Source organism: Rhinolophus sinicus, chromosome 13, assembly GCF_057876585.1.
Source record: "Rhinolophus sinicus isolate RSI-liver-muscle chromosome 13, RSI-T2T, whole genome shotgun sequence".
In the NCBI taxonomy this organism is placed as follows: domain Eukaryota; kingdom Metazoa; phylum Chordata; class Mammalia; order Chiroptera; family Rhinolophidae; genus Rhinolophus; species Rhinolophus sinicus.
This window is the reverse complement of record NC_142513.1, coordinates 3692168-3980525: the sequence shown is the minus strand read 5'-3', so window position 1 is coordinate 3980525 and position 288358 is coordinate 3692168. Positions and strand designations below refer to the sequence as shown.

At 46.6% G+C, this 288358-nt stretch overlaps 5 protein-coding genes across 7 annotated transcripts; 3 read left to right on the top strand and 2 right to left on the bottom strand.

Annotated features, from left to right (window-relative positions):
- The first annotated feature begins 49506 nt into the window (after positions 1-49506).
- CIMIP1 (ciliary microtubule inner protein 1) lies at positions 49507-55901 on the top strand. Its single transcript, XM_019748564.3, has 4 exons — positions 49507-49653; positions 51557-51638; positions 52986-53087; positions 55493-55901. Exons 1-4 carry the CDS (start codon positions 49586-49588, stop codon positions 55652-55654), a joined length of 414 nt encoding a protein of 137 aa, XP_019604123.3. The 5' UTR covers positions 49507-49585; the 3' UTR covers positions 55655-55901.
- Positions 55902-95116: 39215 nt separating this feature from the next.
- ANKRD60 (ankyrin repeat domain 60) lies at positions 95117-105161 on the bottom strand. Its single transcript, XM_019748563.3, has 4 exons — positions 104813-105161; positions 99828-99958; positions 98199-98364; positions 95117-95927 (listed from the first exon to the last, which is right to left on the bottom strand). Exons 1-4 carry the CDS (start codon positions 105159-105161, stop codon positions 95578-95580), a joined length of 996 nt encoding a protein of 331 aa, XP_019604122.3. The 3' UTR covers positions 95117-95577.
- A 1777-nt stretch (positions 105162-106938) lies between these two features.
- On the bottom strand, positions 106939-173032 carry LOC109456327 (serine/threonine-protein phosphatase 4 regulatory subunit 1-like). 2 transcript variants are annotated; one of them, XM_019748568.3, is made up of 20 exons: positions 172938-173032; positions 171972-172016; positions 157570-157702; positions 146209-146315; positions 144806-144948; positions 135858-136004; positions 127422-127529; positions 126590-126655; positions 124511-124669; positions 123782-123966; positions 122267-122706; positions 120278-120471; positions 117495-117590; positions 116457-116642; positions 116042-116203; positions 115111-115211; positions 112812-112932; positions 111838-111972; positions 109424-109565; positions 106939-108186 (listed from the first exon to the last, which is right to left on the bottom strand). In XM_019748568.3, exons 3-20 carry the CDS (start codon positions 157665-157667, stop codon positions 108029-108031), a joined length of 2748 nt encoding a protein of 915 aa, XP_019604127.3. In that variant the 5' UTR covers positions 157668-157702; positions 171972-172016; positions 172938-173032; the 3' UTR covers positions 106939-108028. The 2 variants fall into 2 exon arrangements, with proteins under 2 accessions (XP_019604127.3, XP_019604126.3); XM_019748567.3 differs by lacking the exon at positions 172938-173032 and adding an exon at positions 172163-172259.
- On the top strand, positions 172332-212035 carry RAB22A (RAB22A, member RAS oncogene family). The gene is made up of 7 exons (XM_019748570.3): positions 172332-172631; positions 173606-173685; positions 195921-196002; positions 204494-204565; positions 204654-204760; positions 205371-205480; positions 209795-212035. Exons 1-7 carry the CDS (start codon positions 172596-172598, stop codon positions 209890-209892), a joined length of 585 nt encoding a protein of 194 aa, XP_019604129.1. The 5' UTR covers positions 172332-172595; the 3' UTR covers positions 209893-212035.
- Positions 212036-229220: 17185 nt separating this feature from the next.
- VAPB (VAMP associated protein B and C) lies at positions 229221-277863 on the top strand. 2 transcript variants are annotated; one of them, XM_074318129.2, is made up of 6 exons: positions 229221-229554; positions 255082-255234; positions 268332-268435; positions 271724-271804; positions 273678-273854; positions 276421-277863. In XM_074318129.2, the coding sequence occupies exons 1-6, from the start codon at positions 229497-229499 to the stop codon at positions 276577-276579; spliced, it is 732 nt and encodes a 243-aa protein (XP_074174230.2). In that variant the 5' UTR covers positions 229221-229496; the 3' UTR covers positions 276580-277863. The 2 variants fall into 2 exon arrangements, 1 of the variants encoding a protein (XP_074174230.2); XR_012491415.2 differs by having other exon boundaries at positions 229253-229554; positions 273678-275513.
- The last annotated feature ends 10495 nt before the right edge of the window (positions 277864-288358 follow it).

Genomic DNA, 288358 nt, shown 5'->3' with positions numbered 1-288358 from the left:
AGACAGCTGGGTTCATAGAAACCAGGGACTGCCAAAAATGAGCCAAGAGAGGCTTCGAGGCAGAGGAGAGAGAATGAGTCAGTGCAGCTGTGGGGTTTGCTGTGTGGTTTCCTTGATCAAAGAAAACACCCAAAGGCCTCGCTTAGAGCTTGCCCTTGAGAGGATGGGGGTCAAGATTAGGGAGGGGGGAGGGCTCTTAGGAGTTTGTGGAAGAAACACGACTCCAGTGTGCTTTTTGAAGTCCTTCCCAGCAAAAATCACAGCATCTTAGCAATCTTTTGGCGTCTCTGATTTCACGTCTCCTTTTCACTCCTCCCTACGCCTTCCCCTCTTCCCTTCCCCTCCTGATTCTTCCTTTCTGGCACTTCCCCTCCCCTCTCTTCTCTCCGCTTTTCTTTCCTTCTTTCATCTTTTCCCATTTCTATTCCCTCTCTCTCTTTTCTTTTTGACCCTGGGCTTTGCCACATGGTGAAATGGCACCAAACTAATCAGGAATGATAATTCCACTCACTACCACTTTTTACTTAAAATTTAAACGACCTAGCTATTTTTACCATTAAGCAACATGTTTATTGAAAAATAAAGTAAAGCAGAAAAAAGAAAATAAAACCACCTGTAATTGCTCTAATTAGCGAAAAATGCTATGAAAATTGTGGTGTATTTCTTTGACGTCTTTGTCGTGTGTGTGTGTGTGTGTGTGTGTGTGTGTGTGTGTTTGTGTTTGGAAACTGTGGTTACAAAAAATGGAAGTCTTTGGGTAGTTTTATATCCCCCCCCTTTTTTTTTTTTTTTTTTGCATGTGACATCGTATCATAGACATTCTCTCACATTAGTAAGAGTTTTCCCAAAACCTAGATTGTTAATGGCTGAATAGTTTTCTATCTTATGGATGTGTGTACTATCATTTACTTGTTTATATGGCTTCTAGTTGTTTCCCCACCACCACCCTGGGCCCCCACAGAGGTTGCTAGTTGCCTACCCAAGATCCATCTTCATCTTGTTTCTGTAGTAAAAGAACACTGATTTTTACTGTGCGTGGCAAGGTGCTTATCTAAAAGACTACATTTCCCAATCTCTTTTGCAGCCAGGGGTGGCCAATGAGATGTAGACAGAAATTCTTCGTTCTCTTGGGAATGTACATTAGAGAGTCTTTTTTTCCTTCATGGAATACAGAGATGTGGCTGGAGCACCAGCCACCATCTTGGACCAAAAAAATGACCTTGAGGAAGGAAGCTATGCACTGAGGACAAAGGAACATAAAGATACAGGACAGCTGGGTTCCACAGAACAATGTGTGATCACCACACCAACCCTGGGCCATCTACCTCAGGATTTCTTTTATGTGCAAGAGAAATGAATTCCGATATTGCTTGCTTTCCATTTCTCACTAGTAGCTGAATGTAATTCCTACAATAGATTAATTTACTCTATATTCAAATACAGTGATAATTTATAGAATGACTACTATGTACCAGTTCCCACATACATAAAGACATACCGATGAACAAAACATAGACAAATTCCTGTCCTCATTGAGTTAACATTCTACTGGTGAGAGACAAATAATAAACAATGGTTAACAAGTGAAATATTTAGTATGTTAGATCATAAGTACTAAGGAGAAAATAATAAAGTAGAGCAAGGGGATATGTTATGCTTTGGGGCTTGGGGTGATATTGAAATTTGGAGTGACTTAGGGAAAGCCTCACTAATATAACTATCCTCTTCCCCAAAAATTCAAAATGCCATCTCTTATATCATGGTTGCACTTTTCACATTTTTTAATGCTTAGAAATTAGTGGTTAATGGGGTTTATAAAGTTGGCGACTAGGCTCTTTTCATGAGGATTGTCTGGGATTTACATTCGTTGAGCTTCTTTCTGTTGCAGGTGAAAGAAACTCAACTCAAATAGGCTTAAGGAAACCAGGGAACATTCTGACTCACAAAATTAAAATACAGGTGGTCCAAGCACAGCTGAAACCAGGAATCTGTTCTCCCCATTGCCCTGTCTTGCTTCCCTGGGCCGTTCTCAGCCCCTCCCCCCTCCCACCCACCTTGAGAGGGGAGTTAGCCTCCTGCTGCTGCAGACTGAGGTTCCAGCAGCCCAGGGTACCTGTTTCCCAGTAGTTGTAGCAAATATCCCAGAGCTCACTCTCATTGGACAGGGTTAGGTCACATGCCTATTCCCCAACCAATCCCTGGGCCTACTGGAGTCAGACAAGCTGATGGGCTGGACTTGTGTCATGGGCTCCCTTCTGAAGCTGCAAAGGCAGAGCGGGTGTGCTTGTCCAGAGGAAGGGGCAGGAGACACTGAGCAGACTCTTCCCTTGGCCTTGTGCTTCACCCTTGAGGCCCCTTGGCCCTTGGGAAAAGTCAAATCCATTTCTTCTTAGCTTTCCTTTCGCCTGGTGATTGTTTTCTCTCATTTTACAAATGAACAACCGAATGCATAAAGACCATAAATTATAAACGAGCTGTTCAAATGAGGCGAGTGATGGCAATGAGTGAAATCTAATTAAGCAGTTTGAGATCTAAGTGATATTGTTATTAAAGTGCCACGTTAACAGAGCATTTGATCAGCTCTCTAATCTATGTGCATTTGTTGGAAAGGAGCACCGTTCTGATTGACAGAGAGACTGATTCATTCTGTAAGAGACAAAGTGCAGCTCCGTTCAAGGGACAGAATTCAGGAGGAGGGTGTGTCCCTCTCATCCACCCTCCTGGGTTCCTTCCATAGCCACAACCAGGGCCAGAGAACTTGGGAATACCACTTTTAAAAAGCACAATCACCTACTTTTTAAGATCTCCTGGGACTTCCAGAGCTTAGCTCTACACTCACTTTTTCATAAATGCACAAGTATTTATCAAGCGTGTGCTAGGCACTGTGCTAGCTGCTGACAAATGACCAGGGAAGATGGGCCGGGTCTCCGCGCTCCCGGAATTTACAGCCTGGGTCCATTCTGGTGGTGATGGACTGTCTTTCAGGGCTGAAAGAGGAGCCATTTGAGCTATTTATTCCTCTGGCACCAAGGCCTCTAGAGAGAGGTTCTTGGTAAGGAACCTCTGAGCTGGGAAGCCAGGGGCACCAGCAGATGGGGATAGAGTGTGACGGAGATGGAAATTCCCACGTTGGTGGGCAGGTCTCCCCTGGGGCCAATGCTGGGTTTGTCAACTTTTGCTTCTTGAAGTTGGTGCAAATTTGGTGAATTAAATTTCAGAGGGGATAGGTGAGTTACCTCCTTTCATAGGGGAGGAAACTGAGGCCCAGAGGGCCAAGCAGCACGCTCAAGGCCACTGGGCAGGAGGTGATGAGCCCCAAGGAGCTCTAGCTCCCTCTCAGTCCAGAGTCCAGGGCTTGGTCTGCTCTGATCTAGCTCCCCGCCGGGCTGTCCTGAGAAGGCTGAGACTGGGTCACACCAGTGGGACTTACCCCCACCCCCAGGTCAAAGTGCAGTATTCTCTCCAAAGCCAGCTCTCCAAGGGGGTGCTGTGGTCTTCGCTGACCATATGTGACCCCGACGGGACCTCAATCTGCAGAGTGTGGCGAAGGAGAGCAGCGGTGTCCTCTTGCTCCCAGGATAGACCCAGGAGGGAAGGGGTGGGGATTCCTGGAAAAGTTTGGAAATTGCTCCCGTTCCATCTTGCTGCCCTCCCACCCCACCCTGACCTGCTCCAACTTTCTGCTGAGTGGGTCTCCTCCCTTCCCAGCCAGGCAAAGATATCCCGTCCCTTTCAGTTCCCCTTTGTCTTAATCTCTGAATTGCAAGGAAGGGGCTAAAGAACTTCTCGGGTAATTTACACAATTTTGGTATTTCTTGGCAAATCCACCCAGTGGTTCCCTCCCTTCTCTGTCCTCTCAGGATGATTCCAGGTGGGAAATGACCCCTGGAAGTTGCTTAACTCTCCAAATGTGTAACACAGTGGAAAGAGCCAGGGCTCTTACTCCTGCATAGCACGTGTGGGCTGTGTGACCTTGGGGAAGTCACTTAACCTCTCTGAACCTGCACCTCCCATCTGTTACATGGAGACACCAGCACCCGTGTCACAGAGTGCTCACAGGCATGAAGCAAGTCAATGGATGACAGCTCATAATGCTGTCAAAAGCAACTAACGTCAGTTTCTGTCTCTTTGGAGGACGTGATGCTTTTCAGAAGTGCTCACCTCTGGATTACTCTGTAAGAGTCCTTGGTGGCAGTGGGCAGACGAGTCACAACTTTCTTTCCCTGCCCTTCCCCTTCTTGCTGACCAGAAGAGAGTATCCACGCTCACTGCTCTTTACGGCTGTTGGGCTGTGGCTCTCTCCTTTGCTGGAGAAGAAACCGACTTCCCTCCATGATCAAACCCGAACGAGGACTGTGTGTTTATTCTGGGTGTGTTTATTCACTACAGTGCTTGACACGCCTGGTCCCTTCGGGAGGACAGACCCGTCAAAGATTAAAGATCAGAAAGACCTCAGCAGAGCGGTCCCGCCACGCGTGGTCTCCAGATCAGCGGCAGCAGCGTCTCCCAGGAGCTTGTCAGGATCCTCCCCACTGCCCCAGCACGTGCACTGGGCAGGATGCCCTGGGCATAGCCGGCAATGACGCCTGTCCCTTCCTCCGCAGGTGAGCCAGCTGTCAGTGCCTCCCGGCTGACCTGCCCTGATGGAGGCGGGGCAGTGTGGTGACTGCTGTGACAGCACAGTCACATCCTGAAGGACCTCGAAAGCCCAGCTGAGGTCCCAGCAGTGCCCTGGAGCCCTGAGGTTGCCCTGCCCAGGGCCTCTCCCCTTGCCCTTTTCACGTGAGTGCCCTGACTGCATCATCAGGACCGGCCCTTCCGTGGCCTGCGCTCTGGGATGGACCAGAACGCAGAGAATCGGGAGGCAAGACCAGCTTTGTGACCCTCCCGGAGGAGGAGCACCCACGGAGACGGGAGGGAGGGCGGTGGGGACAGGGAGTGGAACAGTGCATTTGCATTGCAGACGAAGCAGACAGCTAGTCACTGAAGTCATTTAAGCTTTTACATTCTTACTATAGCAAACCCATCCGTCAGGGGTGTATTACTATTTTTCTCCCTCTAAAGGTCTGATTATGTCCCTGAACTGTGCAGACAGGCAGACCCCTGTTCACGGACCGTGTCACCCAGCTCCCGGAGAAACAAAATCTCACCCAGACCCGTCCATCACTTGCTCACAGCTGGCACTTGGAAATGAAAGAGACTCGTTCCGTACTCCCAATCAATGACCGTCTGCCATCTCTGTCGATAATGGCCGGGCGGTCCAGCCTTTCCCCTGACAGAAGGCGCCGGGGGGCTCAGCCTGAGGACGCTCAGTGGGGAGAGGCGGCCGTTTGATTCAGAGCCTCGTCTCGGGCTGGAATTAAGTTGGCTCTTTCTCTAATGAAACTGACTCCAAGGGCCTATGTGTCCAAGACTCAATGGCTCTCGGAAGAAGCAATAATGAGCACTGACATTGAAGCTGTGCACACTCGCAGCCTCGCAGCCTGACCCACTCTGACGATGCTTCCTGCAGGGCGGAAAGCAGTGCTTCCCTGGCGTGATGCTGGACGCCCAGTAGGGACGCAGTGAAGCTCAGGGGACAGCCCCTAGTCACTGCATTCCCATTTACTGATGGACAGACCAGCGCATCAAGAAAGAAACTTAGAAAGTCAGGGGCGGTTGCAGGTTCTGGAGTGTCTCACTGAGCTTCCTGTTTTCAAGGAGCCAAGTCCGACCCCCAAAGGGGAATGTACCGAGAGGCTTAGGGGCGCCCCCTCTTGGCAAAGCTCTGTACTGGAGTGTCTGAGTCCCAACTCCAAATAAGCAGGGCAGAGATTCTGATTGGGCCACCAAGGGGCTGGTATGCACCCACGGCTGTCGGATTCACTTTAACCAATGGATGCAGGGCCTCCGAAAGAAAACTGTCCACCACTTGTGGTTGTGGAGGGGAAGGGGACAGTTCTCTGAGAATGGAGTGCCTCCTGGGCCACTCCAGCTCAGTACCCCAAAGTAAACCCCAAACGTGGGAGCTGCTTCCCCGAGGCTGGGTGCAAAGTTAGTTCAGATTTAGGGGAGGGAGTGAGCTGAAACTGCCATCATAAATTGGGTTGTAAGCCAGAAAGGCGAGGGGACTTAATTTCTCCCAGAAGCACTGAGGGCAGCGGAGCCTCACTGAGCTGGAAACCGACCCCCTTGGCAGCCATGAGGTGTGAGAGTCACGCTCAGTGGCGAAAGGGTGGGTGCCAGCAGACCTGCTCTCTGCCTGGACACGGCCTGGAGGGGACTCTTCGCCCAGCCTGTGTCCCTGTTCTCCACTCCCAAACCTGGCTGTGCCTCGTGCCTCAGCGGCTGCTCACCTCCTCATGGGGGAGCACAGTGCCCACCCAGCCTGGTGTCTGCCCATCGCTGTCACCCTCCAGTTTCTCAAGTGCCCATGGGAAGCCTCCTGGGGTCCTACCTCAGAATGAGTCACCTTCCTCTCACCGTGGCCTTTGAGACTTGGTCCCATGTTTCTAATAGTTATTATGGCTTGTCTCTTCTTCCTACCCCCAAGTGCCAGGAGCCTCGAACTGGACTAAGCCGAGTAGAAGGAAGGAGGTAAGATTTTAATTGGATATGAGGTTGGGTTTTTAAACTGGACTGCCCGAATCACGACCAGAAAATGATGGGATTGCCCGAGATGTCATTCAAGGATGGTGTGTTAGGGTTTGGCTGCAAAACCAGAAAACCCACAAATAACATTGGTTAAAACAAGATAGAAGTTGATTTTTCTTTCTTCTAGAAGGTATCTGGAGCTGGGAGTCTAGGGCTGAGGTGGCAACTCTTCTCCAGGAGCATCCAGGAACCTGGCCCCTTCCGGCTTTCTACTCTACCCTTCTGGCCACTCTGATAGGAGAGCAGGGCTTTCTCAGTGCCCTAATTTGCGTTTCCCTGATGACATATGAGGGAGCATCTTTTCTTGTGCTGATTTGCCATCTGTTCTTTGGTGAGGTGTGTGTTATTGGCAGTTTCTTACAAAACTGATCACACTCTTACTATACTATCCAGCAATCACACCCCTTGGTATTTACCCAAAGGAGCTGAAAACTCACGTCCACACAAAAACCTGCACAGGGATGTTTACAGCAGCTTTAGTCATCTTGTCAAAACTCGGAGGCCACCAAGAAGGCCTTCAGTAGCTGAACGGATAAACTGTGGTCCATCCAGACGGTGGAATATTATTCAGTGCTATAAAGAAGTCAAATTCTGAAAAGACATGGAGGCGCCTTAAATGCATATTACTAAGTGAGAGAAGCCAATCAGAATTCTATATACTGTAGAATTATAAGATATTCAACTATGAAATAGTCTGGAAAAGACAAAACTATGGAGACAGTAAAAATATCAGTGCGTGTCAGGGCTGGGTGGGGGAGGAGGGATGCACAGAGAGTCTCTGGGTCCTGAAAATAGTCTGTGTGACGCTATAGTGACGTACACATGCCTTACACGTTGTCCAAACCCATGGAATGTGCAACACCAAGACTGAACACTAAGGAAACTATGGACTTCGAATGATTATGACGCATCCATGTAGGTTCATCAAGGTGACAAATATACTATCCGGTGGGGACGTTGATAATGGGGATATGCACATGTGGGCAGGGAGCATGCGGGAAATCTCTGTACCTCCCCCTCAATTTTCCTGTGAACCTAAATCTGCTCTAAAAAAAATTGTCTTCATTTTTATTTTATTTTGTATTTTATTTTCATTTTTTTTAATTTATTTGTTTGTTTGTTTGTTTATTTTTTGGTGCCGAAAGCCAGGAATGAACCATGTCTTCATTTTTTTTTTTTTTTTTTTTTTTTTTTTTTTTTTTTTTTTGATATACAATAGTTTATTAGTTTCAGGTGTGTGTATAACAGTGATTAGACATTTGTATAACTTACGAAGTGATCACCCCAATAAATCTAGTACCCATCTGATACCATATGTAGTTATTACAATATTACTGACTATATTCCTTATGCTATACCATTCATCCCCATGACTATTTTGTAACTACCAATTTGTATTTCTTAATCCCTTCACCTTTTTCACCCTGCCCCTGGACCCTCTCCTATCTTTTACCCCAACAAATCTAGTATCCCTCTGACACCATACATATTTATTACAATATTATTGATTGTATTCTTTATGCTATACCCAACATCCCCATAACTACTTTTTTTTTTTTTTTTTTTTTTTTTTTTTTTTTTTTTTATTAATTAGTTTCAGGTGCATAAGACAAAGCAAAACTTAGACATTTATCATTTATATCCCTCACACTGTGTGAACCCCCCTCCCCCCATCCACCATGTCTTCATTTTTAAAAACCAAACTCATGGCATAGATAATTTCAAATCTTCTACATCTGTCAAAGAAGGATTTCAGCTAGAAATGAGAAAACAAGTGTCTATGATGACAGATGATGCTACGGCTATATTAAATCAACAAATTAGATTTACTGAAAATGTTAAAATAAGAGACTGGTTTCTTTAATGTTGTGTTCTACTGTATGATACATAAAAATAATGGTGTTCAGTTTTCTGGCGGAGACTCTGAAAAGTGTCACGGACATGACAGTTAAAATCATTCTGTATTTACATACAAGTGCTGTGAGTGAGTCATCCGTTTACAGAACTGCTGAACGAAGACAATGCATTTAATGATCTTGTGTTCTTTGCTCATTGGTTGAGTCATGAGTGAGTTTTTCTGTAGTATTAACTCCAATTCAAGTTTCTTTGAAACAAAAGATATACTTGCCAAATGTTCAATCATCAAAGACAAAAAGATGGTGGTTTTATTTCAAGTTTTTCTCACTGTTATCACACAACATATGAAAGAGCTAAATTTGAAGCTAAAAAAGGAAGGAAGGAAGGAAGGAAGGAAGGAAGGAAGGAAGGAAGGAAGGAAGGAAGGAAGGAAGGAAGGAAGGAAAGTTTCTTAGTGACCTAGCTAGACAGGTCCCTAGGGCCCCCAGAGCCACCTTCCCTGCCCACCCCCCACCCTCCGTCAATCACTGTCTCATTTTCATCAGGTCGCCTTCTCCAGCTGCAGTTGTGCTGTCTATTAATCTGATTTTGTCTGCTTTGCCCCCGCTCCCTACCCCCAACTAGACTGTAGGGTCTTTGAGGGCAGGGGGTCTTTGCCTGCTTTCCTGGTGCCTAGAGCATTGCTTGGAACATAGTAAGTACCCAATAAACACTTGATGCTTTTATGACTCTTCAAGTTGAGAGAAATCCAAAAGTCTTCTAGTATAGGATTGCAAACTTTAGGCAAAAAAAGGTACAATATGACACTTAAACTTGTCCTGTGCCACATTTATATTTTCAAAAGTCCGTTGTTTATCTGAAATGCGAACTTAGCTGGGCATCCTGTATTTCTTCTGGCAATCCTAATCTAATAGAACCATCATTTTCTGCTAAGGCAGTAGTCTCCAAACCTTCCTAGAAATATCGACTGCTGAGCTGTGCCCTAGACAGATTGATTCAGCCTCTGGTGTGGGCCCAGCTGCTCCGTGATTCTGAAGATTGGCCAAGTTTGTGGGGCTGAGAGTCTCAGAACATGTCCGGCAAGTGTCACCCCAGCTTTGAGAGGTGCAGGACTCACTGCCTGCCCTGAGGCGCTCTGGTCTGGCTATCGGGGAAAACTCCCCTCTTCCTTTCTTTCTGGACAAAGGGAAGGCAAAGGCAGCCCAATCCCAGCCCCCGCCCTCCTCTCCCACCCTCCAGCTGGGCTGTCCCAACACTGTTTCATGCGTTTAGTCTTAATTCCTGGTAGTAGATAGAAAGGGGGTAAGGGAGCGAGACAGAGACTAGAGAAGAGGCCACCCCAAGAACTGGATCCGTAATTTGTCAGGTGCCTAGAGTGGGTCTGCCAAGCGCAGAGGGAATGGGCCCCCCCACTCTATTCCAGCATCAGAACCCTCCTCCTGGGCTGAGACAGCAGGGGCCTCAGGGAACGAGCCTGAGGGGAATAGCCGAGTGGTCCCCTTCCCTCCCTCTCGCCCTCCACTCCAACTGTAACGGGGAGATCCCCTGTGGGTCAAGAGAGCGCCTCACGTAGCTCATACCCCAGTTGCAGTTAGCTCGCCCTGTGGGTAATTAGCACTTGTTTAAGTGTTTCATCTTATCAAGGAAGAAGGAGCAGGGAAGGAAGGAAGGAAGAGGGGCAGAAGGAAGGAGGCAGGAGAAGGGAAGAAGAGAGGAAGGGAGGGGGGAGAGAAGGGGAAGTGTCCGGTCTGGTGGACACACAGTGAAGCACCTGCATATCTCCTTTGGGTGGGACAACAGGCCACCTCAAGCTACATGGGAGCTACAAGAAGGCAGGAGTGGTCCTCTGTGGGAGGAAGTCAGAAGAATGCCCAAGGAGAACACAGCATCTGAGCGAGGACGCAGGGTCCCCTCCCACCCCCCAGCATGCCTTCAGCTGGGCACTGACTACCTGGCCAGGCCACCAGGGACTGCCTCCAAACAGCCCCCAGGTCTGCAGTGGGCCCCCAGCACCATCCCCTGCAGGAACCCCACACCCCCCAGTTTCAGCCACAGGCTGTCCTGATGGCCACGCCAAGCCTGTCCTTCTCACAGCTCTGATCGTCCCACAGCATCCGATGCCCCAGGACAAGGAAGGTCCCTTAAAGGACGGAAGTCCTGGGCAGGCGAGAAAAGGTTCTTTGTCCCACCCTGAAGAGCCCTATGGTCCTCTGGTGTTCATAGGACTTCTTTGTGTGGCGAAGAAGGCGGAGGGAAGCAGGAAAGCAGCTATAAGTTTATAGCTAGTCCCTCCCTTTGCCATAAAAACCATAGCAAGTCCCCTAAATTCCAGATGGTTCCCCCAGATTACCTCCTCCCCCGTGTTCCGATGGCTTTACAGGACTGTGTGGGATGACCAGCAGGAGGAGGCAGGCATCCAAAGTCAGTGGGAAGAGGGCATCGAGCAGGAGGCAGGGTACTCACTCTAGGGCTCATGAGTCTTAGTACAGAAGCCCCTCCCCTACCACCTAGAACCCTGGGGAAACTGGGACTAGCGCCACCCTATCTGGTTGTTCCCACTTCCCAAGTGATTGCTCTGTATCTTGGCCAGAAAGTGGGACCAGAGAGGGGGTGAAGTGCAGAGTCTGCCCACATGCGCTCTGGAGCCAGGTTGCCTGGGATCAAATCCCCTCTGTACCAGGTCCAATCTGCCTGGCATCTCTGTGCCTCGGTCACCAGCAAAATGGGGGTCGTCATAGTTCCAGCCTCAGTGGGTTGTTTCTGGTATCAACTGATTTACTTTATATAAAGCGCTTAAGACAGTGACTGGCACAGGACAAGTGAGCCATTGGCTATTACACAATGAAGTATTCATTTAAATAATCACCTAAATGGCCAGTGCCCTCATTTTGCCTACAAGGAGAATAAAGGACATAATGAAGTCATTTGAACCAGTTGCATTCAAAAAGAACATCTGCTACCGTGTTTACCCAAAAATAAGACCTAACCGGAAAATAAGCCCTAGCATGATTTTTCAGGATGACATCCCCTGAACAAAAACCCCAATGTGTCTTTTGGAGCACAACTTAATATAAGACCCGGTCTTCTTTTCGGGGAAACACGGTACTACATTGCTTACAAGAAACACACCTAAAACTACGCTCCCCAAGACTAAAGAGATGGGCAAGTGATATGTAAATGTGTACACACACACGGAAAGTATGTATGTATGTCCGTGTGTATATATACATATAGCAAACCCAAACAACATCATGAAAAGGACTATCGGAAATATTAAGCAATAGGATTCAAGGCATTAAAGAGGTTGATTTTGTATTTATCTATAGAAAAGCTGGCATCCACAATAATAATATAATAGTCATGAAGCTTTATGCATCAAATAACATAGTACTAAAATATGTGAAGTAAACAGATTTGCAATGTCATTAAGCTTAGATGTTTCTTCCTCCAATAAACCTCCCAGGGTGCCTGAAGGCCTCTGCAGGACACTCTGTCTCATCAGAACATTTCTGGTCAGTATTTGTAATTACCTATTTAACTGCCCCTCCCGCACTCCCCAAAGAATTTAAGCCCTAGGTGTTTCAGACAACATCTCTCTTGTTCATTTGCCACGTTTTCAATGCCCAGCCTTATGCTTACCAGCTACTGAGCATTCAATAAATACTTGTTAAATGCATAACAAATAAATGCACAGTCCATTCTGAATGTCTAAGACAGAGAACACATATTTTTTTCAAGTGTTTATGGATGTTTATAAAATTCCATGACATATAGTTGGCCAAAACAAAACTTTAGTAAATTTCAAAATGTAGAAACAGTACAGATAACATTCTTTGACCTTATAGCAAAGGAATAAATAACAATAAAGAAACAAATGAAAACTTCTAACCTTCCCGAAATTAAAAATCACTTTGTCAAATGACTCCAATCAAAGAAGAAATCAAAACTGAAATTAAAAGTTACTTATAAAATATAACCAATAACAATCCACATAAAAGCATATGGAATCTGGCCAAGTCTGCACTCAGAGAAAAAAGTGAGAGATTGAAATGTTTTCACATTTGAACAAGAAATAACTAAACTAAATGAAGAAAGCAGTCAAAGCAAGGAACTGAAAAAGAACAAAATAAACCCAAGGGCAGCAGAAGGATGGAATTAATAAAGATAAAATAAAAATTAAGAAATTAGAAAACAGAACAAAACACAGAATTTATAAACATATTCAAGAACGTGTTCTTTGCAAGGCAAATAAACATATATATGGAAAATTTAACATATAAACATATAGAAAATTTAACATATAAACATGTAGTCTCCTTACAACAGTTTTTTTAAAAAAAAATACTATAAAATCTCTAGGGGTAAACTAAGGAATAACTGCAAAACCTATAGGAAGAAAACCACAACATCTTACTAAAAGAACATTCTAGAAGACCTAAAAACACAGAGAGACAAACAATGCTCCTGGGTGAGGAGATGCAATATTTGCAAACCTACCACCCCTTCCTGAATGAATAAGTGAATTTAATATATTTCCAACCACAAGGGGGTGTAGGGGTCAGAGAGAAGCAGGTTTTGACAAGTGGGTATACATTTTTTTTTCTGGAAAAACAAAGACAGTTTTGAAAACTAGAGTAATGAGGGAAGCTGGATGAAATGCATGGAGGGCCTCCACGTATGTGGCATGGGAGTGGGATGGAGGAGTGAGTGGACAGGACCCATTGTCCTGGGCACCCTGTCCCCTGTCCCTCACTCATCCTCACAGTCTGCCTGGCCAGGCCAACACCCCGCTGATAGCCCCACGAAACACTGTGACTACCCGGGCTCCTTCACCAGATGAGGCCAGCATCTCTTCCCTGCCCCCACCTCACTTGGAATTACACCAAAGATTTAAAATTTGGAGCAGATGTCTGAGTCCTAATTCTAGGTGTGGTGCTGTAACTGTCGCTCTGGGCCAAAGAGAAGAAAGGTAATTAAACAAAGTTGGGGCAGCCCCAAAGAACTAAAAGATGGCATGACCCTTGTAAAATCAACTGATTTAAAGGACGAACAGCTAAATATTGACGCCAGACTTGCTCAGGACATGGGTGTCAACACAAAGGAAGAGAGTGGGGTGGCACCACCCTGTACAGCGTGCAGTGTGCTCACCACAGGGCCATGTCTCATGGCCAAGGAAAGTTGGAGAACGCCAGTTAGTCCAATGGGCACCAGAAAAGCGGTGATGTGACTGTGGGTGCTGAACTTAAGAAGCAGCCTGTGACAATTGAAGGAGTGAAAAAAACTGAAGAAAGTACTCAGTTTGCTGCATGTTTTACAAATGGGGACCAAAAGAATTGGGCAAAGTCATTTCCAATGCAATGAGAAAGGTTGAAAGCATGGAAGTCTTCACAACCAAGATGGAAAATACTGAATGACTGATGAGAAATTACTGACAACGTGAAATTCCAGGGAAGTTTTTGAATCTATACTTGACTGACATATCAGAAGTTCCGAAATAAGAATTCCAGGATGCTTAGAGTGAAAAGAAATGTTCTAGTGTCCACCCCAGAGAAAAGAGATATTACTTCCCATTGGTCCCTGCAAAAGTCCAGGTTTTGAGCTCATTGGCCAGAACTTGGTCACATGCACATCCCTGAGACAATCACAGTGGGTGAGGGAATGGACCCCATGGTTGGATTTAGACCAGGGTTTCCTACCGTCCATGAAGACGGGTGATGTCAACTCCACACTGACCACGGGGGTTGTCACACAGCAGCCTAGCCGACTGGCCCCCTGTGTCTTTCCTTGAGGAAAGAAGAGTCTGTGAGACTGTGCCTTTTTGGGACTTTGTTTTATCATGATGTTTATTCCTCATGTCTCTCTGTCTGGTCCCCAAAAGATGGTTTGCAGCCAATGACGAGTAAGATTCCCCACGGGGGGGGGGGAACCTAAGCCAGGCAGAACCGTGTGGGGACCCCCAATGAGCTGCCTTGGAAGATCTGGGAAGGGGCCTTGCCTCCCCATCCCCCCTCCTGGGAAAAGCCACTGCTGACTCTGGCTTTCCTGTCTCACCTGATTGTGAGAAGTCATGAGGGCAATAAAGATCAGCTCTCTCCGTTTTGCTCATGGAACAGTTTCAACATGAGAGACTCGTCCCCAGGGAGGTGCATACCTCACCTGAGTCATCATGGGGCTTTCTGCTCTGGCTGCTAGTGGACAGGGATAATTGGCTTGATTCACCTTTGTGACGTGATGGATGAGTCTCACAGACCGTGTGAAAAACAATGCCACTTCCTCTTATGATTATCAATAAAAGCCACCAGTTGGCCTAATTCTGCGCTCCTGTCTCTTGAGACTGCGAGTCCCCTGGTCCTCTGTAACTTAACTGTATTGAGTCTCTGTCTCTTTATTATAGCTTAACCCAAAGCCGCCTCTTCTCGCCTCCCTACAGCCTTTGTTGCGCAGGATGCGACACACAGGGACCTCAGGAGAATCAAGTGTGTTTTGGGTAGGCAAACAAAACAGATGTAAATGATAGGGGAAAAAATGCCCATGGCTTTTCTCAGGAGAGAAATGCATGGTGTGTCCTCAGGCTTTGGGACAGGTCATCTTTCACTGGGATTCATTGAAAAGAACAACACTCAAAGCAGTTGGGGCAATGCTGCTCTAATGACCCACCCACCTGCACAGAGGTCCCCCAATGAAGGCAGGCCCTGACCCCACAGCCCTTGTCTGATGGAGAGCCCCAGGGACAGTGACAAGAGCCCACCTGGGAGAGCCCTCCATGTCCTGCCCACCATGTACGCGAAGAGTTCGTGGACAAAGCCAAGTGCGACGAGGAAGTCTGAGTGGCCCCTGACAATGAGGGTTTTCTTCAGACTATGCAGGGGGCTGTTTGGGAGCTGAACCACGTGCTTCTGAGGCATGGCACCCAGCTGGCTAGGGGTGGGGTACATCAGGAGAGGGACAGAACAAGTTCTCACCACAGAAGGTGGCAGAGCGTGCCTCAACCTGAGGCCAAAATGTTGGCTGCGAGGGGCTCCATCTGAATGTGCTTAATTGATGAATTTTCATCAACTGGCACTCAGATGAATAGGATTTTATTGGAACAAATCAAATGTTCAAGAGAGATGGGTACACACACGGTGTCGTCTGGCACAGAACCTGCCAGGCAGGCAGCAAATAACAAGAGGCAGGTGTTGATCTGCGTTCCAGGCGACCTCACACATACTTTGTTTAGGGCACGGTGCTTGGTCTGTATTGGGGGGTGAAGTCTGTCTCCCCGCCAGCTTTGAGCCCCACAAGAAAATGAGTCACGTCTCGTTCCCCTTGGAACTAACTACTCCAGGGCCCGACACAGAGCGTGAGAGCAGTAGGTGCCCCACAAATGTTTGTAGGAGGAAGGACGGAAAGGAGGAAGGGAAGGCAAAGAAGGAGGAAAAAGAGAGAAGGGAGGGAGGTAGGAGGGAGGGAGGAAGGAAGGAGACGGCACGCAGACATCTGCTGTCTTCAACCATAAACGCGCTGTGTGTCCATTTCCTGCCCACATCCCTTCCGGGGGCCTCCTGTTACCCTCTGTAGCTGAATGGGGACCATCCTCTCTCTCAGCTTTCTGCGGATAACCTTATGCAGACGTGGCTTTTTCCTAAGAACGGGCGTGTTAGCAGCAGGATGGTGGACGAGTCCAGACAAAGGGTCCTGAGCCAGAGTCTGGCCTCCAACCTCAGCTCTGCCTCCTGGGAGCAAACAAAACAGACGGAAATGATAGGGGGAAAATGCCCATGGCTTCTCTCAGGAGAGAGATGCACGGTGTGACCTCAGGCTTTGGGACAGGTCATCTTTCACTGGGAGCCAGGTGCCTTGGGACAAGCTACCCAACTTCCTGAGCCTCCATTTCCTGTGTGGGGGCCGTCATGTCACTGGTGCTCCCCTCAGAGCTTGTCCTGTGCATCAGGCCGGAGGCCCTGGGGGCGGCGCTGGGGTCCACGCAGGCCACTGCCAAGGACATTTGCCGTTTGTGGCTGTTTTGGCTGCTGCTTCACGGTGATTGTCATCTTCACTGTCATCCTGCTCCAGGCATCTGTGACCCTCCGAGACAGCCACAGCCACAGCCACAGCCACGGCCACGGAACTCAGCCTGAAGTCTTCACGGAAACATTTAACGTGTGGAGCTGACTCCTCCTGTTCCAGGAATTTTCCTCTTCTCATTGTTCGAGCAAACCTCCTGGAGACCGTCAGAGCCCTGCCTCATTTCAAAAGAATGGAGAATATAATCTGGGCTTCCTGGTTCTTTCTGGAGGTGCTTTGTAGCCATTCCGAGAGCACTTTGCATCCAAGGCCGGCTATGGCGGCTGGGTGTCCGGTATCAAAGGCAGCCCCCCCTCCCCTCCCCTCCTTCGTCCTGCAGTCACATTGGGATGGCAGCTGTGTCTACCCCAAAGGTGGCTGTAAGCAAAAGCCCTGCTAGGGGCACATGAGAGGGGAAGGGGGGACCGTGTTGCTAGTGAAACCACTGCACGGCCACTGATCATTTCAAAACAGCCTCAGAAAAGACAAGCTGTCCTAGGAAACCAGGCTTAGGGAGTATTCATGTCAGGAAATCCATTCCCCAATCCTTCCTTTACAAAGACTGGAGGTCTGCCACTTCCAAACTGCTGTGGAAAAGGACGGATTTGGGCCAAAGGCTAGGGTCAGCGCCCAGGCATCTTTTTCAATTGATCTTTTTCTCTGGCCTCCATATCCTCCTTTGTCACAGCAGAAAATGGATCACCGTCCTAAGATAAATTAATAATAAGGAACATTTATACTGTGTCTTATATTTTAAAAAGCACTTTAATTTCATGTGCCCCACTTAAGCCTATGAGTTCAGGACATATTGTTTTTATCCTTATGCTACAGATGAGGAAACTGAGGCTCTCAAAGTTGAATATTTCTAAGATCAACCATCTACAAAATGTTGACACTAAGACTGATATCTAGTCTTAATTCCACAAGTTCACGGTACGAATCGTAATAGTACTGCTAAAACTCACTGCTCACAACCAATGTTTTTTAGTGTAATACCCATCCGGATGACTTTTCTTACCGAAATTGGTCCTATTGCAAATACTGTCTTCTAACTTGTTTTCTGTTTCAATGGTGGTATCTCGTGTTTCCTTGTGAGGCTACTTAGTCATTTATTTAACCCATCCCCCATCGTTGGCTATCAAGGTTGTTTCCAGCTTTCCAGTCCAGGCTTTCTGAGGCAAAGCCTCAGCCTTTCCAGCATACGAGGCAGTGCTCCCCTACAGGAAGGGCCTTCTCTAGTCAATGGCTTACAGATCCTTGGCAACCAAATTGAAAATTATTAGAACGGCCATCTGCCTGATGCTCCCGACCCCTTGCTTCTCTTTGTACCATTCCCGTTGCCTGGAATTTCTTCCTTCTCCTCTTTGCCCAAATCCTGCTCATCTTTTTAAACTCAGCAAGAATTGTCTCCTCCTCTAGGAAGCCTCCCATAACTTCCCCTAGCCTGACGAGCCAAGATTTCTGTTCCTTCACTGCCAGGAAGTCCCTGTGGACAGTGCTAGCACTTCACTCACCCCACTAACTACAATTTTGTGTCTGTGCCTCAGTTTCCTCTAGGAGACTAGGACTTCACTGAGGGCAGACTTGTTTGTTAATTCAGCTCTGCATCCTCATAGCTTAGCACCTTGTTTGGGAAAAGGTGGGTGCTTGGTAAGAACTTTATATCCATTCATTCATTCCTTGCTTCTGGCCACAGAGATATCTGCATTCCCTCCACTATTGGTAGCTGCGTAGTGAGAGCGGGGCGACAGTTGACAACATTAATTACGAGTCTATTTATGCTAAATAATGTACTGTTGGCTCTGGATGGTAAGGAGTGGGGTCCCTAACCTTCAGGAGTCTGCCAGGAGATGGGATTTATGTAGCTAACGTGGTAGACCAATGCACTCTAATTGTAACCCGCCAAACAACCACCTGGGGTCTGTGCTAAATGGACAAATGCTCCTTCAGCTGGGCTGGGGTCAGCCCAAGATGCTGCATTTCTCAGCAGCTCCCAAGTGATGTCACTCCACTGGCCCGCGCCACACGGAACAGCCAGGTCCTCGGCACTTCCACATACCAATTTTCCCTCCGGTGAAAGATGCCTGGTCTTCTTGGGGTGAGATGGGGACTCATCCCTTCCCATCTGTGATGGTTCATTTTATGTGTGAACCTGACTGGGCCACAGGGTGCGCAGAGGTTTGGTCAAACACGATTCTGGGCACGTCTGTGAGTATGTTTCTGGGTGAGATTCGTGTGTGAATCCGTAGACTAAGTAAAGCAGGTTGTCCGTCCCCTGTGGGTGGGCATCAGCCAACCTGAGGCTGGAGCGGAAGGAGAAGACCAAGGAAGGCTGAGCTGGCGCTCTGCCGGCCTGTGTGGGTGGACGTAGCTCTTCTCCTGCCCTCGGAGCTCCTGGCTCCCAGGCCTTCAATACATACTGCTGCCTCTCCTGGGTCTGCTTTGAGCACGGCAGACCATGGGACTTCACAACCTCTGTGATGGCAAGTCAATACCTTGTAATAAATCTCTTTCTATATTTTACACATACATTATACATCTCCACTATTGCTTCTGTTTCTCTGGAGAGCCCTGAGAAACACAGTTGCTTAGAAGAGGACCTGCCCTGGGACACCACTGCGCCCCAAGCTCCACACGGTACCAGGGACATGTAGACCCTCTGAAACATTTGGTCAGTAAGTAAATATTTCTAGAAAACCACCCTTCCACCCCACTGAATGAGACCCTGGCTGCTACTGACCCCACATCCAGTCAATCAACATGTCACAGAGCCCCCTTTACTGTCATTGTCCCCTAATTTTTTTTAAGGGTCAGTTGGAGAGAGGGGTGGTTGCAGCAGTTTTCTGCACTATCGGAAGGACAGTATTAACATCCCTTAGAAATAAACTAGGACACCATTTTCTTAGAATTTCTCCGATATTTTTTTACCACTGTCTATCCATTTTCCCTCTTGCTTTTGACTCAGAGAAAAGCGGACACGTTAGGAGACTTAGAACACAATCCAAACCCCAGGTACTGATTTCAAAGCAAGCATCAAACCCTTCAGCTTCCTTTTTGGCAGATAAATAGAAACTTCTGACTCTCTAAGACAAGTCCCAAAGGCGGTGGAGGCCCCATTGCTAAGAAAAATGCTTTGAGTGCCCCAAAATACCGAGGCTCCCAGGGCTGGCTGCATGTCTGGGTATTATAGCAGGAAGGTTATGATTCTGGCAGAAGCGGGCTGTGGCTTTGATTGACTCAAAGTCACTAGGGGGGAAATGGTTTCTAAACTTTTACCCAGCTAGCTGCCTTTTTCCTGACCTCTTTCTCCCCAGGAAAATAAAATTGACCCTAAGAATCGAGATGGGGGTGGAAGTTTACAAGGACCCCAAAGAGATTAGTGTGTCATGAGAAATCCAGGCTGAGATTTCTTCTTCCAAGATTGACTGGGTCAACGTTAAGAAACAAAACACCACCTATTGCAAACTCAACCAGCTTAGCCGCCAGGCCAGTGATCTCACCGTCGGGCTGGACATCAGAGAAAAGGGAGAACGGCGACAATTACGGGGACCAGAAGACCAGGCTCCATCCCACATGGGGCCTCCACACAGCTTCAGACAACTGGTGCCACGTGCATTCTCAGCCCGGGTCTCTTGATTTGTCATTAGAGGTTACATATCTGTATTTTAAATTCAAATCTCCCAACCAGGAAACCCAGCCACACTTTATGCAGAGGCCTGGCCCACTGAGTCTCAGACTGAATTCTGCCCTCAGGCCACGTGTTCAACAGAAGAGCTTGATCAACGAAATGTGGAAAGCAGGCATTTGTCAGCAGGGTGGCTGGTTGTGGTTGTGCGCAGGGTTCCCTCTGTTTCTCAATAATCCCAGGATGGTGAATCAGAGTTACTGTCTCAGTTACTGAAAATGGGTATTTGAACAAATAGTTGACTGACCAACTCTTCCTCGTTTCCCGAGACTGTCCCAGTTTTCAAACTGAACGTCCTGCAGCCCATGGACCCCTTCAGGCCCAGGAAAACTAGGCCAGTTGGTCATCCTGATAAAGAAACACTTGGTGAGCCATTTGGTTGTGCCCACTTGGGAGCTCATGAGCTTGAAAGGGAAACAGACCCTTTGGGGAACAACTATGGCCAGCAGTGAGGACTGTGGGCTCAGATTCCAGGTCAAACATGTCGGCTTCTGAACTTTCCCTCGTGGAATCTAAGTCGAGCAAAGCTGTGCCTTCAGACAGAGCCTGTCCAGCCTCCCAGGTGTCTACAAAGAATTGTTGTGAGAGCCTGTGTACCTGAGAGACAACGCTGAGCAACCTCCCTGCCACCCACACTGAGCTGTGCCACAAAAGGGGACACAGTTTGATTCTGAAGCCACTGGGATTTCAGGGTTGTTTGTCACAGCATTTGTCCTGCCCCAAATGACACACTATGGGCCCCTTACTTTTCTGGCCAGCAGCACCTAGCATAAGGGTGAGTTAGACCCAGCAGATTTCCTCCCTGAGGAGTCTGGGTTTAGTGCTCAAGGGCCTAAGTGGTCTTCACCGGCTGCTTGAAAATGGAACTATGAGCAGGAGCCACAGGCTGGTCAGATGCTCAGAGAGAAAGTTGGTGTTAGGGGCTGAGCTGTGTCCCCCACTCCCCAAAATTTGTCTGTTGAAATCCTAACCCCCAATATCTCAGAATGTGACTGTATGTGGAGACAGCTTCTTTACAGAGGTAACTAGGTTAAAATGAGTTCGTTAGGGTGAGCCCTGGTCCAATATGACAGATGTCCTGATAAGAAGAGGCGATCAGGACACAGACCCTCACAGAGGAAAGACCATGTGAGGACACGGGGAGAAGACGTCCGTCTACACACCAAGGAGGATGGCCTCAGAGGACACCAACCCTGCCAGCACCTGGAGTTGGAACGTCTAGACTCAGAATTGTGAGAAAATTGACTTCCCTTGTTCAAGCCGTAGTCTGTGGTCCTTTGTTTTGGTGGCCCAAGTTATTATAACCGCTCAGCAGGGAAGAGGGGTATGAAGGTGGGCGGATAGGAGTCCTGTGTCCAGAGAGAGAGAGAAGCTTTCCTGACTCGTGGAAGCTTCCTGGTTCCCGGTTCTGAGCCTTCAACAGGCTCTGATTGTACCTCTTGGTCTTCAGATATGGGGGGATAACCAATTCTTCTCTTTTCATTAAACTAGTCCCATGAGTGTCTGTTACTCGCCACCAATCAAAGCCTTAACCACATAATCTGGTTCTGTGATTCCAACCATTACCACAAGGCCTTATTCCTGCGAATGTCCTTAGCCCATCGGAACAGAGAAATTCAATGCAGACACTTTGGCGGTAGACAGAACAATGGCCCCAAAGCTGTGTCTATGCCACCTTCCATGGCAAAAGGGACTTTGAGAGGTGACTGTGGGAAGATCTTGAGATGGGGCCATTATGCTGAATTCTTTTGGATTATCTAGGTAAACCCAATGGACATAGTAACAAAGGTCTTATGAGACAAAGAGGGAGTCAGAAGAGTCAGACAGAGCTTGGCAGAGGTCGTGCTGCTGGCTTTAAAGATGGACGACAGGGCCATGTACCAAGGGGTGCAGCAGCCGCCGGAAGCTGGAAAAGGCCCAGAAATGGACTTGACCCTAGAGACCCCAGAAGGCACCAGCCCTGCCCACACCTTGATTTTAGCCACCGGAACAGTGATAAATGGATGTTGTTTCAAGTCACTAAGTTTGTATTCATTTGTTAGGGCAGTAACAGGAAACAAATACAACTTTGAATCATGTATTTGTCACTAGCCCAAGCCCTGAACTTGTTTAATTCTTGTTTTCTTTACCCCTAAACTATTCATCCTGGGGGTGGGTCAAAGAATGCACCCAAGTTTTGAACTCCGATTGATTTCAAAACAAAAAACAATTACTGGAAAGAACGAAAACCTCCCAGCCTCGTGAATCTTCCAAAGCAAATTCCCCATCCTCTCTCGTGCTGTCCTCTGCACTCAGATGGTGTCTATGATGGAACATGTGACAATGGGATGCTGGAGAAAAGCAATGGTGTTGCCTTGACTTTCCCACCTAGCTTTTGGGCTGTCCAGGGGCACCCCACTCCAGCAGGAGCAGCACGCATCAAAGGGACCTCAGTCCTAACCCTTAGTCCCCCAACAAATCCCTCACCCCCACCCTAAGTGACACTGTGGATTTGCAGAGATTCTGGGAGAGATGCTGTTTGGCTGACGTCTGTGCTATGGGTGCCGTCTCAGACCCCTCAAACTAGGGAAAGTAGACAGTTGCGCCCTGTAGGCTCACAAGTGCCAGCTCCATCTGCTAAATCATTAAAACTGAGGCTTGGCAGAGTCTGCAGAAAAACACATTTGTTTTCTCCATAAAGAGGAAGAGTAAACTTTCCTGCCGTCCTCATAAGTTTTTGCAATTCCTTTAATGTGCAAAGTGCCCTGTCCACAGGAAGGAAACTTACACAGGCTAAAGAGCCAAGATTCATGCTCTCGTTAAGCTATAAGTTAAATGAAAGTTTGCCAGCACTGGTGCCTTGGTCATCATTTCACAGTAGAGAGACATGTTAGGCCCACGTTCACAGCCATGTTCGGAGGCTCAGCATTTTGCCTGTCATGGTAACACACGTCTAGGGGTCCCCAAGATGGCAGGCTCCAGGACAGTCATTCAGAGAAAACAGACTGCCCGGGGGATGGTGAGAGAGGCACACAGCCCTGGGATCACCAAGAAAAGAGGGAGTGAGTTTATGAAATCTAGAAAACAGGGGGGGCCCAGCTTCTGAATCCAGAGGAAAGCCTTTATTTCCATATCATGTTAATGTGTGATAGAGAAACTGCCCCAGATATCAGATTTCACGTACCAATTCTATTCCCAGCCCAACCCCACTTGCCCCACAAAGTAGAACTGACTGGAGCCATTCAGACAGCCTGTCACTTGGTAAGCAGGTGGCTCTCTGAGCCTCAAGTTTCTCATCCATTAAATGGGCATGACAATAATAGTTCCTTCTTAGGGCTGTGGTGAGGATCGAGGGAGATACTATATACAGAGCACTGGGCGTGCAGCCCGTCTCATAAATACGTATCACCACCATTTCTCTGTGACTATGGTATTAGATGCTTTCAAGCTTACGTGACCCTTTCAAGTGCAGCCCCCAGGCCCTCATTCTAAACTTGGTGCTGATGTCTGTGAGACACAGGGCAAATGACAGCCTGTGGGCCAAATCCTGCTTGCCACCTGGTTTTTGTACACCTGTTGAGCTAAATTACAGTTTTCACATTTTTTAAGGGACGGAGAAAAATCAAAAGAAGAACATTATCATGTAATGTGTGGAAATTAAATGACATTCAAGTTCCAGTGTCCACAAATAAAGTTTGATTTTGAAACGCCCACTCATTTACGTCTCGTGTACGCCTTGTGCTAGAACGGCAGAGCTGAGTACATCGCAGCAGAGACACGTGACCCATGAAGCTGAAAATAGTTGCCATATTTCCCTTATGGAAAGTCTGCCAACGCTCATTCAAGGGAATAAACTCATCATCTGTGGAAGTCTTGCCCCAATCTCACAGTTGATGTTGAAAAACCCCAAGACCTGACCTACTAGGATGGATATGAGAAGAAGCAACTAGAAAGACATTTTGTTAGTTCAGTTACATCTCAACCGAAGACAACACTAAGAGAGGCTCGTGGCTTGGATTCATGGGAAGGACGCTGGCATTGGAGCTGTTGGAAACCCAGCTTTGCCACCCTCAGGCTATGTGACATTGGACTGGTGACTAACCTAAGTTCTCTACTGTAACTTGGGGTACCAATCCCTTTGGAACAGGGTCGTCATGACAAGCAAAGTGGATTAGATGCCCTGCCGGTGAATGAAAGGTGGGGTGACTCCCTCCTTTCGAAGTTTGTCCTTGTGGTCAGCCAGAAAGAAAATGTACCAAAAGAGAAAAACCAGGCTATGAGAAATGCCATGGGCTCCCAGTTTCAGCTCCAACTTGTAAAGAGCTTGCAAGGTGTCACTGCCAACCTATGACAACAACAAAATTGCTGAACAAACTGAGAAGCAATGACTTTCCCTGGACCCATCTTTTCAAGATAAACTGCCTCTCTGAACACGGGAAAGGCTGGAGAATCCAGAGTCCCAGCGGGCTGTGCTCTGCTGGAACTGACCCTGCAGGAACCACAGCTAGGAGGAACCATTAAATGAGAATTTTCATGAATTGCGAAAGGATGCGAATGAACTAGCTGAGAGCGAGAAACTCCTTGGGGGAGGTGGAGGTCACAATGTCATGGACTTTGGCTCCAGGAACTCCACCAGGTTCTCACTGTGAAGATGCCAGAAAGATCTCTTGACTCTGGCGGGGGAGGAAAATGTAGCCCTTGTGAAATACATTCAGAGCCTTCTCCATAACAAAGGCCTACACTACGGGGAAAATACACCACCAGAGCCTTAACCCAGCTGGGGGAGGGCATTGTTCTCACTTCCACCCCCTCTAGTCTCTCTGTCTCAACTAAGGATGGGGCTATGGGTGAGAAGCACTTGTGAAGGTCACAGGCCAGACACGTGGCCCACTGAAAGACAGATTTAACCCGAAGGTAACAGAACACTCTTCATCCCCGACTCCTTACCAGCACAGCAACAGGGCTCCAGGATAACAGCTGGATTACAGCTAAAAGCTCTAAGACACAGGCTCTCTCTAAGGAGGAGGATTTAGACAAGTTCAAAGTCAAGAAGGAATTAAGAAACAAGGATACTAGAGGAATTTGAAGCCTCTGCACCTGTAGGTACAGAAAACATGAAACACAGCCCAGCACTGAACCAGACTAACACAAATCCTCACACTGCAGGCCTGTTTGCTTCAATAGCCATTACTTGATGTAACATGTCTGACTTGAAACAAGAAAGTTACAAGGTACACCAAAGGGGGCGCAGGGAACAGTCTGATGAAACAGAGCAAGCATCAGAACCAGGCTCAGATATGACACAGATGTTGAAATCATCAGACAGAGAATTTAAAATAACTATGATTAACATATTAAGGACTTTAGTAGAACAAAGTAGCCAACATGCAATACAGATGAGTAATGTAACCAGAGAAATAAAAATTCTGAAAATAATCTAAAGGAAATGCTAGAGATCAAAAACACTACCAGAAATAAAGAAAGCCTTTGATGGGCTCATCAGCAGAGTGGACACAGGTGAGGAAAGCATTAGTGAGCTTGAAGATACATCAATAGAAACTTCTCAAACTGAAATGAAGAGAAGAAAAAAAAAAAGATGATCGCAACAGAACAGAACACCCAAGAAGTCTGGGAAATTTTCAAAAGATGTGACATACATTTAATTAGAATGCTAGAATGAAAAGACAGTATTGGAAGAAATAATGACTGAGAACTTTCCAAAATTAATGACAGATATCAAACTAAACATCCCGGAAGCACAGAAAATACCAAAAAGCTGCACCTGGGCATATCATATTCAAACTGCACAAAACCAAAGATAGAGAAAATTTTAAATGAAGCCAGAGGGGGTGGAAAAACCTTCCCTCTAAAGGAACAAGGAATACAGCCAACTTCTCACCAGAAACTATGCAAGCAAGAAGAATAGAGCAAAATATTTAAAATGTTGAATGAGAAAAAAAAAGGACCAACTTAGAATTCTATATCCAGATAAATTACTCTTTTAAACTTAAAGAGAAATAAAGACTTTCTCATACAAACAAAACCTAAGGGAATGTGTTATCAGCAGACACGCTGTGCAAGAAATATTGAAAGATTTTCTTCAGGCAGAAGGAAAAATGATAGAGGTAAGAAACTTGGATTTATATTTAAAAAGAAAAAGAAAAAGCATCAGAGAAGACATAAATGAAAATAGTATCTTTTATTGTTCTTATGTGTATTTAATCTAAAAGATAACTATTTAAAGTAGGAATAGTTTCTTGGTCTGCTCAGACCGCCATAACAAAATACCACTGATTGGAAAGCTTAGACAAGAGACATTTATTTTCTCAGAGCTCTGGCGGCTAGAAATTTCAAGATCAAGTTTCCAATCAATTTGGTTTCAGGTGAAGGCTTGCAGACAGTCATTTGTTTTGTCCTTACATGGCCTTTCCTTGGTACATTTGCATGGGGAAAGAGCCAGAATGAACTTTCTGATGTCTCTCCTATAAGAACACTAAATCTTGTAGGATCAGAACCCACCCTTTACCATGTTAGATGTAGCAGACAAAGACTGTAAGGCAGCTCTTATAAATATGCTAAAATAATTAAAGGATATGTGTATTGGGTGTCCCTGCAGGAGAAGAAAGTGAGACTGGAGCAGAAAACATATTTGAATAAATAATGACTAAAAACTCCCCAGATTTGAATGAAACCATAGACTTACAGATCCAAGGAGCTCTGAAAACCCAAAACAATACAAAGAGAATTCACTTTGACCATCATAGTTAAACTGCTGATAACCAAAGACAAAGAGAAAAAAACTGAAAGTAACCAGAGAAAAATGGTGCTTTCTGTTGAGAACAAGAATAAGAGTCACTCCTGACATCTCACTTGGAAACAATGGAGGCTAGAGGACACTGGAATGACAGCCTGAAAGTGCTGAGAAAGAACACCTCTCAGAATTGTCTACCCAAGGGTTTACCTGGAGAATCATTTAATCATTAACTCCCATTCCCCATTGCTTGAGGGTTTCCAGTGGAGTGTTAACTGCCCTGCACTTTCAGGCTGAATGTGTGCTTGATGAGCCGGTTCCCACCAGGGGCTAGGGCATCAAATCTCCAGGGCAGGGGCATTAAAGATATGTGGCACACCTTGAGGCTAGATGCTACGATGAAGAGGTGAGTCAAAGCTTTCATGGACCCCCACAGGAGACGCAGCTGAATCTATAGGGGAAGCAAGAGGTTATAAGTCAGGGCACCGAAGACATCTGTTATTCTATGTGCCAGGTACGGTTCTAGGCACCTGACATCGAGTACCTCATTCCATCCTGACAGCAACTCTGCGGAGTTGGTACTACTATTAGCCTACTTGCAGAAATGGAAGCTAAGGCAAATAGTTGTTTAGCCGTGTGCCAAGATTCTGCAGCTGGTAAGTGTTAGAGCTGCGTTTGAACCCAGGTCTCTCTGGCATTCAAGCTTTTAGACCCTACCCCACATTACTTCTTGAGATGCATTGCACACAGGCATTGTGACATAGATATACATCACGTGCTCAAACCTACACACACATCCAAACACAGTGTTCACACACACAGATGTTTAGCTGCATGTGTACTGCCACACTGCCACACATGTGCACATACACACACAGAGTCGGGGACATGCGCACGCACACACTCGAATTCTGACAATTAAGTTTGCAAATTTGTTGCAATGAGGTTGCTAACCTTTTTTGATATCAGAGGGATTATTCATTATGAATTTGTACCAACTGGACAAACAGTTAACCAAGTTTACTATTTGGAAGTGCTGAAAACGCTGTATGAAAAAGTTAGACGACCTGAACTTTTCACCAACAATTCATGGCTCTTGCATCACGACAATGCACCAGCTCACACAGCACTGTCTGTGAGGGAGTTTTTAGCCAGTAAACAAAGAACTGTATTGGAACACCCTCCTTCCTCACCGGATCTGGCCCCCAATGACTTCTTTCTTTACCCAAAGATAAAGGAAATATTGAAAGGAAGACATTTTGATGACATTCAGGACATCAAGGGTAATACAATGACAGCTCTGATGGCCATTCCAGAAAAAGAGTTCCAAAGTTGCTTTGAAGGGTGGGCTAGGCGCTGGCATCGGTGCATAGCTTCCCAAGGGGAGTGCTTCGAAGGTGACCATAATGATATTCAGCAATGAGGTATGCAGCACTTTTTCTAGGATGAGTTTGCGAACTTAATTGTCCGACCCCGTATATGCATGCAGCAAAACTACATTCATTAAGGGAACATTCCAGCTTTTTTCTGGTTCTGAGAACAATGCTATTGGGTTCACCATAGGTGGAAACTGAGGGCCACTCTGCCCACAGGCAGAAGACCTCCCTGCTCTGCTTCTCCCTCCCTGCTTGTTGTGGTTCGCTAATCACCACCAAGGATGGTGTTCATTTCCCCCAAATAACAGCCCCCCACAGACCTCTCCTTTGTCTCACCCACCCTGGCAATCTGCCCACCTCCGTTCCCAGCACTCACATGTGCTTTTCTGAAATCGCTACCTCTGTTCTGTCCCCAGCGCAGCCGGAATGGAATTCATTATTTCCAAACCCTCGAGTTGCAGCCGTGCAACTGGCAGCTGGGCGGGCGGGGCGGGAAGTGCCTCACTGCCGTCTCTGCTGTTCCCCAGCACTTGATCACAGTCTCAGAGGTGCGGCCTCCCTCCGCCCTGTTGCATCCACCAAGGGTGGGACCTCCTCAGGCCAGCTCATGTGAGCTGGACGTGTGACTACCCCCAAAATTCTAAAGCACTTCTTGCACCAGTTCTTCATGAGCCATACCTAGCATGAAAACCTGGGGACGTTCTAAACATTGTATCATTTATCTTATCATACATTTAATCAACAAACATGAGTAAGCACCTACTATGTACCAGGCACTGGGGTACATAGTAACTTTTGGTGCTTTACTGCTAGTGCCACGCACAGTGCCTGGCATATGGCAGGTGCTGGCATTGTTTGTTGGATGGTGGATGATCGGTGGGTGGGTGGATTGATGGGTGGATCAATGGGTGAATAGATGAGTGGACCAGGCCCCCTACAGAAGGGTAAAGGCTGAGAAACAAGACACAGTTGCCGTCTCAAAGGAGTCCGCTCTCTAGTAAGACTGCTCATGTCACCCAATATCCCGGTTGAGGGCTAGGAGGGAAGAAGAGAAGCAGGAAGAGAGGGAAGGAGAGAGAGAGGCGTCATCCAGCTGGGATATTTTAAGCAGAGCATTTGGGGGAAGGCTTCTGACCCCCTCAAGCCCAATAGGAGAAGCAGTGCCCATCCTCCCACCTCACAGAAATGATCAGTCAGGAGCGTCCTTATTGGAGGTGATCATAGGGCCAGTGGGGCCACTGGAGTGGGGACGGGCATCAGCCACTTTAACGAAGGTACAGCCAGACCTGGAACCTTCATGCTGCCCACCGGCTTCAGGGGGTTCACTCTGCTTTAGCACATTCAGGGCAGGTGGACCCACTCCAGTGTCCATCTCATCAGTCACCCCATTTCAGCCTCTGCACCCCGCTTGGCTGTGCATGCCTGTCTTCAGCCTTTATGCCCTGTGTATCAGCATGGCACCCCTCTTCTGTCTCCTTCAGCAAGCCCCTTCCTTCCGTACGCACACACCTCGGCAGGTGCACGTCACGCAACGTGCGGTCAGTGATTAGACCCGCCCAAACCGACTCCAATTCCAAGCCAGCCCAGAAGTGGAATAAGAATCTCCAGAACAGCCAGGCCAGACCCGCTGCCATAAATCCATTCTCGTTTTTAAAAGCTGAAACACCAAAGCTCTCCCAATTCCACCTGTGTCACAATAATGGCTCCAATACTGAGTGTTCCCATGCATTGAGGGAGCAGCTGCGTGGAGGGGAGGATTGGAACCTGCTCAACAATATTATTTCCCATTTAATTGGTGGGAGCAAAAACTAATGGATTCCAACCCAAAAAACATTCCACGCCATCAACCCTGTTTCAGACTCGCTCCTCCCCCTGGTCCGGGAGCATTGCTGCGGCTAGTTCCCTCCTATCAGGTCAGAACGATCCCTATGGCCTCTCCAAGCCGAGCGTTGAGGAGACTCGGGGTAAGAGGGCGTGCGTTTAAAAACGCAGCTCTTCCTTTCAAGCCCTTTCAAGACTTAAGTTTTGACTTTGGAGCTGTTGTTAATGAGGAACTCGTGGGGCCAGAAGTCCCTGAAGTGTTTCCGCGGCACTCACAGGGCATCGTGCGCATGCCCCCCTCTTTCCCGGGCCCCGTTTCCTCCCCCGTCCTCAGGTCCTCACGTTGCCCTTTCAGCTGCAGAGGGCCTGCCCTCCATGGGTTCCCACTAGCATTTATCACGTGGCCACATTCTCAAAAAGCCTCATCTCCCAGCACCGCACCTGACTGCCCTGTTGTCTCCGTGAGGGCACCCTTCCCCTATCACCTGCGCCTGGAGGAAGATTTTTTTTTTCCTTTTTTTTTTTTAAATGGCCATCAACATTTCTTTTTTCTTTTCACTCCCTGGATTTGTAAGCCAATTGTCTAAAAGTGTGTATAGCAATTACACGTATAGCAATTACACATCTACAACCACAAACTCTGGGGCCCCCAAATAACGGAGTGCCTTTTACATTTGTTTAAAGCAACTAAATCCCCCTTTGTGCTCCCATCTTCAGGAAACTGGATCATCAGCCTTGTGCTGGGCAGCCAGGGGCTGGCAGGGTGAGAGCCAGGAAAGCTAGTCCGGGGCACAAGGTCACTCACTAGCTGTGGGGCCTCAGGCAAGGAGCTTAACCGCTCTGAGCCTGGGTGCCCCGGTGTACAAAGCAGGAAAGATTGCGGGCACACACAGCATAGCCTGTTAGTGGGATACAGCTGTTATCCAACAGAGTACAGGTATGACCCACTAGTGCTATTAATTGCAACAGAAAACCGAGCAGTATTTTCACCTTTTTCTGTTTGGGTCTGTGTCTCCTCTGGACTCCTCCCTCCCAACGACTTCCTACACAGGGGCCCCTTGTCATGCGGGGTGTCAGGTGGGGTCTCTGGTCCTGCTCCCCACATAAGAACACAGGATATGGTGAGGCCGAAAAGGACACCCACGGAGCCATAGGCAGGGGAGTCATACCACTATAGTCTCGCTGGCGGCTGGGTTGGAGACACAGGAGGCAGGAGCCACACGATCCACACCCTGCCGTCCACTTCTGTCAACCAACCAACCCCACTTACTAACCACAATCCGCGCTTGCTAGCTCAGCCACCATCTTCTTGCTCACCCCCCATTTGCTGCTAGCGTAGCCACGGCAATTATATTAGTGGCCAATGGCTCACTGGTTACAGCTGATGACCATCCTATCACAGTTGATGGCCATTTACTACCTGAGCCAGCACCTTTCCACGTGAGGCTGAGAGCCTGGAAACTGCATTCCTGGCTTTGTCCTCACTATCCACCCCTCCAGGCTCTCGCCTCACAATCTACGCGACAAGCGTCTTCCGCGAGGGGCCCTGTGCGAGGAGCCTGGAGGTGAATGGAATATCCTGGACACAGAGTTTCTCAGGGCACCACCAGTCCTTTTGGGCAAAGCCAGACTTCCTGGGCTTCTTAGGGTACTACCGGTCTCCCCAGGCACAGCCAGGGCTCTCAGGGCACCGCCACTCTTTCTGGGCACAGCCAGGGTTTCTCAAGTTACCACCAGTCTTTCTGGGCACAGCCAGGATTTCTCAGGGTAGTACCAGTCTTTCTGGGCACAGCCAGACTTCCTGGGCACAGCCAGGGTTTCTCAGGGCACAGCCAGGGTTTCTCAGGGTACCACCAGTCTTTGTGGACACAGCCAGTCTTTCTGGGCACAACCATGTTTTCTCAGGGTACCACGAGTCTTTCTGGGCACAGCCATAGTTTCTCAGAGCACCACCAGTCTTTCTGGGCACAGCCAGGGTTCTGGCGTAGCCACGGCAGTTATATTATTGGCTAATGCCTCACTGGTTACAGCTGACGGCCCACTAGCCCCAGCTGATGGCCATCCGATCACAATTGATGCCCATTTACTACTTGAGCCAGCACCTTTCCACGTGAGGCTGAGAGCCTAGAAACTGCATTCCTGGCTCTGTCCCCACTCTCCACCCCGCAAAGCTCTCGCCTCACAATCTACGCGACAAGTGTCTTCCGTGAGGGGCCCTGTGCGAGGAGCTTGGAGGTGAATGCAATATCCTGGACACAGCCAGGCTCTCTGGGCACAGCCAGGGTTTCCCAGGGCACCACCAGTCCTTCTGGGCACAGCCAGACTTACTGGGCTTCTTAGGGTACCACTAGTCTTCCCGGACACAGCCAGGGTTTCTCAGGGCACCACCAGTCCTTCTGGGCACAGCCAGTCTCCCTGGGCTCAGCCAGGCTACTCAGGGCACTGCCACTCTCTCTGGGCCTCTCAGGGTACCCTGCTGGAACAACAGCAACTCACAGTCAAGGTGCTTACATATTCTCGATGGCGGCTGGTCAAGACACAGGAAGCAAACGTCTGCCGGTTCCACTGCATGGTGGTACGTTCCCAAGCAAACAGTCAAGAGGTCCATCAAATAAGGGGTGGAAGGCAATTCCCCATAGTCCACAGTCATTCGCCAGGGCTGTGCATTGGCCTCACAACGTGTGCCCTTTGCACAGGGCAAGGGCTCCAAGTCCTCCCCAACCTGGGGGTGAGGGACGACCTTGACCTCACCCACATCTTACACCAAGGACTCAGCAAGCGTTTCCTCCGGGACTACAAGTCCTGCAGCTGGGCTGCCTCAGCAAGCACTGCCCAGCCCATACGGCGCAATGACCTTTGCTTTCTCCAGCCTATGCTGGTTGGAGAGCCGTCCACGTCTTCCCACCCCTCCACGGGGGGTCCAGCTTTCCGGCAGCTGCTCCTCCTGGTCTTCCGGAGACTGAGCGTTCATCTGCACAAACTGCTCCACCGCCCTTCGGGGAGCTTTGGCCGGCACCATACCCTGCTCACTGTGCCATGTGTCACGCAGGGTGTCAGGCAGGACGTCATGCGGGTTCTGTAGTCCTGCTCCCCACATAAGAACGCAGGACATGGTGAGGCCAAAAAGGAACATCCACGGAGCCACAGATAGGGGAGTCATACCGCTATATTCTCGCTGGCGGCTGGGTTGGAGACACAGGAAGCAGGAGCCACACGATCTGCAACCTGCTGTCCGCTTTCTGCCAACCAACCAACCCCACTTGTTAACTGCAATCCACGCTTGCTAGCTCAGCCACCATCTGCTGCTAGCATAGCCACGGCAGTTATATTAGTGGCCAATGGCTCACTGGTTACAGCTGACGGCCAACTAGCCACAGCTGATGGCCATCTACTACCCGAGCCAGCATCTTTCCACGTGAGGTCGAGAGACTGGAAACTCCACTCCTGGCTCTGTCCTACACCTCTTTTGTCAGCAGTCACTGGAAGTTACCGGCTGCAGCCTCTCAGCTAAGGAATGGCGTGCCCTCGGCTCTAAGCAAACATCAGGATCCTGCAGGAGCCCACTTTATAGCTGAGCACACTGAGGCCCAAAACAATGAGAGCACACACCTAAGGGTCACTGCGCTGCTGATAACAGACAAAGCCGTGCTAAGCTGGAGTCTGTGGGGAGCCCCCCAGGAGACAGGAAGTATGAGTGGTATAGACCAACTCTAAAATACGATATTTTATGAAAATAAAAATAATTAACTGAAAATTTCAGGCTTAGGTAAGTTTCTAAACATTTCTGAGGCCTTTCAAACTCCCTCTATGGCTTCATATCGAGAAACTAAACCCTTCTGGGCATGTCAGATAGAGTGAGTGAGTGAGCGGGCACTAGCGTTTGTCAATTCACTTTCCCCCCGCCCCAGCCCCCACCAATCTGTCCAGTGAATGCTGAGTAACCACTTTGCTGATGGCTTTGAACTTGGCCTCTCAGGGGAAAGCTTGTATGAGAACATGAGAACCTCCTTCAGATGAGTTTGTGGTTTTGTCCCGTAGTGAATTCTTTTCGTATTTTCATCCTCCCTGATCCCTTTCCATCAAGCAGCAGCCGTCTTATTTCCCCCCTTCTTTGCCTTAGTTGAATTAACTTAATTAGGGCACTTGCTTTCGACAATGCTTGGAGGTATTTAGATATTGCAGACTCCTCAGGAGACCAGTGGAAAGTCCGACGCTGTCCGCCTGCAATTATGGAGTTAATCACTCAGAACACACTCACTAGTCATATATATTTATATCTTGGGATGTAAACCTTCATTTCCATTTTCTTTAGTTTTGCCATTTGTGCCACGCAGTGATCTAGACACTAGGGGGCCCGAGATGAGCCCGCCTTTATGGAGAGCAGCTGGGAGCACAGATATTAACAAATAGCGACACACAGAAACAAGTAATTACAGAGTGTGAAGAATGCCACAGAGAAACGGCACTTTGAAATACTGACTTCTCTCGGGAGTGCTTGGGCAGCACACGTTTAAGGCCAAGAGGAAGTGCTGCTTTTGAAATATTCTGCTTGGAATCAAATCCATTCCCCACCATGGTCAATAAGCCTTTTGCCCACAGACCACATCCTCTGCTCCCCGACGCCAGCCTGAGCTGGTCACAGGACACACTCAGAAGAGGCGTATTTCAGCCAGATTGCTTCTAAAATTCACGCTCATGCTACAATATCTGGACTCCCTGTGATTAGACATGATTTCTAGTTTCTCCTGGGGTCACAGAATGTGCTGGTTTCTACTTCAACTGGTCAAAAAGACAACTCTTTCAGTGTCGGGAAGAAAGGTACCGAGATGAAAGAAAAGAAATCTCAAGATCGGCTTCTCCACTCTTTTCTGACTTGCAAGCAACAAACAATACCTTTTCCGCCAGTGACTGGCAACCTCTCTGAAAAACTTCACCAAATCACTACTCTTCCTTTACATATGTATACAAAAAAGTGGGGGGAAAGCTATTGGTCCTTGGTTGTCCTTGGTTACAACCCAATTTCTCTAAGTATTTCAGTGCATCTCAAAATACTGTACTGACAAGTTCAAGTCACAAAAAATGCTGCCTGGGGAGTTCTGGGAAACGTAGGGGTCGGGTTCTGCATGGCTTCCTTCCCCTTGAGTCCTCTCGGGTTTGGGGGAGACAGAAAACGATTTGCAAACTGCTGACTTCAAGGAGTGCCGCCATCCCCTTCCATCCAATGCCATCAAACCAGCTGCTGTTGGAGGGGGACACAGCTCAGAGGGAAGGTTACCCAGGGATCTGGCAGGAGCAGTGGTGTCACAAAGCACAGAAACGCACTAAGTTACTCCTCTGTCATCCTTCTGACTCGGCCAAGGGGAATCACCAGTGGGAGCGAGCCGAACCCTAACCGCACCCTAAAGCGGCCTCCACCCTTTTTGATGAAGACAGTGAGCAGCTCTGACATCCAACTGGAATTTACTAACATCGGCTTTTATCCCATTCATGACCGCCTTCTACATGTGGCAAATAGTACTGGTTTTCCATGTGTGGTAATGATTTAACGTTTCCTTGTCAAATAAATGTATATGTTGAAAAGTGTGTACGTTTAAAAGAAAAAATTGGGGTGGCCGGTTAGCTCAGTTCGTGAGAGCACTTTGCCGCTGACACCGAGCTTGCCGGTTCGATCCCCGCATGGGCCACTTTGAGCTGCGCCCTCTTTGAAGAAAAAAAAAAACAATTATGTCAGTGCCAGCAGAGACGGTAGGTGGGTGCCAGTGATAGGTTTGGGAGAGCATGCCATCAATAATAATAAAATCCCACTTGGCTCTCCTGCTTTCCCACCACTGCAGCTCAACAGAAAACTAAAATGAATTCCTTTTGCAGCGTGATGGAGAAGAAAGAGCGTCCAGAAGGAAATTCACCAAACTGCTAAAAGCGATTCCCCCTAGGGAAGGGTCTTGGGGGCAGGGAAAAAACGTTCACTTTTTACTTTAAACACATCTGGATTATTTGAAATTTTGTGTTGCATAGAAATTAACCCTTTGTCTGGCATCTTGGTTACAGACATTTTTCCCAGATTGGTCATGTGTGTATTGCCCCTGAGATTTCTTTGGCATGCAAAGCTTTTTAATTTTATAAAGTCAAAGCAAATCAGCTTCTGGGTGCGTTTCCTGTTTTGGTTAGGAAGGTTTCCCCAGCCCCTAGACTGTGTGTGGAGTATCATAAATTTCTTGCAATACTATTGTTTTATTTCTTGTAAGTCTTTAAACCTTGTAGAATTTCTTTCTGGAAGGTGAACAAGGGGTTCCATTTTCACTTTCTCCCGTGTGTCAAAGGGTCTGTCCTTCCCCTTCTAGACTGAACTATGACATTGGCTTTGTCTGTAGACACCGTCGGAGTTAGAACGGCAGTTACAGCTTCACTCACCAAGGTGCCTGCTCCTCCACCAATACTGGCTAGTGTACAAGGCCAGTAAAGCACATGCTAACATCTGGGAGGGCAAATCCCCCAGCACGGTCCTTATTTTTCACAGGTTCCTAGCTATCCAGGGGCCATTTATTCCTCTCTACGAACTCTAGGGTCACATTTTTATGTGAGCATGTATTACCTCAATAATTCTCAAAGTAAATTTCTTTTATTATTATAAAGGGGAAAGGGGCCTTTTAACAACTCTTTCTTATATTCTGAGAACTAAGATATGCCAGCATCCTAAAGAGGAAGTGGCTGAGGGTACATCTGGCACTGGACCCTATCCCCTGGGAAACTCTCTGAACTGCGTGGGGAGGGAGGGGGATAGCAAGACGGAGGCCACAACTCCAGGAGCCCCACATCTGGCACTGCAGCCCCTTCCAATAAGGGGGCACACTGTGGGGAGGGGGTTGTGAAGTGGGCCCTTCACGACTATTTTCCTGGCTGGGAGTCAGACGCTCTTGCTAGAACCCTGTAGGAAAATGCTGGCTTGAATAAAAATCAGTTCTAGCTGTAGAGAACCTGAGATGGCATGCTCGTTCTCTCTCTCTCTCTCTCTCTCTCTCTCTCTCTCTCTCTCTCTCCCCCCCCCATCCCCTTTGTGTGCAAGATTGCCATTGGGCAATAGCCCTCACAAAGTACCGAAGGCGGAAAACATGGACAACAGATGAAAATCAGGGGTCAAGTTCACTGGGCTGTGTCTGAATCCTTGCAACTGCCCATTGTCATGTTTCCCAGATAAGCATCTCAGAGAGCTGGATTACTTCACTCGTGTTCCTGCAGCTCAAGACACTTAGAGGTGAGAAGGAATGGAATGCGCGGCTGGCACCAGCCTGGAGGAAAATACTCATCTTACATACATATGTTTATGAGCACATGAACCCAAGCTGGCATACACACACACGGAAGTGTCTGAGCCTGACTCATCGTTTAAGAAGCAAAGGCGATCCAGCAGCATTGATGCTGAGAGCCGGTGTCTTCGAACAGACGAGACGCAAAAATGAAAATAAATAAATAACGACCGTCGCTGTTTCTGAATGTTTTTGCCTCCAACCCAATATCTGGTCAACCCCTGGCTGTTGTTGAAAAGACATGGAACCTTCAAATGCACAGCTCAGTAAAGCTGTCATTTTTTCACCTTCTGTTTGTCGCCGCTCAGAGTCCTCGTGAGAGAACATGAAAAACGCAAAAGGAATCAGAGGTTCTAGACTGCTTCTCCTTTCTTGACTTTTTAAAAGTTTAGAGGCCAAGTGACTTGACAAACCCAGACCCACACCATGGCATTTTGCACGGAATCCTGGGATCAAAATACAATTTCAAAAAAATAATATATTTCCTGACTTCCCCCAAGGAAAAAATTACTGGTTTCTTCCCTCTAAAAGGATTTATATGAATAACATCTGTGTTGAGAATATTGTGAATATGTTAAACTGACAGGCCGTCTCTAAGGCACTCCACTCATTAATGTTCTGTGCATAAAATTAAAACTTGAAATATATTTTTAAATCCATTTTGGATCATTTAAGCAATTCTCCCGCAAAGAAACTATTGTGCTGAAATAATATATTTGGAGCGAGGAATATGAAAGCTATTAAAATGTCTTAGGCCCCCTGCCTTTCATGGGAAAAAGAAGGGGGGGAAATGTTCTCTCTTTGATTTGAAATCTGCTCTGTATAAAATATACCCATCCAAAAAAAAAAAAAAAAACTTTGAAATTACACTAAGAACTTCACTTAAACCCACAGGAGCCAAACCACTCAAGTTGGGTCTTCGTTTTTCTGCCTTCGCGTGCAAGGCCGACCCAACACAGTCAGTGGGGGCGTGGGAAGGCCGGCGAGGGTGTGCGTCTTCCCTCAGCCTGCAGCACTAGGCCTGGGAGGGAGCCTGAAGCCCCAAAGCAGGGTGCAAAGACAGCCTGGCCCTCTACTGCCTCCGCCCTGTTTCTGCAAACACTTCCTCCTGGCTGCTGCTCATTCTTTGTGACGGGGCTGCAGCAGAGCTTCCCCTTGACCAGCCGGGACTCCGCGGGGCCTGGACAAAGCCCTGCACGCTCTCCCTCAACGTCTGTTTCAGAATGAAACTGCTGGCTGTACCCAAATCAGATCAAGAGTTGTTTCACAAGACCACGTCAGTAACGGCAATGTCACGGGTGGTGTTTGAGTAGCTATAGGATCTACCGTGAGTAAGTGGCATCGTGGCAGCACATTCCCCTTGATTCTACCAGATCACGCGTGGAAATACGTGACCCCTGTCTGGCTCTGTGGAAGGACTCTTACCAGGGCTTCTGTGTTTGAGTGATTATTATTAGAGAGCACGGTCCAGGTGCGGTGGAACCCAGGGGTCCTTTGAGACCATGCCCTTCACTAGTTTTGAACCACAGTCGAGAGAGGGGAACCTGGGCATGTGGTCACTGAGAGACAGCGACCCACCGTGAGCAGACGGGCCTCCAGGACAACCCAGAGAACTCAAGGTAGTCTTGAAGGGTGAGGAACACATGGATGGAGAGATGCACTTTTGGTAGAAGACCCAGCAAAGGGCCAGAGGTGGATTGGAGCCCCCCAAGCTGGGTGGGAGGGAGTCTCACAGCTTAACTACATGGCTAGAGCCTCCCCGACACACCGGACGATATCCCTGAACCCCGGCTCCGAAAGCCCCACAACCGACTCACCGGCAAAATGTTTTCTGTGTTGGACTAAGAAAAAAATTGTTTCCTGTAAAACCTGTCCTGATTATTGACAGTGTGATAAGCTGATTGTCCCGGGAGATAAAAAAGCAAAATGGCGCTGGTTTTCCCCTGAACGAGGGGCGATGAACACATACCGTGTTTCCCAGAAAATCAGACCTCGCCGGACAGTCAGCTCTAATACAACTTTTGGAGCAAGAATTAATATAAGACCAGGTATTATATTATATTATATTATATTATATTATATTATATTATATTATATTATATTATATTAGACCCGGTCTTATAGTGAAAAAGGACTGGGTCTTATATTAATTTTTGCTCCAAAAGCTGTATCAGAGCTGACTGTCCAGCTAGGTCTTCTTTTCAGGGAAACACGGTAGCAGTGTGAGGAGATCTTAAGTACGTGATAAAGTGGAAACGGCAGCTGAGTTATAGGCATACGAAGGCCAGATCATTACAAATCTATAAATCAGGAACAACTCAGTCGGGCAGAGCTGGAAGGTTATTTGGCTTAACATGGTCCAAATGTCACTGGCGTCACTTTGCCATTCCACCCCTTGTCAGCAGGCTCAGTTCATGGCCCCCAGTCCCTGGTCACACCTCCCCACGAGGCTCAGAGTCACCTGTGACATCCATTTCTTCCCCATGTCCAAGGACCCCACGTCCTGCACAGGAGACAATTCCCTTTTTTATTCCAGCTGATTCGAGCTGAATATCTAACACTTTCAAGTAAAATCTTGGCTAATACCACCTCCTAATTTCTCCCACATTCCATGGTAATCCTGTCAGAGGTGGGCACACAACCTGTGACTGGCCAGTCACAGAGAATCCTGGGATTTGTGTAGGGACAATGGAGAAAGAAGGAGCCTTGCCCCAACCTGGAGCCTGGAGCTGCTGGTAGCCCTCCTCCCGCAGAGAGAACATGTCTGAGCTAAGCCCAGCAGGGAGGGGAACAGAGCCAAGGGGGGCAGGAGACCAGGTCCCAAGGATATCGTTCAAACTCCTGGATACAGCCTGACCTGAAGCCTCCGAACTCTTCAAATACAGAAGCTAAACAATTCCCTTTTTTATTCCAGCTGATTTGAGCTGAATATCTAACACTTTCAAGTAAAGTCTTTGCTAATACAACCTCCTAATTTCTCCCACATTCCACCATTTCTGACTCTTCCTTCCCACCCAAATGCCACTTCTCTGGGCCCAGGATTTCTCACCACTTGTTGAGGCATCATTAACCTCTTAACTGGTCCCTTGGTCCCCAGTCGGCTTCACAGCCCATTCTCAGGCCAGAGCAGCCTAAACTAAATAGGGTGTGGAGTGCCCTTCCCCGGAGCAAAAACTTTTGTCAACAATAGAAATTCCAAACGCAAGGGTTTAAAGAGTTTCATCCAGAGGTGGGGGCCAGACCTGGGAGCAAAACCTCAAAGGACTGAGAAAATGCAGTTTTATAGCTTGTTTTATATACTAGAATCAAAGGAGGAGACGTAGGAGGGTTCCATGAAATCCACTGGTGGTAGGTTAAGGGGGCGGGGAAATGTCTGGGATGGATACAAAGTAAAAAGGAGACACACATATTGCTTTTACATTGGTGGGCACGGGGTAGTTAACACGTAATATACATAGTTTACAGAGCTGTGTAGGTGAAAGGAAACAATGAGGAAGGTGGGGTCCTTATCCCAGCCCCGGGTGTTCATCTCTGGAGGTCTAGGGAAGAGCTCATTCTGACATGTTAAGTACGTTATTTTCTAGATGCACGAAACAATGGACAGGACTTGCTCAAGGTCAAGATTAATCCATCACATAGGCCTTAGGATTCGACTTCTCGTTATGACCTGTTCAGTTAGGAATTTTCACGCTTAGGACATCCCGTGTGGTTACATTCAGTTACTGAGCGTGTCGGTCCTGCCAGGTAGCCGTTCACACTTTCAAAGCCTCCCCTGCTAGGACAAAGTCCACGCTGATCACAGGACGTTCAGGGGTCTCATATTCTCAGTAGGGTTTTGAGGTTCTTCAGCAATGGGCCGCCCTTTCTTGTTGGACTTGCCAAGCAGCCTCTCACCGAGAAGCTTCCCCGTGAGTCTGGGAGACCCTAAATCTGAGAGCGCAGGATCAGGGGGCTGCAAACATTTCACGAACTCAACCTTGGCTCTCCCCTCCCCCCATCACAGGAAATGAAACGAAGGACAGCGTGTTTGACTACAGATAGCAGCCCCTTGGCTGTGTGCTGGGGGGTCTCCCAGATTCCTATCCTACTGTGTTTCCCCGAAAATAAGACTGGGTATTATATTAAGGTTTGTTCCAAAGGACGCATTAGGGCTTATGTTCAGGGGATGTCATCCTGAAAAATCATGCTAGGGCTTGTTTTCCGGTTATGTCTTATTTTGGGGAAAATATGGTAGTGCTCCCTGTGAAACCTCTTCGATGATTAGACAGACGGATGGTCAGGAACTGCGAGCCATTGCAGCTGCTATTCTTATTAACCAGCTTTAAAAGACCAGGCCCGTCCATAGCTCCGCCATAATCACAGTGCTAGCAAATCTCTGAAAAAGTAGATACTCCCAACTGAGCCTTCTGGGGTTCATAGAGCCCCCAAGCTTTCATTGAAAATCCATTTTGTATGAAGTTATCTGAAAACGAACAATCAGAGCCTCAGAGACGTCTCCCCAGACAGCCCTGTGAAGGATGCTGAAAGAGATCAATCCACAAAATCAATTTGCCTTTTAGATCAAATGTGCAGAGCCCCACTGGGTCCTGGCCCCACGTCTGTGACAGGACAAGCCCTCTCCTTGACACAGAGTTGGGGACCATGTCTCTTAGTCACGCGTGTCACCATTCATGTCTTGGGTGAGGCTTCGAGCTGTAGAGTGGCTAACAGCCTTCATTCAACCAAACAAGTATCTGCTGAGGGCCTACTATGTGCCAGGCACTGGCCAGAGGCTGGGTCTGGGGGCAGGAATGAGACAGACTCTAGACCACCCACATCGGGTGCTCGGCATGTAGAAAGTCTGTAACACCCAACAGATTCTCATCTGGAGGGCCTCTCACTAAAGCCTTGGGCGGGGCGGGGGGGGGCGTGGACAGAAAAGAGCAATGTCATTCCCTTCCTTTCTACTTGTTAGGATTGCTCAAAGGGTAACATGGAAAACGACATCATTCCTAGTGTCCATCTGAGGCCTAAACAGACCTTGTACGTGATCCTTCTCCTGTGATTTGCCACATGATGACTAACTGCAGCTGGAGCTTGGCTTTCTGTCTTTATAGCTGTGTGACCATGGACAAGTGGCTTACCTTCTCTGTTCTGTGTTTGCCTCTCAAAAATGAGAAAGATCATCACTCCTGCATCCTAGGGCTGTTGTGCAGTGGAAATGCATTGATGCTTAGGAAGTACTTATTACAGCAAGCGCTTAACAAATCTCAGCGCTTATCATCATCATCTGACTGACAGCTAAGCAGGATACACAGCGGGAAACCCTACTCCCAGCACAGGAGAGAAAATGAAACTCTGTAAAGGAACAGCCTCAGAGCAGTGCCAGGTGCCAACTGGAGTCATGGGGAGACATGAGGTGTCCCCAGAGCTGTAGAATTGCAGTTCTGGTCCCATGAGCCACCCCTGTGGCTCCCTGGTGCTGTCTCCTTAACCATCCAGAGTGACTTTTTCTCCCAGCCACTGTGGGCTGTGGGCTGAGCCTGAGCCACAGGGCACCCCAGGACCTCACACAGGCCTCAGCCTAGAGCAGCGATGCAGCGAATGCTTGCAGAGTGAACAAGTGAGCTGTGGCTAAAGTGGACCCAGCCCCTAGAAGCACCCGGGGCCATGGGTGTGTAGGGGGCAGGATCAAGCAAATTAAGACAAAGATCATTTGACTAGAAGGATCTTAGGGTACTCCAGCCACACGACCTTCCCCAGGGCAGGAAAGTTAGATGACGTTCAAGAGTGAAGTGGTCTGATCTGTTTTAAGTGGTGAAAACCCATCAGAAACAAAATTGAAGTGGGATTTATTGGTTCAAGTAACTGGGAAACCCAAGTGACTGGGGGCTGCGTCAGGAGGCTGCAGACATTCAAATCATCACTCTCTCTCTCTCTCTCTCTCTCTCTCTCTCTCTCTCTCTCTTTCTCTCTCTTTCACACACACACACACACACACACACACACACTCTCACACACACACATCCTTTCCCTCCCCTCTCCTCCCCTCTCTACTTTTCATACACTGGCCTCACTTTTTACTACAGCATTTGAGCTTCTCCCAGACAGTAGGAGGGGCTGCAGTTGTAGGAGCAGGGAGAGGGGGTCTGGCCACAGACAGCTCTCAGCTTTCCTTATCCCAGCCTAGGGACTAAAAGGGAGCTGTCATCCCAGCCTGGCAAAATCCCAGGGAAGGACCCTGACTGGCCCTGCTTGAGTCACATGTCCTCCTGCCGAACCAATCACTGCAGCCAGGAGAATGAGGCCTGGTGATTAGCCAAGGCCGGGGTCTGCTGAAGTAGGGCAGTGAAATGAGCTGCTGCCCAGAACTACTCAAGCATGGAAGGGGTGGTAGTACATCGTTCCTCCTCTCGCCACGAGGCCTCTGTCCTAAAGTCCTTGGTGCCTCTGGCCAAGCCTGGAAATCGGCAACATCAGACAAGGATCTCGGAGGGGCTGCAGGGACGTGGGGAGTCCTATGCCACGCCCAAGGCTGGACACCCTGTGTGTTGACTGGACTGAGCTACCGTGTTTCCCTGAAAATAAGACCCAGTCTTATATTAATTTTTCTCCAAAAGACACATTAGGGTGTATTTTCAGGGATGTCTTATTTTTCCATGTACAACAATCTACATTTATTCAAATACAGTCATGTCATCTTCTTCTGGAACATCGTCATAACATACTAAATTCATTCGTCTGGTTGACGATCTTAACTGGGGCTTATTTTCGGGGTAGGTCTGATTTTCGGGGAAGCACAGTACCAAAACGCACTAAGGGCCTCCCATTGAACTTGGAATAAAGTCCAAAGTCCCCAGCCCCATGGATATCCTCTGCTGTCCCCAGGGATGGCCTCCTTGCATTACTTGGTCCCTACTCATCAAATGCCACCTTCGGCGACCACCTTGCTAAGAGAGCTCCCTGACCCCCACACCACACTCTGCAATTACATGTTTTTATAACACGGCCCCTACCTGAAAATCTCCTGGTTTGATTGTTTACTGGGCGGGACACTTCCTGAGGTAAGAGCTAGGCCTGTCTCCTCCCGGCCGGCCTGGCGTGCAGAAGAGACTCAACAAATAGTTGTTGGTTGAATGGATGGATGGATGGATGGATGGATGAATGAATGAATGAATGAATGAATGAATGAATGACTAGCCATTCAAAGCCATCCTGCCTTAAGCCTCAGCAAGTGGGGGATGGGAGAAGTTCGCCTAGTGCCACCAGGTGAGTCATCGTATGGAACAGAACACGGACACCAGCCCATGCGTCAGCGTCGTACCCCGTGATCCCGTTTCCCTGCAGCTCTGGGAGCAGCTGGCCCCCCCATATTGCCAGTGCAACTCAATGAAGCGTCTCTGGGATAAACATGACCACACACTGCAGTTCCCACTCGAGTTCAGGATTTGTGACTTCGAGCTCCAGCCACACCCTTCAGAGGTGGCAGCTCGGCAGTCAGAGCGCGTGCATGTCTCACCAGGCTCCTGCTCAAGGCCTTGGCTTCCACTGCAGTGCAAACTGTTTACCAAGGCTGGGAATTGTTATCCACGCTCGGAAATCAAAGCGAGGCGCCATGAAGCTGACTTTTCTTTTCACACAGATGTTGGGCTTTTCTCACATCCTAGAGCTGCCACAGGAGAGGCTGGGAAGGAAGGAGCGGGGGAGAGAGAAAGAGCGGGACACACGGCACCCCCAACCTCATGGGGGGCCTCTAATTGGGGCAATAATTGGTAATTAGGCCAAAAGGAGAACAAGTTCCCAAGAGGGCAGCTTCTGGGGTGCTGCGGGGTGGGGGTGAGGGGACAGCTCTTTTCTTCTCAATAAAACCCAGAGAATGAAGTTAATTGTTCCTTCAGGTGTGTGGAGTGCAGACAATTTATGAAGCAAAAGAGATCTTTTGCTGTGACTGAAGAGCATAATGGTGTCATAGACTAGAACTTCTGAGTTCCTGAAGCTGCAGCTCGGTGAAGCCATCAAATGCCTTCCCTGGAAAGTGGCACTTTGAGCTGAAGCCCCCGCGCCTTTATCGGCAGCCGAGGCAATAATCCCCGGCTGCGAGAAAGGCACACGGGCAGGCAGGGGCGGCGCGCGGCGCAAAGCCTTCTTTGGTGAGAGGGAAAAAAAGTCATGAAATAAAAAAGAAAATTGTTTAAGCTTAAAAACTAAAAAGAAACAGTTGGCTCCCGTCGTCGAAATGTTTTATAAAGCAACGGCAAGATGAAAAAATAAAAAATAAAAAACTGTCCCAGAACACAGAGAGAGGGCCAAAAATATGAATATACAGGGACACGGAGAACCTTCTGCAAGCTGTAAATATTAGCTTCGTTTCTCACGTCCAATCAGCAAGGATGGCAGTCCTTTCTCTCCCTCAGCTCTTCCTGTTTGAACTCTATGCTGCACAACACTTTTCCACACGAAATAAAAGTGTGCGGGGAAGAAACTGTGTCTGTCAGAGGTCCATGAATTTCTGGATTTCAATATCATAGGGAGGAGGTTTCAACCCCGGGAAGCAGGAGAGAAGAAGGGTATATATAAAACAACGGGGAGAAAAAGAGACCCCAGAAATAAAAACTAGAGTTTCACATACGCAAATGTATTAATTTGCCGTGCGTGGTATTTACACCAGTGAGAGAAATCCACTGAGGGCAGGGTGGTCAGGTAAGAGGCAGGACACCAACTGACAATAAACAACCAATCATTTCTCAGCATAAGTATAGTACAGTCTGAGTGTGCACCAGGAAGCTCATATTTCACTGGACCTCCTGCATTTCTATTTGCTGAATCTGGCAGGACTGATAGAAGTTTCTGGAGCTTATGCTAATTAAGGTTTGATAGGTAGGACAGTGAGGCCTGGGCTCTGGGTACAGCTGGTTGAAGCAAGTCTGTGCCTGTGAGTCAGGAGGGAGTTTTCCGGGAGGTTGCGTGGTGGCGTCTCGGGGTCTCTACGTGATCTCCGTCCTCTAGCAGCCTCAGCTGCCAGAAAGCACCCCTCACAAGTGCCATGAGGAGAAAACTCTTGGCCTTGTGCAGACATCACCTCGGAGAAGCCAGAACTCAGCATCTTCCCCCCCATCACCTGCTCTGTAGATTCCACCCCACAGCCAAACTCAAGCTCCAGGCACTTGGAAATTATCCAGAGGGAAAAGGGCACCCCTAGTAGTTGAGAGAGAGGGGGAGGCCAGGCCTATGGACCCCATCTTTCTGCAGGGTCTCACCCCTAGGTAGGAAGAGAGCCCGAGTTTATGGTAAGATGGGATGCTGTGGGGTTTGGCTCTAATCCTTTCTCTTCTACCTATGGTTTGAGCCAGTTTTCCCTTCTGCAAAATGAATCCCTCCGCCATGAAATGAGAATGTAAGGAAGCAGCAAGCCAGGGCCGGGGAACGCTGGCGCCATGACGGGCACTCAGGGTGGGCACCTGGGGAATGCAGCAGTGCTCCTCTCTCACGTCTCAGGAAAGAAGGAATCGGCAACAGGCCAGCAACAGCCTCATGTTCAAAACCAACATCCTTAAGAAGCAAACCGCAGTTCCACTCAAAGCTCCATTTCCCCACACTGTCCCCCACACTTTGACACCCTAGGCTGAGGACCCCGGGAGTCTGGGCTACCAACATGCCGTTCTTTGGGGGATGCTCTCCACTATTCGTGAGCACCCACAGCTTCCGCCTCCTAGGATCCCTGGAAGCCCATTTCACAGATGAGGACACGGGCTCAGAGAGGCTGACCGATTCCCCCAAGGTCACTGAGATGGTACTCAGCAGAGCCAGGACTTGAACCCACGTCCTGTGCACTTAACGGGAACACTCTACCCATGTATTGTCCTGGAACTGTCTCCCAGGATGCCCCGTGCAGAGATTTCCGGGGCAAATGGGCAGAACTAGCAAGCTCTTGGTCATCCTTCAAAGCTCATCCCCTCCTCTGCACTCTTCTGCCTCCTCTGGGACTCGCTCTGAATCACACTCATCCTACTGTAATTGCATACATCAGGCTGCATTGTCACCTGGTTGCGTTCACATCCGTGTCCCTACGCGGCTGAACTCCGGGCAGCATGTGCTACTTTTCCATTTCTGCACCAACCACGCCTTCCAGGTAACTCCCACCTGCGCTGGCCTCCTTAGTGTTCTTCAAACACCCCAGGTTGGTTCCAGCCCAGGTCCTTTGCTCTGCCCGTCCTGCCTCCATGGAAAACTCTTCCAGTCTCTTGGCATGGGTCCCTCCCTTACCAGCTCTGTGCTCAAATGTCCCCTCCTCCGAGAGGCCTTCCTTAAAAGAGTCCCTTCACCTGACTGTCACCATGAGCCTCCCTCCCCGATTTAACTGTCTCCGCAGCGCACAGCTCTCCCTGGCATTATCTTGTTTCCGTGTTTCCTTGTCTGCCTTCCCTCCAGACGTGTCAGCCCCAGGAGGACAACAACTGTTGCTTTGTTCCCTCCTAGATACCAGGCATGAAAACATTTGTAGAATGAATGACATATATAGACATTCAGTAAATAAGGTTATTCTTCATCACTTTAACAGAATCATCTTTGAAGCCTCCCAAGGGAGAAGCAGACCTTGCCTCCCCACCTGATGGATCCCCCTCTCTTCCAAGCCACCCACTCTTCACATTTCTCCCTAGAACATCCTCCCTCCTGTGGGAGGGATGGCGACCTCAAGAAAAGACCAGGAAGAAAACTCTGGCCTGCATGGACTCCCGTCCACCGCCCAGCAATCTGGCCTGGCCGACGACTTGCTCAGCGCTGGGCCTGGTACTTACACATTCATTCATTCAGCCATGCAGCCCCAGCGGCAGCCCCTGGCTGCCCCCGCACTATTTTTGCTGAGTGGGCAGTTGGGACCGCCCCCGTTCTGGGCCTGCACCCAGCATTTCCAATAGCCAAGAGGAGCATCACATGCCTTGGGTGTGGGGAACATGTTACGGGAGGAAAACACCCCCCAAACACCTCATCAAGGCCCAAATCTGTGGATAAGAGAGGAGGTCAGGGAAAGGGCGGGAGGGAGCCATGCCAGGGAGAATCACAGATACCCAGTTGGAAGATAAAAACACCCATCTCCCCAAAGAGTGGCCTTGGGAATTATTAGGAGATGACGTGCCAATCATCAGAAGAACGCTGCCTTGGTTTCGCTGCCCCGTAAGGATCTGGACCCCTGCGTGTCCTGTGGCTGCTCAGGCAGGAAAATGTCCCCCCACCCTGTGCATTGACCCACTTACTGTTGTCCCTTACACGCATCTTCCAGTTCCAGGCCTGTGACAACGTGGTGCGGTGGAAGTCCTGAGGGGCAACAAGTCAGTCGGATTGAGCACCCCAATGACGAGGGATGGGTGTTGATGGGCATGAAAAGAGAGTGTTGGGTGTGCGGTCTGGAGGCCACAGTATCTGTGGTTTCCTTTGGGGGTTGTTATAAAGAGAGGATGCCAGCAGAGATGCACACGGATGTTCTCCAGCAGCCACTGCAGCACCACCACGGTGGCGGAAAACTCAGCTCAGGGCCTTCAGCCGCTGAGGGGACACTTCAGGAATGGAAATGAACACACGGGGGCTGCCCACAGCAATGCGGACGAACCTCTCAAGCACCACGTGAGGCCCAGGAAGGGAGCCCGGCCCCAGGGACACCGGGATGACCCCTTACACAAAGTTCCAACAGTGAAGAAACAAAGCTCTGCCGAGAGAAGTCCGCAAGGGGGCTGGGCTGAAATGCCCCCTTCGTAATCCGGGCGGTGGTTACCAGGGTGCCTTCTCTGGGCCAGAAGTCAGTAAGCGTGGCGCACAGGATTTGGTGCTCTTGTCGGTGTGGATACTTGCATTACAGATCTAGATTTTACAGGAGGCTGGGGTGTTAGGTCTTGAGGTTCCCCAAAAAGTTTCCGCAGAGGAGAAGGGCTGCTGCAGCGGGCCAAGCAGGTGGTCAGGTAGGTGGGGTGAAGTGCGCAGAGGCGGCCAGAGGCTGGCAGTGGGCGCGAATGCTGCGACAGCCCAGCGGCCCCATCCCTGCCAGATGTGGCTCCGCCTCCGCCTCGGGCGTCCTACGTTGCTTGGCAACTGGTCTCCTGGGCGACGCGAGACGCTGAGCCAAAGGCCACAACCTACCGGGCTAACCGAGATCCCAGGTCCCATGGCTCAGAAACCGATCAGCACCGCGGCGGCCGAGCGCATGAACTTCGTGACTCAGGACCGGATCTGGTAACGCCAGGGATCCCACAACCCGATGGGCTGGGCTGTTGCCACCTGAAGTGTGCACACCTGGCGACCTCAGTTTCCCCACCAAGTCCTGGAGGTGGTCGGGAGCCCTGAGGGAAGGGGGCGATGATAGCAGCTCGAGGGCAATGGGAGATTCACTCTCCCTCTTGTAGTGACACCACGCCACAAAGGTGGGGAAGAGTTTGCTTCTGGCTTTAAAACCATCTGCAAAGCTTTGCTTGTTGAGAGTGACTAATGTGTTACTACATTTTTTTAAAAAGGATCTTGATATTTGTTCAGTTTGAATGAGTGATACATGTGCACTTTATGTTCTCTCTTGCTTTCCCTGGTTTTTTATGTAGTAAGAAATTTAAGTTTCTGTCAGATTTCTGTTCAGCAGACATTTGTAACGGTTGTTTTTATTTAGCATTCTCTCTGATTGCTAAGTAGCCCCTCTTTCTGAAGTTTTAACCAATATGGGGAGTTACTAGTTTAGATGCCAGTAAGCAAATTTTAGTAACAACAAACCATAACTGCTTGCCTCTTAAACTTCAGTTATCCTGTTTGTCATGCCTATGACTTTCACCATTTCTTGTAAACCCTATAGTAGTCACTTTATATTTTTCTTTAAACTGGCTTTGTTTCACTTAATGATTTTATTTTTATGGGAAACTTCATATCATTCTTGAAAATGGAAAGCCAGTATTATTTGGCATAAAATAAACGATTATTTTTATATCTTTACCTTTATGTAAGTACCCTCAACAGGATACACTGCCATAGCAGGGTCTATTCCCTCTGCCTACAATGCCCTTTCCTCCCTTCTCCACTAGATCAACTCCTACTCATCCTTCAAGACCCAAATCAGATGGCCCTTGCTCTGTAAACAGAGCCAGTTAAGCCCTTAGACTATTCTGTCCAACCTCCACGGTGGCTGCTGAGCTCCTCAAATGTGACTGTCAAACTGGGAGGAGCTGTACACGTAAAATACCAGATTTTGAAGATTTCATACCCAAGAAAGGGATATTAAAATTGAGTTCACCTGATTATTTTCACTTTTCAAACTGTGGCTACTAGAACATTTAAAATGACATGTGTGGCTCATATTTCTGGCTCATGTTCTATCTCCATTGGAAATAGACTGCTATGGACAGATGCTTGGTGCCCAAGGCAAAGAGCTTGGCCAGGGCATCCGAAACTGTTGAGACATGACAGGGGTGGGGGGGATGCAGATATTGATTTCAAAATGGGAAAAGAAACTTGAAAGTCAAATAAACAAACACTGAATTAGGCATTTGCAAAACCTGACACGCCCGCTCTTCAACAGCAGCTCAATTCAGCTCGTAGGTAACGATGTATAAGTGATATTTAATGTGAGGCAAAAGCGGGTTTGGGACTAGGGTGAGGCGAGTGAGGCACCTGGGGTGCAATATTTAAGGGGGTTTCAGGCTCAAGGTCACGTACGTGCTGGCTCTGCACTTGCAGGAACCTGACAGTGGGTGCCTCCTTAAATTTGGCACCCCAGTTTCCTCACGTACCCCACCTGGTCCTTGCCCTGGGAACAACGGTATTTCATATGCACCTTCGTGATTTCGCACACACTCATCGCTGTGGGTCACGAGGCCTCCAAAGTAAGGCGTGTGGTACCCAGGCAGCCCCTCGGGCAGTCAGCCCCGTCCTGTCTGTGCCCGATGAACCATCCCACCGGCATCTCTGGTCCCTGACACAGGTGAGCTTCTCACAGCGCCCGGGACTCTTGCTCCACTGGCACCTCGTCCCTCCCTGGCAGCGTCATCCTTCAGTGACTATGCATTGAAGAATGTAAAATTCCCCAATGGACCTTTTGGGGCTTGCGACTTTCACCTTTTTCAAATGTCAGCCAACACCTAAGAACTTTCTTTTTCAGGCGATACCGCTTAAAGGCTGAAACGGAAGCATGGAAAAACTGGGCCCAGAACTGGGGATTTTTAACCACCCCCCTTGAGGAGGTAAATGTGAATTTCATAAGCCCAGAGGTTGTCGAATCGATCATTTCCAAGAATAAACAGTTATGTAGTGTATAATTTACAAGAATAAAATTTAAGAATGTGTTACAGGCAAAGACTGCCAACTCTGGGACCTGAAGCTTCCTTCCTCTCATGAATTTATTGAGCCCTTACTGTGTGCCAGGCACGTCCTAGGTGCTTCATTGAACCAGCTCATTTAATCCACACAACAACCCCTGTGTAGAAGGGGATACTGTTTTATTCCTATTTTACAAATTGGGAAATTAAGCTCAAAGAAGTGCCAGTTACACAGTTAATAAAGAGAGGCACCAAGAGCAGAAGCTAGTCTGTCTGATTCCCAGGCCACTTGGCCTCAGACTTTCCGTCTGTAAAATGGGTTAATAGTCCTCACCTGCCTCACTGAGTGACAGATCTGCTGGGATGAGATGGTGAGACAGGGTTAACATAAGAGAAATTATTAGGAAAATACCTGGGTATTTCCTAAACGAGATAGGTCACAGAAACAAGGAAAAGGGCTGGGCATAATAATTAATGGGGATACCAGCAAACAGACCACTGGCCACGTCCAGACGCAGCCACCATCAACCCAGCTGAGTGCGGCCATTCAGAGCGGCCAAATGCATATTCCAGCTGTTCAAGATATGTGGCTAAGTCTTCTGAACCTAGAATAGGGGTTCCGGTATATAAAACACCATCCAGGCCTGCGAAATGGTGGTGTGGGCTTCAACGGGCTCGTGGCCGCAGGTCTGGAATCTTTCAGACTATCTCCAGACACAACACGAGGAAGTACATTTCTTTGGAGGGGAGCAGAACCGCCTAAGAGGCGCCTCATTCAAAGCACTCATGATTCAAGGCAGTGTAAACCCCATTTGTAACTCACCCCATCCCACTCACTTTGAAATCATGCCATTCTTAGACTTCTTTTAATGCTTAGACAGTTATACAATATGCATAAAGAGCCTATATTAATATTCTTTCTATGTAATTAATGTGGTTTTTTGAAGAGTTCGAAATTACTTTAGAAGTTAAAAGGGAGGAATGGGGGCTCTCCTCTAATATTTTAAAGATTGGTCCTGGAACCTTGTCGGCATTTTTAAATTTGAAGCCATACCCTGTCAAGTTTTCTCAAATTGCTGCTCGTGACTATAAATGAGCGGGCATAGAGTCCATTGCGGACAAGTCCCCCTTCTAACCGAGCACTGGGACCAGCTCCCTAACGTTCCTGAGCCCTGCTTTGTCATCTGTCAAATTCGGCGCTCTGGGGGATGAGGAGGAGGTCGTGTCCACCGTCTCAGCCTGGGGTTGCCCGTCTCTGGGCCCGTGTTTCAGTTGACCCAGGGTGAAGAAGAACCTCCCACGCCGAAGCCCAAAATCGAGCTTCCTCAGTGGTTCCACATCCGGCCAGTGACCCCGGTGGAGAAATACATCAAGGTTCGCAAATTCCCTTTAGATATTTATTTTCATATGTAAATGTAAGTCCCACTGGAAATTGTGTTCGCTGCAGGGGCGTCCAGCCAACCGCCAAAGGTAAGAACTCAGCGGTGCCGGCGCGCGGGGGAGGCCCCTTCCACGCCCACATGTGGGGACACGTCAGGTTACTGTCTGTCTGCTTTCAAGAGCCACTGCGCTGGTCGCAGGGTGGGGTTCCGCAGAAGCAGAGGGACGCCAGAGAAGTCAGGGGCTCCACCCATTGGTTCAGCAAACACTTCAGGGAGTGGGCAGGACAGCAGGGCGGGAAAGGACGGGCCTCTAAATTCAGATGCTCGGGTGCTCACGTCCTGTGTGGTCTTGGGCAAGTGGCTTGACCTCTCTGTCGCCATCCCCCCCTTGTACAATGGAGGTTACCGGAAGCACCTACTTCAGGGAGTGGGGCCGGGGTTCGGTGGGATGCTATCTGTGAAGGACTTAAAACAGTGCCCAGCACTTTTAGAGCCTGCCGGTGACTGTGAGCTTTTAGTAGGTGTGTAGTGGGGCACACAGTGATGAGCTAGAAGAAGACAAGACTGCAGCCCACACGTGTGGGGGTGGGGGCACCCACGTGAAACAAGAAAATCAATAAAATCGTGATACGCTGTGCTAGATGCCGTGGGGGAAATAGGCAAGTGATGTTCGAGGACCCAGAGGATGGGGTGGCCAGGGAAGGGCCCCTGTGGAGCTTAGGTCTGAAGGATGGCAAGGAGCCAGCCTGAGAAAGGCATCCCCGGCAAGGGGAACAGCATGCACGAAAGCCCTGAGGCAGGACAAAGGTTGGTATGTGATGGGGCTGGCGCTTGGTGAGCTGGGGTGAGGTGGGGGTGTGAAGGGAGGGGATGTGGATGGAGAAGTGGGCAGGGCCTTGGGGGCCAGAGGAAGCAGTTGGGATGTGAGCCCAACCTGCGATGGAAGCAGGGCTGTGGCGTGTTGAGAACTGCCTGTTTGAAAGGCCACTCTGGTTGCGGAGTGAGTGACAGGGCAGTCCCAGAGGGGAGAACACTCAGGTGCTGTCCCCACCTGAGACCAGTCAGCTGTGGACATGGGTCAGAGGCTAGCAACTGCTGAGCTCTGTACATCCCAGGGCCGCCTCTCATGGGTCTGTCATTTTGGTTGTGGGTTTCTGTCCCCTGCCCAGCTATGGAGACAGCAGTTCTGTGTCCTGACGGGAAGAGGGGATGAAAACTCAGGATGCCCATGGCCTGCAGTGGAGGGAATTACCCTCCGTTTTTTCTAGATCACAGCAATATTGCCCTTCACAGAGAAGGAACCGAACGGCTCTCACATGACGCCCTTGTTAACGGTGGTGTTTCCATTTTTGCCAGTCTGGTGGGTAAAATGTGGCACCCTGGGTGGTTTTCTACGCATTTCTCTCACAAGTTGTAGAGAGACTTGAAGCTGGTCTGTGAGTTCTCACGGGGACCGTCTAGACCAGCTGGGTGGAGACTACTAGCCTTCTGGGCAATTCCACCCGTGTGGCCCCTCTGGCATTTACTGATGACCCTCCCTGCATGTGCCCTCTCAGGAGATTAATTTTAATGCTTCATCAAGAACATATGTTAAGGGGCTTTGTCCACCAGTGGCAGCCAGCCTGCCAGGACCGTCCCCTCCTGCCACTGCCTCGCTCCAAGTTCTCTCTAGCCAAGCGTGGACTCGTAACCCCAAGCATATTAAACCTCTCTATCTCAGTTCTTCTGTTAGAACAAATATTCCTCACTGTCGTCTTCATTCAAATTGCCATGTGAGAGCAGAACAGACGATTATTTCACATGGAAAGGGGGAAACTGCCTAAACATTTACCCTCGTTTTCCAAAAATTTCAAGTAAGTCCAAGGAACTGACAAATGAAATTGTGCTTTTTCATTTCAGATAGAATCCTGTTTTCCTTTTGGTTTTTAATTAAATTCAATTGCTTTTCATTCCTGTGGTCTCTACAGTTTGGGGTGTGTGTGTGTGTTGTGTATGTATCAGAAAGCCTTCTAATCAAAACCAGATTTATCACTGGGAGACCATCTGACAATATTATCATATTTTATAAAGGGCAGGTGAACTGTCGCATTTGAAATTTCTGGACCTTACTTTTTGTTCCCTTTTTGCTCTTTTGCCAAATAAAAAGCATTTTACTGGAGGTCACAAATCAAATGGGCTAAGCATTATGAGGGAAAGGAACATGTTCAGTGAGCGTTACTTTCAGGGATGCTGTGTCTCAGGGTAGCGCTGGCTGGAATGTACGTCCTACAAAGGGACCCTGGCTTTGCTTTCTGTGTTTTCCACACCAGGCCTCACGGGCTAAGCGTGACACCTCTGTGGACATGCCTCATGTCGCTGTGATCCAAGGTGACCAAACTCCCTGCACCTCTGTTCCAGGTCCTTCCATCCCCCCCGGTCCCGAAGACGACCCAGGGCTTCATCGGCTGGAGATCCACAGTGCCCAGCTTGAACAAGTGTCTGGAGCATGCCCATGAGATCAGGAGCTGCAAAGGGGCGTATGCCAAAGAGCTCAACTGGCCGAAAGAAGGCATATACTGAGTCCAGACAGGGACTCTGCCCTGGGTGGTGAGGGGAGGACCAGGCACCTGGCACCCATGCCCCGGACAGGGAGAGCTCCCAGCGTCCCTCTGAGGACAGAGTTCCCCTCCTCACTTGTTCATGGGATATTGCAAATAACATAGACCAGCCCTTTGACATTTCCAGTTCATCAATATCTCCCTTCCGGAACATTCTTGTAACACACTTATTCTTGGGTAATGTAATAAATAAGGCAAAATTGATTCTCTGAATTTTTTATTTCGATACCTTGGGAATTTCTAGGGATGGGTTTAAAAAAAAATGTGATTTCCTTTTTAAAATATTTGTCTAGGCCCTTCAGTGTCCCTTTCAATCCCACCTCTCACCATCCCTGTTTATGATGAGATTGCCAACCAGGTGTTTCTGGGCCCAAATATCCCTGGGCCTGCCTTTCAGGAGCAAAAAGCAATTTGAGGACTCCTGGTGTCTCCTTTCCAGGGTATCTGCAATGTCAACAGCTTTTAAAGCAGAAAGGAACCCAAGGTTTGCCTGATTTGCCCAGGAGCGCAGATTTCCAGGAGAGGAGGGGTCCCCCATGGGCTCTAGGCAGAGCCTCCCACTTACCTGCCGCTGCCACTGCATCACAGCACCTACAGCAGCCGAGCTGGCCAGCCAGGCCATTCTCCTTCCCCCCACGGACATCTGATATTAACCTCTTGGTCCCTGCCTGACCCTGAGGTTTTGCTGCAAGTCCTACAAAGGGGAGAGGGAGGGAGTGGGGCATCCAGCTGGTCAAAGAGTGGCAGAAGGCAAAGCCAGCATGCCCACAGGCCCTCCAACTGGTCCCCCAAATAGTAGGAGAGCACAGAGTAGCAGAGCAGGGGCCTGTGGAAACTGGTTTGTGTTTGTTTCTGAGTAGCAGAGGGAGGAGCCCTCTTCACACCTGGATTGGGCCGGGGTGGGGAGCGGGCTCAGTTACCTGCCCTCCACAGAGACAGGTTCCTTCCTCCCTTCGGCTGGACAAGTGTCACTGTTCATGGGATGGATTCCTCCCTGTGTGGGCGTCTCTGTGGTCTGAGGGGGCTTCTGTCTGGTGGAATCCACTTACAAGGCCCATCTGCCCAAACCTGCCCTGCTCACATTGCTGTCTAGGTGCAGGTGGACATGCTTTGCCAACCCATGAATTCCTTATCTAGAACCTTCCCCTGACCCTGCACACTGGCCTCCTCTAGCACTCATCTAAAGGGACTCCATGACTCTATGGACACCAAATACCAGGGGACGGAAGTCCCCCTGAATGTGGGCCACCCCTTGCGAGTTCTGGGCTCACAATCTCTCCCTCACGGAGGCCCTCGGCGGCTGAGCTGCTCTGGTTCTGGGACACTGATCTCTGTCAAGTGTGCAGGACGTGGTACATCACTCGACCAGCCCTATTCTGGGGGGCTGGCTGCAGGCACCTTCAGAGCCAGCTGCCTGGGCACTGAGAACGGAGCCACATCGCAAAGCCTTCTCCCAGTCACCCAGTTGGTTCTCTGTCCCCTCACAGCCCTTCTCCAACCCAGAGTGGAAAACTCAGGTTCTCCCGGGCTTCCCAGTATGGAAGAGTCAGAACATACGAGAAGCATCCCGTTGAGGAGCCTTGTCACACTCCTCACGTACCAGCCACACAGGCCACACAGGCGACGGACACCAAGAAATCCCACGGTCGTCATGGCTGACATCCCACCTGCCGCCCATTTAATGGAGAAATGTCACAGCTCTTTAGAGAAGTCAGGTATTGTAGTCTGCATTGTGCCCCCAGAAAGGTATGTTGAAGCTCTAACCTCCAGTATCTGTGACCTGATTTAGAAATAGGGTCATTGCAGATATAATGACTGAAATTAACATGAGGTCATACCAGAGTATGACCAATAGCACCGGTGTCCTTATAAGAAGAGGAGAGAGAGACACACAGACACGGACACACAGGGACTCGGCCATGGAGTGATGGAGGCAGACATTGGAATGTTGCATCTGTAAGCCAAGGAACACCAAGAATTTGCTGCCAAGCCACCAGAAGCCGGGAAGGGGCCAGGAAGGACACTGCCCTCCAGGCTTCAGAGGGAGCACGGCCCTGCTGACACCTTGATTTTGGACTTCTGGAATCCGGACGTGGGGGAGAACAAACTGCTGTTGCTTTAAGCCACCAGCTTGTGGTCCGTTGTGACAGCCGCGCAGGAGACGAGTAGAGTATTGAATACATTTTTCCTCTTCTTCTCCCCCCTTGCTCAGAAAACCCTCCTCTGAGCATGTGTCTTTCCTTGGCCTTGACTCAGGCTGCATCAACACGAGACCAGGTCACATGGCCCACGTGACGCCAAAGAGGTCCCCAGTCGCCCAGATGTTTAGCCTGATGTAGACTAAACAATGGACACTTGGCCAAGCCCATCTCTTTCAAATCCGAATGTTTAGGCATCTGCGTCATCGCTGCAGGAGAGGTTTCTACCCAAGAAGAAATGTCCCTTATTGTGATCAGATGTTCCCACCACAGTTGAGCAGAGCAGCCACAGGGCAATGGCCAGGTACCATCTTCATCTTAGCCCCACCATGATCGAATTTCCATCTGATGGCAATGGGGGAGGCAGCACACACCTGTGGTCTGCAATGAGCTTCCGACGCCAGGGGTTGCTTTTTGTTCTCATTCCTGGTCAGGAGGTGAATCTGAGAGCCATCAGCCATTATCTGTGTGCCCACAGCCGTTTGGCAGCAAAAGAGATGGCCTCCCTTGACCTGTCTTAACCCCAAGTCTGGCTAAGAATTCAACATGTCCAATAGGATGCTCCTGAAACTTGAGGGTGGGTTGACTTTCATTCTTATTCTAACTTACAGGTCCAATGTGGCCAGCAGCCCTGACTTTAGGGAGACTGGTCAGCAGATACTATTACCGGAAGTGACCGGGGTGGAGCTGAGCAGGCCACACCACGGTGGGAACAGCTGAACCTTCAGGAAGCCCCGGTTTGAAAGGCTCTCGAGCCGTCCTGCCCCTCTACCCACTGTGTCCAGTGGGGGAAACAGGCACATCCACATCCAAGTCAGATCCACTTAACTCCAGTTCCTTGGGAGAATAAAAATTCAAGAATCAGATAAATTCTGCACTGTTGGTGGGAGTACAAACTGGTGCCGCCACTACGGGAAACAGTATGGAGGTTCTTCAAAACATTAAAAACAGGACTACCATGTGACCCAGCAATTCCACTTCTGGGTATATATTCAAAGGAAATGAGATCTCTATCCCAAAGAGACATCTGCATCCCATGTTCGTTGTTGTATTATTTACAATAGTCAAGATATGGAAACAACCTAAATGTCCATCAACAGATGAATGGATAAAGAAAATGCGATATATAGATATATATAGATATAGATATAGATATAGATATAGATATAGATATAGATATAGATATAGATATAGATATAGATATAATGGAATACTATTCAGCCATTAAAAAGAAACAAATCCTGCCATTTCCAACAACATGGATGGACCTTGAAGGCAGTATGCTAAGTGAAACGAGTCAGACAGAGAAAGACAAATACAGAATGATCTCACTTATACGTGGCATCTGAAAACAAAACAAAACATGAACTCACAGAAACAGAACAGATTGCGGTTGCCAGAAGCAGTGGGTAGGGTTGAGGGGTGGGAGAATCGGATGAAGGTGGTCAAAAGGCACAAACTTCCAGTTATAAGAGCAATGAGTTCTGGGGATGTGATGTATAGCATGGTGACTACAAGTTTCAAAATTTCTTTAAAAAGAAAACTAAGAGACTCAGATCAAAGTCTGGAGTTGCCCATGTCCTTTGGACAGAGAGCACACACATACATTTGGATTTCTAGGAAACTATTTGATGCTTTTTGCTAGCCTTTAACTTGAAAGAAATTTACTCCAAGTTTATGCACGTGTTTAATGCCCCTTAAAACAACTTCTACTTAAAACATTAAAGCACAGGTTCCTTTGCACACTTTTGCTCTTGTACATACATAAGATGGTCAGGTTTTAGAAACTCACCAACATCGCAGAAATTTCAGTTGGTAGGTTTTTTCTGCCTCTAATAATTTATTCACCCACTAACCACATATGTGCCTTTATTTAAAAATAAATAAATAAAAATGAAGCCACATTTCTGCAGGCAACAAATTACACTGCCATGATCCTCCCCTCCCCCACCAGTCCCCCGAGACTGAGTCTGACCTCAGTAATTTGGGCGGCACTCGGGGGCTCATAACAGAGCACAAGTGTCCAGCCAATGGCCTCACTTGAGAATCAAAGTAGACAATCTCGACGATTCAATTACCCTGGATGGTTTCAAACTTGACATTTAATCTATGGAAATCAACCTCTTTGTGGGTGTTTAAATGGGCTCATAAATGTCACCACACACTGAAAAATACCACAACATTTCCAAGGTCGAGACGAGGCTGGTGCACCTGTGTCCACAATGCTGAAACACATCACAGCAATGCCCTCCACGTGGGCCTCGGTGTCAATGAGAGGCCTCTGAAATGATGCAAAGCGTCATCGCGTTGGGGACTCAGAACGGATTCGGTCACGAGCATATCTCAGCCCAAGACAAACTAGACACTCCTGGGATGAATTCTAAGAAAATGACAGGATTGAATAAAACTATTGGAAAACACAAGTCTTGCCCTTACACATTCACACACACCCGAGGATAGCTGTGGGAACGGACACTGGACTTCAAGTGTCCAAAGCCCAGGACCAGATGTGTCTGAGAATTTAGAACTTCGTCGATTTTAGAAAGTACATCTACTGTATACTATGTAACCCTTCTGGCAAGGTCTGGGGCAGCCCCACAAAATTAAATCCATTAATATCTTTGTAGCAAAACGTGTGAATATTCACACTAACTGGAATGAAGACTCTAAGGAGCCACTTATGTGTTTGGTTTGGATTTTGCCACCAAATGTGTGAATGTGTAGTCCCCGCCCCTTGAGTGTGGGCGGGACCTAGTGACTTCCAAAGAACAGAATGTGGCAAAAGTGACAGGGGGCCGCGTCCCACACTAGGTTACAAAAGACTGAGACCTCCATCTTGTGACTCTCTCCTCTCCCATCCTCCTCCCTCTCCCTTTCTCTCACTCTCTTGCCCACTCTCTCCGATGAAGCCAGTGGCTGTCGTGAGATGCTCTACGGAAATGCCCACATGACAAGGCACTGAGGGAAACCAGGTCCAACAGCTCACGAGGACCTGAGTGAGGCCTGAATCCAATAGCCTGCAAGTAATGGAATCCCGCCAGCAATCCCATGGACGAGACAGGAAGCGGACCCTTCCCAGTGGAGCCCCTGACGGCCACAGCGTCAGAGACTCTGGCCCACATGACCCAGCTGAGCTGCACCTGGATTGCTGACCCACAGAAGCTGTGAGAGCACAAAGAGCGTTCTAGGTCCCTAAGTTCTAGGGTAATTTGTTACTCAGCGATAGATAACAAATCCGGGTTATTTCCAAATGGACCCACCCAAGCACCAGCAGTTTCAGGAGAGCCCAGAAGATTCCCCACAGGCTCTGAAGAGTCCCAGGATTCTGGGACAGTCAGCCTCACTGGCCTCCCCAGAAGGAGCAGAGCCCCTTTCCAGGGAAATACACTGAAACGCCCTCCAGGAGGCTCTGCCTTCAAATTGCAGAAGCTGAATCAGCATTCCAGGTATTAACCTAAAATCAAAAGGGCCTTTCAGAGTGAGAGGCAGCAGCATTTATTTGAGATCGACAAGAATAGCTATTCAGGAAGCACTGACGCTGGCAGAAGCCCAAATGGTGCTCTAATTAGGAAACAAAGACAATGGGTATTTATGACAAAGGGAAAGGGACCCATTACATCCATGGAAGGAAGGCATTTCTATTGGTGCAGATAATATAACATAGTGACACTTATTCCAGTGTTTTTAATTTTCAGGTCAGTAATCATCAGTCCCATAATCATAGCTGCTTTCTTGTTACATTTGCAAACAGCTCTTTGGGGCTTTACGCCAAATCCAAAGGTTATTTTGTCCTGTTTTAACATCCCAAGGTTTGAGGCATAAGACATGCAAGACAGTTCCTCTGGCATGGCAGCCCCAGCTCCATTTTAAAGTGGCTTTTTTTTTTTTTTTTTTTTGACACAGGTGACACTTGTCACTTTAAGTTTGGGGGACAAAGCCGAAAAAATAATTAACAATCCCTCTAACCCCACATTACCATTGAAAAACTGTCCTTAGAATTCCACAGGGGCTAGGATATCTTCCCGTGGGCCAGTGGACAGGTGGGGCAGCTGGGCCGAGTGGGCCAGACGAAGAGCAGGGCTCAGGAGTCAGGCCAACCTCTGTTCACATCTGGGCACTACCCTTTCAGACCGTGGGGACTGGAGCAGCTGGCTGGACCTCTCAGACCCCTGCTTCCTCAGCTGTGACATGGGGACACCAACTCAGTCTCACAAGGGTGGTATAAGGATAAATAGGAATTAGGATTGAAAGGGCTTGTCAGAGGATAGATTCTAGAAGAAAATGTTAGTTCCATCCCTTGCAGCAAAGGAATCGACTCTTCATAAGAAGGTGACGATGAAACGAGACACTGGTGATAAACTATCTAGTAAACTGTCCGGCCAGGCCAAGGGATTCAGCCAAGGGTGGCTGGGACTACTTTTAGTGCCGTTGTTGTTGTTGTTAATGAAAATCATCCTGCCTTCATAAAGTTAGGCTGTCCTGAGGCTTTTCGATTAAGGGTGCAACAGTTATTCAGCACCTACCATGTTTAAGAGCTAACTGTTGCTCAAGAGAAAGCTGGGTGCCCCTTCAAAAATCCACAAATAAATTAAACTCCCTCCCTATGCCCCCATTAAAAAATAAACTTGATTGTCTTTCTGGGGCTATTCATTAAAACTTTAAAAATGGAGCCCAGGACAATTCTGGATGTCACACTTGCTGCGTGTAATTGCGTTACTTGGAGGCAACCTGGCTGGGCTTTAGATTCAGGAGATGATGGTGTGGTTAATAAGCTGTGTTCTGCATGGGTGGGCAATGATTCTGATGAGATGAAATGCAAATGATGACGCCTGGATGTAAGCTGCGGCCTTGACATCCCAGGCGCCCAGAGAGAGCTGCGTGTCCCCCAGAGAAATCAGGCACGAGTGGAAGCAACGGGTTTCCGTGCATTTGTGTGTGGGTATGATTGATTTACTGTGCAGGAAGCTCTCTTTTAATTAGGAAATAAATCTGGCTTCTCCATGTCTGACTAGAACATTCCCACGAGGATACACATGGAATGTTGATGTGGGTACACTGGGTGAGGAGATGCTACTTGTGCTGCACGGTGAGCGCAGGGCTGGGGTGTGGGGCACCCTCAGCCAGGGAGGAGCCAGGCAGGTGCCCCTTATAGGAAAAGAGAGGATGGACAGCCACTGGGGTGGGGGTGGGGGGTAAAACAATGGGTCACATTTATTGCATTTATTGGGTCTCTGCCCAGTGTTACTGTAATCGTGTGACCTCACTTTTCAATGTTTGACGCTGACACCTTTTAAGACGCTCCCTCCGTCCCCCTTCGGCCCACATCTGGGCACACTGGTAAGAAAGCCTAGGTCCTCACTCCTTTGACACCAGTGGAAAGTCCCACTGAGAACCTACCACGTGGCAGGCAGTGGCTCGTCTGTGCAGAGCACACCTGTGCTAGGATTCTAAAAATTCCCTCCCCGCCCCCAGGAGTCCACGCCTCACCCCCAGAACCTGAGCCTCGGAAGAGATACCCTGAGATGTTACGTTTCATGGCACCTGTGACCTTCAGAGTAACTGCATTGCCCAGGTGGCCCCACGTAATCACAGGAGCCCTTAGAAGTAGAACGTGCTCCTCAGCTGGAGGCAGAGGGGAGGTCGGGAGATTTAAAGCCCGAGAAAGATTCCATGGTATCCATGCTTTGAAGATGGAGGAAGGTAGCAGCCTCTGGAAGCTGAAAACAACTTCCGGACAATAGCCAGCAAGGAAATGGGGACCCCAGTCTTAAAGCCACATGAAACAGTATTCTGCTAAAAACCTGAGTTAGCCTAGGAGAGGAGTCACCCCAAGAGGTTCCAGATAAGAGCTCGGGCTGGCCAGCACTTTGATTTTGGCCTTGTGACACCCCAAGCAGAGGACAGCAGGGCACATCTGGATTTCTGACCTACAGAGCTATGAGATGATACATGGGTGCTGCTTTTTGGTTTTTTGTGGTTTTTTTTTTAAGGAGGGCACAGCTCACAGTGGCCTATTCAGGGATCGAACCAGCAACCTTGGTGCTACCAGCACCACGCTCCAACCAACTGAGCTAACCGGCCACCCCAAATGGGTGCTGTTTTAAACCCCTAAAACTGAGGGTTTTTTATTACAGCAGCAATAAAAAGCTAATACACTGGGTGTGCCACGAATACTAGTCTCTGACTAATCTTCACCCAGGCCCTTTCTCAGGGTTGTGTTTGCAGCAAGCAACCTTGAGGGACAATTCTGTTGAAATACAGGTAGGTATGCAGGCCTATTTACTGCTTCTATAAAGTGGCTGCTCCCAAGCTCAGCGTTCCTCGGCTGTGACACAGACCCACCAGATCACCCCCACGGGACCTGAGGGCAAGTGGCACACACACTGAGGCTCACGCTGCTTGTTGTGCAACGAGCAATGAAGTCCTGCCCCTCTGACCCAGGGGACTCGGGTCTCCTGCCAGCATCAGCAACATGGTTCAGTAGCATGCTAGCTTTGTCGCTTGTGAGGAGCATCGAATGAAACCCCAGGCCCGACAGCACTTCCTTCTCCTTCTCACTATGAAATTCCAACCCACCTCTGGCTTTCAGCTGGCAGCTCTGCCTAAGAGCAGCCTTCCCCGCCAGGCCCATCCTCCAGGCTGTCAGAATAACACGGGCCACTCTTCCATGACAGCACACCACCCAGCCGTCCTACATTTACTTCTGTAATAGTTTTACTAACATCTTACACCAATAATAGCCTGGTATGCCTGGCAGACCAGAAATCATGCCTGGCTCTTCTCACCATTCCTCACACAGTGTCCAGCACAATTACGCACATAGTAGGTGCTTAAGATTGCTGAAAGAAGGAAGTTACTGCTGGCGATGGCGTCAAGCCATTCAGCCCTTGAGACGTTCACAGTCCAATTTCATCTTCACAACACAGCAATAGAATAAAATTGCAGGTACCTCTAAAGTTCACAAGTAAGGCTTTCCTAAGCACATGTGTGAAAGTTAAATGTTTAAAATCCCAGCAGTCACTTTAATGTCACGAGGAAGGTTCTCCTCTCAGAAAGTGAACACAATTTTTTACAAAGCCCCTAATTACCCTTTGTCTTTTAAGAAGTGCCATTTAGTGCCATAGTTGAAACTTGATACCTGCTTTTTTACATGGGTTTTTTTTCAAGACTGAACAGAAATCCATCAGGTTTACCTCCTGTGAGCACCACTTGGACCAAGGATGTTCCATGTTATCTAATGACACTTGTGATGGTTAATTTTCTGTTAGCTTGACCCGGCTGCAGCTGTGCCCCGATTAAGCATTATTTCTGCAACCGTCTGTGAGGGTGATTCTGGATGAGACTGGCATTTGAATCGGTGGACTCAGTAAAGAAGATGTCCCTCCCCAACGTGTGTGGGCATTGCCCAACCCACGGAGGGCCGGAATAGAACAAAAAGTGGAGGAAGGAGGAATTCACCCCTTTTATTTCCTGCTTCCTGCCTACTTGAGCTGGCACGTCTCATCTCAACTTCTCCTTGGATTGGATTTACACTATCAACTCTCCTGGGTCTCAGGCTTTCAGACTCAGGGTAAATTATACCACCAGCTCAGGGTAAATTATTCTCCAGCTTGCAGATGGCACATAGTGGGACTTCTCAGCCCACATAATCACATAAGCCAAATCCTATAATAAACCTGTATCTCCCCTATTGGTTCTGTTTCTCTGGCGAACCCTAACTAATGCAACACTCATCTTGGGTACAATGGCATTAATGCATGAGACCTCCACTTCTCAGCCCTGGTTTCAGCGACTTTCATGTTTCCCCACTCATGTTTACAAAATAACCATACTGAAATATAACAGCATATTCAAACACTTGCACCAACGAAAGCCAAGGGAGCTACCAAGATGGCGGCAGGGCCCAGCCTGATCCCAGGTGTGCCAGCTGCACCACCAGGTGGCAGCTCAAAGCCATCTGCTGGCTGATAACAGCAAAGGTTGTCTCTGACACACAAGAAAATGCACCACGCGTCAGAAAAAGCTGTATCCTGATTTCTAATTTCTTTGAAACATGACTCTGTTGCACTACCTTATGTTTTCCCAATTCAACAGAGACATGGGTATGGAGAAACAGGTCAATTTCCTCCCTACTACAGGGAACAACATCCTGAGCAAAACAATAAATGATAACTGACACACACATTTGGGATCAAGGAGACTGTGGGGAGTGACCAACTGCAGAGCTCGTGTCCTGCTGAAAGGGACAGGTGCTCCTCAGCTCCTGCAATCACCACCGGGGGAATTCGGAGCCCAGGATGGTCAGGTCTTCCAATTATTCAAAGGAGGCTGGACAATTTGGATTTTATAAATGTAAACTCTCCCCAATTTCTACATGTTTTTAAATGTTTATGTTTAAATTACTGTTAAATACTATGCAAGTTAAATCAAATATGCCAGCATCCCCAGTTTACAATTTCTAAAATAAGCTCATATTCCTGACTGCTTTTCTGACGTCTCCATTGGGCTGTCTAAAACGCATCTCAAACTTGACATGTCAAAAATGAAGTTCTTGGAGAGATCCAAGATGGCGGAGCAGGTAAACACCATGCCTGCTTCCTTCGGCAAAGACATTTATATTACAACTAAATTATAGAACAATGAACCTGGAGAACCATCTGAAGTCTAGCTGCACAGAAGTCTTATACTAAGGATATAAAGAAGACGCCACCTCGAGACTGGTAGGAGGAGCAGAGACGTGGAACAGTTCGCCCCACACCTGCGTGTGGCGGTTGAGAACCAGGAGGGATATCTCAGCTGCAGCGGTTCCCCCCAAAGGAGCAAGGAACCCCAGCCTCACACCAGGATCCCCAGCCCAGAGCACTGGTGCCAGGAAGAGGAGCCCCCACAACACCTGGCTGTGATAAACAGTGGGGATTCCGACCATCCAGGTGGGACGGAAGGCGGTGGGAAACCCAGACATTCTTAAATGGCCAGATTCACTCGCTCGCAGGCACTCACCTTGGGCTCCAGCGGCGGGACGGTGACTCATGGGGTGTCTGGGGCATACGGGGGTGCAGACTGAGGTGTGTTGTCTTGGAGCAAAGGTTGGAAGACAGTCACCATTTTCTGTGAGGAGGCAGGCTGACGCCATCTTTCCTGTTGAGCCCGCCCCCTACACTTACGTCCCAATCTGAATCTGATTGGTCTGGTGAGCTCCACGAGCTCCACCCTGCTGACTCACCTGGACCGGCCCCACCCAACTAACCCAACCTTGGAGGCACTTTCTCCATGAGCAGCCAGCCCCTCCCACATTGCACTCTTTCTTGGAAAACTATCAGACTCCACTGGGCCCCAGGTGGATGAGGACTATCCTCAGTGAGCTGAGACTCTCGCTGAGTAGCTCCAGGCTCAGCACTGGCACCAAATCAGAGTCCACATTACCCTGGTAACCACAACTCTTCCCACTCTAGTGACTCCCTGAGACCCTGCCTCAACCAACTTGTGTACCACACAAGGTTTTATCAGTGGCTGAACCTTAAGGGAGCCGGAAGGTGGCAGCAGGCCTTGGGGTGTCCCAGTTTTTTGCAGAGCTACCCCAGATATGGTACGGGTGGCCTCTCCCATATACCTCCAGGTTTAGCACAAGCAGTGAACAACTGTGGATCGTTTTGTAGCTCCTACCAGGTAGTCCACAGCCAGTCACAAATAGTGGGTGACCTGGGGCTGCACCAGAGCCCCTCCCAAGAAGCCCCAGAACCAACATACTTGGAGGTTGACTTCAGACCACAGCAGAGCACTGCCAGATAGGTACTAGATTTGTTGGGGTGATAGATGGGAGGGGATTTGAGGGCAGGATGAAAAAGGTGAAAGGATCAAGAAGTACAAATTGGTAGATACAAAATAGTCATGGGAATGTAAGGTAAAACACTGGGAATATAACCAATGATATGGTAATAACTATGTATAGTGCCAGGTGGGTACTACACTAGTCAGGGGGCTCACTTCTTAAATTATATAAATGTCTAACCACTATGCTGTACACCTGAAACTAATATAGAATAATACTGAATGTCAATTGTAATTGAAACTTTTAAAAAGGAGGGGAGATGAAGGGGAATAAGAGGTCCAGATTTCCAGTATAAAACAAGTAAGTCATGGGATGTAATGTACAACCTAGGGAATATAGTCAGTAATATTGTGACAGCAGGGACGGTGTCAGAAGGTTGCTGGACTTTATCATGGTGACCACTTCTTTAGGTGCATAAATGTTGAATAACTATGGTGTACCCCCGAAACTAACAATGGTATGGTAGCTATATTTTTAATAAAAATCTTTGAAAAAAAATAAAATTCTTGATTCCAGCAGTCGCCTCCCCCACTGGCCAAATAAACCTCTGCCCCTGCCCAGTGTGCCTATGTGATTCAGTGACCACTGCAATCAGAAGTGTTGTCTTCCTCTCCCCCCACCCCCCACCCCAACAATCCTTCAGCAAATGGGTCAGTGCAACTCTCTATTTCACCTTCTGCCACCACCATCATCTCTATAAATGAACGGGCATGTAATATAGACTGCAGACTGCAGAACTCAGACCCATCTGGGGGCGCGGGGCAGGGGAGGGAACCCGTACCATGCAGCGTGGAAGCCAGTGCACCATGGGCGGGGCCCACTGCAGCCAGACCTTCTGATTGGGCAAAAGAGACTGAAACTGCAGACCTCACGTTGTCCATCAATCCCCACTTTTAAAACGCACTGTGAAGGATAAATCTCATGACAGGGATTGGGGAACAGGACATAGAAGTTCTCCTAGGGAAAGAAAAGGATTCTTCCACCTTATCAGCAATGTTTCATTAAAAACAAGAAAATGACTTGGAGCAAAAATGGCGAGAAGCCATAAAAAGGAATGACGTACTGATACCTACCACGACGTGGATGAACCTCAGAAACATTATGCTAAGTGATAGAAGCCAGACACAAAAGGTTCTGTATCGTATGGTCCCATTTATATGAAATGTCCAGAATGGAGCAAGCCACAGAGACAGAAATGAGCAGATTAGTGGTTACCAGGGGCTGGGACAGGGGTGGGGTGGGGCATGGGGAGTGACTGCTAATGGGTATGGGTCTCCTTTTGGGGTGAGGACAATGTTTTGGAACCAGATAGAGGTGATGGTTACACAACATTGTGCACGTACTAAACAACACTGAACCGAACACTTTAAAACGGTTCTTTATATGCAATGTGAATTTCACCTCCATTTTTAAAAATGGAAGCTTTTAAGTTGTCGATTTTGGGTGCTGTGCGTGAAATTATTCTTTTATGTATTTTTTCAACTCCTGACATATATATTAAAATATATATTATCCACTGCAGAGGTCAAATAAACACGACGGAAGAGCCACAGTAGGCCCTCGGGCCACCGTTTGCCGCGACGGATTTGGGTCATCCATCAGGTCATTGCTTGTGCCAGCCATCATCATCCAGTGGACCTGCTTAGCAGAATCGTCTCATCCCCGGGAAAACGGCTCTGGTGGGATTTATTTATAAAAATAAATCCACAGAACACTGGGCCAAAAAACCCAGACAGAAAAGAGAACGTGCTGTATGATTCCTTTTATATAAAGTGCAAACACAGACAAAACCAGTCGGTGCTGGGAGGAGTCGGGATCTTTGCAGGAGCAGGGACAGGGGGTGGGGATGCACAGAGTCCTGGGGGTGGGAGAGCGCGTCACATTCTGTGTCTTCGTCCAGATGATGGTGACATGGGGACGTTCAGTGTGTGAAAATGCATCAAGCCAGACACTTCGGATGTGTGCACTTCCCTGTATTATGCTCCACTTCGGTTTTAGAAAAGTTTAAAAATAAATAATAAACGTACAAACCCACCGGAGACATTTCATTTCCTGCCGAACCTTTGAAATGCAGTCCCAGGCCTCAGTTTCAGGTTGCAAGCCGCCAGATGGGTGAGTGTGTGGACCCCAGCCTCCAGGCCCTGGGTTGTGTAGACGCTGTTTAAGGAAACGGAACACACAGGAGGTGCATCTCAAATGCTTATTACAGTTTCTTTCTTGTGTAAACAGAAATTGCCTTATCCCCACTCAGGAGCCCCTCTGGAGCCCAAGATCTAAAGCAGGGTATGGGTGCCATCTGTCACTCCAGCCCCGCCCAGCACAGGCCGAAGAGGGTCCACTGAGACACTGAGAGCCTCAGGAAGAAGGCAGAGGACTGAACTGTTAGCAACCCCCATCCAAGCTATTCTCAGGCTTCATTAGGAAAAGAAGACATGGATTGCAGAAGCAAACACCTCTCTGGGTTTTTCTGGAAAGAATCCGAGTGTACTGGTCTGTTACTGAGTCTTTGGAGAAGCTGCTCCCCCCACCCCACACCTTCCGTCCACGGGGTCACAGACACCTAGGAGGGAGCCCAGGAAAGGCTGTGAAAGGCCTGAGACCTTGCCCAAAATGGCCTTCCAGAGCTCCCAGCATACCTGGCCCTCACACAGGTGGGTCCCATGGCATCCGCTCAGAAGGCCTTGTTTTCACGGAGTTTGTCAGTGTCTTGTGGCAAACAGTGGGCTGGGGATTACACAAGCTAATGACCCTGTTCCTTCCCCTGAACACAGAGGAAGTCAAGTCCCCATGGTGGGCACAGAGCACAAGTGCAACCCCACCTCCAGCACCCACCCCAGGGGTTTGGTGGGGGGAGCAAAAGACAGAAAAAGACCAAAAAGGGAGGGAGATGTACAAAGAACAGGAGGAGATAGAGGGATAGAAACAGGAGGGAGGGAGGAAGGGAGGGAAGGAGGAAGGGAGGGAGGGTGTGCAGAGGGATCAGGTTTTCTTTCTCTTCCTTCCTTCTCCTCCCTCCTTCCCTGTTTCCCTCCCTCCCTCCCTCCTTTCTTCCTGTCTTTCTGTCTTTCTTTCTTTCTTTTCTTTCTTTGCATTCCCAGGAAAGCAACAGCTACTCCCCAGATGCAGCGGCCGATGTGCCCTGGGACCCAGGTCACCCTCTGTCAGCTCCCAGCAGTTCTGGGAGACAGTGAAATGACCCCGTGTTTGTACACAGAGCAGGCACACACAGTGTCCCCATTCCTCCACCACCAGCCACCCCTTACCACGAAGGGACCACAGACTCAGTTGACATTCATTGTCCAGTTTAGCATTTGTCCCAGACAGAAGCAGCCTGGTTCGGTCACTTTCTCCAGGCCCCTGTCACCAGCTGGTGTCAGCTTGGGTTCAAGTCCTCCCTCCACCACTTACTGATGTGATGTGGGCAGGAGGGGATCAGTGGTGTCTGGCCTGAGGGGGTGGGGAGGGTCAAGGACAGTGTACTCATGTTGGCTCACAACCCTTCTTCACTTTGACAGCACAACAGGAAAAGCCCAGGCTGGCCCAGACAGGGTCAAGGCTGTGCTTACCTGCCGGGAGTGTCACAGGCCAAAGCGATGGGGGGACAGAGGAAGAGCCCGGCTGGGGAGGGTCTGCACTTTGGGAATGGGTCCCTTCCCCTGGAGGTGCAGGGGGAGCGCCTTGTAGGCAAGCCCATCCTGACAGACCCCAACAGCAGGGGCTGTCCCAGGAGCCTCCTGGTCCCCCAGGGGTGAGGACAGAGGCCGGAGCACCTCCCGCTGCCCCCTCCTGGAGGGCAAGGAGGGGATGCCAGGACATAGAAGGGGGACAATCCTGGCGGGAAGGGGCCCTGCCTGGTGCCCTCCGCCTGTGCTGGGCTCTACAAGCCAGACAGATGGGGGAGGAGGAGGAGGCTGAGACACCAGGGACGGCAGGGGCCTGCTGGGCAGGAGGTAGTGATGCCTGGGTTTTCTGTGGGTGTCTGGCTGGTGACCTTTTGCAGGGATGGATTCAAAAGTGACTGCTATTTGTCGAGGCCCAGTTCAGAGACATCCTCCAACTTAAATGTCAGGCCCCCGCTGTCAGTGGGAAGCGAGAAGTGCATCCCGCACACGGGCTGTTTGAGACATGATAGGCTGGAGCCCTAGGAAACACACATGTGACCTCCTGGAGTGTTGGGACAGTAATTCGTCACTTGTTCTTCCTGGGTTTTTTCCTTCCTCCCCTTCCCAGAAGATAACAGGACTTCACATTCCTGTCCTTAGTCAGGATTTGGGAGCAGGGAGCAGAGAGCATAATTTGCCTAAGGACAGCCCCGCTCCTGGTTTCTAGTTTCAAAAGGAGGGTGCCTTGGAGGGGTGTAGCAGAGGCAGTGAGAACTGGGGAGGGGTTCTCAGGGCTGGGGGACACAGTTATCTTCAATGAGAAAGAAGAACCTTAGCTGGCCACAGTTGACAACTCTGCCCCCTCCCCCAACCACCCTGCCACCCTGGCCCGCTCCTCACCTGCTGTAAGGATCCAGTAAAGTAAATCCCGCAAAGCCTTTTACACAGCACCTGACATACAGTAGGTGCTCAATAAACATCCCCAATAAATGTTATTGCTGGAGGAGTGATGGTGGGACAGGGGTGTTGTCGAGGCCACCACCACCCTGGTCTGAGGCTCACGTCTGCCTGGGACCTGGGAGAGAGGTGCCAACATGCCCCGGCCATCTCACCTGCAGGAAGAGGCAGCTGTGCATTTGTAAAGTCTGTGCTGCCATGTCCCAGAACTCCCGCCATCACTGACTGGAGGCTGCTCTGGGGGGACACTAGACCCTGGCACTTGGGCTTAGACTAGAATGAGGGCCTAGGAGAATTGGGCAGGACTCCCTGCCAGTGCTGTCCCGTGCTGGGCCCCTGCTGGGAGGTGGTGGCCCACAAACCAGGCAGGTCTTGGGGGCAGGGATACGCGGCAATCCCTGCCCCTGGTTATGGCTCCGACCTCGGCAAACCCGCGTGAGCTCAGGGGAACTGCACACAAACAGGTCCACATCAGCCATGGTGCAGAAGACAGGGCGACAGAGGGGACTGTGAAGAGCCTGGCACATAGGAAACATCCATACATATTTGGTATGTGTGAATGTGTGAACTTTTCTCAGTTCAATTCTAAGAAAAAAAGTGCTGCTCACCAAAACAGAACTCAGATGCTCCTCTCTCCCCGGGAGTAGGGACTGGCAGCAGGGGGTTACAGAGCAGCCTTGTCAGGCTGTCACTTGGTTGGGGCTGTTAGCAAAAACCAAGGAAGAGTAGCAAAAGAGGGAAGAAAAAGGTCCCCAGGTCGCAGGCTGAGCATGCACGCGCCCAGGTTGCCCCCTGCTGGGCAGCCGCGGAGTTGCAAGAGCAGAGGAGGGGTCCCTGCGGAGCGAGGCGCTGTTCTGGGGTCTCCGGCTGCTCTAGGGTCTCCCTGGGCTCAGCACTGGGGTCTTACAAGGACCACCTGCTGCCTTCAAGAAGAGGGGGAAGGCCTGACAGTTTGTGGAGCTCTGATGGAGGGGAGCCTGGCTAAGGACCGCCCCAAACCAGAACGGACATGGCCCAGAGTGGCGGTGTGGCACCAGCGCGGCAAGCCTGCCCTGCGCAGGTGGCCCCTGGAAATATCAACATCCGTTCCTTTCAAGTTAACTGACCTCCGGGAGCTGCTCCCCCAAGGCCCGGAGTGGATGTCATGGGGTGCAGAATTCAAGGGGGGGGAGCAACAGTGTTCAAGATAAATCACGTTTTAAAAATTCAGGATCAGCGCCAACATATCCATGATGAACAAAAACATGGAGATTGTAAATGAATCCAGCATCCGTATTACTGATTTTTTCCCTTTGCCTGAGTTTCCAACACGGAGCAGCACAGCTCTGTTACTTATCTGTCTTTATTTAAAGCTTTGATATTTTGTTCATCAGGGATTTTTTGCATTAATTTTGATTTTTTTTAATTGCATTAAGATATCATTTATTTTGATTACTGAGTGTTTCCGTCATCCCCTTAAATTTTGCTCCCCAGGGGAGTCTGGCCAGGCTGTGGTCCTCCCCCCATCCTTTCTCCTGGGGCCTGTGCTTCTCCCTAGGGGCTCAGGAGGCAGGCACACCTGGCTGGGTCCCCACGTGGCTTCATACCATCTGTGCCACTTGGAGTAAATTACTCACACTCTCTACCCTCAGTTTCCTCCTCTGCTACGCTGAGTGGATCACAATTGCTTCTACCCCACAGGTTGATGGAAGGATTAAATGAGCTGATAATGGTTGTGAAGCAGTTAACCCTAAGCGGGAATCTTGTAGAAGCCTGGTGACAGCCTTTGCTTTCTTGTACACCATTCAGAACCTTGCAATCGTTTGTCACATGTGCAGGCCATCAGCAGAAAGAGCAACGGTCCATTTGCTGAGGAAGCTCATGGAGAATCCAATAGCTGGGGCAAAATATCGGGGCCTTTCCCATTGAGTGCCTTCTGAATCCCCTCTTCCTGGCGTAGGGGGCAGGAGTCCCACAGACCTGCGTGCCACCCCTGCACCACCCTCACTCACAGTGACCCTTGGAACAGGGACTTTGATTCTTTGACCAGCATCTTCAAGATCCTTAGCCCATCCTCTCAGTGGAAAAACTGAGGCTCAGAGAGGGTGTGGACCCCTTGAGACCACCCAGGAAGGCCCAAGCTGCCTTCACTGCTCTGAAGCATCAGAGGGTCTGCCCTGAACCCACCCCACCTTATAGGTGAAAGTCCTGGTTCATGGACTTTCCATGACCCAGCTCTGGGGCATGCAGGGCAAGCGAACAGGCTCATGCCCCCACTGCTCTCAGGAGCACAGAGCTTGGGGAGGTGAGCTGCTGAGCACATCAGTACATTTCTCCCCAGCACACTTACCTCAACGTGGGACCAGGGCCGAGTAAACACCAGCTGGGGCAGAGAAGTCTGCTCCCACTTTGCAGACACCCCAGGCCCTCTGCTTTGGGGAGGAAAACTTGCAGAGATGAATCCCTCACAACAGAGGGAGCTGCGGGCGTGGGAGTCCTTTACTGAGCTGTTCATAGCATCAGCTGCCCTCGCAAATATTGTATTTTTAACAACAAAGTTGTGTTTGAGAAAGACATGTTATCTTAAAAAAAAGGAAAGTGGAGTCTCAATAAATGCTACTTGGGGAGCCTCACCTCGATGTTATCAACAAGAGAGGAGAGAGAAACCCACCACTGATTTGCTCATTACCCAGAAAGTGTCTCCACAGAGGCGATTACTGTTCTCATTTTAAACAAGCGTGGGAAGGCAGAATTCCCAGGTGATCCACACTCCTGCCCCTGGTGTCCACACCTTTGGGCGGTCTCTTCCCTGGAGAGACCTGTGACTTGTGGCAGGACCTGTGACTTGCTTCTAACCAACAGAATAAGGCAAAGGTGAGAGGATATCACTCTCATGATTACATTGTTAGGAGGTAAAGGGGATTCGCAGGTGTGATTAAGGTCCCTAATCAGTTAACTCCAAATTCCTCAAAAGGGAGATTATCCTTTGAAAGAAGATTTAGAGGTGAGAGTCTCTCTCTCTACCCCTCCCTCCCTTGCCCGCTTCTCTCTCTCTCTCTCTCTCTCTCTCTCTCTCTCTCTCTCTCTCTCTCTCTCTCTCTCTCTCTCTCTATTTTTCTTTCTCCTGTTGACCTTGAAGAACAGCCTGACACTATCTCAGCCTTGTGAGATTCGAAAAGCCAGCTAAGCTGCGCCCAGACTTTTGACCTAAGAACTGTGAGATAATAAATGGCTATTGTTTTAAGCCACTAATTTTGTGCTAGTTTATCACACAGCATTAAAAACCTAACATGATGAGCCTATTGAGGTCCCTTCAAAATGCAATAAGGTAAGTGATTTCACCTACAGCACAAATGGAGAGCATTTGGTGATGTCCTCACATGACCAAACATGCTTCCGTTTTGAATGACAGCCTCACAGAGGGAACCTGAGAAGTGCCGGGTCTCACGCGCTCGGGTGGGAGGGAAGATGCTGAGTTCTGGAAAAGGTTGAACCCTCCAAAGGCCTGGTGATGACCCTGGAGGAGACCCAGGTGAAGAGTTGGTGTGAAAACTGATTCACAAAAGAAGGGAACTAGCTGGATTTCCATAGGAACAGCTCATGAATTATGTGATTTGAACTATGCATCTATAACTAGTTATAGAAACATTATAAGTAGGCATTTGATGGCGTCATCTCCATCTCAGCCAACATGCTCTCTTTGTTTTCAGATCCTATTGGGAAAGCGGGGAGAATCCCCTTGTGTTTCGGGAGCCCATATATTCAGGAATATATGGTGTTTGTTGTAAACGAATTCTTGGGTGTCCGTGTCCCAGATGGGGGCAGAGTCACAGAGCTTGGAATAGAGGAGCTGGAACACAACCACATTCGACTCAAAGACCACCCTTTTCCCCTAGACAAACCTGGAGGGAAGAAATCCAGGAATCTACAGATGACATGGACATGAAGTGGCCCTGGGTACTGTGACGGCGGGAGAGTTGGCCGGGACCCCTTCACTGGGATTGCAGGTGGCCACAGACAGCCAGGCCACAGACGTCCCACTTCAGGTGCTAAAATCACACCTCTTCCCCAACTTCTACCCGAGAGTCCCTCACCTCCCAGAGATGACAACTTAGCTTTCAGTACAATTTCAGTTGTGTTAATGGAAAAAAATAAATACCCTGAACTAAGGCTTTCCATGGCCAGCCATACAGTTCTCACTCCCCAGCCCCTGGGGGAATGGATCTTGTCCATTTACTGTCCCCAGTGACATTGGGGGTAATGTGTCCCAGGTACCTAATTGTCACGCCGTAATGGCAGAGAAAACCCATTTGGGGAACCACATTTTGAGTTCATGATATGTCCTCATTCAGTGTACCAACAGCTAAAAGCTAACATGCAGCAGCTAGAAAATTACTGTCAAATTCTGTTTTTACCTTAATTTTATTTTAAGTTCCGTATGTCACAGGAGTTGTGAAAGTTCTCAAAGTTAGATAAAATACCACACATGAAGTTTGATTTTCAAACTAGGTCAATCTAGGAAAAGAAAGAGACATTGCCTTTTTTTAATTATAAAAGAATTTAATGACTAGAAAAATGCATTCTTTCTGCTCAACACTCTTTCCTTCAAGAAACCACCTCTAGTGGTCCGTGTATCTCTAATCGTGAGTCAATCATGGTACCCCACCCCTAACACAGGTACAGGGGGGCGGGCCGTGAACCAGGCTGGCCAATTAGAAGACTGCATTCTACTGGGCATGTGACCCAAACAGACTAATCAGGTACTTCCTGATTGGTTTCAGGAGACCTGATGCTAAGAGACTTTTTCCTTCTTGAGGTGGGAAGACCACATAAGCTGGAGCTTCCTGCCACCATCATCTTCTGATACCTGGGGGGACCCAACTGCAGGCCAAGAGAGTGACACAAACATACAAGGAAAAGCAGAGATTAGTAGAGATGGGAAGAAAGAGAATGATTTGGTGATATCATTTGACTGCCTGAACCAATATGGACCGTACCTGAACCCAATGGTATTCCTGAATTTTTCCATATCACAAGCCAACAATGTCCAGTTGCGGCTAAAGCCAGTTTGAGTTGATTTTCCAACAGTTACACTCAAAAGTGTCCTGAGTAATACAGAGAATTTCTGTCATACATTCACTCACTCAGACAAGAAAGACACAGCCCCTGATCCATGGGGAGTGGAGTTGAGCAGAGGCAGCAGCCATTACACAAATAGTGACCCAGAGAGTTTATCACTAACAGGGGTGACCAAGGAGAATACGGGGTCTTCAGGACTCCCCCGACTGGGGAACTTAGGGGTGTTTCCCCCAGAAATGACACAGGAGAAGACCCTGCTTTTGTCTCGCAGGATGTTCTTTTTTGAGTTCTAAAGTCATCAGGGATACTACTTGGGAGAAAACAAACATCGTCATTCTTCTCTCTCGAGAGAAACCTCTGTGTCCTCCTGTACAGAGATAAACACCATTCTCGCTGAGACGGGACCCAGGGCCACACACAAGCCACCTGAAACCATGTCTGGAGGGATTCGTGAGCTCTCAGCTCCTCGCCCCTCCCCCACTCCCCAGAACAGACCTCTGTGCGTGTCCAGGACACAAGGGAGACACGCTGGCCTGCAGGCATGTGAACAGCTCCCCGTTGTGACTTAAAAGTCCCCCCACGCCACCTGGGGTCACAGGCAGAAAACCTTCTGGAGAAGGCCTGCTTCCAATGGAGTTGGCGTCCAACAGCCGCAGAGGCTTGAAAATGTGCCTAAGGATTGGAGAGTAGGCACCGGCCTTAGAGGGTGGGGGCCCAGCCCAGCGCCTGGGGTCTCAGCCAAGAGCACAGGGTTGTGGGTGAGGGGCCAGCCCAGCACCCCGGGTCTCAGCCAAGAGCACAGGGTTGTGGGTGGGGGGCCAGCCCAGCGCCCGGGGACTCGACCAAGTGCACAGGGTTGCCTTTCTGCCCTGGAGCAGCTACCTGGCACCCTGGTGGGAACGTCTCCCTAACAGTGGGCTCTTCCACTGAGGCCTGCCAGGCCTGCTGGGAGGAGGCCACTGTCTAGCCACATTCTCACCACCTCCTCCAGCCACACTGCAGTCTCATAGTGGTCACATGTGTACACACAAGCAGACACACACATACACACAGGGAAAACACGCATGCACCCAGACATATGCACCCAGGTACGCACACAGATGCAGTACTCAGACATGGACACACATGCACACACACAGAAGACATGTGCAATCACAGACACACACGTGGACACACAGACACACATATGCATAGACACCCAGATATGCATGCCCACACACACAAGCACGGGCAGGCACACAGGCGCACATACATGGGTACACACAGCAGAGGGGGCCACGCAGGGTGAGGAGGCGCTGAGTGTGAGGAAAGCAAAGAGGGGCGCAGATTTGAGATGAAGATGGGACATGATGGCCACCAGCATTTGAGCGTCACAGCTGCTCACCACAGTGGGGTGAGGGCACTGGACCCCGCTTGGACTAGACCAGGACTCAGCCACCTCTCGATGCTTTGGTCAAATTAGATTCAAGTCCCAGCTCCTCCCTAAGCCCCCTGGACCTCCAAGGGGTCTTCCTGTAAAGAGTAGCGATGACAATACCACGTTTAGGGTGTTGTGGGCACTCCGTGAAACGTGGGACATGGAGGTTTTAGTGCAACACCAGGCACGGAGCAAGGAGGGGTACGTGGGATATGAAGCAGCCTTAGCGATTAATATGAGAAAGAAATTCCGTGTCTGAATCAGAGAGAAGAGGCGAGCTGCATAGTCCCATCGGACATGGTGGCCTCCCTTAAAGTTCTGTAACACTCTGGGCTTGTCAGCACCCCTGGGGGACCCCAACAGCATCACGGAGGGTCGGGGTCTTTTCTCCCCTGGCCCACAGCACAGGGAAGGTGGCCGCTGTGGCAGCGCCCAGGAACACCAGCAGAGGGCAGTGACGGCCAACAGATAGACCTATAAGCTCATATGGGACAACCTGGAACTCTCCAGAAATGTCTGGGGTGGAGAGGGGACCGGGGCTTTCCTGGGGCCCCAGGTGACAAGGGCAAATCTCAGTGATATCTGGAGTATCAGTGTGGCCCCATTTGTGCCCACAAGCTGGTCAGAGATGGAGAGTGTGGGTCCCATCAGCAGCATTCATTATTCCTAGTTGCAGAAGAAAAAAATGGGCCCTCGAGAGGCATCGGGTTGGGAGGGGAGACTCCCAAAAATGCCACAAACGTTTTTCGTTTTTCAATGCTAACCCTTTCCTGCTGCACAAAGGCATCAGCCATGGAAAAGGCCTTGGCCCTCTTCCTCCTCATCCCGCCCCAACACTGACCCCAAGGGTCCAAGAGGACAGGGTGAGAAGGAACAGGGAGCAGGCCACCTGCTCCCAAGGGCCCCAGGCTCCCCCCACCCCTGGCTCTCCACGTCACTCTCCAGGGTTTTGCCTCGGTCTTTCCTTGGCCCTCTTCGTCCTCACTTTCCAGAATTCTTTGCGGGATTTCCCAACACCCATGTGCCTCAGAGACCCAGGCCGAGGCTTCCAGCCCCAACCTGGGTGCTGCCTCCTGAGTGTCCCACTGGCCTGAGATTCAGCAGCACGCCCACACTGAACCGTCACCTTCGTGCTCCTGATCCCGCCGGCCAGCTGCCCACCCCACTGCGCCCAGTCTCGTCAGCAGCACCCCACTCACCCCATCCCCCAGCCAGGAGCTACCCGCTGTCCCTCGCCCACTCTTCTCTCTTCTCCCCTGTTGGGTCAGCTGGTCGGTGAGGACACAGCCAACCACGGACCTCATGGGCATTGCTTCTGCCAGCCCATTATCATAAATCGTATTCACAGATCAATTCGACTGCTTTTCTTCAGAGGAGAATTTCCCTTTCCCTTGAACTCCACAACCTTTCATTTGTTACACATCTGCCGAATGCCTTTTAAAAAAAAACAACAACACAGCTTTATCGAGGTATAATTCACAGACCATAAAGATCACCCATATAAAGTATAAAATTCACTGGCTTTTAGTATTTTTTTTACAGAATTGCACTACCATCACCCATTTTAGAGCATTTTCATCACCCCAAAAAGAAACTCCATACCCACTGGCGGTCACTCTCCCTCCCTCCCTCCCCCACCCCACAGCCCTAAGCAACCACTAATCTATGTTCTGTGTCTGGATTTGCCTAAGCTGCCCACCTCCTAGTAACGGAACCCTACAAAAGGTGGCCTTTTGTGACCCGCTCCTTTCCTCAGCTCCATGTTTTTGAGGTACTGCCTTTTCGCAGCCACCCATGAAGACACAGTGTTAAACTAGATGAGATTTTGTCCCTTCCCTCACGAGGCAGCTCCCCTCAGTGAGTGAGGCAGACGTGGAACAACAATGACAGCACAAATAATTCATTACAATTTTGGTAAGAAGGAAGGGGTGCTCTGAGGAACGTGCCAGGCAAAGGATGGGGAACAGGCTGGGGAGGGAGATGGTGAGGCTGCTGACGGGAGGTGAGTGGGGTTAGCCAGACAGGAGCGGCAGGAAGAGTTCCCCCTGCAGAGGGAACAGCATGTGCAAAGGGCCTAAGGCAGGAAGGAAACAAAAGAAGGCCGCGTGCCTGAGACCAGAGGACAGGAATGTGGCCCAGAAGGAGACCCCCGAGAGGTCAGTGGGGCATGGGACACCTCAAAGCCGTGGGTCAGGAGTTTGAACTTTATCTGAAGAGCAATGTGCAGCCACTGAAAGTTTGCAACACAGGAGAGATGTCATCCCAGTTTTGTTTTGAAAGATCGTTCTGAAGGCTGGGGGGAGCACGGAGGGCCGCAGGGGGCACACTGCAGAGCAGGGTGGAAGGCTCGGTGGTGGAAGGGCTGGGAAGAATTGCCACAGGTGGGGTGGATGTAGGAGTGAATGGGGTTCCATTCTGAAACGGGCAGGACAGAGCTGCAGCAGCCAGGGGACGTCCGGGGCTGGACACCAGCCCATCAGTATTCCGTGCCATTTTTGGCCGGAGCAGCTGGTGGCTTTCAGGCCCCAACCTCATTCCCTAACACAGCTCGGCCATGAACTTGCACAGAGCGCTCATCAGCCTGTCCACATTGCCCGATAATTTAGAATGCATCTGGCCGCCTCCTGCAAGTGGCGGCCACCTCGCTATTTTATGGCATCAGCAAACTGGCGCCGTTGTGAAATGATGCTCCACTCACGGTCAACGTATTAAACTTAAATGTTTTCTATAACCAGCCTACCCTGTGCCCTGCTTTAATTCCCAGCTGATTTATCTACCCAATTTATTACCAGGGCTCGATGCAATCGATACTGGCTGGGATTCAGCCTGCAGAGGCGTCTGCCTTATGCACGCAGACACTCCCGGGATACTTGAAGATTCCTCCCCTGCACTGTGGTGCCCCTCCATCCCCAAATTAATGGGTCTGCCTCACTTCAGGGCAAATCAGCATCAGCATCCAAACGACCAAGCCGAGGTCTGCCAGACCCTCTGCATGCCTCAGGCAGCTCGGCGCCCCCACAAGGGCCTGCAGTGCTTGGCCCTGAACTGCCTTGGGCTGGCCCTGACCTCAGCCTCCCTGGGAAAGGAAAGTTCCACAAGCTATGAAGGCTTTGCATTCATCTGGGCAGAGGCGGGCTGTGGGAAGGGGGAAGGCCTGCGTGCCCTGTATAAATTGTTTCTTATTGCACTAGGATCAGGATCTAAGTTAGATCCTTATCTTTTGCTGTGGACATATGAAAACAGGATGTTAGGAGTTCTTGTTCCCAAGGATTTAGCAAAACTTATGCTGAACCAAAAAAAAAAAAAAAAGTAGAAAAAGATGCCAGAAAGATTTTTTTTTTCCTTCCAAAAGTAGGGTCATGGGGTCTGAAGCAGAATAGAAGAGGTTAAGGTCTTCCCTCTTGACCTTGCTCTGGCAAAAGTTCAATAGAATCACATCCTCTGGTTCTAATTCTAAACTTCCCGGAGAAGGCACAGCAGGAGGACTTGCTCAATCTATAGCCTTTCTCAAAATAAATCACAGTGGGTCATGGCAGCAGTCGTTATTCAAATATTACAGTATTTGGCATCTCCATGTTTTTCGCTTCCCCTCTCTTTAAGCTGACTTTAAATGCTTATAGGCAGGGAAGAAAAAGGCCTAAACGATTCATCTAGTGCTAAATGCTTTCAGGGAGCTGGCAAGTCCATCAATAAATAGGTGGCACGGCTGCCTGAAAGAGGCAATAGAGAGTGGTGGGGCCTGGGACAAACTTAGGAAGAGGCAGCTGCTACCTTACTGCAGTTGATCTTTGCCTGGGAAGGGGAACGCCCGATACTAGCATTCTTAGCCTGGCCAAGAGTGTCGTGTCCACCAAAATAGGCACATACATTCTGTGTCATCAGGCCGTGTGAGGACCAAGTGTCCTGGAACCACTGGTGTCAGATCAATGACTACAACCCCACGCCCCAGAGCAGCAGACTCCAGAAGACTGACCAACGCTCGGTTTACCACCAGCTCTAAGAGATGACGCTCTGAGTCAAAATTAAATTTGCATTTAATCCCCCTCAGGACTCACCTAGTGTGGCAACCAAGCATGTGGTGCCACTGTCTCTGAGAAAGAGGCATGTTCCAGGAAGCAGAGGAAAACCAGAGTTGGCCCTCGGCTTTTGGGTTTCAAAAGTCTCATCTTTCAAGGGGGGAAGAAAACTTGGGGAAAGCAGAGCTGGGAGCAGTTTTGGTGGAGGGAAAAGCTTCCTAGAAAACTTGGCCTCCCACGTCACCCATGCCTGTGTGGGCAAAGTTTCTCCACAAGCAGAGGCAGGGGGAGGGAGCCTTCTTTCCAGGAAGAGCCCCCTTGGGAGGGACAAGACCCTGTGAGGATATGGCTGCCCAGAGTATCAAGGCAGAGAGGACATGAGTCAGCTTCCTGGAGCTGCAGCGACAAGAAGAAGGACGAGCAGAGGGGTGTCGGAGCCCTGCCAGGGGGGTAGCCCCAGGATGTCATGGGAATAGCAGGGTGGGGGCTTACGGCTTCCTGGGCCCCCAAGTTGCTCCAAGAGGTATAGGAGCAGGTCAATGAGCTCACTGTTCCTGATACTAGAAGGGAAGTAGCCGAGAGAGCGGGTGAGGCAGGACCCTGCAGACATGAGGAAGGGTTTCACAGTCATGTCCATGGACCAGAGGCTGAGGGTCAGACAGGACCACCTGTCTCAGCAGAGGACAGCTGCCCAGGCACCACAAATGCCCTGGAACAGAAACAAAGAGTGAAGTCGGCCCGCATGGCATCTAGCTGGAGAGTGTAGAGCACACGGCCAGCGAGGCCAGAGCCCAGGTTTCCTTAGGAAGGTGCCGCATGTGTGAACTGGGTGGTGACCCCAGAGCAGCAGCGCCCAAACTTGAAAGTGCCTGCAAACCCCCTGGGGGTCATGTTAAAATGCACAGTCTGATGTAGCAGGTCTGGAGCGGGGTGCTGATGTTTGCATTTCTAACAAACTCCCAGGTGAACCCAAGAACTCAGGGTGTTCACTCTGAGTAGTGAGGTTCTAGACGACAGTAAAGGAAGGCCCAGAATGCACTGGTGGAAGCGCTGCCTTTGTCTGCAGGCCTGAGTGCCTGCCAAAGGGCAAATGCCGCCTCACGGGCAGCTTCTGGTGCTCTCTTCACATGGGAATAAACGTTAACTGAAAAACACAAAATCAGCATTTTCAAAAGTGAGTCACATGTTCTCACACTGGATTGTGGTGAAGCCTGCACACGTCTGGAAATGTACTAAAAATCATTACATCGTATGCTTAAACCAGTTCTGATTTAGAGTTATAGAAATGGTATCTCCATAAGCCTGTTTGTTTTTTTTAAATGTGTCACATCCAGTGGTCAAATTTGAGATGACCTGAGCGTGAAGAAGAGAAAGGACAAGTGGCTGGTTGGAGCACACTGAATATATGTATAAATCCCCGCTTCCACAGTGACCGAGACCTCAGCATTCACCCCGCCCCTTCCGTTGGGACTGAACCAAAACAGGCCCAGGAACTTTTGGGAAACCAAACAGGCCCAGAGGAGGCGTCACTCTCTTTTTTTACAGAAGGATGCCAGCTAGTGAAACGTAGAAGGAATGACAGAATGGGGAAATCACCACTTTGCAACCCCCCAGGAAATAATTGGCTCCATCAGGGAGTGTCAACTTAATGAAGGGTGGGTGGCGACAAAACCACACGAGCTGTGACTCCACACCCACAAAGATGGCTCTAATCAAAATGACAGACAGTAGAGGAGAAATCAGAAGCCTCATGCACTGCGGGTGGGAAGGCAGAACGGTGTGGCCACTCTGGGAAGGTCTGGCGGCTCCGCACAGGCTTAACAGAGTCCCTATGACCCAGCAGTTCCACTCTGAGGTACATACCCAGGAGAACTGAAAACATACGTCCACACAAAAACTTGGACACAAATGTTCACAGCAGCATTATTCGTAATAGCCAAACAGAAGGAAGGGGTAAACAAAGTGTGGTCCATCCACACGGAGGAATATTCTTCAGCCATTGAAAGAATGATGTAGCGATACACGCTACAGCACGGATGGACCTTGAAAATATGTTTGCAAGTGAAGAAGCCAGACACAAAAAGACACATTGTGTGCGATTCCACTGATACAAAATGTCCAGAACAGGCAAATCCATGGCGACAGAAAGTAGATGAGTGGCTGCCAGGAGCTGGGGGACGGGAAGTGACTGTCTAATGGGTGCGGGGTCTCCCTTGGGAATGATGACTATGTTTTGGACCTAGACAGAGGTGATGGTTGCACAACTCTGTGAATACACTAAACACCACTGAATTGTATCCTCTAAATGGTGACTTGCGTGGCATGTGAATTACACCTTGATAAAGCTACTTTTTCAAAAGGCAGAAGGGGGGACAAATACCGGATGATCCCACTTACGCGAGGCACCTACAGGAGTCAGACTCCTAGAGACAGAACGTAGATGGTGGTGCCCGGGGCTGGGGGAGGAGGAGGGAGGGAGTGTTTAATGGGGACAGAGTGTCATTTTGGGAAGGTGAGGAAGTTCTGGAGATGGATGGCAGTGAGGGTTGCACAATGTGAGTGTACTTACTGCCACTGACCTGTACACTGAAAAATGGTTAAAATAGTACATTTTAGGTTACGTTTGTTTTACAGTAATAATAAAAGGTAGATGGGGAACAGTGTATTCATAAGGCATGAAAGGACCTACCCCAGATTACTTGCTAGTCCAAGGGAGGACATATGCATATAAGTTCCCGACAGCGAGGGGCGGTTGTCAGTACCTTCACTCCAGGCTGAAACTTCACACCCTGACAGTGCGGCCACCTGGCACTTGGTGTCCCTGCACATATGCCGTGGGAAGTACATGAGGTCACCCAGAAAGTGGTCTGGTAAAAATGGTCAAGCAGAATCTGATCCCACTGGGGGAGGGGGGGGTCCCACATCCAGTTCACAGGAAGTCAGGGGACAGGGGAACACATTAAAGACAGCATGTGGAAGCCCAGCCACACTCGGGGTGCAGGACCTTCCACAGGACACCGGGCTTCTCTAGAGAGTGGGACGAATCACGGCTCAACGTCCAAAGAGACTCAAGACGTTACAACCAAATGCCAGGACCAAATGAAGGGACTTCAGTGTGGAACAGGTAGGTCTACCAGGCATTTGCGACAAGTGGGGAGATTTGAATTCAGACCGGCTGCTAGATGCTGTGGTCGGCCGGGAAATGGCCCCCAAAGATGTCTGTGTCCTAATGCCTGCAACCTGACACGCAGAAGTGATTTTGCAGGTTGATTAAGGATCTTCAATGGAAGACTATCCTGGTCCAATCCAATTACAAGGATGCTTGAGAGAGAGAGAGAGAGAGAGAGAGAGAGAGCGAGAGAGAGAGAGAGAAACGGGGTCAGAGAGATACTGGTTTTTTTCTAGAGACCTGGAAGGCGGCCATGAGCCAAGGAATGAGGGTGCTTCTAGAAGGTGGAGAAGGCAAGGAAACAGATTGTCCCCTGGGGCCTCCAGAAGGGACCCGCCCTGCTGACATCTTGATTTTAGCCTGTATGACCCATTTCAGGTTTCTGAACTCCAGAGCCATAAGAGGATAAATCTGTGTTATTTTAAGCCACTAAATCTATGGTCATTTGTTTAAGCATCCATAGGAAACGTACACAGACGCTATCTGGAAATGATTGTTCGTTTGTTAGGGTGTGGTAATGGCTCTGTATGTGGTAAGAGAACAGTCAGACTGAAGGTTCCAGGGCGAAGTGTCCGCAACTCTGGCAAAAGGCCCTCCAGAGGAAGCAGATATAGCAAAAGTTAGCAGCTATCAGATGTACTGGTTCTATTTTAATACATGTTAAGCTTTTCCATAATAAAAAGTTTTTTAAGTCTCAGTGTAGAAAAGATTTCCCCAGATTTGGGGATTTGGGCCTGGGAAAGGGGAGGGGTGAGACACTTGGATCCTTTCGCCTATGGAAGAGGCCTGTGAGCACCAAACCCATCAGCGGCACCCCTCCCCCCCCCAGGTCTCTCAGAAGGACCCTTCCCTCCGCAGGCCCTTCCCTGGAGCTGGCCCCTCGCCCTCCTGCGTCATTAGTTCCTCCCCTTCTGCTGGACCCTCTCCATCGACCGGCTGCCTTCTCCCATCTTTAAAACAACAGCCTCCCTGGGTTTCATGGGGCCAGACTTCCCGGAAAGCTTGTCCACACCTGCAGTCTCCACTCCTTCAAGTCTGCCACTGGCTCTTCAACCCCCAAGAAGGACTCCTGTCCCCAATGAGCCACTGAAACGGGCCTTGTCAAGGACAGTGGAGCTGCCAATTTGGATGTTCTCTCTCTACCCTCAACTGGCTTGAGTCCTTTTCTCTGATGACCACACCCCTACAGCTCTCAGAGGCCCCGCCTCCCTTCTTTGCTGAGGTCAAAATACTGGAGACCCTTGGGCTGGGTCCTGGGCCGCCTTCTCTGTTCTAGCCAAAGCTCTCTCCCTCAGTAGTTTCGTCTTAGCTCCACCCGCTTGCTGACAACACCAAATACGCATGTCCAGCGAGTCCCAGTCCCGTGAGACCCAGCCACTCAACAATCCTACAGGCGAGTGGTTAACTATCACGCAGGGTCTCAGCTCCCTCTCCCCACACAAGAACGCAGGACACGGTGAGGCCAAAAAGGAACACCCACGGAGCCATAGATAGGGGAGTCACACCACTATATTCTCAGAGGCGGCTGGTCGAGACACAAAAGCAAACATCTACAAGTACCTCCACGAGGGGTCTTCCTGCACCCCATCTCACTAGTGGCCAGGCAAAACACAGGAAGTAGGATCAACACGACCCACCGCTTCTCTGCCAACCAACCAACCCCCTTGCGAGCGCAGCCACGGCAGTTATATTAGTGGCTAATAGCTAACTGGAAACAGCTGATGGCCACTCAACCACAGCTGATGGCCATCTAATAACCGAGCCAGCACCTTTCCACATGAGGCCGAGAGCCTGGAAACTGCTCTCTGGGACTCTGTCCCCACACTGACACTGCAAACGTAACTAGCGGAGGGAGTGGAATGGTAGCCCCTCAAAGCATAGGCGCACCTGTGACTGTAATCTTATTTGGAAAAAGGGTCTTTGCTGATGTGATTAAGGATCTTGAAATGAGATCCTGGATCAGAGTGGCCCTAAATCCAGTGGCAAGTCCTTTTAAGAGAGTAAAACCAGATCTGATACATTTTTCATTATTTAAATGCAGAGGGTCCCCCAAAAAAGGTATACACGTTTTAAGAAGGGAAAAACCAGATTAAAATTGTAATACTCAATATATACCGATAACAAAAGATGAATACAAGTCATGTTTGATTTCTGCAATTACAAGAAGTGCTCAAAGTGGTTCCCATTAGTTTAATTTTAATACAGGTTTTTTTTTTCTTTATTAAAATGTGTATACATTTTTGGGGCATCCTCTGTATAATTTCTAAACCGTGTGTCAGATGAACCAGGTGTGAAACATACTGCAGTTTGCTGGAAGGTGGAGATAAATCATGACGTTCTTTGAAGGTGTAAGTTGGCAAACATAATAACCCTAATGCATGCTCATTTTAAATCTCAGCCCTTCCCGGTGGGCTGTGGTTGATACTTTGCTCAATGAAAATAACGTAGAGGATGTTGAGTTTCAAAATATCTAAATGGGCAAAATTCCTTCTTGCTGTTCTCTTGCAGTCCCTCCTGGGTGATGGAGACATTAATTAAAATGTTCATTACAGCTGCAAGGAAGGCCCAAGACTTCCCCTCCCTTTGGGGGATTAAAATAAATGGAATTTACCTCAAGCTAGCACGGAGGGTCCCCAAGTCTGGATTGAAGTTTCAGGCCCCGAGACTTGATCCGCGGTCTCGCTGCGACACCTGGTGGCTGCCTCTCCTGCCCACCTGAATCAGCCGCGCGCAGCAGCGCCACCTAGCGGGAGCCACCGCACCGACCCTGAGAAGCCTGGGGAAGGTTTCTGGGAGGGTTTCCCTTCTGAATCTGACTGAGAGCGGGGGTGGGGGTGGCGGTGGGGGATCGGCAGTTGGGGGGTAGGGAGGTGGAAAATTGCTCAGGACCCCCAGGGGCCTGTCCTGATGGTCACTGGGACTATGAAAGGACAAAAGAGGAGGTGTCGGTGGGGGTTGACTACCTGCTCCTGCACCCTGCTTTCTGCCCTGCCTGGTGGTGCCCAGCCCAGTGGCCTGTCCTGGCGGGGCTCTGGCTGAGCACCTCCACAGTGCTTTGAGGATGAGTGCCAGTGTGTTCTGCGTTTAACGAGCAGGAAAAAGTGGCCTTAGAGAGTAACTGAGGTCACAGCCGCCAGGAAGTCCCCCCAAGCAGACTGGTTCACCCCTAGAGCAGAAGCATGGGCTGTGAGCAGGCAAGCTCAATACCGTCAGGAGCTTGTGAAAAGCATGGGCTCAGGTTAGGCAGCCTCGCTCTGCCGGTTTTTCATGCTGTGTGACTCCGGGCAAGTCGCTGACTTCTCTGAGCTTCAGTTTGCGTAATGAAAAGTGGGCGTGGACTAGCACATGCTCAGAGCCACCGGGGACCAGCACCTCGGGGAGTTTCTTAGAAACCTCAGGCTCTGCCACCTACTGAATCCAGGTTCTCTGGGGAATGATACCCAGCGTTGTGCCCTCCCTGCACTGGTGTGTGCTCAAGGTGGGAGAACTCTGAACTCCGGCTGTCAGGGGCATCGCAAAGACTCAATAAGACAATTGTCTGTCCTGGGGAACATGCTCAGTAATTGACATAATTCTCAAACTTTGGAGAACTTAGCTGGGGGGCTTCTCTTTCCTTTTTCTTTCTTCTTCTTTTTTTTTTTTTTTTGTATATTTTAATTACAAATATAAGACATGATGTCAAACATAGGATTACCTACAACCCAGCAATTCCCCTCCTAGGTATATACCCAAGAGATTGAAAACAGACACTCAAAATAAATTCTTATACACTCACGTTCTTAGCAACATTATTCACAATAGTCAAAAGGTGGAAACAATCCACATGTCCCCCAACTGATAAATGGATAAACAGTGGAATATTATTCAGCCACAAAAAGAAATGAAGTAATGGTATATGCTACCATATGCTAACATGGATGAACCCTGAAAACATGCCAAGAAGCCAGATACAAAAGGCCGCATAGTGTATGACTCTGTTTCTATGAAATATCCAGAATGGGCAGATCCAGAGAGACAGAAAGTAGATTAATGGTTATCTAGGGTTAGGGGGCACAGATTGGGCGGAGGGACTGTCCATTTGCCCAGGGTTTCTTTTCAGGGTGAAGAAATGCCCTGGAACTAGATAGCAGTTCTGGTGGCACAGCATTGTGAATGTACTAAATGTCATTCATGGTCAGTTTTATTGTTATGTGTATTTTACCACAATAATAAAAAAGAAGGCATGCTGGTGGTGACCATTCAGAGATGTCTGAAGCAACCCGCTGCTCTAAAGTCAGCAATGCTGAGTTTGAGGGTGTTTGACAACATTCTTTTTGCTCAAATAAATGTATGTGCACATTTATTGGATTTGCCTCCTTTTTAAAATTGCAATTCAATGAGCTCATACACATTTCCTGGGCAACTTGCTGCTTTTCACTTAATGACGCATCACAGACACCCCTCGTGGCTGTCCCTTGGCCTATACATACAAATCAAGTCATTTTTTAATAGCTGCAAAATGTGCCCCATCATTCCCACTGGTGGGCATTTGGAGAGTTCCCAGGCTCTTGCCACCATAAACAGCTGTCGTGAACATTCACACACACGTCTCATTGTGTCCTGGGGTTTTGTCTCTGCAGGATGGATTTACAAAGTGGGGCAGCTGGGCCAAGTCAGGGCATCTGAATACTTATTGTGGGGTCATCATCCTGCAAGGCTCTAAGGATCTATGCACCCCTCTGCGGTGTGAGAGAGAGCCCTTTCCCAGACACCCATGTACACACACACATGCACACATGCACATCACAGCACCAGATGTTATCAGTATTTACCATTTTTCCAATTTTAAATTGACGGTGCACATCAACCAAATGAGCAGATGACATCATCCTGATGTAGATTTGATTTGACACCTGCTGTGGTGAGCCTCCTTGTTCTGTACCCAGGTTTTGGAAGCTTTGAGCAGGGGGTCCACAGACACTTTCAGGATGTGACGAGAGCTATGAACGTCCCCCCAGAAAAGGTGTGTGTGCAGATATGCACGTTTTGCGAACAATTTCAGGGGCTCAGGCAGAAAAGCCTGTCTGTGGCCCTACTCGCTGAGCCCTGCCCTTGAGATTTGGATGTGGTGCAGACCGCTGCATCTCTGACATTTCTGATGAACACAAACACCGGCGTTTTTCTAAATGTTAATGGGTTTCTGTGCCCTCTGCTGGATGCTTGCAGCGTCAGTGCGCACTGCAGAGGCAGAACCTGGTGACTGGAATTTTCCTCTCTCCTCAGACCTTTTTTTTTTTTTTTTCTTTTTCCTCCTACAGAACTGGCTCTGGAGTTTGAAGTTCAAAACGGCTTTCTGGAAGTTGCTGAGGAAGCCCTGTACTTAATACCCAAATCAGCAAGTTTCGGGGAAATTATTTATCTCCCACTTTGGGAATTATTAGTTCTGGATGGAGACTCTTCTTGTATAAGGTTGGCTGAAAATTTATGAGGCTCTCTGGAAACCGGGAGGCTATTGATTCCCGGTGAGTAAACATTTTAAGCAAATTAAGTGGTGGTAGTAATAATAATAATAATAATGGCTACTATTTTTCAAGTCTCTGCTCTGTGCCAGGCATTTCATCCCTCCAGTGATAACAGGGGCAGGTTTTATTGCCCGAATGTTACAGACAAAGAAACTGAGGCTCTGAGACATGCAATTACTTGGCCCAATGTACACAGCCAGTGGCAAAGAAAAATTCGAAATCAGATCTGCCAGACCGTGAGCCCAGGCCCTTCCCATGGTATGGTGGGGCCACACCGACAGGGTTTTGGGTCCTGAGTGCCTGAATCATGTTGGTTATCTCATTTCACCAACACCATCAGGTTGGGCTGGAGATGATGGCGCCCCATGAAGCTAAGGCCCTTGGGAGGTGACCATTTGCCCCCAAGGTCACACACTAGTTGGGAGAGAAGAAAGGAATAGAATCCTGGCCCACAAATATACTGAACACAACAACACTATTAAATCCTAGCAAAATACCATTGCCTGTGGAAGCCTGCTCAATTTGCGTATTTTTAAAAGGGAGATTAGTGAGGGTCAGAGAGAAGTCTAAGATATATTAGCACCAAATGGAGACTTTGTCCTTTTTGGAATTAAAAGGAGAGCAACTTGAAAAGGTTTCAGTATCACTTAATGCAGTGTCAGGGGCCACCTAAAGTCCCCTGAGGTGCCACCACTGTGATGCCCTTCTGCCTCTCTGGGAAATTCTGATTGGTGGATATGCTTTAGGTAGGGGGGTATCCAGTTCTGAGATGGAGCAAGGGATTGGGCCAGAGTCCAGGGACACAGCTGAAACCTCGTGGATGAGGCTCTGGAGAGAGAAGGCAAAGTACCAAAGACTGGGGTAGAGCTAAGAGACCCGGGGGGTGTCCAGAGGTCAAGAGAGGCAGCCCAGGTACCCACAGCCAGGGTCTGGAGGTTGCTGGACCCCAGGCCAACAGACCAGATGCAGACTAAGACTCAGTGTCTTTGTTTAGCCACCCCTGAAACAATGGGGGCAGGTGGAGGGACCAGAGGCTGGGTCAGCCAAGCTAGGCCTGGGCAAGACGTTCAAATCCTCTGAACCACAGTGCATGTTACCTCTTTCTAATTTATACTGCACTGACTTCCAGAAAGGATTTGAGGCAACTTACAATTAAATATATGCACAAGACAGGGCACCTCGTTATAACTCACTCAGGGGGAGATAAAAGGCAAGGGGAGGGGGGTGGCTGTTTGCTCCAGGTGGGTCCTAACCGTGGCTCTGAGCCAAGGCAAGTGGAAACATGGGAACCGTCCTCTGCTTATAGCGAGGGCTCCATCTCTCCAGGGGGCTACCCCGTTCCAAAGACTGTTTCCGGGCTGACAAAGAGATGCTGAGAAGGCCTCCTCCTCCACGTGGCCACCGAGAAATCCAAGAATGTTCCATGGCATTTTCATGGGGGCACTGAGCCCAAAGGGTTAGTGCACCAGTTTTTGGTGATAAGAACTTAAGAGAGCCCGAGAAAGGCAACAAATGGTTCTCTCATCTTCCCTCTTGCTCAGACATCAACAATGTAGCCCACGACCTCGGTAAGGTTTTTCAACCCCGCTGTCAGATGCCAACAGTCAGCTTGTCTTGCTTGAGTGCTTCCTACCTCCCAGGCCCTCCCAATACCCTCAGGGACTAGGCACAAGTACCTTCCATCCTTTTCTACAGAAAGGCTTTGCTCAGAGCAGTAAGGAACCCGCCCCCCCAGGCCACAGATGTGATGTGAGGTCCATCCACACTGACCCCAAACTCAGCAGCTCTTAACTCGGTTATTGGGAGCCCAGCCTCACGGGAAATACAAGACAAGGAGAGGGCAGCTGGACGGCATAACCAGGAGACTGACCAAAGTTCTGTTCCCAGAGGAAGCCCATCCCGTCCATGGACAGGTGAGGTCCAGGACAACCGCAGACCACAGCTGTTTCACCACTAAAGACCATGCCCAGTACCTTGGGCCTAAAAGGATTTTAGGGTCCTACAAAAATGTGTGAGATTACCCCCTTGAAATTTTTTTTTCTGTTGGCTCCAAAGTATGACCAAAAAAATCCTTCAAAATAAATGTTTAATGAAATATCTACAAAATGTTAACATGATTGCGACCAATTGCAAACCAACACTTTTACGGCTCTGGATATATTTTATGGAATACGTGATACAGGCTTGTCTGAACGTAATAGATAGGATACTGAGATCGTCTGAATTGAAGAGCCCTGGGGACCTCCAGGAGTGTTCAGATGGCCTTGCCACAGACTGAGCAAATGTCACCACAGAGAGTTTGGAACTTGCCTAATTTTGGGCCAAGTGTTTAATTGAATTGGGGGCATAGGAAGCTAGAGTGCTTGCCTGCAGAGTTCTGTGGACAAGCGTCCGGCGGCTGGCTCTCACAGCAAAGATGGCGGAGCAAACCTCCAGGCAGACACGTGACTTTGAGGAATGCCACTTGTTAAGTTAAAAGGGTGCCCAAGTTCCCCCCTTCCTCAACACACCTCATTAGCGAAATGAATTGATCCACTGGATAGCGTTATTTAATATCTGCCTATTGACTGTGGAGAATGCCTGCCAAAAACAAGATCTCAGTTTTGACATAGTTGATGCTAAACTATATTTTTCTCCTGACTATTATTTGTCAAACAGATTGCTGAGCTGGGTACAGCCATGTCTACTGAATGTAGAGCCACATCATCAACACAGATCTTACTTGCTATGACAGCAGGAAATGTGGCCACTTAATTTAGAAGCTGCATCCAGTTATTGGGATCGAAGTAGGAAAGAACGGCGCCAGGATTCACGGTCATTTTCCATCACTTTAAAACAGAAGTAATTTCAGCAGTCGAGAGGCGGTAACCACACCGACTGATTCTGGAAGTGCCATCAGGATATAGGGCTTTAGAGAAACATACATGGCAGGACCCATGGCCGTTCCCGCCACGGAGCTAAGGAATGTTCCAACGAGCCTAAGGTTCTTTCCATCACTGTCCCCTGTGCAACAGTTAGAGTTTGACAATGGTGGGCCGCCCTATAGGTGTGCTGCAACTTAAAACTTTTCAAACCAACCACTGAAAAATCAGGACTTAATCATATCAAAAAGCCAGATTCCCAGCTCTAGAAAGCTCTGGAAAGACCTAGCAGCATTTGACTCACATTTTGGCTGGAGTTGAGTCACGTGCCCTCTTCAGACAGGGGTGTGCATGTCAGTTTGCCCCAGTCCTCACCTCTCCCTCTCGTCTCCCACACGCAGCTCACTCACCCACATGGCAGTCTGGGCCCCTGCAGGTCTATAGCTTTTGTGAGATACGGAGCTTAGAATTAAGCATAGAAAGCGCTGCATAGAAAGCAGATGGAGCTACGCTGGGTCCAGCAGGAAGGGAGAAAGTTGGCCAGGGGTGAGGGGAGGGGTGCTTGGACCACTGGGGATGTGACAAAAGGAAAGAAAGTGCCAGCTCTCAGTCTCTCCTTGAGAGCTCACCATCCACCATTGTTCAACCACTTCCTCTGAAGTCAATGCCAGTGTGTCACCTTTCAACAAGAATAATCAGGCTTCCCATGGAGAATGCGTTTGGAGAACCAAACTCTCCGCTGCTCACTTCTCCCCCAACCTCAACCCACCCCCCACCCCCCCACTCAAACAGCAGACCCCTCCGAGGTGGCTCAGGGAAAATTCTGGAACGTTACTAGCTGTGGAAGCATTGGGTTCCATGAGTCTTGCAAACCAAAATTCACAGCCCACACTGCACACGACCTCCTGACATTTATCAGCACTAGAGTTTTTGTACAATAACCACAGCGCTATTCTCATTATTGCTATTACTTCTATTATGCTGGTGCATTAGATGGTCTCCAGACGGGGGAGGAGATAATTGGTTCCCGTCACCCCAAGCAGCCTTGTTGGGGGATGTACAAATAGCTTAAAATTAAAGGCTGGCCTCGAGCCTCTTCCGTCCGTAATGGATTCCAAAACGAACACAACTCACCTGCTTCTATCAACCCGCTCCCCAAGTCATCCTCAAACAGGACAGATAATTCAATGCCTGATCCAGATTAATTGCCATGTTTTTCTGCCCTCCTGCTCGCCAAGGGCCACCATGGATCTGAACTCTTTGAAAAGTTACCCAAATCAGCTCTGACGAGCTGACAGTCCCAATGGGAGCTCAGCTTTGCTCTTCTTGGAGCCAGACCCAGATGTTACTCTCGGAAGAGCCTTGGTCGCGTTCATGCCCGTCGGACCCTTTCTCTCTGACTTCCGCACCCAGTGCAAGGGGAACATCTTGTATATCTTATACTGTCGTGCACTGTGCTTAGCGTTCAGGTGGAGGGAGACGGCCACGGGGGTCATCCCCTTGGCGTCCTTGCTGTTGACGGAGGCCCCGTACTTGAGCAGGAGTTTTATACAGTCCCACTGGCCCATGGCTGCAGCCACGTGCAGGGGTGTCCTGCCCACGGGGGTTCTGCCGAGACAGTTGGCTCCTGTAAAATAAGAAAGGTGGCTGAGGGAGGCCACAGCACTGGCCATCAGCTGCACTTTCGGGAACACATTGGAGAACAGCAGCCTGGGAGGGGCTGAGGCTATGAAAGGGATGCATGGGAGAATGCATGAGTCCCCTCCCCAGCATGGAGTGAAAGGGACGGGGCATTGTGTCCTGCAGCGTCCAGCATGCCTCACCTCCAGGCCGCTCCTGCATGGCAGCCAGCGATCTTTCTAAAATGCCCACATCCCCTCCCCTCCAATCCCACTGCTGACATCGCCTGCCTTGGGGGTAACGTTCTAGGTCTTTACTGATCTATGCCACCCCCGCCCCCTTATCATCCAGCATTACCCCTACCAAAGCTCTTCCAGCCCGCCCTCCATGCTCGATTGTACCAGCCTTCCAACTTTCTCCTTTGCATATACCCTGCTCCCTCATCTTGCCTCCAGCCCTTTGCACATGTTGTGCCAATGGATACCAACACTCTCATCTTCTCTTTGTTTGTTTTATCCCCGGGCTAACTCTGTCCGGCTTTAGGTTTCATTCACTTCCTCAGGAAACTCCCCCAGCCCCTCCCCAGGAATTCCGCTGTATATGCTCAGTAGACATTCTGCGTCTTCAGAACTTGACGTGCACGACTGACCATGGACTTAATTATTTGTGATCATTTGCTGACTTCCCTTCATAAACTGCACAAGGGCAGAGAGCACAGTTGTTTTGATCCCTGCTGTCCTCGCCCCCGGCACGTAGCGCGATGCCTCAGCCGATAGACGCTCGGGAAATGACAGACGTTGGGACGGCCTGACTCATGGACAGATTTCACTTCAGTTGAATCCCTCACTGCCCCCCGCAGATGGATGGGTTAATGACAGGTGTCCAATATGGACTTGTTGAATCGAATCAAATTCTGGATAACAAATATCATGATACAGAAAACAAGGCAATTCAATTACATGCAGCTGACATTCCAGGAACCAGTTTTTATGAGCTATGGCGGGCCGGTGGGGTAAAGTGGTAAACTGGCTCTCGGAAGGCCCAGCCCTCGCCGCTCTGCCTCTCTGTAACTGCTGTCTGCAAAGGACAGAAAACTTTGCAAAGCTGTCTGTAATTTTTTAACTGGTGCTTTCAAATACATCCCAGTTCCATCAGAGTGAAAATGACTTTTTATGAGCTTTAAGGACTGCTGGGCTGTGGAATGCCTATCTTTCCTCTCACAACAGGTGAAATGCAGAGGCAGCAGAGAACAGTCAGGAACACCTGTATCCATCACAGATGCACGGCCCGATCATCCTGCCCAAGCAGGATACGTTTGCCCATCTTGCTGGGTGGAAGTGGGAACAAAAAAAAACAAAAAAACAAAACAAAAAAAAAGCGAAGACTGAGCAGAGAGAGGCTGGGGTCAAGGCCACAGGCAGGAAAGAAAGCGGTCTAATTTGGAGGCAAGTTGACATGGGAGAGCCTCAGGCGAGGCCCCCTTCTGAGCCTCAAACCGTTGACAAAAGACAGGCACACGTTCTTCCTTTTCCCGAGGAAGCCAGGGCCAGGGCTGTCTGCAACTACTGTCTATTGTTCTTGAATGGTCTACCTTTCAATCAGTGGGCCTCTTCTCCCAAAAATATCCTATATCCAGGGACGATAAAGTGTACTCCTGCAGAATATCAGGTAAAGCCCTTTAATTTGGAGACAATGCAGGCTAAGGCTGACAGCGAGAGACAGAGAGGCAGGGCGGGCTGTGGGGGGAACTTGCACTTTGGTGGAAGAGAGATGAAAAGAGGATTTGGGGTGACTGTGTCCTGAGGGAAGTCATTCAAAGGCTTGGAGAAAGAAGACTGGCCAGCCTGCCAACCACCAACAGAATGATGCCAGCTGGGGGCTCGCCCCTGCACCATCGTAGAAACCCAACGTCAGCTGGTTGGACAGCATGCAGACATTTTGGGGACACCCCCAGCAGTGTGTCTGGTTTGACATGGAAGCCAGAGAGCCCTTTCAGCTCTGCCTGTGCCTTGGTGTCCTGAAAGTTTCATCTCCCCACAGCAGAAAGAATCTTCTTGAGACCTGGCCAAGAGAGGGGACACAGCCTCTGATCAGCATGTCCCTTAGGACACCTCGGACAGGGACTGCTGAGTGGCCCAAGGTGGCCCATAATTGGTGGTTGATAAGACTGAGGTCCCGGAAACCATTGCTGAAGGGACCAGGGAAACAAGCCAGTCTGTCCTCTCCACCTGCAAAGGACCCCAACTCTTGACCGTACTCAGCTGCCCATCAGAATTACCGTGTTCTAGAAGGTATTGCATAGCCTCCAGGTGGCCTCTGTGTGAAGCAATATACAGCGCCACGAACGCTCTCTGAGCTATCCATTTCTTCCGCTGCTTCTCTGTAAGATGTTGTGAATTTGCAGTTTGGTAGAAAGAATCTTCAGTGACACCAAGACAAGATAGCTGGGCAAGACACAGAGTGACACACAGTGAGTCAAGTTGTTTCAGACGTGCAGCTCCCCGTCTGGGTGGGTGACAGGACGCTCCTGAGGGAAGGTTTGCTCGCATGCCTCAGTAAGGCTGATGGGCAGAGAGGGGCAAACCCTAACGGAGAAGTTGGAAGGCACCCAGAAGAGGACATTGTTTGATGTTCTAAACATGTCCCGGAAATACGAATTGACCATCAGTCAGGCTCAGAAGGCAGGAAATTCTTCCTGTCAATGTTTTGAAGAGAGAAAAATAGATTTTCTGGGTGTCCAGAGGAAGGTGGTTGTAACCATTAAGGAAGACCCCAGCCAACACGAAATGGCCTCCCCAGAGGGAAACAAACTTCTCCAGAGACCTGAGGAACTCTGACCTTCCGATCTATTTTTGGGCCCATTGTCTCTGCTCACTTTTGGAACATTCTGAACTTGGCTATCGGGTAAAGAATAACCCAGACTGGAGTTATTGCGTGGTGAATTAGGCCTCCAAGCACGGGAGGGACACTATCCCTGATGCCAGCCTCCATTGTGGGGCAGCAGGAGGGGCAAACTGTGACAGGGCACGAGGCAGAGGTGATGACAGTTCTGCTCAAGATGGGAGAGAAGAACCCCAGAGCAAGAGCCAGAACGCCCAGGCATAGACCCGGTCAGTGGTGACAGGTAGCCCGGGGAAGGACCTGGCAGAGACTTGCAAACAGCCGACCTGGGGCCTCCCTCGTTTCTGTCCCTGCCTCCTCAGACCTGATCCCAACACCTCTCCTGCACCCAGCCTCCCCTGACCCCTTTCCCAGCCAGAAGTAAACTGTCTCCTCTTCTCCAAAAGCTCATCTCTTTGCCGAATTTACTTTCCAGAAAGAACGTACACTTGCCCCCTGTGTCTGAGTGATTCATCTTCACTGTTGGGTAGAAAACCTGGTTTCCGCCCCCTGACCCCCACCACTGCCCAGCCCAGAGCCCAACTGGCAGCAGAGCGCAAGGTCTCACAAAAAGTAGGCACCTGCTGTGTACCCGGGCAGTGCATGGTCTTGAACCCCGGTGGGGGGCCGACCCCGGCTAGGATGATTGCACTATCCCATTGGTACACATCTCCGAGTTTACCTAGCATGCTTCACTCATGGTTAAATTAGGTTTTCAACTTGACAAAATACACACGTGACTAGAAAATGTGCTGCCCTGATTCCTTTTGGGGGCAGGAGCAGGTTATCAATCACGAAAAAGTGAGCACAGTGAAATCACAACCCCAGCGAGTAAAACACTCAATACAGTATTTGGTCATTAGGGTATAAGTCCTGTTGTCCTTCCCTACTGGGAAACTCTTACTCAAATATTCCCATTAAAGATGAAGTGATCCTCTGCCCCCACCCCCTAACACACACACACACGCACACACACACACAATTGCTTCATGAGGTATGAAATCCACTTAAAGAACCATGAAAACACCTTACTGGGATCCCCGTCTGCAGCTGCCAGAACCAGTTCCGTCCATCCATCATACGGCCAGACACATAATGAAATAATTCCACCGGGAACGACATCATGGAACTTCAGTGTGGTGTCATCCATCAAAATGCCTACAGGGAATCATTTTTTTTCTTTTTAAAAAGAAATTGGGTATTAAAAATAAACTATTACGTCGGTTAAGTTAAGAGATTATCTGACCTCCGGTATCACAAAGATCATTTTAGAAGCTTGAGCACTAATCTCATTTGATGACTCCACATGCATCTGTTTGTGGTCGTTAATCTTTTAGCAAATTAATGTGGCTCAGCTCAAAGAGAAGCCAAACCAAAACCAAAAACAACAACAACAACAAAAACAGCAACAATTTATAAAATTCTGTAATTATAACTCATCCTATTGCGAAAAAACACATGAGTTAGTAAAGTCTTTTTATGAGGCAAACTCTACAAACAGAACAACTTAACGTTGAAGTAACTGTACATTGCAGACACGGCACGATGTAGTCACACAAGTTATAGATGTTAAGCTGAAATATTCTGGTTAGCACCATTAGTTGGCTAAAGAAGTAACGACAAAAACTTGTTGGATCTTTCAAATGACAGTCTACAGTCGCATTTCTCAACCTCAGCCATGTTGGGCTGCGTCATGCTCTGTTGTGGGGCCATCTGTGCCTTGTAGGGGGTTTAGCAGCATCCTTGGGCTCTACCCACAATCACCTAGTCGTGACCATCAAAAAATGTCTCCAGACATTGCCAAATGGCCCCTGGGTGACAAAATTGTCCAGCTGAGAACCTATGGTTACGTAAGAATCGTAATGGTGACATTCCCTATAATTCGGATCGGGGACGTTAGAACTCTGTGGTTTCACCCAGAACAGCCCCCTACTCGTGAAAGGATGGGGTGGATCTACTCTCACTTCATGAATTCAGACTCTGGGGAAGACCATCAGAAATAGAGGATGAAAGAGCATTATAAGAAAGGAGAGTTGTATTTACCTTTTTAAATACACATTTTCTTACATGGCTACCTATAATCTTGCGTAATAGAATAATTTGATTTTGTCATAAGCAATGCCACAAATGTCAAATCTCCACTCTTCCCAGGTTGGATGATCATTTATTCTGAGTGGAATTCATGAGTTTTTTTTGGTTCCGTGATCAAGTGATTACTAAGTGCCTGTACTAATTACCTACATTCTTTTTTTTTTTTTACCTACGTTCTTTAATCCTCGTGACAAGCTAGGTCTCATTTCCATTTGCTGATGAGCAATCTCAGGTCCCCTAGTAAATGGCCAGGCCAGGACTCCCATCCTTGTCACTTGTCACTCTAGGCTCCATTGGCACCTTTGGTTACCAGAAACTCCAGATGGTAGATGTAAACAGGAAATAGTGACTAGCAAATCTGTTCATTAGGGTTTATTTGTGGTTCCAACACAGAGGATAATGAGTAATTAGTCTAAGCAAGACAACTTGTCTTCCTCTCAACTTGGAAAAAATTGAGTAAAGCTGTGTTTCCCTGAGAAAGACAGGAGCGTGATTCACACATACTGAACAGCTCTTAGAGAAATCAGAGCATTCTTTTTTAACAGGCAGGCAGCCACCGCCTTGGGCTTAGACAAATACTAATTATCACCAGCTAAATAAATTATTAGAGTTGACAACAGACGTGTGAGGGCGACCTCCCCCATGAATTTGCTCACTCCGTTTAGATTTGTCTCTCTCAAGGTTTTCACACACATTATCTCATTTGATCTCCCCCGGCAACCTCTGAGGTGGGTACAGAGGCGTCAGCCCATTATTTATAGGCAGAAGCCCAAATTTCTTCCCTCATCATAGTTACACCTTCTCTCTCTCTGTTGGCCATCAAACAGTAAGGATTCCAGCAGCAAGGAGGTCAAGCTTCTAACAGTTGCTAAGTGCTTGCTGACTGACAGGATTGTGACATCAGTGTTAAGTCATTCCATCTCTTTCATTCCCTCGTAGCTTTCTTGAATTTATAGCTCGGCATAGCTCACCAGCGAAAATAAATGAACAGAAAGGGTGCCAGACATTTGTAGTTCAGGATACGTAACTTTCAAATGACTTGTTTTGGGACTGAGTCCTTCAAGAGCTCACACCATTTTTAACATATTAAATACAGACTGGGTTTGAGATCTATGTCTTTCCAAATAAAGCCCCAGAAATGTCCCCAAAGCATCTTCCAAATAATCCTCTAGCATAATAAATACGTCGCAAAAAACGTTTCGTCTGTGTCAAAGAGAGGAAAGGATGGTACTTCGGCCTTCCGTGTACATTTTGAGTTTCCCTAGTCAGAAGTGGCACTGAGAATTCTCGAGCTCAAAGGGCTCAGCCTTACAGATTAGGAAACTGAGCCCCCAAAGGGCAGCGTCTGGGAGCGCGGAGCTGTGGAGACAGGCTGCTTTCCGATCTGTCTATCTCCATCGCTCCTGCCCCTGCAGTGTAACTGCAGTGAGTCTGCAGTATCGGCTGTTCACATTCTCTGTGCAGCAGCCCACACAGGTTTTTATATCTTCATTTTCTTGAAGTGTTTTTGCGTTGATTTCAATCGGGTGGGGAGATGATGGAGCCCAGGGTATTTGATCCTGTTCTCATATCGTAAATATTGTAGGGATCGGGACAGGGACGGCCAGGTCCTCAGGCTGATAGAAGAAGATTGATGGAGGGAGAAACTGGGCTCTAGGGTCCTTGCCCCCCACTGGGTGCCTCCCTCATGGGGTTCATCTGGATAGGGGGACTTGGGGTCCTGAGTTAGCCAGTGAGCTTTGGGTGCTGGGTTCCGATTCCGGTTGGGCTAGTTTTGAGCTCCTGATGTGGATTCGGGGTTCTGATACGGACTGGGTTAGTGCCAGAATTTGGGTTCAAATGTGGACAGAGTTTGCTTTGAAATTTGGGGTCCTGACGAGGGCAGAGTTTGCTATGGATTTTGGGTTCTGATGAAGGCAAGGTTTACTTTCTGTTTGGGAGTCCTGCTGTGGGAAGAGTCTGTTCTGGGATGTGGAGTCTTGCATGGATAGGACTTCTTTCAAGATTTGGGGTTCTGATGTAACCCTGAGTACTGTGGTAACTGGGGGTGAGGAATCAGATAGGCCTGCCCCGGAATTTGGGGGTCTTGATGGCGACAGGTTCTGCTCTGAAATTTGGGATCCTAGCGTAGACAGGGTTTGGTCTAGAATTTCGGGTTCTGATGTGGATATGGTTGACTGAGGAGTTTGGGTTTCAAATAGAAGCAGAGTTTGCTCTGAGTTTTGGGGTCCTCATGTAGGCAAGGCTTGTTTTGCACTTTGGCTTCCTTACATAGGGTTGGCTTAAACCTTGGAGTGCTGTTGTAGACATGGTTTCCATGGAGATTTGGGGTGCAGATGTGGGTAGGTCTGATTTGAGTTTTGGGGTCCTGTTGTGGGCAGAGTTTGTCTCATGCTTTGGAGCCCTTATGAGGACCCTTTGCTTGGGGTTGGGTTCTGATGGAGGTGGTCATGGTGAGCTTGCAGTCTGGCTTTCAGATGTGGGCAGAGTTCAGGTTGGTCTCTGGCACCCTTATGTACACAGAGAGCTGATGCTGATGGTTTGGGGATCGGATGCACAAGTGGTTATTTAGAGATTGGAGGGCTCAGAACGGGGCACGTTTGCTCTGGATTTAGGGTCACGATCTGGCTAGAGTCTGCTCTGGGATTCAGGTTTCTGTTGTAGGCAGGAGTAGCTTGGGGGTTTTGAGGTTCAAATGCGGGCATGGTTTGCATAGAAATATGGGGTCTTCAGTTTGTCTCAAGCTTTAGTGTTCATCGGTGGGAATGTTTGCTGGGGGATTCGGGGTTCTGATGGTCATATGGAGAGCATAGGGATCTGGGGTTCAGTCTTGGCCAAGTTTGTTCTTGGTTTTGGGGGTCCTGAGGTGGGCAGGGTTTGTTCTGAGCTTTAGCATCTTGCATGGACACAGTTGCCGGAAGATTCGGGGTTCTGAAGTGGTCATGGTTACCCTGGAGAGTTGGGGTTCAGTCTTGGGCAGGTATGTTCTGGATTTGGGGGTCCTTATGTAGGCACGGTTTGTTCTGAGCTTTAGCGTCCTTGTATGGACTATTGCCGAAGGATTCGGTGTTCTGAGATAGTCGTGGTTACCCTGGAGATTTGGGGTTCAATCTTGGGCAGGTATGTTCTGGGTTTGGGGGTCCTTAAGTGGGCATAATTTGTTCTGAGCTTTAGCGTCCTTGCATGGACACAGTCACCAGAGGATTTGGGGTTCTGAGACAGTCATGGTTACCCTGGAGATTTGGAGTTCAGCCTTGGGAAGGTTTGTTCTGGGTTTGGGGGTTCTGAAGTGGGCAGGTTTGTTTCGATCTTTAGTGTCCTTGTGTGGATGTGGCAGGCCAGAGGATTGGGGGTTCTGATGTCCACATGTCCAGCGTGGGGACCTGAAGTTTGCATTGAGTTTGGGGTCCTGGTGGGAGCAGGTTTGCCCTGGGTTGTGGGGTCCCACTAAGGACAGGCTCTGTTTCAGGCTTGCAGTCTTGTGTGGACACTGTTGGCTTTGGGACTTGGGGCCCTGGTGGAGACATGGGGTGCTTGAGGGTCTGGGCTTCGAGGGGTCCTGCTGTGGCAGCATCTGTTTTGGAGTCCGAGGTCCTGACATGGGCGGGAGTTGCTCAGGTTGGCAGGTCAGACTAGACAGCTGCCTTGGGATTGGGAGCCCTAATGCAGGCAGGATTGGTTGTGGAGTGGGGTTCTGCCTTGAGACTTGAGGCCTGATGTGAACCCATCAGTCTAGGACCCGGAAGTACCTAGGTGGCCAGGGTTTGCTTTTCCCTCTGGGGTCCCCAGGAGCTTGGGGTTTGTTTTGATATCTGGGGTCCTCATGGGGCAAGGTCCCCTTCGGGGACCGCAGGCTCAGGAGACTGGGCGCCCTAGCGCGACGGAGTACACATGGCGAGGGAAGTGTAGGGCAGGGGCCACCTTTGTCCAGGTACTGGAGCCGCTGGAGGTTCAGGGGGACGCCGGCGATCAGGTCCAGCTCCTCTTTGAGCTCGAGCACAGTCATGTCGCCGCGGCAGTTTGTCACTCGGAACACCTCACTGGTCTCCTCCAGCAACACCCGCATGACGAAGACGTCTGGGGCCAAGTCGAGCGCTAAGCTCGCGGACTGCGGGTCCCCGACGCGGGGCCGGCTGTGGGTGCGGGCCCGGGGCTGCGCGGCAAGAAGCCGCGGGCCCGCCGAACCCGCCCCGCCGCCCAGCCGCGGGGTCCGGACGAAGGACTCTCCCTGGCGGCCTCGCCGCCCGCCCCCCGCCGGCGCCCGCCGCATCCTCCACCGCCTGCCGCACGGCCCACCGCCGGTCCCCGGCGCGCGTCATCCCCGCTGCACGCGGTGGCCGCGCGTCATCCCCGCCCCCGCCTTCGGCGCCCCCTCCCAGACGGACGGCCGAGCCCCCACTGGGGCGGAGAGGCCCCACAATTAACAAAGGACGGGTCTTAAATTGGGGGAAAGGGCACAGGCGCTTCCTAAAATAATCGGAAGCTTTACTGAGATCAACACAGAGGGGTCATCTGGGGGCTGCGCGCCCCGCGCCCCATTCCGCCGGCCCAGCTCCCACCACGTCCCACCTCGCAGCTTCCAAACTACTCATAACGTTAGTTCCTTTAACCTGGAAAACGAGGTGCCTTCTGGCCACTGTTAAGTAACTCTGACCTCTTCTCCCTGTCTGTTTAAAATACAATCTTTGCATAATTCGGAGCCAACTACCTGGAGGAGTTATGCGTGAATAACGCTCTAAATCATCACTGGAGTTGTAAAGTGCAGTCTTTAGTCATGTTTAAAAATCATATTTCTAGCATGAATGGAAAAAAAAAAACATTGCAAAAATATTACTCCTTTCAGCAGATCTGGGCCGACTTGGTGGTGAAAAAAACCTCGGCACTTGCACTTGGCCACTCCGCAAGTGGGAGACAGACCTCCTTGAAAATTGGCAAAGCTGTACAAAAATCCATCGATTTTGAAAATGCTCTCAAATTCTGTGAGAAAGATGCCACAAAAACACTAAACAAGGGGGAATGTCCCATGATGACAGGCTGGGAGGGCTCTACTGTTAAGATAACCTCCAAGGGCGCTTCAACCATGAGAAACCCATCTCGTGCTTTTGCATTAATCCACCCAAGAGGCGGGTGTTGGAATAAAACAGGAAGCTCTGTCAGATGGTCAAATGTGATGGTCAGATCGCGAACACTCAGCCTGGTTCCCATGAAAAGCTCTCCATTGTTACCATGAAGGAGAATAAAATGTGACGTTAAACACACTTTTGCAGAGAAATTACAGTCATAAAAAAATCTTTAGTGTAAAAAAAAAAATCTTTGCATTGGAAAGGCATTCATAGCATAGAAAACTTTCAATGTATAAACGGAAACTCTAAAGGTTATTTACCAGAGTCTTTAGAATGTCTGCAAGCACGTTTGATTGGGCGCGCAAATTCTACCTATCACAACATGAACAGAGCTAATCTTTTTTTCTTAATGGAAGATTAAGCTCTGCCCAGAATACAAGATTGCAGTTGAAAAATTCTACTTGTGTTGCTGAATCAACAGATTTTAACAACATGACAATCTTAATTTCTAGGCAATAAAAAAAATTTTAAATTGCTTGTTACAGAGGCAAACCACCACCCCCATCTCTTACTACAGTGAAGTACTGAAAACAAGAGGACTGAGTTTTCTTTTTTTCTTAATAAGTAGCCGCCAATGTATTAACTCATTCTTCACTGAAGTTGTCAAAAAGAGACCCTGGGTCACACTTTGAAACTCTCATACATACACCTTATCTTCTTTGCCACGGTAGACCTGCCTTCCTTTCTGTTTAAAGCAGCAGCTCCACGGAATTTAGGGGACAGAACTGGGGGGGAATTGATTACATAGCTCCAGAAATTTTATTTAAACCAAAAGAAAGAAAAGACAGGCAAGAAAAAGATCCAAGGGAAGAATGGAAACAGCTGACATGCCCTTGGCAGCAGATCTTGGAGCCCGAAGAACCATTCCTTCCGTCCCTTACGCTAACCTTGGACAAGATAAACACAGAAACAAGAAAAATAACATGGGCAGACATGTATGCAGAATTTAATCAATGTATATAAAACCTTGAATTATTAATGAAAAATCTGTTTAAATTCTATAGCATCTTGTTCTTGGCCTAATGTTTAAAAGCATGAGATTTAAGTTCTGTATACTTAAGTCAGTTTCAAGAAGTATCATCATTTAATACTCTGAATCACTGGTATGTGTGGGCAAGTATATGGACTGGTCAGGACTATGGTTGTTTCCTACTTTTTGTTAAGATTCTAGAGCATTAGCTATAAAGTCAATATCCATGTATCTCAAGGATCAGTTTCCCTCCCGAGTGCTTAAGCAATATCACAATACATCCACAGAAGAACGAAAAATCTCTCTGCTTCATGCCTCTATCAAAGGCCAATACCTATCTTTATGGCTACAGTTTCTGCAAGACGGGGAGGGGATGAGGGCTGGAGGAAAAGTTCCAAGTGGATTTTTTTAACAAACGTACATTAGAAAGACTGCCATAAATCATTCTTTAGTAGATTTCTTTATCACATTTTTCAAAGTAAACAAATTGGGCTATATTTGCAGCAACTCAAAGTGGAACATAAATTTAAATGACTATTTCTTCTGTTCACTGATAGGAGGCTAATATTACATTAATATATTTTCTTCCTGTCAAGTTATTCACATATGTACAGTATTTCAGTTAAAAATAAAATATAATACCATAAACTATATTTTATAGGAAAGCATAAGGGAAGCCGAATGTGCAAGTCTTTTAAAGACTGAAAAGCTTCTAGTAGACTATTCGGGGGGGGCTTTCAACAATACAGTCTGTAATAGAGAAAACAAACCACTCACAGGTAATCTGATGCTATGGAGACCCCCACACCCAGTTAGCCACCTGGTTCTACAACCTTTGCAGACTCCACACGAGGCAGGTAGGGCGAAGTGCTGCCTGCAACTAGCGCCCATCCCAAGTGCAGTCCCTGTGGCCGCAGGTAGGAAAAGGGTCATTTGAATGCCTGGTCTCAAAGTTGGAGAAGCCTATCCTCCCTTAACAGGTACGGTTATGGGGAGCGGTATGTGCCAAGCATGAAATGACCAGGTTGTGAGTGACCACAGTGCTTAGTTCTGTTTCTCCAGCGTGGTAGTGTTGGTAAGATTCCGCCGCTTTGGTGCTTGGGTAGCAAAAAAGGAGACGTCCTGGTCCTGGTCTGACTGCAAAGCTAACACAGTCTCTTCAACGACTTCAAGATGAGGGTGACCGGCATTTCTAAAGTATGCTGGAGAGAGAGCGAGAACATGAGTTCGAATCACGTGTGCCATGAACTGTGTTCTAAAACACACTCGTTTTTGGGGTCTTTTAAACCATATCTCAGGACAATAAATCAGTTTTCAAAGAATCATCATATATGTAAGTCCATTAAAATGATAACACTGCTTTAATTAAAGAGTTTTTCCTAAATTTTAAAGGTGGACTCCCAAGAATAGGTAGGCATATTTAAAAAAATTATAACTAAAAAAGTTTTAATATATTATCTTTCCTTCCTTCCAATACAAAAGAATTAGCAACGTGTGGAATGCAGAAAGGGAAGAAGGCTGCTGGCAGGGTGGGGTGGGGATACAGACAGTGGGAACCGGAGGTGGGTGGGGGACAGGGGGTGGGTGGGGGACGGGAGGTGGGTGGGGGACGGGAGGTGGGTGGGGGACAGGGGGTGGGTGGGGGACGGGAGGTGGGTGAGAGAGGGGAGGTGGGTGGGGGACGGGTGGTGGGTGGGAGATGGGTGGTGGGTGAGAGAGGGGTGGTGGGTGAGAGAGGGGAGGTGGGTGGGGGTAGGGAGGTGGGTGGGAGATGGGTGGTGGGTGGGGAACGGAAGGTGGGTGGGGGACGGGTGGTGGGTGAGAGAGGGGAGGTGGGTGAGAGAGGGGAGGTGGGTGGGGGATGGGTGGTGGGTGGGAGACGGGTGGTGGGTGGGAGACGGGTGGTGGGTGGGAGACGGGTGGTGGGTGAGAGAGGGGAGGTGGGTGGGGAATGGGAGGGAAGTGGCAGGGCAGGTTAGAGATACTCTCCTGTATGTGTGGTATAGAAGTGAACTATCCAAGGGACTCCATCTTACATTAACTCCTGTTCAGGTTGAAAATAACTGACTAGGTTGGACAGTGTGTTTTTTCTTACTGACCACAAAATCATAGCATTAAAACCTAATTGTACTTACGGCTTACGTTTGCTACCTTCCATAATCTCCATATCACAACTCAAAATTGGCAAAAGTTCCCTCACTTCTAGAAGATGATATAATGTTTTGCATCTCAGCATATGTTTATCCAATGTAAAAACTGAACCACATTGATCTCCGTACTTTACATATACCATAAAATACACATAAAAGTTAATACATGAATTCAGATAATAAACCTGAAGCATGCTATCCCATAATGGCTACAGTTTCCTATGGTGGACATCTAGCTGCTGCTCAATGACGATAAAAAGGGACAAGTTCAGAAAAATGGTCCACACACCCTTTTCCAGCAGCGTCTGCCTTAGAGCTTTGGCCAGCAAAACCCTTACGTTGGGCACAGGATCCGATGCAAGGCTTAACAGGCTGGGGAGTAAGTGCTCCACAAACTGGTCCACGGGGACACACTCTGCGCTCACCACCGCCTGTGATAAAGGAAAGCCACGGCCAAAGCACTGTTACATGTCAGGACGGATCAGCATGGTTCTTCTAACAACATACACTTCTGTAATCGCAAGAAGTCATTTCTGTTGGGCTGAGGGGGTGTGCGTGTGTCTGAATGTAAAGTACTCAACCACTGAATTTGGCTAGAAACTGCACGTTTCATGATTCATCCCTAAGCACTGGGTTACAAGTGGTACAACATTTGGTGAAAACAAAGACTTGAGTCCCACGGGTCTACGTTCAAACCCTGACTTGATCACTCGCTGGCTTCCCCTGCCTAAGCCTGTTTCCTCATCTGCACAATGGAGAGGCGGTGGGATAGCAGGTCATGTTTGCAGAGTCTGGGGTAGTGCCTGCCAATAAAGGTGAAGAACCCTCACCTCTGCTGCTCTCAGGACTCTGGCTCTCAAGGGCAGGGGCCACGCCTGTCAAGTGGTAGGCAACCCCCAAACCCCAATCCAGGGCCCGGCCCTCTGAGAACCACTGCGCCTGTGGTAAGACCAGCCTCTGCTCCCTGCTTCTCTCCTTGCAAAGTCTTACAGGTACCGCCTCATGGCAGTCTCCCAGCCAGCTGTGGAAGCCAGAACCAGCCTAGCTTTACAGGTGAGAAAAGGCGGGTCCAACGTGGTGCTGATCCCGAGGTCTCATGACCCACAAGCAGCAACAGGCATGTGGATTCTCAGTCCTACGGAACTTCCCTCTACAGAGTAACCGCTAAATGTTCTCCAGGCACCAGGCATCGTGTAGGTAACGCGGAAGCCTGAGGACCACACGGGAGGCAGGTGGGCACTGCTGGCCCCACCTCCCAGGAGAAAAGGCAGTGCTGACAGGGTGCTTGGCCAGACCACTCGTTCTCGTCGGCCTCGCCACCTGCAGGTGGGGCCGTCTCTAGGGCTGCATTTAAGTAACAATCAGTATGACCCTTAGGGGGGTCTGGGCTGAGAGCCCATTCCCTCTCGTGGTGTTACTGTGGGTCTTCTAAATCTTTAATCATTAATTAGCGAGAGCACAAAACATTCAATTGTTCTTGAATGAAAGTGGTTGGTATCTTTTCCTTTCCCTTCATCATGTGTTTTCTAAGTCTGAGACAAAGACTATAAAAATAAAAGCAAAAATACCTCATTTACCCTTTAGTCACAAAGCGATCTGGAGCACAGACTTGTTTGCAAAAGCCTGTGGTGTCAGGCCTGTGGTTTGTGAGTTGGGCACTTTCGCTTCCACCCACTGCACTTGTCAAAGAGGACAACCAAGCACCCCTGTCATGCCCCTCCGGCCCAACAGGGGGCCCTGTTGAGTCCTTCAGTGGGGGCGGTTATGAGGGAGAGAAAAGGGGCTTTGAGGTCTGGGGTCAGGTAGAGTCCAGTCATGGCTTTATTGTACTATTGACAAAGCTGGGTGACGGGTTCACGAGATTCATTACACTATTCCCTCTACCCTTGTATATGCTTGAAAATGTGCATGAGGAAAAGTTAAGACTTAAAATAGCACTTTAGCAACAACAACAAAAAATTAAAGCTTTACACCTATTGTGTGATCTTGAGCAAGTTACTTAACCTCTCTGGGCTTCAACAGCTTCATCTAGAAAACCTGGTCTAAAAGTATACGGGTGCACCACGCTCAACGCATGGAGATCTCATCATCGAGGACTCGCCTGACACACGGAGGTGTTCAAGAACTGGCAGCCGTTCTCCACAGCCCAACACATACTGTACCTTCATTTCCAAGCTGCTAAGTGGAGAGGGTGACCTGAGGAACTGGACAGGCGGACATGAACTGCACTTTATCGAGATGAAAGCCTCTGCCCTAACCTTGTGCTCTGTTCTTCACCACCCACCCACCCACCCACCCCCACGCTGCTCTGTCCACGGCAGCAGGCTAAGGTGAGGGGCAGTGACGAACACAGCCCTGAATGGAAGTGACAGAAGCAGGGCTCTGGGCCTGGCCCGCACCTCACACATGGAAGGTGCTGGCAGAGCAGGAGCTTGTTCCCTCTGTCCCCAGCACCTGAGAGTATGCCTGGCATACAGCAGGCGCTCAGTCAACGTAGGATGAATGCAGGTACAGGCTGGGTAACCCTGGGCAGGTCACTCTGTCTGACTAGGTAGGTCACTATCTCCTGTGGGATGAGGGGTTTGGTCCACTGACCCCCAAGTTACTGGCTAGTCCTCCAGGGCTGGATTCTTCATCTAGGGTACCGATATCAACACATGGCACACGTGTGCCCAGGGGAGACTCCCTGTGGGTCATGCTAACCTGACAAATGAAAGCGAAAGCTTGCCTTCCGACCCACTTAGAACAGTGCCGGAACCTTACGATGAGCTCATTGATGAAATTTAACCCCAGTGCACTTTCACTGCTCGAATAGAACTTCTGCAGAATTGCCACAACCTGTGAAAAACATCAGAAGAGCAAATTTAAAATGCTGCCATCTATTTGAATTATGACTACTACTCTACGTAGAAACTAGACATTTTTATGTACCCTTCCACCTTTAAAATGAATTTATAAGCACAGGAGAAAATAATTTCTGTCATGGTAATCATTAGAACACAGAGGAAAAAAGATGTTAAATATATGGCAATACGCATACACACACATACACAGACACACACACACACACACACACACACACACACAAAACCCTTCATTAAAATGAAATTTAACAAGGGACTGACATTGAAAAAATACGTTATTAATCTTAAGACTCCAAATTTGAGAAAATGTCCCTTGCATAATAACTAAATCATTACCTTTCAGAACATGTCATTTTTATAAAATTTAATACCATCAGAGTACCTTAGTAAATTTATATTTTCAAATGAGATTTTTTTCCCCCCTCAGTGTTCAGCTCGTATAAGCCCACAGAGAACAGGATCGGCTTTTCAATGCTGGACTTTTTGCTCACTAACTACTCTTCTATAAAACCATGCTGCAGAGTAAACCCAACCCGTGTTTAAAAAAAAAAACACACTAAGCCATTGTTTGAAGGGTTTCATCTATAAAATGATTTACCCACAATTTCTATCACTGAAGCATAAGGCTTAACATAAAAAGCTATCTTACATGTTGATAAAACTACCACACAGGTCCTCATTCCAAACTATAAAAGCTGGTTTCATCGGTAAACTGAAGAATTAAGCCCAGAAAAATTAAGGAGTTAAAAAGGGAAGAAACATAAATATTCCTGTTTCCAAAAACCACAAGCAGGAAAGGCCATGCTGCCTTACTAGTTTGAAGGAGATCCATCGAACTTCCGAGACTCTGTCTGCACACAACTTTAAGGCAATGTGCATCAAATAATCATAAACATCACTGGGGCTGTACAGTTCCAAAATCAGTATCAGCTGTCTGAAATTAAAGAAAATAAATAAATTGTTTTGGGGGGTGAAAAACATCTTATTCATTTCTCTTTACTCTCATTTTTCTCTCTTACAGATAAAAATAACCAGGCTGGGAGATCAGCCTCCTGAACACCTAGAGAGGCTTGCAGTAAGGGAAATGCCAGAAGCACAAAGCTGAGTGAAATGGCCACGCAAAGAAAAGTAGAAAAAAAAAGAAGAAAAAAAATGTAATTTTTTATCTCACACACAAATAAATCAGGCAAAAAAGGAAATAAATTAAACTTTGTAAAACAGAGGCTGAGAAATTTATGAATAGGGATTTAATATTTTAATTTTAGGTTATCAGTTGGAAAGCACATAAAACTTTAAAAATCAGATAACATAAAAATAGCCAGAACGTTGAAGTTCCCAAAGATCAACAGATCAAGGGAACACTCAAATGAGATTTCCCTGCCTCTGCAGTGTTCCTGAAGCTGCAAATTAAATTTTCCGCTTTTGCTGGCCGGCTCAGGGCACCGTGCACGAGCTTTTCAAATCCAGCCAGGTCCGCTTGGAGAGAAGTGGGAGCGGTGGCTCTTTACTCCAAGGAGGAAAATTCATACGCTGGCTGGTTGGGAAAACCTACTACCGAAGCCTTCACTGTTTTCTACATGGGGATGGGGAGAAGGGCATGAAAATAAATGGCATTCTTTCCACACTGGCAACGAAAGGAAATGAAAACGAGATTGGAAGGAAGTTAGAACCAGAAGCCAGGAGTGCCGGTGAATACTCTCATATCAAAAAGCACCGTTTGCAGAAAAATGATGCCAATATCATGGGCACGGGAGCACAGAAGTCATATCAGTGGCTTTGGCTTCAATAACCACGGCAGAGATGGGAGATAGCCAGCGCTCGGAGATAACGCTGGCGGGCGATGCTAGCCGAGCCGGCCGGTCTGCGGCTCCGTCCCCAAATTGGTCCCTGTCCCCAGCCCCGATCCCCGGGAAGCTGGTCAGCTCGTCCCAGGTCCCTTGACCCCGGCCCCGTCCCTGGGCAGCAAGTGATCTCATCCCCGTCCCCATCCCCAGTCCCGGTCTCATCCCAGGCCCCGTCCCCATCTCCACCCCCGGCCCCTGCTCCCCCGGCCCGGGCCCCATCCCCTGCCCGGGAAAGCCGGTCAGCCCGGCCCCGAGACGGACCTGACCGAGTTCCCGCACACTGCCGCTAGAGGGCGCAATGCTTTCATGGAAAACGTGGGCCTGTTTTTCTCTGTTCTCTTAGAATATATATACGCTGGGAACATGGCATAATGACTAAAACCTCAATCTCTCAAATTAAGCATAATGATTAAAGATCACAGCAAAGAGAAAATCTTTTAGTTTGCCCCTGGCATCGGCCAAATCATATCCTCAACTGCTGCAAAAGCTTGATGGATTTCTACAGGGAAGACAATTACCTGAGAGATTTCTAGTTGAGGATAGGAAAAATGAAAACTAAAGATACTGAAATAAATCTCGACAAGGTGAAAACTAAAACCCAAACCACCACCACCACAAACAAATCCACTCCAGACTGCGGAAGGCACATTATACACCTTGGGAAGGGGAATTATTTAAAGTGATGCTTTCACTTTTAGAATCGCTAAAACCTTTACCATCCCTCTTGCCGGCACAGATGGAATTAAATGACTCCTTCGCACACACCATGATGTACAGATAGGAGCCACCTTGGGGGACATTTTTATTTAATAATTGTCTCATCTGGGTTAGACCTTTTCATATCTCTCACTGTAGCATGATTCTCTTTAGCGACGGAAGTGCATAAACCACGCTGTGCCCTGCAGAGAGGGCTACACTCAGAATGTTCAAGAAAGCTTTAGCAAAAAACGGCTCCGATTAATAGGAAAATACTGAAGAGTGGGTGATTCATCTTTTATTTGGTTCGAATAAATTGCTTTATAGAGCAGCAGAACACTCTAATTCCAGTGACTCGAGCCGTGTCTTCATCTGAAAACGAATGTCTCCCCAGAGACTGTGGGATTTCTAACTCAGAGCGTCGGAGTTCAGTTTATCCCTTAATAAAAACATAATCTCCTTACCCAAAAGAACCCTATTACTGCGAGTTTAGAAATCAATTATAAGGTAGGAAAATGAAGAATTATTCCATCTCCTTTGCCTTCTCGGAGCCCCAAACAGCTTTTACTTACTCTGCTAGTTCATATCGAAACCTCCAATTTCTGCTGTTATCGGTCACCACAAATTCTTGAAGCTGATAAAGATATTCTCTCCTCTTGTCTTCATGAAGCAACTATTTTTTAAAAATGTATATATAAATAAAACTACATAATCCCTCCCAATGACCCCCAATGTACTGTCTTATTACACTTCAGATTATACATTTGTCACCGGCAAGAACTATGCACCCTGCCGCCCCCGGACCCAGGGTCGCTGTGAACGGACTCACATGTACATCCCTGACCGCTCCCAGCCTCCCACGGGCCAGTGGCCATGCTCGTGTTCCTCAGAGCCCCTCACTCTTCCTCCTGTCATGATTTCCTGCCTAGAGAACCCCATGTATGTTCAGAAGGTGACCCACTGCTGCTTCTGGGCAGCGGCAGCGCTCGCCTGCTCCTGCAACCACGACGGGAGACTAGGCTGGGCGTCGTGTGCACGACCCTGCAAGGGCAGCTCACGCTCGGGCGGCTGCGAGTGATTCGTCTCTGGCTCATCCTTACGCTCTTATTTCTAGTCATCATTCCTTTAGGCAGGAAGGGAGGCAGCAGCATCTTGCTGGCAAAGCCCTTCGTGCGGACGTGAGATGGGGTTTCAGCTGGGCTCAGAGCCAGGCAAGCCCACCCTTCGCGGGGCCTGCGCTCCTTCTTGCTCAGGGAACGTGTTGGGCTGTGTCTAGCGTCCCCCACAGAATGAGACTCCCAGGGCCAGGAGATCAGGAGGAAAGGTATAAGCACATCTACCCATCACGGAAAGACTGCCCACTTTAAGATTTTGGATGGTATGTTTCAACTGAAAAAAACCTAGATTTTTTTTTTCCACTGATACTTTAATTATATATCTAGGGTTTGAAAACCTGTTTTGGAGAAGGGAAGTTTCTTTTCGGTTTATAATCCTCCTTCCTACCTTCAGAAAATCATACAGGTGTTTAAGAACGCCTATTCGTACTTCATCCAGGTCTTTCAAAAATCCATTGAAGATGGGTACCAGGTCAGCGGCCGTTAGCTGATCCCCAAGAATCACAGCCAGCTCATGAATGGAGAAGGCCAGGGTCCGGCGTACCTTCCACTGGGGGTGCACAGCAGACATACAAGCCACAAAAAGCAAGCACAGTTCCATGTGATCAAGCGCATAAGTGGCATTTCTGGAGCAAAACTGATACTGCCAGGTGTGCGCCACTTAAAGCTTTATTTCATCAGAGACCAGTAGACATGCCAAGTGCAGCCATGTAAACACAGGCCCTGCTGGAGCCTCCCTTTTCCTCCTCATTAGATGACCCCCTCCCCCATTTTCATGAGTGTCTCTGAAAAGGGCCTTTTACCTGCATGTCAGAAGCCAGTGCTTCGTACGTATCCTTCAGGCAGTGCCAATTTTGCCTGCCCAGGGTGAGCGCCACCCCCGGGAGGCTGTAGGCACAGTGCTTGGCTATGTCGGTGTCGACAGTCTGGGCTCGCGCTGGGTCTGTCATCGACACGTACTCATCTAGCAGGGGCTGAGGAATTATATCCTGGGAAGGAGAGAGAAAGAACGCCATCACGCTTGCGGGAGAGAAGGAGAAAACACGTGAAAAACAAGAAGTTTGGAATTTGGAGGTGAAAACAGAAAAGCAGAGATTGAGAGACACAAGAGGACTTCCTAAGGCAAACCTGTGCAGGTAGCGAATTTCCAACTAGGAGTGGGGTGAAGGCAGCACCCACACTCATCTTTTCTAAACTCATCTGACATTTGATATCGTAGAGAACAGTGTAGACACCAGTGCTGGCTAAGTCTGGTGCACAGGGCTCCTGAGGATGGAAACCATCTTCTCTTGTCTTCTAAGTGCCCCCAGCACCTAGGGCCTGCACCCCTAATTTATTCCAAATGATGGGATACTGCTCTCACAAGACATCACTCACTTACCTTTATCCCTGGAAGGGCAATGGGATACAAAACTTAGAAGCATTTAAGAGAAAACTTACATAGCACAAAAAGTCAATCCACAAGACACAACAAAGGCAAACATGATTCAACAAAAGAAGCCATGGAAAGCTTCTCAGACACACACACACACACACACACACACACACACACACACACAGAAGCAACGTGACATATAAATAGACACCAACTATTAGTGTATAGATGTCAAATTTTTTCTCATATTATTAAAACACTATTCTAGATTGTTCAGAAGACTTTAAACACTATTTTAGAATTTACTTTTTTTAAGTTAGAGAGGAAATATTAGCACCATAGATTGTAAACTAAGATATGTCATTAATATTGATGGAAGAAAAATATTTGCTTCCAGTGGCCATTCATAAATTTGACTTCCAGAAAATGTACAGTTTTGAGTTGCTTTTCTTTTCAAGGAACAAACCTGTAATTTAGATTTATTCTCCTCAAGTGGGATGGGGTCCTGCCTCCGCTCGGTCTCTGGGCGGTCACTGGTTCCCTTGCAGGGTTCGCCTGGATTCTGCAGAGTGGATTGGGCATGTTATCAACTTACTCTACAGGAGAAAGCTGTCCTATCGCTCCCCCTTCAAAGAACCCTCTTTCAATGACAGAAAAAACTTGCGCAAACCAAGGCCAGAGCTTCCCTTCAGCTCAGTGGTACCTCTCCAGAGGCTACAAAATACTTCTGCACAATTATATATGACAGTTACCGGCCAGTCATTGTAAGTGCCGAGGCAGATGGATTTCAAGTGCGTTTAAATGTCAAGACTGTTTGAGGCGCTTCCAGAAGACAGACTCACGCTGGCGAGTCCCAACAGCCTGAGTGTGCATTCACTGCACTTCCAGCCCCAGGGTCCCCAGTGTGGTTAAGCCCCCCCCCCCCCCCCCCCCCCAGTAAGAGTCCATGTTGAAGGCATGCGCCTCTCCAGAAGGAAGGCTGAGGTTTGCAACAAATGGTGAAGCACGCACGTCCAGCATTTCCCGGCAACTGGAGATTGCAGCAACGCCAGACAGAGAGGCTGGAGAGGCGAGGGGAAGGAGTCATTGCATTTGAGTGAAAAGATGTGGCTGATAGGAGTATTTACTTAGAAAACTGTTCTCGATTTGCACACGTACAAACACTTCTAACGTTTGCTGACGAACCTTTACATTAGGTTAACAATTGAAATGAGCAGGAACACTCAGCAGTGACATATTGGTCTCTGATCATTGATTAGCATTAACTGAGATGGACCTGACCTTCTCCTCCAACCGTAACATGGATTTCCTACTTGTACTTGAAATGTCATACTGTCTACCAGCTTAATGCGTTCTGACAAATCAGCTCAATATATGATCCAGGAAAGTCGATTAATACACCGATAGATGCTTTGTTGGCTCTGAGGCATGCTACCAGAACCTTCAATTTCCCAAGTTTCCAGTGAAATGTACTGCTTACTTTAATAGAGGGCATGATAAGACAGAAACACCATGGTGCGATAACCTAAGACCTCGATTTCTCCAAGTTAATAAACTCACACATATTAATAAATAATAAATCATTATTCTTCTTTCAGGAGTTAATTTTATTCCAGGGTCTTCATTGCAATTATTAGATATACTTAGTCCCAGAGCCAGGCTAAGGTTTCAGTAAACCACCCCAAGTCAAGGCAACCCCCAAAGGTACTGTGAGGTCATTTCCCCAGACAACCACCTGGCTGTCAAAAGAGACAAGTGAGACAAACGGGGCCCACTCCTCCCGCTGGGCATTTCGGGACTGAGCTGGCGAGCTAAGATGGCAGAGGGGACGCATAGAATGGGGTCACTGTCAAGGAGGGGAGGTGATGAGCCCCCAGCCTCAGCACCTCTTGTGTCATCTGTGCGAGCGAACATTCTCCTCACTGTTTCAGCTTTTGGCGTTTTTCATTTCCTTTTCCTTCTTTTCCAACTGGAAGCATCCCAGCTGATCCCACTGGAACCTAAGAGCCACGCTGCAAATTCAGGAGCCCTGACGTCCCACACCACAAACCAAGGCCTGATCAGACAGGCTCTTTAAAACCCTCCACTCAGTAGGCCAACCTGGAGGAATCTGTTCTGTTTTTTGTTTTTCATTTCTGTGTATGACAGAGAAAACTGAACACTCTCACATCTCCCACCGAGGTAAACGGGGCCGCACCTTTCTACTTAACATGTGGGATTTTAACAAGGGTAACAACATGAATTTTCTAGTCTATTTTTCAAAACAAACCAGTAAAACTCGGGTGTCACCTCATTTCTTACTAATCAAAAGTAACCTTAACAAACTCTTAAATATTTTATATTCAGGCTTTTTAAATTTGTCTTGTTTTGCTTTACCGGAGCAGAACTAGGGGATAAGGGAGGTAAGTTAGTTGAATCGCTAAAATCAAATTACAAACTGTGTGAATGGGAAAACAGTTGGTATTCTGGCCCGGGGAGACCATGAGTTGGAAGAGATTATCCGTCAGGCACATGAAAATGAGAAGGTGCCAATACACCCATGACTTTGATCACAGAGCCCTCCGTTTTCTGTTCTCCAGTCTTAGCACGACCTGTGAAGGACCCCAGCTCAAGTGGTCCAAGTGCAAGTTTAGCAGGAATTAGGAAGTCATCAGAGCCTCCAACCACAAGTGAGCTAGAACACTTCTGGAAACTCGAAGTCAGAAACAAGCCATGGGCTCCCCCGCACCCAGGATGTGGGGTCCCAGTCTCCCGGGGCTGGTTCCAGGCTACAGGGGGAAAGTGGGGAGCTATCGGTGATCCACAACCTCTCCCCAGAAACAATGCCAGCACCACTACAGGGGCACCGTGTGTTAACAGGGCGCCTATAAGACGAAGGCTGGAAGTGAGGGTGAGTCCCCAAGGCGTCGGTCAACTTGAAACTCTAGGAGCTGCGTGAATCCACCTTCCACTGTTATTCAGAGAGGCAAACGTCACTTAGCATTTGTCTGGTTAAGCCCCCAAAGAAGCAGGTCTCTCATTTCTGGAGAAGAGGGAAGGTACCTTTGGGTCTCCCACCCTTGTGTTTGTGGAGAACAGTCAGGGTTATCAATCACCTGATTGATTGGTTGTCTGGTTATCCAAAACATGACCTTAAGAATGAAATTAAATTTGCCATTTATCATCTCTGCCAGGATATATTAATAAGAGAGAATGCAGCTTTGTGATTTCTGTCACACCCTCATGGCTGTGGAGAGGGCAGATACTTACCGTGCTGTGTAATATCCCGGCCACGGACAGCTGCCTCTGTGGTGACGCAGCTGACAGAGCCTGCTGGCTGTCACAGGCAGCAGTGGGGGCTGAGACGGACACTTCACTCAGCCCCTCTGTCGCCTTGTGCTCAGGCTCGCTCACAGACTCAAGCTGCACGGCTCTCAGTGCAGCGGATAAGACCTGAACTTGAGCTGCAGGAAGAGAAGTTTCGAGAATTATAATCACTTTATCTGGTTTGCAGGGATTCGCTTCAGAGGAGCCTTCACAACAAGGCGATCTGCATGTGGGTGCACTGTGGAAGCTGTCACCTTGCCCACGGCTGTCCCTACAGCAGCCGTGCTCTGGGCTTCCAAAGTGAGCTCTCAGTGAGGTGGTGACGCTTATGGCCACTAACCTTAACCGTTCGGACTCAACGCCGGCCACGCACAGTGCCTCAGATCTGAGCTAGAAACGCCTCAGGTGGGAAAATCAGAGTTCAACGCCATCATTTTTCACAAAAAGACAACACAATGTTACTGAACGCCGATGTCCAGGAGCTCCACCTCCTCAGTGATAAAGCAGGGTGACTGCCATCTCCACCACACACCCACACACACACACACACACACACACACACACACGCACACACGCACACACGCACACACCCCTTCCTGCCTTCTATTTTCTATTGGTTGAATTTGAGACCCCCAAGATTGATTAAAATGCTTGGAGCTTGGAGCCGGCTCCCCACGTGCCTGGGGTAAGGGTCTCAGTGCAGACCACCAGGCCCTTCCCAACAGCCTAAGCAACATTTCCAGCTCACAAATACCTAAGGCGTCATTTATTTCTGAACCTCTTGGGGTCACAGCTCCCCGTGAGCGCTAATGTACGCTGTGGGTCCTTTCTTGTAAGACGTATGCAGATACACGCAAGATTGTACAAACTGAAAGAACCTCTGAGACTCGTCCCTCAACTTCTCTAGACAGTAGTTGCCCAGTTGTCCTTTGAAGCCCCCATCACGTCACCTGCTCTCCAAGGTCTCCTCCCAGACACGTCCTCTGTTCCCAGGAATGACTGGCGTCCTGCCCTGTACTCCACAGCACGCATGCCCACTCCTGACCCAGCCGTCACACTCCAGGCCGCAGCTCTTCACACAATCCCCTCCACCAGACCACAAAGCCTCACGTGCGGCCCCAGCACCCAGCCTGGGTCCCAGCATGGAAATGAATGAGCTTCAGAGATACGTTCTCCAAAAGTAGACCTTCGTCTATAGGTATTACAAGCGGTAATGTAACCTGTGCTCATTCCTTCAGCAGTGACTTAATTTCCTTTATATATTCAAAGACAGAGAAGAATCACAGGGCTAACGGGATTTTCACATTTCCTTTCCTGAAAGCTTCACAAGGCTTTACCCCGCAACAGAAGCAAGTGTTGTTTTTTCCCCATTTCCCCAACTCAAGGAAGACTACCAATAGAGCGCTGTGTAGAGAAAGAAGAGGCCTAATAATGGGTACGGATTGCAGGGCCTGGCTCCCAGATCAGACGCTGGGCGGGCTCACTAGTCAGAAAATGAAAAATACCCCAAAGAAGAAGACGGACTTTTTTTCCTGGCTGCGGAAAGACCGAAACCTTTAAGTTCCGCTCAGGACCGAGTTAACGGGCTCCACAAGGAGCAGTCCTCAGCAGTTCCTAACTAGAAAGGCGTTACAACGGGACGGAGGGTTTGAAACTGTCCAAGGAGCTAATGAAATTTCCACTGTGACACAGAAGCCCAAGAGCGGTCTGCTTTTGTATCAGAACTGACTTCACACCTGCTCGGCTGCAAAATAAGGAGGCAAAACCCTGGCATGTACCTGCGCAGAGAGATCCTGAGGGTCTGGCCGCAACGTGTGCGCGGGGCAAACCAAGGGAAGCACGTGTGAGAGCGCACGCATGCAGCACAGCCGGCCCAGCAGACGCACACCCGGGGGCACCCATTTGCTCTGTAGCTACGATGACAGCACTTACCTTGAACATCGGGGTCACTCATCAGATGCTCCTGCAAACTGTCAAGAACTTTCTGAATGTCACTGCGGGCCACACAGCCGTTGTGCACAGTCTCAGGTCTGCTGCTGCCTTCTTCCTGCGGCTCCGCCTCACTCAGAAGCAGCTCTAGGTCCTTGCTGATGTCGGGGAGCGGAGTTCGCCAATAAAGGAAATGACTGAAGACGTCGTCGGGACTCCCTGAGCAGGCCCAGGAACCGGGTCCAGGGTCACTGTTGATGGGGGGGGGGTGAATATCACCGGCCTCTGGAGAAAGCCTGGCCAAGTCAGCTCCAGCAAAGACAGAGTCTTCCATTGGGTTTTCCATTGGGTTTTCCATTGGGCCATGAGAAGAGCTCCTGACACACAGGAAATTGCTGGTTTCCGTGGGCAGAGCTGGCTCTATCTGCAGAGGCTTTGTTGAACTAGGGTAAATGGAGGGAGGCACACTTTTAGCACCGTATAAAAGACTGGAAGTCAAATGGGAAAACATGAGCATCACGTCCTCACAAGCCCGCTCCTCCCCCCCCCCATCGGGCCACCGGGCCCGCTGTGCCAGAGGTAGTAACCTCACGAGAGTAGACGAGGTCCAACTGGCCCCCTCTGCCCTCCTGGGAGTATGATGTGCCGTGAAAGTGCCACACGGAAGTTCAGCCAATCCCTCCATTATGCTCAGGTGGTGAATGAGCCCTGGCTTTGCTGATACACCTTCAGCAGCGGCCCCTTAGCATCTCCATCAAGGGGCAACCACAAGAAAATAAAAGGGGCCAAAGCTGGGAGGTGCGGGCTAGTAGTTAACCAGTCAGAAAGTCTTGATGAGGAAGATGCTACACATGGGCCTGACATCTGGCAGGAACTCAGTGAGTCTTGACGGAGAAGGATGGAGAGAAGGCCGCACCAACCTCAGAAAGGACCGGCACTGTGTGGGTTGTGAATGACCAACTCGCACGCTCCCATACAATATTAACAATGCAGAGAGGCTTGTGAACTACCTCAAATGGTCTGGTTATTGCGTACCCATCATCCTCAGAGAGAAGGTATTAAAAAACCCAAGATCAATCTCTAGAACTTGCTAGAAAACCAGTGTACAGTCTACCAATGGTGGCTCAGGAATGTCACTGTTATGTGTACGTGTAGACTATCCTATGGCACAAAAGTACGTTTGGGAGACTTCACGTTTTCCCTGTCAATTATCCAAAGAACTTCATTAATCAAAAAGTAAGAGAAAAATTTTTTTATCGGTTATTTAATCACTGCTCTCAATGAATATTTTATCTAAATTTAGGAGACACAGTAGCTTCATTATTTATAACCCAGTAGTCATGTTTCAAAATCATTATTGCAATTACTTTTTGCTTCTTTACATAATTAAAGCTCTAATATTCCATCTTGCCCAGCAGGTCACTGTTACTAAAACTCCAGACAAGATAATTGCTAGACTTTCAGGTGGACGCTCGAGGTGAGGAGGGGATCCTGGTAATTATCCTGGTCGGAGCTTACCGGGCTGCAGAAATGTTACCGCAGCTGCTAGCACCGGGTGACCCGCGGGTGAAATCGGACTCTGCGTCCTGAGCCGGAGGCCGGATGCTGAGGGTGCCATCTTCTCGAATGTACAGGCCAGCCCTGGAGGGGTTTGCAAAGGTGGAAATGAAGGGGCCCAGGGACTGGAAGGCAGCCTGGCGCACCTGAAACCAGAGAGAGAACAGCCCGGTGAACTCGGCATCCGCCAGGCCTGACCCCAGGCTCAACAGATGGCTCCCCACCCCCGTCACTGTCCATCAAATTACGTCTAAGCAGATTTACTGCTCTCTAGGGCATTCCCTCAATTCCAAAGAAACTATTTCTCAACAGAAAATAAGGAAAAATTTAGCACCATCATGTAGTTTTCAGTCTTCCACAGTATTAATTCCACATCAAATAATTGCAGACTTTTCAAGGCCTCTGAACAGACCTCACGGATCATTCCTGGCATGTGTATGATGGTAACAGAAAAGGTAAAAATTCAGTTATGCTTTTCTCCTTCTCAATTCCCATTTCTGTGCTATTCTCACCACAAACGTTAAGGTGTGTGCCACTGTCTTACTATGTGCCCTGGCTTCGGCGGTTCTGAGTGCCCTGACCCTCACGAGGTCTGAACGTGCCAGTCAGTGACTGAAGAGACAAAACCGAGGCCCAAGCCCAGGAGCCGACGCAGGGCGTGACTCGTGGGGCCGGGCTGCCTGCACTTACCCACCGACAGGGGTCGCTGACCAGTCTGATGAAGAGCGGGGAGAGCGTGCTTCTGCGGACCTCGGGGGACGTGTTGTACGACACAGCCATGAAGCACTCTGCGCAGGCTTTTCGCATCCCCCAGACGTTATCCGAGCAAAGCTCAAAAAACTTTGGGATCTACCAAAGCAAATAAAATCGTGCTACTCACATCTGCTTACCCTGAGGAAGGGCAGAGCCTGTTCAATGATGTAGTTAAGGCAACCCATAAATGACAAAGGGCAATATACACTAACCTAAATAAAAGGAATCATTTGAACCAAATAGAAATTATGACAAGTAGAATAAAGCAACATTTCCTTTACCCTAATTCTAGTAAATGACTTAGTTAAATTGAACAAGATAATAGAGGAAAAAACCCAAAAGGCAGAATGACTGGAACTCGTTGCTGTGATTATAGAAAAATATTGTGAATGAGTTTAAAATTTGGTGGCTCTCCCAGTGAGCTCACCCATCCAGGTCCCAGGGTCTCTGACTAGGTATTTTAGTGATAGAAGGTAAACTGTTCAAAACTGACAGTAATGCAAATAATTCCTGTCCACAGAAATGCAAGCATTACGACCCTGGATACCACCAGCTTTGAACCTGTTTGTAAGCTCACTTGAGGATTCCTTGGTCTGACCATAAATGTGATACTCAGATCTCTCCGTTAAACCGACTGTCATATCTTACTGGTTCCCTCATTAATAAATGAGTTAAATAAAATCGTTCACACATCTTCATTTTATATCTGTATAAAGGTCATGGTTATATCCTCTTTTAAAATGCATCCTTTAAAAATAAGGCTTTGTTTTTAATATCCTAACGTAAAATAATCAGCCAAAATGCCCCACAAATGGGAATATGTGACCATGGGAATATCCAGCTACAGAAAGATTAGTACATTGGCCACTGCTGTTCTTCATCCATATACATTAAGTGGAAGGTAACACTGACTGTATATTCAAAGCGACAGCCACCCAAAAATTATTTTGGGGTTAGAACTATGTTGACATGGCTTATACTTGACATAAAATAAAATGAGCTTCTGAACTTAAATTTAAAAATCGATTTAAAGATTTTACTTTCTGAGGTTAAGTTCCAACCACTTAGATAGTACATCCCGTTAAATGAAAGCTGCAGGCACGGACTGTGAGCATCGTTCTGTAGGTGCCAGGTACCGGGCAGGTAAGGTGAACATAATGGCACGAAAAGCCCACATCAGCCAGAATAGAGTAAGGTGTGGTAAGGGACATCCAAGCACTCTGAACAACTGTCATGGGCGTGCTAAAAAGGAAGACCCGAATGTGCGCTGACACAGTGGGTAGGTGAGTCTAGACAAGCTGGGTCTGACGCGTGAGTAGGGTCGACACTGGAGGGAGGGGCAGTTGTGAGCAGAGGCGTGGAGGTGCGGGAGCAGAGAGCCTCAAGGGAGCTAAGAGTCACCTGCTGGCAAGGAGGTGGTGCCCTCCCCTGCTATGCCTCAGAATTTCGAGGAAATGTACCATAAATGCAGGCTCCTGGACCCTACCCCTTCCTGCCCGCCCCATCATTCAGATACATGGCCAAAGGGCAGACCTGCTCAGGCCAGGGCAGCGAAGGCTCAGGCCTGAGGAAGGTGACTGGAGGTGAGGCAGGAAGGCTACTTCTGAAGGGACCTGAACGGCCAATAGGGTCTGGGTGTTAGCCTGGCAACCAAGAAACAATCCCACCAGTTTTGAAGCCCAGGAGTGAGGTGGCAGGACAGGATTCTAGAAAAAGCAGTAGAGAAGGGTTAGAGAGAGTGGCTTAGACAGAAGAGACTGGGGGAAAGTGAGCGGTGGGGAAGCAACAGCAAAAGTCCACAGGAAGGACTGGGTGGCTCCTGCTCCATTCCACAGACCAGCTGCCTCATGTTTATGAGAAACATTAGCTTCAGAAGCCAAGAAATTTGCAATTGATGAATGCAAAATTGAGCTGCCATTCCAAAGCAACAGATTCATGAACACAAAACTTTACAACTGATTTTAAAAGTGCCCTAACAAGTGCATCAGCAATTACAAGTGGCAAAACTTCACGTACCAAAAATTTCTCAGTGGCTTCTTGTCCAACGGCGTGGCAAATATCACCAAAATTTGTAGCACATACCTTAAAAAAGGCAAAAGGCAGACCCATTATTCTCAGCTTTCTTTTTGTCTTCGCAAATGGTGAAAACTAACAAGCAGGAGCGATGAGGGTGATCACCCTCTCGTGAGGCAGCTAAGGAGCACTTCCCAATCCCATCGCCCACACAGCACCCCCCGGTGCCTCTGACGCACGGAAACAGCAGATTTACAACAGAGGACCCAATTCCAGGATTTTCTGGCTCCTAACTGAGCTCAGCACATAATGCATCTGGTTAGTGATAGAGCGAGAAAGACCCTTCGTGCTCTCTGCATGGTAAATGACAGCTTTCTTCTTGCTGACACACCGTGAAGACAGGCCAGAGGGAAGATGGCCCCTTATGCAGCAGGTGGGAGGTGAGGCTGTTCAGGAAGGGGCAGCACGGCCTTCAAAAGGGAGAATTTGACAACTAAGTGACAAGCGACTAAAAGGGAAGGGGGCGGGGCTGGAGTTAGGAGGTACAGAGAATGACAGACCTTGGCGTCTGGGTAATGGCACCTACCCACAGCCAGCAAGGCCCCTCACCCGCCCCCTGTGCCTGAGAGCAACAGGTTCACTCCCACACAATCTCATCTCCAGGTCGCTATGTGGTCCCTAATTGCAGTCAACACTGGCAACACTGTTCAGAGGTTTTCCTAACACAGTTCACACTGGCCACATTTTCCTTCCAGACTGTGTCTACTGAGGAAGTCCAGAAACTTGACAGGAATCGATTTTGAATTTTTTGAGTTTTGAAACTATATGTTCCCACCTTCCGAACTTGAAAGAGCTTCCCGTCACCACACAATTCACAGAATCGCGGGAGCAGCAGGCGTTCAACTGTGTTCTTGCTCAGCATGGAAGCCAGTTTGCAGATGATCTGCAAATAACAAGAAAGGCAGGGTCACCTGAAATACCAGCGCTTATGTGTCTCACGCATCAGTAACTAGATTCCAAAAGCTAATATTCAAAAGATTGCCAAGCTACCCAAGAAACAAAAACAGAGAACACTTTCTTTGGAGTTTTGTCAAGTTATATGATCATTACAAGGCCAAATATTTCTCAAGTTTTACTCCGATAAGGATTTTGTCTGAAGCTCAAGGGTTATCATATGCCAGGTACCCACCATGGTCCCGATGCACAAATGAACAATTTACGCGCATTAACTCATTTTGCCTTCCTAAAACCCTATGACATGCATATTATTTATCCTCATTTTTCCATATGAGGAAACTAACATTCAAAGAGGTTAAGTAATATGGCCCAAACCAAATAGTAGTGAGGTGAGACCTACAGTAATAGCTGGACAAAGTATACAACCTGACTTGTAGGCACTGGAGAGTGATCAAATGCTGGTGGAAACTAAAGGAGAACAGAACCAAACTAAAGGAACGACACTGGGTTGCTACTTCTTTTCTGCCTGGGGGCACCCTCCGTTCTGCATGGCTATGCAGGGCAGCTGGACAGCAAGCAAAGTTTACATACGATATCACTGCTTTAAGAGACAGGTTGCCAGAGCAGCTGGCAAGTGAGGGTAGAGATTCCTTCCTGGGAAGGAAGGAATGAGGGAGATATAAAAGGGAGAGCCCCCAAGTCTGTGATGAAATCCTACTCTAATCCTTGGCTGATCTCAAAATCATGCATGTACAGAGGAGATGATGAGGTTCATACAGAAATGTAACAGCTTGAAGGTAAAAGGAACTGAGTGGTTTCAGCTGCTGACTGCAGGGGAAAACAGAATCTGCCAGAACAAAGTCAAACATTCTTCAAGGAAAATAACAAAACTCAGAATTTCTACAATGTTTCATCCAGAAGATAGACAATAAAAAACTCACAGACATGAGAAGAAATAGGAAAATGTGACCTGTATTCAAGATAAATATCAGTAGAAACAAATCCAAGGAAGAAACAGGTGTTAGAACTAGCAGACTTCAAAGGGTCTTTAAAACAGCTATTGTATATTTGTGCGAAGACTAAAAGGAAAGTATGGCCATAATGAATGAGCAGATAGGAAATCTCATCAAAGAAATGGAAACAATAAAAAGGAATCAAGATTTCTGGTAATAACAAAGTAGCTTGATCAGACTTACCCCTCTTGCAGATAACAATTACAGAATCTTGAAAAAACATAATAAACAACCACTGGAGAGCAAACAAAAGGCAGAAAATGGAGGGGAGGCTATTCATAAAAGATGAACTGCAATGAGATAGATGTATAAGTATGGTCCAAAATCTGTGTATACAATTTGTGGAGATATTTGGCTAACTGCTAAACTAAAATATGTGTAGGGGAGCTCACAGAGGACCCAGCAGAAAAGCAGCAGCCAGAAACTAAACAAACTGAGCAGAGTTTGGCTGCTCACCACAAAGGAGACAGTTGGGAATTGGAATTAGACATGATAACTGCCTGTTACATAAAAAATCACTTTAGAGAAATAAAACAGAATCCAAAGTCTCTGCAGAGTATCATTTATAATGTCTGATTCTCAATTTAAAAATAACTACCTATGTGTTGACAGAAAAACAATGACCCATAATTTTTTTAAAAAGCAGTCAATGGAAATTAACATCAAGATTATCCAAATGTCACAACTACCAGACAAGGACTTTAAAGGAGCTATTATAATATATTCAAAGATTAAAAGGAAAATACATGTATAAAGAAGAACATATAAGAATCGCTATATCACATAGAATTAGAAACTAGAAAAAAAGGTCAAAATGGAGAGTCTAGAGCTGAAAAGCACAATAACTGAAATAAAAAAATTAATAGATGGCCTAACAGCAGATTGGAGATGACAAAAAGAGTCACTCAATTTAAAGATAGATCAAGAAAAATGATCAAATCTGAACATCAGGCAGAAAAATGACTTAAAAAACAAAACAACAACAACAAAAAAACTTAGAACCTTAAAGATCTGTGGGACAATATCAAGCACCCAACTTTGTGTAATCTAAACCCCAGACTGAAAGGAGAGCGTGCAAATGGCACAGGAAAAAAGTACTTGAAGGAACAATAGTCAAAAATTTCCCAAATTAGGTGAAAGGCATCAACACACAAATCCAAGGAGTTCAATAAACACAAAGCAGGATGAGTATTCACTCTACATAGATAAAGAGAAAAATCTGAGCAGCCAGAGAAAAAAGGATACTTCATATATAGGAATATAGTTTGAATGACAGCTGACTTCTCCAGAAGAGAACAGGATATCTTTAAAGAACTATAAGAAAAAAACAATTAAAAAAAACCCCGTCAACCCACAATTCTATATCCATTAAAACTATTGTTCAAACATGAAGGAAAATAAAGACATTTCCAGATAAAAATGGAGAGATCTCATCAACAGCCAACCAAACTGAAAAAATGTACTGGGGGAAGTTCTTTAGGCTGAAGGGAAATGATACCCGATGGAAACTCAGGTCCAGAAAAGGAAGAAAGAGCACCAAAAAATGGTAAAAATGTGGGTAAAAAAGGATATATATATTTTCTCTTTTTGTAATTTCTTCAAAAGACACAATTGTTTAAATCAAAAATTATAATACCATATTACCAGGTTCATAATATAATGTATGTGTCATAATATATATGAAAACAATAGCAAAAGGAGGAGAGGGGGTGAGTGGAACTACATTATTACACGGTGTGATATTTTTTGAAAATCCTCAGTAGAGGAATTAAAATGCATTATTACAAAAATACTCAATTAGCCTAAAAGAAGGCAGGAAAGAATTAACAAAGGAACAGAAACAGATGAGATAAATAGAAAACAAATAACAAATTGCAAAATTAAATCCAAATATAATCAATAATTACATTAAACATAAATGGACTAAACACTCCAATGAGAAGACAGAAACTGTCAGACAAAATATAAAAACAAGACCCAACTATATGCTAACGAAAGCAGGAATACTTTAAATATAAACTATGCAAGGTTGAGAATAAAACAATATAAACAAATATACTATGATAAACGGTTAAGCATAAGAATGCTGGACGGGTGATCGTAGTATCACAGCAGACTACAAGATACAGGCTACTAAGAGATTTTTAAAAAGTCATTTCTTAATAAAAGGGTCAATACATCCCAAAGATTTAAACATTAAATGTGTAGCTTTAAATGCTTAAAATGGAAAAGAAAGTAGGATAGTAGGATGAAAAATACTGTTTCCTCCTTAAGAAGCTACAAAAACACAAGCAAATTGACCTCAAGTAATTAGAAGGAAGGAAATAAACAGTAGAAACCAACTGAAAACAAAACAAGCAATAAGAAAACTGACAAAGCCAAACATTGGTTCTTTGAAAATATTGATAAAATTGATAAATCCTTAGCAAGACTGATCAAGAAAGAAAAGAATAATTAAGAGAAAAAACTCAAATTACCAATATAAATGAAAGGAGTAACACTACAAACCTTACAGGCACTAAAGGAAAAAAGGAATATTGTAAACAACTTTATCCCAATAAATTTAATAACGTAATGAAATTAATAAATTCCCTAAAATGCACAACTTAACCCAATACACAGATGAAATAACAAATCTCAATAGTCCCATATATGAATTGAATTTGTTATCAAAAACCATCTCACAAAGAAAACCCTAGAACAAGAAGTTTTACTGGTGAATTCAAACAAATATTTAAGGGAAAAATAACACCAATCTTAACAAAATCTTTCAGAAAATAGAAGAACAAGGAATACTTCCCAACTCAATTTTTGAGGCCACAATAACCCTGATTCTAAAACTTGACAAAAACATAATAGGAAAAGAAAATTGCCTACAATAGTCCTCTTGAATATAGATGTGAAAATCCTCAACAAAGCGTTAGCAAATAATGGAGAAAGGAACACTCTTCAGAGTAGAATGTCAACTAGAACCATCAACGGACGCTAATCCTAGTGGGTGCAAGTGTGATGGAAAGCATACTTACACAGCTTGAAAGGAACTCCCCTTATTACTCCCAGAGTGGAAAGCAGTACATTGGCAAAACTTGGCAGATGTCACCTCTATGGACCAAGTCACCAGAGTTAATATCACCAATACCAGGGTGCTCTGAAGTCTCGGGCCTCCTGACGTGCCACGAGAACACAACAGCACTTCCATGACATCCTGCCAGAACTGCGGGGCCTGAATCTTAATCATGAGGAAACATCAGACAAACACAAACGGGGAGACTTTCTACCAAAGAACTGGCCTGTAATCCTCCCACATGTTAACGGTACAAAATTCAAAGACAGACTCAAGATCTGTTCCAGACTAAAGGAGACCAAAGAAATATGACAATTCAGTGCCAAGTGTGATCCTGGACAGGGTCCTGGACAAATGACATTTGAACATGAACTGTAGATGGGACAATAAAGTAGCATTGCTTCAGTGCTAAATTTCCTGATTTTCATCAACGTGCTATGGTTGTTTAAGAGAGAATTTCCTTGTTTTTAGGAAAAATGCACTGAAGCATTTACGAGTAAAGGGCACAATGTCTCCAACTTACTCTCAAATAGTGCCAAAAAATACACATACATGTGTCTGTATATATCCACGTGTGTGTACGCACATGTGCACGTGTGTGAAGAGAGAGAACACGATAAAACAATGGCACTAAATATAAACTGAGGAGCAAGGGTATACAGGATTTCATTCCTGCAAGTTTTGTACAAGTTTGAAATTGAAACAAGATGAAAAATGACTCCCCCCAAATTTTTAAGCACATTCCCACTCCCCCAAGAAAAAGGAAAAGGAAGGGAAGAAGGCGGGAAGGAAGGGAGAAGGGGGAGGCTTCCTGTCTCTGAAGCCTACTCTCCCTGCTTCATGACAAGGTCCTGGCTCAGCAGCCCAGCCACTACTCATTGGTCTTGCAGTCTGCACACCGCAGACAGGAGGGGAGTGTGGAGAGCTGTCCCCACCACACGAGTGAGGAAAAGGCTTGTGTCATCCAAACTCAGAGGACTCATAACGTCTGATCTGATGCTGGGCAGAGCCGCACCGAGCCGGGCTTCTGTGTCCAGAGTAACGGGCAAGGGGACCGAGCACGTCCACCCACCCCTTGCCATCTGCCGCATCCACATGACCTTATTGCCACCGGTATAAAACAAATCCAGAACCATTAAAAGTCAGCATACCAAGTGACAAGAAATGGTATTCCTGTGGCCCTGGGAACCACTTGTGTGGAATGACGATCTTCACTAAGTGGCTTGGAGCTAACTATTCTTCATAGCACGAAACCCCAACATTCTTTTTAAAGAAATGCACAGATAAAAAATGAGCTGAAAAACAGGAATGACGACAAAAAAATGAGGAAGCCGTAATGTGAAAACATGTTGGGAGAGAAAAATGGGCTCTGACAATTAGTTGTAATCTCAGAATGCGCACGGCCCTCCTGCAAGCAGGAGGAGCTGGAATTGGTCCCCAGTGGCCTGTTCTTCGTGCTGTCTGGATGTAATTACAGGATTCGGCGCCTCTAGTTTCTGCCGATCCATGCCATCAACAGGGAACATTCATTGAGTGCTGGCTCTGGGCCTGGCCCTGTGCTTGGGTGCCGATGGGGGAAAGACACCTGTGTTTAAGAAGCTCACCATTTGGAAGGAGAAATAAACAAACAAATGAAGCTCGCAATTCGGTTGCTAAACAGCAGAAGACAGATATGAACCACTCCTCCTGAATGCAGGAAGGAGGGAGTCACTAACGCTGCCTGGCATATCTAAAAAGACTTCACAAAACACAATGCGTGTGTATGTAAGAAACCAGGATGTGCTTTGTTCCGCACAGTGCCACTTAAAACGCCCAGGACATGCTTCAGTGACTCTTTGATGTTGCTATCCGTGTACGCACGAGGGTTGCTGGCATCAGAACCAGCTGGTTGTAACTTCTGACGAGAATGCAAGTCTAATGCAGAGATGCACACTTTGTGTACAGAGGCTGGCCATTTCCTCAGAGGAAGAAGTAATTCCTTCAGAACAGCACTGTTCTGAGAACGCATATTTATGTACATGTGGACGCCACATCAACACCACATGGCTGCAAAGAGAGCCCCAAACACAAGGGCCTGACAGCAGCCCAATGTGCTGCTTCCCTCACGACTCAGCTACTCACAAGCACACGTCAGTGCCCACAGTGTGGGGGAGGCGTTACTCACAGACCAGCTCCAGGGAGCCCTGCCCTCTTTGGGGGCACTGTGAATCACACGCGGCCTTCTTTCCCTTGAAGAATGGAATCTACTCTCTACACAAATGTTCAAAAACTGGACACACTTTGTTTTCAACAGTGTCATCTCCTAGCTAAAAAGAAAACAGTGTCCAATGGGCTCCACGATTCTGGGTGCCCAAAGAGAGTCCCTTCCAAAACCGTGGGCCTCGGGCTCCAGGGAAGGAAGACAGAACAGTTTCTGAATCTGGCCAAAGCAGGAATGGGCCAGACAAGGCACCCCAGATCTGCTTCCATCAGGCCTCCATGGGAAGGGAAGTGGGGCTCCTCCAAAAACACGCTGAATCCCAGATGTGTCTTGGCCTGGGGAGAGTTCAAGACTGCTTTTGTTCTCTGCAGCCACATTTGAAAGCTTATACATTCGAAGAATGATGTCAGCAACTCACTTTAAATGAAAAATACAATTTATGTGAACTAATTTGTTCTGCAAGTGATTTGTGGTGATAGCTTTTCGAAGGCTTGTTATATTTTCCAAATATTTTCACCACACAAAAAAAAAAGAAGAAGAATATTGCTGACAAGAATGGAGTGGTTGGAAACAAAACAAAATACAAATCATGCAAAAATGCCTTTAGCATTATTTTTCATGGTATTATCAGTCTTTAGGGATCAGATATTTGGTTGTCAGTTGTAACCTTGGAAACTTGCCTAACCAACTTTCAAACGAAAAAGACGATCTAGTTGGCAAAGTCCACTGCTCGACTGCCAAACACCCCAACTAAATGATATTATCCAGGTTCATTTTGCAAAATAAATTTAATTTCTTACAGAGACACTTGGAATTTATAAAAGAACCCTGGAGAATTTGAATTTTAATAATCAATTACTCTTCAGCTTGATTCATCTTATAAACATGGGATATGCAAAATATTAAATTAGTTTAAAAAGCTAGACCTCTAACTCATAGTTGAGGAGAACTTTTACATAAACGAAGAATAATTGCCAAATGTTCTGATGCTGTAATACAATTTTTAGCTCCATGGTGTGTGTATAATGTTTCCACACTTCAAAAAAGAATTCCTTTCTGTAACGTCACTCTTTTCCAACCAAGAAAACAACTATCTTCTATATCTTATTGTACTCATAATTAAGGCTTATGATTTTTTATACCCTTAGGTACACATTTTCCTAAAATGCTGAAATAGTCCTGGAGCTGTTTACTTCTAAAGCACAAACAGAAAGGACCACCTGCCCAGCACCACCTACGAGGGTTAGTGGAGACCATGAGAACAGCAGCTACAGAAAAAGATGGCCTTGGATGACCCTCCCCTGAGCCACAAAGGACAAGCTGGGGAGTCTTGGTCTCAGGGCGATACGTAAAAGCCAGCACTGGCTCCTCCATAACTATTCTATGAACAAGGATTCCAGAACCAAGTAGAAAGTTCTTGATTATACAATCAATCACTTCAAAATGGGTCCAGAGTCTAACAAACCCAAGCATACCATAAAATTAACTGTTAAAAGCACAAGAAATTTAGTATTTAGACTATTCCTTTAACTGATGTAAGTACAAATACTTTAACAGAGCATTTCCCAAACTGCTGTAAACGTTTTGGCCACATCTGCATTCTTCAGAGTGCCTCTCTCACTGGCTGACATCCCTACTTTAGTCTGTCCAAATCTGTAAAACACATGCGTCTATTAGATTTTCTTTTAGTTGTCCTAGCAGCGCCTGAGGTCGCCTCCCACACTTCCAGGGTTCCTTACTTTGGGAAACAAGGCCATGATCCACCGACAAATCTCAGCATCTTGCCCAGCAGAATTCTAAGCCAGCTGCCTCAACTCTGCCCAAGCTTTGCCTTCGTAAAACAACTGCTGATGTAAGGACAATCACTTTCAAAACATAGTCTGATCTGAACTGTGAACAACTGTGACTGAGGCCAAATCACCAGCTACCTTGTTGTGCGGGCCAGCATCGAAGTCATGTGACACTTCGAGTCCTGCATACACCCAGTTACGGGGCAGTTCACCTGGGCGTGGGGCTGTCGTCCCGGGACAGACTTACGTTCACAGCTTCTGCTTTATATTCGTTGTCACTGTCTGGGGCAGAGAGCGCTAGCAGGATTGGACACACTTTGTTTTCAATATCGTGCTGGAAAATTAGATCTTGTTCCAGAAGAATCAAGAGTACTTCCTGACTTGATTTTCTAACCTAGAAGAGGAAAAAGGAAAAAGGTTAAACACAGAACACACCAAAGAGCTCTCAGGGTCAAGGCCAAACTCCCTAGCCGAGCGCCTCCCTCCCCGTGGCGTGAACCACACAGGGCTGTGGCCCTTGGGTGACGGTCACACCTCCTTCTCCAGGCCTTAGAATACACGTTCCCGCTACCTAATTCCTCCCATTCCTCCGCTCTCAGGCCAATGTCCCTGCCCCCTGAACCCCATCAGGTCAGGCCCCATCTGTGCCCCAACAGTGCTCGGCACTCTGCTTTCACAACTCGTGCCCCAGATCTCTCCACACACACACACACGCACATGCACACACACATATGCATACACACTTTTTCTCCAAGACTACACATTGCCACCTGTCTTTCCTGCTGCAGAGAGTGAACGTGGAGGGTGGGTACCACGGTGACTTGTCCTTCGTCCTTCAGTGCACCCTCAGGAAGCATGCTGATACATGGAGTGCACTTTCCCCTCCGTAGGCAAAGGCACAGGAAAACACAGCACCGTCCTGCCACCATTTTGTAAAACCCCAGCACACCATGCCTGGGGCACGAATTCTGTCTGCTGTGACGGAGGCCACAGTGCCGGGCCCAGGGAAGAGCGCTACGTGGCGGGGCACAGACAACATGGACTCCTCAGTGCGGAGGAAGGTGGGGGGCTGTTTGTTCTCCGAAGTCCGCACGGGGCGAGCACGCACGAGAACCTACAGGGATCCTAGGACGCTGGAGAGAGAACATTCTTGGGAAAATGAAAGCACGGAAAATCCCAAATTATAGAGCAAGTCACAAAATATGCAGCTCATCGCAGCGATGGTAAGGCAGGAAAACAGCAAGGGGACCAGAAGTGTGTAGAGAGGGTCACAGAAGAGCAGCAAGAGCCCGTTATAGAAGAGAGCTAGTCAGGGAGCCTGAAACCTCGGAGGCAGTCCAACACGAAAGCTTCTAAACAGGAGACAGGATGAAAACCGTATTTTAGAAAGATCATTCCAGCACTGGTGTGACGGAAGGTGGGGGACTGAGGAAATTGGAGATGATCAAAGACTGAGAGCAGAAAGGTCAGCAAGGGAGCTATTGCCACAATCCTGGTGGGGCGGTGAGAGAGGAAAGGCAATATCGCAGGCCTGGGTGACAGGCCCGGGTGTCAAGCGGGAGGCAGCGAAAGCCCCCAATAACTCTGAGGTGTCAAACACTTATTGAGTGTCTGGCACATGCCAGGAACAGAGAACATGAGGACCACAGAGCAGACGAGCCAGACCTGCCGGCCACCTCACTACGTGACTCATTCCAGGCGATGCCTCAGGATGCCAGAGAGCAGCTGGCAGGACGCTCCAGGCAGCAGGGTGAGGGGACCCCTGAGCGGACGTGGAGTCAGATGTCAGAGGCAGTTAGAAGCCTGCTGAGGGTAAAGGGTGGCCCGCAAAAGTTATGCCCACATCAAATCCCTGGAAGCTCTGAATGTGACTTCTAAAAGGTTGTTTGCAGATATGGCTAAGTTCAGGATCTCGAGATGCCCAGAATTACCAGGCAGGGTCCTAAATGCTATCCCAAGTGTCCTTACAAGAGAAAGGCACAAGGAGAAGGCAGAAGACAGCAGACGGCTGTGTAAAGGCGGAGGCAGAGACTGGATGGATAAGACCAGAAGCCGAGGAAGCTGCAGCCCCCAGAAGCTGCAAGAGGCGAGGAACGGATTCTTCCCTGGAGACCGCAAAGCGAGCGCAACCCGTGGGACAGCCTGATTTTGGACTTCCGGTCTCCAGAGAATAAACTTCTGTTGTTTGAAGCTACCCGTCTGTGGTACTTCGTGCCGGCCAGCCCAGGACACTGATACACCAGACAAGCAAGGGCAGGGGAGAGGACAGCATGTTCAGAGGTACAGAGAGAAGAACTCTGCTGAGGAGAGGAGCGAGGTGGCCTGCGCGGGGTGGCGAGCGGGAGGCTGAAGGGCCAGCTGAAGGCAGGGTGCGAAAGGTCTCAGTGTCCCACAAAGACCTTTGGGGCCACGGGGGGCCCCAAGGGTTGGCAGAGGAGTGACAAGGTCAGACTCAGCCTCAGTGAGCACGACAGTTTGGAAACCGCGAGGGGTTGTGAAGGCTGCGAGAACAGGCGAGAGGCTCCCGAGCAGAGATGCCTCTGGCTCGGACTCAGGCATGAATTTGGGGGGTGGGGACAGAAAGGAGAGTGGGTTTGACAGACATTGCCGAGGAGAGCTGAGCAAATCACTGAAGATGATCATAGAAAATCAAAGATGACTCGGGTCCTTGCCTCAGGCCACCAGTAACCAAAATGGAGAAAACGGACGGAGAAGCAGGATAGAGGGTGAAGAGAAAGGTTTGGGTGTGGAGTTGTGAGCTGTGTGTGGTGCAATGGATCTCCAGGGAGAGCCAGCCAGGGGCTGGGAGATGGAGGGACTCACGCACTCCAGGGACGTGGGTGAGGGACAGCAGCCTGGTGTCCACATGCAGGTGGGTCTCCCCGGCCCGTGGAAGTGGATGAGCCCCCCAAGGCAACCCTGGCACTGTGAGGAAAAGGCGACGACACCCTGAAGGGCAGGTGAGGACCAGAGCAGGGGACGGAGACTGCGGGAGATGCAAGCAGGAGGCAGGGAGGACACTTGAGAGCCCAACAGGCGGCACGGAAGTGGTCTGAACACTGCGCCCCAATCTGCGTTCTGCAGTTACTAGCTGGGCCATCCTGGGAAAGGGACTTAGCCCCTTGGAACCTCGGTTTCTGCCTCTGTGAACGTGGATGGGAATGGTGCCTGCCTTGCAGGGTGGCTATGGAACGAATGACCTAACATACAGGGGGGCTTGGACTGCGGTCTGGGGCACAGTGTGCCCAATGGGTGCTGCTCACAGACACCACAGTCTTAGCGGCCAAGAGAGGGAAGTGTGAGGCCGATGCCAGGGCAGAGGTGCCTGCTGAGGCGCTGCAGGGAGCAGCGGGCATGTCCTGCTCATCTGTCCATCCCACTGGCGGGTGGGGACCCAAGAAAGGGGTCTTCAAAACCCAAAAGTAGCTAAGAGTGACAAACAGTGCAAACAGATGAAGCCAAGGGAAAAGAGAAGTCACTGGATAAATCAATTAGGGGAAAAATATCAAAGCAACACCGCAGAACAGTTCAAATGAATGACCGAGAGCCAAGTGTAGACAGAGCGGAAAAACAGGGGAAGGGAAGCAAGCGGCGGAATGGGAAGTGCAGTCTGATGTCATTTAAGTGAGGCTTTAAAGCACCCAAACAAGACACCATCTTATTCAGGGCCACTGACACAGTGGTGTGACTATGCAGCCCTGGGTGGGGCAGGATACACCAAGCTTCCTCCGGAAGGGGCGGGATGGGACGGGAGGAAAATGGGATGGAGGAGGGGCACAGAGCAGCTCTAACTGTATCTGTAACCTTTACATCAAAAGGTTGGAAATAAAATTACACAACGTTTACATTTGTTGAATAAGATCGGTAGGTATGTGGGTGTTTATTACACAGTTCTCTCGGGTGATTAAAATAGTTCACGATATTTTAGACACTGGAACTATTTCTGAAAAAAACAAAACACTGGATTTCACGATGAGACTAACTGAGTGCGTGGCAAGATCGCTGTCAACCTCTCGGGCGCGTCAGCAGCAGCGGTGAGCAGCCGCCCAAGTGGGAGCCCAGCGAGGGGTAGGGCCTGCGGGGCTCCGCTTTCAGGAAGCTTGGCAGAAGGCAAGAGTGGGGTGCACTCAGGGTCAAGGCCAGGGCATGGAAAGACGAGGGAGACTTAGGCATGACTAGAACCTGGAGAGAAAAGCCAGTGACAGAGATTGGAAAAACAAGCAAGCTATGACACAGAAGATGGCACCGAAGAGGGAAATGAAGGCAGCTGCCCTGAAAGGGGGACAGGACGTCCACCCCGAGGCACAAGGTGAGTAGCTCACCACAACTGAAACGTGGAGCTTTGACAGAGGATTCCATTCTACATATCGTTACTGCAAATCTACCAGGTACCAGACTCCATGCTAGGTCAGAGGTAAGTAAAGTAAGACCAGTCCCTACAGTTAGGGGCTCCGAGGCTAGAATGGGAGAGAAACTACCGGTTACAATATCCAGTAGCACCCGGACAATCCTACAACACACAACAGACGGGCCTTGTGGGACCGGGCCCCACCTCCTGCGCTCCTTCTGCAGCTCGGCTGCTCCCCCACACACACGACCACACTTCTCTGCACCTCAGTTCCTCACCTCTAAGACAAGGACGAAGTGACAAGCACGTCCTTAGCTCACTGACCCTGGCACATGCACAATGAGGGCGCCAGAAATGGTAGCTGTCGGCAGCAGCAGCAGTCAAAGGAATAATGTCAGCATCGTGCCCAATGTTGGGCATTTCATACCTGACATGAGTCACTGCATGTTCAGTGGCCATGAAAAGTACTTGACAATGAACAGAGGGACAGGCTGGACTGAGATGCAGGTGGGGCCTGGCACACTCACTCCCATGTGCAAAAACATGTGCGCCTTTGCTGAAGAAAGAATCTTAACTCAACAGGGACCTTCAGGCACTACCAGTGACCCGCACCGTGGGCTTCTGTTACAGGGAGGTGGAGACTGATGGGAGTCAGGGGGCGGGGCATCCGGAAGGAGCACGGAGGTCTGCATCAGCAAAATGAAAGGGACCGGGCAGGATACCCGTGGCTTCAATGGCAGGATGGGGACAGCCCACAAAAAAGTCTGGGCTGTGCCTGAGGGCATTAAAGAGCCTGAAGAACGTTCAGTAAGATGTGACTTCATCATATTTCTGTTTAAAGATGACAGGGATGGAGAAGAGGGCATGCACTTGAGGGGTTATGTATTTATTACGGAAAGAAAGGAGACGTGGCATGGGTCTAACTGAAGGTAGGAAGTCAGAGAAGGATTTCAATGGTCCCCAGGCTATGGCTCTGGGGAACTGAGTAATGCAGATGGTGGTTCCATTCACCGAGATGGGGAGGAGATGGAAAGCTTCTATTTTCCCTGCAAAGTGAAAGGCAAGGTCACCTATTTGGTGCCAGGCAGGGCGAGGTGAAGAGGCTTGATGACAGTAGCAAAGGTCTGAAAGAACTGCCAAGGATGATGTGAAAAGCTGCTGATGAGGGACAAGCAAAGGATTGCCAAGCCGCAGGTCCAGCTGTGACTGGGACCCATCAGTTTGCAGTGGTACCAATTAGTGCAATTAGTGCAGGATGGGACCCTCCCCCCGAGCTCGGCAACCAGAGTGGAGGAAGCAGGCAGGCTGGGGGTTGGTGGGCAGACAGGCGGCCAGAGCACTACCAAAAGGACAAAAAATGGAGGCTAATGGTGGGCACAGGCCTGAAAGGGTGGGAGGAGAGAGGGAGCAGCTGAGGAAGAAGAGGAAGTAAAGGCAGGAGGACAGCGGCAGACGGAACCAGAGGCCTCCAGGGCACGAAGGCTCAGGGCGGTGGGAGAGGAGAGAGGAGGGCAGGCGTGGTGACAGAGTGGGAGTCCATCTTTGGGACTTCACAGGAAAGGCAGTTCTGGAGGCAACAGAGCAGAAAGAGTGACCGCAAGTGCGGGTGGTGGGGTGGCTGTTACAGGGCAGAAGCAGCGAGGCTGCACGTCAGGAGGCCTGCTCTTGGCCCCCGATACAACTCTTCGGCAAACAGACTGAGTCAGGTACCACGCACGAGCCACAGTGCGGCCCCTACCCTCCTGGAATCGAATATATGGCGATGATATATGACAAAGGTCAAGGAGTGTCAAACCCTGACCCAGGATAATCTCATTTTCAAGAACGTATCCAAAGGAACAAGAAAAGCCCACAGAAGAATAAAACTGCATCCTTCGTGATGCTCACTGCATCCATGCTATAAAAAGGTTGAAAAAAATCTACGCATTCAACAAAATTAGGAATGTGAAGATGACGAAGATGGACAGTGTCTGTGACACACAGATGAGCTTTCTGGGGTAGAAAATCTGTCCTACTCATCTCTTTATCCGCAGCACGAAGCACCATGCTTGGCTCACAATGTGCTCTCTAACCTGTCTGAATAAAGGAATGAATGGCAGAAACTGCGTCACATTCTGATTAGACCAACGTGGGGGGAAATGTAAGCACCTTGAGAAGAAAACGCAAAAATAATCAAAATACTAATGTTAGGAGAGTGGAAACAGGATGACTTTTTCCTTATTTGAAAACTACATTTAATCCTGTCACACTGCTTAACACTCAAAGGTGAGCATTTGCTCTTTTAAAAATGCTTGGACCAAGGAAGAAATATAAACCTTAAAATTGTAGAAGTTCTTGAAACTAACAATGATGAAAACTTGGCATACCATAAAAAATTACAAATGTGGTTAGCCTTTGTGGAAATCTACCCCCAAAGAAACTGACACAGGTAGAAATGATGCAGGGCTATTTGTTGCAACAGTTTTAAAGTAGCAACAAAAGTAGAGATAACCCAAACGTCTAGTCTACGTGTGCCCAGTGGAGTCCTATACTGCCAGGAAAAAGGAACGTGGAAGCTATCCTTAGCTTGCTATGGACCGATCTCCACGACACCCGAAGCAGTGGGGAAAGCAAGGGACACGCCATCAGGCATAGTAGCCACCTTGCATCTGGGAAAGGAATGAGGACATACGCATGTGTGCTCACTTATTTGCATGTGTGAGTATTTTGCTAAAGGTAAGAATAAACCAAAACTTAATAAAAATGGTGCCTTAGGTACCCCTAAAAAACCTGTACGGGAGGGAGAGGGAGAGACAGGATAGGATGGGGAAGGAAGTCAGATTTCTCTGAATGTACTGTTTTACAGTTTGCCTGTGAAATCATGTAAAAACAGTTTACATAATTATAAGTCTAAATGAAATCAAAATGTAAAAGCTAACGTAATTCCTAAAAATAAGAAGTAAATGAAAACAAATGAGCCTAACTGCATATTAAGTTGTCAGCTTATCCACAAAGACAAGGTTAATGCAAGTGACTGAACACGCGGTCATGTGGTGACTATGCATCTCTAGGGGGAGGGGGCCTAAAACCAGAAAGAACTGCAAAGAAATCTTAAATTCTCTCCAGTAATTCTGCCATGTAGTTAGTAATAACACTGGCATTTTTATTCTGGACACACACGCACACACACACACACACACACACACACACATGCACGCACATGCATGCGTTAACGCCGCTAAGAAGCAACATTTGTAAACATTGAGTAAAAATACACACATATAATCAAATAAGTAAAAGCCCTATAACCCCAAATTTGAGTTGGAAATACCCGTATATACTCATGAGGAATTTTTACTTTTTTAAGAAAATCAATTGCTCTGTCACTAGAAGCAATGACTAATCTCGCAGCAATGAGGACCCCCAGGACCCACACTCTGAATCCCTGTTATCGTTTCCCTCTTATAGGAGCCAGGACTCCGTGGAGACATGGCCAGTGCCAGGCAGCAGCGAGCCATCAAAGTCTACTGGGTCACGTCAGGATTCAGGAGCCCACTTGAAGGGTTCCCACTGGTCAGGGTTAGGATATTTTGATCGTCAAAAAGAATGATTACCATGGATGAAAACATCTAACAGGTGTAAAATTCACAAGTTCATACTAATACTCAAAATAAACACATTTTTAAAAGCTAATCGGTAACCTCTATAGATTAAGACACCTGGTAAACGAAGGGGGTGAAAAAAGCATTTCTCCTGTCTTCCCTCGACAAACAGATTTTCAGGGCTACCCACAGCTGAGGGGAAGTTCTTCACAGAAGAATCCCAGCTCTGAAGTGAAGAAGGAATGACGGAATGAGAGCATCACGGTTTTGCAGACTCTAACGAAAGCTGGGATCTAGGCAGTGACCGCCATGGCGGCTCCTCGGTTGATGGGAAACGCCGCAACGCACGGACGAGGCTGACCAAACCTGGATTCCGTGGCCACACCGCTTTTTGCTTCCTGATCTGAGGCAGCAGGAAAACGCAACAGCACAGCACCTATGACATCGTCTCACCGTACTCCCAAAAAACCGGAGTGCGACAAAGGCTAACTTCACTTCCGGTTTGTAGGACATACTGAGAATGGAGGACCATCTCAGACGACACTAGGGGACACATGAGCCGGGTCCCAAATGCAGGAAACCCGATAGGACTAACGAGCTCGTTTCCTCAACAAATAAATAGCAGGGGGGGAAAAGGAGGGAGAACTTCAGAAATGAAGGGATTTAAAGGCCCGTCAGCCAAATGCAATGTGTGGACCTTGTGTGTCTTCTGACTGGGAGAGACTATCTGGGAAGAAAGACATTTATGAGAAAACTGGGAAAATTTGAACAATGATTAGATATTAGATGATATTAAGGGACTACTGATCATTCTTACACTTGTGATAATGGTACTGTCATTATGTTTTTAAAGTGTCTATATTTCTTAGAGTACAATACTAAAGGATTCACAGTTGAAATGAGATGGTGTCTGGGAAATGCTTTTACCTAGGTTGGATTTATGTCGGTAAAAGAAATGAAAAGAAGACTGGTCAAACGATAGCTGAAGCTGGGTGAAGAGTACACGGGTATTCATTGGAATATTCTCTCTACTGCTGTGTGTGTATGAAAATTTCCATAATAAAAAGCTGAAGGAAAGAAAAGAACTAGCCCCTGATAATAAGAATGAGCGCTGTCTACCTTCCTACGGGATTGGGGGCACCAGGCACAAATCGACCTTCGGTTCCTGAATCACCGAAATCTAAGCTGTTTTCTGAATTACGAATAGCAGTGAAATAAAACTACAGAGAATGTGCTCCAGAGGTCTGAAAGGTGAGTGTTTCACACCTGATTGTTTGGGTCTGTGAGGTACCTCACCACAATAGGGATGAGATACTCGGAGAGCACCATCGGGAAATCTGATCTGTTTTCCTGTAAAAAAATGGCGATAGGAGGAATCTGTTCCATCAGCTCAGTCCGCACTGTGGGCTCTGCAGCAATAAAAAGCAGAGAAAAAAATTATATAAGAATAAGCCAAGCGTCTTATATAGTACATACTGATAGTTTCTAGCTTTTCTTACTAAAATACTTCATCAAAAAAAATTAGACAAATGCAGTTTAAAAATCATTTCCCATTTAGAGTATTTATGCTACAGACAGGCTTAAAAAGCTAATAAGCTACACAGCAATTTAAAAACATAAAAAGAAGAGAGAATGACGGCTCTATTATAACAAGCCATATATAAACCGAGGAGGGAGCGAGAAGTCTGCGTGCTGGGCCAGAGTCCAAAAGCCATTACAACTAATGGCAGACACGCCAGACCTATGGTTGTGCTTATTTAAATTCCAACCAGAATGTATACATTATAAGTAATTCTTTCATAAATGCACTCCCCCGCAATCCACGCATCCCAATTATTTCTAAGGCAAAGCATTAAACAAAAGAGCGGCTCTAGGGCCAATAGACCGCATTAAATTTAACACAAATATATAATTGCTTCAGCACTGTAAATGGTGACTCATTTATAAAGAGAATCCATTTAAGGACTCAAAACATCCACTTGGGACTTTTTAAAAGTGTTGTGTCATATTCTTATGAATATTTTAAGCTAATAGGGGAGCTATATGGAAGACTTATTTTTTCTATTTTCAGTTAAAATTCTCAAACTCTAAAGCAAGCCTAAGATTTCTGAAACTTTCTGAAGCTGTTCACCAGTCATTATAAATGCGGGGGAAAGGGTCGGGGGTGCAGAGCTGCTGTCAGTACTGGCAACCCCACTACTCACTCATCTTACTCATTTTATTTGGGGGGAGGGGGGAGCAGCTTAGTGTCTGCCCTGCAGCACTGTGCTTTCCTTCCAGGAGAGCAATCATGGAGAGGTAGAAAGAGAAAAGAAAAATCAAGCTCAGTCTACAAAGATCACAGGTGAGGGAAACCAATGACTGGGATTGTTCTAATGCAAAGGACTCCTTTTGATTTGGTATTTCTTAGCAACCAGGACTCTGGCAAAACTCATGGAAAACAAAAGGCCTAACTGCCAGGGCAAAGCGCATTCATAACCATTCGTCATTCTAATCCCCTAAAAATAAGGATCATTTAATGCCAAACAAGACGCCCGCTCTTCGTGACAAAACCCATTTATGGTTAGACATTGCATAAAATGTATTGATTAATAATTTTTTATATTGGCTATCATTGGTTATAGGAAACGCACTAACAACAAGTAAAGGTGTGCACTCCTTGTACAAACCTGCATCTTCTGACAATCTGACCACGATCGCCATCACTGTTAAGAAGTCTTCTTCATCATTCCCGAAGTCCCGGAAGATATCAAGTAGCCCTCTGGCGATAATCTGACTATAGAGACAAGAAATGACCCACACAGTTACATGGGCAACACGGACTGCCGGGTAAGGGCTACAAGCAGGTCGTACAAGCAGGGAGAAAGCAAAGTCAGCGACCTCCATCCAGAGGGAGGAGCGAGCGTCCAGGAACGGCCAAAAGCGACCACTGCAATGGGGTTGACATCCTACAGGCACGGGACTGTATCCTCCAGCCTGGTGGTCACAGGAGGTCGACATTGTCCGCTTGGGATAAGGGAAAACCGTTTGTCCTTTTCTGACTGATTTCCAGGCCTAGATAGATGTGCAGGAGAGGTACATGACAATGGCAAGGAATTAAGTGACCATGAACACAGAAGGAAAGGCCCCAGAGGCATCCAGGGCCATGTCAATCTCAAATGGCCTCTGCCCACTTGATGCCAGCAGCATCCCCTGGCTGCCCCAGCCCCATGATGTGACAACCAAAATTGTCTCCAGACACTGCAAATGTCCCCTGGGGGCAAAATCACCCTGGCTAAGAGCCACCACATTAGAGGAAGCTGGGCAAAAGCTACAAGGGAACGGACCTACTCTACTATCTTTGCAGCTCTTCTGTAAATCTAAAATTATTTCAAAATAAAGTTTAAAGACAAAACAAAACACAGAGTTGTTTTGTTTTGTTTTTGTAAGCCACAAGGAGGTAACATTAAACCCATTAGAAGAAAGATTATAAAAGGAGTACCTAGTGCTGGCAAAAATATAAAGCAACAGGAATGCACAAACATGATCGGTGGGAATCCAAACTGTACAGGTGATACGGAAAGTAATTTGACAGTTTCTCAAAATGTTAAGTATACACTTATCACTAAACCCAACAATTCCCCCTTGGGTATCTACCCAAATGACATGAAAAAGGACGTCCACACAAAATTTGTACACAAATGTTCCTGTCAGCAATCTTGCAATCCCCACAAAATGAAGACAACCCCAGTGTTTGCCCATGGATGCAAAACACAGGCTATCCGCACAATGGCATTCGACTCGGCAATGAACACACTAGGTCCTGGCAGCAACGGGCAAACATTTCAAATGCACTTTGCTTGTAAAAGCAGCCAAACAGAAAAGACTAAATATCACGTGATTTCATTTATACGCGATTCTAAAACAGGCAAAACTTGAGCATTAAAAAACAGATCAGGGGGCCGGCCCGGTGGCTCAGGCGGTTAGAGCTCCGTGCTCCTAACTCCGAAGGCTGCCGGTTCGATTCCTACATGGGCCAGTGGGCTCTCAACCACAAGGTTGCCAGTTCAATTCCTTGAGTCCCGCAAGGGATGGTGGGCTCCGCCCTCTGCAACTAATGATTGAACACGGCACCTTGAGCTGAGCTGCCGCTGAACTCCCGGATGGCTCAGTTGGTTGGAGTGCGTCCTCTCAACCACAAGGTTGCCGGTTTGATTCCCGCAAGGGATGGTGGGCTGTGCCCCATGCAACTAGCAACGGCAACTGGACCTGGAGCTGAGCTGCGCCCCTCACAACTAAGACTGAAAGGACAACAACTTGACTTGGAAAAAAGGCCTGGAAGTACACACTGTTCCCCAATAAAATCTTAAAAAAAAAAAAAGACAGATCAGCGGTTGCCTGGGCCAGCGGTGGGGCGGTGGGGGTGGGGCCGAGAGCAAAGGGCCAGCAGGGAAACAAGGGGGTGATGGGAATGTTCAAACTCAATTATGGGATGGTTTGTGTGATGTATATATTCACCCAAACTCACCTCACTGGAGGCTGTGAGTGGGTGATTTCATGCATGAAAAATGTGCCTCAATAAAGCTGTTCTTTTTTTCCCATCCAGTCTTGTTTCATATTAGTTTCAGGTGTACAGCATAGCTATATGCATCCCTACGTTCGTTGCAGCATTATTTAATACGCAATGGCCAAGATACGGAGGCAGCCTGGGTGTTCATGAATGGATGAATGGATAAAGAGGTGGTACATATATACAACGGAGTATCACTCAGCCATAAAAAAGAATGAAATCTTACCATTTGCAACACCATGAACGGACCTAGAGGGAATGATGCTAAGTGAAATAAGTCAGACAGGGAAAGACAAATACCATATGATTTCACTTATGTGTGGAATCTAAAGAACAAAATAAATGAACAAACAAAACAGCAACAGACTCATAGAAACAGAGAACAAACTGATGGTTGCCAGATGGCAAGGGGTGGATACTGGGTGAAAAAGGTGAAGGGAGTAAGAACTACAATTGGTAGTTATGAAATAGTCACAGGGAGGTAAAGCACGGCATGAGGAGTATAGCGAATACTACTGTAATAACTACGTACAGTGCCAGCTGGGTACTAGACTAATGGGGGGACCACTCCGTAAGGTGTATTAGATGTCTAACCACTACGCTGCACATCGATAACGCTATTTTAAACAAAGACATTGAGGAGGGGAAAAGTCAGTGCGCTCAGCAGTGGCTTGTGGTGGCCTGGAGGCCTCGGTGTGCAAGAACCGGGAGTGGCACTCCAGGAAGTTTCCTCTGAGCCCCTGCCTGCGTCTGTCTGCTCCCCTGAGAGCCTGACGGTCCGAGAACAATACATGTCATTTCTGGCCACGCACCTGGAGAATTAGCGGAAGTCAAAAACCCAACTTGGTTTTCAGGAAAGGCAGACCAGCAATGTGGAATTCAAAGGGGCAGTCTTTTGGCCCAGAATCCTACAGGAAGGAATCCATCAACTCAGGCTTGTTCATAGAGAGACTTACACCACCCCTGGGATGAAAGGTCGCGATCTGGCAGCAAGGGGGTTTGGGAAAGTCGAAACAGACTCTATAAAGTTCCTGATGACATTTCATTGGACCACCTCCATGTCAGCCTCCCCTGGGAAATCAAGCAACTAAGGTCCCCAATCCCCTCACAGGGCCATAGAACAGATAGACAGATCTGCCTCCAGCCTCAAGAGGTCACAAGGGACCTGCCCTCCTAAGGAAAGTGAGGGCCCTGGAGCAGGGACAAATCCACCGCAGTGAGTGCAGATGGGAGAGAGCTGCAGCCTCACATCGGTGCGTTGGCACCAACACTTTGGAAACCCTGCTTCTTTATGCTATGTGACCTGGAGAGGTCAGACTGGACGGGCATCGGCCTGGTCCTTCCCATGTCGGCTATGCCAACGAGATGAACAAGGAGAGGACGAGCACGTGCCTCGGAAAAGGGCTCTGAAGAGTAGGTGAGCTCCCATGGGAAGCTCCTAGCACAGGCCTTGGTGTGTCAGCCTTTGTATGTATTACCACATAAGCCAAGAATTGCCATCAAGACGTCTAGCCAAAGAGGGAGGCTTCAATGAAGCATGAGCTACACTCCCGCGTGCTAGCCACCGTGTCTAAAGGTACCTGCAGATAAGCACTGAGTTAGAAAGATGCTCACGACACATTACAGGAGAAAACAAGGTGGAGAATTTTACCTATAGCATGAGCCCGTTTCTTAACACAAATTATGTGTATGTATATGTGTGCAATACATGTACACATAAACACACTTATATGCACACATTCATTTAGGGCTCAAGTCTGGAAGGATGTACACTGCATTGTTCGTAGTCATTACCAAAGATTGTGGGGGGACTCTCACTAGCTAACACCTAAACTTGCTAAAGTTTCAACAAGCAGGTGTTATTTTTGTGGGTTTTCTAAAATATAAAGAAAGAGGATGGCTCAGCTTTGCATTGTTCCCTGGAAAGGTAACCATGGAAGTAACCCCTCCCGTCTTTGTCCCTTCTCTCCCGCACCCAAACATGCAGTTACAGTCATGAGTGTAGCTCAACTAGCTCTCGACTCAGGGCAAGAAGCTCGGGGCACAGAGACGTGCGAGGCCCAGGCCCTGCCTTGAACGTCCTCCCAGTCCAGGCCCATAAACAGGCAAGGACAGCAATGACGCTGAACAGTGACGAGGTTCTTCAGACAGAAGAGCCAGGGAGGAGCAAGCCGGGAGCTGAGTGTGAGAACGAGCGGGGGCCAGGCGGAGACGAGGAGGGGTGAGGACACCGGGCCCACACGTCGGACCAATCAGACAAGGACCTTAAAATAAGTGTGGTTAATAGGCTGAGGTTCTATTGGAAGAGTTAGACGCGCCGGGACAGCTCAGGGACACGGGAACGCTGTACCGCCTGCCCAATTTTTCTGGAACCTAAAACTGCTCACAAAAACACAGTCTTACTTAGAACAAAAAAAAGGAAAGTGAAATAAAGACTTTGTCAGACAAACAAAAGCTGTGAGCATTCATTGAGAGCAGCCTTGTACTAACAAGAATTGCTAAAGAAAGTTCTTGAGGTAAAAGGATACCTGATGGAAATGGGCATTTTACGAAAAGAAATGAAAAGCACAGAAATGGTAAAAATAATGACAAAAAACATGTTTCTCATTTTAGTTGTTTTGAAAGATAGCTGACTACCTAAAGCAAATGCAGGAACAAGGTATTGCAGAGTTGGTAACATGTGTACAAGCAAAATGTAGGAAAACACTAGCAGAAAAGAAGGGGGAGAGGAAATAAGAGTGCGCGGCTCTGGGTCTCGCACTGTCTGCAAAGTGGTATCATTTTATCTGAACATACATTGTGATAAGTTAAACACGTGTACTATAATCCCTAGAACACCCAGTGATAATTTTTAAAAGAGGTATGACTGATAAGCCAATAGTGGAGGTAAACTGGAATTATATTTTTTAAATTAGTTTTTCTTAAAAAGGCAGGAAAATAGCAAGGAGAGTTGAGGCAAATAGAAAACAAACAGCAAGACGATAGATTTAAACCAAGGCATATCAGGAGTAACATCACATGTAAATGATACAAACATTCAAATTAAAAGGCAGAAATGGTTAAATTAGATTTTAAAAAAAAGAGTAAGACCCAACTATATGCCTTCTACAATAACCACATTTAAAATATGAGACATAGATAGGTTAAAAAAAGAAACGGACAGAAATATACCACACAAACACTAAAGCAAGCTGGAGTGTGTGTATCCCTAGCAAACACAGCAGGCATCAGAAAAAGGAGTATTACTAGGGATAAAGGAGACATTACAATCGGTGATAAAGAAGTCAATTTATTCGGGAAAACAGAACAATACTAAACATGTGCGTACCCAAGAACAGAGCTTCCAAATACACAAAATAAAAACTACTGGAACTGAAAAGAGATATGTCCACAATCATAGCTGCAGATTCCAACATTCTTCTCAGTTAACTGACAGAACATGAATAATACAGAGACCTGAACAATGTTTTCAACCAACTTGCTCTAACTGACACTTATAAAACACTCTACCCCAAAACAGTGGGATTCACATTCTTTTCAGGTACACACGGAATATTCACCAAGTTAGAGCAGATTCTGAGCCATAAAACAAATTTAGGAAGGAGAAATAATACAAAGTACATTCTCTGAAAAAAAAAGACTTAAACTAAGAATCAAGTAACAGAAAGATACCTGGAAAATCCTCAAATATTTGGAAGTTAAACAAAACAATTCTAAATAACTCACTGGTCAAAGGAAAAATTATTATGGATATTAAAAATACTTTATACTGAAAGGTAATGAAAACATGACATATCAGAACTTGAAGATGCAGCTAATATAATACTTAAGTACTTAATAGTACTTAATACCAAACTTACAATGTAAAATGAAGATATTATAAAGGAGAGACCAAAAAAATAGAGGTACGTATCTTTCACAAGTAAGAAAAAGAACAGCAATTAAATTCCCCAAAAAAATCTCCACGGAAGAAAATAATGCCCATTAGAGCAGAAATTACTGAACTAGAAAACAGAGAGTAGAGACTATCAAAGCCAAACTTGATTCTTTGAAATAACTAATAAAATTTGGGCAAGAACTATCCAGGGGAAAAACAGAACAGGCAACAATAACAGGATGTAAAATGGGGTGATACTACAGATTTCACCGACAATAAAAAGAAAATTACCATTTTCCAACACATAATGAAATAACAGATGTAAGCACTGATTATTTGTGACCACCAAAATCATTAGAAGAAAGACTGGTGAGGAATTTTATAAATGCAAGCATTTAACACCTGCCTCAAAAAGTGGGACACCCATATATTGTTTCCTGATGTTTTATAATAAGAAGTACACAAAACAATATATGAAGTATTGTTTAAAAAAAAAAAATTTGACACAGAAGCTAATCAAGTCTCCAAGTGTAATTTTCTGTTTACAGAAAATACAGAAAACAAAGGAACATGTTAAATGACACCAGGAGAATAATGACCACCAAATCCAGAATGTGGAAAATTCTACAAGACTAATGACCCCTTCAACAAATAAATGATGCAGGGGGAAGAGGAGAGGGAAAGTCAATTAGAAATTTAAGATCAAGAGGAAAAAAACTGTAAACAAGAAAAGACTTAAGAGACATCTACCTAATGAAATGTGTGGACCTTACTGGGATATGACTCAAACAAACCAACCATAAAAAGGCATTTTTGAGATAGTCAGGGAAAACTGAACATAGGTTGGTAAAATGGAAGGCATTATTGCTAATTTTGTTGAGTGTGATAATGATACTGCAGTTAGATTTCAGTCTTTCACTGGATAAAATATGTCTCTGATTTCCTTTATAGTACACCAGCATAAAAGCACAAAACTTCTACAGACAAAATGATCATATTTTATTGGGGTATTAAAGAAAACTTAAATAAATGGAAAGATATACCATGCTTATGGATTAGAAATCTAAATGTTGTAAAGAGGGCCATTCTTTCCAAATTGACCTATAAATTCAATGCAAACCCAATCAAACTCCTAACAGGTGTTTTGTCTTATCTTGTTTTATTAGAAACTGATGAGTTGATTTGGAAAATGTATATGAAAATGCAAAGGACCAAGAATAACAAGTCACGTCAGAGAAGAAACACAAGGTGGGAAGTCTTGCTCGGTCAAATATCAAGACCTAATTACAAATCTAAAGTAAACATGACAATGTGGTAGGGGCTTGAGAGGGAGCCAGACCACTGCAGGAGCAGACAGCAAAGGCTGCCGGCCATCAACAGATACCGATTATAACACAGGTGGACCCCAGAGCACTGGGGAAAGAATGTATTGTTGAGAAGTGGAATTGGGACAATTAGAAAAATGAAGCTGGACCCCTCTCTCACACAATGAACCAAAATTAAAAGCAGATAACTTACAGGCCTAAATGTGAAATAAAAACGAAAACTAAAGTCTTTAAGGCAATATAGAAAAATATGTTTATGATTTTGGGGTAGAAGATTTTTATTTTTTTTTAAAGATTTTTATTGGGGAAGGGGAACAGGACTTTATTGGGGAACAGTGTGTACTTCCAGGCCTTTTTTCCAAGTCAAGTTGTTGTCCTTTCAGTCTCAGTTGTGGAGGGTGCAGCTCAGCTCCAGGTCCAGTTGCCGTTTTCTAGTTGCAGGGGGCACAGCCCACCATCCCTTGCGGGAGTCGAACTGGCAACCTTGGTTGGATGCGCTCCAACCAACTGAGCCATCTGGGAGGCAGCTCAGCTCAAGGTGCCGTGTTCAATCTTAGTTGCAGGGGGCGCAGCCCACCATCCCTTGCGGGACTGGCAGCCTTCGGAGTTAGGAGCATGGAGCTCTAAGCGCCTGAGCCACCGGGCCGGCCCCAGAAGAAGATATTTTTTAAAAGCTTCAAAATACACCAAGGATAAAGGCAAATGTTGATCAATTTAGCCATATTAAAATGAATAGCTTCTAGTCACTGAAAGAATACCATGAAGAGAGCTAAAACACAAACCACAGCATGAGGGAAGCTGTTTACCAAACTTAACTGACAAAGATGTGAAATCAAAAATATAGAAAGAACTCCTATAAATCAATAGGAAAAAGCTCCCCCGCCCCAACACAACATTTAAACAGGCACTGCACGAAAAGAAAAAAGGGTAAGACAATCCAGTTGTCCAACAAATATACAAAAAGGTGCTTAAACTCATTAAGTAAGGAAAATGTAAATTAAAATCACAACGCAATATCATTATATACATGAGCACACTACCAGATTGGCTAAAAATTTTAAAGCTGACAATACCAATTGGCAGATAAATTATAGGACAAAGGTAGGACTGCAAACCCATGCACCCACTTTGGAAGTGGCACTGTCCCTAAAGTAGAAGGTAAGTGCCCCCCACCACACAGTAATTCTCTCCCAGGCATATGCCCCACAGAAATGCACACTTACGTGCACCCAGACACATACAAGACTGTTCACAGCAAACCTGTTCATAATAGTGAGAATCCCGGAGCTACTCTAACAGCAGTAGACGGAGAAAGGTCAGTATTTCGACAACAGAACAGTGTTCCAAAAGAACAAACTCAAACTACTTGCAAAACCACAAATATCTCCTATATGATTTCACATGTTTCAGAAACAATACAACGATATTATTTGGATGCAGATCCTTAGGTGCTAAAAGTAGAAGGAAAATTAAAGACGTGATGACTATAAAAATCAGATGGTGGAGAAGAAGTGGTGAACAGGAAGGGGTGGAGGGCAGACTTCTGAGATGCCTTAGTAATGGCTACCTGGGCATTTGCTTCATGAAAATTCCTTAGACTTTACAGGTATGTTTTATCCAATTATCTGTATGTGTTATATATCACAATGAAAAAAGTTTTACAGAAAGTTGAAAAAAAAAAAGAGAGATCTTAAAGAAGAAAAACCATCTGGTAATCTCAATAGATGTGGAAAAAAAAAGCATTGTATAAAATTCAGACCTTGTTGAGGATTTTTAAAAACTCTTAGTAAGTTTATTCTATAAAATAATTGACCTATATTCTTCAAAAATGTCAACAATATCATGAAAGGCAAAGAAAGGTTGAGAAATTGTTAGATATTAAAGGAGACTAAAGAAACATACTCTGGATGTAAAAAACAAACAAACAGAAAAACCTAATATAAAGGACACTATTAGGACAATTGGAAAAATTTGATTAAAATCTATATATTAGATAACAGTATTGTATCAACGTTAAATTTCCTGATGTTGCTAACTGGACTGTGATTATACAAGTGAACGGTGAATGCCTGTTCTTAGCAAAATGCACACTGAAGTAATTAGAGGAAAAACAACATGATGTCTACAACTTACTCTCCAATGGTTTGGGAAAAAAAGCACAAATAAAGGTAGAGAGTGATAAATCAAATATGGCGAAACACTGAATCTGAGTAAAAGATATACAAGAATTCTTTCTATTCTTGAAAGTTTTCTATGTGAAAGTATTTCTAAAAGTTTAAAAATAATCTCTTAGCAAACAAAAAATGTAAACCAGAAATATAAATTTTCTTAAGCTTGTAAGAGGTAGCTACTAAAAATATCAAACAAGATAGAAAAGGAAGAAATAAAACTACCATTTTTCAGATACCATTGTAAGCACGTAGAAAACCCAAAGAATCCACAGGAAAGTAATTAAAATCAACAAGTAAACTTGGCTCATCAATGGAGACAACAGTCAAACTCTAAAAATCAATTTCATTTTCCTATATCAGCAACAATTAGAATATAAATTTTAAGAAATGATACAATTTACATTAGCATAAAAGATCAAATACCTAGAACTAAACAAACCTAACAAGATACAGAAGATCTCTACAACAGAAAACTATGATTGATGTGTGCATTATACATATACACAGAGAGAGAAATTGAAGAAAATCTTTAAAAATGGAAAGATTAGACAACTAAATATCATAACTATGTCACTTCTTAGACTAAATTGATGTATAGATGCAGTGCAATTCCAATCAAAATCCCACCAGGTTTTGCTCCAGAAAGTGATGAACTGGTGCTAAAAGGCATCTAGAAAAGGACCAAGAACAAAGGGCCAGGACAATCTTGAAAAAGAACGAAGTGGAAGAACTTACTTTGATGATAAAGTTGCAGTGATGAGGAGAGTATGGCCCTAGGGCAATGGCAGATAAACAGACCAATGGAGCAGACTAGAGGGCCCAGCAGTGGACACTCAATTTAAGACAGAGGTGGCAATGCAGAGCACAGATAAAAGACAGAATTTTCAATAAACGGCACTGGGTCAATTGCACACCATACGGAAGGAAATGAAACCCGACTCCTACCTCACATCACACACAAACAGAAAAAGCAATTCCAAATGTGAAAGGTCAAACAAATAAAACTGCAAGAAGACAATATAGGGAAATATCTTGGTGGCCTTGGGGGAGGCAAACGTTTCTTATACACGACATGAAAAGCACTAACCATAAAAAAAGAAAAGATAGATCGTGAACTACATTTAAATTAAGAATTGCTCATCAAAAGACACCACTGTTCAGAGTGCCATCATTTTCCCTGTCTGTAAAATTGGGATAATAACTGGACTCACTCAGTAGCAATTACTGTGAGCCTGCTATGATTTAATAAATGTAAAGGCATATAAGAATTTTTTAAGACTAAATGGAAGGTAAGAAAAGAGACCCAATGCGTATCATCCAGGCTCTACAGAAGAACGGTTTACATGGGGGCACATGATGGAAGGCCACAGGTAGAGAAGTCCAGAGGACAAGAGATATGCAAGGGTCTGTAAGTGGAAGGAAAGGGTGTGTGTGGCAGGAAGAAAGAAGATACAGACGACAGATGGCATAGCTGATGGAGGGACGGAGCCAAGAAGCCTGCATGGACAGGAAGACACTTCCGCCTCTGAGACAGGAGCGAAGAAGGCTTTCAGATCCAAGTCTGGGCCCATCATAAATGGAAAGAGATGCCTCTGTTTCTGCTTTTCTTATGAAGCAGGCGCCGAGGTCATCTGCTGAAAGTAAGGGGCATACTCAGAGCTTGGAATAATTTCCTGCCAGCACCCTAAGGAGTGACGACAGAACATGGCAGGACAAGCTCCATAAAAGTCCTGGGAGCACGGTGAAGTCTAGAAACAGAACGAGCGAGCAGTGCTAATGGAGGCTTCTCGATTACACAGCGCGCTTTACTTTCTGAGCCTTGCACATGTGAAAGAAACCAGTTAGCAATCCTAATTATTGGAACACCATTAAGTTTCATCACCATTTCCTTCCTGGCTTACCAGGTGGTCAGTAAAACAGCAGCATGAATAATGGGAAAGCCTAATATAATGGTGCCATTCAAACAGAATGCCAGCATCCTGGAGACAGCCTGTCTTCACCCCCATCCATGAGTCCCCTCAAAGTTGTCACAGAGAAGTGGCCACCAGTGTTGGGTTAAAGCAGACGCAACAGAGGTCTGTAAGATGCGAGGGACTAGCTGAGCTTACCGGTTGAAGACGTTCTCGCTGAAAGCATACTTTTCCAGGCGAGTGAGGGGGGGCAGGTTATCTTGGCCTGGAATATCCAAGAACGCTGTTACTCTCATGCTGTCACAATGTGGACCGTAGTCTTCAAATCCATCTAAAGGGGGGAAGGGGAAAAAACACACTCGTAAGTGTGCCTCAACTGTGACACATGACACTTTGAGCGGACTTAGCAGAATGAAGATGATAAAGTAATGGCCCAAAATTCCCCAAATCTGGTGACAGAAATAAATGTCCAGAATCAAGGATCTTAGCAAACCCCCAAGACGACAAACACACAGAAAACCACACTAGACCCCTCATAGTCAAACTGCTGATAACCAAAGATGATACTCTTTGATGTAAGCAGCAGAGAAAAACAACCTTTACAGACAGGGAGTAATGAGTCAAATGATCTGACTCCTCACCAGAAACAATGGAGACAAAAGACCCCGGAGCTACATCTTTAACGGATTGAAAGAAAAAACTGTCAATCCACACCTTGATATCCAGTGAAATATCCTTCAGGAATGAGGACAAAATAAAGACATTAACAGATTACAAGAAAAAAAACTAATAATTTATGTTTAGCATAGCCAGCCAATGTACACTGGCTGTAGAAATGCCAAAGGAAGTTCTGTAGGCTGAAAAAGAATGATACTGTTTGAAAACTGTCTTCAAAAGGAATCAAGAGCATTGGAAATGGCAAATACGTGGATACATTTTTTAAACCTATGCTTCCTCTTAATTTCCTCAAAAATGTATATGATGGTTTAAAGCAATAGGATGCAAAAATTGTAACTTTGTATTGTGGAATTTAGAACACATGCAGATGTACCATATAATAAAAACTATAACATGAAGTAGGAGGGTAATAAATGGAACTATACAGTTGTCAGGTTTCAACACTGTACATAAATAAAGTGAAGCATTAACTCTAAGTAGACTGTTTCTGTCTGCACAGCTAAACTTGGAGGCCCGTTAGACACTGGGACCATGTCATATGAAGCCTGGAACACAGCAGACACTTAATAAGTATTGGTTTCTGTAGAAATCGGTCTCGAGACGTTGATTACCAGGACTCAATTCATGAGAGTCTCGCAGCCGTTGAGAAAGCAGAGAAAATCTAGTTTCCACCAAGACAGATATGAGGTGCAGCAACTAGCCTAACGCTACCTGGAGCTGTACACCCACAACAGGAGTTATAAAGCAACCAACACTTTCATTCATTCACTTTTGCTTGCAAAGATGAGATCTCAGTTTCAGAAAACAGAGAAAACAGGTCAAAAACTGTCATGTAACTGCTACAATAAAACAAATGAATCCTAACATTTCAATATAAAGTGCACCACTTAATCAAAAATACTCAACCACCCAAATAATGAATAGAGGAGAATTCAAGTTTGGTTAATTCATATTATGCTTGTAAGGAGGGGCAGAAAAAGGAAAGAGGTGTAAAATTCATCTGACATAGTAAGAAATCGGAATTATAGGGATTTCTGTTTTCTTTTATTTTAAGAAATGGAATTACAGTTTTCGTCTACACAGAACAAAGAACCTGGCTATCTAATTAGCACCTCTCGGGGTAGTTCTGCAGCAACAGCCTTCTGGTGGTCATTCAGAGCCAAGGAGAACCTGCCTCCATATCACTGGTCGGTTCCACACTCTCAGACTGCAGCTCTGACCCCCCACCAGCCAGCCAGGCTGCAAATTCATATCCGGTCACCTGGCCCCAAGAATATGGACAGTTTGGGACAGCATTTCTCTAAATATGACACATGGAAGGTAAATTACATACCATGCAATCACCAGTGGGAAAGTTATTTCCTTCTCAATTATCTGATTAAATCAAAGAAAGGTTTTTCTTTCTTTTTTTTTTTTTTTTTGGCACTAGTATGTCTTGAACACTTACTTAAAACTAGTTACTGTGTTCCCCCGAAAATAAGACCTAGCAGGACCATCAGCTCTAATGCATCCTTTGGAGCAAAAATTAATATAAGAGCCGGTCTTATAACATAAGACCAGGTATAACATAATAAATATAATATAACACAACATAATATAATAACTGGTATAATATAGTATAATATAATACCGGGTCTGATATTAATTTTTGCTCCAAAAGATGCATTAGAGCTGATAGTCTGTCTAGATCTTATTTTCGGCGAAACACGGTAATCTTCCTTTTTAATACGGAGCAGGTCTCAGGTTTAGAATCTTTTACAGGCAGCTGTGTCTCTCTAGATTTTAGTGTTATTTTATTTTTGTCTTCTGATATTTTGGTGAAAGTTTCATGTCCAGCAACTGATGCCAGTTTCCTAAAATGTTTAAATAAAAGAAGTTACTTGATATAAAGAAAAATACAGGTGGTATATAGATTAAGCAAAAATAAGAACAGCAGGACACAAATGACTGACTTCTGAAAAATACTGGATTGGTATAAATAACATCACATTCAAATGCAAACAACATGCCTTTTAATCCAATTACCGAAAAATCAGTTTGTTATAAACATTTTCTCTTGTGTGAGTCACCATCCAAGCCCCTTTCAAAATCAGAAAATCCTGCTGGGGTCGGATTATCTGTGAGATTTCTGCTGTTTACCTCTAAACAATGCATTTGATTTTTTGCACCACTCCATAGAAACAGCAGTTTACTGAAATGTACATGCAGGCAAGACTTGGACCCCTTTCCCACAGAGGGAGTGAAAACAGCCAGCACTAGCTCCACTGTGGAGGCGTTCTGACCGGGGACCGTGATGAATACCCTTTCCCCACGACATTTTGATGTTTTTCTTTTATCAAGTCTTCCAAGACAAACTAAATCCATCAACAGGTGATGAACTATAGACTAGAACAGGGTTTCTCAACCTCAGCACTACTGATGGGATCGCTCTGTTGTAGGGTGTTCAGCTCACGAGATGCCAAGAGCACCCTCTCCCCAAGCTGTGACAATCGAAAATATCTCCAGACATTGCCACATGTCCCCGGTTCAGAGCTGCTGTAGAAGAGAAAGAATTAGCAGGTGTTGTTACCTGAGCAACGCCTGGCGAGTGGGTGGTCCCATAAAGGGAGGAGCTTCAGGGCAACAGGACTGACCTGACCCACCTTTGCCTCTCTGACCTCACCCCACTCCTCCTTCCCCCCTTCACTGCCCTCTCCTCTGGTCTCCAGATGCCTTGCTACTTCCCAAACACTCCAGTGTTTCCCCGGCTAAGGGCTGGTTCCCTCAGCCTACAACTCTCCTCTCCGAGATCTTCTCTCTAATAACTCCCTTCTCCTCTTTAAAATCTTTCCCCATCCATTCTCCCAGTGAGGTCCTCCCGGACCACCTTTCTTTGAAACTGATCTACATTTCTATTTTTCCAGAGAACGCACCACCTTGTAACACACCGAACATTTACTTCCTATGTTTACTGTTTATCAGCTGGTCCACTCCCGCTCCTCCACCTGGCACCCAGGGCAAAAATCTGTGACTGACTCACTGCTATGCCTGGCACACAGTAAACACTCATAACAAGCTGCTGAATGAATGAATGACGATGAAGTTCTGCCGAGCCAGCCTGCTGTGCCTCCTGACAGTAGCACATAAAATGACTCCTGCTCTCAAAAAGAATTTTCCAGAATTTACATTTCCAGCCGATGCTAAAAGAACATGTCGTCTGGCAAGGGTTCACGAGAACAAGCCGGGGTCTGCATGGCGACATCCTGAGCAGTCAATTATTCTGAGACCCACTGAGTGCAGGTCACAGAGAAGCATCAGGAACCTTCAGCACTCAAGTTAGAAATGAAACATGAAGTGACATATGAGTAATTTCTTGTTCAAATTTTTTCACTGAATTTTCTCACTTTCGGAAAAAAAAAAAAAGTTCCCGACTCCATTCATGAAGGCTTAACGTCATGCAGAAAAGAAATGCCTTCTTAAGAAAATAGTTTCTAATCATACCTTCAAGCCAATTTGGCTCAATTTAAAATATAAAAACATATATATTGACGGTGATTGACATCAGCTGCTTTCTACACTGTGATGAACGTTTGACCAGCTGCTGCCTTCTAAGCTTCTGCCACACATTAGGCTCACTGGCAAGTTTACAGGACGTCACCAACCCTTTACCAAAAATGACTGATAACTGAACGATAACAAAGCCCAGTAGGAGAAGGGCTTGGAAGAAATGCTAGTTTGATTCGGAGGGCTGGGTGACCTCTCCTGTCACCCCATATGCTCATACCTGTGCTGCATACCCACGTGCCACCACGTTTCCCTGAAGAACTGTATGGCCAATGTCCCAGCGGCTCTGCAACATTCCACTCAGCAGCTGTGGCTGCTACCTGCCCTCCAGGGGGATGGTCCACGTTAAAAAACCCCGCTAACCAGCTAAGAGATATACAGCGCACCCCCGCCATCCGACCCAAACCAGAGCGGTTCTGAAACAGCCGCCTGAACTCACATAACCACAGACAAGATGAAATCCTCTTCGGTGAGGTCCTGAGCAGTTTGCAAAGAATAACAGAGTCTATTGTCCTTTGCCCCTGATGCTAGGCGACTAAGGGGGGTGGGGGGAAAGGACAGGTCCCTGATTAAAAGTCCCATCAGAACATGTTTCTGAAAACTACAACTCGGGGATAAAAAGGAATTTACCCTCTTGTATGCTAACTCATTACTCCAGGGTTATCTACTAAAAATAACGAACACTGTCAGTACAGGCGTCATTTAAACCAGCTGGGGCCTGTTTTAAAATAAATTGGGTGAGGCTGCTCTAGGGAAAACACACAGTGGACCTGTAAGCACCTGACTGTGTGTCAGCACTTTTCACAAAACACCAATCTGTCTTAAAACAGGCTAAGTATATTCACCAAAGTCCACACATACTTCTATAACAGCGTGACTTGTAATGAAGGGTTAACAAGAAAAGAAAAACAGGCTAAGTACGAATTAATGTCTTAAGTATAATGTTAAGTGAATGTGTTTACAGGTTCAAAGTGCAGTAGACCTCATCTAAGAAAAAGAGAGAAAGAAAAGAAATTGTGTAAGTCGTTTTGCATCAAGAGAAGGATCAAAAGAATCTAGCACAAAAACAGAAGGCAAGTTAACAGCAAACCCACCTCCAGCATACTCTCTTCCCGCGTGGTTCACTTCAGGTGACAACAGTAAACCATAATTCAATATTCAAAAGAGCACTGGTGATTCAGAGAAGAGAACGACATGGTCCCCAGACTCCAAAAAAGGGAACAAAGATCGCCAGACAAGTAACAACCAACAATACTCCGGTGGCAAGAGCCAGAGGATGCAGGTATAAACAAACCTGGGAGGAAAGAGCTCTGCTTAGCAAAGGAAGGAGGACACGGGAGGTGCTTTCCGAGCACAGAAGGACATCTGAGTTCGGTCTTGAAGATCAAGTAAGAATTCCACCACGTGGGAAGGGAAAGAGGATCCGGGACAGGGGAAAAGAACATTCCAGATGAAGGGACGAGCACGGCAGAGGAAAGTGCACCAAGTGTCTTGCTGTCTTTCAGGAGCTCGAAGGAGCCACAGATTTCCCAGGAAGCCTCCACGCCCTGCCTGAGCAGCCTCGCTGGAAGTGGTCTCAAGTCGAAAGGTGAGAAAGACTATACACAATGAAACCTACCTGGTGAGATACGTTTATCGGCCCAGACGTGAACAGAGCTAGAGACAGAGGCAACATGATACAGCGCGTCTATCCTGGCAACCGTTTTCATTAAGAATCCGTTCTCCAGGCATTCCGTATTTACGACTCTCCATTCAACATGTCATCCTGTCACTATAACTCTGTGTGAGATATGCCACCCTAGGCCAGCCCAATTATCCGTTCGATCCAATATTCTGTCTCTGACACAGCACTAGGGGACATGGGTTAGGAGAACATGACAGATGTGACCCACTCCGTCTACGTCCGTCTCAAAATGTCAGAAGCTTGGTCGATGGTGGCCAAGGGGGGTTTAGCTTTATTTGCCAGATTTGTACTTTAAAAAACAAACAAACAAACAAACAGGAGCCTGTATTAATGTAGAACTTACATAATTGATAACTTTTTAGAGCTTCTCATTAGCCACCCTTCAGTGAACAATCTGTGTACGGCCTGAAATGATTTGGGGGGAAACTAGAGCAAACCATCCATTAATGTGTTGTTTAAAGTGCTGTCATCCGTCTTGCTAACGGGCTTATAAATACTAATGCAGATGCCCAAATTGGGACTATTTCTAACAGCTAGTCGAGACAAACCTGACCCGTCGGGAAGAGAAGGAGCATGCCTGATTCGCCACTGGCTTTTGGGGGGAAACTGTCCCCCGCACACTGCAGGTCCTTGTTGACTTATCTAAATTTCAACAGCAAGTTCCACGGGCCAACTTTCTCTATGCAAACACCGACTGACAAGCTCTCGTGTGAGCGGTCCATCCAGCGCATGATGCTTCCTCCTGCATATCTGAGTCACTGATGCTCACGAACAGCACGAGGCAATGGGCCACTGAAAAGACCGACTTAATTCACGAGCAGCCGTCCTTCCGACACCGCGCATACATGGACATTCGTCTTTGATTTGGGGCTTCAGTCACGGCTTCCCAAACCTGTCATTATTTATGACTCTGACTTTTACGCTGACGGTCGACGGGAAACATTTGCTCAGGTTACCTGCTAAGAAAGAGCTGTGAAGCTCAAAGCAGTTCGTGGGCTCCATTTTGATTTCACACGTCTCAATTTTCCTTCCAACTCACGCCGTTGGGAACAGAGTTGAAGCAGGTGAGGGTGAAGGTAGAGGAGTCTATACTGTATGAATGGATGGAACAGTATTACTTAAAAATGCAGCGACTTCTCTAGTCAGCCTGTGAGGCAGATTCAAAAAGGAAAAAACGTTGCAAAAGAAAACCAACAATCTTTGGGGTGACTGCATGTGCGTGTGGGTCTCTATTTTCCTACTGTCCAAGATATTTAAAATAATGAAGCAGTGCTGACCAGTGCAAAGTCACTTCTCTACTGACCACCGTGGCCAAACTGCTAGGAGGGTCTTCCTCCTTCTGGAAAGCGGCAAATGCCTCCCTGGGCACAGCGAGTGCTACTCCTGTCTCGTACAATCCAAGTGCCGCAGGCATCTGCCTTCTCTTTCTGCTCTCTGCCTTCTCCCCTCTTCAATGAGGCCTTCCCCTCAGTCCACAGTTACGCTCCCCTCTGGGCCTTGATTTTAAAAATCAATACTTTTTTAATACCTGAAGTATAACTTTCATACAGAAAAGTGTGCAAACAATAAGCGTTCCACCTGATGAATTTTCACAGAATGAACACGCCTGTGTAACCAGCACTCAGCTCAAGAGAAACTTTCACCAGCATCTCCGAAACCCACTCCTGCTCCCTCCCACTCACCACCTTACCCAGGGCGGCCACTCTCCCACCTTCTAACTGCTCAGATTAGCTTTGTATGTCTTGTGCTCTGTACAAAGAGAGTCATTTCTAGGTATTGATTCAGTCTGTACCCTTTTGTGTCTGGCTTCCTTCACTCATCATGTTTGTGAAGTCCATCCATATTATTGACTAGAGTTTAGATCATTCGCTCTTATAGCTGCATAGTTTTCCATTGTGTAAACATAACCACAATTTATAATCCATTGTACTCATGACATGTGGGTGGGTTCCAGTTTCGACTCTTAAGAATAGTGCTACTATGACCATGTCTTTTTGAGAACACATGTTTATATTTTGTTGGGCATATAACCAGGAGTGGAATTGTTGGGCCATTCAAATTCTTTTCTTTTTTTTAAGGTTTTCAGAGTAGATATAAGTAATGCAAATGTGTTCTGGACTCGTCTAAGAAGAAACTGACCTCAAGCCTTCCAGCCCCTCCAGCTGCTTCTTGAAAGAGTCTGTTTGCCCCTGACAGGCTGTCAGCTCCCAAGAGCTGACATTCCCCAAAGTGACCAATGGCCAGCCAGTGCCTGAAATACAGTGGGTGCTCAATGAATGACCACTGAGCTATCGCACTACAGGTGCCTTTACCGCAACTGCCAATGGCTTCCCAACCAATTTGGGTCTGTTGGCTGCATGGCAAACTTTCCCACTGAGGTCACTGAAGACCCCCTAACTACCGGCCACAGCTGAGTGGACCTCATTCGTTTATACTGACATGTCAGTGGCTGTCTCTGCCACTAGACTGAAAGCTCCATGTGAGCAGAAACTAGGTTTGCTTCTTACCTCTGTGTCCACAAGGCCTAGCACAGTCCCTGGGACTTAACAGGCCCTTAATAAATATTAGTCACTTGGACGGATGGCTGGACGGCAACTCCTCCAAAGTGTACTGGCTCAGAGTACAAACTCTACAGCCATACTCCCTGGTTTGAATTCTACCAATTGTGTTGTCCTAGTCAAGTTACTTAGCCTTTCTGTGCCCCCTGCTTGGCAATAGAACGGAGTGAAAAATACCTGCTTCATGGGGTTTTGTAGTTAAGTGAAAATACTAGAGGCCCTCAAATAGTGCTTGGCATGTTACTAGTGCTAAATAAATGGTGGTTTTTGTACCACTGTCTGGTTACCTTCCTACGGCAGAAATCCCAGCAACACAGCCAAGGATGCCTTCCTTCGTCTCGGGTCAAGTCTAAGCCCCGTGGCTGGTGAGGCAGATGCTTCGCTGACGGCCCCCCAGCCTCTCCCCCAGTCTCAGCCCACTCCTCCCCTCCCATACCTCTCGGTTCCCCAGTCTCTACCCTTCTCACTACGACTCTACCTTTCCACACGCAGGTCCCTCTGCCTACCCATCGGCCTGACCCAGCTCAAATGGCATCTCCCCTCCTCCTCCAGGCAGAGGGAATCACTGTCTTAACACCCAGTTCTGTTCACTCTTCTGCCTGAGCCCTGGATAGGCTGCGACCTGCACCATCTCTATGCAGGCACCTCCCCTTCAGGCAGGAAGGTCTCTGGGGTGGAGCCCCAGTCTTACTCATCTTAGATCTCCAGCACCTCCCTCCCGTGGGCTGGCACCGTGGAGGACCTGGAGGTACATTTGTTACATGGATGACTGACTTTCCACGGGAAAGCAACCACTTGCCCTCATCTCGGATTATTCCCCCATCAGGGTTAAAACTAAGTGGTGTTCTGAAGGTCAAAACCGCTTTCTCTCTCATTAGCTGGGTTTTGTTGCAAATTTTCTTAATTTGTGATGAAAAAGCCATTTCAAACTCTCTTTTTAAACAGAGACAATTTCAGGGAATCTCTGATCATCTGTTTGTCTCACAGGAAATGAGAAATACTGAGCAACCGAAGTAAAATCCATTATGATTATGGGAGGGGAAGGAAAGTTGATTCTGCTTACATGGCTCTGACTCTTTTGTTCCTCACCACCCTCATCCTGCTGGGAGGAGACAGGTATATTCAACACACCAACAGGAAAAATGAGGCTTGAAGTTTGAGCAACTGGTCAAGGGTTATTCCACAAAGCCCAGGCTGTGGAAAAAGCTCAGCTCGTCAAACTGAGCCTAGTGGGAAAGACAGCCGACCAGGTGGGCTCAGCTAATTAACAGACTTGCGGGCTCTGACAGAAAGAAATCAAGCTTGATTTAGAACAGCGCTTGACGGCCGTGCCCCGCAGGCCAAACCCAGCCCACTGCCTGTGTTTGTCAATAAAGTTTTATTAGGAAGCAGCCAAGCCCATTCGTTTATGTTATGCCTGTGGGTGCTTCCAGGCTATGGCGGCTTGAGCACTTCCATCAGGGATTCTGGCCTGCAAAACCTAAAATATTTACTATCCCAACCTTCACAGAAAATTAATTGGCCCAGTTCTGATTTAGAAAATACTGTGATGTCTGGATTTTGTTCTAGTTCCCAAGATTCACATCCTCAAGTTCCTGTTCTATTTCACTTAACAGGGAGGACTTTATTTTGTTTTAAATTGACACTCTTTGGTTCAAGTTTACATAAGAGAAGTTCAATGGTTTGGTGTGGGGCTCAAATTAATATAGTTTCTCTGCTTTGGGGGCACACGGCTTGGTTGTGGTCCTTGAGCAGAACATTTTTACAAACCTGGAACAAAGTGGGCAGGAAGGCTTTTGTCTTTTATTCGAGCTCTAACATACACTGCTCTTTCCAACATTAAGATTCAGAGTCGATCTATATTCCTCTGACTCATCCTATAGCTAATAGCTAATCCTATTTTCAACAAAGGTCCAGATACCATTTGTTTGAACCTAGCTTTTCTCATCAATAGAAGTATGCCCTCTTCCAACTTCTTTCATAGATAACCTCTTAAAAACTAAACATTTGAAAAGAAATACTGTTCTCCAAATACTAATATATTCTGAGTCTGTCTTTTGAAGCTAAATGCATCTGACAATAACTTTGCCGCCAACTTCAGAATTGAAATCGAGCTTTCCAACTTTTTGTGCAGATGTTCAATCACATATGAAACTTCCGTATCATTTTTTAAAACTTTGTATTATGGAAATTTTCAAATGCATGCAAAAATAGAACAGTACAATAAACCCCCGTGTTCCCAGCAACTAGCTTCAACATCAATATTCTGCTATTTTTCCCCATTTATCCTTCTTCCCAGCTTTCTGTTTGTTTGTTGCAGTATTTGAAAGCAGACCTCACACATCAAATCACTTTACCCATAAATGCTTGTTTATTTCTGTTGGATAAGCCCCTTCTCCTTTGAACAAGACTGTGACACTGCTATCACATCCAACAAAATTACTAATAATTCTAAACATTATCTAATACCCAGTCTCAAAGCAGTTTTCCCCAACTGTCTCAGCAGTGTCTTTTTATAGCTGCTTTGTTCAATGAGGGATCTAAATATGACCACATATTGTATTTTGTTGACAGGTCTCTTTACATCTACAATAGACTCCCGTCATTTTTTTTTACCCACCACTTACATACTTGTACTCTTAAATTGTAATTGGCCAAGTACACCTCACCGAGAGTAATACGTCTTCAGCCTCCACATGCCATAAGCAAAGCCAGACACTCATAGGCCTTTACGCCCCTAAGGCACTGACTCATACAGCTCCGCCTTCCACAAACGGTCCTGGGTGGACCGATATGCCAAGCTAGCCCACGCTGTCCGCTCCCAAGAGAAGGAACTTAGATTGCTTCAGCAAGCTAATTCCCCACAATTAAATCTTTTCTGTGCTGTGATGGCCCCAAGACTCACAACGATTTAAAAAAACAAGGTATCCATTCATTATGGCTTCTTTTTGAAGTTAGCCAAATTTAATCAAGAATCTCAAAGTCAATCAGAAAAGCCTTCTAATCCATTATTGTCACCAGTAACAACATTAATTGAACACCTAGATCATGCAGGACATGAGTTATAAAAAGGATGATCTGTGTCTCTGCCCAAAGCGACTGACAGCCTAAGTGGAGAGGAGACTGCATCCTTTAGACAAAAACGCCCAAGGAAGGCCACCTCAATCAACATCGTGTCCCACCATGAGGTCAAGCATATCCGTGAGGTCTGTGGTGGAATACAAAGAAGAAACAGAGATTGATGGCTCGTTCTATCGTTTATGACTTATGCCACGTTTAGGTGGCTCAGTTTTATCATCTGTAAAATAGGAATAACCCCACCTACCTCACAGAGTAGCAGCTGTTAACACTGAGTCAGAAAATCTTCTATGAAAGCCTAGCCATGATGATGTTGATTAAACTAAGTATGAATAAACTAATAATAAAAATCACCGAATACTCATTATGCGGACATATGTTTTATATATACTATTTCATCTAAGCCTCATATCAGTCCTATGAGGTATCTCCTATTCTCATGTCATTTTGCAGATGAAGAAAATGAACAGAGTGAGTTGGTGATGTGCCCAGGCTGACACAACTAAAGGCAGGAAGAGGGTCACAGGACCTCAGGGTTTTTGCTGTCAATCATGGCAGGATAATTACTCCAGAATATCACCACTGTAAGGTATAAAGGTGGCACCGAGGGCAGCATAAATTGTTGGGAGGGGGGGAAGCCCCTCCTATTATGGCTATTAGATCATTTATAAAGTCATAAGATACAGCACCCCACAGCCCACACCCCTGCTCAAACAAGAAGCCCCAAGAAGCTCCCAGAGTTGCCCTCCCCAAGGCGTAGATATGTTTGGAGCCATAATGGTGGTTTCCTTCCTTATCAGGGCAAGTCTTCAGCCATCAGCTAAAGTATATTTAGGCAATCTTTACTACAAATCTCCAACACTCAATATTTATCCAAACAGGGCCAAAGTAAAATCATAATCATATTTTCCTATATAATTTCTTACTTCCTTTTTGTGCGTATAATCAAAAAAGACTGAAGGAAGCTAGCCATCAGGAAAGGGGTCCAACTGCCTGCAGCCACCATGCTTTGAGAAGCCCAACCCAGCTAAGTGGAAAAGGCACCTAGAGAACTGAGGGTCTGGCCAAGAGTCCCAGGGATCTCCTGGCCCACGCCATGGAGTGAAGACATCCTGAACCTTCTCACCTTCAACTGAAACGTATGACGCTTCTACATCACCCAGTCAACCCACAGAATTGTTAGAAATAATAAAATGATGTTGGTCTAAGCCACAGTTTTGGGGTGGTTTGGTAGATAACTGAAACAGCCAGAAATCAGCTTTTCCAGCCAGGACAAATATCAAACCTACAAGTAAGAGGTACGTTAACAGCAGCTCACTGTTGTTTATCCATCGAAATGCTACATTCCTTCCATTCAAGGGGGCCTATTGGCTGACACATTCCACTCTGTAAATCAGGGCCTGCACTGTACCTGGTTCAACAGTGTTAAATAAATATGAATAACGATCACATTAATAACAGTAACAATGGCAGCTAATCAGAGGGTGCCAAAAAAATGTATACACATTTTAAGAAAGGAAAAAACTGTATTAAAATTGTAGTACTCAATGTTATATACCAATAACAAAGATGAATACAAATAAGTCATGGGTATACACTTTTTGGCACTTTGGTATTTTCCAAGTGTTTCCTGCATACAAGGCTTCCTGTTAAACTTTTTATGAATTTCTCCTTCACAAAAGCCTTTTGAGGGGCAGCTGGTTAGCTCAGTTGGTCAGAACGCAGTGCTCTTTAACAACAAGGTTGCGGGTTCGATCCCCACATGGGCCACTGTGAGCTGCACCCTCCACAACTAGATTGAAACAACTACTTGACTTGGAGCTGATGGGTCCTGGAAAAACACAGTTAAAATAAATAAAAGCATAAAAATAAATAAATCAATCAAAGCCTTTTGAAGTGGACCACTATTATGCCCACTTCACGGATGAGGCCACTGAGGCTCAGGGAGGTACCGTGAGCTGGCCAGGATCACAGAGCCCATAAAGAATGGCACAGGACTTCACCCTCTGGCCATCCGACTTCCACAACTCGTGCTCCTAACCATCAGCTTTAATGCACCTTGAAGGGTCATTCTACTCCAATCAAGTTGCCATCCTCTAAAAGAAATATTGTGTGTAAAGGGCTTAAAAGTATGCCTGACCCATGGTAAGTTTTCAATAAACACCAACTCTTACTATTAGGCGACTTATAGACGGGGAAGGGAAGAGCATACTAAGACTTCAATTAACGGTAGCTATTTTGATAGTTTGTGCAGGTCTCCTTCACCAGCGAGCATCCTGGAATTTGGAAATGTTCCGTTTACAAGTCTGGTCTCCCCACCGGCTGTGAGCTCCCTGAGAGTATCCCTGATTCATCAATGTCGGTCCAGGACTCCCCATGTGACCTGCCCTAGACCAAGGAGATGCTCAAGGAATGCCTGTTGGACGGAAAGGAAATACTTCATTCACCACAAATGACCGTGCATTTCCAGGATATCTCCCCCAGCCATTAGTCCTGAAAGTAATTCCAAAGAAAAGGAGAGGGCAGGTAGGGACAGGTGAAGGAGACCCACAGCAGAAATGCAGGCGTCAATGAGCAACTTGGGAGACGTGATGGAGCTGGGCTTGTGGCCAGGACACTTGAAAAGTCTGTGCAACTCTGTGGTGTGGCCGGCCACACGGAGATGGGGAGCTCCCAACTCCCCGGCACTCTGAAAAGTCCCAGGGAAAACGTGGATACCGTGGGTGGGACCCCTCACCCCGCCCCCAAAGTGGCCGCGCCTCCTCCCGTCCCTGCTCCGCCGCCGCTAGAGCAGGAGGATGAGGAAGAAGAGGAAGAAAGTGACAGGAAGTCAGAAGTTTCCCAACAGCAAAAATCCTTCCCCGAGGGGAGGGCTCCCCATCCTCAGCCGTCCGACCAATGAGGAGGAACCGCCACAAATGGATAAAGGCAGTTTGGGGTCCCGCTCTTCTGGTCCCAACATAGAGGGCCTGCCCTGTAGCACCCCTCCGCGTTCTGTACACCTCGAATTCTGTGAGAAGTTCCCAGGGGAGGGCGGATGCGCCCCAACTGTTACTTACAATCGTCTAAGTCATCTTGCAAGTCCACAAAGTACAGGGGGATCTCTGAAAACCAAGAGACACAAGGAGTTACGAGGGGGCTGTGCCACGGGGGCCCAAGGGCGGGTTGGGGGCCCCCCGGATCTCGCTGGGTGGTCGTGGCTAAGGAGGAAGGGGCCGCCCCTGCACCCCCGGAGTCCGGGCCCACTTACCCGCCATCTTGGGATGGGCCTGGAGGCGGGGCCGACGGGAAGGGGCGGAGCATCGAATTCCGTGCCCCGCCCCGCGCCTCCGGCCCCGCCCCCGGGCCCACGAGCTTCGCGGCGCCAGCTGGGCCCCGCCCTCAGAACGAAGGTGGCTGCCGAGGTGGGCGGGGAGGTCAGGTGACCCGGCCGGCGTCCCAAGATGGCGGCGGCGGCGGCGCCCGGGAGGCCGTGGTACCGTCCCGGCTGCTGAGGTGGGCCCCGCGCGGCTGGCGGCGGACAGGCCGGAACAAGGGCCCGCAAACGGGCGACCGCCGCCTCTGCGCGCCCCGCGGCCGCAGCTGGACCGTGCAGCGTTGGCGCCGTGGAATGCTCGTGCTGGGCCTGGCCTCTCCCTCCTCAACTTAGGGCGGCGGCGGGCCCGCGCCCAGGCTGCCGGGCCATGGCGCTGAGGGAGCTCAAAGTGTGTCTGCTGGGGGTGAGTGGCGGCGGGCCGGCCGGGCGGGCCGCGGGAGGCCGGGCAGCCGGGGACCCAGGCGAGCCCGCGTCCCGCCCGCTCCTTCCCCAGCCCCCGTGCGGGACGCCGCCTACCTGCCCCGGGACCCTCCGTCTGGCCCCGGTGCCGCCCTGAGCACTTGACCGCACCTTCCAGGAGGTCTTGCTGGCAAGAGAGACCCTCCCCCTCTCGCCCCTGGAACCCAGGGTCTCTACCCGCCCCAAAGGGTGAAGAGCCGTGTCTCTCCGTTGCATCTAGGTTAAGAGCAGCTGTTAAGTAGTTTCCTACCAAGGTGCTAGTTCGGAGTTGGCCGGGTCTCCCGAAGTGAAACCAGTGACAGGCCATTGGGCTTTACCAGCAGCGTCAGTCTCCTTTCCCTTCTGTTCGGTGTGTTGGAAGTTGTGGACTACCCCTAACGCTTTTTTCGTAGTTACTTGCCTGGGGGCACGTTCAGGTCAGGAAGCCCCAAAGACTGACGCTTCAGTTTCCTGTCTTGTCTCAGGGCATCTTGGCCATTTCAAAGCTTGCTTTCTGCACTGCCGCCTTGCTCAGTGGCTGTGGGAAAGACCGCAGAGGATCCCAGTAACTAGCCTTCCCCCTTCCCACGTCGGGCGGGGGCGGGGATCGATCAGGGAGCTCTCAGGAGTAATCCAGGAGTTCGTAGTTTACCTGTACGTGCTAAAAAGCAAGTGAGTTTGTCACTTGTCACACGAAGCAAAAACTTGGGGTCTTTCAGAAAGTCCGAAAGTCTCTTAAAAACTGGAAAACCCCTCTCCTACAGTTTGCAATCCGCTAATTGCCACTGAGTTTTTGTGACAACCTCTTATGTGTCCCTAAACTTCTACAATTTAACCTGTCTAGGATGAGTTTTCTAAAATCCTGGACTCAGGGCACAAGGTAGTTTTCGGGGTCTGCGGACAGGTAAACTTTTTCTTACCCATCTCACTCTCTTTCAGGATACGGGCGTAGGTAAATCAAGTATTGTGTGGCGGTTCGTGGAAGACAGTTTTGATCCGAACATCAACCCAACTATAGGGTAAGAGATTACACTTATTGAGTATACATCTGAAGGTGTGCTGAAAGTACTTCTAAATAAAACGTGTTAACGGGTGGGCATCGCCACTGTACACGCTAGTGAACTCAGAGACGTGGGTCCCATCATCTCAGGAAGGACTTGAAAGAGTTCGGTGAGGATTGCTGTGTTTTAAAAGAAAATTATCTTTCGTGAGGAGTGAAAACTTCAGAATGAAAATATGAATTAAAGTTTTGGTTATTACACTATATGTAAAATCTTCAATCTATAAATAGCAACAGCAATTACACCTTAAAATAAGGCAGATGGAAACAGGTCTGGATACTAGTTTTTTCGGGCATGTCAACCAAAAGGTATTCAGATGATTTCAGTTCTTCCTGAAAAGTAGGAGGATGGGGCCTGAACCTTTCTCACACATTCCTGACCTACTGAGGAATTAATAAGTTAATGTTGAAATGCAAGATTTTTTTTCAGGTGTTTGATTCTTTGGACAAGTGACATTGACTATAGAGAAAACTTTTCTGGGTATTTAAATATTGTAATATTAATACTTTCTCTGCAAAAAGTTGTGTTTCATAGGTTTTAATACTATGTTAGGCTTGTAAAACTGAATAGCGTTTACACTATTTATATTGCAAGCCCCCAATCAAATGGTTTGTTCCATTTGAAGAGAAAGTCTGTTCTGCCTAATGGAGAAATACCTTACCGTGTACACATGCACATTTGAAGGCATGGAGATAAAACCACCACTAACTTGGTGAAATTAAAATGCCTTTCAAGATCCTTCTAGAAAGAACTGGGTACGTCCACATGTTTAAAGCATGACCTCACCTTCCTCAGGGCCTGCCTGTTGCTACCTGCATGGGAAAGTGAAGTGACAGGAAGTGATAGCAAGGAGTGCTAGTGGTGACTCAGTGAGTGATACACTTCACACTGTCTCCAAAAGGGGAGAGAACAGTGAAGGGTACAGCTCTGGCGGTTGGTGCGGCCTGACGCCCTATCCTGGGCGTCCCCGCCTCCCTGTTTGTCAGTGCCCCCAGTCTGACAGATGCTGGGGGGTCCCCGCTCTCTTCACCAGGTTGTCTTCGCTCACATTTCACAGGAAAGAGGAACGCAAGACTTTCCCCTTGTTTCCTTCCGCCTTTCCTTGTTTCTTTTTCTTCAACCTCAGCCGGTGTCTTCCTCCTTCATGAGCAACCCTCCACACACCTGGGCTCTGGCGCCCCCCTCTTGATCAGGTCTCCCCTTTCTTCCCCAGCCCTGCCTTCTTGTGCTCCTATCCTGCTCCATAAAGTGAGTACCAGTCCCCAAGCCGCTGCTCAAATTGTGGAGCTCTTAAAAAAGAAGTTCCTACTTCCTCAACTGCTGGACAGGCCTCAAACCACCACTGTCTCGATTCCACCCCCAGCATTCCCCTGAAACCACCTTCCCTGGGTGCCGGTTTCCATCCACCTGCCAAAACCAGTGGCTTGTTTTTCCTTGATTCACTCATTGAGTGCCTACTATGTGCCAGATGCTAGACAGCGTGCTGGTGATTTAGACCAGGGATCAACAAACTATGGCCTTTTGGCCCACCTCCTATTTTGCGAATAAAGTTTTATTGAAACACAGTCACACCCATTCATTTATATATTGTCTCCACTGCTCTGGGGCTGCAATGGCAGAGTTGAGTAGTCGTGACTAAGATCCTGTGGCCCGCAAAGCTGAAAATATTTACTGTTTGGCCCTTTTCAGAAAACGTTTGCCAACCCCTGATTTAGATAAACTTGGTTTCTGCCTTCATGGACTTGACCTACAAGGAGGAGACACATACTCCATAATTAGTGTACAGGAAATTATTTGTTTGACTATTTTCTGTGCTACAGAGGAGACATGTGGAGTGAGTGAGAGCATATAATGGGCCTAACCCAGGCCTGAGGGAATGACTGACTCCTAAGGAAACAGTGAAGGTACAGAGCACTTGGAAGCCCTGGCATTTAAATACGGAAAGATGAGTGGACTGTACTTCAATACAAAGTTTAAGGGAAAAAAGTTTTTGAAGTGTGCAAGTTCACTGGTTGGCAGTGAATAGCAGAGGGGACTGGGCGTGTTGGAGGGGGTGCCAGGCCCTGGAGGTCCAGTGGCTCCCACATCCCCACACGACGTCTTAGAAGGAAGCTCCCCTGTCTTCCCTGGTTCTTTCCCTGTGTCTGTGAACACTCTGCCTCACTGTTCCCTCCTGCCTCTCCTCCCGCTTACTTCGCACACGTTGGTCTCCCCACGCTGTGTCCTTCTCCACAAGTCCCTGTCGTGCTCTCGTGCCCTCCCACAGCTCAGCTTCACCTGTGTTGCGAGACTCCGGGTCGACTCTGCAGCCGTTCTCTTTAGGGCCAGGCCCATGTTTCCAACCCATGATTTGGACCTTGTTGCCTGCAGAACTCGGTGTCTATCCCTCCTCCGGTCCTACATTGCTCCCTCCTCCCGTACTCGGCCTTCCTGAATGGGCCCGATGGGGGAAGAGTGTGGGTGCAGGAGAACCACACCGCCTGGACTTAAACATAAGCCTGGACCGTGCGCCAGCGGCGAGAATTGTTAGGCAATTGACTGAGCCTCGCTGTTGGAGTGGGGAGATCACAGGAACGCGTGCCTCCTGGGGTTGTGGGGAGCATTGGGTGGCACGGGACTGGTACAGGAAGTGCCCCGTGAGCGCTGCTGTTCGTAGGAGTCCTGGGATCCTAGCCATCTGTCCTCACACCCCTCTCCCCTCCCATTCCGCTCCCCAGCCCTGTTCATGTCAGTTCTGCCCCGTCACTGGGACCGGGACCCTCCTCCCAGCCTGCAGCTCAGAGCCCTCGTCCTGCCTGGCCTGGACTGTCGTGCCACCTGCTCTCCCACTTCCAGCCAGTTCTCTGAGCTTTGAAAACAAGTCTGATATCCTGGCTCGAGTCTATGGCAGGGGACACCTCTCCCAGTCTGGTCCCAGCTCCCTCCATGCTGTTCTGACTCCCCTGCCCCCCCACACACACACACCAAGTAACACCCTTTCCACACCTGTGTGCATTGCACGTGCTGGGGAGGAGGGGCCGTTTCTCTTCTTTGTCCCAGGAGTTTACCTGTTAAGATTCAAGTACTGCTTTTTGCCCCTTTAAAAGTTGCAAACTCCAGTGCTGGCAGGAGCCAGGCAAGAATGTAAATGAGTGAGCTGGCCCAGATGAAAGAACCTGAGGCTCTGGGTGTGAACTGCCCCAGTTTCCTGCCTCCCCTTCTCCTCTTACCTCCATGGGCGCTTCCTTCCCTTCAGTCTCCTCTGGTGCCTCCTCCTTTGATATCCTCCCTTCCTGTATGATTCCCAACTAGACCCCTCCTATTTCATACTGTTGCTTGATGACCTCATTCATATCATGGCTTCAGGTTGCATCCATAGCAGGGAGTTTCAAAGCTGAGGCTTTTTTCAGGTGTTTACATGCTTTGGCCCCTCCCCCCACAGTACACATGCATGGAGCTGACCTGGCCTCCCCTGTTCAAATCACTAGTGAGTTGCGGTCACCAATGGGAACGTTGGTTTCTCAAGTGTGCTGGGATGGACAGATGTTTGGGAAACGCCAACAATTTTTCCTTTGCAATCTGTATGCCTTGTATTTTTTTTACTTGCCTCATCACGTTGGCCACGACCTCCAATACTTTGTTGAGAAGTGGGAAGACGACTTCCTTGCCTTATTCTGGATCTCGGGGGTGGGGGAAACATTCAGTCTTATCATTAGGTGGGATAGCTGGCTCGGTTTTTTGTAAGTACCCACTATTAGGTGGAGAATGTTCTTGTCTATCCCTAAGTCAGTGAGATTTTTATAAGGATTGTGTTGAATTGTCAGGTGGGTTTTTTTACATCTTTTGAACTATTCCTATGCTTTTTCTTTTTTAATCTTAAAATAGTGAATTACAACAATTGACACTAAAATACTAAACCAATGTTGCAATCCTAGGGTAAATTTCACTTGGTTACTATGCATTTTGAATACATTATTGGATTTGATTTACTAAAATGTTTTTAACTATGGCTTTTTGCCTCCATGTTCATGATGAATATTGGTCTGTAGTTTTCTGTGATATCTTTCTCTAGTTTTGGTATCAGGGCCTCATTAAAGAAGTTAGGAAGTGTTTTCTCCTCTGCTGCTTTTTTGGAAGAGTTTATATAGAGTTGGTATTATTTCTCCCTTGAAGAGTTGGTATAATTCACCAATGATGCCAGGTGAGCAAGGAGTTTTCTTTGTCAGAAGAATTTTACTACAGATTCAGTTTCTTTAATAAATACAGGCCTATTCATTTCTCCATGAGTATGCTTTGGTAGTTTGTGTCTTTCAAGGAATTTGTCCATTGTATCTATTTTTTAAATTTATTGGCATAAAGCTATTCATAATATTCTGTTATTATCCTTTTAATGTCTTTAGGATGTGTTCGGCTGTAAGTGTATCAATTGTAATGGTCTTCTCAAAGAACCGGTTTTTGATTTCATATTTCTGTTTTCTATTTCATTGATTTTTGCTTTTATCTTCATTTTTTCCCCTTCATTTGCTTATTTTGGCTCAGTTTGTTCTTTTAGTTTTTTAAGCTGTCAGTTTAGAATATTGATTTTTTTTTTTTCAGGCTTTTTCCCCCCTTATATAAGCATTTAGAACTATAAATTTCCCTATAAGTACTGGTTTAAGTGAATTCCACAGATTTTCGTATGTTGTGTTTTCATTTTCATTTAGTTGAAAGTATTTCTTATTTCCCTTGTGACTTGTTTGACCTGTTGGTTTTTTAGGAGTGTGTTTTCTAACTTCCAATTATTCAGGGATTTTCCAGAAATTTTTTGATTGGTTTCTAGTTTAAATCCATTGTGGTCAGAGAAGTTCTCACTATTATTTCAAATCTTTTACATTTGACATTTGTTTTATGGCCTGGAATATGGTTTTTATGAATGTGTGCTAGAAAAGGACATGTATTGCTGCTGTTGTGTAGAGTGTTCTATAAATGTTAAATAAGTCAGCTTGGTTAATTGCACTGTTCAATGTCTTCTGTATCCTTACTGAAACCCTCTCATTTTTGCAGTAAAAAGTGTTTGAAATCCAGCCCTAATTGAGGATATGTCTATTTCTCATTTTAGTTCAATCAAGTGTTGTTCTTGTATTTTGAAGCTCTTATTATTGAGTGTATCTACATGTAGCATTGTTGTTTTTCTTGATAACTTGACCCCTTCACCATCATGAAATGTCCTTTTTCCCTGGTTACAGTCCTGATTCTGAATTCTATTTTGTCTCATATTAATTAATACAGACTCTTCAGCTCTCTGCTGATTAGTGGTTGCATATCTTTTCCCATCTATTTACATCTGTCCTATTTATAGCTACATACTTTAAATCGGTTTCTTATAGACAGCATTATGGGTCCTGCTTTTATATACCCTGACAGTCTCTGCCTTTTCGTTGGCGTGTTTAGAAGACCTTCACTATTCAATACAGTAGTCAGTAGACACGTGTGGCTTCATGGACATTGAAGTTAAAATTTGAAACTTGTTTCCTCAGCCACGCTGTCTACCTTTCAGTCCTCACTGTAGGAAGCTCTGTTGTCTAGTACTGGTTTAGACCATTTCTATTCATTATAACTATCAATGTGGTTTGGTTTAAATCTACCATCTTGCTATATTTCTGTTTGCCACATGTTAATGATTCAGTTTTGTCTCCACTATTGGCTTGTTAGCTCTACCTCTGTTTTATTATTTTAGTGATTGCACTAGAATGTGCAGTATACTTCTTTATCAGTCCACTTGCAAGTAATGTACAATGTTACAGATACTGTACTGTAGCACCTTACAAGATTATGCTTTCATTTCCCTTCTCGTGGCCTTTGTGCTGTTATTGTCATACATCTTATTACTTCTGCATCTTATAAACCCACAATACACTTTTTTTGCCTTAGTCAGTGATCTTTTAAAGAGACTATTACTCTTTTTTTCCTCTGCCCTTGTGCCAATATCACAGTTTCTTAACTTTTGCATCTTTGTAATAAGTCTTAACGTCCAGTGATGTGAGTCTCTTCTGTGTTACTCTTCAAGAGTATCTTGGCTGTTCTGGGCCTGTAGTATTTCCATATAAACATTAAAAATCATCTTGCCTGTTTTCACACACAGCAACCACTAATCCCCGCTGTGTTTTTGATTGGCATTCCACAGAATTTATAAATTGACTTGGAAAGAAGTGACATCTTCATAATAGTGAATTTTCTAGTATATAAACATAGATTATTCTTCCCTTCATTAGGCTTCTTTATTTTCTCTAATGTTTTTTTCTACTTCTCTGTGCAGTGGACTTGTCGTGGACCTCTTTCATTAGATTTACTCCAAGGGGTTTGATGTTGTAATATCGTTTGATGCTATTAATGTGCTAAATATTATTGCTTTGATATATCTTCATTTCGAATCCTTAAACTTTATTTCTTATTTTATTGAATCAAGTAGGATCTCCAGTACAATGTTGACTAGAAATGGTCGCACTAGGCATTCTTATTCGAATCTTAGTGGGAAAGCTTTTGCTATCATACCATTAAATATATGTGTAGGTTTTTTTGGTGCATACCCCTTATCAACTGTCCTTTTCATCATTTGCTGGGATTTTTTTTACATTACTACTGGTTTATCAAAAGATTTTTTTGCTACATCTGTTAGGTTAATCACATAATTATTCTCTTTTATGCTGTTAATGTGGTAAGTTACATTGTTGAATTTTCATGGAACAAATCCACTTAGATCATGATATATATTTTTTTATATATCACTGGATTTAGTCTGCTATTATCTTTCAGGATTTTGGGGTATTTACAAGTGAGATTGTCGTGTAGTGCTCCTTTCTATAATGTACATGATAGATTTACTACCAAGGTTATGCTTGCCTTATAATACTAGTTGGGAAACTTTTATGGAAGAGTTTGTATAAAATTGCTCTTATATCTTTTTACATAATTAGTAAAATTCATCAGTGATGCCATCTGGGCTGCGAGTTCTCCTTGTGTAGTAGAATTTAAATTGTCAGTGTCTCTGATAGTTGTAAGATTATTTCTATTCAGATTTTGTATTGTATTGGTTTTGATTGTGGATTTTTTGTTTTTTGTTTTGTTTGTTTTTGGAATTTTGACTCTTTCATATACTTTTTCCGATTAATTGGCATGCAGATATTAAGAATCCATACTGCTATCCCTTTTACCTTCCTGACATTAGTTATGCCATTCATCAACTCTAGGGTATGTCTGTTCTCTATTTCATGTTACTTTCTGCTCCAATTTATTGCTCTTGTGCCATTCAATGTGCTGTTCTTTTTCTAACTTTTTGATATAAATGATTATATCACTGATTTCCACTGTCTATTGTTTTCAGTTGTATTCCTTATATTTTAAAACCTTAACTATGGCTTTTGCTAGATCCGACAAGTTCTTATATATCATAATTTCATTATCAGTCAGTTTAAAATATTTTCCAATTTCTGTTATGATTTCATCTTTGATCCAAGTGTCATTTAGATGCATGTTGCTCAATTTCCAAACATGGAGAAATTTTCTAGTTAACTTCGTTAATAATTACTAGCACAATATATTGAGATGACAGACCATAGTTTATATGATTCAAATCCTTTAAAATCTCATAGAGTTTTCTGTGTGTCTCAGCATATGTTGATTTGGGTAAATGATCCATATGTGTTTGAAAAGATTATATGCTCTGAACCATTAGGTGCCGTGTTTTATGACTGGAATTAGGTCAAGTTCATTAATCATCTTGTTCATATTTTCGGTTATCCTTGCTGGTTTTTTGGTCTACCTGAATCCATCAGTCACTGAGAGAAGTGGGATAAAGCCTCCCACTATGTTTGTGTATTTGTCTGTTTATCCTTTCTCATTCTCTCGGTTTTGCTTTATCGATTTTGCAGCTACATTAAATACCTGCAGATTTAGAATTTTATATCTTACTTATAATGCAAACCTTCTGACATTCTAAAATACACTCTTTAGCTGTAGGAATGCATTTTGCCTTGAAATCTAGTTTGTCTGTTATTGATATAAAAACAGTATTTCCTTTGGTCAGTGCGTCTTTTTCTCATCCTTTTGTTTTTAACCTTTGTTTTAGGTGGGTTTTGTAAGCTCATGGTCTGATTTCCATAAACTATACCCCATATAACCACCAGCCTAATGAAGATCCAGAAATTTCCACTACCTCAGAAAGTTCCTTATGTGAATCCCACTTCCCTTAAGCAACCACTGTAGTCATCTCGGTCCCTATAGATTAATTTGTCTGTTCTTGAATTTCACATAAATGAAATAATACAGAATGTACTCTTTGGTGTCCGGTTTCTTCTCCCTAAAACAATGTTTTGGAGATTCAGTATTGTTGTTGCATGTGTCATGGTCCTTTTTTTAATTGGTGAGTAATATTCTCTTATATGACTAGATAACAATTGGTTTATCCATTCTCCTGGTTACGGACATCCAGGTCATCTCCAGTTTAGAGCTACTAGGAATATAGATGCTGTGAAAATACTTTTACAACTCTTTTTGTGGCCATAGATAGCCATTCATTTCCTTTGGGTAAATAACTACGTTGGAGTAGAATTTCTAGCTCATAGGGTGGGTGCATCTATAACTTAATAAGTTGCCAAACGGTTGTCCAAAGTGGTTGTATCATATTAGTCTCTCCCCAGCAATGTGTAGAGATAGTCCAGTCGCTCTGCATCCTCCCCAGTATGTGTCTGTCTTTGTCACCTTAGTTATCCTGTGGGTGTAAAATGGTACCTCACTGTGCTTGTAATCTGCATTTCCCAGATGACTGATAACATTAAGCATCTTTGCATGAGCCTATTTATCATTCATACATCTTTTATGAATTCACTATTCAAGTCTTTTGCCCATTTTTATTTGGGGTTTTTGTCTTATTACAAATTTATAGAAATTCTTTATATATTACAAATACGGCTCATTTGTCAGGTATATTTAGTGCGAATATTTTCGCAGGTATGTTTATTGTGAATGTTTTCTTCCATGGCTTGCCTTTTCCTTTCTTAATGATGTCTTCTGTTGAAGAGGGGCTTTCATTGTAATGAAGTCCATGTTATCGGTTTTGTCTTTTTTGGTTCATAGTTTTTTGGTCCTCTCTAGGTAAGCTCTGCCTGCCCTAAGGTCTCAAAGATATTTTCCTGTTTTCTTCACAGTTTAGCTTTACATCTGACTGAGTGAGCCATCTCAACTTAAATTTCTGTGTCATGGTTTCTGCCGAGTGGCCTGTCATCCCCTTTAGCATATATGGAATGTGTCTTTTTATTACCTGGCTGCTTTTAAGATCTGCTCTTTATCTTTTGTTTTCAACAATTTACTGTAATATGCTAGGTGCATAATATCTTCTGTTTTCACTGAGTTTCTTGAGTCAGAAATTTATTATTTGGGACATTTTCGGCTATTATTTCTTAAAATAATTTGGCTACCTTATTTTCTTGCTCCGCCTATGGGATTCCAGTTACACATGTTAAACTGTTAGATATTATCTCACAGGTAACTGAGGATAAGTTTTGTTTTCATCTTTTTCTCTTTGTTCTTAGGATCACATTATTTCTATTCATCTGTTTTTAAGTTCAGTTGGTCCCTTCTTCTACTGTCTGTTCAGCACATCTAGTGTATTTTTTTCTCACTTCAGATACTGTCCTTAAGTCTAGAATTTTCATTTGGTTCTGTTTTATATTTCATATGCTTAGATTCCCCATCTATTCACTCAATATGACTATCTTGCTTTAAGTCCTAATTATATCTATAATAGGTCCTTTTACAGTACGTGTCTGCCAGCGCCGACATGGGGACCAGCTCAGGATCTGTTGCTATTCACTCTTTTTTCTCTTGACCTTGGGTCACATTTCCTTACATATCTAGTGATGTTTTCTTGTATACTGGACACTGCAGAAGATGCGTTGCAGGGGTGTTAGATTCTCTTATCTTCTGCTGAGGAGAGCTGAGTTTTGTTTTAGCAGAAAGTTAAATTGGACTGGTCAATTTAACTTTGAACTTGTGGAAGCTTGCTTTTAACCACGTTGTTAGGATGGTTCTTTTATTGGACTGTTGCCGCTAACCTTATGGCAAATCCTTATTCCTAGAATCTTCCCTTCTAAGGTATGTCCTACCTGAGGTTTCATTCGTGGTGTTCACTGAGCCCCTGGGACACGGCAGGATTCAAGCTCCCGGGTCTTCCTTTCCTGCAGTTGGCAGCAGCTTAAGTCCCTGCTCAGCTTTTGTCAGACTTCCAGCTATTCCTGTCCTTGGAGTCTCCCGCATTGTGTGTGGCGTTTAGGAGTCAGCCATGGATTTGCGAGGAGTTTATGTTACAGATTTGCAGCTCCCTCTGCAACACCTTCATTTCCGGGACATATCGTCTCTGTTTCACGTCTCCTTCCAGCCAGTAGGGCGAGTTTTCTGCTTGTCATGTTTGTGGGGATTGTTCCAGTACAAGCTTGGCCACCATCACTGGACTCATAAGTCCCCAACTTTGACTTTTAATTTGAATATTTAATTATTTCACTTTTAATGTAATTAGTGATCTAGTTATGTTTAAACCTACAATTTTACACATTGCTTTTTACTTATGCTATCTGTCCTGGGGGTTTTTTTTGTTGAATTTTGGTTTTTGGTTTTCGTTGTTTTTTTTATTTTAAGGAGGGCGCGCAGCTCACAGTGGCCCGTGTGGGGATCGAATCAGCAACCTTGGTGTTATTAGCACCTCGCTGTAACCAACTGAGCTAACCGGCCGCCCTCTGTTTCGTTTTTAATGCTATGTTTCCCCCTTCATTATCTTGGTAATTATACATTCTTTTATTATTAAGTGTTTACTCTAGAAATTATCTTATGCATCCTTGACTTATTTGAGTCTAATATAAATTATTATTACTTATGCCATGTTCCAACAATGCAAGGAGCTCAAATCGATTTCTCTACTTCCTGCCTTTTATTCTCTTTTAGTGTATTTTAATTCCATAACTTAGACCTCAATGGCCATTTATTATTGTTATACGATGAACATTCCTGTCGATTTCCTCCACATTTATTCTTTCCATTGCTTTACATTCTGCCTGCATTTCTGCCTTTCCATCTGGGATTATTTACTTTGTTCTGAACCATTTCGTATTTCCTTTAATACACTCTTGGAGCTCAGTTGTGCATCTGAAAATGTCTTAATTTCATCTTTTTTTTAAATTGAGCTTTTATTTACATACAATAAAATGTATCTGTAGTTCAGTGGATTTTTACCTTGTACTTGTTTAAGTGCCATCGAGATAAAGAACATTCCCCTGACCCCAGAAAGCCCCCTTCCTGGTATGTTCACCCACAGCTACCTAAGCACCCTTGCGACTCTGTCACCATGGAGTATATATATGTGTTTCTAAACTTCCTGTAAATGGAGTCACATGTACTCATTTTTGCTGCCTTCTACTCATTAAAGTACTGTTTTTGAGATTCATCCATGTTTTTGTGTATACTAGTGGTTTGTTCCTTTTAAATGCTAAGCAGCAGTATTCCATTGTATGAATAGACCGTGATTTGTTTATCCAGTCTCCTTTGGGTGGACATTTAAATGGAGTCCAGTTTTGAAATATTGTGTATAAAGTTGCTGTGAACATTTGCATGCAGTTATTTTTGTGGACATATACACGTTACTATTGAGTATATACCTGAGGGTGGAATTTCTGATTAATAGGCATATTTGTTGTTTATTGCTGTGTAACAGATTGCCTTAAAACAGCAGTGAACATGTATTATCTCACACAGTTTCGTGGGTCAGGGATTGAGGAGCAGCGTGGCTGGCTTGAGCTGCCTGAGTGTCCTCACAACCTGGGAGCCATCTTCCTCATAACGAGTCACCCATGAGAGCCCAAGACGGAGACACACTGTCTTTATGCTCTCCTGTGTCATTCCCATAGTCACCTGTTGATGCCAGCGGTCAGCCCCATTCACTGTGGGAAGAGACTACACAGGACATGAGAACCAGCAGTGGGGATCCATTAGGGCCATTGTGGATGCTGGCTGCTCCAGGAGCTTTAAAGGCATGTTTCACTTCCTTAAAAAAATGCTGTTTTCCAGAGGTGCTGGCCTACTCTTTTCCGTTCCCACTAGCAGTACATCTGGGCTATTTGTTCCACACCTTCACCAACGGTTGTTTTTAACTTTAGCTGTTCTGGGCAGGTCGTAATCATTTTGCCGTCTGTTTTCATTGGATATAGTATTCTTGGTTTTCACTTACTGTCTTTCAGACCTTCAAAAATATATATCCCATTTTCTTGTGGCTTCGTCTATTTTTATTGAAATCAGGTGTCAGTTGTGTTGCTCTCTTGATGTTAATGTGTTATTTTTTTCCTCTGAGGGTCTTCAAAATTTCTTGTCTTTGGGTGAGTGAGGTTTTCATTGTATTTGTCCTGCTTGGGCTCATAGTATTCCTTGAGTCTATGGTTTGATGTCTTTCAAGGTGGAAAACTCTTAACCATTATCTCATCAATACTGCTTTTGCTCCATTGTTCTCTCCTTGCATTCTCAGGCTACTGGTACTTGTAGTTTAGAATTTTTGCATATTTTTTCCCGTGTCTCTTACACTCTTTTCTGTATTTTCCATCATTTTTTCCTCCATGCTTCAGTCTGGGTATTTTCTTCTGGCCCTTCATCCAGTTCTTAAATCTTTTTTTTTTTCCAGCTAATTCTAACCTGATTGCAAACCTATCCAGTAAGTTCTTTTTGTTGTTGTTACGGGTGAGGTTTTGTTTTTATTTCATTTTCTTTTCCCTACAAAATAATATTTCTTCAAATTTTTCTGTAGTGAGTACAAATTTTTCTTTTGATAGAAAGCTTTTTCTCCTTTTTTTTTTTTTTTTTTAAAGCAAAAGCCACATCAAGTCCTGGTGATGTCAAATGTTTTTGTTTTTTTTTTAAAGCAAAAGCCACATCAAGTCAAATGTAATAAATCTCAAAGTGAGGGAGGTTGTGGATAAAGGTTTTAAGAGAGGTTGACACTTGCCTGATCCGTGGTGGTGATGTGACTGATATTTGTCTTATGGTTCCATAAGGCGGCTTCTGGAAGTCCTTGCTGCCTTTCATCCAACTGAGACAATTTTAGATGATCACAGTTTTCGGTGAGGTGGTGGTGAGACCAAAAAGCCAAGCCAAAATGTTGGTGAGAATGTGAAATAACTAAAGCTTTACACATTTCTGTTGAGAGTGTAAAATGGTATGACTACTTTGGAGGACTCTTTTCATAGTCAGTTAACCCGCTGACCCAGCAATTCCACCCGTAGGTATTTATCTAAGAAAAATAAAAATAGATATTTCTGAAAAGACTTGTGCAAAAATGTTTACTGCAGCCTTATTCATAATAGCCAAAAACTTAAAACTACCCAAATATCCCTCAACATAAGAATGGGCAAAGTGTGATTTAGTCGTATAGTGGATACCACACAGCAATAAAAGAGAACTACCAAATAATATAGATAAATTTCAAAAACACTGTTAAATGAAGAAAGCTTCACTTATGTGAAATCCAAGGACAATCAAAACTAATCTATGAGATTGAACTCTAAAATGGTTTGCCTGAGGAAGGCACAAGAGTTAACTGGAAATGGGCGTGAGCAAACTTTCTGGAGTTATAGAAATGTTCTTTATCTTCTTTGGCGCCAGTTACACGAGAATATGAAATGTCAAAATTTACTGAACTGAAAACTTACCCTCTGCATTTTATTGTACTTCAATTATACTTCAATAAATAGGTGTAATTTTTTAAATTCTTTGTTATAAGTACTGAAGTTATTCCTAGTTTTCAAATGAGAGAACTGAGGCAAAGAGAGATTAATTGACTCGTCCAATGATATGCTGTTGGTGGCAAAACTCATCAGCAGAGTCGAGTAGTCGGGCTTGAAAGTCTGCGTGCTTAACCGGCGCGCTTTCTTATACCCTATGACTCAGCAGTTCTACTTCTAGGACTTTATCCTACAGATAAACTCACATATGTTCCAAACAAGGTTGATAATTGCACAAAGTTCACGATTGCAGCATTGTTGATTAGTAGGGGTCTGATTATATAAATTATAGTGCAAACATTCAATATAATATGATAAAGGAAATAAACAGCTTGAGAAAGCTTTATAGATTTATTTTGGATGACCTCCAATATAGTGTATAGTGAAAAAAATCAAAGCTATGTAGTATATGCTACCATCTGTATTAAAAACAAAGGAGGACGTAGGGGCAAGCTGCATATATTTATTCTGTATTACCCTCAACTGTTTCTGAAAGGAGACCTAAGAAACTGTTAAGGTCAGTTTCCAGAAAGAAGAATTGAATGGCTGGGCGAAAGGGGTGGGAGGGAGATAGTTCACTATAGACCCATTTTGTGCATTTTGGGTAATGAAGCATCTGAATGTATTACCTATTCGAAAAATTAATGAATACAGTTATAATTTGGAAATGACTGGAATAGCTCATCACACACATAGCTGCCTGAGCTGACAGAAGCCTGCCTCAGGCTTCTCCGAACTCTCCCTCCCCTTCACACGAGTTGGTACCCTGTGACTTGCGTGTGTCAGCCTCAACGTGTCCCTTCTTGTTATCAAGCCTACCCATCTTTCTCCGGAATCATTTTAAGGCCTCTTAGCTTGTTTCCCTTCTTTTTTTCCCTTTTCTGTCTAGTTACCGCCATTGTCCATTCTCTCACAATCCTTAGTGTTCCCCAGCTTTTGCCTATCTGTTCCTTAAAAGTAGATATCGCTGTCACTCACGCATGGGCTGTTAAGGGCCTGGTATCTGGCAGAAGGACCCCAAAGGTCTGTTGCCCGTTCCCAGAATTCATCTCTAAAGCAGGTCTGATGACATCATCCCTTCCTTCCCCCTCTCAGGGGCTCCCCTTCACTTTCAGCTGTCTTTCCCAAAACATCATCTGTAAGCTGACGGGTAGATGGTGCTCAGATAAACGTTTTAAATGTATATTGCTAACTAGTTTATTGTCTGTTAGGGACAATAAAACTAGTCCGTGAAACCTGTGGGTTTTTAATTGTACCAATGCTGTTGCTTAGACAAGGCTAAGTGTTTAAAAAAGTGATTTTTTTTTACAATATTCAGAAGTGAACAATTCAGTTGGAACACAGATCCAGCAGAAATGGTGACAGTGCAGGCCTGGCCTTTGGGAAGATGCTGACTGACAGGAAATGGGGCGTCACAGAGAGTGGACGCTCATCGGTGTTGGAGGGCAGTGGCTGGCTGCCGTTCATCCGCTGTCTGACCTTGGCCTGTGCGGCACCCTTTTTTGTGGCTGTCTAACTGGACTCACCACCCTGCCCCACCCATCAGTCTAACCCTGCATGACACCCACCCCACCCAGGTCCTACCCCATCTGCTCCCTCCTTCACTTCTGGGTTCAGCTCCAACTTCTCCTCTTCTCTGAAGTCCTCCCTAGTGTATTAGTTTCCTACCGCTGCTGTAACAACTTATAGCAAACTTAGTGGCTCACAAGAATACAAATTTATTATTTTATAATTCTAGAGATCAGAAGTCAAGTCATTTCCACTGGCTTAAAGTCAAGGTGTTGGCAGCGCTGGTTCCTTCCAGATGCTCTGAGGGGAGAATGCATGACCTCACCCTTTTCAGCTTCTGACGGCTGCCTCGGCTTGTGGCCCTTTCATCCATCTTCAGGGCACATCATTCCCATCGCCACTTCCATCTGCACATTCCTTCTTTCCTGGCTCCGACTGCTCCTGGTCTCTCTCATCAGAGCTCGTGTGATTACTACCTGGGTAATCGACTCCTTGCCCATTGCAAGATTCTTAACCTAATAACGTCGCAAGCTCCCTTTGCCGTGCAAGGGAGTCCCTTCCCAAGCTCTTGGGTCGGGGTGTGAACACCCTGTAGAGGGAGGGGCATCGCTGGCCTCCTCAGCCTGGCATCACCACTCTCCTGGGACTTAGAGCTGGCTTTACCTCTGTGCTCCTACAACTCTGTCCATCCTTTGGTATCTTATTGACTATCTGCCTCGTAGTCATCTGTTCCCCTGACCGGTCCTCCCACTGTGATCCCCTGGGGGCAGAGACAGAGTGGTACTCATCTCGCCTGCCTGCGCTTCCTGTTGTCAGGTGGAGGCCACATCTGAGGGAGTAGATCACCCAGGGCAAGGCGGTACTGAAGCATCAGACGCGGGCAGAGGCTCGCAGTGAGGACCAAACGGGGCTCAAGCAGGACAAGAGGACCTGGCAGTGATGAGCACTTAGTTGACCAGCTCGTTTTGTCATCGTTACTGTTGATTTTCTTGTTTGTGATGTGAATGGTTGTATATGATGAAACTTATTCTTGACAAACTTAGGAAAAGGGAGACTAAACTCTTTGTTATTAAACTTAGTTATCTTTATGCTTCAAGAAATGCTTTTGTGATTTTAAATATTTTCCTAAAAGGTTTTAGGATGACAAAAAACTGTGAGAAATGCTAAAGGATTTGCTTGGGACGACTGTGAACGTCTGTTGTGCATCCCTCTGGTTGGAGTGGGCAGTGACTGCTTAGAAGGAAGCGCCGCGCAGAGTGACCCCTTAACTCTTCGATCTTGTCAGCTTAGGCGATGGTAGAGTTTAAAGGAAGGGTTAAAAATATGCATGACGATGGAACCCACGTCAGTAACTGAATTTATGGATACTCACAAGACTTCCGGCTTTGGGACGCCACTCCAGCATAAGATAGAAGTGCCTGCATATTCAGCTAATCTCACTGAGAACCCGGCAAATTCTTGCACCATCCTAAACTCTCCTGAAGGCCCCTTGGTACGTCCAGTAGAGGAACTACCCGATTTCATGTACCTTTAGTCTTTTTGTGTCTCAATTTTGATGTATTCGATGGTGTTTCTATCAGTATATGTAACCTAGAGATCCAAGCATTGTTTGTGTGAGACTTAGAGTTGTTTAGAAGTTACGGTCCTTTGTTAATTTTTAAATGTGCTGAGCTGTTCATCCTGAAAAGGCACCATCTATCATTATGGGGATGACAGCATCCCATGTGCCATTCAAGAAAAGGGCTTGCAGTCGAGAGAGGTACTGGAATGTGATGGCAGGGCACACCTGTGTTCTGCGAGAGCTAAACATGTCCACTGCCCCTAAAGAAAAGAAATTTTAAAACACCTTGTGACGAGTATTTTCGTTGGGAACACATCCTCTGACCAGAGATCATGACCGCTTGGGGTGCGTGACAGTCAGTTTTAGAAAATCATGAAAAATGGAGACGTATATGAACGGCATTCTAGCTGTAGGAAATAATGCTAGTAGGGAGTTTAGATTAAAGAGGCAATAAGATCTGCCTAGGCAGAGTGAAGAGAGGTGGTTTAGTAGTGAAAAATAAGGTTATCAGACAAGTAAATGGCAGGCTGGGAAATAAAAATGTATCATTTGGATGGCAGGAAGCCATTGCCCATTTTTCAAAGAGCAAGATATTGAAGTTATCATACCCTCCGCATCATTTAACTTGAATGTTAAAGAAGTGATCCTGGAGTCCAAGTGACAGTGGGAGGGGAAAATTGGAGTAGTCCCATTTGAAGATTAGGGGCCAATGCATGAATTGATTCCAGGGGTTGAGATTCAAGTGTAGATTAAATATAAAATGAAGAACCAGACAGCTCTACAAAATTGGTTGCAAGTACCGAAGGGCATAGACTGTCGTTGCAGACCAGCTTCAGTTCTTTGGAAGGCAGACCTCATGTTCTGATGGAGAACTTGGAATTTGGGACTCTTGGGATGGGGTGGAAATGAACCCCATCTTTACCATGTTGAGATGGTGTTTGGATTGTGTAATTAAGCTGAAGTCACTCAGATTTAGAAAAGTGCTGTTTTCAACAGATAAAAACATGAAGCTGGGGGAAGGAATTCACGTGAGCTCAGCGGGAGGCCCTCTGCCCCCGAGCTAGCCCACAGCTCCCTAGGGACCATGTGGGAGAGACCGGGCAACACCCCATCTCTTGTATGACCTTGTGTCCAGGTGTTACCACTCCGTAGACGAACCAAATCCAAGTGCTGAGAAGGAGGAAATGATAGGTCTGATAGGCCAAGATTTCAGACTCTCAAAACTCAACACAGATACCTGTTGCTCTGAGGAGTCATGGGTGGGGCTCACGGAGGAGCGGTGGGGGAGGTGTGATCACCTCACCTTAGCCAGCCGTGGGGAAGAACACCTGATTCAACGCGAGCCAGTGGCAGAGAGAGCCCGGAAATGCCACGACTTCTTCCTTAGCAGAAACCCAGAAGTCTGAGTGATGGAGGGACGTGGTGACTCTTCCCTCAAGCCTGGATTTTGCCTGTTGCCTAGCATAGGGGCAAGAGCTGGAGGCTGAGTGCACAGGAAGGATGCCTCTGGGCACGGTCCGCCCTGTGCTGGTTGAACTGCATGCCTCACCCTGGAGGCCACACACCGGGCTACCGTTAAAGCCCAGGGTCATCTCTAATCTCAGCTCTGTGTGCACTTGAGTAGCACTTCTCACTTCGGGAAGTGCTTGGCCGACCATTGGAGCAAAGAAAGCAAAATGGCTTATGGACGATGGGATAAATATTTTGTCAGAATTCTAGGAGAGCACCGGAAGGAGATGAGGAAGACACCCCTATTACAGGGGAAGAAGTACAGCGGGTCCCTACCCTGCTGGAGCGTACATTTCTCATGGGTGAGTGAGACACTGAACAGGTGAATTAAGAAAGAAAAACACAGGCCGGCCCGGTGGCTCAGGCAGTTAGAGCTCCACGCTCCTAACTCCAAAGGCTGCCTGTTTGATTCCCACATGGGCCAGCGGGCTCTCAACCACAAGGTTGCCAGTTCAATTCCTCGAGTCCCGCAAGGGATGGTGGACTCTGCCCCCTGCAACTAAGATTGAACATGGCACCTTGAGCTGAGCTGCCGCCGAGCTCCCGGATGACTCAGTTGGTTGGAGCCTGTCCTCTCAACCACAAGGTTGCCGGTTCGACTCCCGCAAGGGATGGTGGGCTGTGCCCCCTGCAACTAGCAACGGCAACTGGACCTGGAGCTGAGCTGCGCCCTCCACAACTAAGACTGAAAGGACAACAACTTGAAGCTGAACATAACCCCCCACAACTAAGAGTGAAAGGACAACAACTTGACTTGGAAAAAAGCCTGGAATTCACTGTTCCCCAATAAAATCTTTAAAAAAAAAATAAAAACAAGACACAGCATAAATAAGCTAATCAGACACTATACAGACATTGTAGTAGGTGCCCTGAAGACAAAACGGATGGTGTGTGTGTTGCAGAGTGAAGACAAGGTGGGAAGTGGCCTGGGGGAGGACCGCACAGCTTTCTGTGATCTTGGACCTAAGACCTAAAGAATGAGGAGCATCTCGCCACGGGAGAGCCAGTGGAAGAGCATTGAAGGGGAAGGGGCAGTTGGTTTAAAGGCAGAAACAGGAACAATTGGACGGATTTGGGGCTGGGACGATGTGACCAAGGTATGACTGCAGTGGCCCAGGCAGGCTGTGCTGGGGTCCTTTCCAGGGTCTTGGTGATGACGAATCAAGAAAAGATACCTCTGACTCAGCCAGTCAGAAAAGTGGCGATCACAGCCAGTGGGAATGGAAATGTGTTTCTTCTCAAGTTGGGAAGGTTCAGGGGGACATGTTGGGGGACTTAGGGTTTCTAATCTCTGCTTTCTCTGAGGGCTGAAATAAGCTATTGCCCTGACGAGGAGGGTGGCAGGAAGTGACGGGGAGCTGCAAAGGGGCCTTCAGAACGGGGGGTAATTGCTGTGTGGGACGAGAGGTCTGAGAGGCGGGCCCAGCTGACGTAGGGCGGGCTTCACTCTGGCCTGCGTAGCTTGGCGACTTGCCTGCAGCACGGCAGCCAGCCCACCACCGGATAGAAGCAGCAAGTGGAGAGGTCATTTGGGGCTTTTCTGGGTGGTTGAGACAGAAGGACAGACAAGATTCCTGAAGAACTGGCAGTGTGAGCTTGTGATGCTGGAGATAAAGGACAAGCCGACAGGTGAAGACCCAAATAGAGAGCTTTCAGCACAAGAAAACTGGTGTGGATAGGAAGGGTGTGTTGAGATTGCCCAGGTGGGAGAGCTGGAAGGATGGCCTAGGCCCAGAGACAGGAAGTTGGGCTTAATCCTTTCAGATGCTTTCCTGACGTGACAGCAGCCATTTTGTCTTTCTCCGGCCTGAGTAATCCATCTGTGCTTTCACTGAAAGGAACATGGTTGGCAGGTGGGTTGAACTTCAGTGAATTCTAATCCTATAATGAAACATTTCCTTTTAATTGTTACATATACCTTTCTCAGCTTTTTGTCTGCTCCAAGTATATTTACTTCTTCTCTTGTTCTTTGAGCAGCCAAAATGGATGTGTTGAGTATATTGGCTCTGTTAATAGACCTCTATTGGATGCCTGTTGTCACTCTTAAATGGAACACCAGGGCCATAATTGATGGAGAGTTGAGTTGCAAGCTTTTAGGACTAATTGTAAAGTCTAAACTAAAACATTTCCCGGAGCTGCCTTTAAATACTAATAATAATAGTACCTTGTATAGGAGTAGTGCTTTGCAATTTACAAAGCACTTTCACATCCATCATATTATTTAATCTTCACAATAAACAAGGCTGTTTGAATGCTTAGATCTCTCCTAAGTGAGAAATCATGCTGCCCGTCCTGATTTAATCATAGTGAGTTGCCAAAAGTTCTTGATACAGTCACCATTTATTGAGCACCTTCTATGCATAAAGCATTTACTAAGGCTAGCAAGGGGTACATTTCCAGTAAATAAATACCGGTGAACAACACCTATCCAAAAGTGTGGTCTCGCTTCCGGACCCACTTTCCCTCCTCCTCACAGTCACTATTTTGGAGGCTGCTTGTTAACCATACATTTACATAAATAGCACGAGGAATTCGATTGTAGCAGAGTTTAAGTTTTTAAAACTAAGGATTCTGATACTTAGCTAAGTTCGGTGATTCTTTGTTTTTCAAATTTTTGACTATGTTATTTGTTTTCAAGTCCACAGTAAGAAATATGTTTAATATCTCACACACACACTCACACACACACTCCATGCCATCTTGACTGGAAACCTCAGTGACTCTTTAGAGAGTCGTTCTATCCATTTCAACTTGCAGTTTCTTGAAGTTTATGTATCTATTTCTTGAATCTCAACTCTGTCAGGCATCAGCATGTTGAAGATGCCTCGCCATTGGGTTCAGATGATTAGGGTGTGGTTCCAAGAGCACAGCGTGGCCCTTGGCCCCAGAAGGCTTGTCCAGTAGAGAAGAAGACAGTATCATCTCTGGGCTCTTGGGTACATTGAGGAGCCTGGGAGACAAAGGACTTCCCAGGGGGGCGCGCTCTGGGTGAGGGGAGGAGTAGGAGACGGTAATGGAGCCGGGCCCCAGCCTAGGGCGAGGCTTCTGAACCTGTGTCCAGGAGCCCCCAGGGTGACGAGCGTGTGCTCGGGGCGACCACAGCTGCTCAGTGCTTCTCCCAAAAGTATGAGACTCTACAATGACTGGGCAGCCCTGCCTGCAAAGGCCCCCGGGCGGAGTGGTCCCTCAGAACGAGCGACGTGGCCTGTACACCATCACTCCTTTCTTGCCGAGGGCTGGGCCAGGCCCTGATGTCTGATGTGGCCCATGAGGTCAGTGAGGGCTGTTTCATTGTGGAAACACGGGTGGCATCAGGCTGCTGCTTCTTTATCCGTCGTCCTGCTCCTGCTTGGCATCTTAGTGTTAGTACCTAGTGTTGCATGGCCCTGTTGGGCTGTTTCTGTGGCCATGTGGTTTGGGCGTGGGCGTGGGCGAGGACAGACCCAAATGTCCTAATAGTTTTACTAGTGCGCCATTTCCTGGACACATAGGTTGTTTTTAGGAAGTTTTCTCGTGATACCATCTATTAAAATAACAACTTCTATATTTTACAAGGGCAGGAAATGTCTGGATTACCAAATTATCTCTTGGTTCTTTGGGTATAGAGTTTAGGCACTCACAAGCCAGAGAACTCTTTCTTTCTGTTGGGCAGATGTGCCTAATGCTTTATTTTGACACAGACTCTGCAGCCAGTATCTGCATCTCGTAAATACTCCAGAGACGACCACAATTAGGATAAAGTGTGGAGCAGGAGTTTGAACGTTAAGTCTAAGTGATGTTTCCAACTGGGGCTGGCAACGTGCTTTAAATAATTGTGTTCTGATCATTTAGGTCTCTCTTTATAGGGCATCTTTTATGACCAAGACTGTCCAGTACCAAAATGAGCTACATAAATTCCTAATCTGGGATACAGCTGGACAAGAACGAGTAAGTCGCTCTTTCATTTACTATGTGTTTTTCTGAGGCCCAAATTAAAGCTCCAATTGAACTGTCCATGTCCCTTGTCATTTCACGTTACTCACGTCTCTTCTGCGTGCCGAGACACACTTGTTTCCATTTACGTAGACCAGCCTTTTTCTTTTCAATTAGAGCCACAAAGTCCACTGATGGAGAAAGTGATAATGGGCAGTGAGGGCATTTTTATCCTTTTCAGTGTCTTAAAGTAAATGCTGACTAACAGGCCTGATAAAATCCCGCTCAGAGCTTTGTGTGTAATTTGGGGCTCCATCCTCTCGCAAAGATATAAAAGAATTAGTGGGGGAAAGGGAGAGGTAAGCACATCTCATTTACAGCCGCCTTTTAAAAGCTAAAGAGGGAACTTGACAGCATATAAAGTCGGAGACGTAAGCGAAATGGATGAGCTAACACAGTGCCTTGCAATAGGTACTTAATAAATGCCTGATGACAAAAGTGTCCAAGATGGTTATCTGCTTACGGAAGAGCCTGAACCAGAATGGGGCCTGGCCCGCAGCATCCCAGTGCAGGGTGGGATTTGGGGGCCCGCCTAAATCAGACAAAAGTGGGAAGGTGGGGAGGGGCGCAGACACCTGTCCGCTGCCTCCCTTTCCCGCTGGTGGGCCCTGAGTCTGATTTCCCTGTCGAGTGCGTCTGGCAGACACCTGTTATTCAGCTGCTGTTTAATTTTGTTTTCAAACAGTCCTATCAGAACAGAACATCTGATGGATACGCAGTGCTATCTGACGCTCTTAAAAGTATCCCCGAAGTAATCAGGAGGAATAGTCTGTCATCAGGGGCTTACCTAAGGCAGCATAGATGCTGTGTGCGGTATAAAACCCGGCAAGAATCACCACAGACAAATGGGGGGAAACAAAACAAGCTTTTTCTGTTGTCGTAGACGTAGACACCACACATTTGTACAGATTTAATGTCATACGTTTGCTGTTTGGTTTCTTCTGTGTGTGTTTTAATGCTTGATGTCACACCCTGTATCCGATTACTTGTGTAAGATCTACCTGCTTAGCCTCCCCTTTCCCCAGCTTCTCTTTTCTTGGCGGTGTGCATTTAGAACGGAGCGTTTAGGGCAGCTAGGCCATGCTGGCCTCACTCTTCCATCCTTCCCAAGTGCTGCTTCCCACGGAGCCTCCCGAATAGAGCTATAGACATGGCTCAGGTGTCTGTCCTAAGAGCCAAGAATGCGTGTGGCTCTTCATGCTCGTAATATATGGACCCTTTCACAGAATCCCGAATTTCAGTTACCCCCTCCCTTGTATATGATGGTACAGCAAAACCCTCATCCTAAAGAATCATGTACATTCCTTTATGCTTTGAGTCAGAGCCTAGCCTGGTAACACAATGATGTATAGCATCTTTCTCTAGACCATAAAGAACGCAAGGGTTTATGCCTCTCCCCTACTGCTGCCGTAATAGGATTCTGCTCAGTTTTGTAATTCGCTGGTTTGCCTGCTTCTTCCTTTCCCCACTTCTGATTGATTCTGAACCAGGAATAGTTGCTCTAAGATGCAAATCTGCCTCACCCCTACCTGAAGCATGATCTCTTAGCCCTCTCTTACGTGGGGGCTCATACAGGGAATGTAAATGAGACGAGCAGGCAGGGGTCAAGAGAACTGGCCAGCAGAACCCGTCAGTGCTGGGAGACCGGCGAGCAGCCCCAGCTGGTAAGCACTCCCTCCAGCCAGCTGTGGCCCCACAAGAGTACATGCCAAGGCCGCCAGATCACCACTTTTAAAAGAAGCTAAGCACCTAACACTAGTCACAGATCATTTGAAATGCTGTGAGCATCATCCAGGACAGTCTGTGAGCTTCGCTGGCTGCTAGCTGGTCCTGGGCAAAGCCTTCGAGGTCCTGCCCATCCAGCCTCAGCCACACACCGTTTGCACCACCTTCCCACCAGGTATCCTCTAGGACCAAACTGCTTCTACATCCCCAGTGTGCGTACAGTTTCGTACCCTCGTACCCATGTGCTGTTGCTCGCCCTGCTCGGAACACCCCCCGCCCGCTGTTAGCCTAGGAAACTCATACTCAGCCTTCAAAACCCTCCTCTGATGTCACCTCAGGTGAGGCTTTCCTAACCATCCCGCTGTTCTCCGATAAGTTCCCACATTGCCGTACGCCCACGATGCTCACACCCGAATCCGGGGTCGCCTTTGATTCTTCCTCCCCGCAGCCCCCACGTTTGCTCCATCAGCACGTCCTGACAGCTCCATCTTCCCAGTGTCTCTCAGATGCGTTCCCTTCCCTTCATCTCCACTGCTGCACTCTGCTCTCAGCCCCCACTCGCTCTCACCCACGTGTTCCGTTAGCCTTTTAGCCGGTCTCCCTGCTGTCACTCTTCCCAGCCCCGCCACCCTACATCACGTCTCCTCACAGGACCGAGAGGAATTTCTTGACAACATAAATGAGATGCTGCTTTATGCTCTTCGTACTCACTGCCCTCAGTCACTGCCCACGGCTCCCCTCCCCCACGGCAGTGGCCTACAGAGGCTGGACGGCCGGCTCTGCTGCCTCACTCAGTGCCGTCCTGGGCCTCCATCCCTCTCCCTTGCTGAGTTCAGTTCCTCAGGCTCTGCCCACCAGGCCTTTATACACATCGCTTCTTCTGCTGGAACTTCCTCTTCCCTCCACTGGGTGACGGCCCATGGTTCCTCACCAGCCTTTGGTCTCAGGCTACCTGGTGCACCTTCAGAGCGTACCCAGCCCCATCCATACCTCGGCAGGGCCCCATTCGTTCTCCACCGGCCCTGATCTGCCTCAAGCCCATCATCTGACGTTGTCAGTAGACATCGGTCTACCGACCTGTATTGGCAGCCTCACCGCAGACTGTGGGACCGCAGTGTCTGGTTCCGGCTGTGTTCTGGGGCCTGCACAGTGCCTGCCCTACAGCCGATGCCCACATAGTGGGTGGACCAATCAGCAGATAAACTCTTTGGCATATTTCTTTGTGTCCTGAACCACCACCTGTTCCCTTACTTGTTTATCTGCTGTGAGACTGTAAGCTCTTTGAGGGCAGAGACTGTCTTCATGTCTGTGCTCTCAGTCCCTGGCACACGATGTTGATGCCAGTGGATTTATGTCAACTGATTGCCAGCCCTACTTTGGCACATAGAAGGACAGATTCTCTGCCTGCTTTTACCATGTGAGTATTGCATGCCTCGAATTATAAATTTCTGGTATTTGCATATTTATTATTCAGTTCTCTGTAGTAATAAGATTCACTGTGGAACCAAAACTCGTCATAAAAGGAAAACCCTTTTAATGAACTGACCATTCAAATATCTTCCGCATTTTGACCCTTGCACCTGTTGCTACATGTAGTTTTGACAGACGGGTTGTCTTTCTCATAGCCTGGTTGTAATTACTGCAAAGTGATTTCATTGCATCAGTGAAGGTGATTTTTGGAGAACGTTGCAAATGTCACGCAAAGCCAGTGATGGTAGGCATCTTCTTAAATGAAGAGAAAAGTACTGATCAGGATGGTGGTACAAGTGCTGCAGAAGATAACAATTTGTGTATCAAAGGATGGAGAGGCCTAAGGAAACTGATGGAGTCCTCAAATAGTTTTGTAAAAATTACTCTTTTTTTTTGACTAGGAGAGTCAAAAATGAAATGAAAGCTCTCGTATTGCATTAGTATATAGTTTTATCAGAAGATCAGCTTTGATTTAGTATTCCTTCAGGAAACGAACTCCTGGTTGCAACAACAAACCTAAGATTTTTCAAATACCAGATAAAATGAAACTTGTTTTCATAATTTTAAATTTATTTTCTCAAGATAGAGCCTTTGTCAGAGGCTTTTTTCTCTATTTTCTACCCTTAAATTCATTTTAAGGGATGTTTTCCCACCAATCACGCTTCACTAACAAGGTTTCCTACAGCAGCATGGGGACCGTGCACAAATAAGCACCACAAATACATGTCATAAAGACGCCATAAAAGTGGCACCAACAATTCCAACGGTTGGTCTGGGATTATATAAAAGAAAGCTGCTTAACCAAAGTCAAGTAGACACTGCATCCAGTCCTTAAAGATTTATGGTCTTGAATCTTAATGTGGTTTCTCTTGATGACTGTTTCCAGAGGTGAGAGCAACAGGAAGGCATGGACTCGTTTACTGTCACAGCAGTCACGTGAGGAATCGTTCTCAGATCTAAAATCAGGAATAATTATAGTAGCTTAGTGTCACCAAGAGCTAAGGTCAGTGCTGTGGCCTGTGGGCCAAATCCAGCCTGCTGCCCGTTTTTGTAAATAAAGTTTTATTGGAACGCAACCACCACTCTTGCTTGTTTACATAGTATCTATGGCTGCTTTCACTCTTTAATAGCAGAGTTGAGTAGTTGGAACAAAGACCAAATGATTCATGAAGCCTAAAATATTTACTATCTGGCCCTTTCCAGGAAAGGTTTGAGGATCCCTAATCTAGAGTAGATTTGGTGCTGATGTCCCTTGAGTTTCTTTTTAAGCTGCCATCTTCTTTCTTCACACAAAAGGACACACAGAGTTTCAGTGTCAGTAAGGCGGAATGCCTTGTGATGGACTCAGCCTCCCACAGGCAATGGTTGTATGTATAAACTCTGCAGTACCCATTCAAAACAACTGTCTGAAGGCCTTCCCGGGCCACCAGATGCAGTCAGAGACTGAAAAGGGAACTCGGTTGGCTGATGCTCACTGTTTTGTGTCCTTTTCCCAGAGGACACTGCCCAGTCCACATGGCACAGGGTGACTAGGACTCCAGCAGAAAGCCCACCCTTTAGCTTGTGGTGTTTGAGGACAGAGACTAAGGCTGCCAGAGCAACTGAAAAAAGAGGAGGCAAATCCCAGAAAAGATGGATCCAACAAGGAGGGAAGCCCTCAAATCTGCTTGTAAATTCCCTTCGAGTCTTTTCCTGACTCCCAAATTGTGAATGAATGCGCAGGGGCGGCACGACAGGACCCACCAGGAAGCAGCAGCTAGAGGGATGGCAGCACTGAGTGGAGTCCAGTCCTGCCATGTGGGAGGGATTGGTAAACACCTGGGCTTCCACTGGAACTTCAGGGGACGGTGCTTAGGAGCAGAGACCCTGGCGGAGGACGAAAGGCAGACCCAGATCAACCTGCCCTGACCGCATGTGAAACCACCCTCAGGATGAGTACTCAGCAACCGGACCTCCCTGCCCTCAGAAGATAAAGATCGCTTAAGTGTGCACACAGATTGAAGGGAAAGGAGTCTTATCTACTTACTACAGATGGGGACTCTCCCACAGCATGGAAACTAATAATCAAATGGAAATGCTAAAACTGTAATACCTGAAATGAAACATCGACTGGATGGGTGACAAAAATTAACCAATCAGAAGAATGGAGAAAGAGTGGGAAAACAATGAACATAGTCTCGGTACCGTAGGGGCAAATTCAAACAATCTGTCATTTGAGTAACTGGAGACCCAGGAGTGAAAGGAGACCCAGGACAGGAAAAAAAGATGTTTTGAGAAATAATGGCTGAAAATTTACCAAATCTGATGAAACATACCAACTCACAAATCCAAGAATTTCAGCAAAGCCATAAGGACAAAGAAAACCACATCTTGTTATACCCTGTTTCCCTGCAAATAAGTCCTAGCCGGGCCATTAGCTCTAATGCGTCTGTTGGAGCAGAAATTAATATAAGACTGGGTCTTACATTAGTTTCTGCTCCAACAGACGCATTAGAGCTGATTGTCTGACTAGGTCTTATTTTTGGGGAAACATGTTATCATAAAACTGCTGAAAACCAAAGCGGAAGAGAAAAACTCTTGAAAGCAGCCAGAGGTGACAAACACATGATGTACAGGGGACAGCAATACGAGTGTGAGTGGTGGCTCACTTCCCACGGAAGCATTGGAGGCCAGATGACCGTGGAGCCGTATCTCTAAGGTACTGAAAACAAAAAGAGTCAGTCTGTCAATATGCCAAAATTACCTTTCAAATATGGAATCAAAGGAATGGCACTTCTAGAAAACTAGTGGCTGGGAAGAGGCAGCAGCAGCAGGTTTCTCAGGCCGAAGGGGATGACACCAGGTGGTAGCTCAGATGCACAGGGAGAGTAGTAACCACTGGAAATGGGGGATACAAACGTCTATCTTTTTGTCTTCTCAGCTTCTTTACAAGATTACTAGCTGTTTCATGCAAAAATTATAACATTGGATTGTATAGTTTCTAGTGTGTGTAGATTTAAAATATTTAACAACAGTAGCACATAGGACGGTGGGATAAAAGAATTAGACTTCCACCACACTCTTAATGTTTTCCCTGAGGTAGTACATTTTAAACTCTAAGTAGACTGGAAAAATATATTGTATTTACAACAGCAACCACTTAAAAAGTCATACAAGAAGGTATAGCTAAAAAGCCAATGGACAAACTAATATACTAAAATGAAATACTAAAAAAAATTCAGTTAATGCAAAAGAGGAGAGTAAAGGAAGAAGAGCCCTTTTTTTAATGGAACAGATATAAAGCAAATGGCAAAATGGTAGACATACTATCAGTAAGACCAAATGTATCAGTCAGTACACTAAACGTAAAGGAACTGAACGTTCCACTTAAAAGGCAGAGGTGGTCAGATTGGATCAAAAATCAGGGTCAGACCACGTGCTGCTTAAAAGAGGATTATCTTAAATAAAAACGGGGGTGGCTTGAAAAATAAGAGAATGGAAAAGGATATTCAATGCAAAGCATAAGCAAAAGGAAACCATTGTGGTTCTGTCAGTGGCAATAAATTAGATTTGAAGACAAGCGTTATTATCAAGGTTAAAGAAGGGTCTGATCAGAGGATCGTTGGGGAATGTTATGTTGATAGATACGTTATCTGCCTTGGGAGGGTGCTTCATGGATGTGCACATACCCATGTCATTTCATCCACACTTATGCTATTTATTAAACTTAAGCTCTCTGCACTTCTCTATATGAATGTTGCCTTCCAAAAACGCCTTGTTAGGATGTTGCCAGGATGAGACACCTGCAAGGAAAGCTAACGTCCGTAGCCTTTGTTCCCTGTGGGCCCATTGTCCTCCCCCATAGAAGTCAGTCTAGTCTTTCCACCCAGCAATGCACTTCCTCTTCTGTAGTATTTTCTTGTTTGCAACCTTCATTTTTGTTCTTTTTCCTCTCTAAAACATACCAGTATATTGTATTGGAAGCTAGCAGGCCTTCACCCCCGAGGCAGGCTGTTTCTCACAAAGACTACTTAGACTTCCTGTGTGTGGCCGGCCCTCTGGGTCTGGCTTTGGTGTGGCATCATCCCACTTGCAACAGTTCTAACCCACTTGCCCACCGCGCATGCTTGCCGACTGTGTGCGGATGCTGGCCCCAGAGCAAAACGGTGTACTAACCAGGCAGGCAGGCCGTCTTCCCTCATGGCGTTAGTCATAATTTCACTTTCTTCCCTTAAACTCAAATTCACGAGGAAGTTGCAAAGCCAAAGGTTAAGCCCCTTGGATAAGAAGTTGCAGACCCTTCTGTATGTGAATTGTACTGCACCCCAGGTGCTCACCTCTGGGGACAGCTCCTTCCTGTGCTGGGGGCTCAGCCACCAGAACCGAGCGCAGGGTGAGAGTCCAGTGGGGTCATATTATAGGTGGGGATCAGGTGCCAAAGTTGGGGCGTAAGACGAAGATCAAATACAGGTAAAAGTCTTGTCTTTAAACATTGCCATCACACTCCCTGAGCAGGACACATCAGCACATTCCGTAGGCCCAGGAAGCGAGAGCAAGTGGGGGAAGGGCTTGATCCTTTCCACGTTATATTCCAGTAAATCAGCCTCGCTGTTCAAATTGTTGTTCCTCTTCCTTTCCTCCCTCTGTGTGTCAGGTGGGGGAAGGGTGGTGGGTGGGAAGCAGCTGTGCATACAAAGTTAAATTCATGTAAATGAGATGAGAAGTGCCCCTCATTTGGTGTTGCCACCTGCACGGAGACATCGAAAAAGCGAGTCACAGACTCACCCAAGTAGCTAATGTGACCATGGACACACGGACCAGGAGCTTGTCTCTGTAGTAAAGTGGCATTTGGGTTACAGGTTATCTTCACGACACCCAAATGCAGCCACTTATCTGGAGAATTCGTTACAGCGTGATTTTTTACCTCCTCAATAGTTTGGGAAGCCAGAGTTTAAAGGACTGTTGAACAAATGAATTGGGGAATTAGAACACTGAGTTCAATTAAAAAGCCTTTTTAGCTGAAATAGTTGTTTACAGCACCATATTTAATTCCTGTAAAACTGTATTCTGAAGTATCTTCTGAGAGTTTCAGTATCACTTGAAAAGTGGTGCCTTTGGTAATCACTGCCTCATTTGCTTGAAAGCATCATGTCATCTCTGGGTTAAGAGAAAGATTGCCTTTTGTGCAGGGATAATGGGCTTAAAAGTCTAGTAAGAAATATATTTAACCACTTGTCCCGATTTTGTTGTTTCTTTCCCCCCTTCTCTGCAGTTCCGTGCCTTAGCACCAATGTACTATCGAGGGTCAGCTGCGGCCATAATTGTTTACGACATCACGAAAGAAGTAAGCCTCCTGTACCCTGTTCTTTAGACTGCTTGGCAACTCTCCTGGTGGCTTAGCGCTGCAGTGGCTCTCCTCCTTTGTGTTACAGGAGACGTTTTCAACATTAAAGAATTGGGTAAAAGAGCTTCGACAGCACGGCCCACCTAATATTGTAGTTGCCATTGCAGGAAATAAGTGTGACCTTATCGATGTAAGGTAAGTTATTAGACCAGGAGACGACAATGCTGGTTCTGTGTTCCTTTCTTTACTGAGCAATATCCAATATAAGAATCTTGCTTTTATTTTATCTCTGACATTGAAAAATTCCTTTCCCGTTTGTAGCTGGAGTCCTGAAGTTGCAAAGTAAATTAAGAGTTTGGACATTTGGAGCTAATTAGATTATGTATATAGACCGGTGTGTGATTTATTTAAACATTGGTTGCATTGAACTTAACATTTTCTGAGATGAGCATAGCCCCCAGCTCCCATGACATTGGAAATGTTCATGGGGAAAGTGTATTTTTAGGAAAGCGCACTCAGTGGCAATTTCTGTGGACCACTTCCGTAATTCCCACAGCGAGGACTTTACTTCGGGGACGACGAAAGCCCTGCCACTCCCTGGTCACCCCACTAGATGCGTGGCAGTAGGCCAGTTTCGTTTTGTTTCGCCACAGATGGGGTATAATTGGGGGGATCATGTGTAAGGGCTTCACCAGCCATTCCTGACACCCTGTGTCGTCATAAACCTGGTGAATTACTGGGTGGCTGGGGGTATCTTTAAACTCCTGACGGGTAGAATTTCTGATGTGCAACTGTTGCCTTCCAGAGAAGTCCTGGAGAGAGACGCCAAGGATTACGCCGACTCCATCCATGCAATTTTCGTAGAGACCAGCGCGAAAAATGCGATAAACATAAATGAACTCTTTATAGAAATTAGTGAGTATCTCTGTGCCTTACGGGTTTCCTCTGTGCAGGGCAACATGAAACAGAATTATCTTGCGGGATAAAATTCCCTCCTTACGCAGACTAGTCTGGTCTCTGCTATTGTTGTCAGTGGAACGAGATTTGAGACTGTCAGAGGGACAGCGGTTTTCCATCGTGTGGTAATTGCTGGAGAGCTGCTGCCTGAGGATGTGGCCCTTCTATTAAGAATGCTGCCTCTGAGGAAATAATGCCCAGGGCCCCAAGGTCATCTCTCCCTCTTTCTCTCTTGATGTGTTTCAATTAGCTATCCAAAGTCATTGCAAATTAACAAAATAAATACGGGGAAATGAAATGCATGTGGGATTCCACTATAAGCAAACCCTCAAAAATTAATACTAGGCGAGTAAAAGGTTAAGACCTCGTTCCCCACCCCTCCCCCTTCCCTTTCCAGAAGTGTTAATATGATGACACTGGATTGGGAGAGAGGCTGCTGCATACCTTTGGGATCCTCTACAGATTGTATCTATGTTTATTCATTTCATTCAAATTCATCAGAATGTTTATTGAGGACTGCTCCAGGCTGGGGGAGACAGCGTGAGCAAGGTAGGCAAGGCCCTATGCTCCTGGGGCTGATGTCCTGCAGGGACAGTGAACACAAAAATAAGTCAGATCCTTTCAGACAATGAGCAGTGAGAGGAAGAAAATAATACGGGACGAAGTGAGAGTGTCTGCAGGTGTCCAGGGAAAAGGCCTCTCTGGAGGTGAGATATTGGAGCTGAGATTGGCCTGAGCTGGCCGTGCACAGACCCGGGCTTCACGTTAACCGAACATGTCGGCTCTGCGGGCGGAGAACAGGAGAGAGCCGTCCAGGCACGTGTCGGGCTGGTGAACTCACTTGTTAGGCTGTGTCGTCTGGGTGGGTGTGAGGTTGCTGCAGCCGGGGGGGCCTGGCCGTCCTGTGGAGGAGGGGGCATGACTGGCAGCGCCCCTGGGATGGGGGGCGGCACAAAGCCCTGGTGCCCCTGACAGCTGACAGGTGTGGGCCCAGCTCCCACAGTGGGGCCACCCTGGGCTTGAAGCCTCTGGTTGCCCAATTGCTGGGGTTATTTTTGTTTTATTTTTATTTTTTGATGATTTTAGTTTGTTCAGAGAAGCAGAGATATGGATTTTATGTCACAGGTCCCATTGGTTCGATGTGGCCAAATGTAATTCAGATATTTCCAGAGTACCGTACAGCCCTGCCAAGCCCATCTGCGGCAGGTGTGGCCAGCGGGCTGCTGCTTTCCAGCCTGCAGTCCAGCCCCTTCGCTTCCACGGTACAGTCGCTATTTCCTGTCTTCCTGGACTGGAAATAGCAGTTACCCAGGTGCTGTCTTGCAAGGCAACGTGAGGCCGGTCACAGATTCTTCACAGCTCCAGCTAAAAAGTCTGTCAGTGTGTGGTGTCATGAGTGTGCTAGAATTATTCCCGCTTTTCAGTGTTGAAAGCGGGAAGGTAGTGAACTATACCAACAGTGAAAATTCATGTATCAAAAAGAGCACATATGTACTCATTTTAGCTGAAAAATAAAAAAATATGTGTTCACAAAGATTAGAAAAATTTAAAGATGTAAATTGAGTTTATAATTTACTGGTTGTTGTAAAACTGTGTTAGCACCGTGCCTGCCTGCTTGCTTTTTACTGAAATCGAAACGCCCCTGTCAAGTATAAAGCTCAAGGAATTGTCACACTAAGTACGCTGCTGTCATCCGCACTTACGTCGGGACCCAGGGGGTTCAGCGCACGTTCTCTGCCAAATGGTTCACTGTGGTGGGATCAGTTGGCACTTGCACCAGTGGGGTGTGGAAATGCCAGTCTCTGTTCTTCTCGTGGGGGTACTGACCTGCGTCTCCATGGCATAAATGAAGTGGAGCACCTTTCCAGGTGTTTATTTACGTTTATGTACCACCAGGGTAGCCTCTCCTGGGACGTTTTGCCTGTTTTCCCATCGGGTTACCTGCCTTCTTCTTAACGTTCATAGTTTACTTTGAATGTGAGCCAGTTGTTGGTTATGTGCGCTGGAAAGATCTACTGTGTGGCTGGACTTTGAGTTTTGGTTTTTTTTTAATTGGGGAAGGAGAACAGGACTTCACTGGGGAACAGTGTGCACTTCCAGGACCTTCCTCCAAGTCAAGTTGTTGTCCTTTCAGTCTTAGTTGTGGAGGGCGCAGCTCAGCTCCAGGTCCAGCCGGCGTTGCTAGTTGCAGGGGGTGCAGCCCATCATCCCTTGCGGGACTCGAGGAGGAATCGAACTGGCAACCTTGTGGTTGAGAGGACGCGCTCCAACCAACTGAGCCATCCGGGAGCTCAGCGGCAGCTCAGCTCAAGGTGCCGTGTTCAATCTTAGTTGCAGGGGGTGGAGCCCAGCATCCCCTGCGGGACTTGAGGAGTTGAACCAGCAACCTTGTGGTTGAGAGCCCACTGGCCCGTGTGGGAATCGAACCAGCAGCCTTCGGAGTTAGGAACATGGAGCTGAGCCACCGGGACGGCCCCCTGGACTTTGATTTTTGAATCAACTCCTTTGATGAACTGGAGTTTTTAATCTTAATAGAATCCCGTTTGTCCTTAGTTTCCTTTACGGTGAGCGTTTTTTTACTCCAGTTTAAGAAATCATTGCCTGTTTCTAGGTCATAAAGATGTTCTCTGCTTTTTTCTGCAAATGTTTCAGAGATGGCTCTGTTGTCCCAGCTGTATTTCCAGTATCCATTTGTTGAGAAATATGTAATGACCAGAAGCTTTAAAGCTTTTAAATGAATTGGCAGTTTATTCACAACAGCATGGGGAGGATTTGAAAAGTGGTGTTAGGACATAGTGGGGGCCACTTTCTGGTCATGCAGACACCGTGCCGTGTCCTGCCCACGCAGGTTTGCAGCTGCTCCATGCTGGAGGCTCTCGGCTTGGCGACCAAGGATCTGAGAGCTGGCAGAGCCCATCTCAGCCTTGTTCTTGCCAAAATGCGCGTGCCAGTTCATTCCGTGTTTTCAAAATACCTCAGTGCCAGGTACTGTGCTAGATAATCCTGGAAACAGAAAGATGGAGAAACAGGAGCTCTCCCCTCGAAGAGCTAAGGGTTGAATTTGAGGGAACAGTTGCGTAAACAAATACAGAACAGCGTGCTTCTGACGTCCTGATTGATTCCAGTGTGTGAGATGTTGGAGAGTTCCGAAGGGGAAGGGCGTCACGAAAGCCCTGTCTAAGAAACAACCCTCAAGTTACCAGGTGGGGACGTGATGGGTCAGCTACGGTTTCTCAAAACTGACGTTATGCTTTCTGGAGCAGTAAAGTGAAACCTGGTCATTCTCATACATTGTTGGTGGCAGAATAAAGTGGCACAGACTCTTCAGGTAGCAATTGGGCAGCATCTGTCAAAATTTAAACTGTACATCCTTCTTGCATGTGTGCTGGGTAGACCCTGGGAATACAGTGTATGTGTATGTGTCAGATAAATAGCCAGGAGTAGAACGGCTGCCCCAGCTCTTCCACTCCCATTAATTGACCCTACACAAACACTCAGGTTCATAGAGATACTTTTTACATCTTTGTTAATAGCATCAAAATATTAGAAACTAACAAAATAATATCCCCATTGACGGGGAATGGTTCAATAAATTACGGTGTATCCATATCATGAAGTTTCTTAGAGCTCTTAGGAAGAGAGCAGCAGCTCTGCGGGCACGCTGGTGGGAGGTCCCCAGGACACAGAATGAGAGCAGCGAGGTGGGGACAGTGCGCACTGTTTGCTCCTACTGGGCTTCAGAAGGGGACAGGTACAGGTGCATGGACCGTGCATGTCCGTGCACAGCTATCCCTGGAAGGTGGCCTCTGCCACATACAGGACAGGCATGTTCACATATACCTACTGAAAACAAGACGTTTTTAACATGCTTTTTTTTTTTTTTTTGGTAGTGAAAAAGGTTGTATAAATGCTATGTAATATCCTTGTTTGGGCCTTGAAATGGAAATAGAACGTTAACGGAAAAACTGGTGGCATCTGAAAACAAGTCGAGAGTTCAGTTAGTAACCATGTGCCAATGTTGAATTCTTCATTTTGACAAATGTCCCATGGTGACATGAGATACGAACATTGGGGGAAACTGGATGAAGGGTATACAGCAACTCCATATTATCTTGGCAACTTTTCTGTAAATCTAAAGTCATTCCAAAATTTAAAGTTCATTAAACTGTTTCTATTTTAATGAAACCCATCAGATTGCATCTACAGAACGGTTGTGTCTGAGAAGGAGCAGATTTGGGAAGTTAAAGCTCATTCCCTTCCCTCTTGGTTTAGGTCGAAGAATTCCATCCACTGACGCCAACCCGCCGTGCGGCGGGAAGGGCTTCAAACTCCGAAGACAGCCGTCAGAGCCAAAGCGGAGCTGCTGCTGACCGAGCCTCCCCTCAGGCCCCAGCACGCTGAAGGAGGTGGGCCTGAAAGCGCGCAGCAGGCTTTCACCGAGCCGGCTGGGGTCTCCTTTGCGCAAAACCAAGTCAGACATCGACCAGGTCTGTTTCCTCTCTGAAGACTGAGCAGTAATATTTGTGGACTTCTGTTATGTAAAGACTCTGGTGTACAAAGGGACTACACGGTCGGCTTTGGACCTCGCTGAAAAGGAACATGTAATTGTATGGAGGGTAGGATTAAATTGTGGAGTAGTTTTGTAATCAAGATTTTATGTAACATTTGTAAAGGGAAAATTAGCACTTTCGTGGTTCTTGAGGGGGAAAAAGACTTTGTGGAGATTATAATTTCTTTGGTTTCCCGTTACCACTGTTATCCTTTAAAATGTGGTAGGGTATCGCTAAGTAGAGGGATGGCAATTATTATTTGAAGCTAAAATGGGTTATTTATAGGACTGATGGAAATGATTTCATCCCCTCCATCTCCAAAGCACTTTTCATTGAATACATTAGCCCAGGATACACACAGTAAATTAACAATAAGAACAGATCGTGGCTCACCCTAGGTTTGCATTCTGACCTGTCATGTACATGTCACCAAACTCATTATTGGCACCTTTTTTAATAAGCTCTCATGATCAGGATGGTGGTGGTAGAGAAGCTGCCTGGAATAAATTGAATTGCATATGTTTAAAATGACTAACAATGGTTTAAAAAGGAGGAAAAAGAAAGTCGTGTAAATGCTGTCAATTTTTTATTTAACCCAAATATTTTGGTGATAAAAACAGTTATCTGTTGCTTAGCGTATGTAAAGTCGTAGTCTATATTTATGAGACCATTGCTTAAAAATTATTAATTATGTAAATACATTAATAAATTCTATGTTTCATCCAACACTCCATTTCATCTCACACCGTCTGGCGTGTGCCCGCCCAGTTTTCAGCCTGTCCACGGGGGACTCTTTGAAGCTCACTGATGCTGTGCGAAAGCGTGGAACACTCCGCTTAAAATCTTTAAAGGTTTCGCTGCCTTCCCTTGTACCCTCCCCCCAAAATCCCATCTGGAAATCAGAATACAGACATATGGCACTTTGACAAGCCTGAGTGGCCCTTCCTAGCCTCGGGGTAAAAAATGAAGCTCCGAGCGCAAGCCGTTTACCTGGTCTTGGTAATAAGTTTCTTTCAGCTTTTACAGCAACCTCAGACCGACTGCTTTAAGAGAGCTTTCCTTGTTAACAATTTAGCTTATCTTTCCGTTTCCTTTATTTTCTCCTGCCTCCGTTAGTGGTTAACACTCTTTTCCCTCAGGGAGCCTAATGAGGTTTTTAATATAATCTAAAAATAAAGCACTAAAGTGAAGTTGGTGAAAATTTGTTCCTGGTCTAATTTGGCACCCTTCCAACCTGAGTATTGTAAGGGAAGGAAATTTATAAGATTAAATAGGAAATGAAACAGCTTGAATTTCAAACTAAATTGTGTTTTCAGAGCTATCCTTAAACTGAACAGTCAAAACTTTTAAAAATAATTATTCCTTTGTGCACCCCACTTGATATGGGTAGATTTTAATGGGAAAATTATAACTCAGATTAAGTAAAAAACGATTCCCTTTTCCCTGGTGAATATCTTAAGCATTTGAAATTGTTTATTTTCTTACTGAAATCATACAGGAGGAATATAGCTAGTGAAATTTCTAACATTGTTTTGTTTAAAATACATGTGGCCTCTATAACCCCCTAGCATCTTGCTTCCTTCCCAGTGTGAAATTAGCAAGCTTTAAAAGAGAAAACCAGTGATTCCAGGGATGGGCTCTACCTGAAGGTGCTTTCACTTTATTTCATATACATCCAGATAGATCGGGCCTCTGGCCACTGCCGGGGTTTATCCCTAGCTTTCCCACAGCTGGGCCTCAATCCCCACCACAACAAAATAAAAACAAAAGTTGCTTCACTCACTACCGAAGAGGCGATGTATGTGTGGCCCTTTCTCTCTTGTTTTACCAAAAGATGACGCAAATCTGTGACCTTCACAATATTCCCACCAAAGCTGTCAGTCCATGCTGATGATTTCATGGTGTCTGGGTGCACAGGGAAAAGCAAAAGGCTTCCCTGCCTCTAATCCTGTTGTGACATTTACTGGATTTAGCCCCAGACAGGTCCATCCCTTCAGCCCGCTGCAGCTGGTCTCCCTTCATGATTTCTCATATGCCTTCCTATAGGTAGAGAGTGATTCTCTTTGGGTATAGCCACCTGTTTTATTAACAGAATGAATGACATACGGCACGATCCTTCGTGCATTTCTGGGGCCTCTTCCCTCATTTTCATCGGTCTCAGAAATTGACATGGCACTACTTCTCATGCAATATCTTTTTAATCCTCAAAGCAACAACAAATGACTATCTCAGATCCAAGATCCATACTTGATGAAACGGGAAAAATGTTTTCATTTATTTTGTTTGCTTATAAAGTGCAAAGATGAGTGTTAAGTCAGGAGCAGGGTTTGCCTTGGAACACGGTTTGGATACGAACCTCACTAAGCAAAGCTCCAACACACACTTCATGTATCCTTCAGTCTTACTCCTCAGGAGAGAGAGCTAGATTTCAAAGGAGTCGAGATATAAAAATTAATGCTTTTTAATCATTAACCCAACCATAAAAATCTTCTGTGTGGTTCCCTTATCACACGGGGCCACTTTTTAAAACTTTGGGGACTGAAAAGAAAAATCATCAATTAGCCGCAAGTATATATTGATTCCTCTCAGAGAAATTGAAATAAGCTCTTTGCAGGTGTCCACTCCTAGTAACCATTGGTCACCAGAAGTCTCCTTTCACACAAGTGTTTTTCTGATTCTCTGATAACTAATTAACTGTCATTGGGTGATTAAAGGAACAAAGGAAGAGTGTGATTAAGTGTCCTTCGCTTGAATTTCTCTTTAAGGAGTGACTAGGGAGAAGTCCCTGTGGCGGGCCCTTCAGGTTGCAAGGGAGCTCTCCATCACTGCTTCTCAGCCACGGCCAGGCTGAGCTCTCCTCAGCAATGGGGAGAGTGTTCCTTTCCAATAACACGCTTCCTGTTGTCCATTTATGATTCTGTTTGAAGTGCCTGCCTCCCGTGTACATGTACTGCCTGGATGCCTCCCCATCTCCGAAATGATCGAGCCTTTTTTATCAGAGGCCTCGTCTCCTCCTCTGCGTGGCTTGGTGTCCTTCCTGAGCTGATCCATTGTCATTGTTAAGTATATAAAGAGGGAAAGAAAATCACGTTTCATTTCAGAACTTCTCGTTTGCTTTTGTGTTCTCCAGAAGGAAAGTAGGTCTGGGAGACCTTGTGAGTTCAACTCTGGGAGATAAAGTAATGAACATGTCCTGTAGCTAGCTAGCTGTTGCATGGCTTCACTGGAGATGTCACACCAGAATCCCTGTACTTTTGGAGCATCGTGTTAAAACGGGCAAGTTTGTTTCAGATTACACAGCACTAATTGGCGTGTCAGCCTCAGAGCTTGAAAAGGCATTTGTTCATTGTCACACGCGTCTTTTGTACTGAGAGTTGCAAAAGACGTTACGATATTAGTTCTTAGGCGCGTTTTTCACTGTTTGAGATCGTGATCCATGGCCCTCAGTGTAGAAGATACAGGCGCACAGTATGTTATGTATGTGACAAGAGCCCTACACATTCGGGTGTCTTTGAGAGAACCTGTCTGTGTAAGTGATGAGAGCATCTGTTCCTTGTAGGGGAAATGATCACAAGCCCCTTAACTCTGATCTGTACTCGGTACCTGCTCTGGAACATTTAAGGGGGGAATGACAGCCCACATACGCAGGCTGGCTCTCCTCTCTCAACTCACTAGGCTGTAAATGCTCCTCCTGACCCTTCAATAAAACTGAAATGACAGTGATAAGTTAGACATTGTGAACCTGTGAAAAACCTTTGTGATTTAAATTGGGAGGGACTAGCAGCATGGTTTCTGTTTACTGTTCAAGAGATAGCTCACCTCTTCACAGTTAATATTTTTAAAGGGAGAAATGGAAGGTATGGTGAAGGGTCAAGTTGTTACTTTATACCTGCTTTCAATTAGTTTCATCCATCAAACACTGAACAATGATTCAAGCTGTATGTTTAGGAGATAAAAATTAGTCCAAGCAACAAACGTATCCAGGAGGGAAACATACTGTATAGTTCTAGAAAAGGGAGGTGGGGGTAGGACTTAGCCCAGGACTGAAAGAAACGACCCTCTGCCACTTTCTCCTGAAGGCACAGTTATTTGGTTTGACTTCCAGTAACAGAAATCCAGGCAATTTGATTATCCGATTTGCAGTAGACATTAATGGAATTCTGGGGCATTTGTCCTGTTTTATGTGCAAATGAAAGTCTAAAAAATACTAGAAGGGTATTCCATTTTTCAGGCGCCTCCACTTTTTGATCCCAGAAAATGATAAGTGACAGACCCGTTGTGGTGAAGTTTCATTAGACATAATGAAGAAAGTGAATAAATAGAACCAAGAATGTCCATATTTCTCAGTTTGTCCTTCAGGATTCTCTTAGCATATAGGAAAATGATTTACTTCCCAAATCTAGAAGGACTTCCAGTAGCATAGATCACCTTTAATTTGATGGTCTGTACCATCAGAAATAACTAATATCTGTGTTCTTTCCTTTTAGCGTATAATCAGTTACAGATATGTTAGAATATTTGGGGCTTCAAAACAAAAGGGTTCAGTAATTTACCTTCCATTTTTTCCTTTTATTACATTGAACATTTCACATAGTAAGATTAGGATGTGTCATCAGTAGATACTGAATTAAAACCATGGAGTCTTACACTTAACAAAAATTTTTTTAAATTTATTGTCAGTTCATTTTCAGATCTGTACGGTGCCCAGTGCCCCATCAAAATGCTTCATAATGAAAACAAACAAAATTCTCGGGAGCTTTCCACGAACAAGAATTCAAATGCCAAGAATTCAGCCAATTAATGGGAAGTCCTCAGATAGTAGTGATTTTTTTAAAGCACCTTCTTTAATTGGCAGTTTTAAACTGTCCACCTTAATGTTCTTAATCATTGAACAGAAATGGGACATGCTGGGGTGGATGCCACTTCTTGATTCAGGAACTTCTCGGTGTTTCCGGAAGCAAACTGTTTAATGTTAGTGCTACTTTGGAGAAAATCATCTTTCAAATAGCATTTTGCACATAGGGCCGATAATCTTTACTAAGAACTGAAATTGTCCCGGAAACTCCCACAACATCACGTCATGCTGTAGAAAAGCCGAGCATGCCTCCTTCCCCAAGGCGAGTCCAGAGCCCACTGACCACCCAGGGGGGTGGGCAGCATGCAGACGTGGTCCGCACACGGCAGTGTATAACTTCACTTCTGGACTTAATCCTGACCACTTGTCCGTTATTTTGTCATTAAATTTATCCTGGAATAATTAGTTTTACCACCTGAAAATTTTGAAAGCAGGGTTTGAATTTGTGTACGTCCTTCTTACTTTGCATCTGAGTTTATTATAAATTTATAAAACTTTTCCTTAATATGGCTCCTGTATGTGATGTCAGAGTGAGCGGTTATTCACTGTGGGGAAGAATGATCGGCGGCTAGCTAGTCAGAGTAACTGATTGGTGGCTCTATTTTTAAACCATTTGTTGTGTTGTGTGGACAGAGCTGTAGTGCCCTGGAAGAGATGTCTTCTTTTTTAACTCTCATCCAGCTCAGTCATTTTTTCACTCCTGTCACTTTATGAGTCCCTCACATAATTGTCAGTCATGCCTCTGACCTTCTTAAGCGTCGACGTCTTGCCTTCTCTGTGATCGAAGCAGACTTCTTGCCGTATTTCTCTTATTCTTCTCATTTTGCAGTGGGTTCTCCTTTAACAACGCAGGGCACCAGCCACCTGCTTAGTGCATGGGACATTTCCTCGTGCTGCCTTCGTGGTGACAGAAGTAGGTTTTGCCGACCATGTCCACGAAGGGAGGTGTGAGTGAACACAATGAGCTATGTCAGAAAACGCAAAGGCTGATTTGAGGTAAGGAACTCCAGTATCTCCAGAGAGGGAGCGGGGGCACTAGCTCACCATGGCAACGTGACTGAGTGGCAGATGGTTTTTTTACCATTGGTGACGAGGTAGTTTAAGTGTCCGAACTTCACTTCCTCCGTCACAGAGCATTTGTTAAAGGATGTAACAATCTGAGTCCACAGTCTTGGAGAGAAACAGCTATGGAGTATGCAGGTGAGCCTAGATATTTTAAAAAAAAAAAAAAAAAAAAAAAAAGCTAAGCCTTTGTACCAGCAATTCTTATTTCTCCTAAGAATGTCCTGCCTTTTCAAGACCTGATGCAAGGAGCAAGATATCTGTGCCTTTTTCTAATAGCGTCTATTATGAAAAAACATACAATTCAGTTGCTTCCAGTTTAGGCCGCTTTGTCGCACTATAAACAGCCCAGATTTATAACCGTGGCTTCGCTGCATGACACGTCTACCTGTGATGAAATATTGTAATGACGGTTTGCCAAGCTTCTGTGGAGGTTTGGAAACTTTATTTTTGCAGTCTTAACCTTGGGCTGGACCTAAGTCTATAGATAAACCATATGATGTCTGTATTGTTTGTAGATGCTGACAGAAGACTAGATCTTTGATTTTTGTTGTAAGATTTTTCTTTCTTTTTTTTTTAACTTACGCTGATAGTCGTTTGCAAATGGTGGTTGATTTGACATTCTTTTAAACTATATTGTTTCAGCTTGAATATTCTATAATCTTTTATAGAGTATCACATGCTAAATCACTACAAAATTTGTTGTAAGAAGGATGTAAACATTTTGTTAATAAAATGCTATGTTTATAAATACATGTATTGGCCTTTCAAATGGTTTGTCTTTGTGATAGTACATCACATGTTTTTCGTAACCAGATATTATAAAATCATTCTTAAATGACTTTTAAAACCCGAGATACCCAGACTCCAATAGCTCCGGCAAGGCGTAGGTCTGTGTTGATCAGGCCTCCCAGCTTCCTGTACTTTACCTTCTACACCCCTCATCTTTCTGAGTCCTTCCATAGGTGCCATGGGGCATGGTGTTGGAGGCAGGCCTGCCACGCCTCCAGGAGCGTCAGAGGGAGTTCTGCTTCCCTCGGGTAAGGAGCAGTGAGCACCTTGGTTTGTGGGAGAAAAGCTTTACACCATCTTCCGTTATTGGGGTTTCATCAAAGATGTCAGCATTTCCATCCCGCTGTTGCCTTTACCCCTGAAATCCGTCAGTGCCATTCATTGCCTGCAACAGTCCATCACACCCATTTTCTCTGTGGTATCCCTCGTAGGGAGGAGAACGTCTGTCTCTATCCTGTGGTTGTCCTGAGAGGACCGACATGTTCAAATGAGGGAACCAGAGAGGGCTCGAGACAGACAGACTTGGGTCTGAGTCTCAGCTTTGCCCCTTTCGAGGCTGTGTGGTTCTAGACGAAGTCCTGAGCTCTCTGAGTTTCCTTACTTTCCTCTGTAAAGTGGGAAGAAAGTCAGAGGCTACCACACGTGGCTGTGTAGTTTGGCCGGATCCCTGTATAACTGGCGTTCAGCAAGGCATTGATAAAGAGTAAGCGCTCACATGTAATTTGTGTTTTAAAAGCCATGTAATCCTTACCTGATTCAGTTAAAATAACCGTTTGTCATTAATTTGGCATTTCATTTATTTTTGCATTTTTTGGAAGTATAACGTACAGAAAAATGCCATGAATCTTGTGTGCACTTCAATGAATGTTCACAGAGGAGACATACCCATGTAACCTCCCTCAGTTCAAAAAACAACGTCACACATCCCAGACGCCCCAGCGTGTGCCTCCTCCCTGTCACATGCTTTCTCAGGATGGTGCGAACATCCCAGGTTAGTTTTGCCTGCTCTTGAACTTGACATACACACACCCTATGGAATTAGGTCATGTCTCACTCATCACGGCGTGTAGTATTCGCATTCACTCTCACCGCTATACAGTGTTCCATTGTGGGAACAGACTACCCTTTATCCATTCTGAGTTGCTAGGCATTGGTGGTCTCCCGATTTTTGCTGTCATGAATGGAACACAACGAAGATGCTTACACACGTCTTTGGCACCCATATAGAGATTTCTATTGGACATACAGCTGAGAGGAACGACTCGGGCTTGGGAGCTCTCTATTTGTGGGTTGGTTGGTTGGTTTTTTGCTTTTACACATAACAGTTTTCTAAAGTGGCGTCTCAAGTTCACTGCCACCTGCAGTGTACGAGACCTCGAGTTGTTCAGCATCCTTGCCAACATGTATACTCCTTTTTGGCCACCCTGGCAGGTGTCCAGTGATATCTTCCAGTGGTATTTGCATTTTCCTATTTGATGTATGTTTTGCAGGGCTTTTTAATGGGGCCTGAAAAGGAATATATTTCTTAGCTCATCTCTGGTGTTACAGACATTACGCATACCCACAGCTGGAGCTGTGTGGGTGGGGAGATGGAAGGAGGCGGTGGTGCAGAACCATGGACCCAGGGTCCTCTCCCAGCCTTCCGTCTGCTCTTGATTGGGTAAACCAGAAAAGTCTATAAACAAAGTTGAAAGGTGAACCAAAAACGGGGGCTCGGGAGAGGGAGGATGTTTGCTACATAGATAACAGAATGAATTCCTATCTATAGTCTACTAAGAATGTCTGCAAAGCGAAAAGAACAACCCTCAAACGGGGAAATAAAAGTACTCATTACATGAAAAGGCCATTCCCGAAAGAGAAAATAGAGATAGTGCATTAACAAATAAGAGAGGCTACAGTACGCTAACGTGCATCCAAACAACAGTGAACGCATCTTTGGCCCGTTGGTGGGCGTAAAGGGAGAAGAACTCGTATCTAAAAGCTCTTTGCTGAGAGTGGAGCACATCCAGCCTTTTGGAGAGGACCCGTCCCCGTGGTCCACAGGTAACCCCCCCGCCCCCCCGCCAGAGCTACTGTAGAACTCCTATCTGGGCAAGGATAGTCATTGCAGCCTTGTTAGAACTTCTGGAAAAGGAACATAAACGGTCACATACATATTACATGGAAAGGTGTGCCCAATATATACCTGAATGAAAGAAGAAGGGAACTCTTCATATGTATACACAGTGTGACTCCATTTATATAAAACAAATGCACAGACACGTATTTATGTGTTCATGCTTTTAAATCTGGAAATCTGTACTCCAAGCTGTTAGCAATAGTTATCTCTGAGGAAAGAGGCTTGGATGACAGAACCATCACCTTTTTTCACTTTCTATTTTGTATGTACTATTTATATTTTTAACCCCATATATGTGTGGATTTTTTCTTATTAAAAAAAGAAAAATCAGAAACTCCTACACCCTAATCCTATCTTCAGATCCTTAATGGAAACTGGCTCAATAAATAATACTGGTTGCATTTGTCTTATTTTTCCTTTTTAACACACACACACACACACACACACACACACACACACACACCTTCAATTTGGTCAGTAAAAAGCTTAGAGCCAGATTTGGAGCAAGTGTATAGAACTTCACAGTACACGTTTATTTTATTTTGACAGTAGATATATATGTTTTCCAGGTGCCCTTTCAAATCCTCTTAGAGGGGTGAGGGAGTATATATAAATATATGTTATGAAAAAGAATATTAGTTTATAGCGTCTCAAAATAGTACTACTTATTGTAGAAGCCAGTCTCATTTATAGATACCACGAAAAAGAGAATGACTCCACAAAAGGGAAGGAACAAATTAGCACAAACAGGGATGTTTTAAATGCATACACAAAACAATGTTGCTTTATTTTTCCACCAGCAACTGGCTGCTTGCCTTAGAGCAGATAAGAACTAAATCATGGACCCAGGTTTCTAAGCAACCTTAATGTTGATGGCAGATTTTTTTTTTTCCATTAGGACTTATGAACGCGATTTCCATTAAGATGGTAAATTATGAAATAAAATGCAAAGCCTTTTAAAATGTTCAGTTGTTTTGCTTACAGTAATACTAGGTAAAAGCATGATTCGCCACTGAAAATGTTGGATGGGAAGTCAAGCCTCATCAGCCGTCTAGAATTTACCTTCCAGGAGCATTAAATCATCCGTGCTCTTGATACCTTTTCTGAGCACCACTGCTGGAGCTCGTGAGACAGAAGACAGTTAAAAAGACTACACCTGATGCCTTGTCAAAATGCATCACTTTGTTCATTATGATTTTAATTCAGATCTCTGGTCATTAGTTTTTTTATTTTATTTTCTGCACAACCTTCCAGCATCTTCCAGGAAACAATGGAGGAATGCAGAGACCACCTTTTAGGAAAGTTGCATAAAGTTGATAGAACCTCGGATAACACTGTTCGAGAGGATGTAAACAGGGCAAGAGGCTCAGAATTCTCTCTGTTCATACTCAGTGCGGAGTATGACCTTCAGTAAAAGTACATGGGAAGAGAATGGGAAGGCTGCAAAGGCTCAACTCTAGAGAAAGGGCGTTTTCAGAAGAAAAGTGCGGCTGTGAACGTAAATGTGAGGGTAGCGCTGAGGTGAGGGCCCAGGGCGCACTGACTGGTATACCATCATCAACATTAGAATTTCAAGCAGGTGCTGTGGGGTCAGCTCATGTCTTCTTGATATGTAAATGAGAACACATCACAGTTTTTTGTTGTTGTTTTGTTTTTAATGAAAAAACAAAAAACCAAACAGATACTGCAGCAATGACATGGGGGCTCTTTGACCAATTTAGTGATACACGGTCTGCACTAGTCAGTTATGAATATCCGAGCCCTCCACTCATAAAATATCCCACCAAGAATGCTTGAATTTATTTTTATCTTTCATACTTCCAAGGTGATAACCCCATGTTAGAGAAGCAGGTTCCCTGTGGGGTTTCTTTCCCGCTTCTTAAATTACTTTTCCCCAAACAAATCTCCTGAATGTAATAGGAGATGGGAGCATGGGTGGCGAGTGGCAGTTATTATAAATGGCCTGTTAACGACCTTGTGGGTGCTGAAAGGACAACAAGTTTTGAAGCCTCTTAGAGTGGGTAAATGGAGCTGATTATTATGGATATCAGATTACCCCCTCCCCTCCAAAACCAGCTCAGCCACCTTGGGGTGGGGGGTAGATGGGAGAAAGATTTCACCAACCTGGAAAGGCTCATAAATGAAATGCAGGTTTAGGTGACCCAGAAATCTTCAAGAGTACATTTCAAGAAGAGAACTAACGCGTTTACTTGGGGTAGTCTCAGAAATGAACAACCCAGAGCTCATTTTTCAAAAGGGGGCTCCCAGGCCAGCCAGAAGACGTGGAGTATTTGGCAGACTCAGTGACTGTGCTTCAACTTTGGCTCCTCTGTGACGGGGGTGGCAGGCGGGTGCTGTGATTTTATTTGCTACATGATAATGTTGCAGACTCCATGGGCTACTACAAATAGCAAATGATGACACTTAGTCAAGCTGTATTAATCAATATTGTTGATCACGCCAATAATAGACATCAAATTCCATTATTAGCCCTAGCATCTAACTGTCTGTGACAAAACCTCACACACTGAGGGCCTGCTTTTTTTCACCTGCATCCATTAGGGGCTTCTTTATTCTTTCTATATTACAGCATAAAAATATAAAAGTTTGTCTTTATTTTCCAGAATGTTGTCGTTTAAAAAAAAAATGACACCCACATATGCCTGTGCGTACACACACAAACACAAAATGAAGAGAAGACAAATTACTTAAATTGCAAAGTAAAATGAGAAAAAGACAGAAGATTCCTTGTAGCCCCAGCAACCGGAGAATAACACAGGATCAGAGGGGGTTGAACAGGAGAAATTCAAGGCTAAGAGCCGGGACCAAAGCGAAGATGGAGATGGACAGGACAGCTGAAGAGGCAGAGTGCCTGGAAACAGTGCAGATGGGCCCAGCAGCTGACAGCCACCAAGAGACAAATGTCACCCGGTCCCCTCCCAGGTACCAGCTATCGCAGGCTGATCCATCACCATTTATCATTCGCGCCGTCCAATGCTAAAACACTCCTGCCACTGCAAAGCCCTGCGTCTCAGACATGAAGGAAGGAAGGAATGAAACACCCGGACCCCTCTCATACACCATGCATTATCACGACACAGATAAATTAGGACCCCAGTGGGGAATTAACCTGAGAGATAAAGGCAGGGGGAGATGGTGTCGTTTGTGATAACCCTCCCCTAGGAGGAAGCAACAGCATTTATTTTCTCCATGTCCCTTTTCCTTATTGCTACACATTAAGAATCACTTGTTTTTATTCAATAACATTTAAAAACCGGGGAAGAAGGCTGATGGACCAGTTTTTCATGCCTCGTTTCCTGGATGTGTTGTATTTGGGGTGAGGGGCATTTCACTCTGTAAGGAGCTCGTTTCCTTCTCAGGTACTGAAGGCAAACATAAGGGCTCCCACGCTCACACACCCTTCCCCCTCCCAGATGCAATACAAGGGATCTGGGAAGCTCTGAAGCGCTGCCCTCATACTAGCTAATATTTTACCGAGTGAGGGTTTACCCTGCTAGGCACACAGTGCCAAGAATATAACTTGCAGTCATTCATTGAATCCTCCCCTAACCTAAGAGGTATGAACCTTTCGTTTTCCCCATCTTACAGATGAGGAAACCGAGACACAGGCAGTGAGGAGGAGAAAAGCAGCCCCTGGCAGCCAGGAGCTGAGTTGGCCTGCTCCTCACCACTGGCCTTGTCAGTCTCTCTCGTGTTAAACACACAGGACACCTACGGTACTCGAGGCCACTCTGTGACTGGTGGGTCAAGACAAAAATAAGTCCCCTCTGTCATCATTCTGAGCCCAGACCAAACAAGATCAGGGTCCAAAGCCCCCGGATTGACCAGATGCCCCCTCTCCCAGCTAATCTGAGCGAGGGTTAGCTTTACTGCTTCACCAGGTAAAGCTGCGGGCTGCCTGTAGCCAGCCCTCCCTAGCTACCCACCCAACCTTAGAATTATCCCAGGCCTGGCAGCATCTAACCCAGAGCAAAGCCCCACCTCCTTAAGCCCTCTCCGAATCACTACCCCAGGTGTACTTGTCCCCTCCCCTCTCCCTCCTCACTGCTGCGCTGAGAAATAACCCCAACGCGTTCAACTACAGCTGTGGCCCTGGGGCTTGGGCTGGAGGCCTTTGCCAACAGTTCAGTAATTTGCCAAGGTCACAGGCCGGGTAAATCACAGCTACTAGGGCAGGCAGGGTGTGACCCAGGCTGCACCAGAAAGGATCCGGCTGGGCCTACTGCAACCACGCCTTGGGTGAGAACTCGGCGTTTGCTTTGCACAGTGTAATCGCTTGTTTTTGTTTTCCACCAGTTAGAAAAGCAAAGTCGGGACAGTCATTTGAGACTCTGTGGCCCTAAGTATTCCTGGTTGTGGGGCGCAGGAAAATGGAAACGGAGAAACAAACTAAACTATCACCACCTGGTCACCTCTCTCTCTGTCTCTCTCTCTCTCTCTCTCTCTCTCTCTCTCTCTCTCCCTCCCTCCCTCCCTCCCTCCCTCCCTCCCTCCCTCCCTCCCTCCCTCCCTCCTTCCCTCCCTCCCTCTCCCTCCCTCACTCCCTCTCTCTTTCACAGCCTCTGAGCTCCCCAGGTCAGGCGTTCAGGGGTCCTCCTTTTCTTCTGATGTTGACAACCAGCTGCTGGGCACGATTTATCTTCTCCGAGGGACTCTGCGCTGGCCAATGGGTCAGAAAGACAGCAGAGGTGAGAGGACTGCATTCACAGAGCAAGCACAGTTGTTCCTTTCCCTCCCTTCCTTCCTTCCTTCCTTCCTTCCTTCCTTCCTTCCTTCCTTCCTTCCTTCCCTCCTTCCTTCCCTCCCCCCTCCCTCCCTCCTTCCTTCCTTCTTTCCATTAGGTCAGTAAAATAGCAAAGTTTCCTGTTCATGCCCTCCCTCCCTGGTTGCATAATCTATTTTGTTCTTTAATTTTACCTACTATGTCATTGAATTGCGGTGGTTTGGGGAGACGCTGACAAAGCTGATGGGGAGGCATCTGACACCCCCAGCCCACAGCCACTCCCTGGTGGGGCCACTGGAGACTGTCTTGCTTTGCTTTGTCTCCTGGCTGGACAGGGACAGAGGGGGCTGTGTGTCTTTTGTATCTTTGTCTCCAGAGCTCAGCCAGTTGGACCCTCATGGAGGCCGCACAGTGGAAAATCCCTAGGGCCTGGGGAAGAGATGTGTGTAGATTTTACATACACAAATGGCTGCCTCCCTTGCCCCCCCTCCCCCAACACACTGCAGATGATCTGTGGGGACCTTCCACACGCCCCACAGTAAGACTTGCCTCATCAAACATTTAGCATGTAGCTCTCTGCCTCACACTGCCGTGGGGGGCTGATAAGGTAAATATGCCGGCCTTACCCCTAAGGAGCATGCAATCTAATTATCTTCCAGAGATCCTTTGGGGATCTGCTTAATAAATCAATACCAATGATTTGTAATTAGAATATCAATTATTTGTATGCAAATGTGGCCTTCTGGGTGCTTGGGGACAAGTCCTAAGGATTGAAAGGCTCTCTCCCCCACGCCCCACCCCTCAAATTCTTAATTACATTATTTCCTTAATTCATCAAACATTTATTGAACACCTTTGACGTGCCAGGCACGGAAATGGGAACCAAGAATCCACATCCAGGCTGATTCTGAGCTGCTAGGTCTGCGTGGTGTTTAATAAATTCTGTACATGAGGTAGTCCTGAAATTTCAATGCCTGGGGACCCTGCATCTTCATTCATTCATTCATCTGCTCATTCATTCGTTCATTCCTTCAGTCACTCCTCTATTGGTTGTTGTGTGTCCAGTCCTTGCTAGGTGCTGGAGGTAGGGTGTTAAATCAGGAATGGACCACTCACGAAGCTTGCTTCCTGTCACGGAGACAGACGACAGATAAGTAAACCAATAAGTAACTCCACTTTGGCGAAAGTGCTGGAAAGGAAATTGTGACTGCCGTGGAAGCTGGGGTTGGAGAGTGGCAGGAGGGAAGCCTTCCGGAACAGTGTCCAGTCCAGCGCACAGCTACCCGCAGTCACCTCTTCACAGAACTCCCTTCCCGAGGTTTGTTTTCACCTGTGTAGATGTACCTCGTGTGCCCCCACCACCGAGAAGCGGGCTCCACACGTCCCCGACACCTAGCACAGTGCCTGACACACAGCAGGCGTTTAAGAAGTTGTCCAGTGATGGTGATAGTGTAGAGATACCCAAGGGGAGGTCACTGCAGGAGAGGGAACAGTGAGTGCAAAGGGCCTGTGGCAGGGCCACTGGGATTCTCCAGGGTGTCCCTCCCTCCCTCACCACTGCCCCCACGTCTGAGGAAATGTGCTCCTCTCCTGGCCCTGTGGTCTATTTCATCCAAGTCCTCATCCTCCATCGCTAGTTTCTCACTTCTCTTGGGCAAGTATCTAGACTTCCTTGTGCCTCATTGCCTCATCTGTTATCACCTCATTGTGGTGAGAATGTGCGAGCCATGCACATGAGGCTTTCAGAAGATTGCCTGCCCGGCACTGGCACTTGGTCAGTGGTGGCTCAGTTGTTTCCAGCCCAGCCTCTGGTCCGCTTCCCAAGAACCTCTGTGAAAAATACATTGGTAAATGCCATGTGGGTCCTGGACTGGATCCTGGAACAGGAAAAGGACGTTACTGGAAAAACTGGTGACATCCAGAACAGTCTGGAGCTTTTTTAAAAATACTGTTCCAGTGTAGCTACCACAGTTGTGTGAAATAACATTGGGGAAACTGTGTGAGGAGGTAGTGGGAAATTTGTACAACCTTTGTAACGTCTCTGTAAACCTCAAATTGTTGCAAAATGAAGAGCTTATTTAAAAAAATACATTTGAAATTTTAATTTAAAAACAAAACAAGAAACAATAGAAGAATTAGAGAAAAAACCCAATACATTGGGTCATGATATTCCTCAGTATAAAGACATTGGGATAGCCAACAATAGCTAAGGTTAATACCCAGACTCTATTGTGTAACAGAAGATTCTACATCCCTGGCCCTTGCTGGCTGCACGTCTCAGTTCCTAGGTCTCTTGTAAAGTGGGGCTATGTGATCGGTCTTGACGTTGAGAGGGATTGAATAAGTTGACATGAATTTGTATGGTATTTGGCCCACAGGTACACATTCAGTACGATAGAAGTACAGGTCGGAGAGAGAAAACTGAAGATGGCTTTGAAGATGGAGGAAGGGGCCAGGAATCAAGGGATGTGGCCAACCTCCAGAAACTGGAAAGGGCACGGAGCCGCTACATGGAACACAGACGGACGTCTGCCTCATAAGACCCAATTGCGGACTTCTAACCTCCAGAACTATAATAAATTTGTGTTTGAAGCCACAATTTTATGGTAATTTGTTACAGCACCATAGGAAACTGACACATATGCTAATATACTGCCTGATACAGAGCAAGAGTGAAAGAAATTTGAGAAACTATTATCACTCCTTGTCTTTCCCCAAATAGGCCTTGGCAGGGCACGTGCCCCAGGACCTTTGCGTATGCTACTCCTCCACTTGGAGAACCCTTCCTTCTCTTTTCTGTCTGGCAAGATCTTACTATTTTTCCAAGACTACTCTCTAATACCCTCTGAGCTTTTGTGCTTTCTCCCAGCCCCCCAGCGTAAAGTTCGTTGTCTCTTCATAGGTTTCTCCTCATCTATTTTAGTGTTTATCACAGATTGCAATTATCTTGGTGATTTTTTTCAACTCTGCTCACTAGACAGTGAGGTCCTTTGTCCTCAGGCTAAATCCATCTACTGCAGGATGCTCACATAGTAGATTCTGAGGAAATGCTGTTTGGATGAGTGAATGAATGAAAGAGGGAATGAGTGAGTGAGTGAGGCCATGAAGGACAGCCAGGGATGGCGGCATTTCCAAAGGAGGAAATGGGGTGAGACGATGACACCGATTCAACAAAGCCATCTATTTCCTCACTGTGGCTCAGCATTGTGCATTCTGGTTATCACAGAGTTTGAGGGCCAGAGAGCAATGTCATAGTTTGAACTACAGAGAACATCAATGTAGGAGGTTGAAAATCAAATAAAAACATTTTAAAATAAACCTTTAAATTAGAATAGTTTGGGAGTTACAGAAAAGTTGCAAACACAGTAAAGTGAGTATCTGTGTACCCAGCTGCCAGTTTCCCCTACTGTTAATGTCTCATGTTAGTACATTTGTCACAACCAATGAACCACTGTTCATATATTAACATGCTACTTTTAACTAAAGTCCGTATTTTATACAGATTTTCTTGGTTTTCCTCTGATACCCTTTTTTTTTGGTTCCAAGACCCCCCCATGACACCACATGGCATTTAGTCATCATGTCTCTTAGGCTCCTCTGGGCTGTGACAGTTTCTCAGGCTTTCCTCCTTTTTGATGACTTTGGCAGTTGGAGGAGTATTGCTCAGGTGTTTTGTAGGATGTCCTTCAGTTTTTTTTCCCTGATGTTTTTCTTATAATGAGACTGGTACTGTGGGCTTTTATTCGGGGGGGGAACCACAGAGGTGAATTTCCCTTCTTATCATGTCACAGCAAGGTCCGTGCCACAACATGGCTGAGGTACTGTTTGCCAGGTCTCTCCTTCTAAAGTTGCTGTTTTCTTACTTTCCAATGGAAGTAGAGGCCCAAGAGAGAGAGACAACAGTTTAGTAATTGTTTTAGACTGTATTCTTTGGAAGAAAGTAGCTAAGCGTGGCCCTCACTTAAGGGGGAGGGAGTTCTGTACCTCCTCCTTGAGGGAGAATAGCTAACACAAATTATTTGGAATTCTTCTGTCTTTTCTAGTCTCTGTATTTATCCAATCATTTATTTAGATCAGTATGGACTCATGGATATTTATTTTCTATTGTGGGCTATAATCCAATACTATGCTGTTTACTGTTGTTGCTTAAATCGTTCCAACAAACCCTCACTGAAACAGAATTTACAGATGTACTTCAGGCATAAGCAAAGGGATCCTAGCTGTAAGTTCTGAGCTGCAAGAAGGAAAAGAAATTGGTAACTGGGTGTTTGACTCTAAACTAATGTCGACTGTCTAAAACAATTTAGTAATGACTCATGGGGTGAAAAAATGAAAAATTAAACTTAAAATATACTACAATTAAAGTACATAATTGAGAGGATGGGTGATTAAAGTACTCCAAAGTCCTTATATTTCAAGGCAGCAAATGAAAGATTTTAAAAATTAGACGTTATAAATACTCATGTTATAATTTCCAGGGTAATCATTAAAACAACAGAAACAGAATGAAAAGGAAGAGAAATGGAAGAGAAAAAAATAATCAGCCCTAAAGAAGCAAGAAAAGAGTGGAAAAAGAAAAACAAAAATAGGCATGACAAGTAGCACAAAGTGAGATGGTAGAAATAAATCCAGATATATCAGTAAATATAATAAGTGTAAATGGACCAAATGATCTAGTTAAAAGACAAAGATTATCTTAAAACAACCACATTTGTTATTATGAAAAATTTCAAGGAGGATACAGAAAAGTGGGAAGAACAGTACAAAGAACACCCATATGCCTGCCATGTAGAGTCGACATTAACTATTAGGAGATTAAAAACACGTGTTTTATGTAGTAAACATTATATAATGAAATAAAATTTAAATGGCAGTAATGATGCAGTTTTCACTTTTGAGGCTAAGCTGATCTGGGTTCCCAGGAATTTTTCATCATGTAACTTATTTGTGGGTTATTTATTCAAAGCCTGTCTCTCCAATAGGCTCTAGTGAGAGGGTAGGAACCAGGTCCACTTTTCTGATGACTGAATTTCTAAATATTTGTTTTCTCTAGTGGTAAAGGATTCAGCACAGTGCTTGTTACATAGCAAACATGTAATGTAGCTTAGCTTTTGCTTTAGCCCGTTGCTGCTGTTATTGAAAGTGTTCAGCAGAGTGGCACAAAATAAGCAAGCAACAATTGCTAGCTATTTATATTTATTGCTTACCATACGTCACAGTGCCTAGCACACATCATTCACCCATAAACATGTTTATAACGATAATAGTACTTTCATTATTATTCAAAGTCCCTAAGTGCCTGGCACTACAAAAGCAAGGGAAAATGGAAGTTTATTTTCATTAATTATTGAATAAAGTACTTAACACAACTGCTGGTCCCCATTGGCCCTGAAAAAACAATCTGTAGGGACTGTCATTTCTGGGCGTCCCGGACCCGCCCCTCCTCCGGACCTGCGCGACACCCCGCCCCCTGCCGCCTGGCAGCCCCGCCCCCGAGGCCAGCGCCGCGCCTGCGCGCTGCTCCGGGAGCGGTTCCTGGCGCGTATCTTCCCGCCGCCGGATCGCTCGCAGGGTCGAGCCATCCAGCCTGCTGCGTGCGTGCGTGCGTGCGTGCGTCGCTGCGTGCGTGCGTGCGTGCCGTGCGCTCGCCGGGCACCGCGGCCTCGCCCTCGCCCTCCGCCCCTGCGCCTGCACCGCGTAGGCCAACCCCCCCGCGCGCGCCCGCAACGACCCCCGCCCGCGCCCCGGCCGGCCCCCCCTTCCAAATTTAAAGGGGGCGCAGCATTAACGCCTCCCGCCTCCGGTGACCTCCCAGGGGTCTCCCCGCCAGAGGTGTCCCGCCGCTGAGGAACATGGCGAAGGTGGAGCAGGTCCTGAGCCTCGAGCCGCAGCACGAGCTCAAATTCCGAGGTAAGCCGGAGGGCCGCCATCTTCGGCCGCGGGCCAGGCCCGGCCGCCCCGCGTCCCCGCCCGCGCTCGGGAGGGCCGGTCCGGCGCGGCGGTGACGTCGGCCCCCGCCAGCCCCGCGGCCCGCACCCCGCCCGACGGCGCTCCCGGCCCGCGCGCCCCCAGAGCCGGGGACGGCTGCCTGCCTCCCAGGGCCCCGGCGTCCGTGTGCGGGAGGCCGTGCCCCCTCCGCCTCCCCAGAGCCTCCCGTACGCGCGTCGCCCTCGTGCCGCTCGGCGCAGTTTCCGTTTTAACTGTCCAGTTACTGTCTAGTGGGTGGGAGGCCGCCCTTGACTGGAGGCATCGGCGGCAGCCTTTGCCAGAAGGTTCTTCTCTCCACAAGGTCGACGTCTTCAGCTCTGAGGGCAGCTGTCGCGTCCTCAGAGGGGCTCCCTGACCAGCCACGTCAGGGGACACTCGCATCAGTCCCCTGACAGCGCGTTCCGTGGCCAGCACGGCGCTGGCCCCTAAGGCCTGTCCCCCTTGTGCTGTTTTCTGCACCAGAAGGGAAGCCCCGTGAGGACAGGCGCGTCCTCTGCTGGATGGGCCGCGCGGAGCGGGGTCTAAGCGACGTCTGCGAACAGAAAGAATGAATGAAAGACGCGCCTGGAGGGACGGGATGGAGCGCGGACCACCTTCCTGCCGGCCTCCTCGCGTCCGTGCAGCGCGGGGCTGCCGGGGCGGGGGCTCCCTTTTCTCCCCAGAGCTGCCTGGAGCTGAAGCCGAGGAAGCCCAGTGCGGCGCGTGCGACATACAGGCGGCCACCAGGGCCCTTCGGAATGGGAACCTTCACACTTTGGTTGTGTCTTTGCCCCGCCCCCAGCCTTTACAGTTTTCAGGGTACTTCCCTCTCCCCTTCACCAACATGTAGGCGCCAGGGGCCTGTAGGGACCTCGTGTGACGTACCCTCTGCTTCTTGTCCCATGTGCTGAGTAACTGCGTAGTCGTGAGCGAGGCCCGGGAGAGGCAGTGAACGCACAAGCCAGACAAGCCCTTGCTCTGCGTAGGGCGTACTTGGCAACGCGGGGAGACAAGACAACAAACAGTGTTTCAGGTGGTGGTAAGTGCTGTGCAGGAAATCAGACAGGCTGACCTGATGAGCGTACACTTGAGGTTGGACGGCCAGGTCACCACCGTGTCGCCAGCACTTGCCCGTAGTAGGTGCTCAGTAAACTCGGTGGAGTGAGTGCTGGCCAGCGGCACCCCAGCCTGCACGTACTGCCAGGCAGGAGAGGAGGGGATCTTGCCCAGAGTTACCTGTTGGCAGCTGGCACATTTGAACCCAGACTTCAGAGCTCACACTCCGGGGAAATACTCCAGAACTATGGCTGTCACTTTGCCTCCCAGGTTAACAATTTGAAATGACTCCGAATGTATAAAGAACCAAAGGTTTTCCAATGAAAATGATAGTAAAAGAAAAACAGAAAAACACTGCCCAAACCTAACATGGACCGCACTTTAGCTTAAGTGACTCTCACTGCCTCCTAGAGGGGAAAGGTTGGGAAAGGAACCTCGCCTGAGTGAGTGTGGAGGGCGATGGTTTCCACTCGAGCTCTCTGAAGTCGCCTACCACGGAAGCCTGGGGTGCGGGAAGTGGCACATTCGTTCATTTAGTTCACAGACGTTTTCTGAGGCCTGTGTCAGATACCAGGGAAGATGGGTCCCATTCTCCCTCAGTTCCCTCCAGTCTAGGTAAGGGAGCAGACAGCACAACCAGTCAGGACAGCAATGACAAGGCAATCCAGAGTGTTCCGAGAGCAATAAGGTCAGCTCCCAAAAGAAGTGTCTTTGGACTGAGTTTAAAGGTTGAATGGAAGCAGGCTTAAAGGAATGGGTGGGGAGCGTGTCAGGCAGCGGATTGCATGTAAAGGCTGAGACGACGGGACTCCTTTGGGAAGCCACTCGTACTTGAAATGACGGGTAAAGAGCATTTGTTGGGGTCACAGGGCAAAGTAGAGATAAGGCTGGCTAGTAGACGGGTCAGATCTAAGGCCTTATGTGCACAGATGCCAGTGTCCAAGGTCATACTGTGCTGCTCCTCCTCAGCCAGTCCTTTGATTCCTTCACCCTCAAGGCCCCCACCCCCAGTATTGACCTTGGGACTGGCCACTTCCCTCTCCGAAGCTTAGGACCAACTCGCTGGTGACGGGGATGGCCCTCATATCTGCCTTGCTCTCTGTAGGAAGTTTTATCTTTTAGAAGGAGTGATGGTTTTTCAGCTGCTTTGTAAAATGTACGATATTATACTGAGATTGGTGGTTGTATTTAGACAACTGGTTTCATCATCGCAACTTTTTTACTTGGAAATTGTGGCAGAAAAGTGCTTTCTCTGGCTCTGGGTTGGCCAAAGTAATGATGGCCAAAGTCACTGGATATTTTTGCTAGGGCAGTGGTCCAGAAGTCGCGGTGTCAAACTGGTGAAGACGGTTGGCTCCTGACTTCAGAAGAGGCATCTGCAGTCACGTGTAAACCACTTTATGAGATTTGTTTGTTTGTTTTAAACTGAACACCAAGACAATGAAATGAGGATAGAAGCTCCGTACCCTGCTTGCTGGGTAGAGATCGTTCACTTCAGGATGAGACTGAGCACATTCAACGTGTCTCCCAAGTTACTCAGGGTGATGACTGGCTTCCGCTGGTTCACTTAGATGAATCAACACGTAAGCCAACTTTGCGTGAGAAAGTAATAATTAAAATGCCTCTCATCCAAAATAAAAAGTTAGTCATCCTCTCAGTGCAGCCTAAGATGATAAGGGATTGTGTGTGTTGGGTTCTTTTTCACCTTGGGCGTTTTGTGTGGTTATGTTGGAGTTAAGGCTATTACAGGAGAAAAGAGAACACAGACTTTATGACCTCAGTCAGTCTTCTAGAAAGTGCCATGCTGCATTGTGTCCTGTATCAGAAGGAGAAAGACTGCTGGCCTCCTGAAAGACGCGTGACACCATGACATTAGCCATGGAGAAATAGTAGAACCTCTTTTGGACTCGGGGGACCTTTCTGAAAGAGTTAAGCGTTTGGTAAACCTGTGTGCTTTGCATTGTCACTCTTTCTGTTAATCTCAGTTCTTCCAAGACCTAATCCTTTTCTTTCCATTTCCTCACTCTGAGGTCCCACTTGTTGCCCAGCCCAAAGAGAACTTTCTGAATAAGTCACTTTCAGGGCATTTTGTAATCTCTTCTTTTTTCCCCTCTCTCCTCTCCCTCCCCTTCCATCAGATTCCATCCACAGTAAATAGTATGTCATCTGTTTTCTTGGTCATTGTCCAAGACTCTTAATCCTTCACATCCTAGCACATCCCTCCCCCCTTCACACCCCAATGATAATGTCACTGTCAGAATGGTCTGTTAGCCATCTTTATGAGCTGATTAGTTAAGGTTTAAACCCACTGTGGACCCATTTGCCTTTGCTTTATTCTGAGACTAAACCAGTGACCTTCAACACATCTCAGATCGTTGAGCTGTTGGTCACTAGGGCTGTTAGGTGGGATAGCGCCAATGGATTGGTGTGATTACCACTTGGGAGCAAATAGGAATGTCGGCACACTGTAGGTGGTAGATAGGTTTGTATAGGAAAAGCATGCTTGGAATCATTAGTTCACCCCTTAAATTGACGTGTAATTTAATATTGTTTAGGAATCTAGAAAATATAAAATCCTGAAGATACAGTCCATTCAATGCAGTGATTGTCATTCAGAAGCAAGTGCAGCATTTTCATTCTTTAGTGTAGCACCGATTCCTTAACACGCTGCGTACGGCGGCGTCTAAGTCACTCGTGAAGATTCTCGTGATCCCTATGCAATGTGTTAACATTTCATGACCACGTTGAGCAGACTATTTTACAGCACAACAAAATGTCAGCAGTATGCTTAAGATTCTTTACGGTAGCGGTTTAAATCCATCCCGAATAGATTATCTTCATTTATTTAATTATCAGCCAGCTTGCTCATCAAAAGCAAGCGGCACTAAACTTACTAAGCTTTAGTCAAACTTAAATCTTCATAGATTGTACTATTTACTTCTGAGTTTCTGTTCCTGGTTGAAAAATGTGAACTAGAAGTTAACATTTTTTTATCCACTTACTTCTTTTCTCCACAGTTAACTCTTTCGGGAAAAAAAGGCTAGTTCTTGGCAGTGTGCTTATGTTTGGAAACTGGTGACAGTTCCTTGATCTGTGTGGTTGTAACATGCGTCACAGTTATCTTCATAATTACCTGGTAACTTTGCATTCAGTGTGGATTTATTAAAATAATTAGTATCAATTGATGCTTATTAAAGAGGTGAACTCTTAAATATTATTAACACTGTCTTTTATTTATTAAAATTATATAGCATCTTTCCCTTCCAATGCTGAAGGCACAATACTGAAAACTTTGACCCTGCAGTGTTACCAGCGAGTAGCTGAAAACTCGGGGAGGAGTCAAGGGAGTAAACTGCATTGATTACCACTCAAATATTACCCGAAGGCTCAAGTTTTAGACCCTGAAACTTGTATTTTTACATAAGGAATTATCTCCAAGATTGCCTCCCCTACCCCCCATTTGTATTTGAAACATTTGCCATCTGAAGGGTGAGCATGCTTTGGAGCAGATGAGCACAGCTTTCAGCAAGATGGCAAAAAGTGCTGAGCTCCATTAGTCAAGGCGAGGTTGCCATTGAGTGTCTTTAATAAAATAAAATAAGGGGCTTCTGCATAGTTACTTTGCACTGGGGATTGTGTTAAAAACAAAGTTGCACGATGGTTTCCAGGCTTGCTTCCTCATTTTCTGTCACTTTAGGCCCCTTTCAGGCTGTCATCAGCATAGCATATCCAGAATTGCTTGGTCCTTGCTCAGTCAGTCTGTGAATTCTTTGAAGTTTTCACTTAACAGAACTTAGCTGTTGGCTTAATAAAAACAAGAGTTATTTAAAGAGCTTTGTTGTGGAAACAAAGTTACTGAACTTGATAGTCATTTTAAGATTATTTTAAAAAACTAACAATCTGGCAAAATAGTATCTCTAGAATATCTATTTGTCAAAATATTAAATGTGTTGTTTTAACAGAAGCTGTTGATGTCTAGAAACAATGCCTTAATGTGCTTTAGGGTCCCTCCCCCTTGCATGGAAAAAAAATCATTGAGAAAATGGCATAGTCCCGTGGGTAAAATCTTGAAGTGCTTTCTTTTAATAACGTTTGAGCATTAATTGCACAAAACCGTGAAGCTACAGGATGCCTTCCTAGAGTTTTCCTTCATCCTTTCAGAGGAGTTAGTGTCAGTTTTTGACTAGCAGGTTAGTATTTCTCTTCATCTGTGTCAAGCGATGTGTTCAGTCAGGCTTTTGGTGTGTGTGTGAGTGTGTGTGTGTGTGTGTGTGCACGCCCATGGAGGCACCTACAGAATTGCTGGTGGGCGGACATTCTTACTGATGCCAGCAACGTGTCTGAGTTAGTACGCAGTGGCATTTCAGTAGGCTCCTCAACTTATGATGGGGTTACATCCCGATGAAACCCAGGGTGAGCTGAAACTACCCTCAGTTGAAAACGACGCATTCACTGTACCGAACCTACTGCACATCGTCGCTCAGCCCCGCCCCGCCCGCCTTACTCGAGCTCCAACCCTGCTGTTGGCCCGCGGGACAAATCACCTCGCTGCGGCTGCCCAGCCCCAGCATCACAGGGGCATCGTACTGCATATCGCTAGCCTGGCAAACCATCCCCATTCAAAGTACAGTCTCTGCTGAATGTGTATCACTTGCACGCCATCGCAAAGTCCAACCATTGTAAAGCAAAGACTGTCGGTAAAGGTGTTTGGAGAGAGCTAGATTGAGACTGTTGTTTGTGCCTTTTTTTCCCAAGTCAAGTTGTTGTCCTTTCAATCGTAGTTGTGGAGGGCGCAGTTCAGCTCCAGGTCCAGTTGCCGTTGCTAGTTGCTAGTTGCAGGGGGCAGAACCCACCATCCCTTGCGGGACTGGAGAAGTTGAACTGGCAACCTTGTGGTTGAGAGCCCACTGGCCCATGTGGGAATCGAACCGGCAGCCTTCGGAGTTAGGAGCATGGAGCTCTAACCGCCTGAGCCACTGGGCCGGCCCTGTTTGTGCCTTTTGATTGCGCTTGAAAACTGCAATGGACCCCATATCATTCACCTAGATTTGAATTGCTTGTGATGTGGCTTGGAACCTTCATGACTCTTACGTTCCTTGGGTTATCTTTAAAGGATGGCGGGGGCGCAGAGAACGGAGAGGAATAGAAAACTGAACCTAGGGCGCTGGGAGCAGAGGGCATATTTGTAGGGAGCGAATGTGCTCCCCCAGACCTGCGGCTGGTTGGGTCTGGACTTGAAGCAGTGGCCATAGTGGAGCTGACACTTCTTTTGCGTTATAAGGGAAAGAAAAGGTACCAAGAACGAACATTTCAGCGGATAAAAGGCTTAATTTCCAGATGGTAGCCCCTTATCTTATAGGGGCTGTGGTGCATGCTTCGTGTTCTTTATGATTTAATCTGTGTTACAATCCTGGGAGGTGAGTTACTCTGTGGTCAGGTCACTTGCCCCTGGATGCGGCCACAAATGGTAAATGGTGGTGGCAGGACTTTACCCAGGTTTGTCTAGGACGAGTGTAACACTGTCAGCTCTTTAGAATGAGCTCATACAGGGGCTCGTTCTTGGGGGAGGGAGACAGAATTTATAACCATTAAGGAAGTGTTAGTAGCTGTCAGGATAATTTCTTAAGGATATTAATTAATTAAGAATTATACTTTGTGGACTATTTTAGGAGGAATTTCTTACCATACTTTTAAAAGTTCATATTGATGACTCCAAATTCCTTCTTGACTTACCTTGTGAATATTCACTTTTTATATCAGATTTTGTTGGTGTTTATGATTCTGTTTATTTAGAAAACATTAACTTTTCCAGTAATTTGCAGTTCTGCCGTTGAGTCTTTGGAAAGTAGAATGAAACTCACCATGTGTGGTAGAGATTTCACAGGTTTGCAGATTTGTAAGGTTGGAATTAGAGAACTTTGAAAAGGTGCTTATTAAGCTAGGAGTGTCTAGAGTAAATGGCCTGTACAGCTGCCACCTTAAACTTCACAAGTGAGTGGCCTGACGGGCTACTGCCTTAGGCAGAGGAATAAAGGTGAGTTAATGTGTAACTAGAGATTTCTCAAGTGCTGAGAAAGAGCAACTCAAGGTGAGTAACAAAGGTGCTGCTTTATTCTTTATGAGCTGTACTTTGGGAAGTCATAGATCGTTCTCCCAAATGGTGACACCCAAGCATATGGATCAGATTGGAGAGGGTTTGCGGACATGCGTGGGTACAATAACTGTGCATAAGTGATTGTCCAGTTGGGAATATTTGGAGTTTCGACCTTTTCCAGAACTCCTTTGAGATTTCCTTTGTGGACAGGTGACCACGTCTTGTCTGGTGGAGTGGAACGTGATTGGGGTACAGGGTGGTTTGGTCACCCCGTCCTGAACGCACTGGCTTGGGGACTAGGGAGGAGTCGTGGCCCTTAAAGTTTTCTGCCTCTAGGAGGTGTGGGGAGAGGAGAATACGGAGACGGGACAGTTATGAGCTGTCCCTCATGGGGAGCTTAGAAAAAGCTGTGTTAATGTGCTTCATGGTTTGGATCTCGCAGGGAAGGTGACATTTGAGATTTGTGACTTGGCAAGCTTCTACTTGCCAAATGCACCAGGCATTTTTCTGCAAGTGCTCATTTAATTCTTGCAACACGCCTAGGAAGTGGATACAGTTATAATCCTCAGGTTCAGAAGCCAAGTTATGAATCTGAATTAGAGGTGGAGCTAGGATTTGAACCCAGACCTGTCTGACTGCAAAGCCCGTGTTCTTTATCAGCACGTTGGCTGTACTTCTTCCCTTAAAAGGTGAGTGGGAGTGTGGCTGACAGGGAAGGCCCTCGAATGTCTTACTTATTGTGTTGTTAGGAAGGTGAAAGGACTGGAAATAGGACCATGGGAATGGAGAAGGAAGATGGAAAGAGAAACAGAAGAGAAAGGAAAGGTGCTTAATTGTAACTGTAATCTGGTAGTGGCTTCCTTGGCACTGCTCACATGATGTACAGAGTTGTTCTGGAACATTTCAGTGACTGACTGATTCAAACAATTTTTTTCTACCAATTTTGTTTTCCCCCCAAGAACTTGTGTCCTAACTTGATCACTTCTGATTGTGTCATTTCTTTGTGTTGAAAATGATGTGCTGATATTAACCCGACACCTTCCTCCTACCACCCCACTCCCTACTTGAAGTCCCTTATTTCCTTGATGTCTGCCTCCCAAATGATCTGGGACAGTTGAGTACTATTTTAACCTTAGTGACATTCAACATTTATAGTATAGTAGGTAAAAGGGAAGGGAAGGGCTGGTAATACCTAAGGACTCAGTGTTATCAGTATCTTGTTTTAGAAAGGAGAGAACCTAGGCCTGGGGCTTGGCAAATGTGTCATTTGCACCCAGGTCTTTCAGTCTCTGAGCTCCTGTGCTTTGCACTAGGAAGGGGCTTAGGCTCCTCCCCCTGCTGTTGCTTAGAGGCGCTCAGCTGACCTCCCAGCTTTGATCTCCTCTTCTGCTGGACGAGGACCCCCGAACTCCACCCCTCTTGGTGTTCCTGCCAGTTCTAGCTTTGAGAAGGCGAGATGAAAGTTTATTCTAGCCAAAGAAGAAAGACGGAAAGCCCCTTGAGGGCAGAAGCTGGGGCTTGCGTTTCCCATAGTACAGTGCTTTGCACTCGTGGGCTCCTGAATATTTTTTTTTTTTTAAGATTTTACTGGGGAAGGGAAACAGGACTTTATTGGGGAACAGTGTGTACTTCCAGGCCTTTTTTCCAAGTCAAGTTGTTGTCCTTTCAATCTTAGTTGTGGAGGGCGCAGCTCAGCTCCAGGTCTAGTTGCCGTTGCTAGTTGCAGGGGGTGCTGCCCACCATCCCTTGCGGGAGTCGAGGAGTTGAACTGGCAACCTTGTGGTTGAGAGCCCACTGGTCCACATGGGAATCGAACCGGCAGCCTTCGGAGTTAGGAGCATGGAGCTCTAACTACCTGAGCCTCCGGGCCGGCCTGGCTCCTGAATATTTAATTAACGAAACCTCTTTTTCCTGTTTGGAAGGTCACCATGAACCTTTCCTGAGTATTCTTGGAGATATTCTCATCCAGCATCTTCCTGCACCTCCTCCAATTGTACAGTTTGTATGTCACTTGTGTGCTTAGTGTGTGTCTTACTCTTAGTGCTTCGTTTACTCATTGCTCTGTCTTCCTGCTAGAAGACAAACTGACAGACTGTGTTTCTTTGGTTTTTCCCAGTAGCGACTAATACAATATATTCTTTTCTTATCATTTGCTTCTCATAGTCCCCCAAAGAAAGGGATGTAAGCCTGGACCTGGTTCTCTTGTTAGTGTTTAGTCTGACCATTTGAAATAGAAGCATGCACAGGAATAAAAAGAGGGATTTGCTGAAAAACCGAAGGTTTGTCCTTGTGGAGGCTGATTTGAATTCTCATTCTGTTGGTTGAATTGATTTGTTGGCATATAAATGTATCCTGATGGACTGCTCTGAAAATCTAAATTCGTGCTTTTTGACCTTTTTAAAGTCAGACACTGCTTTACTAATTGGATGAAGGAAAGCCATGAATGACTCCGTGGAGAATGTGCAGACGCCCTCATTCAAAACTTCTCGTGCAATTTAGGAACGGGAGGCGCACGGCTGACTGGGGCGCCTGGTTGGCCTCTCGTTTGCTCCAAGAACGGCAGAGGGGGGAGAGTCACGAGAGGCCGTTTGGAGAAGTCCCCACCCAACTGGGCTAGTTCATTTGGGTCTTTCAATTTTATGTTGTTGTTATTTTCTAAATGAATGCCTCTGTTGCCTTTCCCCTCAAAGCAAGATTATGCCTTTGTTTTTTCTTTGTGTACCTAACATGAGCACAGTGCTTGGGTACTAGTCACTTTCAGTAAACGTTTGAGTGTTGTCTGTTCCACCTTTGAAAAAGATTAACTGCCTTCTCAGTCGTGTTTGCTATCTGCACTCTCCTCCCTGCACCTTCCTTCTTGTCCTGGCAAGTTTCTGGAAGTAGTAGTCTCAATCTCCACGTTCTCACCACCACCCACTCAAGTCACTGCCCAGGAGCCTAATTGTTGCTTCATTGCTACTTCTGTTGCTGCAGTTTTCTTCTCGCCTTCTGTGTGTTCTAGAGCATTGGACACCTGTTGCCGTCCTGCTTTTCACTCCCGTAGTCACTCCCTTTTGGCTTTCTTCCACCCGTTTGCCACTTTTGCCCACTCCTCTGGCGTCCTCTTGGTAACGCTGAGGGTACAGCTTCTCCTTCTCCCCCTCTTCGTGCTCCTTTCCTCTCTCTCTCTTAGTTTCCTTCCCTCCCTCCCTGTTCCTTCTTCCCCTTTGGGGAGCTCTTCTGCCAGTGCCCTTGGCTTCTGACATCACTTATAGGTGGTCGCAGGCCTGCCGCCAGCCCACATACGGGGCCACAGGTCCCTCAAGTGCAGCGTGCCCCACACTGTACTCCTTACCACTCCCTTTGCCTTTTTTCTCCAACCTCCTCTTGCTGACGCATCTCATTGAAGGGTGCCCACATCCACACAATTGACCGACTCGGAGAGCCCAGGACACAAATCTGTCCCTTCTTCCTGATCGCCTCTGGCTGCTTCATTCCCCCGCTGGAGGACTGTAATAGCCCCTTAATGGATCTTCCTGTCTGAATCCTCTCTTCTCCATACTCATGGCACGTTCAGATATGCAAATCTGAGCTTATCTCTTGCTTGCTTAAAATCATTAAATGTCTCCCCGATGCCAAAAGAATAGTTTAAACTCTTTACCAAGATCTAGAAAAGCGCTTGTGCCTGTCGCCCTTGCTCTCCAGCATCACCTGTCCTCGCGCTTGTGCTCCGTCATTTCGGTCTGCCTGGTCCTGGGGCTGGTGCATGGTTGTTTCCGCCACGCAGGATGAGTTCATTCCTCCTCCTGTGCAGCTGCCCCCTCCCACTGCCCGGCAAGGCTCAGCACAGCTTCCCTTCTTGAAGGTCACTTCCCGACCCTCCGCTCACACTGCCTCCCCTGTGCCCCCGCACTCAGCACAATGAGTATTTGGTTACTGCACTTCCTGCGCCATTAATCAGCAAGACCTTTGCCTTTTCTGAATTGTGTCTCTTCTCCCCGGGTCTCAGTGCCAAGCACAGTGCATGGCACGTGGCAGGTTCTTCGGGGGGTAAGGTTGTCTGGGTGTGAGCACACGGAGAAAGAAGGGGAGAGCTTTTTTATTGGTAAGGAATGGTGCTGCCTGTCAATGAGGCCTGCATTTCACTCAGGACTGTTTAAAGACGTTTCTGCCGAGCGCTGGGCACTTTTCTCTTCTGCAAACATGTTCCTACCCCTCCTCACTCCTATTTCCGACTCAGAACCACCTTCTCACCCCGTTCTTCACCCGTTCTTTCCATCCTTAAGGAATCTGGCGCCATTAGCCAGCCTCTCTGTTCCTGGTGTCTCACATTTCTCTTCCACTTCAGTCCTTCCCGGTGCCCATAAACATGCTTAAGTTTTCCCTTCCTGAAAAGAAAAGAAATCATTCCCCCAGATTTCCCCCCGCCACTTAAGTGAACGCCCAGTCTCCCATCGCAAGTAAATTTGTAGTCGCAATGAATCTCCATTACTGATTTGCATCTTCACTCCCCTATCAATTCTGAGACTTTGTCCTTCCACTGAAACCCTTCTCAGTTCACCAGATTTCTCTCTGCAACATTTGTCTTGACTTTTCTGGTGAACTGCTCTCTTTATCATCCCTTTTACTGGATGTTGTCATTTCCCAGGCTTCTGTCCTCAGTCTGCTCCTTATAACTTTCTCTGGATGTTATCGCACTGATAATGCCTTCCGTTCTCTCTCCTACACAGAAAGCTTCCAAATCTGTGTCCCCACGCGGATCTCTTGATCTCTAGGCTGACGGTTTACTGGACACCCCTGCCTACCTGGTCGTCACCAAACTACCTCAGACTCAGCGTGGGTCATACTGCAGTCAGGATTTAGTTTCTCCTTCCTGTTGAATGGTTTCCGTATCTTGGGACTGGCCCTTGCACCCAGTTAGATAAGCCAGAAATCCTAAAGTCAGCTTTTACTCCCCCTTCTTCCACGCCTCGTATCTAGTCGGTCTGTTTAATCAGCAGCAGCTCCTGTTCCCTCTGGCCTCTTTGCATCCCCACTGTTACACCTGATAATAGGCTCTCTCCCTAAATAATCCTCAGGATTATTACCCTGTGTCCCAACTTTCTGTCTCTTACTTTTCTCCCTACTTCCCTCACCCTTCAAACTATCCTGTATACAATTTTCAGAGGTATTTTTCTAAAATTGAAATTTGATTATGTCATTTACTTTAAAATATTCATTGGCTTCCTAGATCTTACACGTAGGTTATTTGTCAAAATTCTTATGCCAGCATCAAAGCCTTTGAAAATTGAGCCATACTATTTTTTTAAAACAATCTCAGCTTGTATTTTCTATTTTAAATAACTATAATATTTACAAGCTGTTTAGAATAACAAACAGACACACACACACTTACCCACACACCGTGAGTACACATGGTTTTATCTCGGGTTTATACTGAGTGCTGGTGGAGGCAGTGAGTACTTTGTAGCTCCCGTGGTCAGAAAAGGGAAGCCGTTTCCTTCCTCATGCCGTCCCTAGGGTCATTTCCAATACTCTTCCTCCCATTTCCTCATGCACAGCTCATTGCCAGACTTGTATACTAGTCAGTTTTTACAGTTTATTTTACTTAAGCTATCAGCTTTTATGAAGCACAAGCAGACATGATTCCCCGCCCCCCGACCCCCAATACTCAGCTCCATTTGCTCTCCCCGTGTGGCATCACCCGTGAAGGCCCTCAGCGCTTGGCTCACACCACCCTGGGGCTTTCCTGTAGCTCAGAGGGAATGCATGTGCCTGCCCTCAGTGTTCAGCTCTGCACCTTCTGCACCTCCTGCGTCGGCATAAAACCTCAGAGATTAACTTCGTACCGCAGTCGAGGCAGTAGGTAGTGTCCGCCTGGCAGTTCAGGGCGTGAACGCGGCCCAGCCTGCTCGGATGTGAATCCCGGGCCTGCCACCTAAAGGTCACCTGACCTGGGGTAAAGTATTGAGCCGCTGTGCCTCACATTCTTCCCCATGGGGTATGTTAGGAGACTCAAATAAGTTAAATGTAAAGTGTTTACAGTAGGACTGGCACTGTTAAGTGTTAACTAAGGTCACTATCGATTGGTAATTTTCTTACAAAATATTCCGGAGTCTCGATCCCAGAGATCCTTATTCCTTAGCTGTGGGTGGGTCCCGGAATGGCCCTCCACGGCTATCTACGCTCTCCCTGGGGTTCTGCGCGGGAGCAGCAGTGTCATCTCTTTAGCTTGAGGGCCTAGCACAGTACTGGGAACATTCATTCATCCTTACTTACTGATGCCTACTATGTGCTAAGTATTGTTCTGGATACTTGAGAGACCGGAATGGAAAAGGCTGACAAAACCTTTGCTTTCTGGAGCTCTTTAGTGGGGAAAATGGGCACTAACTAAAAAATACATATAATACGTGCTGGGTAATTGGTAGGTCCTAGTGGGGTGGAGGATGCTGGATAAAGGGGTTTGGGAGTGGCTTGTGTTTTCAAGTGGGTGATTGGGAAAGGCGTGTCCCTGAGAAGGTGCTATGTGAACTGAGACCCCTATAAAATGAGTGTGTGAGCCACGTCCACATTGGGGGAACAGCATTGCAGGCAGAGGGAAAGGCAAGTGCAAGGCCCCACGGGGGACCTGCAGTGGCCTGATGGGGTGGCTCAGGGAGGAAGGAGAACTGTCCCTGCCAGGCAGGCCAGAGGCGAGCGTTGGACTTGGTTGTGACACGGGAGGCCAGGGAGGACTCTGAGCAAGACCGTGGCTGGTGTGGGCAGCCTGTGGGTGCTGGTGTGCGTGGAAGCCGGAAGGCGACTCCGACAGTCCAGGCCGAGAGTAGGAGACTCTGGCATGCACCGGGGTGGTGGCGGTGGAGAGAATGTGGGAAGAAGTGCTCAGATTCCAGATCTGTTTTGACGGTGGAACTGGCAGAACTTGCTGAGGGGTTAGTGTGGGGTGGGAGAGGAAACCAAGGTAACTGCTTTTGGCTCAAGCCTCTGATGAATGAAGGGTGGTTTCTTTTCCTGAGATGGGAATGGGAAGCAGTGGGCTTGGGGAGGGCGGTGGCGCTCCAGTGCCCTTTGGACAAGATATAAGCTTGAGCCGCTTAGTACACCAGCAAGTGGAGATTGGGACAGGGTCAGGCTGCAGATACAAATTTGGCAATCAGCTTACTGCTAGAACACAGTCGAGGAAGGAATCGTTTGTTCTGATGGAGAGATTAGGTAAGCCTTTTCAAAGAGAAGGTACTTGAGCAAAACTGTAAAGAATGAGTATGATTTCGGAAGGCAGAGAATAGGGAAAATAGAAGATATTTTTCATCCAAGTCTCACAGTCTTTTCCCTTGGCCTTTTGTTTAATTTTTTAAGAAGCTGCTGACCTGGTTAATAATCTCTTTTCAACGGTGTAGCCACTTTGGTCGTCTATTGAGAAGGAAACCAGAACAGATTACATACTAACTGATAAACTACACTCTGCTGTTTCTCATTGTTCACAAATTGAAAATTCAAGTTGCACCATAGAGGTGCAGAATGCAAAATGTGTTTTGCTTCACTCTGTGTGTCTGCTGTGAATTGGGATGTGTTGGTTTTGGTGCGGAGGCTTTTGCATGCTGTCTGTCATCTCCACTGAGGACAGAACATCTTCAGGAAGTTTTTACTGATACAGACTTGATGTGCTTGACGGGACTATTCTTCATAACTCAGTCAAATTAAAACCACAGCTACAACCTTGAGAAATTGGGACCCGTTGCTCTCTTATCACCCATATCCCTCACTTGGGCATAATGTCTGTCTTGACTCCTGCTTTGTGTGAAAAAAATGAGTCATGTTTTGCCACTCTCCTCTTTTGATAGAATTATTTGGAGCAGAATATTGCTTGTCTTTTTTGTTTATCTTCATGATCACTTTTATCGCACATTTTGGTCTTCTAAATAGAGAAAAATGACTAGATATTTGTTAGTGGGATAAAGATTGTGCATTGAAAAAATTCAGTTTATTAAATAGTCTAAGGTCCTTTTAGAATTGATACATAAAATTCATACCAGTCAGGTGTGCTGTTACATTAAAATAATCTTCAACTGTGGACTATAATCTGTCTTGTTACTGGCTACAGCTCTTATATAACATCTTTAACCATTTTTCTATTTAGAAAAAAAATGTGTTGCGTTAAAGAAAAGTAATCATACATAGTATTTGTCTCTAGGTTGGTAAAGGCTTCTAGTCTTCAAAGTTCTTGTAATAGATTTTGTCAAAATTTTAGGTTTAGGTCTTTGTCTTGAATTAATGAGACCATCGCTACTCTGTACTCAAGGTAGGTATATTGGTTTTCAACAACTCCATAATTCAGGATTCCACGATGTTTATATGTACAAGGCATTCTGGGCAGGAAGAAAATTCTCTCAAAAGAACATTGTCTGGATCTTACATAAACTACAGGTAACTTTCCTTATGTGAAACAAAATTTAAATACAGAAAAACAGATAATAAACACGCATATACAGAATAACTAAATGTTAATAATTTGTTATCCTTGTTTTAAATCTTTCTTTAATAAATAAACTTCACTAAAAATTTAAAGGTGTCTGCCCTCCATATCCGCTCATTCATGCTTCTCTCTCTTCTTGACTCTCCAGAGGAATTTAGGCTGAACTAGTTCCATTTTTTTCTGTATTTCTTGATGCAGTGTCATGGCGTGTGTGTCACTTAACATGTTTTTGAGACCCACCTCTTGGTGAAATACGGCTCTACTTCATTATTTTTAATTGTTGTATATTATTCCTTCATAAGAATTTAGCACATTTATTATGAAGAGCTCTTGATTCATTCCGAATAATAATTGCTTATCTGTTAACATAAGCTACAAGTATCTTTCAGTTTCCTTGGCTGTTCTTGGCTGTTTTGCCGTCTCGTTTTATGTCTTTTTCAGGTAGTTTTCCTGAGTTTGATCTTAGGCCTTCCGTAGTGCTTTTGTCTGTTGGGTTCTTGCACTACAATAGAATGCCTTGCGGTCTAGTTTTCCCACCCATGGAGTTGGTGGCTGACTGAGTTTCATCTCTTTCTGCTCCAGAGGAGCTAGGAAACTAGTGATTTGAATAAGCAGCCTGGAAGGTTGGTATAGTCTGTTTCAATCAAGCTGGCTTCTCGTGTGCCTTTGATGGCATCATTAATGAGTGTTCTTGGCGTTGATTTCTCTTGCTGTAATAATGGGTGTGATGCTTCTCAGCTGCTGGTGTTTCCTGATGATATCAGGGAGGTTACTTTATTAATTTAGAACACGTCGACTTCTAAGATTTCTTCAGGAAAGTTATGTGTCTATGTGTAGGGATCTTTAGGTGTGATTATTTCAAAATAAGAGCCACACAATTAGGCTTTCTGCTGAAATATTGGAATCCAATGTCTGCCATTAAAAACACATTGGTTACAAAGCTTTATTTTGTTTCTCAAGCATCGATTTAATGTGTGAGCTAACAATTCCATCAAGAAAATAGATTTTTTAAAAACTTCTCCCAGTGTCCTTACCCTGGAATTCATGGTTATTTAAGAGTTCACTGTCTTTGAATATGTTACTATGATATATATTTCTTTTCATTTTTTTAGAGGGAGCAACTTTAAACAAAATTATCAAACGATAATGATGATAAAAGCATTACTGACACAAGTGAACGGTTTTAATACCTTCAACCTGTATATGAGCAGCACAGATTTATCATGACTTTAGATGCAGGTGGCATCTGTCTCTAGGACACGTGCCGAGTCTGGATTGAGTTGCTTCTCGGGAAGTTGGGTGTTCATTCATGCTGCACACACTTGATTGAGTCCTTTTGTTTCATGTGTTGCACCGTTCTAGGCTCAGGGCATCCAGCTATGAACAAATGGGACGGGAACAGTCTCCTCTCCAGTGGAGGTTTACTCTCGATGGGCAACAGTCAGGAAAGGGACAAATGAAATATCAGTTGGTGGTAAATCCTGTGCTGAAGATGAACAGGGTGGTACTGCTGAGGAGGGAGCACAGGAGTCTCATGGTCATTCACCCAGAGCCTGGCTGGTATGACAGTGGCCGTTCATTCATTCAGCCGCCCAGGCATCCATCCCGCAGATTCCTGAGCCCTGCTCGATGTTTGGAAGTGTTCTGGGCGCTGATCAGCAGCAGTGAATCAGAGGGACAGAAAAGCCTCTGTGTTCATGGAGTTTTCATTCTGGAAGGGAAGACTTACATAAACGAGAAGAAATAAGTAATGTGAGGCTTGGTGCATTGCAGATGGAGGGCAGGAAGCAGTAGGATACTTTTAATGAAAACAGCCTACCAAAGGATAAATTTTAAAGACATCTGTAAGATACCCAACAGATTTTACTTTATACTGTCCATTTCCCCCATTTTAATATACTTTTCCCATGCACAGAGTCTATTGTATTGAAACCTGAACATAATTTTATTGTCTTAACAAAATCCATCATCAGTCCTAGGCTTTTGGAGACAGATTATTACCTTCCCAGAAGGTAATCTTTTCAGAGTTGAAGTGAAATATGGTAACTTGTTTTTTGGAAGGGTGGAAGAAAGGAAAGATATTGTACCTAAATTGTGTTTGCAAGAGTATAAAATACAGCTCTTTTTTATGCAGAGTGAAGAAAAAAAAAAACTGTTGTGGAGCTAATAACTTTAAGTTTATATCTGGAAAGCTGAGACCTGATAGATTATATATCAAACTGGTATATAACTTATTCGGTAACACATATAGTTTGAGTTTCAAAGTATTGTAGTTAGATCAGGAGACATATTACAAAGAAAGGATATGTATTTCTAACACCAGAATTTCATGAACTCCAGAAAAGGGAGGAAAAGCAGTCTCTTTGCAAAACAAGGCATATTTATTCATTTTATATATTTTTTATTTATTCATTTATGTACATATAAAATATATATATATTTAAAAATCTCAATAATAGTTAATATCAGAAATGTTGTGGGGTGCTACCAAAGGTGAGTTAATATAAAGGCCAGCTACTCTTTTTATTCCTTTTAAAAAACAAACAAACAAAAAGCTTCATTTTTAGGGCAGTTTTAGGTTCACAGGGAGATTGAGCAGAAAGGACAAAGAGCTCCCATATACCTCTGGCCCCACATGTGCACCGCCCCCTCCATGGTCCACAGTGGTCCATAGTCAGCACCAGACCGATGCAGTCGTTACAATTGATGACCCTACACCCACACATCATGCTAACCCCAAATTCCTCGTCTACTTGACGGTTTGATCTCCATGCTGTACATTTTATGGGTTTTGACAAATGTATAATGAATGACACGCACCCACCATTAGAGTGTCACGCAGAGTAGTTTCACTGCCCATCTTTGTATCCCTCCCTCGCCCCCCCCAGCCCCTGACAACCACTGATCTTTGCCTTTTCCAGAATGTTGCATAATTGGGATAATGCAGGATACAGCCTTTTCAGATTGGCTTCTTTACTTAGTAATATGCATTTAAGATTCCTCCATGTCTGAATTTTGATGGCATGATAACTCATTTCAGTACTGAATGTTACTCCATTGTCTGGATGGATCACAGTTTAACCACTCACCTACTGAAGGACATTTCATTTGCTTCCAAGTTTTGGCAGTATAATTAAAGCTGCTGTAAACATGTATGTGCAGGTTCTGTGTGGACCTGAGTTTTCGGGTCCTCTGGGTAAATACCACGGAGTGCAGTTTCGGGATTGTATGGTAAGAGAATGTTTATTTTTTTAAGAAACAGACAAACTGTTTTCCTAAGTGTCCATACCATTTTGCATTCCTAACAGCAATGAATGAGAGCTCCTGTTGCTCCACGGTCTTGTCAGCATTTAATGTTCAGTGCTTTAGATTTTGGCTGTTTTAAAAAGCATGTATTGGTAACTCATTGTTTCATTGTTCTAATTTGCAATTTCCTAATGACATACAGAGCTGTGACAATTAAGTTCGCGAACTCATCCTAGAAAAAGTGCTACATACCTCACTGCTGAATATCATTATGGTCACCTTCCAAGTACTCCCCTTGGGAAGTTATGCACTGACGCCAGCACCTAGTCCACCCTTCAAAGCCACTTTGGAACTCTTTTTCTAGAATGGCCATCAGAACTGTCATCATATTACTCTTAATGTCCTGAATGTCATCCAAATGTCTTCCTTTCAATATTTCCTTTATCTTCCGGTAAAGACAGAAGTCATTGGGGGCCAGATCAGGTGAGTAGGGAGGGTGTTCCAATACAGTTATTTGTTTACTGGCTAAAAACTCCCTCACAGACAGTGTTGTATGAGCTGGTGCATTGTCATGATGCCAGAGCCATGAATTGTTGGTGAAAAGTTCAGGTTGTCGAACTTTTTCACGCAATCTTTTTAGCACTTCCAAATGTAACCTTGGTTAACAATCCAGTTGGTACAAATTCATAATGAATAATCCCTCTGATATCAAAAAAGGTTAGCAACATTGTTGCAACAAGTTCTTAGTTGTAACTTAGTTGTCAGAACTTGTATTGAACAAACATCTTTCATTTGTCTGTTTTTTCCATCTATATGGTTTATTGTATTTTCCATCTCTGTATCTTTGGTGAGGTGTTCGTTCAGATCTTTTGCCCATTTTTTAATCGGGAGGTTTGTTTTCTTATTGTTGAGTTTTAAGAGTTCTTTGTATATTTTAGATGACAGTCCTTTATCAAACACGTTTTTTTTCCAACTGTGTCTTTGGAAATACTTCTCCCAGTCTGTGGCTTTCTTCTTTCTCTTGACATTATCCATTGCAGAGCAGATGTTTTTAATTTTAATGAAGTCCAGCTTATCAATTATTTCTTTCATGGTGGTGTGTCTGAAAAGTCATCGCCAAACCCAAGGTTATCTAGATTTTCTTCTATGTTATCTGCTAGAAGTTTTATGGTTTTGTGTTATATATATATATATGTCTTTATTTTCTAGTTGAATTGAATTATTGAAAATAAAAGGACATATTTACCCCTTAAAAAATTCTGTCCTGCTATTTACAGGTGGGGTGATAGTGATATGCTTGAGGCCGCACAGGTAAGGAAGGCTGAAACTGGGTTTTGAGTTCACGTGTAGTCTTCGCCGTTGGCATCTTAACTCAAGAACTTTGAACTTCGTTTTTTCCTGCGTAGGTCTCTGAATGATTACAGAGAAGTACTTAAACCATGCATAGATCTGTAAAATGTTTAAAGATTTGATGTAATACTTTTTCCACAAGCTCTCATACATGTTTCCTGATTGATAAGCTTATCCAGCCGTTTTTGATGACATTTTCAATACCTGGAACCTGAACTCTTACTGTTGAGAACTTTCCTAGATTTCGACCTTCTTTCCATGACCTTTAAACCAGCACTTTGTAATTCTAAGGCTCCATTTTTGTATGAAAGACTGAAAAATCAACCATTCCTCCTTTCACTTTTAATGCTAATCATATTTCTGCTGGCATTGTATTATTTGCTTTCTGAGGTCAATTCTAGATCTTCTAATGGTCTTAAAATACACACTTTAAAATAACAATAAGCCAAAGCTGGGTGTAGGAAATACTGTAAGTCGATAGGTCCTGGGACTTGAAGGGAAAAGATGTGTGACGAAACCAGTTTTACCGTAGGCTGATTGATACAAACAAGAGTTAAGTTCTCAGGGCATCTCATCAAAGTTATAAGGAAACAATGTCATTCGAGGACCTGCTGTAGTTTATACTGTGCTTAGGTAGCTTTATCTAAATACCTTTAGAGCATGTCAAGGAATTCATATTCAAGTTAGTTAATGCTCTTCATGAGCATCTGTCAAACTCACAAGAATTTTCCCAGGGGAGTGTACATGATAAAGGGCATAACGAACAGTATTCAAATTGTTAAAAAGGCGGAAAATTACAAATTTAAAGAGTATTCCTAATTTCTTCCAAAATCATGTTGCTTAATTTTTTTGACCTCCCCGTTTACATTTTAGATGCTTTGTTCCTAGTTTTGTATAAACTTTATCTTGAAATAAGGAACAGAAGATGAGAAAGAAAAATGATTAATGAAGAGTGTGTAACCAAATTGTTTTTTCCATCTCTTAAAAGAAAAAAAAGTCTCACTTTTGAAAGAGATTTCACTTGTAAAATGGACTCTGTACTTTATAAGCAATGTTTAAATTCATTGGTGATAAATATGCATGTTGGTATAGTAAAATCCCATTTTTTACATAATGTTTTAATGGAAATGGCAGTTTTATGAAATGAAAGTGACTAGTAAAAATCTGAATGATGCTCATAAGCCCTTACATCATTTTTATTGAGGTTTTTTTGTGTATTCTAATTCATTAATAGAGGGGAAAAGGAGAACACTAACATGGTTTATTTCCTATAATTACTCAAATCGAATAGAATTTATTTTCAATAAAATTCTTAGAGTAAATTGCTGGGGGTAGGGAGAGAAGGCCTGTTTGTACAAAATGTCTTGATTTCTACTTATGAGACTTTGCTATTTTACCACTGACATCATTTATTAGCATATATGTTCAGTATATTTCCCTCCAGATTTTTATAAATTAAAACCTATGTAAGCCCAAGAAATCCTTACTACTCAAAAGTCCAGGATTGAGTGTTGAGAAATGTGGGATATTTATTTTATCCTGCTTATTACTACAAATATTGTCTTTTAGTAATTTAGACTACCTGTTACATGATTCATACAGGTTGAAACAACATTTAGATTGCTGTGTAATAGATTAACTAGGGGAATTTCCAAAAACAACTTAGTGTTTACCGTTAAATTTGGTTTATTTTTTTGTAGAATACCGAGAAGAAAAGGTTAGTGCAAGGGATAAACAAATACAACAGATCCTCAAATAATGCCTTTTTTGTTCAAGTAGTTTTGCTGTAATGTTGATGAGATGACATAGGAACTGAACTTGTTTGTATCAGTTAGCCTGTGGCAAAATTGGTTTCTTTATTTGTCGTTTTGCTTCAAGACGCAGGACCTATTCACATGTTAAATGAGGACTTAGCTGAACTTTAAAAATTTAGGGTCCCCCAACTACATGAGGCAGGGTGGGGGGGACAAGACACTAGAAATTGAGTTGAAAACAAGTAAAGTAAGTACTTTTAATTTCATCACAGTGATCTTGCCAGCATTCCTATTTTCTGCTATTAGTAGTATACTTCAAGCCACCTTAGAAAAATCAATCTCTCTCTCTCTCTCTCTCTCGCTCTCGCTCTCTCTCGCTCGCTCTCTCGCTCTCTCTCTTGCTCTCTCTCGCTCTCTCTCTGTCTCCCAACTAAAGACACTCGCGAAAGAGGACTTCCAGAACTGCTTCAGAAAGTGGCAAGAATGATGGGATAAGTGTGTTCAAAGCGAGGGGGAGCATTCTGAGGGGGGTTAATGGCAATGTCATTTACTGTAATACATTTCTTTATTTAAACATTCACCGTAGTGTTTGCTCACACCGTGTATGCTTCTGTGGAGTTGTGATTGGTGATGTTTCTGTGAGGGCCGGCGAGTGGATGCACGTGGGGCCTGTGCCCGTGACGTGTGCGCCGAGTGTGCATGTGCGTGTGTGTGTTTGCCCCAGACTAGAGTTGTGTTTGGTGGTTCTTTGACCATGGCCGGAGTGATCTCCACCCTAAGCAAGCAGAGACTTCATGGGAGATCAGACTTTCCCCATCTTCGTTATGCATCAGACTGCTGCACTGGAGCGTGGAAAGGGAGCGGCGCAGAGAGCTGCTGCCTCCATCCTCCCCCAAACCCGGCCTCAGCTCCAAGTGTCCTGTTTCTCCCTAATGCCACACACTTGATACAGGGATGGAGCCTTGTCAGCATCTGGCTTCCCTTCCCTGGAGCAGAAAATCCTCTTGGGCCACAGCGCCCCTGCCCTCTGGCATAAGTGTGTAGTTCTCAGTGAGGAGATGCTTTAGAGGATAGAGACGGGCCTGTTTGTGCTGGAGTCAGTAGGTGGCATGCACTGCCAAGGACCGCGTGTCCCGCGGCCGGCTGCAGCTGCCAGCCTGACCCCCAGAGCGCCAAAGGCAGCACTTACTGGAAAGGGAGGCAGGTGGAGAATGACCTTTGGCTTTTCATTCCCGAAGGTGTCATGAACAGCTTTCATGTAAGTCACCCCCAAACCCTCGATGATCTGGGAGTATAGTCGGTTTTGTGTTAATGCGACATGTGCATTCCTAAAAAGCACCATCCTACACAAAACAGCACAATAAAAACCACAGGACTTACGAAGGGAAACGAAGTTAGGTGCACAGCACTCAAAAGCTTTGTTGGACACACACACACAAAGATAGGCAACTAATAAAACAGTAGCAGTTTTACACACATTAAATAGGTAGGACAGACATAAATACTGCAGCTAAATGTAGCACTTTAGCTTGGAAAAGACCTGACGTTTGCCTCTAAAGTGGGCGTCCGGGAGAGTTGCAGTTTGTGAGTTACCCTGAAGGGAAGGAAGGAGGGTTACGTGAAATCCACGGGAAAGTTGTAAGAGCAGGCGAGATGAGCATGGCTCCTAACCCGCAAGGCGGACTGAGGTAGCTGTAGGTGGTTGAGGTGTGTTGTAGGTGTGTGTTTTGTGTATTTCTGTGCGGCACGCTTCAGCAGGATGCAGTTTTCTGTGTTCACCTAGCATTTCTTGCAGACAAAATCACGCATAAGCAAATGTGAAATTCGTTTTGTGCTCAGATTGTCCCCCTAATATGCACATCAATCACATGGGAACAAATTTACAGTTTCAAAATAAGCTTTGTAGTAGAACTGGCTGTAGTTTATTTGATTTTGGAGTTGACTTTCTTTTCCTTTTTTCCTTTCCACCATTATTGATTTCTTAATTTATGTTTAAGTTAAACCCATATCAGATGGATTGTTCATACCCAGAGCACCTCTAGAGGACAGAAAGCAGCCTGAGATTTTCCTTTCGCTGGTGGTAATCTATGAGGTAGTTTCCTCCTTAGTGAATGAATCAGTCAGTCTCTCTCCCTCTCCGTCTTTCCCTGCTCCCCTCTGAGACCTTTTCTAGATGCCAGGCATAGTGCTGGAGATACAGAAGCTGGAAGGTGTCCTCCCTGTCCTTAGGAGCTTGGAGTCTCGTGGAAAAGTTTTCAAGTCATAGAGTAGAATGTCTTTGTTGGTTGGGTCTTGGGGAACGGATGAAGCAACATTATGTGTTTCTTAGTATGTGAACATGCGTGCACAGACATGTACACCTCCCCACCCTGTGTCCTGCTTCCTTGTAAAAGTAAAGATAGGAGTCAGGAGCTTGCTTGGAGGAAACACAAAGATAGTGATTTACATGGTGCAAAGATGTAAATTTGAAAAAGATCTAAGAGATCTTGCTAGTTCAACCCTCCCACCTGACTCCTTAATAAACCCAGTAGTCAGGTGTCCTTGGTAGATTGGTAATGGAAAAACAAGTTTCCAGTAATGTGAATAGTATGGTCCCATTTTTGTGACGCCCCCTCCCTGTACATGTTATGTACGAACTGTTTGTATAAGCATAGATGATGTGGAAAGCTGTCCCATATTGTTACCGCAGGGGACAAGGGAAAGCTTATTAACTTCCTCTTTATACATCTTTTATTGTTGGCTTATTTTAAGAGGCATGCTTTACTTTTTTAATTAAAAAATCTAATAAAATAGAAAATGAATAAATAACAATAATAAACTATACCCTCAGGGCACCGAGCTTTGTTTCCGTCTTCCCAGCAGCCTGGGTAGTTAAAGCTGAGTGTGACGTTTCAGGTGTGGGCTACCCAGCAGGGCTATGAACTTGCGGGAACCTAGGATGAGACCGACTTCTCTGGCAGCAGCACTTTTCTGTGTTTCTGGGCCACGAAGACCTCAGTCTTTCTTATTTCTTACATGTGCCACTGTCGGCACACTCTGCCGTTGATAATCGTGTTGGGCCCATGTCTCGTCCTTCACGTCCCCCCGTTAGATTGAGTCTTGTTACTGTGAAATCAGCATTTAGCGGGGGTTAAGAACTGGCCTTCGATTCAGGCTGTCGGTTACAGAGCCTAACTACCACTAACTAGTATGAAAACTCAGACAAGTAACGTGTCTGCCTGAGCTCAGTTTTCTCACCTGTGAAACAGCGCTAATCACAAAATTGTGAGGTTTCCATGAGATACTGGTGTTAGAACACTTCCTAGGTGCCTGGTGGCATGGTGAGAACATGGGGAATTTTACTGTTGCTGTTAGTGCATTAACCTCAGCTCTTCTCTCTTTTATTCATGATAGTGAGATAGTGGTGGATCTTGAATCTTCCTTGAAGCATATTCCATCTCCCTCCCGACCCCCAGACCACAAGTCAGCCTTCTCTACTTGCCTCACGAGATCCCCAATCAGTCTCCGTCCTCCCACAGGTCCCTTCACGGACGTTGTCACCACCAACCTGAAGCTTGGCAACCCGACAGACCGCAACGTGTGCTTTAAAGTGAAGACCACGGCACCGCGTAGGTACTGCGTGAGGCCCAACAGCGGGGTCATCGATGCAGGGGCTGCCATCAATGTCTCCGGTAAGTGCTGAGAAGGGGGGCTGAGAGCTGGGGCTCGGGGGCTGAGAGCTGGGGCTCGGGGGCTGAGAGCTGGGGCTCGGGGGCTGGGAGCAGGGCAGGAAGGCCCCGAGCCGGGGGGGGGGGGGGGGGGTTGTCCTAAAGCCTGTGCTTGCAGGGTAGCCAGAGAAGCTGTAGACCTCCCCCCAGCCCTCCACGCTCAGTGGGCCCACGCACCTGCTGGTTTTCTAGAAGTAATACCTCTTTGCTTTCACGCTTACAGCCTTTGTGCATCAGTGTTTAGAGCAAAATGAAAGTGGTAACTTCAGACTGTACTTGAGAATGAGTCTGGTTTTCACTCCCTTGAAGTTAAATCTGCCCTTTGGCAATAAATAAAAAAGGGCTAAACAAACTTAATTTTACTTTGTGGGAGAAAGCTAAATGGAGTTATTTTCTTATTTAAGCTAATGATTTCTGACATTAAGCTCATGTCATTTCCAGTGATTGGTAACTGACTTTACTGATTGTGAAAAGCTAAGGGAGATGAGGGCTGAGGAAATTGGAATATATTCAAGGGTGTAAGTTTTTGCCTGTCTGATGGGTTTTCCCCCTTCTGTCTGAGACTGCATATATTTTCCAGAGTCCAACTTTTGCAAAGATGCTGGTAAAGTACCCAAATTGAGAATGGGATTTCAGAATTAAGGTGGTGTAAGTGGTGGGTGTGAGTTTAAAAGTATTTTAGAAATGGAACAAACTTGTAGCTCATTACAACTTCTGGATTCAAGAATGCCTTTGTGTTTGTGGAGGAGCTCTGGGGGCGTGGGTGTTTATCCTGTAAGTATCAGGAGAGTGTCACAGAGGGTTCTGCATCATTAGAAGCTACTACTCATTTGAAATGAGTACCTGGCTGGCTTTTTCCATCACAGATTTTGATTGCTATACATTTGGCTATTCACTTGATACCTAAAAGAAAATGATTCACTTCTTTGGAAAGATATAAGGTGTTTCATTATCTGATCATTTCTGCAAACTCTTATTCCCTACATCCACTGGTCTCTCTCATTATGGCGCGCCTACACCTGCTAGCCCTCTGTGCACTTGTCTCTGAGGCTGTAAGACCCAGTCTGGATTCTTGAATTGGCTTATTATCCAGGAGAAGTCAGGAGGGTAGGAACCAACGTTTACTGGGGGTCTCCTGGGTGCTGGGCCTGCACACGTGTTAGCTTATGTAATTTCTGTGGTGTGCCCGGTGAGGAGTGTATCGTTAGGAGGAGACCAGTGGCCGTAGGCTCCCAAAGCTAGCAAGTGACAGAGCCAAGCTGTGGCTTCTTCTTCCTGGCTCTGCAGCCAGACTCTGAACTGCAGCAGCCTGGAGAACGGAAGGGGCCCGGTGTTTCTGTATCCCTTGGGTGCACAGGGTTTAAAAACACATGGGTTTCCCTTTTTCCATTGAAATCAAGGGCAGCTGAAACCTTTTATTCTCTTTGATTGATTTTTTCCCTCTCGATTTCCTTGTCCATATCAAATTTGAGCAAGGTTGTCAGTAAATGAGAATTACCAATTTTCACAGTAAATGTGGGAGCAGCTGCATGGTTTTCTGACTAAAATAGATTCAACAGGCAGTTGTACAGTGTAGATGTGCTTTCTGTTCTGATATTAGATGTGTGTGTGTGTGTGTCTGTCTGTCTGTCTGTCTGTGTCTACCTCTTTTAGAAAGATTCATCCCTGTCTATCATAGAAATATTTTCTAAAGTAAAAACTATCCCTGGGCATTTGTTTTGATTGATGATTACCACTTAAGGGAGACCACGTGTTGTGGCTGTGGCCTCCTTTCCCAGGTAAGAAGGTAAGGCACGGAGTGTGGGCGTGGTCTTCCGTGTCCCCTGGTGATCAGGGCGGCGCTGGCCTTGGAGCCAGGTGTCTTCCCTCCAGCCTGCGTTGGCAGTGTTGGGCTGGCCCACGTACAGACAGAGGCAGAGCATGAAGTACCAGGGCTCTCAACGGGGCGTGTACTTGGGGGGAGAGCAATCAGAGAGTGAAATGTCCCTGTGTCTTCAGACCGTCCTCCTAGATGAGAGATCATGTTTGCACATCAAAAAGGGCTGCTTTGTTTTCCGTTGGCGTGTGTTTATCTCAGTGCTTGAGGTGTACCCCGGTGAAGCCACATATCATTGCCTTTCCAGCACTGCCTCCCCGGTTGGCAAAGGAGGCTGGCACCCGTTTGTTGCAGTTTTATGTGCTGAGGGGCCGTGGTAACATTTATAGACATTCGTATCAGCTCAGAAGCACTGCGCTTGTCCAAGGGTGCTCTTAAAATGCAGCTGCATCATGACATCTCGGTGAGTCCATAGCGTTCTCAGGGTCCTTTGGGCGAGAAGATGCTCAGGAAGAGGAGGACACCAGCAGATTGGCATTGCGGGTTGTCCGCAGGCCAGCCTGCCTTCTCCCCAGGTGTGCGCGTGGCCAGCGGGTCTCATCCGCTGTCTTCAAAGACCGCTAGGTTTGGGGTCTGGAAACCTGAACAGGAAGAAAGCTCAGCCCTGCCGTTTCACTTGTTGGCTGGTCTGTGGCCAACCCAGTAACCTCTCTAGGTTCTGGTTTTCTCATTTGTAAAATGGAGAGAATTGTCTCTACATCACAAAGTGTTTACTGATGCTGGTGCAACGGAAAACATGTTACAAGACAGGGATTGCATTCTTCGTCCACTAGCTTTGACGTAAACTGGCTGGTTTTTGTTGAAGGTGGACTATACGTATTTGAATTGCCTTTTTAGAAAGAAACTGCTTTCATATAGTTCATTAATTTATCGACTTTTTCTAATTTTAAGAAGAAATTTGTGCTTTTTCTTCTTTCTATAACATGCATTTGTTTTATAGTGAAAAGCAGCTGGTAAATTGTGAGATATAATCTATAAAAATGTGGCCGTTGAATCTAAAAATACTGCTAACGTTGCCCTGCCTACCACACAGAGTGTCACCTGAAAAGGACATGACGAGTACATGATTTCTCTCCCATTTCGGAAACCCCTTGGGATGTGCCAGCTATTAGGGAAGGTTATAAATCATTCTCTGACCGGGGGTGGGGGGTGGGAGGGTGGGCAGGGAGAGAAGGGGTGCGGAGGATGGTGCCCACCCATGGAGCCGGCCAGAGGGACTGAGGTTTTGAAGGCTCACAACATGTGGGAGCAAGACTTTCCAGCTGTCACGTGTCTTTCAGACACACCCTGTGAAGCTCTTCTCAGCTTTTAGATTAACCTTATATTCGAGGGACCTGACGTGATTTGTCGAAAGTCCAGACTCTGACCTTTCATGTTATTTTCTTCAGAAGATGGCAAACCACATATCGGGTCCCTAAAAAAACCCAACAACTCCATTTTATAAACTTAGGTGGTAAAAGTAACAGTTGGAAACTGGCATAACTAAACTTCTTGTGTCAGTAAGTGAAAATGTGGGGACTTACCAAAAGGATGTTTTGGGATCTGGTCACTCGGTCAGTGATTTGAGTTCTTTCTCGTCCTTGTCCTTTCCGTAGGTGCTCATCTTACCTGCTGCTCACGGGCGTCCCCTCTGGGTCCTGGCTGTGAGTCAGGCAGTGCAGTAGGTGAGGGACACCGGGCGCATTGCGTTCTGTGTGCGTTAAAGGGCCCACAGTGCCATGCTTCTGGCCCCTTGCTCCCTGATCCACAACATCTGCTAGAAATGGTTTTGAATCATTCAAGTCTGGACCTCAGCAAAATAGGCACACTTAAATGGAGACTGGAGAAGAGGAGATTGGATTTTTCCCCCCTGAGATTTTAAATGCAAGGAAAATAGAACTTTTTGAATTAATGAATTGTTTGAAGCAGTGGGGGGTCTCCCCATTTGTTCTAGCTTTACAAAATTAAATCTGTTTTCTGAACTGTCTGGTGGGAAAATATTTTTAAGGTAGATAATTTCTGAAAATGTCTTTGTGGTTAGCTGTTAGTGGTTGTGGATTTTTTTCAATACTGCAGTTTAATAATGAGGGAGTTTTCCATTAATATTCCAAACCATGTTTGCCAGCGGATACAGCAGGTGAAGTGGTAAAATTATGGGCCCATCAAAAATACTTACGCTTCCTGTAATATGATATTAAGTTTAATATTTTTATAACCTTCACTGAATTCTAATTTCACTAAAGTAGCAAGCACGCTTCCATTTGCAGTTCAATTATGCACATTGGTTGCCTGTGTACCAAGCAAATTAGAAATGCAAAACATCTGTGTGTTGGGGGCATTGGCAAGCGTTATTAAAGATACCAATATATAGGTACAGATAACTTTACTAAGTACCCGGGGAACTGGAAAAGGATTAGAGACACACACACACCAGTCTTCTAGTGTCTGAGTCTGTATTTTAAATTAAAATTCAAAGAATTAAGGAGCAGTATTTATTCCTGACATACAGCCCTTTTCAGCACTTATTTCAATCACATTTAAAGCATAAATTTCTTCCAGTAAAATCCTGAGGAGAGACAATGAATATAGGCAACTCTTGGTGGATGGAAACATTGGTCAATTAATGTAATTGGTCAATTAATGTAGTATTGCAATTGATAATTAATCGTTTTAAGATTTTGCTGACTCAGTTGAATGGAGCTGCTTGCTTGCCCTGGGCCAGCCCACCTTGGGCTGCAGCTTTTAGGAGACTTGCACCAGAGTGTAAGTGCACTGCCCTTGGAGGAGGAAGCTGGGCGTTCGTGTGCCTGGCAGGTGCTGGTGTGTAGAGCTCGATGTGGGGCGTTCGGGCATCTTCACAGCAACGAGCTTCGTTTGATCATTTGCTTAGGAACTGAAGTCTCTGATAAGTGAAACCTTTTCATAAATGTTTTCCACGAACCAGGTTTATTACTCTCAGGTAAGAACAACTCACATTCATACTTAAAAGATGTCTTTAATCTTTTTCACCACATGAGATGCTGTTTTTGTTTTTTTTTTTAAAAAAGGAAATTACCAGCAAAAATTCAGCTTAAGGGTGCTTTTAAAGATTTCTTAAAAGTTTTCTGTAATATTTAAATTTAAGAAGAATTGTGTGTTTCACTTTTTATGAGTATGACACCATTTATTTATTCTTTACGTTTTCAAAGCTCAACAGGACTAATCAAGTCATTCAGTGCCCTCCACGCAGCTAAAGGTAACTTCCAGTCCACAGTGTGACTCAGGAGGGAAAGCTGAGCAGGACTGTGGGGCGTCCCACGTAATGTTCTTTTCACACTTACACGCTTGAGCCCCCGTCTTGGTTCTCCTGTTTACTCTTACTTTAGAGTCACTGTTAATCAGTCACAGACCAGAAGAAGGGAAAGGGCTGTGAGAGGCGGCCACAGTGCGGGACTGGGCAGAACACCGCAGAGAACAAGCAGGGAGAATTGGAAATCACACGAGGACCTAGAGTTACTTAAGCCTCAGGGCAGACCTTTCTCCAGATCCCGGAGACCTGGCGTGGAGGTCTTACTAAGATGGCGTAGAATGAGTGTTCATGCAGCACGAGTGATCAGGAAAGACTGCGTTGTATCTCAGGAGGAAGTATGAGGGGAGGCAGGACATATGTTGGAGTTCCGGGAAAAGATGTCGATTTTAAGAGATATTTATGAAAAAGAGTGAGTGAGCTTTGTCCTTTGGCCGGTGCCTGTACATGGCGCACTTCATCTTCCAGCGACAATGGGGTGTGTTTGTACCAGTCTCTGTACAAACAAATTAACTAGACTATGAGGAGTTTATTATCTAAGAGGGGCTGTACGGAACTGGAAAACCCTGTAGAGAACACAAAGACAACTCAGTGTGAACTCATTTGTAACTAGATAGAATTACCTACCTACCTACCAGGCTCACACACAGTCCCACTTGTAGGTCGCTGAGTAGGCAGAGGTCCAGGGAAGCGGTGCAGCCAACAGTTTGGAATCCTGAAGGAGAGCATACATTTACTCATGATGAGGGCGCACAGTCTAATCAAAATGTGGAGCTGCTTTGCTGTAGGTGAGAATTACGTTACCTCGTTCTGGTAACACGAGTTATCTTAAGCTGATCATGAGCTCTGGGTTGTCTTTGATTAGTGTAAAACAGTGGAGCATGGTTTCATTATTACACCGTAAGTGCAGTTCTGTAGAGGAGAGTGTTTTGACATACAGGCTGTATGAAGGGAAAGAGAGAATGAGGCCAGCGGTGACGAGAGGTTAGGTTAGAAACCCTGTCTGAAGCCATGGGGAGGACAGTGAGTGGCTCTGGGAAGTAGGAGAGGAGAGGGCCTGGCGGTTTAGGATTCAAGAGGGTTTCCTCTCTCTCTGCTCCCCCGAACCCCGAGGAGCTTTCTAGAGGGAGCGTAATGCAGGAGCGCTTTTGGCTGTTGGAAGAGAAAGAAGAAGGTGCACATCCATCAATCAATGAAAACCTGCAGATTAGTGCCCAGAATGAGAGCTAGTAGAACCTGAAGGCCTGGCCTCGGTCTGTTGGGTAGAGGACGCACCATGTAGGAAGGCGCTTAGGCGTCTTAGTATCAAGCAACAGCCCCTGGTAGAATAGGTCCCGCAATAAGAATGAGGGTGTGAAACAGCGTCCCAGTGGGAGCTGCAGTCTCCAGGTGCGGTCTCTGCATCAGCTTCTGCTGGGGACGTGTTAGAAATCCATGTTCTTAACCCCAGCCCAGACTCTGTGGGTGTCGTCCTGCCACCTGATTCTGATGCACGCTGACGCTTGAAGCCCCCTCCTTACAGAGTCAGAGTACTGGGTTAAAGCTTGAGAGGTGTGGTGTATTGAGATGAGAGTAGGGCAGGGGGACCCAAAGGGACATGCCAGGGGGGGTCACCTTGGTAAGAGGAGACTTCGGTAATGACAAGAGAACACCCCCTGGGTGTGGCGGTGTAGCCGGCAAGTGTCACACTGTAGGACAAGCCAGGGGGCCTGCTGTGGGGTCACACCAGGACGTCTGAGGAGAGCCAGGCTGTGAAGAGTGGAACTGGGAAGCGCATCGTTTGGGAGGAGGTTTTTGATCTGAAGAACCTCATGCTGGTGAGTAGGTGTTTAGGGGGATATTAAATGTGTAGGGGTCCTAGGGCCTATGCAGGGTAACTGGGTTGGGGAAGAAAGTGGAAAGATCTCGTTTGAGAATCTAGATGTCAGTAGAGGCCTGAGCTGAGGTCGTGGTCATGGAAAATGAGGAGAGAGACGTTGGAAAGATAAGATTCTGAGATTAAAAAAAGTAATAAAGCGTGTGCTGTGGTGCTTGTTAGACTTTTATTCATTAGCTCTGTTACCATTATGATGCAGATGAAAATGATCTGTGACTTGCTTGGGTTCTCATCGGAAGCTTTTATGCTGCATTTAATCAAGTCGTCATTTTGCGTGTGTGTGTGTGTGTGTGTGTGTGTGTGTGTGTATGTGAGAGAGAGAGAGAGAGAGAGAGAGGAGAGAGAGGTAGCATATATTCTGCATTTCTTCTCTTTTGAAGAAAGTCTGGTCTTACTGATCCAGTGTTTTATGACCCCAAAGGCCATTTCTTAACAGGATCCCACTTTGCGATCCAATACAGCGGCCTTTGTATCACTAAGCGTTAAGTTGGTGAGTGGTGACCGGGGCTCCAGGCCGTCTCCTGGTTACAGGCTTCTTTTTAATGTAGTATCAGCAGATACATTTTAAAAGTAGGATGGATGGTTCATTTAAGAGAGTTTTATCATCAGTGTCTCTGGTATTCAAGTGAAATAAATTAAGTTAATGGGGAAGCTCTTTTATAGCCTGTCATGGAAAAAGTACATAATTTTTGTCACAATTTGCATGTGTGGAGCTGAAAGAACAAACGATTAACAACATTTATTCTGTCATGTTCTCATAAAGTTCCAGCTAATAGGGTATAGCAAATTGAATTTGACATGAAATGATCGTAGCTGAGAAATACAAACTTTTTTTTTTTTTTTAAGATTTTTATTGGGGAAGGGGAACAGGACTTTATTGGGGAACAGTGTGTACTTCCAGGCCTTTTTCCCAAGTCAAGTTGTTGTCCTTTCAGGATTAGTTGTGGAGGGCGCAGCTCAGCTCCAGGTCCAGTTGCTGTTTTCTAGTTGTAGGGGGTGCAGCCCACCATCCCTTGTGGGAGTCGAACCGGCAAACTTGTGGTTGAGAGGACGCGCTCCAACCAACCGAGCCATCGGGAGCTCAGCGGCAGCTCAGCTCAAGGTGCCGTGTTCAATCTTAGTTACAGGGGGCGGAGCCCACCGTCCCTTGCGGGAGTCGAGGAATTGAACTGGCAACCTTGTGGTTGAGAGCCCACTGGCCCATGTGGGAATCGAACCAGCAGCCTTTGGAATTAGGAGACCAGAGCTCCAACCGCCTGAGCCACCGGGCCGGCCGAAATACAAAATGTTGACGTGAGCCGGGGGCCCTGTGGAACAGGAGGCACGAGAGGGTTTGGGAGCTTCGCAGGGTCCCAGTGGCCGCTTGACGTCCTCACTCTCGCTCGCTGATTTGGGAGCCCAGAAGGAAAGGAGCCCAGCTGGGAGGTGGCAGCACCTTCTTTCCCAATTGCTGCTCAATGCGGAAGGAGAGTTGTTGGGGGGTTGGCGAGTGTTCCCCTAGCCCCCTGAGCTTCTGGAAGTCCCCGCAGGCCATGACTGACACTCACAGTTCTGTGTTCAGCTCTCGCCAGCCTCACCTGTGCATTGGGCGCCTTGCTTAGGTTTCACGAGTGCGTCCCTTTGCAGTAGAATATTTGACCTGCCCCTGGCTGTCTCTAGTGCTCCCTGAAGGTGACTGGTTTCCACCGTCGCCCACTTCTTTGTGCGCTGACGTGCCTGTCTTCCTTGAAGGTCTAAATGTAAGGTCACCTTTTCTCAGTTCTTCCACGTCCACGCTGTGGTGACTTGGCAGGCAGGGTGGTCTGGGCCGGAGTTGTGCTGAGCACGTCTGTAAGGTCCAGGGCTGTCGTCGACCTCCGACAGTTCCCCCACAGAGGCGAAGCAAGCAGTTACAAGGTAGGCTGGTTAGAAGGGCGCAGGGAGCCCCAGTCCTCTTCCTGGAAGGGACATACGTGCTTCCGATTCCACGGGAGGCCCCGATGCACACCAGAACCCGAGGCGTGGTTTGTGTGAAACTGCTTTTTCTCTTAAACTGCAGTTTCTCATAAGCAGGGCACTGCACAAAGCTGCCAGTGCCTTCGCTTGAATTACGTATCCGGATCGTCTTCCTCCCGCACGGGCGTGCCAGGCAGCTTGGTGGAGCATCACACACCCCGACCTGTGGTCTCAGGAGCCTTACACTCTTACGATTGAAGACCCAAAGAACACTTTTGTTTGTGGGTTGTATCAATATTTTATCATATTGCAAATTAAACTGAGCAATTCAGAAAGTATTCATTTTATAATCACATTAATAAGTCAATTACATGCTAGCAGGAACATTTTTTAATGAAAAATAACTTTTCAAAAAAATGTAGTGAGATGTGTTGTTTGACATGTTTTGCAAATCTCTCTGATGTGTGGCTAGCTGGAAGATGGGCTGGATTCTCCTGTCTGCCTTTGCACTTAGTCTGCTATCAGGCGTTGTTTTGGTGAATCTGTGTAAAGGAAAACCACCTTTACCACAGGCCACGTATTTGGAGAAGGAGAGAGTGTTTTTCGTAGCCTTTTCAGATAGTTATGGACAGTATTCTTTGATACTACACCAAAACTCGACAGGTGGCACTGCCTGAAAGTTTAGTGTGATGCGGACTCTGGAACCATGTCAATGAACTGCTTGAACTTTGTTTCACTAAAATGCGTTGGTGTCTCTTGCACTTTGAATGGATTTTGTAATATTTTGTTAGCTGCGTTATACAGGTCTCCCAAATGTTGACATACTTCATTACACAATATCAAAAATTCACATTTGTTACAATTTCCATTGCTCTCATTGGAAAAGTCTTTAAGTGTTTGGGAAACTGTGAAGCTCTTGGTGGCAGATATGTGTTTTCCAAGAGTCTAATTTTTGCTTGAAAGCCCGGATTTAATCATCGGCCAAGGAACAAGCTGTGGTCCTTGAATTGATAGACATTTCGTTCATTTTTTAAGAAAACAGCTGCCACATACCTGGGTCTGAACAACCACAGTTTTTCTGTTGGTGGCTCTTGCAAGTCAGTGGTGTTCCGTGACGAAGTGTCAAGTGCAGCTTGTAAGACAAACAATTGCACAGGTGCTTTTCCTAAGACAGTAGAAGTGCTTTATGTGTACTTCCCGTTTCACTCTGTGGAGTGTTGTCACATGTTGAAATTCAGTAAAATAATTGATTTTATTGCTTCATCTAGGATATTCCTAAGTGAAACCAACCTTTTTTAAAAAACTGAGTGTGTGGCAAAGACACGAGCACTGCAGTGCCCCTGCCCGGGCCGTGCTCGCCGGGAGCAGTTTGACCCACAGCCCGACGCCAGCGTCACTGAGTGCCAACACAGCAGAAGAGGCGTGGAGAGTCTTGGCGTTGTCGGGACCGCAGTTTTGACTTAGTGGACCACCTGATGGGGGTCCCTCGGGGTTTGCGGATGACGCTTTGAGAACCTGCGGTGTGGACTTCTGAGTCTGGAAGCAAAACCAGTATGGAGTGCAGACTGGCTCCATTTGAATGTGCCGGCCATGGGGCCTGAGGGGGACCAGTAGCCTTTCGAAGCCTGGTCTTCTCATCTGGAGAAGGAAGACGTGGGCTTCTTTGATGGATTGGTGTGGGGACTAACTGGGAGAACTAATGACGTGTGCCTTCTGTGGTGCCTAGCGCATAGTAGGTGCTGGGGAGGGCCATTTTCCTTTCCTCCTGGAGATGCAGGCTCTAGCCAGGCAGACGTGTCTTGCTGCCCTTTCTCACTTGCACTGCCTTGCGGAGGGGAGAAGAGTGGGAAGGGGGCAGCAGAGCTTCCTGGGCTGTTTGTGTGGGGAGATCTTAGGTTCTCTACACCCATCAACTCTCTGTCTGACCCAGTGTGGTTTGAGCTAAAGAGCCAACTTCGCTGGCAATGAGTAGTACCTTCTTGTTGCTCTCGTTTCCTGCACATCAGGGCCCTTCACAGATAATCCTGGTTCTGCCTCAGCTCTCAGGGCCTTTCACAGCTTGGAAGAGTCTCAAGGATGAGGTCATTTTTGCTACTCGAGCTGTGCCCTCCGTGAAGACTATTGGCTCCTTAGTTCATGGCGTGTTACCTTCCTCACTGCAACACTGTGGGAGTTAGCTTTCAGAAGAAGAGTTCATGGTTTTGATCTGCTGCTGAGGCCATGTGTCCAGTCCAGGTGTGTCATGTTCCAGGTCTGTCTGTGGGAGTGCCCTTGCCAACTCTGGTGCCAGAGGAAGAGTTATCTGCATTCCGGGTCCAGAGCTGCCAGCAAGGCCTTTGCACCTGCAAAAATAAATTCCAAGTGGAGTGGCCCTGTGTTTTCAATGGACCTTGTCTTCTCTCTGCGGACGTTCACACTGGATTTTGGGTACTTAGCCCAAACATCCCAATTTTAGTAATCTTTATTGGTAGCTAGACTCGGTGTCGTGTGTATACAAGCCCCGAGTCTTAAAAAGGTTTCATTAATTAATTTATGTCCTGAAGAAGCCTCCCAGCAGGGACCCCTGTAGCTCAGAGCATTCAGATGGGTGATGTGGGCAGCTGAGCTGCCTGGTGATGGCAGACACTGGAGCATTGAAATCTGAGGTGCTGTTAGATTTTAATAGACTTCCTCTGTCCCCAAGATTGAAAGGAGCCCTGCACCCCTAGATGGATGGGGGATATTTGTATTTTTACTCTCCATCATGTGTGGTTCTAGAAGAGATGTGACGGTGGGCCTGGGACGTGAGATGTGAACCCATTTCCTGTGGGAGTGACTGGTGGGGCAGGAGGGCCGCTGGGCCGCGCGTGGCTCTTTCTCTCTCTTTCTCTTCCTAACATTGTGACCCTGAGCAAGTCACTTCACTTTGTTGAGCTCCGGAGTCTTCCTTTGTAAACTACGGCTTAGGATACCTGCCCCTCCGCCTGCTGTGGGGGAATGGGTTGTGCGGCTGCAGGGGAGGGCCTGGGAAGCCCGGATGGGGGTCAGAGGCAGGTGTGGGAGCCTGGCAGGTGCAGGAGGGCAGCCTGACACTGTCAGGGCCCCGTGTGAGCCCTCGGGGCTGTGAGCAGGGCTCCTCGGCAGACCGCGCGTTGGAGCGCTGCTCCTGCTCCGGGCTGTGACCGCGAGCACGGCAGTTAACCTTTCTGTGCTTCCGTTTTTTCATCTGGAAATGGCATCCAAAGTGCACCTGCAACAGTTCCTACCCCTTAAATGGGATTAAATGGGTTCATGACAGGCCTCTGGTTTCTGGTACATGGGAAACGCTCAGTCCACGTTAGCTCTTTTCACAGTCAGGACCACAGGAGGCTTTTCCCACACGCAAAAATGTTAGGTCTCAGGGAACTTAACTAGGTAGATGGCTGGTGTAGCCAAAGCCTGTAGCAAATACTGGATTTTAAAGCAGCCGTCGTTTAACGGGTGGGTCCCTAAGAAGCCCGTTAGAACAGGAAGGCACCTCACTCAGTGCGGTGGGTGTGACTCATCCAAGGGGGGCCTTTATGTGAGGTTTCTCTGGGTTCTTCAGGAGAAAAGGGGGGTGTAAGCTGGTGGCGTTTTCTCCATGCTGTGAGTGTGCTGATTGTGAAAACTTGATAACATTTCATGGGCAAAATTGTATTTTAAGCCTTACCTTGATTTGGGAAATGGGACAGAGAAACAAAAACAGTTCCTTACATGCCTCAGATTATTCTCCTTTAGTCCCTGAAGAGATCGTTGGGATGTTTTCTTGAGTAAAACAGGCATATGGTGTTTGCCTGGTTTACCTGTTCTATAAGGTCCGTGAGAGACATCTGTGATCCGAGGACTGGGGCTCAGAAGACCTGGGTCCCCGCTCTGCCACTCCCTGCTGTGTGACCTTGGGCAAGTCCCCTCGCTTTTCTGGCCCTCAGGTTTGAGACCTGAAAAGTGGAGAAGTTGCTGGTATCTTGCCCTGCTCACTTCCCCCAGGGCGTCATGAGTCTTAGATGAGAGAACCCTGGTAAACTGCTTTACAACCAAACTACAAGTGTTAATATATGGCTGCTGGTAACCAAGCTCTGACCCTCCTAATGAAATATTTTCTTTCTCAGTGATGTTACAGCCTTTCGATTATGATCCCAATGAGAAAAGTAAACACAAGTTTATGGTTCAGTCTATGTTTGCTCCAAGTGACACTTCTGATATGGAAGCAGTAGTAAGTACTGAATGCTTCTTATTTTTTTTTGCGTAATTAAGAAAAATGTTAGGTACAGAATTGTGGGTGCATGCATTTCAAAATGTTTCAGAATTGTTTTCAAAGGGGAATGGTGTTTTCAAGGAGATTTGTGCTTTGACTGCTTTTATGGTTTTCTAAAACTTTGATTTTAACATTTTATGTAACTTTCCAGAATACTGTTCTTTTCTGACTTTCATATCTTAATTTGCTTCAGCCGTTGCTTGTTCTAATGGGTTGTGTCTTGAATGGTTTGAGGATTGTCTCCCTGTATCGCCCATCATGTGCTCCTGTTCATTATGGGGAATGTTTCTTACCATGTTTCCCACCCCCCAGAATCCGAGGCATGTGAGAGTGGAATACTAAATGGCCTTCACCCTTCAGAGTTTTTTGGGGTTTTTTGGCTTGGTTCTGATAAGCATGGTTCTTTTTCTTTTTTTCCTTTAGATTTCTTCATTTTTTCCCCTGCTTAAATACATGTTTAACTCTGTCTCCAATTTTGGCAAAAATAAGATGACTTTATTTTCATAAAATAAATAAGTGATATTATATTATTGATTTTTCTGGCAAAAGATGATGATGGAAATTCCAAAGTTAACTTGTTAACACATCTGAATATATTAGGGGACATTCTGGGGCTGAGTGAGAATCACAGTATATAGATCAACAGTCCAGGCCGCAGTGCCAGCGGGGCGATCGCCTGCTCCTCCCAGTTTGGGAAAGGAGGGCAGGAACGCCTCTGCCTGTTCATTGCTTGCCAGCCGCCAGCCCAGACTAGGAGACCGAAGTCGTCCAAGGAAAGCCTGCGAGTCTGAGTTGGCCTGACTCACACCGCACTGCAGTTTTTCTCTTTCAGAGTTTATGTGAAGGGCTGTTCCCCGCACAGCCCACCTTTGTGTCCCTGTGTCACCACACAGCCTTTTCTTTTAGTCTTGGAAAAGTATAACTGACCATTTTCATGGGTGTTGAACTTCTGGGCAGGAAATGAAGGGTAAGCCAGATATTTTTGGGGTTTGAGAGAGATCAGTGATAATAGGCCACCTTCTTTTTCCTAAGAACAATTATTGAGGCATCCACTGCTTTCGCTTTTATTTCCTAGAACATGATGTGTCATTTCATGTTGATTTGTATGAAAACAAAACGTATGGCAAATACAGAATGTGAACCCCCGAGAAAGTGCCCTGTCTGGCTTTGCTGCATGGCTCGCTGAAGAGAGCAGGGGCTTGGGTGTCTGGGGTGCAGCTGAGGCCTCCGCCTCCTCATAACTGCCCTTGCGCAGTTTTCCTTAACTCTGCAGGGTTTGGTCACCGGTACAACGGGGGTGAAAACCTGGTGCACACGGCTGTGGAGGGATTCGGGGTGTAGCACACCTGGCCCAGGGTCGGGCCCGGCTTCACCTGCGCTGGTGATAGGCCAGGTGCTCTGCACAGTGACACCGGCTCCTGCCGCCTGGTGTGATCGTTTTTATAACAGTTGAAGAATCTTTTTATATGAATTGTACATTGTAGGATTTTTGGAAATGTAAAAATGAGCAAGAATTAAAAAGTTACCTGTAATATCTTTATACTTGACCTAACCACTGTCAATGAATGAGAGCCTTGTGCTTTTTCTTTATTTTAAAATATTTTTTTATTTTGATATACAGAAAGTTGAAAAAATGGTAGTACAGAGACTACGCACATTACCTTTACCTAGATTTACCGTTTACCATTTAGCCACATTTGCTCTAGCTCTGTCACAGACTTTGTTTTTTCTGAATTACTTGACTTGAGACGCAGACTTCATGACACTCCACCCCTAAATGCTTCCAAACAAGGACAGTCTTTTACACAGCTGAGTAAATTACCATTAATTTAATAATACTAGCTAATAGAGAAAACCATTGACAGCATTGTTTCAGAAATGACCTTTAGTTCTTATTTATTCTGGTAGAATATCCTCGACCTTTCTTGTTTTTCTTGACTGAATTTTTTAGAGTCTAGGTCAGTTGACTTGTAGAATGCCCCCCATTCTGGATTTGTCCAATTATTTCCTCATGATTAATTAAATTCAGGTTAAATGTTTTTTGGCAAGAATATTGCATAGGTGGTGTCACGTATGCATCATGTCGGAAGACATTTAATGCTGGCTGGTCCTCTGTTGGTGACACTAAGTTTGATTACTTGGTTAAGATGGTGACCGCCAACTCTCCAGTGTCAAAGCACATTTGCCCTTTGTGGTTAAGAGGTAATCTGTGACACTGAAGAAATCGGTGCTTGGCGACCATGGGCATATCCTGTCCACCAGCCGTCTGTCACCAGTGGTTTTACTCAGCGCTGAGCCTTGCCTGATGCTGTGCTGACACATGCACGCAGGTGTGCACGTGGGTACACACACACGTGCGCGCGAGAGTGCGTGCAGAGGGACAGACTTAACATAGTATTTGCAGCTTCTTCACTGAATATTCTGTGGATTCTCCCTGTGTAATTCAACGCTCCTCAGGATGATTTGAATGGCGTGCTATTCCATTGGCGGGGTCTGCCAGCGTTTCTCTGGCGGTCAGTCCCCTGCTGTTCGACGTATTTGTTGTTTCCCAATTTTGGCTCTTGGTACGCGTGTTGCTCTAGCTGCCTCCTGCATGGTCCTGGGGCAAGGGTGGGGGAGTTGGTTCCTTTTCTGTGTTGTAACCTTCCTCCTGTGCTGGCCTGCAGTTCTCAGAACACCCTGAACGCCCGTCCTCCACTGCCAAAAGGAGGAGTAAACCAGGAGCGCATCCTCCCAGGACATGGATTTAGACAGGAAGATGTCCGCATCAGCTGGCCGGAGGGCTGGGTCGGCCGCAGGGAGGGGCGCCCCACTGCTGTGCTGCGTTGTCTTGGCAGCATGTCTCCCAGCCGCTCCCAGAGCGTGTGCGCTCGCTCCCGGAGGGGTGTGAAGGGGAGCCAGTTACCGCTGGCCGTCTGGACATAGTGTGGAAAGTTCCCCTTTGTTCAGTGGTGCTCCTCTCTGTTCCGGGTGCTCCCGCAGACCAACGACAGCAGGAGCTTTGGGTCTTGACAGAGTCAGGTGCAAGACCCGGATTTGCTAAGTGTGCGAAATAGTCAGCAGAGCGAGTGTGTTTAATCTTGTCATGTTGAAAATATGGAAATCTCAGCAGACGTCAGTTCTTTATTTGATATACATCAGGGCTTTCTCATTAAGAGTGTTTTTCTGAAATTGTCAGTTTTAGGAAGAAAATGATTCTTCCAGCAGCTTTATAATATCCTGATTATTAAATTTAAATTGTTTTAGTGGAAGGAGGCAAAACCGGAAGACCTTATGGATTCAAAACTTAGATGTGTGTTTGAATTGCCTGCAGAAAATGATAAACCAGTAAGTATGTTTCTAGTTACCAATAATTGAATGTTACAAGCTGATACTTATTTGCATACCATCTCTTATAAAACCAAGACTGAAGTTGGCAAATTATTTTCCTTCTTCTGATGTATGAAGAAAAAAATAAGCGGAAGTCAACAAATAAGTGTGCCCTCCTGTGTCAGCCTTTGAAAGACATGGAAGGACAACTAACTACACAGGTTCTCCCCCTGCAAAGTATACCCTGTGGGCTGTGGAAATATCGTAAATCCCGAAGAGCGTCTTTGACTTGGCAAACTTATAGGTCACTGTTAAATGGGGTTAAGACTAAATGAGGGAACAATTTGCCGTTTATCATGGTGCTTGATACACAGGTGGTAAGCTCTTAGGTTTTGTTTCATAAAGTGCGTTCTGGAGGTTTTCCAGTCCTCTCTTTCTCGCAGCACCACCTTCCCCCAAATCCCACCTCCTCCTGTCAAACCTGCTTTTAGAGGAGGATTTCTCCCCCTCAGCACTTTAACGTTTAGGGTTTGGGCCGGATACTGTGCCCTGGGGGCTGTCCTGGGCCTTGTAGGATGCCTGGCCTCCACACCCCCCTGGTGTGACACGCAGAAGTGTCTCCACACACAGCCAGATGTGCCGGGGGGGGGGGGGGGTTGCCCCCATTGGGAATCGCCTCCTGTGCCGAGGGGCTGAGGGCAAGGAGCGACTCTCTCCAAGCTGCCTGCTCACTTTTCTCGGTGTGTAAAACCAGGGCTAAGCTTGTCATGGCCTCGCTTGTGACCAGTTGAAGACAGAAGACTGTATCTGGAATGCTAATATAGACCTCCCTTCAACCTAGTCGGAAAAACTTAAATGGTATTAAAAGCGCAGTTTGAAATACAGGCAGAATATTAACTGCCCTGGCTGTTGCTAGCTGGGTTAGCACGTAGGGGTGCTCTGAGCGAGCGTCAGCACCGTCCATATGACCTGTAGGAACGCCACTGATCTGCGGCACAACTGCTGCTTAGTGTTCTTTCTGCTCGGGAATTGAGCGCTGTCGTCATTCTGTTCCTTTGCGTTGTACACTGTGTCCTGGGAAGGTCAGTTTTAAAGGTTGTGAGACCTGTGTTCTGGTCCTAGCTCTGATACATTAGCTCTGTAGATTGGATCCTTGCCTCTCAGGTCTCACTTGTCTTATCTGGAAAACAAGGGGTAGAGCTACGTAGGTGGATAGAGGTAGACGGGTAGTTCTGTGTGCTGCATGGAACTCCCAGGGCAGTGGTCCCCAGTTAGTTTACTCCCCCAGCACACCTGAGCACCTCCACGTCCTATGCCTCACCCCCCACTGGCTCACCTCCAGTCAATCTCAAGAGGGTATCACAGCACAGTCTTGGCAGGGAAAATGGGGTGCAGCTTCCTTAGACTGAAACGTTGTAGACACTGAGCTTGTCTCACCTTCATCCCAGCTTCCAGATTCTAAGTTGGTGAAATAAATCGCTCTCTGTGTCCTCCCTGGCTTCCTACCCCCGCCCAGCCAGTCCTGGGGATGTTCAGGTCTTTGTGGTGACAGTAATTTGTGGCTAATAATTCCTGAGCTTGCACAATTACAGTATGCTAATTTTTGCATGGCAGGAATTGGATAGTACAATATGCACAGGCCTCTTTCTTTGAAGTATTAGTCTCAGCCAAACTTCATTATTTGCCCTTATCCATAATTTCTGGGGCCCAATTGCTTTAGATTATTAAGATACTAGATAAAGTGATCCATTTTTAAAATAAATGTGACATATTACAGTGTGGATGAAGCACTACCACGTGTGGTGTTTGCTGAGAACTACTTTACTTTGCATAAAAAAAGTCCTTTATTACATACTTGGTGACACTTGGGCTTTCATTTATTTCTGAACAGCATGATGTAGAAATAAATAAAATTATATCCACAACTGCATCAAAGACAGAAACACCTACGGTGTCTAAATCTCTGAGTTCTTCTTTGGATGACACTGAAGTGAAGAAGGTGATGGAAGAATGTAGGAGGCTGCAAGGTGAGCTGCAGAGGCTCCGGGAGGAGAACAAGCACTTCAAGGTAATGACATTCCATTTCCTGATCATCTACAGAAAACAGCGCCTTTTCCCTGGGCTCTTGGGTGGGGGAATTGACAAACCCCTGAATTTGTAGAGTTGTTTTGTATTTGCACATTTTTCTTCCGGGGAGAAATTCCAGTTTTCATCAGGTTCTCAAAAGGGTCCTTGCACCGCCCCCCCACCCCCCACTCGAGAATCTGTGTCCCTTGAGCAGAAGTGTCATAGCTATTTAAACTCTTGTCCCCTCCAGGGAAAAACAACCACCACCCATTCTCCATTAGTGTAAATGGAAAATAAATTTTGAGACTAAAAGTAAAGCAGCAGTGGTTATCTGGAATTCACATTTTCCAACCCCACGTTATCCCCACTGGATGAGAATCTTTTTTTTTAAGAGGGTAAATACTGACCTATACTCTATTTTAACACAGGTATAATTCTGAGTTTTGAAGATTCTAAATAAGTCTGGGCAAAAGGCTCTCATCAGACTGTGAACATGGTAATGAGATTGGAGATGGGAAGTTGTCAGAGTAGATAGGTGCAGATCACAGGAGCAGCCCGTGTCCAGCTCTGTGGATGAGGCAGCGATTGGTGTTGGAGGGTCAATTTGCACTGGGTGATGAAGGGAGGCAGGGTGCACTTCTTTGGGCCCTGGAGGCCTGTGGTGGTATGGAAGTGACTAGTCCAACTTGAAGTAGCTCTGACTCTGTCAGTTAACTGCATCTCCCGGACCTCCGTGGCAGAGACCTGCCTCCGAGCCGCTTCCCAGCTTTCACAGTATGTCTGTTTCAGGCACGGCACTGAAGAGAACATTTCTGATCGTCTGATCTTAGGAACTTTGGTAGCAGCTTAAACTCTGAGGCTGATCTGTTCGCTTCATCTTGATGGTGCCACCCAACCATGTAATAGGTTTTCGCTCTTTAACTACCGTAGCGCCAGGTACATGTAACAAATTCATTTCCGTTGACTTGCCCTTCTCTTTGTTCTGACAGTGTGGTCGGTACAGGAGAATGACAGTGTCCGGGCACCGTCTGCTTTACAGGAGTTCTGATTTGCCTCATTCAGTACCTTGTTTTAGTATAGAGTAAATTAAGAGGCTGACACTTCACTTTTGGGCTAAAAATCAGAGGTACGCCGAAAGCTTCTTCTTGAGAGTATTTCTCTTCAGAAATAGAGTTCTGTGCTGTTTAAAGTGATAAATAGGTAGAAATAGCTTTTATATAAGCCCAATAAAATAAATGCTGTATTTTGCTGTGCCCATTTTTTTTGAAGTTAATCGAATAACACTAGTCATTTATCACTGTGCAGCGATATTGGCCATGCCCCATGAGCAGAATGTCTTTAAAATGTTATCAGACCAATCTTGACACTAGAAGATTCTTTATCCTGCCAAACACTGATTTCTTGTTTTGTGTTGTTTCATTCTTTTATCTGGCCAACAAATTTCTGGTGGCCCTACCATGTCCGCAGCACTGTGGGCACAGACACGAGCAGTCCTGCCCTCGAGAGCTCCCATTCCAGGGGTACCAGGGAGACAGACACAAACACTGACGTGACCTGACAGCCGGTGTGATGAGCGGTCCCACAGAGGGGGCCACAAGTGCGTGGAGACTCAGCTTGGTGGGCTGCCTGCCTGTGGTCTCCAGGACCTATTAGGCACTTGGTGGGTGTGAAGCAATTGAAGGGAAAGAAAGGAAAGTGCAGCTGGTGTGTGGGGTCTAGGGCTGAGCACACAGGTAATTAGCCAGTGCCCAGCTGCTCCAGGCGTCAGGGCCAGAATAGAAAGGCCTTGCCGCCTGCCCTGTTTGGGAATGTAGACTTGGCCTTGCGGGCAGTGACGGAAGAAAAACTTCCTGTTCCTTACACACCTGTGTGGTGGGGGGAAATGTGGCCAAGTATCTTTACATATATGAAAACGAATGTTGCTTTGTTGGGAAATCCATGCAATAAGTAGAAAATATTTGAGATGCATATATCAAGTCAAGTCACATTGCAGTATTCCAAATATCATGCTATTTGAACATTATCCAGTGGTCTACATGTGACTCAACAAATACCGACTATGTACAGAGTTCTACATTTGAAAGCTTCCAGGTCCCCCACTTTGTCGTTTCTTTTGATTTTTATATTCCTGCCTTGGGATGCCTGTCATTTCAGAAATGCATGACTTGATTCCGGAAGCCTGTTGAGCAGAGGGAGGAAGGACAGGGGGTCGGGGTGGATGGAAGAGAAGAGGAGCAGCTGGGAGGCTGGGCCAGGAAGGTGGGTGGGCCAGGCTCCACCCTCTAGGGCACTTTGCATAAATCGTGGGGAACTGAGGAATGCCTGCTTAGGATTGTGGTGGAAAAGGTAACTAGCAGCTTCGTGGAGAACGGATGGAAGACAAGAGGAGCTTCTGGCAGCATTTCTTAGTGGCCCCAAGCCAGTCCCCTTGTCAATGGGCTTCAAAATGGGGAGGTTGGACCATATCGTGGGATCCGAGTTCAGGGGTGCAGGCCGCCTTGCTGAGCTGTAAGTGACGCCGCTCCTGGTGCCTTGGATTGGCTCTGAAACATGTGTTTCCCCCGCAGGAAGAAGATGGACTCCGGATGAGGAAGGCGGCACAGAGCAACAGCCCTGGCCCTGCGCTGGCCATGGCTGGCAAGGAGGAGGGCCTGAGCAGCCGGCTGCTGGCGCTGGTGGTCCTGTTCTTCATCGTCGGGGTGGTCATAGGGAAGATCGCTTTGTAGAGGCCGCGAAGATGTGGGCCAACCGGTCGGGGGACGGCCCGTCGTGGCGTGGGATTTAAGTTTATCATAACCGTGTACACAAAGAAATTAATGTATGATGACATCTCACAGGTCTTGCCTTTAAATTACCCTCCCTGCGCGCGCGAGTGGTACGCGCACACGAATAGAACATAATATAACGATCTCTTAGAGAGTTACAAATGAGTAGTCAGTGATTGGGGGAGAAGAATGATCTTTGCTAATGAAAGGGGAACCATGATTAAGTGACAATGGCATGTTGTAAATGTCATTTTAAACATTTGTAGCCTCGGTACATGTTGCTGGATTACCTCTCTTAAAACACGACACTCTTCCTTGCCTGTTGGTGCTGGCCCTCGGCGCTGGGGAGTGCCATCACCTCCACGTAGTGACCCCCAAGCTGCTCACTCACTCCCCAGGCTGCTTTCCACGTTCTGCCCAGGCCATCAGTTCCTTGGTACTGATGAGCGGAGTCAGAAGCAGAAGAGAATTGTGCTGTGGCAGCGTCAGATGTGCTGGTCAAGAGGGGGAGGCATATGTTGACTGATTGACCCGACACTTTGGAAATAAAAGTCAATGCTTTGTTCTCTTAAAGGGACCAAGCTAAATTACTATTGGTTCATGTAGTGAGGCTGAACTGTTATTCAGAGATGTTTAATGCATATTTAACTTATTTAATGTATTTCATCTCATGTTTTCTTACTGTCACGAGATTATAATTAATGCTGTGGCCTAAAAATCACCTGTGCTACCTGAGGCCGGTGGGCGAGGCTGACATGGCTGCTGGAGGGCCGCAGGCTCCTCTGTCCAGAGGTTCTGGGCTCTGCATACACGTGGAGGTTTATTGGAATGTTGGAGAACAGCTGCCAGGAAGCATTTTTCTGTGTAAATAAATAACAGCTACCATAGGGAGGGACATTTTTAGTAGCAACAGTCAACTCTGTATTACCCTTTGTATTTCTTTACTGCCCGCCCCCAGCCACCACTCACACTTCCAGCGTATTTGCCCTGAGTCTGGTCCTGACCTTTCCCGTGTGGCCCTAGCTTGGGGTCGGGGCGAGTGAGTTAGGTGGCAGAGTGGTCAGAGAGGGAACCAGCCGGGTGGGGGTGGGGAGGGGATGCAAGAGACTCCTCACATAATCTATCCAGTCGTAATTGAGAGTTTGACTGTGAATTAATTTTATGATGTAAAAGGCCAATCCAATTATGTTTGACTATGTAGCATCTTAAAAAGAAAAAGATTAAAATAAAGCCCCCTAATTAAGAGGTTTTTTTTGTCATTTTCTCACATTTGCTAAATGGGGGAATTGTTATTTTTATCATTGTCATTATTATTTTGTCATTGGAAGGTTGATTTTAAAATGCGCCCTACAAATGAGAAAATATGTATGTTTAATTATTTAAATAATATGAATATTTTTTGAGGAGGAGGGGGTCGGCTTCCACTGAGAGTAAATAAAACTGCTGAAAATCTTAAGCAGCTGGTCACCCACCCCTGCCCTTCCCTGAAAGGAAAGCTTCCCTCTGGGCCCAGGTGCCGCGCAGAAAGGACGAGAGACAGGCGTGCGGAGCACGCCGCAGTGTGCGTGGGGTAAGGAAATGCCCCACAAGGATGACCGTTCTTAGAGGTCGTACACCCGAGTCACGTTGGCCTGAGCTGCTGGCTCTGGTGATGGGGCAGGACTTAGAGCTCCAGCTGGTGTCAGGAGTAACTTCCCGTCTTTGGGAAAAGATGTCTGCGTCTGGGTACTTGGCAGTAAATATCGAGCAGACTGAGTTCTCACCACATACCTACTGCTCACATTTCTCAGAGCATGCAGACATGGGAGGCTGCCCGGTTGTAAATTCGTCTCTAGTATTTTTTCCAGGTGGATCCAGGTCCTTATGGAAGGGAGTGAAAACACTGAGCTGTGAGGCACGTGTCTTCTGTCGTTCGATTTCTGTCAGTGGACCACCGTTCTCCCAGTGTAGGAACTGCAGTAAATGAATGTTTATGGAGCTTCCACTACCTTGGCCTTGAGAGGACCGCGGTTAGGAGGGCCGGACACTTAGAGGCCGTGGCTGTGTGTTCCCATAAAGCCTCCTACCAGCCAGTGGTTTGGGCCTGTGCGTCTGGAGTGTGCTGGTTCCTGCCCTGGGGGTGACTGAGGGCTTAACAAGCGCGCCTGGGAAACCTCTGCTTTGCGTCTTGGAGCGTAATTTACTGTTTGTGTACATTCTCAGAGGATGTGGGCATTTTGTTTGTAGCTCAAAATCAAAAGTCTGAATCCTAAGCTGTCTCTTTCTACCCAAACATCCTGTAAAATCTCTGTCCCTTTTGGAGGTTAGGACTTGGCGATCACGTTAGTTTGTGGGGCTTTTTGACTGAGTGGAAGAAGGGAACTCCCCAGGGAAAGAAGGAGGGTGATGGCGGGAAGATGGGCTACTCTGGAAGCCATCCTGGTCCATAGAGAATGTGTCAGAAGAGACAGTGTGTGGCGCCAGGGCTGAGGTTCAGGGGCCACTTTAAGAGCCAAGATCTGGAACATGGAGAAGCATGCACGTTTTGGAGGGTCTTTTCTGGAAGGACTGAAAAGGAAAAAATGAGTAAGACAGAGGAGATTGTGCGATCCTGTCACATGGCTGTTCTGTCCTGAGAGGGAGCGTGAGATAACTGGAATAACCTGGCACAGAATGGGTGAGGCAGAAGCTGGTTAGGGTGCCAGCCAGGAAGTGAGCCTGGGCGGCCGCAGTCGGGCTGCCCTCGTGCCCTCACCTCTGGGAGCAGTGCCCTTGTTTTAGAAATAACCGCCACTGACCTCGCAAATACTAGGAAATGTAAGCAATAAGAGTCCTGTAAATGTTTATTGATTGAATATTTAAATTGATAATTGCAGCTTTCTCGGCACGATACAAAGTATGTCTTAATGACAGCAGGCTATCTTCTTTGTAGGTGTGAGGACCCAGCGGTAATGTTTTTTCCTCCTCCTGGTTTGCATGTTTTTCCTCTCTTAGTTTACTAAACTGCTGGCACCAGCAGTAATAAATACTGATAAAATCAAAATTGATTTTTACCAGTAGACAGTTTATGCCGAGAGAGATGGCTCATATGTACGTAACAGAAGGGGGAAAAAAATAAAGAACCTCCAGTGATTCGTGGAAACCTAAACGCTTTCAAACAAATCCCAGGAAGAGAACTGCTATTGAAAGATAGCAGTGCTGGACTCGGAGCTGTGTTGAGTCAGATATAACTGAATGCCGTCATCATGCCGAGCTTACATAGCCTTTCAAATTAATTTGAAAACAAGCCGTGTGTGTGTGTGTGTGTGTGTGTGTGTGTGTGAGATATGTACCAGTGTGTGTCATATGTACCATATATAAGTAGCTTCACATTCTTCAAATGGTGCCTGTATTTTTTGCACACAAATCTTTATATTTGCAAACTTAGAATTCATGCCAAGATACAATGCCATTTGTCGTTTTCAGTTCCTTCTCTAAAGAATTGGCCCATTTGCAAGTTTTTGGTTCTGGTTTGTTTGTGAAATTCTTGGTTTAGAAAAAAAGGAGAGATGGGACTCAGGCTGCATTGTCACCTTGAACACTCAAATAACTAATAAAGTTGGAGACCTCTCAGGTTAAGAGGCCACTGCTTCCCCTGCTGGTGAAGGCAGTTGAAGTTGACGGAAGGGCCTGTGTTGGGGTGTTGGGTCCCAGAGCAGCCTCCCCGCCCCTTCCTGTTGAGCCCACCTGGCTAGAGGGGGAGGAGAAAGAACCAAGTAAAACTGGGTAATGAATCTAAAGTTACCTCTGAAGGGTCCCATCTCAAGTAAGCCTGGGCCATGTTTGCTGTGGCTGGAAGTGGGCGCTTTCAAAGCTCAGTAGAAAATGGAGTTGGACTTAGAAAGCCCCCTGATGAGTAGATGGGTCACTCTGGTTCATGGTAGGCCCATCTGATCAGGCCCTCGGGGACCCCATGTGAAGCGGGGTCCCGCAGGTTTGCGGGCCAGGTTGCATTTGGCGGTGCCTTTTTTAAAAAAAAACCTTCCTCAGACCGAGCTGCTCTGATAGGAGCCTTTTAGAGAAAGTGGCGGTTGCTGCTGTCCCCTGTGCATTTCCAGTGCATTCGCTCATGAACTTAATCTTCACGAATGCGGCCGAGGACTGGGGGCTGTCTTGTGCACATGAAGCAATGAAGCCTCCAGGAGGTTAAATTGGGCAACTTTTTAGAACCTCTCATTTGGAATGAAACCTGTCCCTGCGAAGGCTGCCGCCCGGGCCAGAGTCATGAACTGTGCCCCTGTTTCAGCTGCAAAAACCGCCCAAAGGTGACAGTGAACTACTAATCTCCGTCGCTCTGATCATTGCACCTTTGTTTGCTGCCTGCGTACCTTATGCTGGTATTTTAAAGATGACGTGGCTAGACTCAGGATGCTCGTTCAGATGCTTTTTCCTTTTGAAACAATACACTTCATACAGGGAAGAAACATGCGTGTGCGCTTTTCCCGTTGCCGGCAGAGCTCTGCCTGCTGCACCTGGGGAGTGAATTCAGGGGCTTTAGGTAGCAGATTACCGGTCTGTCTCAGCGAGGTGGGGGTGAGAAAGCTCGCTATGGAGGCCTCACGGAACTTGTAAATGAAATGTGAGCCAAGGGCGCTTCATTAGAACGGATTTCACAGCAGTGGCCTGCTGAGGTTTAAAAACAGGCTGACTGGCCTCAGACCTCTCCCCCAATTAGGTTGCATTTCTCCGGGAAATGATTGAAGGGAGGAAGTAATCGCAGACCCTGGAGCATCCACCGGGCAGACTTGGGAGGCTGTGAAAATGGATCTCCAGTGCGATTCACAAACCCTCTCACTCCATCCAAATCCCATCAGCCACTCACAGCACACGAGGCTCGGCGCCAAGAATGTCACTGGGGTGCATGAGGCCGCCCACCCCCATCCGTGTCCAGGAACCCGGACCTGCGTCCGAGGCGTGTGCTTAGCTCGACACCACTAGCAAATAAGGCTTCGTTTTCATTACAGAGGGATTGTGAAAAACTTAGAAGACAGGAATGCACAGGAACAGTTGTGTATCATAATTAAAAGTGAAACTGGGAGGTGGGTGAGAGGTTGTCCCGATTACTATAATTACTTCAGATTTTGTTCTTAACAGAGTTAATTCATTAGGAAACGTCGGCATCAGATCTGTAGAAGAGGAAGAAAAAGCGAGCAACAAAAACACAGCTATTATCTAACTTGCCATAAATATTTGCAATTATGATACCTTGGAACGCTGCCACGATATGGATTGCTTTGATTAAAAGATGTCAGTTGAATAAAACAGTGCCGTGGGATAATAGTTTTCTGCTGCTAGATAAATGCTAATGTTTGTTTTTAAACCGGGAAACATTGATCCTCTGACAATGCCCTATTACAATTACTTTATTATACCACAGGCTTGATGTATATTTAATCATTTGGCTAATGGATGTGGGTGCAGGCGTCGTGCTTGCTCACTGTCCGCTGCACCCCCACTAGCATTCTGATCAGGGCCAGAGCACGCCCTGGCTCAGAGCTTGGTTTTGCTGGAACGCAAGACCGGGTCTGGCTGAAACAAAACAGGTCACTTTTTTTTGCTTTTCCCTTCAGTACATACCAACTAGGGGAGACAAATCAGATACCATAACGCCATTTCATTAAGGCTTTGTGCTAACAAGTCCGCACCGCTTTCTGTGATTGAAGCAGATGATAAATCATGCTTGTTTCTCACGTTGGCTTGAGGGTTTTCCATGTAATACCAAGAGGTCTGGTCCTTTTCGTGAACTGTTTGCCTACGTTCCCGTCTTTTGGATGTTAGAAGTAAACTAAACTGTTATCCTCCTCGGGCAGCATTCATTTAAAAATGTTTTTCTTCCACTGACTTACTTGGATTCAAAGGTCGGAATATATTGCCTGTGATTTTGAGACCACGTGTACAGCACGGATTCTTGCTTTTCATTCACTCATTTAGCCAACATTTATCAGTTCACTCTTTCTGTGTTAGATTCTGTATGAGATGCTGAGAAACGAATCCACGGGAGTGATTGTGTTTCTGTGGTTTTCATTCGTAAGCAGTAAGGTGATTCAAGCTTATGCGTAGAGAGGAAAATGCAAAATACATTTGGCTCTCAGATCTGTCGCTAGCGTTTCCTTGTTAAAGACAATTTATAAACTGCTGCCATTTGGTACTTCCTGTAAGAAACTCAAAATGATCTATTTAAATGTTCCCTTTACCGCCTCCTCTCTCCTCTTGGAGTAAAGAAGTCGTTTCAGTAACGAATGCTGTTCCTGCTTTACACCTATCTGTCTTTCTGTCTTGGAGAAGATCGCTGCAGCGTGTTTTTATTCTGACTTCGATGTGCCTTAACATTTGGGGAATTGAGTATTTGAAGAGAGATCTTAGAGCGCTTCAGTTGGCATCATTTTTCTTTGATGTATTTTAAGTTGCATTTCCTGCTTTGACATGGAGTTCATTTAAAAGTTGGTGGAGGAAAGGACTCCTTGCCATCCTGCATTCTGGTTATCGGATATGTAATCAGTTCGTGGTTTTATGGCTGACTCTACATTTCCCAGAGGGAAGGAGATGTTATTTCTGCAGTGTCCAGATCGAAAGCGCCATTCACAGCTTGTTCTCACACATTCCGTGTGGGCTGATGAAACCTGCCCTCCCGAGGCATCAGCTTTGGTTCTGGCAGTCTCCATATTTTGTTCAATCAAGTCTGTGCTCTGAATGTATTTAAAGGACGCTTCGGTGTAAAATTATTTTGAATGGATGGCTTAAGAGCATTTAGATACGCTTCTTAGGAACATAAAATTGCTTTAAATGAAAAATCATAGACATTTTGTGCCAGAAAACAGACTTAAGGGATGACGAGGTCAACTTCCTCATTTGACTGATGGGAAACTTTTGCCCAGGGAGCTTCAGCATGGGGGCCAGGCCTGCATTCCTTGTTTTCCTGTTGAGGGAGGAATACGTCATTGTTTTACAGATTACTCACTGGTGTCAGTTGCTTCTAAGTCTGCAAGGCGGGATGGCTCCTGTCTCCAGCAGTGCTTGACTGTTCTCCATCTTACCACGTTGTCTTGTTAAAACATTAATGAAAAAAATGTTAGTTTCGTTTGGCAAAGTACCACATGCAAGCGGTAAGGCTTCATACAAAACCAAAGGGTAGACGGCACAAAGTCAGCTTTCTACCAAACCCCTTCCCTTCTCCAGACAGGCCTGATTTCCCCATTTCTTGTCTGACTCTTTCTACAGATCCTGTATGCACGTGTTCTGTGTGTGTTCAGCCCTTGTGTTTTCTTACACACAAGCTGCAATACACACTTATCCTCCCTGTTGTGTTTGTTGCATTTTGACTTGGTGATGTATCTTGGAGATCATTTCATGTCCACATATCTTCTTAATGGCTCTGTAGTTTTCCTCTGTGTGATGTGCCCATAATTTCCTGAACCAGCCCTCTACTGAGCTGCATTTAAGTAGTTTCTAGTCTTGTTGCTACAAACACAGCTGCAGCAAACAGCCCTGTCAGTGAGCGCAGGACAGCTCATAGGAGAGGAATGGGTGAGTCAAAGGGTGCCTGCAGCTAATGTGTCAGAGGACGTCCACCTCACCTCAGGAGGACGCTCCAGCTTGCGGTCCCAGCACTGCCGCCTCCTAGCCCGCCGCCTGGCCTACCTTTCGAATCTTTGCTCACCTGAAAAGCGCTCATGCTTTCTTAGTTTTCATCCGTCTTTCTTTGCACGAGGTCGAGCAGCTTTTCATATGTGTAAAGCCAACTGAACACTTGTGAAGATGGGGAGCGAAGTGAGAACGGAAGTCAAGGCTCCCCACGCCAAAGGCTGATAACAGCAAAAACCGAGAGATTCTAAGGCCATACACAACGAACGTGAATGTGGGGATCTGTGTTATTTTACTAATAGGAAAATTGCAGCAAAGGGTACAGGAATGGACTGGCTGGGGGAAATAACCCTTTGTGACCAAATTATAGTTCTTTTGTTGTTCTGTAAGTTCTTTTTTGTTGTCGTTCCATGAGAGGGACTGAAAGTGGTTGTGGTCTTTAAAAGGTGGTCATTGTTTTCACTGTGGATAGTATATAGTTGTTCTGTCACCTGCATTATCTCCTACCTACTAGACACTGGACTAGGCTGGTGTCTAGCACATTGGAGGCTTTCGTCCAGTGCCTGGTGACCCTTGAATGTCCTTGTGTGTTTATGAGTGAAGCACTAAAAAGCTGATGGGCAGCTGCATCTGTGTAGAGGGTTCATTGAAGGGTGGGTTTCTATGAAAGCTAACTGGGTCTGGCCCTAACGGGCACCTACTTAGGAATGTTCTAGCTGTCAGTATCTGTAGTTGGTTTAGCTTAGGCTCATTTCTCTGGAGAGGAATCTTGACCACCATCTCTCGAGGACAAAGACGCGGTGCAACCTCACTGTGGAATGTGTAGTTTTATTTACTCCCTCTGTTTTTAGCTTGCTACCTTGCCCTGACAGTTCCCAAGTCCAGAGATTCCCCTGGTTAAATGTCCAGTTTCTTATAGGGATTAGGGACAGGGTCTGGGGGTAAAAGTCCTATAGACTTTCAACTAGTTCCCCTGTTTTCAGCGCCTCTGCTGTCTTGCCTTTCAAGGGCCGTGGGCCACCAATACCTAAGCCTTGTGGCACGAATGGACTTGCTTCTGATCTCTGCCTCTGGACAAGCGCTTTTTTCCTGCTTTCTGTGATCTGCCAATGATACGTTGCTCATCAGTTTTCCAGATTCCAGAGTTTTGCTGACATCTCTGGTTGGCTATGCTCTCTTCTCCTTTTGTGTTCATCCATGTGTTTTTGTGCCTTTTTATTTTTTGCCCATGATTTATTGGGGCTTCAGAGGTAGTGAAGTAGAGGTAAAAGTGTACATTCCACTGGCCACTTTAGCCAGAAGTGTAGAAGCCTTCCTTCCAAGGCACCCAGTTTAAAACGTGGCACATGTTGGGTGCTCAATAAATACATGTAGGTCTTATTAAACTGACATGGTTGATTTTTAACAGAAGTAATGACCACCTAAATCTTTTGTAATTGCTTTCTCTGGAGGGATTTAAAAAATACCAAATGTAGGAATAAGACTAGTAGGTTATTAATTAATGGCCCCTAGGAAATAAATATAACATCACTAGAAAAAAGACCCATCCTCACTGAGAGTTTCCTTGTGTAAAGTCATTCCTCTTAAAACACATCACGGATCCTCCTTGAACCGCTGTCCCGTTGTGCTCTTTCCAGGTGTTGGGGCTGGATGGCTCCAGGAAGCACCAGGTTTCAGCTCATATTACTGGTGAGGAATGTGAAGCCAGGGGCTCCACAGCCAAGGGGGAGTCTTAGGTGCCTGGATGGGATGGAGGGCCTCCCAGTCTCCCTGACCTCATAGGTTTGAGAAATCTGTTGTGGACTCCTGGGGATCCCCGAGTCAGGCCCCGTGGCCCTCTGTTCTAGGACAGCGATTGTCCCCAGTCCCTTTCCTAGAGAGGGCCTGGCTAGCGGAACACAGGTATCCTCAGGTTCACAGTGCCAGGTTCTGTTCTGCCCATCTTATTAAAAAAATAGCAGTAACGTCAACATTCTAAGCCAGTACTTAGAGTATGTGGTTGCCATCTTGATGCTCGAGTTCAGGGCCTCCAACCAGTGCTCAGAGTGTTTATTCATTTGACCGGTCTTTACTGAGCTCCTACTGTGTTCCTTGTACACACTGGGGGGCACAGTGGGGAGCAAGACAGACATGGGCAGCTGTCGAGGAACTCCTATTCCTGGAGGAGAGAGGCGATGAGAAGTAAGGAAATGAACAGATAGGGGCATTGCGATGCTGACAAATGCTGTGGCAGAAATAAAAAGGGTGCCTCGGTGGGAAGTGGCCCAGTGGGAGTGAAGTGGGCAGCGCCTTCCAGGCAGAGGGCACACCCCATGCAAAGACTCAGAAGGGCCAGGTTCAAGGCGATTTCAGAACAGCTGGGAGGCCCTCTGGCTGGGGTGGAGGATGGAGGTAGGGAGGGGGTAGGAGGAGGGTTAGTCCTCCAGAATAGCAGCAGGTAATTTACTCCCATCCTCACGTCCACCTTATGGGGGTTGTGTGTGTGTGAGAGGGAACCAGCTTTCAGTCCCTGAAGGCCATCGAGCGGATTGGAGGGTGCACGCTGCTGCCCAAGTCCCCCCTGGAAGTGGGAACGGCCAGAAGAGAGCCCGTGCCACAGCCCTAATTTGATCCCCCCTCTGTCTGGAAGCTGCAGCCCCCCTTCCCCTGCAGCCTCCCTCCATCCTGAGTCACGGGCCCCAGGAGGCCAGGATGAGTGCATCACTGTCGTCACTGTCGCTGTGGCTGTGAGCGGCTCCTCAGGCCAGCAGCACCACCGGGAGATTAAACACATTCGCTTAGAAAAAGCAAAGAAATAACTTCTTTTGATAACCAGCATCTGTTAGTTAATGGGCCTCTGAGAGCTGTATACAATTTAAACTTTTTATTAAAAAAAAAAAAAAAAAGCTCATTCACTCTCCTGGGAGCTTGCGCTGTGAAATTATAAACTGCATGGCTTTTTTCCCTTTTAAACGTGACTGAACATACAATGGAGAACATTAATTTTGTTTTGTTTTGTTTTGAGCGAGAACTGTGGGTTTTACTTTCCCCTCTTTTGATTAAAGCTATCTCGGCTTTTATGTGGAGGGGCCAGCCTAACAACAGGGAGCAAAGAAAGGGGCCAGAAGGCGGGTCTGCCAGCCTCTCACCTGTCTCCTCGGCCCCCAAACTGACTCCTTCTTGTTTCAGCCCAGCGTCTGGGAAATGGGGCCCATTGTCCTTTCTCCAGCAGTGATATTTTCTAGGGGCACCAAATGCTTCAGAGCCAAGAGGCCGGAGGGGAGGGACCTCAGTTTAGTCAGTGAGCCAGGGGCCTTCTCTCCCTCAACATAGTCTCCTAATTAGAGGTGGCTCCTGCCACGGCCCACAGAGCAGCCCTGAACTGCTTTCCCCAAGTCCAGCCAAGGAATCCACCCCTGCCAGGCACCTCAGCCCCCTAACAGCCACCCCGAGACGAAGCTCGCTCTCAGACTCAGCTGGTGACCCTGGACGAGCCCCCTCGCTGCTCTGAGCCTTACTCTCGTGCACAAAGGAGTCACCGCCCCATCCACACTGCTGCCCCCACTGTGAGAGATGCTGTACCTGACATGGCAGGGACCTCTTTACAGGTTGTGGGCGAGGATTAAGGGGGACCTCTCAACCATCATTCCTGAGGTTGTGCCGTGTGCCTGCTGGAAAAGACCACTGTGACTGAGTCAGTCCTTCCCTTTTACATGCGTAGCAGAGAATAAATGTGAAGGAATCATTTCAGACAGTGACCAGGAAGCATTATAAAACACACAAAACGGAGTGGTGGGATGGATAGAAGGATAAGGGGAAAAGAAACTGCTTTTTTGGTATGCTTGATGGATGGTGGGTGTCACCTGAGGCGGTGATATGTGGTCTGAGACTTGAATAAAAAGCCACGTTTCTCCGGATCTGGGGGAAGAGATGTGAGGCAGAGGGGATGGCAGTGCAAAGGCCCTGAGGCCGGAAACAGCTTTTGCTGTGATTGAGAACAGAAGGCGGGACATGGGGAGGTCTGGCCGGACCTTACAGACAAAGGTGGACAAGGTGCTGGGATTTTATTCTGAGGCCCCTGGAGAGTTCTGAGCAGAGCAGGACCGTAGTGTGAACTGAAGTGCAGAACAGAGAGACGTTTGTTTACCTCCACGGGCTTGTT

Bases quoted from the DNA above. Each gene is read 5' to 3' on its own strand.
- CIMIP1 (XM_019748564.3), top strand. From the start codon at position 49,586: ATGGCTCAGAAACCGATCAGCACCGCGGCGGCCGAGCGCATGAACTTC. The intron at 49,654-51,556 runs GTAACGCCAGGG...TTTCTTTTTCAG, and splicing joins GTGACTCAGGACCGGATCTG to GCGATACCGCTTAAAGGCTG. The intron at 51,639-52,985 runs GTAAATGTGAAT...CCCGTGTTTCAG, and splicing joins TAACCACCCCCCTTGAGGAG to TTGACCCAGGGTGAAGAAGA.
- ANKRD60 (XM_019748563.3), bottom strand. From the start codon at position 105,161: ATGCGGCGGGCGCCGGCGGGGGGCGGGCGGCGAGGCCGCCAGGGAGAG. The intron at 99,959-104,812 runs GTGGCCCCTGCC...GATTCCCTGTAG, and splicing joins GCTCCAGTACCTGGACAAAG to GCATTTTGATGGATGACACC. The intron at 98,365-99,827 runs GTGTTTTCATGG...TGTCTTGCCCAG, and splicing joins CAGACGGGGATCCCAGTAAG to CTATCTTGTCTTGGTGTCAC.
- LOC109456327 (XM_019748567.3), bottom strand. The intron at 116,204-116,456 runs GTAAAAGGCCCT...GTGCACCCCCAG, and splicing joins CACTGGCTTCTGACATGCAG to TGGAAGGTACGCCGGACCCT. The intron at 108,187-109,423 runs GTGTGTGGACCA...CTCTCTCTCCAG, and splicing joins GCAGACGCTGCTGGAAAAGG to CATACTTTAGAAATGCCGGT.
- RAB22A (XM_019748570.3), top strand. From the start codon at position 172,596: ATGGCGCTGAGGGAGCTCAAAGTGTGTCTGCTGGGG. The intron at 172,632-173,605 runs GTGAGTGGCGGC...ACTCTCTTTCAG, and splicing joins TCAAAGTGTGTCTGCTGGGG to GATACGGGCGTAGGTAAATC. The intron at 204,761-205,370 runs GTAAGTTATTAG...GTTGCCTTCCAG, and splicing joins TGTGACCTTATCGATGTAAG to AGAAGTCCTGGAGAGAGACG.
- VAPB (XM_074318129.2), top strand. From the start codon at position 229,497: ATGGCGAAGGTGGAGCAGGTCCTGAGCCTCGAGCCGCAGCACGAGCTC. The intron at 229,555-255,081 runs GTAAGCCGGAGG...GTCCTCCCACAG, and splicing joins GCACGAGCTCAAATTCCGAG to GTCCCTTCACGGACGTTGTC. The intron at 268,436-271,723 runs GTAAGTACTGAA...AAATTGTTTTAG, and splicing joins CTTCTGATATGGAAGCAGTA to TGGAAGGAGGCAAAACCGGA.